The 288,358-nt window shown below is 40.3% G+C and overlaps 1 protein-coding gene across 1 annotated transcript; it reads left to right on the forward strand.

Annotated features, from left to right (window-relative positions):
- The first annotated feature begins 35,130 nt into the window (after positions 1–35,130).
- zfhx3b (zinc finger homeobox 3b) lies at positions 35,131–165,482 on the forward strand. Its single transcript, XM_072380567.1, has 11 exons — positions 35,131–35,547; positions 80,199–82,715; positions 82,840–83,419; positions 85,475–85,971; positions 108,668–108,899; positions 139,102–139,209; positions 148,599–148,735; positions 149,240–149,440; positions 152,346–152,469; positions 152,820–158,345; positions 158,721–165,482. The coding sequence occupies exons 2-11, from the start codon at positions 80,235–80,237 to the stop codon at positions 160,466–160,468; spliced, it is 11,634 nt and encodes a 3,877-aa protein (XP_072236668.1). The 5' UTR covers positions 35,131–35,547; positions 80,199–80,234; the 3' UTR covers positions 160,469–165,482.
- Positions 165,483–288,358: the final 122,876 nt, after the last annotated feature.

Consider the following 288,358-nt stretch of genomic DNA (forward strand, 5'->3'; position numbering starts at 1 on the left):
CAAAGATGATTCAGCTCACTGGTGTTGCTTTGATAGCACATGAATCAAATATTTGGGGAAGGTGACAATTACGAGTTTGTCTTCCTGAAATTTAGACAATTTAGACAATATCACGACAACAATTTGAGTAAAAAGCATTGGATGATCATAAACAGTGAGCTCTTTAGTTATTCGTTTCTGTATGCAAAATATTAAGTCTATTTCTATCCATGTTTTTCTGTAATTACCACATAAGCTGACTGTAACAATGACAATGAAAATATTGTACAGTAAGTGAAATTCTTCTGTGTTGAAGATGCTTTAAGAAGGGATCTGCTTGATTAGTCAGCTAAAAGTCGGTCTAAGATGTCACACTGTCACCTGCCACTAGCTGCAGTTACAACCCCTGTGGACAACAGGCCCTGCCTCTTAGTGCTAATGTTCCTATGTTGTAAACCAGGCAGTTTTGTGAAATCAGCACCATTTGGCTGTTTATTCTTGTCTGGAAAAAAAATAAGGCTGTATGTTGGCTGTGTTAGAATAAATTGGCCTCTAACCATTCAAGAAGGGCATAACCACATTCAGTAGAGACATATTATAAGGATTTTGACCTGCAAGGAAATAAGGCTATTGATGCCTACATTGCTAGCAGCAAACAGCTTTGACATCATATATCTGCAGACACTGTGATCCTTTAACCTTAGTGATTAGTGAACGTAGCTACATTTTGACTGTGATGAGAGCACTGTTCTAAACTCAGAACAGACTTAGCATGGTCACATACAAAGCTGAGTCGATTGCAGCGTAACTTACTCATTTAACTGGGCCGCAGTCCCTGAGTCCTGGTACCCAGTGTACATGTAGGGGAGCACAATCGAGTCATTAAGGAAAGTATGTCCAATGCCAACGCTTTGGACTGTGTAAGTAAACATTCAAGACATTCTGCCACTTTTAACTTTCTGTGTGGGGGACTATGGCTCATGTAATTATAGTTGCATTCACTGCACAGATATTGTCTTAAATAGGGATTTTTTTCAAATTCAGTTATAAAAATTAGTATTTTATTTGAGTTCCACACAGCATCTGACAACAGAAATAGAAAAGCATCTGAAGTAGAGCGGCTTTATTGGAAATTCAACTGTTTCATCCCATAAGATGCTGGTTTGGACAGTCAAATGCAGGCAACCTCACTTTTTTTTGCTGAATTACTCGGAAACATAAGTGCAGAATCATTCACATTGTGAATTCCTATGACAAGTAGACAGTTCAGACATTGCACTATGTCTCTTCTCTTGTATTTGAAGTGACCACATGAGATCATCATGTTCTGAAACGGCTGAAATATTTATAAATTTTTTTACCTGATAGGAGGCAGCAAAGTATTTTTTGTGCTTTCTTTCTGGAAATTATTTGTAATTATAAGAAGAAATCAAAATAGTTGATCTTTGATTCATTCCTTGGCAAGTTCCAGTCAAACATAATTAGCCTAGCTTTGTCTGACCCACTTGTAATATATATGCGTGACAGTTTTCAGACCAGATGGCCAAACAAGGTTTCACAACTAACAAATTAATATTTGCTCACTTGTAATTGGATCCCTTGAGCTACCAGGTAATGCCAGGTGGGAACAGTACAATGGTTGTCACAGTGGTACATTGCCTGAACTGGACGATTCTGTCTGTGTCGTGCAGCCTTAGGTCATCTGACAAGCATTTAAAAACACATTCTGTGACACCACTTGACTTACTGGATTGCATTTCCTTGGTGCCCCTTTCAATGCAAGCCTGTGTTTTGCTGTAACACAGGGCTGTTTCCAACCTTAATATTTACTGACTGCATGCTACAAAGTGTATGAAGGATTATCTTTGATAAATGCAGCAGTTTGTTTTTGTGTATTAACTTTTCATTTGATCTTTATTAAAGTCCTGTGATGATGGTGAACTTTAGTAACACATTTGTTTATATTAATCCTCATGTCAGGTCAGAGACCACTGGCTTCCCATGTTTTACTTGTCTTTCCAACTTTCCAACTTTGCTCACTAAACTAGGGGAAAAAAGCGTTTGGTTCATCTGATTAGCTCAATGGAATTTCCAGCTTAGATTAATGAATACAATTGTTTATCACTACACCGAATACAGAATCTGTACATTGTACACGCTGAACAACTCTTATGCACGTAGCCTTCTAATGTGTCTCTCTCCACTGAAACAGCAACATGTTCGCCGTTACTGATGCTGGTGTCTCATTTGTGCTGCATTTGTCTTACAAATATAGTTCAAGTGTAGAACAAGGACTGACTCTGCATCAAGAGTTCTTTCCCAATTCCACGATAAATTCTATTCATTCACATTCACAGGTATAAATGAATGTAGCCTTGAATCCATAAGAAAATTGATTAAATCAGAACACTGATTAATATACATCAAACACATAACCAAAGTATTTGTATCTTCTTTCAAAACCTTTTGGTTTTCTTGTTATTTCTTGAATATGAAATAGTTTAATTAACTTCTATTGGCAACCATACCATATAATCTACTGTCAATAAATTGATTTTTACCGGTAAAAACGGGTTTCTATTCAACAAAGTGCAGTGCCATTATATTAGTGTTAAAGGTAACTAATGCTAAGCCAGGGGTAAGTGCTTTCACACTCTTAGGGATCTGCATTGTGCACATTTCTTTTGATTTCTTTTACAGTTTATTAAGAACAATGTATGCATGCAGCTCTTGTCCTTGATAAAGTGCATTAATCTTTTTAGTTCAACAACTCGCTCTAAGCACAGGATTGAACCTGTAGGCCTTTTTGTTTGAGTGTTCCCACATCATGTCTCCAGTGCAATGTGAGTTCATGAGCATCAAGGTCTTCCCTCACAGTTCGTTTAATGGATTTATCTTCCTTCAGATCCTCAATTATGCGAAAGAAAGTCACATTTAAAATCAATCAATGAAAACTTGATTTCCCTGTAGCATTAGCAATGATCCCAAAAGCACTTTTGGCTCCTCCTTTGGTGCAGAGTAGGTTGTGGCCTTGAATGAGTGTTGTTGAGTGTTCCAGTCGTGTGTTCAGTAAATTCCAGGAAACTGAACTGTAATGAGAATAAAATCCAATCCAATGAATTCCAGGGTGTCAAAAAGCCTCCCAAAAGCCATGTATATCCACACAGGTTAAAAACAGTAATGATCGGCCCCCATTTTAGCCACTGTTATGTTTTGACATCACTTTTAGATTACACAATCAGTTTTCCCTTTATCAGAAATGGCCCTTTTTCCATCTCTGTTGATGTTTGTCTCCAGGACGCAGATTATTCCAAGAATTTGCAGTTCTGATGTTTCAGTAATAACATATGTGCAAGAACATCTCTGTCCCATCTTGTCACCAAGACAAGCTGCAGATCATTCCAACCTCCTCTGTCAGAGTTTTTTCCTAGACAAAACATAAAGAATTTCAAAATGCAGTTAGTAAAAGAAGTAGGAAAATGTTTTGTTTTTTTTTCTTTTCAGATAAGCAGCATCCCACAACCACCCTTACAAACTCAATCCCTTTGAACTTCATGCAGTCATGCACACACACATGCAGCAACGTACCTGTTTGTGCTACATGCTGCAGCAGGCCAAACTTGTGCAGGAATTAGCTCAGGTGTTGGAGTCCCCCCTGTTGTGTGCATATACACAGTTCTTCACATTGTTTCTATCGTCTGTCACTTACCCGCAGTAGTCATTAGTCGCCCTCACCCCCTCCCCTCCGTTAATGAGAAAGCGATTACCATGGGGTTTTTTTCTCCCTCATTTCCAGTGGCCTGGAAGCATTTTCCGAAATCTGCCTCCTCACCTGCTTTCATTCCTGCGTCTGTCTCTCTCTCAGATTCCCTTCCCTTGTACCTCTTCTCCCTTTCACTGTGGCTGCAGACTCTCTCTCTTTCTCCATCCTCTCTGCAGCCTCTCTCTTTCGCTCCTCCCATCTCTGAGCTCGAGGCTGCTCTGGGTTTTAGACGGATCACTCTCACAATGCTTGATCAATACAGGTATTGATCTGCTGGCAAAATGTTTAGAAAATCGTTCTGGGCAATCGCGGTGCAATGGGGAGGGTGGGCGGGGCGCGAGAAGGGCCAGCATGTCATGCCATTCGCCTGCGAGAGAGCCTGCATGGACCTGATAGGCTGTCTGACACCTTGCCAGGAAGAGGGCTGGCATAGTCTGCATATCTTTGTCATCATTTCTTGCTATACCACAGCTCTTCTTAGCTTTTGCGGCTAAACTTCCTGGACCACCGAAGTAGTGTGCAGCAATGCCCCCCCCCCTCTCTCTCTTTATCCATCAGGCAAGAAATTAATGTGCATAAATTAGCAAGCAGCAAGGGACTTCATTCTAATGATCCACTGTCATTACACCTCCCCCTTTTTACTGTTTCCTCCTGGGAACAGACTCTACAGTGCCACCCTGGCACTAGCGCACATATCCGCTCCATTATGTGCCACCTCAAAACCTTGAACACACTGTCACCATTTATTAAAACATGAGCAAATATGAATAAGCTCACGGGCATCAATGTACAGTGGAACACCTATTCAGGGTCCCTGTTGCGCTGTCATGAGCACAAGACAGAGCAATCTGGGGACAGGACTTCCCCCTGGCTCTCATCGTTGCCTCCCTGCAGACTCCCACGCTTTGAAGATGACTGTAAATAAAATGACTTCATTGCAGTCTTATCTGTTATTCCACTGTGGGGATCATTTGCATCATTAGCAGCGGCAAACCAACCACAGCTGGCTGCTGTGTTCTGTCTTACAGCAACAACATGCTCTGGCTTCACTTGGGAACACTACTGACAGGCCAGTCAGCTCAAACACCAGAACACTTCAGTGCCATAGAACGACATAGCAGATTCATGGTTTATCAAAGGCTTAGTAATCCGAGGAGAGGCTTTTGCTTGTGTCTTGTTGAGTGATGATGTATGAAATGTTTCATTACACAGAAAAGATAATTGCAGCGTGAAGCAGTGTTGTGTAGCTTTTTCCAGAATCACAACTCTTGTTGAACCAGACGAACATCTGTCAGCCATAAGGACAAGCAGCCAATCTGACCGAGAGTCAACCTCACCCCTCTGGTTTGTGTCGCTATATATCTCCCCTCCTTCCCTCCCTCTCTGGCACCAACCCCAGACCCAGATGCCCAGACACTGGCTCAGACCGCAATGTCTGGGCCTGCCCATCTTCTTCTAAAGAACAGCGTTAAACTAATTGTGGGAGATTTTACATATCTCAGTAACTGTCTTGCCCGTTTTGATTTACTCTGCTTCTGTTTCGGTCAGTGTGGAGGGGACCTCCTGGATGCCCACAGACTTCATTCAGCAAATCACACCTGGATTTCCAAGAATATTATTTGCACACTTGCTTTGACAGATACTTTGCAAACACTTCTAAAAAGTGTCAGTCACAGAAAGGCTGGAGAGTGGTGATTACTCTAACACATTCAGCACTAGCCACAGCCCATTCATTACCATAACATGCTGCAATGAAGTTTAATCCTTCATCATGTTGTCTGTGGTTGGAGAGTGGTGTGTGGCTGTGTGGCTCTTCCACTACTCCAGATGTCTTCCCGGCTGTGTCTCTTCAGTGCTGCACTAGACTGAAGTCATGTTATTCCGTATCGCACATTCAGACATTTCCCTCTTTTTTAATCTCAGCTATGTTTCCCCCTCGTAAATTCATTTTGACCTCATCCGTCTTTGTTTCCTGCCTTCCTCCCCGATCCCATTTTCCACCTTCTGTTCCTTCTTCCACATACCCTCCCATCTCTACAAGAGTGTGTTATTTATTTTATCTGAATGCAGGGGCTCTTTGGTGCATGCTTCTCACAGAAATCAATTTCAGCTCAGACAGCATAACCAAACAAAGCACTGCACTCATTTCAACACGGGCAGAGATGTAACCCATCTCTCTCATTTTCTCCCTCCTGCTCCTTTATTGGAAGACATTTTGTTCTCACTCTGATGCCATTATGTCAATCACCGCAGACGTGGTGATGTGTGAATGCAGCTGCTAAATGAGTCATGGCAAGCAAATGATTGTTAGGGACTATAGAGTATGTGTGTTAATGTCAGTTTTCCCTTTTTGCATATGATTGCCACCTTTTGCTCTGTGTGAATAGTTTCAAGTTTTTTAGTTTATACTATATATGGCTGTAAAGATACACAAGTCTGCACACTGCCTGTTGTGTCCGTGTGAGATACAGACTATTTTTTCGTTCAGCGTTTTTGGAATCTCCTCTGTAAGATGACAACATATACATTAAATAATACATAAACAATAAGCAGAATTCACCCACTACTGACTGAGTGAGAGAGACTCGAGCTGCCCGCACTCTTCTGCCAGACATCCTCTTTGTACAGCAGTTGAGACCACCAGTTAATGCAGCTGCTGGATCGGCCTCTTTCCTTTGCTCTGCTTTTATTGATTTCAGCCAGACACAGAGACGGATAGAAAGAAAAGGCCTTTTCAGGAAGAAGTTAAATGGTCAAGTAGCGGGTGGAGGGTGGCTTTCACCACTTTATTGACGAGGTGGAAAAATGTCACTATTATGGAGGTCCTTGCAGCAGATAGCGAGCTGATTGGATGAGTGCCCCCAGGTCAGAGAGGAGCACGTTCCCCCTGCAGCCAAACAAGAGCAAATAAAAGGGCAGAGGAATCTGCTTGAACTGGAGGTGAGGCTCCTCTCTACCAGGCCTCTCTTTGGGCAACATTTCTCTGGATGCGCAAGGCAGAGTGCTTGGAATGTGGACGGAGGGCTGATCTCTAGTGGACTTACTCTCTCTGAACTCTCTTCTCAAAGCATTCAAGGTTTGCTATATGTTATAGCTCTTGGGATTTACATGTTTGATATGTTACACAAGCCCCTGATGCGCATAGTTGTCAAACATGCACTGCAGCTTCGTAGTCAGGCCGCATGAAAGAGGATGAAAGAAGAAGAAACTTATAAAAAATGAGTTGCACTAACACAGAGGGTGATTTTTGTTATGCTAACTTACGCTTCATCATGTCCTTTCTTCTCTTGTGACCTAGAAGTTGTTCCTCCGATGCTGTCTATAAGGATTTTCCTATCCCTCAGATGCACAGCAAGCAGAGAGAAGAAAATAGGCTTCAGGAGGAGCTTGGAGTGAAAACACTGGTGTTTCCTATGCAAAACTATTATCAAATGGCATGATGTGTAAATCCTGTGCCTTCACATACAGCACAAGTTTTAATGACGCAACCAAGGATTTCTTATTTGGCAGTTTTTAATCTCCATCCTCTTGTCTGTAGGTTGTTGTTGGTTCCCCACTCAAAACAGAGCAGTTTTACAAGAAAGGCTCAAAAATACTGTAATTATTATACTTTTCTGGGTTCCTAAATTATTTGTCATTACATGAAACTATCGCACATGATGAAAATTGTAAAATTTCTGCATTTTCCTTGTTCCAAAAATGTTGCATATCTGTTTTCCTTTGCAAATGGCAACAATCCTACATTTTGCATATGTGACACTGTCGCAAGAGTGATACTGCACATTCAAAACATATTCAAAAACAGTTGAACGGAGGCGGGAGGGAGTGGAAGACTGCCCCCATATGACCAAATATTGTCCAATGACTTCTCATAGTTGGATAAGAGATAATATGGCTCGGATTAGTGTCACGTTAAGATTGGCATCAGTTCACCTGAATACTGCCCTGTTCAACGCAACAGTGAAAGTAAGATTTTACCATCTAACAATTTCTGTGCTTGTAAAAACTACTACTTTGTTTTGGGCAATTAGACAAATGTACACATGGTGTAGTGCTGTTCCACACAGCTTTCAAAGAAACATGTTAGCATAAGGAAAAGCATGCAGGGAGATCGTCCTGACACCCATTGTCATGTTACGAGTATGAACTAGTAGCAGTATGACACTGCACACTGAACCAAGTTTTGATTAAAGCACAGCACATAGTACAAAAGAGTGGTGCAGTCATATCGTAAAATGCCAGGTAGGTGCTTACTTTGTTTTGTTTTAAATCAGAAAAAAGATCATTAATGTGAGAAAATAAAAAAGAAACACACAGTTAGATATTTACGATGAAAGACTGGTGGCACAGAATGTAAAAATGAAATTAGGCTGACTTGTGAGCCTGAGAGTCCCTAACAGAGATGCAGTTGTGGGTCCTGACAAATGGTTCAAATACAAGCCACCCTGCCTGCTGACGTCAATCAGTCTAATTAGCCCAGCATATCCTCCGGTTGGCCCCGCCTCGCAGCACAAGACAGACCTCTGGAAAGGTCAGCATGCCAAAGCAGAGACAGAGCAGTGCTTAATCAGAGGTGAAATGGTTTCTTTTCCAAATTGATTCCAGTACTGATCAGACAAGACCGTATTGTGCTGAGCCACTTAAAGACTTAAGGGAAAGGCGGCGGTGGCTTTTCAGGGAGGTTTTAGAACAAGACGTTAACAAACAAAAACTCTTCTGGTGACATCTGGATCAGGGCCCAAGAAGAAGAGGGCCATATGAAAGATCTGTCTGTTCGCCTTCATCTCTTTCTGGTCTCCTTCCTCAGTTTCCTCTGTTGTATCTCTTTATCCCCTGCTCTGCATGAGGCACAGTATGTACATTTGCATGTGGATGCACATACTCAGATGAACTTAGGAAATTCCTTCAAACTCTGCAGGAAACTTTTTTCCCCCCCTCTGTACTATAAAACTTGCAAAATCACTTGTCTTTTGTTGACACAAAACTGTATGAAATAAATATTTTGTCTTGGTTCTCACAAAGTAAACCAAGTACCATTAACACTGGACCCCTGAGGCATTATATCTTTTTACACCCTCTTTAAAACTCTTTACAACAGGCATGTCACAGCCATGTATACATAGAAGGAAACATCTGCGCTTGCCTACACCCGCACGCATGCATCTGCACGCCGCACATTCACCAACTCCCTTATGCTGAATGCATAATATATGTAATAAAATAATGTTTCCAGTGGGGATGGTTGTGGCTGGGGGATGGAGATGTGTGGTGAATATCAATGTGCTCCCCCCAGACTCTCTGGTTCAATTGATGCGATGGTGGGGGGTAAATGAATATGTGGGAGTGAGGGAAGCTTTATCCCCTTGCCCAAAGCTACAGTGAAGAGTCCACACAAATAGAGGAGGGGCTCTTGACGGACTCACTCCGTCATAATGAACTTAAGATTCATACACTCTAACTGATAGTGTTGTACATTGGTTGGATTTAGTTGTATAGTCGAATTAGAAAATGCAGGCCTTTTAAACTACCACTTGAAAAAAAAAATCTAATATACAAGCCAGTGATAGAGAACAGGCACTACTCCTTATACAGCAGCCAGATGCAACATACATGAATCTGACCTATTCTGAACCACAGATCCTTCCGGATATCTCTATGAAAATCAGTGGCGAGACAAATTACACTTCCTCCTGTGCCTCACCTTGACTGACTCAAGTGTGCTCATCTGTTCCATCTTGTCAGAGCGAAGATGCTGTGTCTGTATCCGCCAGGGCTTTGATGTTTTAAACATTACCATTAATAATGTTTTCAGCATCAGAATTAATTGCTTTGCTACTGTGTCCTGCTCTCTTCATCCCAAGTTGAAACATGCATAAATCAAGACTAACTACCTTTGTCTTGAAATTTTGAGGTCAGGAATTTGGGATGAGACCAAACTTGAAAGTGGCCAAGACACTTTGTTTGTCTATCTGTGAGTGGATGAATCTTGCAGCTGGATTACAGGAATTAAGCCGTTTTGTTTTGGAATGTTTGTGTTGCTCCCATGTTGTCCCATCTGTCATTTATATTCTGGAATAATCAAGCAAGTGATCATGTGTAGCACAAAGTAGTGCTTTACAGCTGAAAAGTGCATGTGTGAGTCTGGATAGGATTTGAAGAGGCTCTGAGGTACTTTTCTATTACCTTTCAGTCTAAGGATGCTGCTTGATCTGGAATGCATGTGCTTGTGGCCCAATTACCAGAATGCCATTCAGGGATGCCAACGATTTTTATAACAAACTTTGAAATATTGGAACTGTCAGAGAGTTAGCTCTGGGATGTCGTTCATTGCAGGATGTGGCAACTTTTGAATTAGTTTGGATCAGTTGCTAGAAAAGTATTTTTGTGACTTCCAGATGTTCTGTTATCTATAATTCCCAGCTGTGTTCTAAGAGGTTAAATGAGCTGGAAAGTTCCTGTCCAAGTTCTGTTATACTCATCAAGCTCAGGGAAATGTAATTAGTGCCTTTTTGAGTTCACGTCACCTAGCAACTCACTCCTAAATAAACACACATACACACTCAGAAAGAAAAGGAGAAAATTTCCTTCCATTTTCATTTAACCACACCTCTTATTTGCCAAGCACCTCCTCTGGAGTTGCTTTGGCCATACCCATGTTCTGGGGGCCCTGCAATGTGAAGACAGGGTGAGGAATGTGTGAAGCATCCAAGGAAACATGAACAGCTATTTTCCCACAAGTATGAAAAAACAGAGGCTATAGCTGTGGAATCTTTCTGACGCAATCAGTTAGTGGGATGGCTTTTTCTACATTTAGGATTTGGACATGGGCTCAGGTCAGGGTCCAGATAGAAGTTGGACCTGGATAGATGAGAGAGCTGCTGAGGAAGGTACAATCTGACGTGCAAGACCAGATGAAAAGCTAACAGAAGCTGCTAGATGGCCCCAAGTAGATACACTCCATAGCCCCTGCTTATTGAATTTTTAACAGTCATCTGAGGGGCAGCCTATTAATTGTTTGTTGGTCAAATCATCGTCAAAAAGGCAGAAGCCAAGGTGCCTTTTAGAGAGCTGTGAGTGGGAGCAGAAAGCTAAAACAGCAGAGAGCATCACTGAAGAGGCCCCAAGAGTTCTTCCTAGAAACCCAAATGATTACCACACTACTGTTGGCTCTGCAATTCTTCATACATTAGACAAAAAGTTGAAAGGAATTCTCCAACACAAAAACAGCGCAAACTTCAATGAGTCTTTCTTTCTTTGCTGATCTAATTATCCCTTCCCCCATAATCGCTGTTATATTCATCATAGTGCTGCGTATTTATAGGGTCTGTTTTCATCATAGTAATAATGTCACTCTGGAATTCCAATGCAGAGAGACAGAGCGCAAGACATACATCACAGAGTATGTACAGGAAGCAGCGAGACATCATTTAATGTTAAGAACACTGCAGCAGAAGGCCGACCCCACCACATCTGAGCCAATGACCACTTGTTTTGTCTGGACCCCCCCCGCCCTAAGTACTATCGACTCTGCAGATGATCTGAGTTCAGATCTTAGTGGATCTTGGGGCTGGTAGAGAGCCTACGTCTCTCTATCAATAACCTTTTGAGCTACAAAAGTCCATCACTTATGCTTTCTTTCTTTCTTTCTTTCTTTCTTTCTTTCTTTCTTTCTTTCTTTCTTTCTTTCTTTCTTTCTTTCTTTCTTTCTTTCTTTCTTTCTTTCTTTCTTTCTTTCTTTCTTTCTTTCTTTCTTTCTTTCTTTCTTTCTTTCTTTCTTTCTTTCTTTCTTTCTTTCTTTCTTTCTTTCTTTCTTTCTTTCTTTCTTTCTTTCTTTCTTTCCACCTCCTCCACCCCCTCCACCCCCAGCACGCTTCTTTTTCAATATAGTCCACTGCCTCCCATTCTTTGCCCCCACAACTTTTCTCCCAGTATTTGGATATATATTTAACACCCACATGTGAGGCCTGGTAGAGGTGCCTGGGGAATGGAAAGGAAAACAAGCATAACAAGCATGCCCTCTCTCTCGGCCCTTTTAGTGCTGGCCTGCTATAAATACCTCCGGGTGGCGCGCCAGTTCCAGCACCAGTGGCATGGGAACCTCACTCCCTCCTCTCGTCCATTGCTTGACCACTCAAGTCTAGTCTGGGAAGGCTTTAGCCAGAGGGCTGGCCTAAAGGGTGGGTGGATGAGTAGCTGTGTGCAATGTGCACAGTGTAGGGAAAAGACTATAAGAGGGCTATGTAAAGCATTGATGGTCCTCATGTTTGTTTTGTCTGCTCCTCTTCGGAGCATCCCAGTGTCTTCTCCCTTTCTCCCCTCCTGTCATCTCCCTTTTTCAAAAGACTTCATGTATACTGCATTTATTCTGTTTTCCCTTATGAAGATTGTATGAATATGTGCTTTTCAAAGTGTTAAAAAAAGAGATCCCCTTTTCTTCGCTGCAGTGAGGCGTTTGTTATGTTACTCCTCCAAAAATTGATTTAGACTTTTCAAAGGTTTGTTCTTCACAGCGCTGTCTCCCTGTGTCGATGCACGACAGCCTCAGCTCATATTTTCAGAGTTTGAGGTAATAGTTTTAAACTGACAGACTAAACATCTCTCTCTCCGGCTGTTTCACTTTCTACAGAGTAAATAGTTTTATGCTCACGAACACACACATGAACACACAAACTGGGTGAGTGACTTAGTCTACCGATTATTTCTTTGCTTTTTTATCTGTCCTTCTTTTTTTTTCTTTAGAAGTTGTACATTAAAAGATGTGTACGGAGGCCCTCTTTGGTCATTTTTTCCAATTGGAAATGTTGCTACTTTACTTTGGTGCTGTAAATGCAAGACAGGTAATCCAGGTGTTTTACTTCTCAGCAACAGTCGTTTTTTTAAGCCACTGAAACTCTGCAGGTTCAAGAATTAATCTTTTTTTTTTGTTTTTTTTCTAGGTTTTTACACACACACACACACACACACATATATATATATATATATATATATATACATTGTGCATGTTCCAGTGTTGATCATGCTTTTTATTTGGTGATTTAACATGCTGAGTCAACAGATTAAATATCTGTGTTGCTCTTTCCCCCGGTCACACCTCTTAGCATTCTCCCTATGTCTCTTATTCTGTCCTCCCCGTAATACTCCTCTTTTCTCTCTCTCACCCTTACAAGGCTTGCTTGTTATTTTTTTGTACAAGGTCCTGTAATTAAGTTTGACATAAGCACAGGGATTAAATATGCGGTTGAGGAGGGAGAGAAAGGAGCTCTGTTACAATCTCAAGGCCAGCTGTAAAATGGAACCAGATTGCGACACTTGGAGTTGGAAAGTTTGGAAAAGGAGCTTTAGTCCACAGCCAAGAGAATACTGAGTCTCCGGCCAAAAACGCTAATATTAAAAATCCTTAGGCAGAAAACTAACATGCAGTCCGATCCAATGATAATTTCTTTTTCTGCTAAAAGACTACCATCTCCTCGAGCTACACATTAACTGCTGTCTGTCCAGCCGGTTGACTGATGCACTCATGCTGCCAAACTCTGCTGCCAAAAACATACTACAAAGCAAAATACTACCTAGTTAACTACACATTTACAGTCTATGACCTTAATGCATTATTTCCTTCTCAAAACAACAGTTAATTTGTCTGCTAGTTTGTACTTAGTTATCAAACCCCATAAACAAAATATTTTGAATAAAACCAGATGTCACAATAAAAGTAACGGTCACAGCTTTTTAATGTTTCAAGGTATACAAATTAGTTTTACAAGTGAAGGCAAAAAGTGCAGTCACGCCCATTACCTTCTGATAGTACAAATGAAAAAAGTGATCATAACTCCAAACCATAATGCAGGAGGAAAAGCCATTTCACATGCTATCACTCAATCACTGACACCAAATATAGAAATATAGGCTAAGATCAGCCCCCAGTGCACCGAGCGTGTCAATAGGATTTTCTTCTGTTCTGAACTCTGAGAGGTCTCACATGGAACTTTGCATTCTTAAATAACTCTGGCAAAATGCTTTAATCTTAATGAGTCTGAACAGCAAATCTCTCATCTGCAGCAAAAAGGATTAGGAATGCAGAAAAAAAAAAGAAAAGACCGCCGTTCCACTTTGATGAATTGTGTTTAGAAAATCCCTGGGCATGAAGTTCCCCCAATGAACAAAGCGTTAGGCGAGAATGGATGCTTTTAAACAACACAACTTATCTGAGAAAAACAGAACATGCATTTAAGTGGAAATACAAAAGCAGAGCTGATTCAACTCCTTTGCAAATGATAAAAGTGACTAACTCCTTTCCTCGATCCACTTTTGCTGCTTTCGGAGTCAAACCTGGAGTAGCTTTGCACAAATTACGTGCATTGTGTTTTCAGTGCCTCATCAGTGTTTATTTATTCTGCATGATGCATTCTGCCATTGTTAAGAATAAATAAATGACTTCATAATTTTTTTGCCTCCTGGTAGCAAAACTTGAAACGAGTGATGTGTGCGATGAAAAAGGAGGCTGATGAACACAGGCAGTTTAAGTGCCAAGAGATGCTGCTTCCAAATCCACAAAAACTCTGCTACTTCCACTGTACTCTGCTGTGGCTTTCCGCCATTGCTCAAAGAAGAGTCACTTTTTCACTTTTGTGTGAAAATGTAGTGAGTTGAGTATGGTATTATGTAGAGGTGTTTATTTGTATGTGATTAATACATTATTGATAATATGTTAATGTAATCCAAATCAAAGCAGTTTGGTGTTTACTTGATTAATTATTACGCTGTGGTGTAATTTCCCCAAACAGGCTTTCTGAGTGGTAGGGGTTAGAGCAGTGAGCCTCTGGCTAGTTCAGAATGCTCAAACTACAAAGAGCCTTGCTCCACTGGGACCTGCTCTTGGTTCCCCCTTTTCAAACCCCACACCCCCCGCTTCAAATGCCCTAAGGCCCTTAAAAAAACCTACCCTGGCTGATTTCTGCTGTATTTATTTTACCTTTCCATCCAAATCAGCGCTTCCCTTTGTTTCCTGTAATGGACGTATGGAGATCTTGCTGATGCAGGTCAAACATAACATCCATACTAATGAGAAAACACCACCATATAAACCTTCTCGAAACAAACGAGGATATCCAAAAAAGGTGTGTTTTTCTCACATAAAGGCATAATTTTCCTCTTGCTCAGCAAAGTCGGAATGTTGTGAAGACATCGTTGTGTTTGGAGCGCAGTGATAAATATTATCATGCACTTGACCTATATTGATCTTCCTTTAACATGTATACCCACTCCACCACGCTGAGCCTAAACATCTGGTCACCAGAGTGTTCCACTGAATGACAGATAACATCTGGGAGGACTGCTGCTATCACAGGAAACAATGTTCCTATCTAACCCTCCCCGCCTCTCTAACACCCCCCTTCCCGTCCCCACTTGTCCCTCTTCCACCATGTCCTGCTCATAAGCACATCCCTCTCATTGATTTCCCATTAACCCCTTCTAGACTGTGAGTATCTGCTCACCCAGACACACAGACATCAGTGGATTGATTAACAGCATAATAGCATCACTATGGCTGCCCGTTCTCATCAGTCTGACCAGGTCTACGGACTGATCTTGTCCATGTCCAGCTGTCTGCTGCACTCCTGCATGTTTCATTTCCTCTTCTCATTCAGCTCTTTCAATATATGTTTAAGTCTTCCTTCCTCCCTAGACGTTGTTTATTTGTTTGTTTCTTTTTCCTACCTTCCATCTGCTTCTCCTACTTGTCTTGCCTTAGCCTTCTCTTTCTTTAACTCTCTAACTTCCTGTCCTCATCAGCCTTTGTCGTCTGTATCTTTCTCTTCTCAGTTTGCTGTTAATATTTACCTGGCATTCGACCTCGGAACACATATGCTGAACCCATATTAAAAACACAGTACTCGGTGTTCTTATTTGCTTTCACAATGCCATGACAAAACATGAATGTGTGTGTTATGTGTGTGCACAGATATTTCACTGTATGAGCTGTCAGTTGTGTGCTGATTGGTGACATTTAGGACAGCGGGTTGTTTTTGAGCTGTGCTTTGCACATTTAGTTGCATCAGAATTACACCTGACTTAAGCTTCAGTCACTGTAAGAACAATACTCACCGATGCTTTTGCAGCTGATGAGAAAAATTAAAGTCCTGCATGTGTGGATGGGATGCTTTTATTTTGTTGAACAGACTATATGTTAGCGTATGTAATTACCATAAGGTATGCCATATCTGTGTCAGTATGTATTTCCTTCTTGTCTTTGGCAACTGCTTTGGCGGCAGGAATAAAGAAACTCCGTTTCTTGGGTTGTGTTGTTGTGAGCCACAACGGAGGCAAGTTAGAAAAAGCCCTTCATTTAAGCATGGCGTGCCTCCATCAGTCCTCGCCTCTGATGTACAAAGAGCCCAGAGGAAGGAGCTTCACAGCTGTTTGTAAACTATGAGAACAGGAAAGGTCAACAAAGTAATGCAGTGCGTTTTTTTTGTAACGCATTTTCATCTCTCTCTGTTCCATACTGAGACAGCCGGGCTGTGCCCTGCCTCGGTAGTACTGGTGCATTTAAATTACTGTTCTTGCCTGAAGAATAATGGTGAAAGCATAACCCCATTGTATTCTTTGATAAACTCTGGAAAATGCATGGTATAAGCTGAGGAAGAGACACTGTTTAAGGGCACAATTGCCTTGCAAATCTACCATGGCAAAGTTTTTCTGAGGGAGAGGGAGAGACAGGGAGGAAGAGAGTGGTGTGAAGAAGGAGAAATGTGGAACTGAGGGTTGAGGAAAAAGGAGAAGTGAAAGGGAGATGGAGGATCCAGCATGTGGGTAGAACAGGGGGGTCTGCGTTGCGGGGACATGTGTTATCTCTTGGTGCAGGGGTCTTTGTTTGCAGGGCAGAGAGGTATAGATTTCCTCTCCATGTCAGCGCCTTTATTTAAGGCTCAGCACAGAGGGGACAATAGCAAACTAATCCACTACTGAATCAGGATTAATATTCAAGCTGCAAATATTAATTCACAGCCAAAAGGAGGAAATGCAGAATCTGTCAAAATGCTCAAACAAATAAAGAACAAAAAGCCAGAGACGCTTGACCAAAAATCCCATCCTGCGTTTGTCACATGAGTGCATTATTTTTGCTGGGTCCTACAGTCTTGTCTCAGCATTCTGTTTGATTTCTGTATTAATCTTCATAATGATTTTCTATAGAAGAGTGAGTGCTGGGGGAAGCTGAAGAGCTGCATGTTGTTTTTGGCTATTCTCCTCACTAAGCTCTGGATTTAAGATCTGGATTTGAATATTTATGATAGAAAATAATGGAGGTTATAAAAATAAGTCCCTGCAGAGCTGGGCTGTAAGTTATAGGGGTAAGCAATGCCTCCCACATCAAAGAAGCCTGGGGATGTTGGCCAGTGTAGTCTGATGGCTGTTAAAGCCTGTAGCTCTCCATCCCAGCCCAGCAGAGTGTGGTTCTGCTGAAGATGAATGATTCAAAAGTGTCACTATCAGAGTGCTCACAAGCGTGCAACATTTTTCAGAATTTAAGTTGTTTAAAACAGTTTAGTTTTGGCTGCCTCAAAACACCAAGAGAAAACAAACCTGCCCCCTGGGTGAGATCATTTGACTCGTTTCAAACACAGTTGTTCTTGTTTGAGATTGAAATAAGGGATGATGTTTGCAACTGACAGGTAGGTTACGCTTCTAGTTTCAACCAAATATCACTTGATCCAAGGAAATGTTTTAAAGCACACTGGTTTGCATTTGAAAGAAGTGACACTTTGTCTTCCAGTTTTTAGTTTTGCACCGAACACTTGTTCTTATGCTGCAGTACTAAAGCAGTACGAGCTTTATGGGAACAATGTGGAGAAGTGTGAGTCTGCTGTCTCCTCACGAATGATGTCATCGGTGGTTCTGACAACTTGAATGGACATTCAGCTACTGTGCGTCATGTGTTGATCCAATAAATTGTTTCATATGTACTAACTGTATTGTATAAATGCTGTACTTGCAGTCGATGTCTGTCTGATTCTCTCTCAAACCTTTTTTTTCTTTTTTTTTGTTAAGAATTTGTGCCTCATGATCATAATGAGGAGGCAGAATTAGGTTTTTACGGCAGATTTGTACTTCTTTTTTATCTGAAAAAGTAACCATGGATGTCCACACCACACCCCTTTCAGCACACATACATACACACAGGCACAGTAATCCCACTCTAGGGGGTAGAGGCCTGTTGTATACCCGCCTACAAAAACCATTGTGATGTTCAAAGGGGCTTCACAGAGGCTCTAACCATTGATAAGGTCTAATGTAATGAAGGACTGTAAACTTCATCTTTTATACATTGTAACATAATGTGAAAGGTCATCTTATCTTAATCCTCAAATCAGCAGTATCCAGGCCCGTGGCCCCCATTTCATGAAGTTAAAGAAATAATCTTAGAGAGCACTCTGAAGACGGCCCTTATTATCTTCTCCACAAGGTCCAATCAGAAGATGTCATTAGAGTGTACTATGAATGCACTGTAAGGAATGATTATTTCTCTTTTCTAATCGGCCCCAATCATATCATAGAATCAGCTGGACTGTGCACTCATGGTGTGAAGCTTTATTATGTCCAGTGATTAATCATCAAGCACTACCTTATCCCTCTTAGACACACAGCATACCGCTGGCCTGTTCACAGAGGGAAAATGAGAAAACATCACTTTCATCAGCACGGTGCTTACTTGATTTTCCATACTCTTCAGTTCCCCCTCACCACTGGCCTTATGCGCTAAAATTCTGTGTATCGTCTCAGAGATGCGATTATGGTTTTAAGAGCCATTGCTCACTCAGGCTCCATGTAGAGTCTAATGAGTGTTGGAAAGCAAAAGTAAGGAAGTGGCACTTCATTATGTTTTGTCCAACTCATCATTTCTGTGGACATCTTTAAACCTGGCTCCCGATCGTGATTTAACGCACTCTGGAGTTTTGTTTGTTAACTTCATGATCAGATCTCATGTTGACTTAAAAGAGAAGTAACGATGTGTCCTTGAAATTTAAACAGTCACAGCGGATGATACACACAGTCACCCAGTGAATTAATGCAGGTCAAACAGGTTATTGTCTCAAGACCAACTTTGAGCAATTTGTTGTTGAGGAATCCTTTGTTCTCAACCGAAAGTGTGTCAAATGTAGACAGACGGTGAAATATTTATTCCATGACTGCAGATCATATTAAAGTGTTATTGTTTGTTTCGTTTTGTATCCCACCCCTAATTTGCCGGTGGTACCATTTTTTGGGGAAGCCTAACAAACACACATCAACTTTAACAAAGTAGGCCCCATGCTGTAGCCTTAATTAGAAAGAAATTGTAAGCAGACATACGTGCCTGTCTTTTACAGATTATCTATACTTTATGACTGAATGTTTGAAGATATGAGGGATTGCGAATCAGCACAGCTGAGGCAGTGCTCTTATAGGACATTGTTGTCTTCAATTATTTTCAGTCATATTCCCATCTGTAAGAGGCAGAGGATCATTTATTATTTAAAGATGCAATCGCTGCTGTTTATCTGGGATTTTTTAAAACCGGGTTATCTTTTCGCATAGTTTTTTTCTGTCTGTCTGTCTGTCTTTCTTTTCTTTTTTTTTTTTTTGATTAAATGGAACAAAGTGTAATAAAATGCAGTTCCAAATACTTGCCTGTCTCTCCAGTGCAAGAGCTCATCTGCCATTATTGTGATTTAATATGAATGGTGGCAAGCAGCTGCCGAGAGACGAGATCTAATGAGCATCTGGGATGCTTTAGTATGTACATAAAGGGTCTCACGCAGACACCAGCTGGTTCAGACACACACAAATACACATATAGATACTGACTAACAATCTCATATATATTTATCCAAACGTAGGAGATAAAGAGATAGCTGACTGAGAGATTTGTTGCCAACTTTTGCAACAGGATTAATTCACTTTCTTGGGAGTGTGACTTGAACAAAGCACCTTCTCCATTTACCTTAAACATCTCGGGAGCAAACAGCAATGATAACACAAACCTAAACACTTTAAAACTATATGAATAACAGTACATGCTAAATCTAGAGGGTCTGAGAATTGTTTTTAACAATTTACAATTTTCTTCAGAGGACAGCAACAGATTCTCAACGTGTAGTACATTCAGAGCACACTACTGCAGTTGTTCAATTTCATTACGCAATAAAATTGTCATGTACAGAACTTCATCTCATTGCTCTTATATATATTTTCTCTAAATCCCAAATCCCCACAACAATGGTCACTTGTCTCCACTAGCTGCCCCATTTCTCCTGTTACTTCCGATACTTAACTTTAAACTGATTCCTCTGCCCCTGAGACCCTAGTGTTCAGAGATTAGTCCAGCCTCAGCTGAAGTAGACAAACTGCAATCAATACCTGATAGGAGCAGTCTGTCTGGGTCAGGTGACCTTGTTGTAAGGCACCCACGGCAACTGTAGTAAAGTTCTCATAGATTCTGAGGGACTGACCCCTGACGACCAGGGCACATAAGGTCAGTCTGGCCAAGAGGCCACTGTCCAGTTAGTTTTGCTGTCCTATAATGAAGTGGTCAGTATTGCCTTTCTGTCACTCAGCAATTACTGGGAGAGATATGGAGTCATAGATAGGTGCTGAATGCACGCTGAGGCAGTAGCCTCAGAATTACATTCATGAGGCAAAGTACTAGTAAAGTGACATGTAAACTACTCTAATATTGGCTGGTAATGACTGGGAGCAATATGGATCGAAAGGAGGCTGACAGTTGCAGTGGAACTGCATTACACGTTTGTGTGCAGGCACAGAAAACACAACTGTAAAGTTCATGGTTAATAGCTGCTTTTAAAAGTCTGATGATTTGCCGCAAGTGGAAGTTATGAACTGAACAGTTTTGTAGAATAAACACTGTTCTGAGTCTCCTTTATTAGAGGCATTTTTTTTATTGTAGCATATTTCAAATAATACGTAGAATTGTCTTTGTAATCGTCTCATTTTTTATTTTTGAAATGTATTTACGCTCTATATATGCCAGTGAACATCAATCATTGCTAAAGACCCGATGAGAGTTCAGTCTTGGGTGAACATGTGCCGAATATACTAACGAGACAGGTGTAACTTGGACAATGTGGGGTGATCGCATTAAAAGACAAACAAACACATGTAATGGTGTGTCTCCCCTGGCCTTTTGTGCTCTTTGACACAGGTCATAGGGTAAGAAATCCCCAAAGCATTCTAGCTGCTTCCATCACAGACTTGGTGCATTCTTGTATCTGCTAACTATTTAGTTGTCAGTGATTTGGTTAAGTGGAATTGACTTTTATCTGCGGTGTGCTGTGGGGCTGCCACTGGCAATTCAGAACCCCCCTTCCTCAGCTCCCATTTTAGCTTGGTGTCACATCCCGCACATTGCTATTGGCAGCTGAGCCGGGCCTAATCAATAGCCCAGGTCAGGGATCGCCTACGGCTCTACTGTGGGTGGGCTATTGATCCGACATACACACTCCCACAGGTCGCCCTGACAAACCGGGAAGTCGTGGCCTTGAACGAAGTGTAAGAGAGGGGAAGAGAGAGATGACAAATTAACGACACTGCTTTCTGTCCGCCGTAACTGCTGACAAAACTTGCCATAGAAATAATTTAGTTATTGATTAGCAAGTGATGCACTGCGTTGTCTTCATTCAAGAAAGCTTAAAAGGATCATTATTCATATTGATATTTCAAATGGTAGTGATTGGATTCTGAAAGGTTGAGTGCACAGTGAAGTAAGAAGTAACTGAACTAAACATTCCACTTGGAAGTCCCCTTACAACCACACAGGACCTTCTCTTCTCTTTCTAACAATCTATCTTTCCCTTTGCGTCACGAATCCTCTGTTGTCACGTTATCGGACCTGCGGACAACGTGCAGGAGTCTAGTTATTTTTGTTGCAATTTTAAATGTTGCTCCCAGAGCACCTTATCAGCACCACACTAAGAACTCTCGGGAACAATTAAACATGGGCTTTAACTCCAGTCTAACCACAGAGGTAAAAATAATCGCCGTGTTTCCAAAATGGATGTGGCTTCAAAAGAGCTATTCAGTTATCACCAGCTGTCTGCCTCTTCCGCTTCTATTCCCAAACTAAGTCTTTGGGAAACTGTTGGAACATATAACAAGCATATTTACACAAACCGGGGCCATGTGGAATTCAAAGCCTTTCTTTTTAACACGTTAATTTTTGTCATAGCTGGAATTGACAGTTGAATGAATAAGTATTGTCTATGAGACTTTGTTGTCATATTGTGGAGATCCTCCACAGAACTGGCAATTATATACGCTATTACAGGAGCATGTCTTGTTCCAGTTACAGGGAAATTAAGTTTTTCTGCAAATCTTTTTCATTTATCATCTGAAAAGTCTTCAGTGCTATGAGGAGAGAAATTACTCACAGCAGTTCATTTTCTATTAAATGTAATCTTGAAATCATGCCAGGCTGTCCAGCAGTAGTAGCATACAAATAATTATAGATTAATTTTGTTGACTCTAAAAACAGATGATTAATTTTGAAGTCTTGATGGAAGTCATACTGCTCTGGTTTGCCTCTCCTGAAAGACATTTATTATGTGCTCATATTTCCGGGATGAGGTACAGAAATTGTAGGGGTGCTAGTTGAGGACAGCTATGGAACTCTGTCTTTGTTCTCAAGATTTTCAACTGTGTTCAAAACATGTTTCTGACTGTGTTTTTTTTGTCTCTCTCTCTTTTATTTTCTTGTTCCAGGCGATGGTGTCATCCTGACTTGTTCTTCTTGTGACCCGGGAGTCCCTAAATCCCAAAACATATAGCTTTGGAAAACCCTGGAAATACCTGGAATTCTAGGAGTATATCACCAAAACGTCTTCAGGTGCCCAGGCACTGGATCGATAGCTTTACATTATTCTTTATTGTTTTTGTGTGTACACAAAAGAAAGACTGACTATTAGCAATAGCCGCTGGCCATCCGCCATTGCTTCAACAGACCTGCTGTGACCAAGAGGGTGTGACCTTTCTGCCTGCTGACTTCAAACAGACACTTGAAAAGGAAACACAGTCAGAGAGGCTTCCGTGTGTTGGAAACTCAGACCAAAAACCCCCATCAGGTAAGGCTGTGAAGTCCCTCTTGCTCCTGCTGTCCAAGCCCTAAGCTCTTTAACTTTTTCAGGGCTTTGAAGCTAACTTGTCCCCCACATGGTTAGCTTACCTTCAGAGTTGGTGTAGAGGAAAGCCCGGGCTGACAAATACATCGCTTATGCTCTGCTCTCCTGTTTGTTCCTCTCAGATCAGATGCTCTTAATATGTTAGTGTTTCAAGGTCATTAGATGCTCGTCCTGGGTTCTTCAGATTTCGGAGTCACCTTCTCACCAGCCCAAGCCTGAGGGTGACCTGGCAGATCACTCACTTTATACAAAAATATACCCTCATTAGCTATGTTCCTCACACCTTCATTCACACATATCCTACGACTGTTAGGAGAGAACCATGACAGACCGGAGTTCCGTGCAACAGGTCAACTACAGCAGGTCCTGTTGCCATCATATTAGCCTCACAAGCCTGCTGTAATTAAATCTCACTTTGACACATTGAACCTACCTGCTTATTGAACAGCTGGTGTGATACGAGACTATTTTTTGAGTAAATGATGAGCATAATTGGGGTAAAATCGTTAAATTTACTTTCGCCTGCATTCACTGTCGCTGTGGCCACCTTTCTGCTGTCTGCCCTGTGTGTGTCAGACAGAGAGGAGAGCTGCAAACACGCCACAGAACTTTAAAATTAGGTTTCTTTCTTTATTGATCGTTATTTGGCTCGTGTGCTGTTAAAAATGCTTTGGCAGAAGGTTAACTTTGAATTAATTGTTGCAGACAGTGCTTTTATTCCTTCATTAAGGCGAGAGTGGAAGGGTGTGATTGTTGTTGGTCGTTTGTCTGTTTGTAAGTAAAATCACACAGCGGCCACCAAGCTAAATTTGATGAAACTTAGTGGAGAGTTTGTGAATGGGCAAAGAGGAATCCGCTAAATTTTGTTGCCGATCAGGATCACTTTTGTTAAAAGTGCAAAAGTCAATGGAGGTGCTGGCGGAGGATGACCTCCCTTGTTTACCTATGCAATACTGCGATCTGTAAGGTTCCTCTGTAAAGCAGATTATATTCCAAATTAGAGCTCTGACACTTGTGTGTGCTTCTCCATCAACATAACTATGTGCCGTTGATCCTCGTGCCGTGTTGCAAGTGAGTCAAACCTGGCCAAACTGCCATCACCGCTGTTTCTGAAAAGGGTTCAAGGTGCCCATTCACTCTCTGTGAGAGTAATGTAAAATGAGAACATGTCCAAAAAAGCTTCATGTGACACATTATGTGGACATCCAGACAGAAACTGTACATGCATGAATGTAACTGCGGAAACACATGTAGAGGAAATAGATTTTATTTACAGTTTCACATTGACATGAGCACTCTCATTTGTGTTTTCTTTACCTCGATCCATGCTGCTGTCATTATTGGTATGTGTGAATGTTCTAACGTGTATGTTTTTAAGTTTAGATGGATAAAAGTGATTTTCTTGCTGGTAAAATGCAGCAGTTTATTTGTGTTTATTGATGTATATTGTATTGTGTGTATTTTGTGTGTGTTTCTGCTTGTGCGTGTGTGTAAAACAATAGACATTTATAGAAAACACACAGATATAATATAAGATATGCAGTGTAAGTGAATCTCGTGCCACAGATAGACATACCAGATATTTAGTGTGCAAGTTCAGGTTCAGTTTGCCAGTTGTTTTGCAGAAGGCTGATGACACAACTTCAGTAAGTGATCAAGACTTGATCCCATGTTATCTGGACTATTATTAAATCATTTTGCTTGTTTAATGGAAAAGAAAAGGCAAATAGATATGCATGGTTTAATTTTTTTTCGTGGAGTGACTTAGACTCCATTAGTATCTGATATTTATAGTTTTACCTTTTGAAAGAGAGGTAAATATGTTTGTGAACTACAAAGGAATGCGTTTTGTTTTTTTTACTCTGAAAATAAGCCTCATTCGTGATACAATCAGTTTATGAAATCAAGGGAATATACACTGACAAAAGTAGAAAAAAAAGCAGCGGGACGCCCTAAATGAGATAGTTACGGCTTTAAGGATCTAAAGAGATCTGTTTGAGAAGTCATTGTTTTGATAATGAGAATGAGCACCAGAAGAAAAATAAATTAAGAATGCCTTTTTTCTTTCTCCTTCATCTCAAAAGATTAGTTTTAGTGTGAGTTAGAATAAACCACATGAAAGCACAAGAAACAATATTTATCATAGTGGAGCTAATTAAGGACGTGATCTGGAAAGTATTTTCTATGAAGTATGATTTAAGACCCAAAGGGTCAGCTGCATTCTCAAACAGGGCAACAATAATACGGCAAGAGTCAGGGGTGAAAAAGGGCTCCAGTCTGGGGGAAAGCAGCTTCCCTCCCTGGACTGTGTGCTGATGGAGATGTGCTCCTTGCCCAGGGCTCCGGGGCTCCGACACTAGACCTTATTTTTCATGTGGGCTGCACACTGTTCTTCTACAGTCAGGGCTGCTCCCTTTGTCCCAGCCCTCCCCGTTTTGAGAAAAAAGACATGCATGATTTCATACATGAAAAATATATGTAATTGGACAGCAGGGCCCATGCAGTGCATTTACAATTCTAAACAGAACACATTAAAACCGGTTTCCAGTTTCTCTCGCTCTTTCTTCCCAAGGAGATGTATTTGCACAAATTCAGAAACATAAGATCAAAAGGTAGACAAAACACAGGTTAGCATTGTTGTTGCATGCCATACAAAACACTTCAGTACTGCCAACCTATATCTCCTAACTCCACATTATCAGCATTTGGCTCATGCAGTGGATTTGAATGTGTGTTGCAATGTGCACTTGTAAATGAATGTGTACTGAGGCACTCAGAATAATAAATCCAAAGATACTTTAATGTTTCACTGACAATAAAAACTTCGAGCTTAATATAGTACTCATATCAGAATATGATAGTTTAATTTACAGTGAATAGCTTTTTTTGTCCTTATTTTACACCCCTTCAAGTGAAATTCAGCAGAGGAAAAAAAAAAAGGCACAGAAACAGTCATCGTATTCAGTTTTGACCTTTAAATGCAAGCCAAAGAAATCAATGAATGCACAAAAATACAAAGCAAAGTTTTAAGAACGTGCATTGTAGTTTCAAGGCTAGGATAATACTGGTAGTGTTGTCAGATGTGTATTTTTAACTGAAACGAGACTCTTCAGATACTCAGCAAATAAAAATAATAATGCACTATGTTTTCATTTTTAAGATGTCGCTAAAAAGCTAACTTTACGCCCCTAACTTTAAGACTGAACGGTCATGTTCGCAAAGCTCTGTCACACTGCACAGAAATCAGTTGTGAGGCCTTGTTAGGACTTTGAGAAACCTGAGTCCGCTAGCGAGTTGGAAGAATTTCCTCCTGACTTAAGATGGACACAAAGAGTTTTGTATTGGCAAAAGAGTAGACAATAAAAAAGGCTTTTAGAATTATGCGTGAAATCATTGGAATTTTTATTGAACGAAAAGTTCAAGATGTGCAGGAATCAAGCTGGCGTGAAGTGAATTAATGTGCACCTGTGATTCGATGCACACATTTTGTCCTGTCCGCTGCTTGATTTCTTCTACGTTAGTGTCATTCATACTGAGTTTATCATGTCCATTTTAACATAGAAAAGAGAAAACCCTTTGCTGCTGCCGCCGCCACTCTGTTGCACCAAATATCCTGTTTGTCATGCAAAATAAAAGTGAATTAAGGTAGTTTTTACTGACCCAGAAACAAGGTCAGCTGGCTGTTGCGTGTGTTGAAATTCGTAGCATGAACATTTTCGGCAGTAAAGCAGGTGATGTGAGCTGTATGAGCAGGTCGCACCTATACTGATGCTATTCATGAGCATCTTCCACATGCTCAATATACAAGGCCTCTGACCTGGCTTGAAAAGCTCGACTCATTATGGTTTGTTTCTACTTAAGTGCTGTTTTTTCAAAGGCATCTTTGACTTCAATTTATGTTCAGTTGTGAATGTATTTGTCCAGTAGTACCACAAAAATGGTCCTTCGTGGACCTTTTAGTTAAACCTTCAGTAGCGTACTTGCCTTTCAAAAGTAAACACCTTTGCTATTAACTTCCTTAACAAGCTAACACTTTAAAAGAGAATCACTTGGTTTTATTGGCTCCGGGAACACTCAGGGCTATAAAGGGGGATGTGGAGGTCACCACACACAGTAAATACGGCTGAGGTTGTGGGGCACCCAAACAAAATTTGGAGTCGGAGAACTCCTCGGTTTTGGAGGATTGATCACAGAATGCTTCAGATGAGCTTGTTGGGCTTGTTTCTTGAGTAGATGTAGAGACGCTGCCCCCTGCATCGGCAGAGGGATGTGTGTGGCATATGAGGAGTTGATTCCCACCAAGGTTGTGTATTGACCTCTCTCTCTCTCTCTCTTGCCGGAATAGAAGCCGACTAAGAGAGCTGTAGTTAGTACATGAACCATGTGACTGCTACACTGAATAACCTCTGTAAGGCAGAAAAAAGGCAAAAGCTCTTCTTTTATTTAATATGGACATGCTTCACTTGTTCATTTTTAAGCCATTACGAGCATCATTATTAATCAATTTGCATCAGTCTAATGACTTTGATTTGAACTGTAAAAACTCACTGTTTATAGTTATTTCTTTAGTGGTCAGCAAAGGGGTGTTCTTTCATTGGGCACATTTACAGTCTTATAAACTTGGATAATAAGTCATTTGATACTCTGTGTACCAAATGAATAAAAGCGCTCTCCAAAAATATCATTATGCCCCGTCTGCACAATGAGGAATTTTATTAAAGTGAATTATCGGAGGACAAATTTGAAACATTTGCCGTCCTATTTGACCCAAACGAAACTGATGACGTCATCCGGAGGCTACGAGTGACGCAGGGCTTGAATTTGACCTCTGGGCAAAATCCTAGGTCTGTACTTGCCTTTTGTGTCGCTTCCACCTGTCATATTTAATCCCGTCGAGTCGTTTGGCGGCTCTTCATGACATCAAGGAACATGTCTCTCTGTAAGTTGAAGTGTAAGTGCATCTGCAGCGAGCACGCAGTGGCATTTAAATAGCCTCTGCGTTGTAGAGATCTGCGATTCTCCCCTCCTCGTCCTGTTTGGATAGGTTTACCAGCAGTTCGTGTGGCTTTTGCCTGGAGTGGTCATACGGCTCTGATTTTGGGATCCCTCTGTTTCAGTGAGGCTCTCTGAAGAGTAAAACCCCACGACTCCCTCCTGTCTCTCACCCGGAGACTGTGACAGCAGCTTTCAAGATTTCTCCATTATTCACCATGTCTCCGACCTGAAATGTGCATGTTATTTGAAGGCCTTTTTATTTTTTCTTCAGCCGATACACCAAGCGTTTGCTTTTCTTTTCTCATTTTAATGCTATTCTGTTAAATTCGAGACCAAACAGGACTCTTGCGTTTATCTTTTGATTTATCTCTATTTATTTGAGGGGGTGGGGGGTCTTAGTGTTTTTGCTGCCTTTGAGTTTGGATTTTATTCTCGGGTAGACTTTGTGAGATTTTGAGATCTGACGGTTACCAGCAAACATAGAAAGGTTCTTAAAGCCTCTTACATATAGGCAAAAAACAACAACAACAAAAAACGACACAACGAGCATGACCTTTTAATAACATTCTCTGTAGTTTCTTATGGAATGTCGTTAACTGTCTTATTGATTAGCTGTTTTAGAAAAGAAAACCTATTTCCAAATATTTTCGAGCAAAATAAGTGTTCCAGGAGGGGAGGGATGAGGCTGGATGCTGAGGAGCAGCAGAGTTGACATACAGTTTGGTGTTGTTGTGTGCCTGCTTTTACATTTGATTGTGGTAAATACTTGTATTTCTGCACTTCAGCAACAAAATTATAATAATGGTAATAGTAATAATAACAACAACAACAATGATAATGATAATAATAATAATTATTGAATGGAAATGTGACACCGTTATATATCCCCTCATCATACACTCACACACACGCTCACACATGAATAATATCTGGACTGCATTCACCATCCCACCACACACACACACACACACACACACGCACACACACATATAAGAGAGGGATGCAGACAGACAGTCAGACAGTGAGAAAGTCACGCTTGCTGATTTTGGGGAGTCTTTACGTGTGTGTTCTTTGATTCTTAATCTCAGTGGTCAGGGTGAAATCATCTGCACAATCAAGTAAAGGCTGCAAAACATCGAGGATTTCCGAATGTTTTACGACATTTTTTTCAAATATTGACAAAATAATTAGGGGCTAACACGACTGTTCTTCTAAAATTCATACGTCAAAACTGTTTCTGAATAATGCATAGGATCATTAATAAGGTAGTACTGGCAGAGCGAGTAAATGGATGAGAGAGGGGAATTGATATGCCTTCTTGTTTCTCATGTAAATGAGGCAGACTGACCAGACGGCCGCTCGTCATTTATTCTTATCCAAACTCAAAAATCACAACAACAGCCACAGAGACAAGATCCTGCTTCTTTTTTTTTTTTTTTGAGGGGGGGGGGGCTTTTTTTTCAAATCTCACCTCAAGCTGTATTAACAAAGATGGTGTCAGGTTTTCCCCTGAGTTGCTTGTTTGCACACGATCTGTCATTAACATATATAAAACAATGTATTGCATTATAATATGTTCATTTGATGTCCATGCAGATGGAAAAAAAAAAACAGAACAAAAGATCAGAATATGCTTTCCCATTTTTTTTCCAGGAAAATTTTAATGTCAGAATTGATCACAACAGATCAACAAAACACGAATAAATGGAGACGAAAAAACAAACAAGATAACAAAAGAAAATCTGTAACTCAAAAAGAGAAAAGGGGAAAAGAACATACGTTTAAAGCATCTCAACAACATGTCAAGTAATATAAAACAGTAAATAGTGTAAAACACTGCCAGTATGTATATATCTTATAAACCAGTTGAATGATAAATATAAGGTCGGGTATAACATGCAGTATAAAACATGACATGTCAATCAGTTAAACAGCAGCAATATCAACTGCAATCGTTGCATCTCACTTCGCCAGACAAAATATACATCCACCACGCTGAGTTGTGTACATTCAAGAATATTTCCCATTTGCTATAAATATATTAGGGGTTTTTGGGAGAAAAAATAAATAAATACGTGGCCACGGTCACATGTATTGAAATATTTGCCAATTCTGCCTTGGGAAAAATAAAGCTGAGAAAAGGGATTATTAAAAAGGATTCCAAAGCGATGTCCCGTCAACAAGGGACGTGCTTAAGCCACGATGATGGTACATCATACTGAGCGTGAGCACGTTGCACCTACACAGGAAAAATATCACTACTCTAAAAAGTTATTTTAGGAAAACATACATGAGCTGCATCTCCAGTAAAAACGCCGTCTCTATGGCAGGAATTTGCAGCTGCATTGATATCTGCAGGACGTTCTGCTAATAAGGCCAAGTTTTGGTCATGTTGTCATGTTCTGGGCGTTGGTGTCCTGAGACTTCCACAGATCATCCCCAAATTTCGGACAGTGTGCGCACCATAATTAACTGGTTAACTATTTTAAAGCACTGTATATCCGAAGTGTGATTTCCGCTGTGGACACCCTCCACGTCCAATCTGTTCCGTCCACCGAATAACCCGGCAGTTATTCTGCATCCTTTACTTGCGGGGTAGTTTAAAACATAGCTTTATGGTAGCTGGAAAGGAAAAGACCAGCTGGTTCGCAGGCGCGCGACTTGATGCGCTGCTTGAACTCACTGGTCAGGCTGAACATAAGAGGGCGCTCCCATTGCACCTGGCTGTGCTGCCCTATCCACCCTGCACACAGGGAGAGCCGGAGAGCCGGACACCAGCCCCTCATGTGTGCTGTAGCAGCAAACAGCGCAGCCTGAACTGCTTTGTACAATCAATTGCTATAAAAAAAAAAGAAAAAAAAAAAGAAAATGAATGCAAAGAACATGCTAGTATAGCTTGTGTTGTTTTAGTTAGAATTTAACTTCCTCCCACATAAGGGGTAGATTTTTGAAAAATTAACATAAATGACGACAGTATGTTTTTCAGCGCCTCGGATTCTCATAAAAATAGAAACAAACGCAAAATAATCGGAACAAAGTGAATTAAAAAGTCTTGTTTGACTGCAGTTTTCCTATGGTCCATATCAGCCCATATGACCACTGAGTGGGGGATCTAACAGACCCTGCATGTGACGTGTTGAAGAAATCTTTTCTTGAACATCATTTAAGGAAAGAAAAATACTAATTTGATTTTCATTTTTTTAAACAGTCAAATGTTATTGCATTGTATCGTTGTGTGTTCCACCTTGAGCTTCGACTCCACCTAATTTAAATATTTTCATATCAGTCAGATTGTTTTTCAAAGAAAGTCTGTTTACCACAGCCTGAACACATGACTGACACCCTCCTAGTTAATATTGCAGCCTATGCACGTCTTAAATCCGAATCCCGTGGAATATAAAGGTTGTTATCTCTTTATAAAGTTATAGGACTTTTTTTATCTTTTCCGATAGCAGCTTTTATATGCTCTTCCCTTCTTGTTTCCCATTGTGTTTTGACTGGGATTGCGCGTGCGCGGACACGAGCAGTACCCGCTAAATAAAATAACATGTAATTTAATCTGAATGCATTGAAATAAATGTCTCTAAGAGTTGAGAAGTGCACGTGGTTCAGCGACAACGCCATCACATAGCTTCGATCCGAGCACGTTAGAGGCGATTATGGCGCTTGGCCCTCCGTCTGAATGCATCGTTTTGTTCCTTACAGCTCTGGTGATGGTCAAGCACTTCCATGCGCCCCACATCCACGGAGCATTTTGCATTTGAAGCTGCTCTCCCTTTCTTTGTCACACCCACGGGCTGTCATAGCCACAGGTTGTGTTGAATTTGCAATGCCAGTCATCGACGTATGCCTATTGAGGCTGGCACGTGGACAGTTATCCTTCCCACTGAGAGGCGCAATTGAAAGCTGGTAACACAAAAGCCTCAGACCCTGTCAGTTCCCCCCTTTTCTCTTTTCACTGATGCATAGGCCCTAAAAACATCAAGGCCTCCGTCTGGCAGGTCCTCTTTTGCTTTAGCCCACACCACACTCCATATGGTCACTGATGGAGCAATGTCAATCAGGCCTTTAAATACATTTGTAAAGTGAAGTTTGCATTGTCACAGGCTCTGGGCGACTGACTGGCTCAAAGCTGTCTCCTACAAGCCTCAAATTACACCAGACTCTTTTATTATCTCGTAGCCCCTTTAACTCCTCTCGCACGCTATTTTCAACCTATTCATTTTTACAATCTCCTCTTCCCGAGAGAGCAGACACGTAGCAAATCCTCGAGATTCCTGCAGTCTGCCTCTCGCACTACAAAAATGCGAGCTGTTCTACGGGACGATGCAGTTTTCTTGTCTTTTTTTTGAGGGGGGGGGGTTTGGTTTTTTTTTGTTTTTGTCGGAGAGGGGCACACAGCAGATGCTGCAACGCTTAAAAACAGGTATCAGTGCCTGTCGCGGCTTGTGGAAGGCGAGCGCTGAGGAAATGCCGTGTTACAGCACACCATATACTTTACCAGCAGGGAGAGGGAGAGTAGCACTGAGGGAGGGTGAGAGAAGGAGGGAGAGTGTGATGGAAGGGGGGAGTTGGGTCCTGGCCATATAGGCTACAATGTAAGAAGTTTGATTTTCATTGGCTCTTCAAAGGAATATGTGCTATTGGATCTGTAGAAACGCCGCGTCCCATGGGGGTTTCATAACCTCCCTAACCTTTAAGTCAAAGGCCCCTGGAAAATATAAAATATATTCTATTTATTTCATCAGCCATATTCTCCACCACATCACGAGGGGGCTATGTGCACTCTTAAAATAAAAACACATTGGATTCCTCTGCGCTATGCATTTCTATTCACCACACGTCTGGAGAAATAAATATCAGGCGGTTTTATTAACCCAGTTATGGCTTGTTTCTTAAATAGCCGCATTGTATAATGACCACTTCAAGTTCTGTTCAATACTCTGGAAATGTTTGTATTCCAGTATATCTGGCATTTAACTATTAACCCTGCATCGGAATTCACCACGTAGACGCAGCCTAACAAATCCGTATTGTTTCAATCAGCATAGCACGTTATGTGATCAGTGAAAGCTGCTGCTTGTATTCACCGGACCAGCACTCTATATGGGGCTGTTTGCACAGAAAGTGTGCGTACTGAGGGTACGGGATTGTCCATTTCCTCGGAGAATCAGCAATAAAATTATCATAACAAAGAGCACCGAGAGACTCAAAGGTTGATTTTTGTAATACAGTCTTTTCTCTCGGAAGAAAATGATGAAACACCAGTTAGAAAGGGCGAAAAGTGCTCTATGTAAAGATGACCAAGAGAAACAAACGCGCAACATCTGCAAATATCTGTTGGTATGTAAAGACGAGGCTTTTAGAAATTACTAATCATGAAGCAACTCAGAGCAAAATGCCACATTGACCATCTGGCCATATAAGAACTATCATATAGCTTTTTTTCTCCCTCTTTCTTTCTTGTTTTTTTTTTTAAGTAAAAGCCAGAGCTGGGGAAAACACGCCTTGATACAACTGTGTCAAACATTTATAGTGCTGTTATTATTTCAGTGAACCTACAAGTATTGACAACGTGTTCCCACCAGTTTGGTAATAGATGTCACGATAGCCTGCTTGTTCATCACCCCTCAGTGTTACACCTACACTCACAAGTCTTTCACTGGTGTGCTTGGTAAGAACAAACTTATTCATATTTTCTAAATACCTGTCTAGCTATAGGGATATTATTACAGGCGTGGATTTGAATAAAATCCCATTTCAGTACGGAACGCAGAGAGACTTCAACAAGTATTTCTGAGAGATGCTGACCTCGCTTTGCAAATTGAAGTAAAAACAGAGCAGCTCTCTGGGAGTTTCCCCAAATTCACTGGAAAAATATGTAAACCTGTGAGCTGTGTCTTCCTTCACTTCTGTGAAACAATTTCTTTCTTTCACGTTAGGTGTTACAGAGCAACATGCCGGATTGAATTCAAGCTGATATTCAGATCTGACAGTAACTGTGAAACTGACACTTTTTTTCCCCCTCTAGTCTCGGTTGTATTTGTGATATTTTATCAAGCTGAATTTCACTATTTTCAATGTAATGAAGAGTTTTGATTTTCGCATTTTATTCAGAGCAACGAGTGCACGCCATGTGTAAAGAATCAAGGGCCACATATTGCTTTAAAGTCCTCTTACGTTGTGTTAGACTTTCACCTTCCTTCACCTGTCATCGTTGGATTTACATTTTTAAAGAATCTGAACATACAAATATTCGGGAATTTCTTGTGGAGCACAGGTCGAACAACGTAAAGTATAACAAAGTTAAAACGCTGAAGCCACGCATCAGGGCTATTTTATGTCAACTTTTGGATATGGGCAAGTGGTATTACTCTAAATGCTCAAAGTACATATATTTACCGGAACAAATACAGGTAAGTTTGATAATATGCAGGTGCCACTGTACTTACGACAAGCTCTGGACTTTGCAGATTACAACAGTATCCTGCACAGCAGCTCATATGCTGCTGGTGTACTGTACAATTCTGCGTGCAGAAATCCTTCTAAACGTGCATTGAATTTCGGGGAGTGTTTGGTTTATTGGCTTTTTAAAAAAAAAAAAAGACATATACAAAACACAGTTGCTCGCATGATTGCGGTCCAGACTGCCGAGAAGTAGCACTTTTTTCCCTTACTTTTTTTTCTCTCTCTCATTTTCAGCCATTTCATCCGCCCGCCGAAACTCGGTTATGATTTTCAATAAGTTGTTAAAAACGTGGACCGTAAACTCGTCAGAAAACGCAGCCTGGTGTGTGGCTTTGACGCGAGGAAAACATCAGACAGAAACTGGAAAAGACCGAGTCGAATAAAGCCTGATCGCTTGTGTGCTTTCAGGAGCTACGGAATTTGCATACATTTTAATTTTTTTTTCAAAAAAAAAAAAAAAAAAAACGGGACGAAAAACGTTTTAGAAAGTAAAAAAAAGAAAGAGCGGAGGCAAAGCTTCGACTGTACCGTCGGGCTTTGCCTGCTGCGGCTGCCTGCTCCGGTATTAACTTTCACTGTCTTCCGTCAAATCAAACTCTTACTTTCCGCTGTTCTTAATTCCATATTTTCAATTCCTGATCATTACTTTCCTCTTTTTCTACTTGTATCTATCTTTCTATCTATCTATCCATCCATTCCTCCCTCCCTCCTCTTTCTCCCTCTCTCCCTCCCTCCCTCCCTCTCTCTCCCGAGCTCTCTCCTTTGCTGAATCTTATTGATCCAGAAGGCGGCTAATTAGCCCTTCCCTTCGTGCCTGTGTAATGAAGCACATGCGCACTGAATTAATCACAGCCATTTTTTGCAGGAAACTAATTAGCAGGAATAAAGATCCAAAGAGTTTTTTCTTTTCAATCATCAGATCTCACTTTCACCTCTTCCTCGCTCCCTCTAACACAAGACTCATCGCCTGCTTTGCATCCAAATTATTTTTATATTGCCTTTAACAACTAATAGTACCTACTTCGGTTTTTTACACTCCGCAACAACAATGATCTTTCTTTTGCCACCCTAAGCGCAAACTGACCAAAAGGAGACTGCCTTGATGGGATCTTTAGCTAAATCATCTCAATACTGGATTAAAAAGCGAGGATCACAAAGCGGCAGCGAGAAATTGTAAGTTTCAACTTTGCGTTTGTCTCTTTTCCTCTCTGTTTCCACGATCCTATTCTTTTCGCTGTGTGACTTATCTGAATCTCCTCTATCTGTTCGTGCTTTACGTGTAGCGGAGCTGGCTTTTCTCACCCCGTGAGAGATGACCGGCGATCACAAGTTCATTTCATGCAAGATAGTTTGGTTTATTCTCGATTTTATTCATATCGTTACCTGTGTTTACATGAGCGTTCGTCCTCTCCTCTCCTCATGAATGGAAGATAAGAAACGGGCAAAGACAGCGATCCACTCCAAGCAGTTGAACGTGGAAAAGCACGGTTTTAAAACAGATATGTGCTTGTCGGTGGGATCGGGGAAAGGTATAGAGGGCTTGTGGATGTCGAGAAGCGTGTTTTGAGGCACAAATGCAACAAGAAAAGGGCTGTGTTGAGCGGACGACGGGCAGCGGCAGCTCCACATGAGCGCAGCCCAGAAAAGGAACTCCAAGTCCAGCCTATGGGTCCGTGTGCGTCCGGGAAAAGGGGGACATCTCTCGCTTTCTGTTTTTTTTTTTTTTTTTTTGACAGATTTGACACTTGCCACATCCAAAGGGCTTCAGCACCGTCGTACGCTTCTAAAATCCTCTTCTGGATAGGGACATTTTTGTTGTTCTCCGACACGTCTCTGTCTGAAACGTGCAATCCCTCCGCCCTGTCTTAGTTCCTCCAGCTACACTTTCCCTCTTTCCCCCCACTTTGTCCATGTTTTCTTTTTTATTTTTCATAGCTCTTTGCCTCTTTCGAGCGTTGTTTTTAAGTCGATTCTCGCTCATTCACTGACGAAGTCACATGCAAATCGATCGACAAGTGTGTGTGTGTGTGTGTGCGTGCGCGTGCGTGCGTTAGGGGGTAAGTGTTTGCGAGCGTGTGTGTTGAGGGAAAAAACGGAGCCCCGGTTCTCCTTCGTGTCAGAAGCGGATCGGCAGGACCTTGTACACGGACAGCCTGAGAATGTGAGCTGCAACAGAGATCAGACATGTGGTTTAGGGAAGACAGGGAGGCTGGATCTCATGCCTCGAACTACTTGGCTACCGTATCAGACTTTCAAGAGAACAGTTTTTTTTTTGCCCGGAGAAATGCTGACCGGAAAGAAAACAGAACACTGTCCTAAAAGTCTGACCCTAAGCTGATATAATCATTCCAAAGTTACGACTGGAAACTTTAAGTATGGTCTGTGGGTCACTGCGTGCAGTTAGTCGACCATTAACATTTAGGGTTTTTATTCCTCTTCAAAGTCGAACTACGCAGGAAATCATTCACAAACGCAATTTAGAACAGTTTGCGCTAAAATGCAAACGGGCTCGTAGTGATGGAGCCAGTCTGAGCTGAAAGGGCCCCTTTTTTTTTGGAAAAAAAAAGAAGAAAAATCCGTTATTACTCCCTGTGACACCACAAGCACTAATCTCGCCAAAAATGTCAGAAAAATAAGTAAACGCAGCTGGTACCTCGGCGTGTAGATGTATTTCAGATCTCCACAAATTTGATCAAAAATGGTGTTTTCGGATGGGCTGGATCTCAGCACAGTTGCGGGGTGGGGGGGGTGTCGGCAAGAATTTTGAGTCGGATATTGTGTTGAATAATTTTTTTGCGACATAGACGGGAAAAGAAAGAGGAAAAAAGGCTTTGCGAGCGAGCAGAGGCAGTGATAGGATATGTGCACCGTTGGGGAAAACAGAGAGGGGGGTGAGAGGCTGTGGGGTGGGTGGGTGGGTAGGGTGGGGGTCAGACAGCAAGAAACAGGGGGAACAAGGGTCATGGAGTGAGTGCAGAGATAAAAAAGAAGGAGAGGAAACCCCCTCGCAAACAGCCGAGGGATAATGGGGAGAGAGTGGGTCTGGCTGGGAGAAAAGGGTGACGGCAGTTGTTGGTTTGTTTTGGGAGCTACACAAAGCTCCTACGCTGTCAGCATCTGCAGGATTAATATCATGGCTTTATTTAAAGATGGGAGACACAAATATAGACCGGTAACGGCTTTGATGAAATTAAACGTTGAGACTGCCAAGCAGAGAGAGAACCCCCTCCAAAGGAGGGAGGGTGGGGAGGGAGTGCAGAGAGGTCAGATAGCCATGGGCCATTGAGGGAGAGGTCAGGTAAACAGATCCCTACTTTTCATACTGGAGAGGAGCAGACACAGAGAGATTAGCCGCTTGAGAAGAGGGAGAAACTGGCATTCTTTAAAATGATTTAAGACTTCAGTTTTAATCGTAGACCATTTCTAGTTTTTTATTCCCCCCCCCCTATTTTTTTTAATTTTGTGCTGTCGTTTTGATCCCAAACCTTCAAAAGTAACTCAGAAGTAACCGAAGTGTGTTCACATTCCAGTGATTAGAAACTTATAGATGTTCTGTAGGACAGGTAGGCTGCTGTGCCAAAACACCAGTGAGCTCCCTTCCTCCCCTGTATGACAGTAACACTCCTGTTCTCCTCCTCCTCCTCCTTGTCCTCCTCCCTCTCCTCCTCTTCTGTTACAAAACAAAGACAGCAGAAATGTTTTCTGTCATCTCACCTGTCTGGTTTTCCTGTCTTGCCTCATTGTCATATTTATGTTTAATTATAACAGTCCCAGGAAAAGGTATAGGAGTGTCACTGGCTTTATTTCTGCGAATTCCATTTCAAAATATTGTCAGGTGTTGTGTTTAGTGTCGCTCGCTGTACTATCTCCAGCTCATCTCTGACTCATACCATCCTACTGAAAAGCTACCAAGGTGACATTTTTTTATTTATTTTTTCCTCTACCACAGACAGCATTTTTGGAGATTAGTTTAAAATAGCCCATTTTCAGTTTGAAATGGTCACTTTTTTAAAATTGTCATAAAAAGACTAGATTTACCTTATTTTTTTTCCCCAGATATTTGCTCAAGACACATTTTTAAATTTCCGTGAATATTTGGGAAACATTTGGGTGCAGGCAGATTGTTTAATAGCTTGAGTAAAATAGATAAATTGTGTGTTGAGAAAAAAAAATGAATGAAAGCATCCCCTGCACGTGTCTTTTTTTTTTTTTTAAACCATTCATTTTCATCACAATTTCTTTGATTATTTGGACTTGATTGGACTTGTGTTTATGACACTAAACAGCTGTTTTCAAACATCCCCCACGTGGTTTTTGAAAATCGACAAAATTGTAAACATTTTATATGATGATGTTGAACACGAAACACAGTTCTTTGTGTGAATGGAGTGATTGGAAGAGCTTTGTTTGTGACTGCAGGCTTGTGAATTTGGTGACACATCTGTGGTAGAATTGTGCGTGCTGGAAGTGCTGTGGCTGCGTTGCCCTTGTGATTGTTATTCATGACACAAAGGCAATATTGGGTCTTATAATGCTGTTATATGTTTGCTGTTTTTTACTGCGGTTATGTGCACTTGCCATTGATCCTGGACGGTAACAAGAGTGCTTGTCTACTGTTTTCACTTCATCCTCATCTCTCACAACATTTGATGACAGGTACGTTCAGAAAATTCAGATGCCATTTGACTGTGTGAGTGGGAACAGCGTGTCCAGTTGGGTAAGCGAGATAAAGGGAGTCGCAGTCGTCACGGTTAGGCTTGTTTTATGGTTTGGGGGGGCAACGCAGAGAAAAAGGAGACAGCGCCTCTGGCTGTCATAACCCCTTCTCCTCCTCTCGCTGTGCCTCTCCTTCTTTCTGTCTCGTTCTCTGCGTCTACGCATATCTCTCCTCTTAACTCCCACCTCTCCATGCTTGGGCACTGGCATAGCGGGGGAGCTCGCTGCCATGTCCTCGGTCGGAGGGAGCCCTCTTTGGGTGAACAATTGACTAGGACCACATGTGCAAGACTCAGCACAGATTCAGTGGCGTGCTGGACTAAAAGTATGCATTTATGCACACAGAGAACAGTTATCCACCTCTTTATGCTCTTAAGAATAAAATGTAGAGGGATTTTGGAACACCACAAATGATAAAGTCATTTTTCAAATCATGAATATTTTTTTGTTTCTTTATTTTTAATTTCTGTATTTGTGAAACATCACTACTCATTCTGAACTAATTCCTTTTTCTGTGCATATGAGAGGGAACGCATTAGAAGTGGCTCTACCATTGTGTCGATGTGTATTCTGTGAAATCAGGATTTAATACTAAGAGTTTGTCTCTGCGGTTAGTTGTATGGACGTTGAGACGAGTGCAGTCGTCAGGCGGCTTTGAATCTGATGTTTGCTCCTCAATATGATTCTGCAGCGAAGCCTAATTCTTCCAGTTGTCCCACAGCAGAGGCCAGTGCTCATGTCATGCTATCACAGATGAGCAGGCCGGTGGAAGAGGGGTGGGGGAGCAGGGGAGACCTGGTTCAACTCACAACAAAGTGGGAAGGGAGGGTGGAAGCGATGTGGTGCCCAGGTGTGTGTGTGTGTGTGTGTGTGTGTACGTAGGCATGCTTACTCTGTGCATGAATCCTGTACCTGATCAGTAATCCCAGCAGTCCTGAGTGTCTGAAAGGGCTCCTCTTTATCCACAGAGAGCACCCCTTTTTCTTGAAATTCCCTGCCCCTGTCTTCTTTTGATTTTGCTTCTTTTTCCTCGTCACTGTCATCCTTTAATCTTTTTGAAGTGAAGTTGGCGGGGTATTTTGCGGTTTGCTCTTTCACAATATGTTATCATGTTAACAATCTTGGTTAAATCATTGTGGTAGACTAGATTTATGACATGCGAAGATGCGCATGTGTCGCTGCATGTGTGTGCGCGCAGCAGCATTCAGATTACCGGCACTCTGAAAATCACATTTTTTTTGTAATGTGCCACGTCAAGGTCTTGGCATTATGCAGGTTTTGTTTTCGCCATTATTCTTGTGAGTTTGAACTGTTCCCAAAAAAACAAGTCGCACAGATAGAAGAAAGATAAGGAGGGTTGGGAAGGAGGGGGTCCTTTCTCCTCAGTAATATGTTTGAAAGGAAAAAGATGGGTTCTGTTTTGATTTTCTCTCCATCAGTGATCAAGTTGTTATAGAATAGAGCTCCATAGCGTGTGAGACTTATATATACAAATTTATATCTGATTTCCCAACGATGAATTAAAGTTGTTGCCGTGGAAAAAAGGTTATAATGCGCTTCTGCATCCTTGACTAAAATCTCTATGTTGCTTTTGAAATAAATGTACAATATTCCTCCTGCAGCAAACAAGGCTGTTTGTTAGATAACAGAGTTCCAACAGGGACAGACACCGTTTTATTCCTGGGTTGTTGTTGTTTCAAATGTGAGTAAGAAGACCTGTGTGATGCATGCTTGTCCAGGACTGGCAGTATTGTAAAAGTGCGTCTGTATGTGAGTCTGTGCGTTTGGGGTTGGGGGGGGGGCTATGACTGACTTGATCCTATTTGAGGCAGCAGGAGAGTCAGTTAGCCCTTGTTTTCGGGGATGGTTGAAACCACGGTTTTGTGTCTCTATAAGCTACATATGCCCCTACATGCGGGCAAGGCGGGGATGACAGGGAGCACTTCAAGTGCTGCAAAATTGAACTGAGCTGCACCCCCAGCCCCCCCCCCCCCCTACTCCTCATAAGCCCACCCTTCTCTTGGACCCTGGAGGCCAGCATTCCACCCTCCGCTCTGGCGCTTATCATCACAAAGGACAGAATGCATAAAACATGGAGGACGCTTAGACAGAGGCGGCCCAGGTCGCCTTTTTCTCCCTACGCTGAGCCCTGGAACAATACATGGGCCCCTCTGGCCTGTGACTCTGACGACACACACGCCGTCTTTTTTGTCCTCCCCTATTTCTTTGTCATGCTCTTCCTCTTCCTCTACGTTACTGTGCTCTGTGGAGTGATAACTGCCCTCGCATTGTTTATCTGTGTCTGTGAAATCTACATTGTGTAACCAAAATGTAAGTGTGTGTGTGTGTGTGTGTGTGCGCGCGCAAGTGGGTGTTTTAGGGAGAGAGAGTGACAGGTTTAACATATCGACAGTGCATCAGCTGCACAGCTCCTGCTTTCATATTCCATATTATCTATGGTATTGTGTATTTTGAAAATGCAATTTCATGTCGTTTCCATTTAAAACGCGGCGTGCTCGCTCGGTTACACCGAGGCTAAAAATGAACAATTTTTGTTCCTCCAAAGAAATTTGATTTTGTTCAAAAGAAGACGTATCTTAATGCAGTCATATGATTTGTGTTTCAAAGCATTAGTATGATATTTTTGTCTCTAATTTACAGCTGGGTCACCCAATGACGCAACATCATGGCTTGCATTAGTGCAATTTTGTGTGTGTGTGTGTGTGTGCGCGTGCATGAGCATAGTCAGTCTGTCAGTTTCTATCCGTTGGTCAGTAGGTCGGTACTTGTTTGGAAGGGTTATACAAAGCTTTGCGAATGTGGTATTAATATTGTGTTTGCTGTTTTAATCAGACTCCTCCACTACTAGCTAAATTTGCTTTCAAAGAGGCAGATATATAGATGAATGGTTGTTTGTTTTTCTTAAGGGGTGGGGTGGGGGGGTTTATACAATAACTTTTTTTTTTTTGTGCCTCCATTGATCTTTAATTTCTGTTTTGAAATCCTAGCTACAGCCTAGCTGGGTTTTTACATTTAGGTCTGTCTAATTTGTAAGCACTGCTTTCTTTGTAAGCACTCGGCCCAATCATTTCTTTGGCTGTGACAAACGGTAGACCCGTGAGCTTGAGATAGGTTTAGTCTGTCTCTATCTATATGTGTGTTTGATAGCCAGCCTGCAGGAATGCACTGCTGGAATGCTCTGGACCCCAGCAGGTCTATGGCACTTCCTCTCTGTGTATCTCACAGCTTATCCTCCTCAGGATTATACGGAAAAGAAAAGAAAAGAGCGATGGCAGGAGCACCCTTTCCCTCTTACACCCTCTTTCCCATTTTTACACACGGACACACAAATCTTAACAAAAAGAGTAATTCACTTGCAAATGCGTAGTAGCCTGTCCGTGTTCCCAGTTGAGGAGAGAGAAGAGGAGAGGGAGGGGCAGAGATGGAAAGACATAGAGAGAAAGCTGCAGTATGTTTCAGTGTGAGGCAGGGCTGAGGTGAGGCAACCGACTGTTTCTTCCTGATCAGAGAAAAATAGACTCTGACTCCATCCGTCCACTGATTCTTCTGGGGGTCGTGTAAATGTAGTTTTCGCTGTGTAAAATGAACACATTATATGTGTGTCCATTCTGAGCCGTCGTCATACTGTAGGTATATATTGTAAGTTGGGACTGTCACTCTCCTCGCTTCTCCTGAGGTGGCCTGATGCTTTTCGCTCGCTGCCCCCAGGCGACTGATCCGCCAGTAGTGAAGGGGTTAAGAAGCAAGGATAGCCCTCTTTTGTCTCTGTGGCCCTCTTTGCCATTGTTGTGGTGGAATTGAGCTCGGTGCACCTCACTTGACCACAGCAAAGCAATAAAATGGCCTCTAAGTGCTGTAGTTTTCTGATGTGAGCTCTCTTTCAGCTTCTGTCGCTATATTTCCCTTTTCTCCCTTTGTGTCAGCATGCAACATGCAGTGTGTGCCCATATATACTGTACATTTTTGTTTGTTGTAGCACCTCATGCTAGTCTTTGTGAGAAGGAGATCACATACAAATTCTTTTTATGGGAAATCGCGAGCTCCGGACAAGTATTTAGCAGCACCTCTGTACGAAATCAGAGAGAAAGTGTTAACTTTAAAAAAGCGCATGCAAAAATGCACGTATTTTCTATTTCTATGTGAAAAAATCTGATAATCTGTTGAAATAGTGAGACGTCGGAGCTTTGCATTCAGCAGAATGGTGATAGAATTCTGTGTTGTATTCATTTATTTATTTTCTAAAATCAGTAAATGTCTGTGCTGATCTTTCTAAAACCACCACCTGACTGCTGTTTTAAAATCAGATGAAGAAGAACTGCTGTAATAGCAGACCGATGAACGATAGCCTGCAGATTTTCACCCCTCAGCTCGTAAGCTACTCAGTTTTTTTGTTACATTTTTCAGCTATATTGCCAGGAACAATGATACAAGGAGTCTGCACAATAATTCTGTTTTTCAATTTGAGAATGTGCTGTTATAATGCATAGTGTTGGTGTTATTGTGTTTGATTGCACAGATGATTGTTTATAGCAGAGTCCCACCGCTGCAGACATTGTAATTAAAAAGAAGATATACTGCATGTGCGTATGTCGCCATCCCACCCCATCCTATCTCGTCAAATAAGCATCTAGCTATTGCAGTGAGCATGTCGGTGGATTTATGAAAGATTTCTGATTGGCTGAATTATAATTGGCACTGTCCTGAGAGTAAACCATTTATGCCAGGTGTCATACAGACCGCAATAAATGCTGCACAAAACTGCAGTTAAAGCAACATTTCTTCAAAGTCACATTATTACACCTTCATATTATTCTGAGGAGTGTCTGTCCTATGTGCCTTTGCCTCTCACTTCTCCTCTCCCTGGCGACACACATGTGGTTTTTACTGCGGGTCTCACCGTACCAAAAATAAATGCTGTTTCTCATTTTCCCTGTGTTAAATGAACAAACATGAGGACTTCGGTGCCTCATAATAAATTGATTGGAGAGAGGCAGACACCCACACAGAAACACCGAAAACTGGAGTTGTGTGTGTGTGCGTGTGTGTGTGTGTGTGTGTGTGTTGCCTGAGGAGGATGAGACATACTGTTCCTCTCCTTACCACAAATACAGTGAATAAAAATTTAATACATATTTATCCAATTAAATGGCACTTCTTGCCTTTTAGTCCTCACACTTCCTTCTCTCATTTAGGTTTTGCTGTAGCTGCTGTATTGTAGCCAGTGGCTGATGTCTCATCGCAATGAAAGCACCTTGGCGTTCATATATTTGACACAAACCCTCCTAGACTGTTTTCATTCTAATGTTCAGCACCGCAGAGCTTATATTTGGCCAATAGGCTGAATGAGGTGGGGGAGGTCCCATGGGGCTGACACAGGGGTAGACGGCCGTAACAGGCTGGTGACCCCGGCTTTGTGACGTCATCTGCCTCGTCTGGTGACCATGGCGTTCATTTTCCCCTACTGTTTAATGAATGAAGATTGGGTCCCGGAGCTGGTTTATGCAGCTATTAGTTGTTCTGCTGAATGCGGAGGCTCACGCAAGCCTAAGAAAGAATTATGCACATTTATTAACGCGGTTTGAGTTTAAAACGTCTCGTCTATCACCTCGTCATCTGCCGTATGTCTGCCAGTCTGTTACGCATCAGTTTAAGCTAAATTAAAAATGACATTTTCCAATCTTTTTCTGGCAGAGCTGAACGTTTGACATTTTGGCTTTACCCAGGTGGTAACAAATAGTGTGTCTGCATTGTTGTGTGAACAGTAAAACAAAACACACCCAGACCACATATAGGAAGTCAGCCTGAGGTAAGAGCAGGGCCCAAAACGGATACTGACTGTTACAACAGTTTTTCACCTCTTCACATGCTAAGTGCCAGTCCTTTGACAAGATATCCTGATTTTTCCCTCTCCTCTGCTACTAATATTCTCTCCCTAGAGCAACTCCAAAGGGCATTTTCACCCAGATCCTCTCCAGATCACGCACATTCGGTAGAGATGAAAAAAAAGAATACTCATTTGTGTAATTTAGACTATCTCTTCTTCACAGCCAGTTGTCCCTGTAACTCAGGAAAGGTTTCAGTAAGAGGAGCACTGCAAAATAAGCTCCTCTTACTGTCTGCTTTTTGTTGCAGCCAGGTGTTTCCTCATGTCGGATCATGCCCTGATGGGGAACAACAGGCCACATGGCAAGCGAGAACCAAGTGTTCAGCAGATAGCTTTTCATTCTCTGGTCTTCCTGTACCACAAGCAGAGCTCAGAAACCCATTGCTAATAAGAGCAGAGTAGACTGGTAAAACGCACTCTGTGCTGAGGATTAAAACAGGAAGTATCCCTTGTGTGGTGCAGGAGCTCTGAACTCTCTCCCTCCGAGCGGTACCAGGAGCAGGACAAGTGTCTGGATGACACAGCCTTTGTTTACACTGTTGAGTATAGGTTTGGAGGAAAGAGGAAAAAAAAGAGAGAGGAGGTGGTCACTGCAGGCAGAGTGCAGACACCAGTCTCATCACTTCCTTCCTTTCTATAGTTTTCCGTTTTTCTCATGAATTGCCTTTGTCAAAACAACTGTAGACAAAGACAGACTTATAGAACTGAAGTGCGGGTTGGATTATGAGATTTGCAACTTCAATGCATAAAACATGAAAAATCAGATAAACCTTGGGTAAACGTTGTCTGGTTTTGTTTGTAATCTACTACCTTGCTCTTCCTACAACACTTCTCTTTTTCTGCAAGACAGCTTAAAACAAACAGGTTTGTGTGTTTTGACCGTGACCAAACATTTGTGTCTCGCAGTGTGCGAACGACCCGTTGCTCTTGCACATGTGGAGGGTACAAGGATGTTAAAATGTATATGGCTATTTCTGAACGAGTTCTTTTCTACCGTACATGTTAGGTTTTTATATAGCAAAGCAACGGGCCTACACCTGCTGTCTCGTTGAGTCCTGTGGTCAGGGCACAGTGTATTTTCTCATCACAGATGGGTATGTAGGCCTTCAACAGGAAGCCTGGCTACAGTGTTTCACAATCCCTCTAGAAACAAGAACTGAGCACCCGCACTATGGTGTGCTGTCCGCCTTTTTCTTTTCTTTTTTTTTTTTGTAATGGATGCCAGCTTGCCTGTAGTAGGTACAAGCACAAGGCAGAGGGAGGGGGCACCCCAGCATAAGTGGACCCCTGAGACCTCCTGGAGGGGTAGAGGTGTGGCGAACGTCTGTTTTGGGCATGGCTTGTGTCAGTGTGTTTAGCATTTGCCTGTGAGGGCATTTATATGCAAATGCTAAACAACCTATTGGGGTGGCTAATTACAGCGGGGCCTTTGTGTGTGCCAGGCAGTGAGAGGCAGGGAGTTTCTGGCACACCAGGCCTGGACTTCCCCTGCTTGTTTACTCATTGTCTTTCCTTATTACCCCCTCATTGACACTCCCCTTTTGTTAGGCTGTGCTGTTTGCCTGCTTGCATGCTCCTCCCCTTGTGGTGCTAGAGTTAATGTAGCAGATTAAAGAGGCAGCACTCTGGCCATGTTTACTTCCTCTTTCATCTGGTGGCCCAGCTCTGCTTTACTCTTCAGCCATCCCGCCTGTAGCTTTCGTTCAGCCACCACCCGTTCAGGAAAGATTCAGCCTCATAGTACTCTCACTCTCTCATACAGCTAATGCTCAGCTAATTACTTTGGGTGATAAAAATGCATTTAGGTCAGGTTCTAATGCAATGCAAATTTATGAGCAGGCAGAAGCAAATATTAAACTTGTAGAATGACTGATAGTCATTGGTTGGGGACAAAGGTACACCTCCCTTAACTGCCAAATGTAAAGGTTTGTGTGCTCTCATTGTCACTGCCTTTTTTTTTTTTCCTTTGTTGTCAAGGATCAGAGGATAATGACAGCAGGAAGCGCTGATCATTTTCCAGCTGTACAGTCTCTTGCTAGAACTAGTGTGAACTAATGATATTTCTGCATGAAACATCTGAGTGCAGTAGAGCCCACTTACAAGGATACCTATGTCTTTATTATGTTGAGCCAGTGAGTGGAAGTTGTAATGAAACTAAAAATGCTTGAGTTCAGCAGTGTACACACAGTGTATTATCATCAAAGACTAAGATTTTTTGAAAAAAAAAACAACATGCCTACACACTAATGCTTAGTCAGGAGCCTCTGTATATCACATTTTGATTCAACATGTAGCCTTAAGATTTATTTTGTCAGTGCACATATGCTTCTCGCCAGGTGTGGACCTTTAAGACCAACGGAGTTCACAATTAGTGGTTTGAGGGGTATTAGAGTCAGTCCATTAACTCACTGGACTTTTAGCCAGGAAAAAGAAGAAGCCCACAAATGGCTATGTTCAGCAAAACTATTTTGTTACCCTTTATAACCTTACACTTATATCAACTGCAGAGGACTCGTGGATCTCGTTGCAGTAATTCTATGAATGAAGAGATCTCCTCTGAAGTCGGTTGGAGTGCATACACTCCGTATTCTAAGGGAAGACGAGTTTCAGAAGTCACAAAAAAAGTTGGTCCTGTGGTCAAGTTGTTTGGACAAAGACATGCCAGGTTTTAAATGATTTATCTGTCCAGGCACACTGATTAGCTGCAGTTACGATCCTCCTTTTTGCCTCTGCAGATGATTTTATAGAATTCTGTTTCAACTCTTCATCCACCAAAAACCAGCTGCAGTGTTACACACTTAACTAAATATGAAAAGTCTTCTTGTAGCAACTAGTGTTTTTCACAGTGGTTTATTGTTCAGTGCCTCCTTTATATCTTTGCTGAATACACAACAGTATCAGACCAGACCTGCTGCATTCCTGTGAAATTATTTGTCTTGTACAAAAACAAAGACAGAGGAAGAGAGCAAAAGCCCTGGTTTTATGTTGCTTCTCACTTCGTTTTAGTACTTAAGTTTCAGAGTTGGTTCCATTTTTTTTTGCCACCACTTGTGCCCCTTACTACGCTAATTACAGCACACAAGTACACCCCCACTTTAGTCTGATATACACTTACCCAAACACATACCCATGCATACATAGAGGGTGGGGGGATGGCAGATTGGTTGGCCAATGAAGCTAAACTGGATCAAAGGCCATGTGTGAGGGAGCCGGGTTTCCTCATAGAAAACAGCTGCCCCTCGATGTCTCTGCCTCTCACCCTGACTTGACAGCAGCTAGAAATATGAGGCCTCTCTAGACCTCTGTCCTGGGAAAAAAGGACAGGACAGCACACATAGACTCTGAAAAGCTTTTGTTTCTGCTCTCTCTCACTCTCCCTCACTAACACAGACGTACAAAGAAGAAAGAAAGCCGTTTGTCTTTGCTCATTCACTGATTCAACTGCAAATAGAAATCTACGTTTCATATATATACCCCCTCAACCATACTCACAAAGCCATTTAATTATCACACGCTTCATTTCTTGTTGTTGTCTGTTTGTTAAACAGCTTCATCGGCTATTTTAGCCAATTTGGCACAATTTGTCTGTCAGTCTTACTCTGCATTTGATTTTTTTTCTCTCCCTTTCTTCTAACTTGAGCGGTATGCCCGTTCTCTCTGTAAGCTGGCACTTCCGAAACACTGTTTGTAGGTTCCTTTCTACTACTACACTCTTTTTTTTCCACCTTTCCTCCCCACGTTTCCTGGATTTCTTTCTTTCTGCTTTACTTCTCTCGTGTGTTCAAACTCTGTCAGAGTTGAGAAAGGCATTCAGCTCCCTAATCCAGGCTCCCTCTATCAGGAATGCTAATACGTGTGATTGTGTGACCCGCAGAAGCCCAGCAACATCTGCAGGAGCCTATGGCTAGCCCCCGCCCTCCCACACCCACTGTGCCCCCTGCCTTTGAGCATTCACTCTCTGCCATTATTTCATTGTTTCACTTCACGCCTGTGACTGGGCAGTGCAGTTAACCCTCTGCTGCTCAGACCGGGCTAACTGCAGTCCTGCACACAGGGCCAGAGGGGATCAGAGGAGGGGTGCATGGGCTTGGGACAGCTTTTTCCCAGACAAGCCTCCCAGCCAGCCCATCTGGACTTCCACATAGAGCCCTACCCCTCACATTGTTTACTTATGCATTCAACTAATAATCAATGTGCAAGTGTGTGTTCATATAGTCTGTTTAAATGTGTAGTCACTTGTGAGTTGAGCAATAATTGCAGGAATTACCATTTGTGTCCCACTAGGCATGACATGAGTAGCTTTAGCTTTCTCGAAGGGCATCAGAAAAAGGAAACATGCTCTTGTTCAGGTTAGATCAGAAGGGACTGTGGTGTTAGCCAATAAAAACCTTTTATTAAATTTTCATGAACCTCTTTGCTAGGTATCAGAGTTGAAAGAAATTATTGTTGAGATAGTGTCTGTTTTCAGAAAGATGAATTACTGGTAGCAGCACAACTGACAAAGCGAATCTGTGTCACGCTGGAATGTTGCTGATTGAATTACCTTTCTTTTCAATGATGGCTGTACTTCTGCATATGTATTCAAACTACCCCATATTATAGACAAGTAAAGGACTAGATGGGATTCCTGTGTGCTTGATTCACATACAAACTTTAAGATATTAAAGCAATAGGATGTTTAAGTTTCAGTGCATTCACTGCTTAAATCTCATGTTGATCCCAGAAATTTTGAAAGAAGCTAACTCTTTAGCAGTAGGTGGTTTAAATATGATAACACTGACATTTTAGTGGAAACACTTTTCTTGATGTTTTGAAAGTTAATCTATTAAACTAATAGGAAATCAAGTTTCACACTTGTAAACATGTTTGCATAGTTTGTTTTTTTTACGCTAGAGGATATATTATCAGCAAAATGAACAGTCGATGTCTTGGTTGAGCACACCATCTTGACCTTGCAGGGTCAGACAGTCCGGATTTCATACATATCAGATCTAAAGAACTAATTATTAAGTAATGTGTTGCTAACGTTTGAGATCGCACATATGATATATCTGCACATATTAAACAAGGCAAAGGTTTAAAGTTGCAGCAATTTTTAGGCTATTTATTTTGTTGACAGAACTTCTGAATATTAAGCTTTAAGGAACCAAAAAAAAATTGGGAATTCACTCAATGCCAGAAGAGGTAGTTATAATAAACAGGCTGACAGCTGCCCTGAATGCCTGTTGAATATCCAGAAAAGCACACAAAATAAGAGTTGTGTATGTATATGTCAGATATAGATATGCAGTTACGATTGAACTTAGAAATAACTTAATCAGCTTCTTACCTTTCTGTAATCCCTGTGGTATCTACTAGGAATTCATATTTAGTGGCCTTATTTCCATCCCTGGCTGTGGAAAACACACACGCACACACAGAAACGCACCTTTGGTGTATGTCGAAATGATTTTGTCCACCACTATCTAAATCAGGATTAACCATGGTTACATTTTTTTACAAAGCAGGACCCATGTTACCATGGGGACATAAATTGATGCATGCTGCTTTGCATATCAGCTGAAAGTTTACATTTGCTGTACAACCCTGGATGGTGTGTAGAGCTGCTTGTAGCTTTGAAGAAAGGCAATCTGTTGAGATCCTCTGTCTCCTCCTCTGAACTCTATAGATCAGCTCAACAGGGTGTTTGCATGGCAATGAAACAGATTATTGAGCGATTCTGCTTGAATGAAGGCTCTCACGATTTTTCTGCATTACTTTGGTGTTGAATGTCATTATAGATTTTTCCCACTGTTTTTATAAAGGTATGAAAAGTTCCTGGTTTCTTACTGATGTAACTGACTCTTAGTCAAACCGTAACTGTCTCAATGCGCCTGAACACTCTGCTTGTTCTTACTTAACAGTGAGCCTGTCTTGGTTTGAAAAGGCCACACACAAAAAGAAGAGCACAATCTTTTTGTTTTTCAGATTTACATTGAATTTATTAATATCATTCGGGTGCTCAGATTGGGGTTATTGAATGTTGAACTTTACTTCACATAAGACACTATACTTCAATGAGAAATTGTAAGTCAGTTTAGGTCAATACTCTTCACTGTTTTGATCTCTGCAAAAATTACTTTGACTAAATGTGAGCCATGGGGGAATATAAGAGTGCCTACCACTCTGCTTCCCTTGACGGCTCATTGAAACAAATGACTGAATGATGTCCTCTGTTTGTGAAACCAAACTTGACAGAAGTCTAAGCTTCATTTACATCTACAACAACAGTCTGTTCTAGAATGATCAGTCATTCTGTTTTGTTCACACACTAAGTTTTCGGACCCTGTACATTCTAGATTCACCTCCAAGATATTGTATATACTATATTGTCCCACCAATATAGTACATAAATGTTTGATTGCAATAATTGCAGATTACAGCTCCTTCATTCCTTTGTTTAGAGACATGTTTCAGGGGTTTCATGATGGTTTAAAAGGAATGGGCTTTACTGAGCCAAATTGGATCTGGGTATGTAAATACTCCTCTGATGTTTAATGAGAAACAAAGTTAGCTAATTATAGCAGCTCTGAGAAACATGAGGAGGACAGTGGGAAATGTTTCCATCACTCCCTAGCTCTATAGATTACTGCCTAATTGCCTCAATCGAATCAGGCGGAGACATTAGCCAGAGAGGCAGAGAGTGAGAGAGAAACATGGGGATGGGGCTGATTACACATATCCGTCGGTGGCTCTTTAGATAATCCAGCAGAGGACCAGCAAGTCGGGCTCTCTGACTCAGTACGAGCCTGTCTGTCTTCTTTAGACTGCATGTCTCCTGTGGTTTGCGCCCCTCCCCCACTGCAGTTATGAAGGTGAGGATAGCAGGGTACTGTTTTCTCTTCTGCCACGCCAGCCAGCTGCAGAGGTGATTCATACTCTCATGCGGAAGTTTTTCTAACTATAATTACATGTAATTCTGACACATGTTTATGCCTGATTTTACCAGACAGCTTCTCCACTAATGACAAAGTAGTGCATAACATCCGCCCAAACATTTGTTACAACAATATTTTTCTACCTTATTATTGTATGTTGTAATTTTGAGTACAAGCTGGAAAACATACAGTGCCAGTTTGGCTGACCTGTTGACAAATTGAGAAAACAGTTCTTTACTTGCTACATAAAAAGTGCTTTATTATCTGCTCTCTCAAGCTATCAAGTGAGTTAAAGTGTGAGATAAATAGCCAAATGAAGAATGTTGTATCCTGGGAAGCCCAATTTGTCCATTCCCCTGTTTATTTATATCTAGCTGGGAATGGTTTGAAAGGAGGAAGCTGATTTGTCCACTTCAGTTCTGTGAATTCTTTTAATTCCTGTTAAAGGTGGCTAGAGATAAAGCTAAGGTTTTTGTATATGGCTGTTCATTTTACATCCTGCTTATGTTTTGCAGGCAGGGTGTAGGGCATAAGAAGCCCCACTGGATCTGTTTCATCCTCAGAGCACAGTGATATTGAGGTCAACTGTCCAAAATGATCTCATGTTAAGGAATCGGCGAGTCAGCAGGGTCAGGGCAGAACCGCCATGACGACACTTTCTCCACACTGATAATGCTGCCCTCCTTTCCCTTCTCTTGATTTCCTCTGCATCGGAACAGCTGAGAGGATTCTGAAAAGTATCTTTGCCCTCTAACTCTGGACTAGAATAGTGCTGCCTTTGTCTTTTTACAGAATTGCACCTTTTATACTCTGATCACTCAGAGCCGCAGCTCTCCGTCTCCTCTAATCCTACACAAACATCTGAACAGTTGAAGATAACCAACATAAAAATAGTTGTTTCCTGGATGTCATAGCTGTGTAAACGGGAAATTGAAAAAATCCCTCTCAGTTTCCCAGGCAGCACACTTTAGAGCACGGCTTAGGAGCTATATGTAGTCATTCTGTTTGGGGAATCCAAACCCCAGCAGATTCCTTTTTAACAATTCTGTTGGGAAAGTAGGTACTGTAAACAGATAATGGCACTCATGCAGAAAGGGCCGGAAGTGGGAGGGGGTCTCACTTGTCCAGACATTTAGCATGGTCACTCTGGGTGCAAATCTTTGGAAAGTCATGTGGGAGTTGGTGAGCTCGGCATTTTTTATCAGTATCGTTGTTCATTCGCATTCCACTTCTCTCTGGCACCGGTCTTAGACAAAGTGTATCTTGAGTCCAGTGTTTCCACTGCATATAAAGCAGAGCTCCACATGTGTTTATGTGGCTCTCAGGACATGTACACCAGCCTCTAGTGACTGTCTGTATATGTTACAACTTATTTCTTTGTGCTTAGCTAAAATCATGCAAATAAACAGCAGTTCTTCCCATTTCTCACTTTCGCACTGTTTCCCTGTGTCTCCCTCTCTCTCTCTCTCTCTGACACACATGTTCCCATAATTTATGGCTGCCGGGTCCTTGATCAATTGATAGCAGGGAATCCTTTGGTAAATAGAGTTTTAGACACATTGCCAATAGACCTGGGCTATTGATTGGAGTGTAAATTAAAAACTTAATCAGGTCTCTGAGATAAGATTTATCTCCGCTCCAAGCAAATTACAGGGCTGACTTGGAGACATAAAGGCAGGTTAGTGGGCAGATGAGCACTGCCCCTTCATGGGTGCCAACTTTGGCCACAGCTCTGTCCTCTTGCTCGGTCGCTGCTGGCGCCATTCCTCACCACTTGGTTTGGTGGTTTCCTTCATTAGAGGCCTTGTAAAATAGACCAAGCAGACTTTGTCTTCACACGGTGGATAAAGGCTTTTCTTGTTGTTAGAGCAAGATTGGCCGAGGCCAACATGATCGAAAGCATCTGGTGGACATATTTATCCAAAATGTCTTATTATTCCATGATCTACTTTTAGTATGGCTGACCCAAGTGGGAAGTCGTTTTATCTCCTCATCATTTTGTTCTGTTTAGCAGTTTGTTTTGTTCAGTCTTGTCAATATTCTTTTTCTTCCCACTCTTTGTCTTTCTCTTTCTTACTGGATGTTAATCACTTCCTTTCATAGCGGGCCTGTGATGAAATATGTAAATCATTACACCCAGATTTTATTTCTTCAATAATATTCTCATCTAGTTGAGGTCATTTTACGCCACAATAAATTCATGCACATTCATACGGGCCTGTGATGTTGTCTATATTTTATATGTATTAAGACAATCCTTGGGATTGCACATTGATCAGTTTATGGATTTCCACAGTAATTGCTGAGGGAAATTTTCTCTGTCTCTGCTCTTGTTCATTATTAATATTGGGAAATGGGTATACAGTACATTCCAAATGTCTCTGAGTATAATTTCATCGAGATATGATAACGAGAGCACTTTTAATTCATGCCAGCTGATCCAGAGCAGCATGCATACCAAGAACACAGCTTTCTAAGGGGACATTCTGATGGAGGATCATGGGATAGATCCCTTCACAGGTATCTGCGTGGATCTTTTAGTGTGTAATTAAAACATATACTTTTGTCTTTGTGATTAAGGCTGGAATTAGGCTCCTCTCAGGGATTATAGCACTTCTCATTATCTCTAGTTATAGTCCTCATATACAGAAGCTATAGAAATGACATTGACCCGGAGAGACGGGCAGATAGTGAGAGAGGAAGATGGAAAGCAGATAGTTGAGATCACAAGTCCATTAGCAGATAACTGTTAATATACATAAATATAATAAAATGTGCAATACCCCTGAGGAGTATCATGTCGGTGGGGAATATATGAATGTCGCTTTGGGTTTGTAAAGAGCTGGGTTACTGTGAGAGATCTTCAAAAATATGATTCAAACCAACCTGTCCAGTGGCTGCATAATAGTGGCCAAGCTCTCGCTTTGTTTAGTTGTGGGGGAGGCTGAGAACATCAGTAATAGGCTTTTTGCCTGATAAGCCCAGAAAATACTCGTTTAGTTAGCAAAAGTGCAGAGGGATCCTGGCCTGATAAACTGGCTGTTTCCTTCTGTAATACCCAACAGCTAAAATCAATAGTTGGGATAATTCTCCTGCTAGTCGTCCAGTCTGCTTTATCTGCAGCCTTCCTCAGTCCCTGTACAAGGGGTTTGTGGTTAGCTGGAGTGCTACTCTGTTTGTATTAGTTATGTGCAGTAGTTAAACTTAAAAATATGACTTTGCTTTTGTTGAGTGTCGGTTGAAATTTTACTTATACTATTACTAGAATATTCTATACCACCATTTTGTTGTGGTCCAAAGGTTTGGCCACTGCTGCTAAATGAGTACCATTGAGATTAAATGTTTTCTTTGTTGTTCACCATCCAGCCGTCAGTTTCATACATTCCACCTGGTTTAGTCCTTATATTAGTGTAGGGATTTACATTATGTGGGCCCAGCTCCCACCCATCAGCTTAGGTATTGTCTCAAAGTAAGTGTATGGATAGATCTGATGGGAGGAAGTAACTGTCAGCTCTAATTCAACCCTGCAAGGAGCTTTGTGCTCTATCAACAAAAGCTCTACGGTCTGACAGAGATGCTTGATTAGACTTAAAAATACAGCACAGGTAGCGCCTCTGACAAGCCCAAAGGATTGAAAGGTTTCAACAAGATGCAAGAGAGGACTGTCAAAGTTTAGGATGAGAATTGCAATGAGTTGATGGTCCAGATAAGAGATAACAGACAAGATTCTATAAAGGATAGTTCTCAGAATTTCAATTTTCAAGATTGCCTCTCTTCTCCATGCACGTTGCCGGCATGTGAACTTGTGCCAGAATACCTGATCAGAATGCTGAATTCATCACACATCACAACTCTACTGTTCCACTTTAGCCAATGTTATCATTTTGCTGGCAGGCTCTCTCAGAGTTGGTTTCTCTGTAATCTGTCTGGCCATCACACAGCACTGCTGTAAAATACGGCCTCAGGTGTTAGTAGCTGGGGTGGTTAGCCTACGACACCGTTACCTAAAGTGCAGTGTATTAAAAAGCAGTCAGGGCCCTGGATCACAGTATATCACAAGGGAGAGGCAGTGATAAGGCCTGCCTACCCGCCAACAGATCAATGAAGGTTACTGACATCATATCACAAAGTGAAAGCAAGTGCTGCACCTCTAGCTATTTATCAGCAATGGGTTGGACATGAAAGAGGTGGAGGGGAAGCAGAGAAACCGGACAACCCCCCCCAATGTTGTAGGCTGAAGCGCTGACTCCTCTTTTCTTACCCCAACACTGACTCATTTCCTGGGCAGTGGTGGCTCTCATATGGCTTGTGACCCATATGGCTTGATCAGTTTATAAAAGTGGTGCACTTCTTACCCCTAATAGTGGCTTTGGCGGATATCTCGGCCGAAAAATTGGACTGTTGTTCATCCCGAAATGTCAGCCATCTTGTGTTTTTCTCTGAGATATTTACTCTCAATGTCTGTATTTAGTTGCATACAATGCAACTATAAATCCTTTATAATCAGATGATTCAAATTCAACATTGATAGTGTTAGTGACATTATATTTCAAGACAGCGGATATCAGACATTGCTCCCTATTCCTATTCGGCAACCACTTGAGGCACCACAGGCTTGTAGATTTTTACTGTTGTGATAGTTCAGAAAGACACAGTGTTAGCCCCGAGACAGAAACACATAGAGGATTAAGTACATACTGCTTTGTAGCCCTATGTTCTTATTCTTTTAGCTTTCAACTTCCCTTTATTGGTCTATCACATAATATTTCATAAAACCCCTAATCTCCTCACTGATTGCTGCATTGGTATGGTAGGATTGAGCCGTGTGTACACAGAAATCCGCCTTTCTGTGTCCATGCCGAGGAGATCATGCTTACAGGTACTGTATGAGTTCCATTTATCAGCTGCCTGGGGCACAATGTGGAGGATTTCCCCCAATGGGTTAGTGTGTAACTGCTCTGTCAATACATGCTTGTCAAGGCTGGGAGAGTGTGGAGAAAAAAAAGGCCCCTCACTCCAACGCACTGAAGCCACTTATTGAGCAGCCAATAGCTATTTACCTCTTGATGGTGGCAGGCAGAGAGGGGCCCCAGCCAGGCTAGAGGAACTCTGTGGCTCATTCCCCACTACCAGGACTTCATTGCTACTAGCGTACTCTGAGCCATGGCCATGCTGCGGGAGGAAGCAGAACCAGTGGCTCAGACAGGAGACAGGGAGGTCTGTGTTTATATGAAGCAGGTTGTTCTCTCCTGGCTCCTGGTCTTTGCAGGTCCTGGCTGTGTGTGCAGCTTGCTGCTGTAAAGCCCTGCTTCCTCTCTGGAATCTTGGTGTTGACAGAGAGCATCTGGGTCCTGGGAGAGCTTCCAGCCTGCTGGGTCCTCACATGTACACATACAGAGGGAGGGAAGGGGAGTAAGAGAGGTAGAGCACGGTTTTCAATTAATACACTATAAAAAGTTTTTTTTTGCTCATTGACCAACCGATGCACCCATTTCTCAATCTGTCTCCCTCCCCCTTCACCACAAACACCTAAAGGTGGTATGCTTTATGAATGGTGTTTTGATAGGTGTTTCTTTTATTCTTTCCCGCTTTGATGCAACTAAAAAAAGAATGTTGTCAAAGAGGTGTTCATCTTTCCTCTTCTCGTTTTGTTTTCTTAGACCTTCTTGCTCTAGTGAGAATCACCTTTTTTTGTGCCTTTTCTGCTTTGCAGATCCCCGTATGGCGTGTTTGAGTTGTTGGTCACCTGTCGGGACTTGTCGTGTATGAATGAGTCACAGAGGGATATGTTAACTCTCACAGCACTATTTAAGGAAAATTAGTAAAGAAGTTAGCCTTTTAAGCTAATGTGTGCCAGATTCCTATATAAATTAAATTAAACAAACTTTCTCAGATAAGTTCCCCCACAGTCATTGCGATAATGTTTTTTATCTGTATTAAACTGAAATGATACATCAGTTCTGCACAAAGTGAGCCATATGAGAGCAGAACAGTGAGATGACCTGCTGTTAAAGAACAGCTGTATAAACAGAGCGAGGAGGAAAAAGAACAAGAAAAACACATTATATCACCATTTAACAACAGTTGCTCTGTAATCTGGTATTACTTCCACAAGCAAAGGAGGGGCCTGTGTCAGGCCAAAATGAACTTGGATACTGTTATGGCAAGAGGAAGCCAAGTACTTTCTAGAGGTTAGTCTAAGATGTGAAGGTCTGCAGACTCATTTTAATCCAGGAGGCTTGTACTTAATCGCTTTTGATGTGCATGTGAACATGACCTGCTTCAACATTCCTGCCTTGACCATACCAAGTTCAGAAGACCATGACTGGGCTGAGCATACGGGAGATGATGAGGGGAGTTTGGATGGTGGTGATGTTTTGCACTAATTGGCTGCCAGGCTTGTATTTACCGCCTGGGGTAAAAGAATACCCTGTCATCAATCCCGAAAGTCTTCCAACTCATCCTCTTCCAAACTTTTTCTTCATATTTTCCCCCAAAAGTTAGCATGCGTGCATGCTTCTGTGTGCACATGCTACACTGTATAAGCTAGCACATTATTATGGGGAATTCCAGTGAAAGAGAGAAGTTGAACAGAGGAAAGACTGTCCCATGCTTTTGTCGTGGGTGGCATCCTAGCATTCTTCTTTGTGTGTGATTTCTGCCCACAGTGACCCTGTGTATGTCTGTGGCCAGTCAGTGTTATATTACTGGCTGATGGCACAGGAGCATGAAAAGTCTCATCTGTCTTGAACTCACTAAACATATTGTGGAGGCTTGAGCAGATTTCAAACTGTTGTCTAGCCCGGCTTTGGGCGACTAAGTTAAAAAGATTTGGCTAAAGCAGGATAAGGCTTTACAGCCCAGGCAGCCATCCAAAGTGACAGAGCACAAAAAATGGAAAGGGAAAGATGAAGGTAATAGGTGCAACGGTGGATTAACAAATGAGAAGTCATGACTTGGCATCTGCTAGTGTAGTACACACAAATATGCATGCTCAAATGCATGAACACACATTGATATACAGAGGAGAAAAGGCTGGTACACTGTAATATCTTGCCAAGGCATTGGAGTAAAGTGCTTGCTGTGCACATGCCTCTTACTGTTTTGTCCCTCTGTGTGTGTATGTGCACGTGTGTGTGTGTGTGTGTGTATGTGTGCGTGTGTGTCTGTGTGTGCTTTAGAGTGGTTCAGGTGCGGTTAATGTTGGCACCAGATCTTCACGCCGACGGCAATAAACAACAGAGCAGGCAGAGGGCCAGATGCAACTCCACAAACTTTTAACCTCTCCCTCAGCTAATCCCTCGCCACACTAGTAACTCTTTCTTTTTTTAACTCCTTCTTTCACCTCTCACTTGCTCTCTGTTCTTTATTTCTCCTCCCACTGCCTTCTTTTCTTTCTTTCTTTCTTTCTCTGTCTCTCCTTTAGTCCCACTCTTCTTTTAAGTGAAGTCAGTGTGCTGACCTCTAAATAAAGGCTGGAACACTACAGCTGTTACCAACTTCAAACAGCCAGTGGCTCGGAGTGGAGCCTGTGCGGGTGTTAGGGGTAGAAATAATGTACCTATTAAAACTAACTTAGAGCCCTTTTTACTTATAAGGCTCCCTGGGTCTAAGATAACCACACCAAACCAGGCTTGCTACTTGCTTCAGTTCAGTCTTTTTGTAGCCAGCTCTGCCCAAGCCTCGTAGAGACTGAAATATGGCAGAGGGGCTGTTAAATTTGAGCTACCAGTAACTGTGGTTTCCACACTTTGACGCAATCTTTCTGTGGTGGAAGGAAAAAACAAAGGGTCACCTGCACTTCCTTGCATTTGGTGCCAGTTACATAATTTGACTGAACATCATCTAATCTAACCTCATGCAAAACCAGGAGGCTCCCAGATGGTAGACTCGTGGATAGTTCCCTGTTCAACACTTCCACATTACATCTACAGTACTTTTGTTTTGCTGGCTAGACAACAAGTAAACAACAACTAAACACTAAAAGGCGTAAATAACAGGCAAGCTCACTGGGGTACACTTTTAAACAAATAAATGTGTGTTCATCATAGTTGCTCAATACATCCATCTTGATGGAAAAAGTTACTGGAACATGTTTGTCTGACAAATCCCAGGTCTGGTTCACAGTGAATCATCCACGTCAAGCCTGTATTAATAGAACTTGTAAAAATGGAAGTTGACATCTATCCAAACACTCTTAATGTGTATATGATATAAAGACTGAGCCAGAACTGAAATAGTTACGCTTGTTGCCGCTGGCTATCACAGAAGGGATTTTGTGATTTGTTATCCGCACGGATGGTTTTCATCATTTGATCTAAACCTCTAAGATAAGCTATGTAATTTGAAATTTAGCTTCCCTAACTTCCTCCTTCTTCTGTAAAGTGCTAAGTTTTCCTATTGAGCTTGCTATCCATTTGCTGGGTTAATGTGCCTACCAAAGCCTGTTATTTACTTACAGCACAAGCAGAATGTAAAATAAGCAATTAAACATCACCATCAGGGATGCTCAGTTAATTTGTGTGATGTGCGCTTACACATATAGTTTGTGTAAAATACTGCTCAAAGTTTAAGTAATGAAATGACCATGCTATCGGAGTAAACATTAATCTTATGTTTAAAATACTGAGCAATGCTTGATTTAATTATGCAGTAATTTTTCTCTGCAGTGAGTCACACTCATTGCTTTTCAGTCTAAATTAGATGTTGTAAGCTAGTTGTTATGACATTTGTATATCACCCTTGTTGCATATTAGTTACAACTCACTCTGTGTGGTGGTGCATGTGTTTATAGGTATTAGTGTTTGTAGGTACTTCTTTTTGTGCGTGCTAGTTTTGTGCGTACATGTTTGTCCTTTGAGAAAAATAATTACACGTTGTAGGGGTTGTCATTATGATGCTTGCTGTCCGGCCTTCCCCCTGACTGCGTGGCTGTGATAGGTTAATTACATGTCTGATGTTGATGATGTCACCATGTGGGCAACTTTTCCGAGACTTGTGGACACAGACTCTCTTAAACTGAGCTGAGCACGACTGGGTCTTGGTGCTCCCTAAGATGTGATGCAGGTTTTTATTCCCTTTTTGTTCTGCGTCGTTGCACAGAAATGCGTTAAAGAAAGGCTTTTATTTTCTGAGTGTTCTTGTCATGTACTGCCCTTGTACTCCCAATGTTAAGTGTTTGCCACAGATTTAATTCATTTGTCATGTGCAAATTGTTGGCTGATTTTTCCTGCTTCAAAAAATGACAAGGAGTTTTGTAACTGTGCAAAATATGTCAGGAGAAATATCTGTTATTGTGTTACGGGACCAGTGATAATCAGAAATCTTCCACATGACTTTTTATGAATGCTTACTGATAAAATAGAACAGATAGTTTCATTAGATGAAGGGGATATTTGAAGATATGTGTTTCTCTTGTTTGGAACCCGTTTGAGTTGTATTTTTAAAACAGAGGAGATACACATACAATGAATTTCAGCCTGAAGCAGGTGAATGAGTAAGAACAGGAATGGGCATAACATTCCTTCTGGAACACCTGAGAGGTTGTGCAGATGGTGGCTGCAAGCTGAGAGAATGCAGAGTCCAAATCTCTGTCAACAACTTGTGCCTCCTGCTCTGCTCCACCTGGGGAATGTGTTACTTAATGGGCCACAAAACTGCCTGGAGACTACAGGTCTCTTATCACAGATATTAGATGACCCTGCAAAAACAGGAATCCATCATGAAGAATAAGATCCTGGCAGAAAAGTAGGATTGAAGGCTTTCTCTTTTTTCTTTCTTTTTTTTTGTGGACACAAGGGAAGAATGGTAGGTAATGTTATCTTGTTCACAGTTACAAGAATCCTGCTTGCAGAGGCTATGGGTTTCGAGTTTCTAATATGTATATAAAGTTTCATTGCACAATGGCTCTTTTGTCTCAAGCAAACTGAACACTCCCCCTCCTTCTTTTACTCTCTTCTCTTGTAAAAAAAAAAAAAAATGCATTCATGTGCTTGTGGGGTTGTGAGGACTCAGGTTTCTGCTATCTTTGTGTGCCATGTCGTCACTCACCCCCGCGAGCTGAAATGTGCATCTTGCACAGACAGGCGCACTGCCAGGGCTGCTTCCAGCCATGGATTAGGGAGAATCCAGGAAACAACGAACTCCTGACAAAACAGCAGCATGACAGGTAACTGAAGTTACGCTGGGGAGAGACGAGGCAGACGATAATTACAGAGCTTTTTGTTTTCTGGGCACTCTTCGCTGGCTACTTAAGTGCCTGATCTGAAATCTGTGCCTTGTAATTACAGTAGTGGGCCCCATTAGGGCAGAGGTCTTGGTGGGGATTATTCTTCTTCTCCTCTTTCCACTGTATGTGTGTCTATGTTTGTGTGTGTGTGCATGTGTGTGTATGTGAGACCTCCCCACCTCCTAATGCGTCATGCACAAACCGCACAGCCAGGGCAGGAGGAGGAGCAGGAATTAGCCTTCCCCTTGTCTGAGTGTCCTGTGTGCACACTAACATTTACACTTGCTTCTTGATCCCAGAGCCACTGTGATTGTGTTATGACCTGTACTTAGTGTGTGTGCCTCTCCATCTCCCTCCTCTCTCTTGCTTTCTCCAGCTCCATAATATCTTTGCTCCCCATGCTGACGCTGAGAGATTTGTGTTGATTATGACAGGGTTGTCACACAGATGAGTGTGTGGCGTGGCGTGTGTCTCGTCGAGTTGACAGGGACTTTTGGCATTGCGTCTTTGAAGATGGGTTGTGGCTCTTGGTGAAGCTTGCACCTCCAAAACTGAGTTGGAAGAAAGCCAAGAGATTTGACAATAAAGGTCATGAATGAAGGTGGCTATAGCTTGGCAGATGACTGTTGGATCCAATACTGAAACAGCAGAAGGTGGGGCTTAAAGGGGGTCACAATACAAGGGTCATCAAATGCCTCTAACCTCTAGGTACATAAATGCAAAGCTAGCAGTCAACATTAGATAGATCCTGCCTCTTTGAGCTGCTAGCCCTTCTAATAGTTTCTTAAGCACTGGCTTTAGTGCATGTTAAACCAGGATTACTCAATCAATTATGGTCAGTACAAACAAGGATTACTTAAAACAGTAAATTTTTCATGTTGAGAGGCTAAAAGCAGGGTAAATGGTAGAGGCCGTGCTGCTGTTGATGTAAAGTGTTCAGACCCCAGACATGGACACCGCATGAAGCAGATAAACCCTTTTCTTTTTTCAATCAACATGTTTAGATTTTGTTTGGGGAGAAGTTATTTTTTCCATTAAAGTCTGGAAGGTGATGAAATGATTTTGTGCACCGCTATGACTTTGATGTTTACAGCATGTTTCTGATGTTGTCCAGCTATGTGTGCAGTGTGGAGAACAAGAGCTTTCTAGAGGGCGTGTAGAACTGTGGGAGTTGATCAACCTTCAAACTTATATATTCGCCCTTTTTCTGAACTCTGCCTTTGTTTACATTTTAATCACAATCAACAGCTGTAACCTCCTTCACAATACCCAGCAAGTAAGGGCATATATAGTTGCCAAACCAGATCCCTGCACTCATGTGTGTCTTTGTTTACACACCCTTTAGATACAGAAGTGCACAGTCTTAGAAACTAGTGCTTTATAATATTAGTTTGCAAATGACTGGGTTACAAACTGCCTATCATCTGTTAGCCAGAGTGATCGTTTTGGAGTCTTCAGACAGCAGCAAGTATCTGTCATTTGAAGAATATGCAATGGCTTTGAATGGGCTTACATTCCACCTTAACTTCTACACGTGTTTGTCTGTCTTAAGGGAGCAACTAAGGATGTGGAGAATTCAGGAGGATCTCGCACAGCCAGATCTTTGTGACCTCTCTTTCTCCCTCTCTTTCTGCCACACACACACATCTTTCTCATTCAGTTTTCCCCATGTTGTCAGTGCTGAGTGACTGGTGACTAACAGCCCCTCTCCCTTGTAAAAGGTCAGCAGGCTCCTTGGAAAGAAACAGTCAGCTGTCTTTTTGGAAAGCAACTGTTCTCAAAGTATTCAGTGCATCAGTCAGTCAGTCAGTTAGTCAGTCAGCGATTTCTAATCATCGTATGTTCTTAATGGTTGAGAAGGATGGCGAGACAATGGGGTCTAAATAATCTTTGTGACAGGAGAAGCTCTGTGGTTGTAATAACTGTGGCTGTACAGAATTTAGTATATATTTTCCTTTGACTACAGCCAAACAGGAAAAGTGAGGTGTATTGTCGTATGAATTGGTTGCTATTTGGTCATATGAGAAAAAAAATTAGAAAACAAAGCTCAAAGAAAATACAAGGTAAACTCTCCTTCCAAAATAATAACTCATTGCCCCATTTTGAAATCAATCTTACTTAATTAAGAAGCAATGAGAGTCCACAGACAGCATATATTAATTAGCTAAAGCTGACTGCTATAACCAGATCCACTGCATTAATGACAACAGCCCCTGTGAAAAGCATCATTGTTCTCAAGATAATTGTCCTTTTAGTTAACGCTACCCAGGAAGGCTCTCCTTGTTAGAGAAGTTGGCTAGGACCAAGGACAGCCGGAGGCAGGGAGGGGACTGGGACTGATACTGGCCCAGTGCCCGTTGTGACAAGCCCACTTGTGCCCTCTGCTGAAATCCCCTTGGCATGCAGTGGAATTAGTAGTCCCCAGGGTGTGGCACCAGGGGGTGGTCATTAATTATATACTTTGAATCTTAACGAATGAGTAGCAATCAATAAAATAAAGCAGATGTATGCAAATAGGATGCTGATTATACTGCCTAATGACATGTCATGTTGTTGAGTCGAGGGGAAAAAACGAAGGAAGGAAGGAGATGGAAATACGAAATGAGTCAAAGTGCCAGTCACATCTCATGTTAAAAACATGCATGTGTTCAGACATAAAAATCGTAAACTATTTGACTTCTTTTTGCAGCAGTAGACTGGGATTTGGCTACAATCCTGCACTCTTTAGCTTGTTAGATTCAATTTCAGATCTTATCACTATAGTTTTTTGTTTCGTTGTGAAAGAAAGTGCAGTGACTGTGAGCCAGGAAACAGTGTGAGCGTTGAGGCTAGGTTCGAGGGGATATCGAGCAAGATAGGGTAAACTTAGGTGAAGATGTCGGGGTGTTGGGAGACTGATAAGGGCTATAAGGGAAGGAGGATAGGTTAGTTCACCTGCTTGGAACTCTGCCCCTGCACTGAGATCGCCATTGTATCAAACCAGCTGGAGCTGTTGGAAACTCTATACCTGCCTTTAAGCAGAGAGGGAGGGCAGCCAAGAATTAAATGCTGCCTCATCCTGGCAGCCGCCAAGGATGCTGTCTGACTCCATTCATGGTGAGCGTGAGAGGGCAAAGAGAGAAGAACATAAAGGAGGTGGAAAGACAGAGCTGGCAGTGTTTGTCACAAAATATAACTGAAAGCAATTAGAAAGAGGGGTAGCCTGTGGGCACTATGAAGAATTTAGTCATTTTTTAAAATAAAAAAGTATATCTGCATCTCCTCAAAAAAAGGATACAGCTGAAGTTGGTGAACAGCATCACTTTCACAGCCCAGCCAGGTCTCTGATTAGATTTTATAGTTAACCTCATTTTTGTGGAAAAGAAAAACAGATTTCTAGTTTCTCTTCAGAGCAGTGAAATCCAAGACCGAGACAGTTCAGGAGGCCAGGACAGTCCAAGGAGAGGCCGGGGAACAGGTGGTGACCCTGTACAGCCTGGGAGTATATTATTGACCAGGGTCCAGCGGCCAGATTGATTACTTTATTGTATTGCCATGAACCTCAGTGGTCAGAGACCTCTGGTTGACCCTGGCTGGACAGAACGTCGCAGTGACCCTCACCTTAGCTAAAGAGTTATGTGGCTTTGACCTGCTCCCTAATGGTGAGGTCTTGACCTGTTCAGGGACTAGACAGAGTACAGAGCTGAAGTGCGCCTATTCCTCTCCGTCCCGATGTCAGCGTAGGTAATTTAGAGGCTGGGGGTAGTCCAGGGTCTTACAGGGGGCCACCTTGTTTTTGGACTGATTGTATCTTGACTCCAGACCTTCCTCTGACCCAACTGTGTTAATTGTGTCAGCGAGTTGGGCAAATTGGGCGAAAAATGTTAATTAATCTTCACCAAATTACACCAAAATGGTGGAAAATCAATATTTCTCTAATAGATGTTCTCACTTCCACCTCATGGCTCAGATAAATGACTCATGGTTAAGGGGATGATTGGTTCTCTGTATATTAGTAATAATAATCAGAAAGTTAATCAGAAGACTGAACTCTATTTTTGATTATCAGTGTAGAGAACCTTCACATAGCCAGAGGACGTCTGGGTGTCTTGTGCGGTGCAGCAGTTCTCTGGGCTGGATGCCATGTTGACAATTCTTGTGCCCTGAGTTAGACAACAGGCAACACAGGGGAAGCAGCTTTTACTCTGGTGGAGGCTGTTTCCCCTACCATCACTTCCTACTTCCATTTAGCTGACAGGCAGAATATCTGTCAGGCAGGTTTTTCCTGTGCTCTACATACTTTTTAGTTGTCAGCTGCAGCTTCTAATCTGAAATAAACCACCATGCACTAAACACATTGGGTAAACAGTTGACTCTGTAAGCCTTTCTGTCTACCTCCTTGCCTCTCTTCTTGCATTGCTTTTGTTGAATTAGTTCACTTCTTCAGCTGAAGTTTCCCAAGATTGCCATCAATCGATGCACGGTGCAAAAAGGGACGTTTAAATGTTTGAATATGGTAGTGTTGTTTGTTGCATCATGCGAAGTATGATGCATAGAATCTGAGAGACTCTACCTCAGGAACAGCTTCCTTTATTAAAATGGAGTTGTATCTTTCGTTACCATTGTTAGCACTGGTTTTCATCACATGAACTGAAGGTTTGGCTATTGAGAAGAGGGGAGATTATCTAAAGTCCTGTCTAAAGTATAATAAAGGCCACTTTTCTGTAGCGCAAGTATCTCCTCAAGACTGATCTCAGAGTCACGGAAACCCTCTTGTTGCATGACTTGCAGTACTTTATGGAGGGTAAACATTTGCACTTAGTGCTGCTTTTCATTATTCTAACATGCTTACAATTAATGCAGCCTAAAAAACTACTTTAAAACAGACTCTTTGATAGTGTGTGCTTTCAAACGTTGTGATTTTACAGAAGAGGTTGTGTGTTTTATGAGCACTCTTTGTCTACCTGCCTGAAGAGGGGAATGCATGACCGCACTGACACAACTGCAGGATAATTACTGATACTAATAATATGGGGATGGGGAGGACAAACAGATGTTCCCTCAAATACCTTCTTCTCGGCACTGTGTATCGCACCTCTGTTTCACTGTTTCTGTTTGTTGTGTAAAAACATCTTAACCAATCAATTAGACAAGCGGTCATGCTGTCAACATTAAGCAGCTTTTATCACGACCCCATACACCATTTCTGATGCTTCTGCAAAAAGCGCATCGTGCTCCATCACCCACCCTCCTTTTTACTCTGTCCCAATTAACACTCAGCCCCCATTACATTGATTGGAAGAGGTGTGGTATTGGCTAGGTGGACCGTGAGCACATTGATCCTATTGACCCATCATGTGAACCATGAGAAAATGTTGAGCTGCAGATTTCTTACAACCAACAGCAGACTGCAAGCACTGCGACTGGACATGAGGTTGTTGTGTATGTTTGTACATGTCTGTCTATTTACATTGGATGTGGTATTGCTGTGTTCTGGTTTCAGTTTGTGGGCTTTCATGTGGTTTTAAGGAGCTAATTGGCACACGTCAGACCAAAACTCTATTCCGTGGGGACATTTCCTGTAAAATTGTTGTCTTCCACTAACAGCCAGTCCTTGTGTGCCCCCCTTGCATGAATGTACAAACACAAACACACTCCCTTATTGCCAGCCAAAGGACAAACCACTGCCCCACCTCACAAAGACGCACCTGGCATCTGCGAGTCCACTCCAATTACTTTTCCCCAATTACAGGTTATGAACCAATTAGTCACCCTATCGGTTTACACTGTCCCCATCACTCTCTATCCTCACAGCTCAAATATGGGGGCATCTGTTAGACATGGGGCAGAGGATGCTATCATGGGGGGTGTTGTTGATCTGGAAGACTCTTATGTTCAGTGCAGTTCAAGGGAAATACGTAGTTTTGTTAAATACTGCTCTTTATTTTGTGTGCGAGTGTGTAAGATATAATTGTGACATGTAAAAAAACTCGTCCAGAACAGCTGTCTGGAAGCAGTTGGCTTAGCGAACTCCAACATGTACATACATTGTAAGAAACACATTCCAGGGACAGTTAAAGCTGTCAACTTGTAATTTGTAGTAGCACTCAACTTGAACTTTCAGGGTGAGCCACTTGGCCCCGCTCTAATTCTCACCTCCTTGCTGACATTTTTTCCCCCCCTGCATGTGTGTATGTAGAAGGAGGTGAGCACAAATCCGGATGAGCAAGTTTGCTCATGCACACATGAATGAATGGGTATTTTCTTATTGTCGTCCTGTCGTTTAAATTTTTTGTTTCCATAGAGGCGCATGGTGTGTTTTGTGTTTTTGTGTATTTTGCTCATACAAACGTAGGTCCCCCTCTCTCAGCCTCATGGCTCCATTCCCAGTTCTAGTTGGCATGTGTGAATACGCTTAGCTATGTTCAGCACGCTGGCAAAACTGCTTGAGTGGAAACTCACTGCTTCATAGCAAGATTCCATTCACAATAAAGTGCTATAAATGGCTTCTGTTTAGTGTAACACACACACATATAATCATATACATGAGTACCTTTGCATTCACTGAAACAGTATAAGGAGCCAAGGTTAAGATTGAAAATGCTCACGATGTGATCTCTTCCTCTACACTTTGGTATTCTTGTAGCTCTCATCCCAGAGTTACAGCTTTTTTATCTTGTCTGCTAGCATGCTCTTTCAAAGTCTAAACAATGTCATTATTAATTAGATACATATTATTTTTGCAGTTCTCAAGGACCATAAGGCAACACCGAATCTTCCCTGCTGAACCTGGGTTATTTTCCTAATTCTGATCTAATTGGTTTCAATATTTGCCGCCACGTTAAAAGTAAATCTCATGAGTTTTACCTGTGTTTCTGTGTCCTGTTTTGCGTTCTGTAATCACTCCTTTCGTCTGTCTCCGATGAAAGTCCTAACCCATGATGTAATATATGTGCATGCGTATACACGGGTGTACATAGGGAATGTGGGCATTTGCCATAGGAAGTCTACACTTAATATAATAACCTTGAAGATGTTACGTATCGGACCGTAGTTCCTGCATTTAGAATAATATCTCCAGATTTTTCAACTCACCTCTACTAAACTGTTTGACCTGTATACTAATCAGGTTTTATCCCTGTGTATGAACGCACTAATGTTGTTGCTGCTCCTCTCAATGCTTGTTTTTCTACTACTGGAAGCATCTGTCATTGACTTGAGCTGTGTGTACCTTAAGCTAATTCCTCAGCAGTGTAAATTATAATATCGTCGGTTGTAATGTCAGCGTAATGACACAGTAGACCGAGCCACTTGCAGTCCTTCTTTGACTCCTTTCGCTCTGCTTTTTATCTGTATTCAATCAATCTGCACCACGTCCACTCTATTTTTTCAAGGGCTGGGCATGCATCTGCAAAAACCCACAACCCTCCAAAAAAAAGAAAAAAGAAAAAAACTTTTTTCTGGACTTAACATGTATCTGGACTTTTTCCCTTATTATACATATTCTAATGAATTTTTCTGTGGTATCTCTCTATCTGCCTTTGTTTCTTTCTCTGTGAGGAGTGATTCCATACATCTAATGCATATACCAGAGAAGCTGTTTAATATTCAAGTGTGTAAATCTGTGTTGTGGTAGAAAACTGGAGCTTTGGCAACTTTGATATACTTAAACATGCGTGCATTCAAGCTGATTCAAACCTACAAATGCCCATGCAGTAAGAGATGTGTGCCTGTCCTCTGAGGAATGTGTGGGTTCTCTTGCAGCGATTGACCCTCAGACCCCAGGCTCACGTGACTGAAATTCCACACACACACACTGACTACATTGGCACAACACACAGGCGCTCAGCTGCTTTTATCTCCTTGCTCAGAAATAGAGCGTACACCACTTAAAAACTGTAATAATACCCACAAGCCCCCTAACTGCTCACTGATAAGAAAGCTTAGCGATAGATACCAGCAAACAACACCCATTCGAATAGTGACTGTTTTTGAGGCTGGTGATCTCTGAAAAAGAGGATCTTACCAAGAAACCCCTGAGCATGGGTGCTCCAGAGTTCTACTACCTAGCCTTAGTTGGACTGTGCTGTGCTCAGCAGGCTGCCCAGCTGGGGCCCAGATGTGTCAGCCATGTCATGCAGAGCTGGGAGGCAGAAGATAAGAGGCCGATGGTAAGCCTGCTTCTTGGTTTCGGGTCTGTTCCACAGCGGTTCAACTAGATGTTGCGGTCGGTGCGATGTGAACTTTGACAGCCCGTGTCATGCTTAATGCCTCACTTCCCAAATACAGCTCAGTAGGGCTGATTTATATCTACCAGGTGCTACAGCGTGTAAGCAACTCTGGGATGAGAGGAGGCATGTGGCCATTTCATTAAGGCAGATGAACAAGGGCTGCAGTGTGTGTGTTTGGAGATGAGGGGCAGAGGGCTGGTCTTTCTCAAATATAGCTACACCGCACTGTAGCTGTCATAACACTGAGACTTGGCCAGGAGAGGGGAGGAAGAAGAAAAACTTATTAACACACTCCACATTTCTCAAAATATCCCTCCAGTTTTTGCTTCTCCCTAGGTCTAATTTGTCTGTCTCATGTCTTTTCTTCTCACTTATGTGCCTACCCAGCTCAAAGGCACTTGTAGATGCTCTTGTGCCAAGTTGTGCTTCAGTCATTGAGCTGCCGAGAATCGTAATGGTCAGATATATGTTAATTTTCTTTCAGCTCCTGTGCAGTGAATTTGCTTTGATCTGCATAGCTTGTCACTAGGTCACACACGCCTCATTTCTGTTTGTACCTCACAGTCACACATCCTGTAGCTTTACAAGTCAGAGTTAATCTGCTAGGAAATGCTTAAATGCAACCCATTTTAGAAATGCTATTCTGATGGCAGCAGTTTTCCCTCATTGTCAGATCTCCTTGGAGGTCTGTGGCTCAGATTTAGTGCATATGAACACTTATTATGAGTAATGCAGTGAGGGCTTTAGTCTTTTAGTTTTCCCTGTTTATTTCCTGCCAAACAGTAGTGTTTCTCTTCACACATGGGTCTCTGTGCACCGTGGTCGGCTCTTGTCAGTGCTCAGCGTAGCTACAGAAATGTTGTTTGATGTTCCTTGAACACTTCAGAGTCAAGTGTTGAGGTATCTTTCAGCATTGCCCTCCAGGCCACCTTGTTATACACTTAACAAGTTGTTTTTTCTTTTGTTTTCTTTCCCCCTTTCCTCTGTTGACAGTTCCTCATCACAGCTTTACTCAGAAGGAATGCGCATCACCTTCCAAAGGTTTGCCTTGGAATCTGTCCTTGTAAACTGCGGGGCAAGCTCTGCTCTCCTTTTAAGATGACGATTGCATCAAGACCTGATTTATGAGTGCCGTGTTTGTGAACTGCTAGTGTAAAGATTAGGCATCTCATTGACATGCAGACTAACACTTAGTGGGCTTTTCTTCCTTGAATTTCTTTCTTTTTTGTTTTGCCTGAAATATTTAAAGATGTTTTGTCTGATCAGAGGTACACATTGTTGGGTTTATTGTCCTTTGGTAGGAATTTCACTTGTGATATTCCTGCTTGTAAGTTATCCTCATAGCTACACAGCTAATTGAAGAAGAGGAACATGCAGTGACTTCATGCAAGCACTAACTGGAAATGTATGTCACTGCGACACAGAAATAGGCATCTATAATTGTTGGCGATGTCCGTTAACGAGAGGCGCCTTATGATATTCATCGAAGACTTGTCAATCTCCCTTTTTTATTCTTACATATATAAGACCCTTGGCTTGAAGAGTTGGATAGCATTTTCTCTTTTATTATGTCATTATGTCTTTTTACATTTTGGGTTGAGATATTTATTTTTCTACTTCTTTTTTTTTTTAAGACAAGGAACTAAACTAAAAACTCGATTAACTTAATTCAGCAAGACGAAGGCATTTGAAAACACTTTTCCCCCTGAGGTTTATTGTTTGAAACGGGTGCAGTTTTTTCCCAGGATAAGGGCTTCAGCTTAGCAGAATGGAATTTGGGCCAGGCCTCATAAAAAAAAGTATTTGTGTACCAGGAAGAATTTCGCTTCTCCTTTTTAAATCTTTGTCATTAATGACTTTAGCAAATGTGAAGTGGGGAGTGAATGGTTCAGCTGTGCAAGGTCTTCAAAGCAACCCTCTAATTATTTATCCAGGATATCCTACTCTAGAATTAGAGGCCAGGTCACCATTGGCTTTCATGCTTTTTTTTTTTTTTTTTTTTGCAAAGAAATAATTTCCACAGAATGGTTTCACTGGGACACTCTCTAATCCCTGCTTTATATGCATGTATGTGTGTGTGTGTGTGTGTGTGTCTGGATATGTGCTCACACTCATGCCCACACAAGCTTATATGGATGGGACTTCACTGCTCCTCAGTTTGAGGTGCGTAAAAGAGATAGTGACTTTCCATTTTCCACACATAACACTGCATGACTTCCCTTCTCTCCGCTCTCACCCTGGATGCTTTCACCCACATTACTCGAGTTTCTTGGTCATTTGGCCTTCACATGCCTTCTAAAAGGGATCTTATCACCCTACTCAGGTTTAGACACTTAACTGAACACTGCCCCGAACTGTCTGAGTCTCTCTGTGACCTAACTCACTTCTCATAGTACAGTATGGTTTTTTGTCACAGCTGTGCCTCTTACTTATAGTTTTTATGCAGTTTCTATACATTATCCAGTAGATTAGCTTTTTCTCTCTTTCTTTACTGTTTTCTCACAGAAAATGCATAATTACTACACATTTCTCCTCTTAAATTATTTGTTGCATTTTTTTGAGTCTGTCCCTTTAAGAATCCTCAGCATTTGTCTGTTTCCAGGTGGCTGTAAAGCCTGTGTTTTACCAGGTGCATGACTGGGTCATTACTTAGGTATTTGTTTTCCAGAAGGCTCAGCAGCATTATAGACATGTCATCCTTGTCCCCAATCTGTCTGTCAGGGCATGCATACTTGTATACTACAATTTGATGTAATGCCAGCTTGAGATCCTTTAGAACATATCCCGGAGCTTGGAGGGGTTCCTGCTCTCTTCTCGTTGTCAGCAGGGCCTCAGTATGCTAATCAGTGTTAGCTATTCATTATAGATGTAGAAGTAGTGGTAGTGACATGTCCCTGTCCAGCTCAATTCCTCAGGTGTGGGGTGGTAGGGTAATGGAGCAAAGCTGTGTGGAGTGTGTCTGTGTGGTTGGGGATTCAAATGTAGTCACAAGCCATGCTGGATGGGGAGCTGATGGTCTCTTCAAAACATTTACATAAAGCCCCACAATTGTGATAATAAACCGTTTTATCATTGGCCTTCCAATCAATAATGCGGCTTCTTAAGGTTTAATATTTCAATGGTATTGATCATTTTAACAACTGTGTTTGTGGTTGCCTTGCCTTAGTTGAAATGCTGCAGGAATGTTTATACATGCACATGTGTGTGTGTGTGTGTAGTATACTGTATGTCTTTATAGTCTGACTCTTAGTTTTTTAAACAACTCAAATGCAATATGTTGACATTTCGCTCAGCCTTGCAGTCCTCTGAAGTCAGTCCTATGTCCTTTACTTTCATAGCAACATTCCCAAATAAGTTGTGGTCACTGGTTATCTTAAGTCTCCCCCCCCCCCCGCCATCCTTTTCTCTCTACATCCCTCATCCTGTTCCAATAGAATAAATGAAATGGACTGAGTGCAAACAGCAGCTCTGAAAGCACTGTAGTTGGCAGATTTCACTTCCATCCTCTCCAGAGAGAATGTCTGCTTCCTGCAGATATAAATAGTGGCAGATTTGATAATTAGTAGAAATGAAGGACCTTGGGCTCAAAGACTTTGATCAGCACATATCCCCCTTGTCCCTGACCTTTCATCGGACACGTGTCTTTAGCTCTATGGCATTCTGTATTGCCCCATATCTCAATCTCCCAATCTCTATCTCTCAATTCTCCATTACTCTTTCCTTCTAATTTGCAAACACCACAAAAGCACAGTTGTACACATAACATATCTACAAAAAATCTTTCTGGGATTTCTACTTTTTAATTTCAGAAGTCTTCTCAAGAATCAAGATTAGTCCCTGACAGATGAATGTACAAAGTATCGACTATCCTCTCAGGCTTTCTGCATTCCACACTGTGAGAAAGTCAGCACTGCATGCTAAAGGATGTGAGGCTCCTTGTCAAACCGTTCCAAATCATTCAACATCCATGTCTGTTGGTCTAAAATGGAGCAGAAATGGAGGATGTGTATCTAACCAATCTGCTAAGTATTTGAAAGTCTCTCTCGCTCTGTCTTGCAATTTTACGGACACCCTACGGTGTGTGAACGTATACCATGCTCTGTGCACTGAGTTGCCTGGGGGTGAATGTTAGTTTGTGCCCAATAGCCTTTCTCTGATTATACATCAATACCTTAATTCCAAGGATAATTTATGCGCTTATAAATTACAAAGCTCTCTAAACTAACCACAAGGGACATAGGAGAAAATAACACAGTGCACTCTTTCAGAAAGAAGAGCTGTGATAAGAAGTTGTTTTTGTAGCAGTTCTAATATTTCCTGCCCACTTTTTGTGTTCTTAATTATTCAGATACCTGGGTGCTATTGCTTTTAAAATTCAAAATCTCACTTTGACTTTTTGGTAAGTGTTTTTTGTTTGATTGTTTTGGTTTGTTTACAAAAGTCATAAAAAGTCTCTTACAGTATGTGTATTTTGCGTGCTCTCAGTGAATCTCTTATCCTGCACTGAGGTTTAAATGAAATTACACGAGGCTTCTCACATTTGTTCTTGGAGTGCAGCAGAGAGCCCCCCTTCCCACCTCCCACACTGTTTGCTAATTGGTGGGAGACTGGGAGCTTCCTGCTGTGTGTTCGCCGCTTCCCTCTGCTTTGCCACCCCACCAGGTCTTTCACCACATCGCTCTGCAGAACCCAGTAATTAACCCTCAGCTAATTAACTTCTTCTAATTACACCAGCATACTGTTTCTATCACACCCTCCAAAACTGGGGAAACACCTTAGTGCAGTATCAATCCTTTCTGCAGGGTTTTGGAGGTTAAATGTCCTCCAGTCTTGATCATTTAATCTGACTAACCTGTGTGTATGAGTGACATGCCGTTCTGCACTGTGACTTCACTGCTTTGTCTTCTTATGTAACTTTAGTTTCCCTCTGTAACATAGAATGGATGAGTACAATGTGATGCCGTTGTGTAAAGGGTAAAATCATTTTCAAGGTTCTATTTCAGATGTATTAACAAAGGAGGCAATTGATACTACAAACAAATCAATTTTGCCTTCTCTAGCCAGTATTACTAGTGCAAAATGCTTACTAAAATTGAGTGCTGTGAAACTAAAACAATCGACACGTTGCCTCAGTGGTATTTTAACATGCTCATATTGTTATCAGCAAGGATTATTGCTGCTGTATGTGATATCTCTCTACAGCACCTAGCTACATGCATGACAGGGGCTACATGCATGACAGGGGCTACATGCATGACAGGGGCTACATGCATGACAGGGGCTACATGCATGACAGAGGCTACATGCATGACAGAGGCTACATGCCTCTGTTTTGCTGTGTTTGCTGTGACCAGCCTTCTGTGCTCACACACACTCTTGTAAACACACAGCACTGTTCCTCCATCCCTTAGACTCAACACAGCCATGGCTATTTCTGTTCCACAGACTGATAGCTCCCACTGAAGATCATTGATTTTACGGGAAGCCCTGTTTACAGGCTGAGTGCCATCGACCTGAGGTGACTTTTTGCCTCCTGCAGTTGGAGCATCCTTATGTCTGCATTAGTAGAATAGAAGACTGAATATTTACAGCACACAATAAACAACTATGTTGCAGATGGTTAATTGTCAGAGATACAGCATAGCGGATAAAAGAGAACAAGAACCCCATGTAGTGAATATGATTATCATAGGTATGGTAAATTTGTATAACAGATTATATTTATTTATTTATTCATTGTCTAACGGCTTTGATTGACATTGACTATAAAGTACCAAAATGTATGGTATTTACCCTTTCAGATTACTTGTTGATAGATAGATAGATAGATAGATAGATAGATAGATAGATAGATAGATAGATAGATAGATAGATAGATAGATAGATAGATAGATAGATAGATAGATAGATAGATAGATAGAGGAAAAACAACTGCTTAGTATGTTTCTATGAATGTAAAACTATACAATTTAAGATGTCATGCAAGCATTTATTTATTTTTATTTTGAATTGTAAATCATCCTGTGATCTCAGTCTGCCTGTTTGGGACACACCTGTACCTAAGTTCCTCTTCCTCAGTTCAGTATCTGATCTTAATATTAACTGTGCCGTATGTGTGTCGTATGCAGTGTAGTGTTACAGACATACTGTAATATCCTTCACTGCGAGTGCACTGTGAAACCACAATTCACAAAGCCATGTTAAGCATTAAAGTGTGCTTATGTTAAAGAGTTCAATGCATGTATGTCTTTATTGGTGATTAAATAGAACAAACCTAGGAGATAAACCCAGGCTTCACTATGCCTGAGGACTACAATAGTTCCCCCGTCAATGAGCATGTCCCTAGTGCAACATCAAAAGCCTACCCCTGCTTTATCAATAAGAATCCTTCCTTCCCACATCTTCCTGTAACTTGCTTAGCGTTCACGCCATTGATTTTCCAATAAGCGCCCCTTACCCTGCGATGGCTAGCCAGGCTCTATGATGGCTCAGAGACAAGACACAGACCAGCAACATTACTGAGGAACAATTGAAAATCAGATCTGGTGTATTGTTAGTGATCCTCAAGGCATGTTTTGAAACAGTTTTTCCATTTTAAATAGGAAGTCCCTTGCTCCTGACATAGAAGTGTATAGGAATAAGAGTCAGAGCATTATCTTGCATATAGTTTTCACAAATTGAGTCAGAGCTTATTCCCTCAGGACACCCTGGAGAGCAGGGTCCTCTGGAGGCAAGGCCAAGCCTTCAAGGCAGGTGATCAGGCATGCTTATAATCAGATGGTTCCTTAGCCTTTAATTCCTCCCTCGCTTGACTAGTAAATCCCACCTAATGAAAAGACCCAGAACATAAAACTCATTTTGCATCCCTTCTAAATGACAAACAGGCCCACTCTCTGACATTGTTCATTAGAACCAAGGCCTTTGCACAAGGTTTAACCTTAACTGTGGAGGGAGGGAGTGGAATATGACTTTTTTTTTTTGCCCAAGTCTAGAAAAAGACAGCGCAAAGTAACCCTGTCACAGAGTTATCGAACGCAGGTGGCAGCAGAGGGTGAGTCCCACATTCAGGATCTGTGCATAGGCATGCTCTCCCTTAGATCAGCTCAGGAATCCAGCCTTTTCTTCCCTGTGATTATCTCATATTGTTAGCTAAGGCTTGTTTTGGCTGCACACAGCCTGCTTATTGTCAACTCAGTGGGCCCACATTCAGAATTACAATGCAACACAGGGGCATGGGCCATGGCACAATCCCTTTTTGTAGAACGAGTATGAAACAGAATATTTTCTTTTATGCATATTGCAATATATAACTGCTCATTTTGTTACTCAGTGGTAGTCACCTTTAGCAGGCTGCTCCTTCATTTTGATTTGTGGTTATTAACACAGTCAGCACTCAGAGACACCAGCCTCCTCCACTTCCCCTCTACTTGGACCGCGTCTCTTTGTCTGTCTCCCGTACTTGTTTAGTGCCTCCCAGAGATTAAAGCTTTTCCTGCTTTAAACAGGTGTCACTGAGCCAGGCAAACCTCCAAGAGACAAACAGCGTTATATCAGTCGGCCCATCTGCGACTTTCCGACTCCAGACAATCCCATTGCTCATCAGTAGCCATTGCAGGTTATTGAATTACACCATCTTGATTTTAAAGGGCAATCCTGTTTTCTGTAAGCAGTGGACACACCGGGCTGGCTCAGTACTCCAGGTCTGATCAAGAGTCATCATGTTATCCAGTCTACTGCTAATTGCTTGTGGTATTTTAGAGCTGTAATGGGAATTGATGGCTGCATACCCTCAGTACAACACACTGTACTCAGCTTGTTCACACTCATTTAGGCAAAGAAGAAGTCATTGTTAACTAGCAGTCTTAGCTGCTAGTCATGCATGTGGGCCCCGTGTACCCAGGCCTGGTCGAGAGAGGTAGTGGAATCTGGAGGAGGGGCTGATAGATTACAGGAACAAAGTGTGAAACACTCCATGTTCAGACTTGGACATGTTTTCCTATGAGATGGCACTGTCAGACAAGTCTAATTTTCTGCCTTTTTCTTGATTTTGTACAGTTTATCCACTTGCTTTTAGTCCAAAGATACTCTGTGTTTGACATGTGGCTTTTTTTTCTTGCTCCTCTCTCACTGCCCTCAGTCCATTTTTGTGAAATGACTGTTGAGCTCATAGCCTCTTATTAATGGAGCAGATAATAAATACAGACCAGTAGGGCTTGTATCCCCTCACTCAATATGGCAGCCATCTTTAAATCATGTCTGGCTGTATAAAGCAATCTTGTTAATAAGACAGACAGTCGAGTATCTCATCATTTTACATGCAAAGTACCTCAAAGGTCATCAAGGTTTTTGCTAAACAAAACATTCAGGTCAGGGGCTGTACTACAAGAAATGTGTGTGCATTTATAACAATAAGAACTACAAAATCTTTGTCATATTTCTTTTTTCTTTTGCATTTAAGATATTTTACTGTCATCATGTTTCTTTTTTAATTTTTGCTTTTTTTCTCAGTTTGTTTATCTGACCTGTAAAAGTATAAAAGGTCTTCTTTAAAAGAAAGCTGTACATTATCTTTTTTACAGTGGGAGAGCATATAGTTTGGAGAGGTTTTAGGTATGTTGTATTGGAAATAAGCTTCATCAGACATTCATGAAGAGTCAGACAGACATTATCAATCTCTCCTCTCCCTCACTGGTTAATATGTTAGGCTGTGGGGGTAGACTCCATTCTGAAAATTTGCATCCCTAAGTAAATAAGTAAATAAATCAAGTGCGAGCAGTGAATGTGCTAATCAACCGGGACATGGCAGTGAGCTTGGTGCCGGGAAACTTTGCTCATGTAATATTCAGTACTGGTGGGTTAAAGGGCAGCCCAGAGTTATTGGTTTCAGCCCGATTGCCCCCTTTAATCAATGTTGGCTGCATCCCTTTAATAAAATTATTAGCTCAGCAGTATCTTGCGCTATCATTTTATCTCTTCTGTGCTCTAAATTGCAGCCTGTGTTGGGCCTCTCAGATGCTCGGGGCATGGCCAGCTCCCGAAAGCTCAACTCCCATTTATTATTTCAGAGGCGGATGATGGCTGTAGTGTTTGAAACAAGGCTAAGCGTGCAGGTTATTGAATGCAAGATCTAAACACAGCTGCAATGAAGTTCCAACTCAGACAATATATTTTGAGCTCATAGAAAATACTGCCTTTCATTGCACACGTTAGAGTTAATACAGTTCTATCTCAGTAATGAATGTGTCATTTTCTCGTATGTGCACAACTTAAGTTAGAATAATAACACTGATACTGTGAAAAAAAATTTTACCAACACATTTTCACTTTTTCCTCCAGTTATGTAAATGTGAAATGTGCTGATGGGTGGCTTCTCAGTGTCTAATTATCTCACAAGGAATCTATTTGATCCATTAAGTTAGTCTGACTGCAAGTTAATTAAAAACGGATGTAGGATTTGCAGAATATAAGATTAGGGGTGTTGTTTGGAAGGTGAAGATAAAAGATGGTACCTTTGCGATATGGCAGGAAGATGAATCATGGACGGCTTATTAGTGCTTGTCTCTGGTATTGTGTTTAAGTGCCTAATCTAGTGTAATGAGCATGGTGTCAGTTTTCCAATTATATCTCAGACTTTGGTCCCTCTTCCAGGGTGCCATACATTTGATTTTCTTCTTTCAAGGTTCCTCTAGGTTTTCTTTCATATTTTCTGTGTCTGATCTTTCCATAATGGGTATAGTAATATTTTTGAAGATATAGGGACTTGTTTCTAACTTTGGTATGATAAATTATGAGTTGTGTGTGAATCCATAGAGTATATACAATAAAAGAACTTCTCTGTGTCTCTGCAGGCCTGGATGCGATGAACGCCTCATGTAGGCATCAGCATGGACAGCTGTGAGTCTCCCGTGGTTTCTGGGACAGACGATGGGCTCGGCTCCTCCCAGCAGCAGCAACCACCACAGCCCTGGAACGATCAGTCAAGCTCACAGGTCACTTGCGCCAACCAGGCCTCTTCCCTGGACGCCTTGTCTCTCTCTGCTCCTTACCCTTCTCAATCCCAAAACTCGATTGCACCTCATGACGGGGTGAGAGAACTGCAGTCCCAGCAGCAGCAGCCAAAGCGGACATTACAGCAGGCCCACCGTGATAGCTCTGCCATAGGCCAGCTGCATTCCAGAAGAGAGGGTCTCGAGGAAGTGGAACAGGAGGGTGTAAGCTGTGGAGAAGAGGAAGAATCTGAGGACTTAGATGAAATGGAGATTGATAGCTGTTTCCCAAGTCTTCAATCCTTCCCTGGGGTGCCAATAGCATCAGGGGGAGGGGGTATGCCCACTCTTTTGCGACATCAGCCTACACAACTGCAGGGACCACCTGAGAGTGGGAGTGAAGAAGGAGAGGAGGAGGAAGAAGAGGAAAGCAGTGATGTGGAAAACTTAGCTGGAGAGATAGTATACCAGCCAGATGGCTCGGCCTACATTGTGGAGAGCCTCAGTCAGTTGATCCAAAGTAGTGGAGGTATGGCACCAGGCCTGCTTCCCACAAACTCCCTCATGAGTGGGGGAAAACCAGGGGAACCTGCTGGAACTTCATCCTCAGTGTACCCACAGATCATCAACACTTTCCACATAGCCTCGTCTTTTGGGAAGTGGTTTAGCAATTCAGACCAAGGTTTTCCCAATACCTCAACAATGGCAGGCCTCAGCCCTGTCCTGCACAGTTTCCGTGTCTTTGATGTGCGGCACAAAAGCAACAAGGATTACCTGAACAGCGATGGGTCTGCCAAGAAGTCCTGTGTATCCAAAGATGTTCCCAACAACGTGGATTTCTCCAAATTTGATGGGCTTGCCCTTTATGGCAAGGGTAAACCCATTTTCATGTGTTTTCTTTGCAAGCTGTCCTTTGGGTATGCCCGTTCCTTTGCGACTCATGCTGTCCATGATCACCGCATGACACTGTGTGAGGAAGAACGGCGACTGTTAGGGGACAAGCATGCTTCTGCCATCATCCAGGGCATTGGGAAGGACAAAGAGCCCCTCATTAGTTTCCTGGAACCAAAAAATAAGAGCACTCCTCTGCCACCAACCCTGCTTCCTATGAACTCTGGACAGAGCTTCTATGGCACATTTAGTGGTGTCCATCTGGAGTCTGGAAGCAGCACTGGGGATAATGAGACCCTCCAGAACAAAGACTCTGACTCTGGCCTCCAACAACAGCAGCAGCAGCAAAACCCACTTGACTCAGTCTTTTCCCTTGGTGGGCTGAGCATTCCCAAAGCATCCACTCTTACCTCATCCCCAGGCTCTGCCAAAGACTCCAGTTCCCTGCCCAAACAGGGAGGGAGAACAGAGGAGACTGTGGGGAAAGAGTTGGCATGTAAGGGAGAGGATGGCAACATTGAGGGACATGAAAGCAAGGCACACTTATCCAACCAGATGGGGAGCTCAGAAGAAGAGGAGGAACTGTTATTAGGTGAGGAGGAAGATGAGGTGGAGGCAGAAAGCACTGCAGTGGCCTGTGGTGGTAACAGTAGCAGCGGTGGGGGTGAGGCGGGGGAACCAGCTGTCTCAAACCAAAGCATTTCCAAATCTCCTTTATTAATGCCTAGTAGCACTCTCCAGCCTTCTGCCTGCACCTCTGCAGTCAGTTCCACACTCAACAGCAAAGCCCTTGCTTCCATTTCCTCCTCTGTCAAGGAAGAGGGTTCAGCTGCAGACGGTGTAGGGAGGACCTCAGAGCTCCCTCTGAGCTTTAACTGCCAGGGATCCACTGTTCCCATGGCAATGGCGGCAGCTGCCGTCAGAAGGAGCGAGGATGACACTACTGGCACTTCCTCTTCTCCTCTGTCCTCCAATGCTGCTGTTGATGAAAGTGCCAATCGAGATAGTGCCACAGCTCCAGAACCAAATGATTTCCCAGCAGAAGGAGAGGAGGAAAATGGAGCCCTTCTGCTTCATCACCACATGCACCACCATCATCATCACCTCCACCCTTCATCTCATGCTCACTCCCTCTCTATCCCAGGTGGCTCCTGTGACATATTAGGAATGAGTGAGTGTTCGCAGAACCATGGCCCTGGTGGGAGTGGAGGAAGTGGGGTAGAATGCCCTAAATGTGACACTGTTCTGGGTTCCTCGCGCTCTTTGGGTGGTCATATGACCATGATGCATTCACGGAACTCATGCAAGACGCTAAAGTGTCCCAAATGCAACTGGCATTACAAGTACCAGCAGACGTTGGAAGCCCACATGAAAGAGAAGCACCCAGACTCTGGAGGCTCCTGTGTCTATTGCAGCAGTGGTCAGAGTCACCCTCGTCTGGCTCGTGGAGAAAGCTATACCTGCGGATACAAGCCCTTTCGGTGTGAGGTATGTTGACCAGAAATGTTGCAAATAAAGAATTTTGTTTTGTGTGATCAATTAAGGTACATATTAGGTCAAAATAGATGTTTTTGTAACTGTATTTCAAGGGAAAATGTGCTATTTTCCCTAGGTGTGTAACTACTCCACCACCACAAAGGGCAACCTAAGCATCCACATGCAATCGGATAAGCACCTGAATAACATGCAGACACTGCAAAATGGAGGCTCCATTGGTTCTGCACAGGAGCAAGTGTTTGGACATACCCCAGGAGGAGTGGTGACTGTCCCCTCAGTGACCCAGGCCAGTAGCCATCACCCTCCCCACCACCATCCTACACAGTCCTCCACCCATATGTCTGTACCGTGTGGAGCCCCCTCGCCAACCAAGCCGAAGAGCAAACCTACTTGGCGGTGTGAGGTATGTGACTACGAGACCAACGTGGCACGGAACCTGCGCATCCACATGACCAGTGAGAAGCACATGCACAACATGATGCTCCTCCAGCAGAATGTGACTCAGATGCAGCATGGACGACTTGGCTTGGGAGCCATGCCTTCACCCTCTGAGGCTGAGCTCTACCAGTATTACTTGACCCAGAATATGAGCCTTCCACCAGGCCTCAAGATAGACCCAGCTGGAGCTGAGGCCCAGTTCTTGATGGGGAGCTTTCACCTGGATCCCAGCATAGCTGCCTTGGGCCCTGCACTTGGTGAGTTCCATTTAGCCTTTCTTGATATTTAAGAAATCTCCCTCATTACCCACAAAATCAACATGGTAAGCACATAGCAATTTATATCATGTGAAAGCAGTATCAGTATGATTAGACCTCGAATCCTTATCAATTAACAATAAAACATAGTATGCAACTTTTTTTGCAAAATGTTGAGTAGCAATGTCCACATTTACCGTTGTTCACTGCCAGGTAAACTAGATTTATCTCCATCCCTTCAATTTTTATTCTACCACCAGTAGTGAAATGTTCTAGTACACATGGTAAGTCTTCCAAATGATGTAATTCACTCATTTATAACAAGAAGTGTTTCCAGTGGTGTGAAGAACCCCAGAAATAATTCTAGGGTTTGAGGGCCAAATCTTGATATTCCCCATCCTTCGCCCTTCCCACAAGCAGCCACCCTCAACTTTTTAATGTAATTGTTCCCATTCTGCTCCTGAGCATCTGCAATTTATTTTATTTTTTTTTAAAATTTATTCACTGCAGCTATAAATTTTATTTTGGTCAAAGAAGGGAGGTTAGAGGACTCAGAAAGGGTAATTCAGAAGCATACCCTAATGTTTAGAAGACCAGTTACAACCACACAGTTTTCTCAGACTTGTCTTCCAACTGTCACCAGTTGGAAGACGAAAACAAGAATTGATTGCTGTGACTATTCCTTTCTCTCTCTTCTTCCATCTGGGTCATATTGTGAGGTGAGTTGTAATAAGCTTATTACAAGGGAGGCAACGATTACACAGGCTGGGCCCGTAAACTGCAGTTGTGTTAATCATGGTCACATTTTAAGGGACTCTTAAAGCTGTCGCACGTACACACTTTAGTGTTATGTGTTCAGTATGGTATATAAGAATCTTGAATTCTTGTGAGAGAATCGATCATCACAAGGAAGTCTCAGACCAAAGAGCTAAAAGTGCAAGATGCATGTTTGTTTTCTCTGTGTATTGCTGCAGACAAATAACCAATGTTGAACCCACATGCTTTCAGTGTCTTAGTAATCCTCATTCCCAAGACTCAGCTAGTGTAATGAAAATGATGATATGAGATGATGAGAATTAAAGAAAGGGGAGGTGATGTTCAGTTATTGGAGTTTTGTGTCTAGTGTACATTGTGGAGCTGTACATCTGTTCAATGAGGCAGTTATTTATCAAAAAATATTTATTTTGAAAAGAGAATACAGAAATAAAGGTCAGTTTGTGGAATATAAGTAAATTGTTAGAATACAAATATGGACTCTTTTTCATTGATATAGAGGTTTTCAGTGTCCTGCTTTCAGTATTGAAGAACTTATGTGAAAACTGCAAATCAGAGTCTTATCCTTTACAAAGTTTACAAAGATCCATTTAAATCCCTGAATCTGTATAGCTATGAAGTGCAAAAGCCATAGAGGAATGGGAGCAGTAAGGTGATGAACAGTACAGGAATAGGATAGTGAGCGAGCAAGCATGTGGTTGTATCTGTGTATTTGTATTAGGAGCCATGACACAGACATGCGTCTGTGAGTGATTTCAGAGGACTCCTCAAAGGTCTCCCTCTCCTGGCTATAAAAGCCCAGGTAATGGAGAAAAGTCCAAGAACAGGCTGCATACTGCAGCAATAAATAAAAAAGAACTGCTGGAATTAATTTAGTGTAAAGCCAGGCCGGGTCAAGCCTGCATGCTGAGTCTGGGCAGTGAAAGATTAAAGATCAGCAAGGAAAGGCAAAAAACGTTGCCTCTTTCCTAATCTTGTTAGCATTTATTTTTTTTAAGGTGGCTTGTATAGATATCAATTATGTGGTTGGTGTCACTGCATATATGGTTGCTGTATTCTTTTTTCCTTTTGCATAACAAACAGATTTATTTATATGTGCAATACCCCAAACACTAAGATGTGTACATTCAACAGTCGTGTGAAGGTTTTTTTTTTTCCCTGTGGAAAGGTTCAGCTCTTTCCAGCTCAAAGCGTGAACATTGTCCTCTATGCAATAACACACCAACATACTTCTAAATACCTTTGTCTACCCTTTTCTTCTTCTTTTTGTCCGTACTCTAGTAGGTGGGGAGATCCCAATGGACGTGCGCCTTGGTGGTGGGCAGTTGGTGTCTGAGGAACTGATGACCCTCGGAGAAAGTCTATCACAAACCACAGATCCCTCCCTCAAGCTCTTTCAGTGTGCTGTGTGTAACCGCTTCACCACTGACAACCTGGATGTGCTTGGCATGCATATGGGAGCTGAACGGAGCCTGCCGGAGGAGGAGTGGCGTGCTGTGGTGGGAGACTCTCATCAATGCAAGTTGTGCCACTACACCACCCAGCTTAAGGCTAACTTCCAGCTTCACTGCAAAACAGACAAGCATGTGCAGAAATACCAGCTTGTAGCCCACATCAAAGAAGGGGGCAAAGGGAATGAATGGCGCCTGAAATGTGTGGCCATAGGCAATCCAGTGCACCTGAAGTGTAATGCCTGCGACTACTACACCAACAGCCTGGAGAAGCTGAGGATGCACACTGTCAATTCCCGCCATGAGGCAAGCCTCAAATTGTACAAGGTTAGTATCTTTATCACACCCAGCACTCAGCCTGGCATTTCAGAACATCATATGTCCATTGCTTGAACGAAAAATGTGTATACATCAATATGATGTGAGTAGCAGAGATATTTGTAAAAAAAAGTTAAAATTTTTTCGTGAAACACAAGAACAAATCTGCAATTTCTGAGTGCCTAGCCAAGTTTGAGGCTCCTGTAACATGACCAAGAGAATGAATCTGCTTGTGTCACATTTGGAATTATTTATTGTCCAAAATGAGAAATCGTATTTAAATGAGTTTTAGAAAATGGCAAACCATCTGCCTGCTAACTTGAAACCCCTTTACAATGCACAGGAAATGTTCTAGTGCTGCCCACAACACAAATAACTCCTCTCCCAAGGCATGAATAATAGCTTTGCTGTGTAACTGTTGCCTTTCCAGTAGTCATGTAGAGCACTGCTGCCATGAGAAGAACATGGCAGGAGAAGCTGGCGTGGAAGCTTAGGGCGGAATCACTTGGAGACGAATGAAGAAGTGTTAGGAGACAGAGGTTTGGTGCTAATACTCCTCGGAGCGGGAAAGGCTGAATTGTTCTCGACAGCTGTATTGATTTTTGCTGGACTTGGAGCTTCACCTTCTCCTCTAATCATTCCATAATAGCCAGTGGATGAACACTCTCTGAACAAATGGCCATAAATCTAACAGGCCTGATTCCACTTAGGTACCTATCCTGTGTGTCTGCGGCTTTGGCCAGTCTGCGCTTAACCCAAACTGGCACAGTTGCACTTGCACACACACAACAAAGCGCAAACAAACACAGACAGCACCTACTTGCTGTAAGCTTATGTAACACATGCAACATCATTTTTGCCTTTTTTTTTTTTTTTTTTTTCAATAAGTCATCTCCATAACACAGTGTCAAACTCTTTCTTCAGGAAATGTCTTTAAACACTTGTATTGCTTGAAGCTGGCAGTGTTGGTATTTTACACAAAGGAAAAGACATTTGAAAAATGCTACTTCATTCAGTGTTTTAAATGAAGACTAATGTCAAACGGTCATTTGATATCCCCTCAAAACTCCCATCTATTTGAAAACTAAGCAGCAATATGAACGGTTCCTCGGAGCCTCTGGCATGACAGGCATGTTTCCTGCCCACAGGGTCTTTGTATTGAAATTACAGTAAAATAGAAAAATCAATTTTCTGCGTTTTGTTTAAGGGGCAGGTGTGATGCAGGGCTCCTGCCGCAGCTGTTAAAGAGAACCAGGGGAGCAGGGGGTTGTTTGGCTTCTCAGTTTTCAACCAGACGAAGGTCATTGGAAATTTTCATTTATATGTGCAAATGACAATATTGCTGCAGGATATGTAAATCTTTTGGGTCAATTTTTTCCCGGTCTGTAGTCCTTCTCTCTTGTCTTTAGCTGCTGGACATAATGGGTCAAATTCCAATAAGTGTCTCACATCTGACAAAATTATACAAACTCAGAAATACTCTCTATTCCTCGCAGCTTTGGGGAGATTAACTTGTTTTGTCTTGCAGGATAGGGTACAATTCATGTTGAACTGTCTTTGTGGTCTCTTGGTATAGTGGGAATCCAAAAGCCAAAAGAAACTGTTATTTTTTTCTGTGCAAGTTTTTATGAGAGTGGAGACATATGTCACACTGCTGTGCAGGCTGCGAGGGATTAAATATGTACAACACATCCAGGCATGATCATTTTTTATAGCTTAAGCCTCTTAAGATGGTTCCATATTTCTTAAAACCAGTTGATCTTCCAACTAGAGTGTGTGCATTTGTCCAGAAATGACCTGCTCTCTCAACCACAGAAAACTGTAGTCCTTTTAAGCTTCTATCCATCCTTGACACTACTCAAAAACAAAGATATCCTCAAGTTGACAAGAGAAATTAGAGTAGTTTATGACTCACCAATGTGACAACAAGTACATGGTTGTGAGGCTTTTTGGCTGCGCTGACTCCCCTCTTGACAATGTCACAGTTTTCTTACTATGTTGGATTTATGGTCCTGTTAAAGATACTGACAGGCAAAAACCCACAGTGCCCCACAAGCCGGTAAACCCCACTTGGCATATTATGCATGGACGAAAAAAGGAAAATCACCATTCATTTATTCCTCCCCAAAGAAATCTGATGCAAATAGCACCGTTTTTAACCTTTTTGGGGAGAAAATAAATCATCAAGTCAGCATAAACAGGCTGTAAGATGTGGGAGATGCTTGGGACACTTCACCCAAATCAAACTGGTTTGCATTAAACAGGCCCTTTGTGTGCACAGCTCCATATAAATTGGAGCCTGTAATTACTGGAATTAAAAAGGAAGGTTTAAACTGAGGGCTAAGCTGGATGGGATAATTTGAGAGTCTGTGGTATGCGGCCCATATTAGGGCTTTCTAAAAATATCATCCCCACCACCCCATGTATTGGAATGTTCCAAAAGACCACAGAAGGATCCAGCAAGTCATCCTGACCACTGGCCCACCAAACAGTGGGGGGTGATGCTGTGTTGCTCCTGTGCCCCTGTGTATTGTGTTCTCAATTGAGAGACATCCCTTTAGAGCACTGTGTGTTCTGCCAACTGTCCCTTGTGCTCTGAAGCTAACGTTTTACCTTCTCTTTTTCCTGTGGTCCATGGGGATTTTTGTGACTCTGATGACAGCACGATGGGTGTCCATCTGCTCCTAGAAGGGTCGGCCCCGAACACAATCAGATGGACTCTGTGGCAGTGCAGTTAACCCTTTTGGTTTGTGTAGTATTTTTTTTTTTAGAATATGGAGTTCTGATCTGAGACTGATCTAGAATAAAAACAATTTACTACTTGCCACTTACATTACATAATACTGCATTTCTATGGAGGAGTTGTTAATACCTCTAGCAGCAAGTCTCAGGGTGTGGACGTGGGAGGCTAATCCAGGTCTGGACCCTGAGTTGCTCTTACTAGATGGAATGGGTGGGGCCAAACCAAACCAAGCCACAGGCCTCAGCTTCCAGTCAAGGGTTGGGGCGAAGGGGGAGGAGCATTGGTGGTAGTGTTGGGGTGGGGGGGTTTGCTGGCTACCTTCCTTGTCTCGGGGGCCGGTGCAATCGGCGGTAATTGAGATTGATTGGATGTTATTTTTCCTCTTGCAAATGTAGTCCATTAGCTTGGCACATGCATAATCAGTTTAGAGCGCAGTTAGCCGAATGTAATCATGTTCCTCGGTGTCTGCTAGCACAAAATCCACTCCAGATGCCGCTTGGCCATGGAAAGACGGGGAGAAAGTGCCGTCACTATCAAATGGGTAATCTTTAAACGAGAAAGTCCTGACATCCTTTCCTCTGTCCTGGTCCTGTTCTATTGAGCGCAGCCAACTTTTAAAAAATTCTCCTTCCTTTTTCTGCCATACACATCCAGACACATCCACTGTCTGTTCTTTACGCTTAAAGAGCAGGGCTTTTGATTATATGTTCTGCTCATTACCGAACAAAAACATGTGTATAGCGTGGAAAGAGTGACTGCTCTTATTTTACCCCTCAGTGCAGTCTTAAAGAACCAGTGAAAGAAAATGTCTATCCTATGCAAAGAGCAAATAATCACACAGAAACATAAAAGAGGCTGTAATGAAAATGAAAGGATTAGTGGTTACACGAAAGGCATTAAGGTGTTTAACTTATGATCTTATTCAGCAGAAGTGCTGGCTTCTCAGACTCTGGAATGCAGGTAATGAATTCCTCTCTCCATAAATGATAAAAAATACCAGGATTGTCTCCAATTCTTTTAGACTATAAAAGTTGAATGTGGTTGGAAAGCAACCACAAATAAGTTATGGTTATATTCCAGTCTGCTTGCAATCAAATAAAGCAGAGGTGTATTTTGGACTCATGCAGGAGGTGCTGACTCTGACAAGTTGACAGTATGGCTCATTATCAACAAGATTTGTGGCATTATTTGGCATTATTGCTACTTTGACTGGTTTGGTATGTTCTTTGTTAACTCCTTTCTCAAGCACCTAAACTTTTCTGCTTCATATTGTCTTTGTGGCCTTACAGTGTGGAAACGAACATGCCAAAGTTGTCACTCAGTCCACCATCGAAGTAAAAATTACAGCAGGTAATGTGAGATGTCTTCAAAGTGATATCTAGTGGGGGCTAACCACTCACGCATCAGACATTTTCAAGAGGAGGAGGGGTAGAAAGAGGATAGAGAGACAGACAAGAGAAGGGGTTGTTGGGGGGGGTTGGACGGATAGATGTTCTGCTAATTATCATGGCTAGCCTATGATTGTTCAGTAATAGTGCTCAGTGGGAAAGGTTGCAGCAGTTCCAGGAAGAGCTGAGCTCTGATTTACTGGTAGTACCGCTCTAATAAAGCGCGAGCTGTACATCCTGGGATACAGCCCATTCTCTCCTTTCACATGCACAAGTGTGTGAATGCATGCAAGCAGACTGACATGCATACACTCTTTACAGCAGTCATGTAAATTCCACAGGGCTCATGAAATGAATCATTTTGCTATCTCAAAGAATGGAAGAGAAATTTAGTTGGATTCTAATGTGTATCCCTTTAACACCTCCTCAGTCATCACTGTTTTGTTACTGAACTCTTCGTGTCAGTGGTCACCTGCAGGATTTTGAACTTTTGCATCCTGCCTCTAACAAATCTCAGTTAGTCTGTGGTGGGTGGAACAAGGAAAGAGTGGTGTACACCTTAAGATAAGGGTGGATTGGAGAGAGCAGCTGTCAGGCAAGTAAAGGAGGGCTACTAGTGTTTGGCAGTGTGCAAGAATTTCACAGCTTCGAGCTCCCACCCCTCAAGAAAGCCAGCAAAGGGGTCGGGCTTTGACCCGTGGCACAGCTGTTGCTGCTGCTAGTGTTGATTGTACATGCAAAGGCCTAACTGTGAGTGTTGCTGGGACTAACGAAGTGACAGCAAATGAAAGCGAAAGAGGAGAAGCAAAAAGCTGTTTAGACAGGGGAGTCTGATATTTACTCAGTTGCCATTCTTTTTTAGTGGCGAGTGTTTAAAGAGCTCCTTGCATTACATACTAGGTTCCGTGTCCTCGGCCTAAGGGTGTAAGGTAGAGATAAAGATTCAGTCTCTGTGTTTCATGAGATGATCAGAGAAAGGAAAGAGATGTCGCGATGTGTTGCATTGTGAAGTGCGACGGTGAAATCCTCAGCCATTGTGTTGTGTTGAAGATTTTGTCTGTTTGATTATTTTTGGACAAGTGCAACAGAGCACATTCCTTCTAATGTGCAAGAAAGCTGGTGATCCTGTTATCTCCAGCCTGATCGGCACAAAAAGGCAGATTGGTGTTTAAGGCAGGAAAAGAATGGGAAGCAAGGTTATACCAGTTTTTGTGACTGGGTTTATCGGAGTTCAAGGCGGAGATAAGCTCCACTTTGTGTGGGCAGTGTTATCACTATAGGCAATGATGTATGATGCAGATATGCAGTTTGTACCTCCCACCAGATTTCTTTTTTTCTTTTCGACAAAATCTTTTTATTATTTCACGTATCCATATCTCAGTGTTACCTAGCCATTTTTCCCCTTCTCTTACCCATTCTCTTCCCCCTTTTTGCCTTAAAGAAAAAAAAAAAAGAAGCCATCAACAGAGCAAATCTCTTTAACTCCACCATGCTGGAAAAGTAACATTTTTCTCAGCTAAATGTTGTGTATTCATGCCACAGCCTCTAAATACCTGCGTTTAGTCTTGTCAGAAATTTCTTGCTCCTCACTGAACAGCACAGTGCCTCTTAACGTTATTTTCATCCTGTTGATTCTCTTGTTGAAACAGCAGGTCTGCCTCCCAAAAAAGAAAGCCCATAATGTTTTCCAGGCTTCAGTTTTGTTATAATGACAAACAGTGAAATTAAGTTCTTTCCTTTTAGGAGTTTTTTGACATTACTGAGGGGTCAATTGCATCTTGGAGAAACTTCTTTCTACACCAACCGGAGGGCCTCTCTTTCTAATGTGTTATGCAGGCTTTGCATTTCTGGGTCTAGTAAAGATGATATTGTGTACATGGAGTATCAGTCATTTATTTTTCCACTACCCTAAAACCACCACTGCAACGATGCCAGGAAGATGCTGTCCATTATGTCTTTAAAAAGACCTCTGTAGAACTCCACGCAATCAACAGACTCTTAATTATCCCTGAGCTTTTTCTCTGTAACCTGATTACATAGCAATTGCCATGTAACCTGACTATCTTTTCAAAATAAGTAAATTGCTGTGAATCCCCAGATTAATGGGACTGTTAAAGATCTTTTTATTATTCAAAAGTCAATCTTCAGCAATGCTGACGTTTGCATACTGTTTTTGTTGTTCTTGTTACTGTTAGTTCTTGGTCCACACACGGTTCACCTTAATGTAAACTGGCAGTGAGGTAACTTTGCAGCAGCAACTTCAGATGCCTGCTTGCTCATATACATGTAATGTGTGTATGTTGAGAGCATGCAAACACATCATGTGGTTATCATAGCTTGTGTGAGGACCTTCTCATCTGACAGGCTGTGTCCACCACACCTGAGAGGGTAACTGTTGCCATTGGCAGGTAAATGCTGCCCTGATGAGGCCAGGTTGAGGCTTCTGTGAATCTATACAACTCCTAAGCTGCAGGGATGGAGAAAGGGAGGCAGGCAAGCTTACAGGCTTTGTGCCATCAATACATCAGTGGCTTAGCCACCAGATTAATGGCCTCTGAGTGGTCAAGGCCGCAAAACTACTCACTTCTGAGGTCTGTGTTCATTGGAGCTTTACATGAAAGTAAGGTAGTTTGAGGAGACGGATGAGGAGAAGGTCCGGGGTTTTGGCTGCCAGGATGAGCACACGGGGACCCATTCTCTTTGGATTTGGCCTGTGGGGTAGAGTTATGGGACAGATAAATTTTAAACAAGGATGGATATGTTCCCCTGGTTGTTGTAACATTTCCCTGCCCTTGTAATGTTCCACCTGCATGTCCGAAAAAGATGTTTCAGTAAGTAGATGCAATATTAAAAGATGTATTATATATTTTGTTATACATTTATTTAAACTGAATGTGAATCTGGGATGTGGTTTAGATGTGATGTGATAGATGTGCATTTTTGGGTTTGGTCTATGACTTCTGAACACAGCCACGCTCTGATTCTGTTTTCAACTTGATTTTTTCCTCATCTTAACAGATCTGCAGCTGTGTTCTTTCCAGTTTTTGATTAATTGATGACTGTTGGATTGCAGACGTTTCTCTAATTCTTTCCTGAATTTCCCTGGCAGTTTGTCATAAATGATAGGTCAGAGATGTGCTGATGTCCATAAGCACTTTAAGATAGTCTCATTTGAATAAATGATGTAGCATAAAAAGTTACTTCATGCAGTGGAGAGTCCTCTTCACCTCTCTGTGACCACTTGCAAAGCTTGAGTGGAAAAAAAAAAAGAAAAACGTTAACCATCCACCAGTTGTCCGAGTCAAGAATTTTTATTTGAAAGTGTGGGTCCTCTTGTGTCAAGATAGAATCGCCATCTCTTCCTGAATTTCATGGCTCTGGTTGTCCATCCATGTTTTGCCTAATTGCTGTGTGCTGGAGTCCAGAACTGGGAGCTGTAAATCTCCCTGTGTTATGCAGACAATGTTTTCTCCAGATGTAGAAGAAAAGATTTCATCCTTTTGTAATTAAGCGGTGCAACCCAGGGTGTCATGCGGTTTTTATTAGGAGCTCTGGAAAGATCGTTTTTGCACCTTGTTTTCTCATTACGCCTTTTATTCTTGAGTACAAAAAAAAAAAATGGATGAATTGGAAGTATGAAAACAGAAGAAGTGGTAGAGAACAGAATAGAATTATTATATGGAAATTACAATGTAGTGATGTAAGGGGAATAGTGGGAAGGGAAGAGTGTGTGGTGGAGACAAAGGCATTATTTTGGAACCAAGACTGTGGCTGAGCTCCACCGAAGAAGAACATTAGAAGAACATCCCATTTTGATTCAAGGAATGTCCCCAAATATGATCTATGATACAGATTCCATTTTGTACACTTGTTTTGTACTTAAAACCTATTGCCGTATTATGAGAGAAGGGCTATGTGTCAGAGAAAGTGATAGTGAGTGAAAGGCAGCTTTAAAAATACGGAACGAGAATGCTTTTCAGCTTCTCAAGGACACCGATATTTTATGACCCTAACATTCCTTCTTGACACACTGATGCCCAGAATAGACATAGTGCCTGTAGGCCCCACCTCAACATATCACCTCTCTTCCTTACTCACCTTCACCTTACACTGTTTAATTTACGTGGTAATTCACTCTGAAGATGGTCTTTTTCTAGCTAAAGCTAGTGAAAGCAGGGGACGGAAGTAGAGGCTTTTGTTCAAAATAAGCAATCTCACACATTTGCGTTTCATGAAGTCCCTCTCATTCTCATGTTGATTTACGGAGGCCTCTTTCCAACGAGATCTCAGAGCTGCAGACTGTAGAGGAAGTCTCCATAGCCACTGAACTCTCAGACTCACTCCCAGATCACATACTATCATCCCTCACTGCCATCCCCACACATTCTTTATTTCATAATGTCACCACATTCAATCAAAAGTATCCCTAAAATTAAAACCTGCTGAATAATTTAAACTTGGATCCTTCCTTGAGAAGCCCTATCTCTGTCACAAGATAGGAATTTCCTTAATTTACGCTTGTTAGGTTGGAATAGTCATGTTAAAATAATTGGAACTGTAAGCACTGGCAGTGCAGCTACAGTTAAAATGAGAACTCTGGGAGCCGTAAAAGTTTGGACATGAAATTGTGAGATCTGGAATGCAAACGATTATTCAAATGATCAGGATTTTAATTTGCATGCTGAGAGGTGTGGAGGAGAGAGCATCTTAATGAGTTCTGTAAAGCAAAGTATTTTATTATTTGTTGATGTTTCAGGGGTGAGGGTGTATTAATTTTGCACTTCTAAGTCCCAGTGTGACATGTGAGGACTCTGTCACACAGAGCCAAACAGTTTTTAGATGCATTAGCCATTTATTTTAGTCTTTGTATTCTTGAGAGATAATCCAGAAAGTTTCATTTTTCATTTCTTAAATCTTGTAGGGAGATGAAATATCAAGATGCCTGGAGTTATGGGATATTAAATAGACTTACTTGCAGACTTATTCCTTAACAGTTGAAACTGGTTAAGAGAGTAGCACCATAAAGGCAAACCTATCAGAACATGAAATTACTGTAAAAAATCAGAGATTTGAGGACCTGCTGTTTGTAGTCTCTTACCATCTTCTCTTACACATCAAATGGAGCTTATCATTCAATTTTCCTCCATTTACAGCCTTTTTTGTAGGCTCAGTTTCTAGTCTGTGCTGTCATTACTTACTGGTTGGGTGAAAAGGTCTGGAATAATTTGGTAATAGAGCTTTTGGTATTTAGGATTATCTTTGATCTTTGGGGATTTTTGACTCTTTGAGTCATCACATCAGGTCAGGAGTTTGCAACTGAGCAGCCTGTGGGGATGTATGTCATAAATGAGGCCTGTGACTGAAATGTCTGGATAACAGAGAATGGAGAAAAGCATATGTGTTGTGAATTCTATTGTAATAATTTACCATCGTAGGGAGAGTGGCTTAAAGCAGAATACTAACCACGAGTGGTGCGTGCAGTTAAGAGAGATCAGCTCTTCCATCTGGAAGGGAGGTTAGGGCTTTTTAAATGAGAGATCCAGCATTGGAGTATTCCCAGTATTCAACTTAACTTTTAAATCATTAAACATGATGAAGCCATCTCCACAAAGTCAGAGGTTTATATACAAAAATCAAACACCATCTGCCATCCCTGATCAGACGCAACAGCCATCAGGCCAGGGTTACCAAGGCAGAACAGGAAAAGCCATTAACTGCCAATCACTGCATCGATCGACAAGCCAGTGCACCACTACCAACCTCTCTCTACCCCCACCCACCCCTGCCCACAGACACACACGCACATCAGCTTTTACTGTACAGTGGACACATGCACAGATAGATGCAATGCACACAGCCTTGTAGTGGTAACATTTGGTCATGTTTGTCCCTTTTCTGCTTAAACGTGCTATCTCCGTAATCTTCTGAAGTCTAGATTGCAGGATCAACATTCTGCACAGTTTAGATAAAGGCTGTCTGTCCTTTTTTTAAAAAATATTGGATCGCTAAGCCCGATGCTTACTTTGAAGGACAGTCGAGATGCAGTGCAAAAGATATTTCTTTCTGACCATAGGTTTGTACTCTCATCATTACTGAAATGCATTTCAGGAAAGTCCATTTCCCTGTCAGATTGAGAGCAGACACTTCATTCTGCTCGATCTCCTTCCACATTTTTGGAGTCAACCTTTAGATAAAAAGGGAACTAATAGAGTCGGTGAAGGGCAAAAAGGAAGGAAGAAGATTGATTTTTTTTTTTCTTCTTTCTCTTCTATTTTCACTCCTGTCGCCAGAACTGAGGGTCATTAGAAGAATATTTTCCTACTTCCCAATTTAATAGAGACGCTGTATATCAGAGTGATCTGGATCAGAGGTCAGGGCAGGGGGGAGCAATTAAAGTGTATAGATCCAGAAGCTCGGGGCCTGTTCCATTGTGTGTGTTGTTGGCAGAAACAGATAGGTGAGCTAAAAGATAGGCAGAGGGTGTATGTATTGAACATGGCTGTATTAATTTATCGAGCTTTGTTACTGATGAACTAGTAATGCATTAGTTAAGGGCACAAATGTGTGTTCTCACATGTCACACACTTTCACATACCCAGTTTTGACTTATCATGTACCAGTTCAAATGTTATTCATAATTTTTCACAGGTGAAGCCATCGTAATAATATTTGTTGTTCTTTATAATTGTCTCTTTAATTTGTTGTGAATGTCCAATCTTTTCTGTCGCTTGGTTTTTGTTAGGTCAGCCCTCTCTGAGGCCACACAATAGTCAGAGACAGAACAGATATGATGGATGTGGCCTGGGGCCTATATGGTCGCTCTGCGTCTGCGGTGGCCTCATCCACACATCAGCCACAGGGGGAGGGAGAGAAAGAGGGCAGCGATACAAACCAGACCAGCCATTTTCGTCCTTCTGCTCATAAATATTTGTCTGGCTGATTTATAAACATAAGAGCAAGAGAAGAGATCAAAGTGAACTGTAACGCTTATAAATAAAACCGGGGTTTTTTTTTTCACACACTACCCAACACACTGTGGTCGTGGCTGTTAAAGATAAAACTATATATCACGAGGTACATTGGCAAAAACTGAACGGCCACTCACTCTTAAGGGCTCAACCTTCACCTACTTGAGAGACTAGTTTACCCGCCAATATCTCAAATACAAGTGAAAGGCCATCAGTAAGTATTCTAGCTAAAAGTCAACCTGATCCTACCCATGTATAAACCCCCACCTTAGGTCCCACGCCTCCTAGATGGATTTTAAATGGCTGTAGTAATGCTAGGCAGCCATATTAAAACATAGCAATGCGGTGAAGAGTCACAGTGTCCTGGACATGCTAAAGTAGCCTTCGTCACAGTAGACAGCTGCATGTGCTGATTCAGGCAACCAGCTGGTCAGATGCAGCACAACAGCCAAGTGTCTTGTAAGACAGAAAGGAGGGATTAGGGTGGGGCTGAGGCAGTATGTGCACGTATGGTATAAACATAGTGTGAGTCTTTGCTATGGTAAAGAGCAGACTTTCCATAACTTCATGTATACAAGCACAAGCTGAGACATGCAGCTCATCTTCCAACCCCTCAATCATATATTCATATGCATCCCATCTTAGCCCGGAACCCCCATCTTTCAGTCTTGGACTAGTGAAAATGTAAGATAACAGAAGGTGCTCTTTTCTGGCCTGCAGCCCTCTCTGTGATTAATAACTCTCATGACTGGCAGATGCAGAAGACTGTCATGAAGATGGTGGTCCACTGACCTCTGTGGGAGGGAGAATAGCGTGGGTAATGAGATAGAAAAGAGGGCCTTTTTCAATGCAGATTCCCCTCTTTGTCCACCAGCAGTATAGGAGCTGCTCAGTATGGAGAGACCTGGGAGAATTGCTGCTAAACAGCCTGTCTCTCAGTCAGTACGTTAGTCTGTCTGCTCCTGAAAATATCTGGTTCTGCTGCAATGGGAACTCAGCGGCATTAGCTTTTAGGCACTTCTGCTATTGCTTACGTAACACACCATCTCAGGTAGGCATATTTCTTCACTGATTTTCTTTTTTTAAATGCTCCTACACGGTTTCATATGACTTTTTCTGTGTATAGCTTGTTGAGAAACCAGATAAACTGTATTAGTTTCTGTTGCAACACACTAAGAGTGTGCGTCTGTTTTAACAGCTGTTAAATAAAGTACATTCTGTCCTAAATGCAGGCTATCTTCTTATATATACACACTGTATATAGTGGAAGATTCTGATCAGGTAGGGAGGCATTGTAGGAGGGCTTTTGAGAGAGTAGACTGCAGATAGTTTTACCCCTAGTGTGTCTGAGCTTCTATGCGGGGAGTTCAAAGTCCTGCTGAACATCAGAGGGCTGATGCTGAGTGAGGCTGACTAGCTGCAGCCTGTGGTCTGGGAAGGGTTACTGAATTATTACTGATGGTTTCAGGGGCAACTGTCCGACCACAGCACTGGGGAATATTAATCATTTATTTGATTGTCCGCATGTGATGATTAATCAATTTTAGTAGGATCTGCAGGATTAACTACCTTATTATTCCCCTGTAAGAACAGATAAGAGATAAGACTTTAAAATATCATATTCCATTTATCATTTATTTTTAGATCCCTGCTGATGACGGTGAAATAAAAACTGAGGTGAGATTAAGCAGAACAGCAACTAGGGGAAACTGTTCGGGGAGGAGGATAAGAGACAGAGGCATGAGGAGTGGAAAAAAAAAAACTTCTAACCCCAGAGTTAAGTATTTCTGAAGATGGGGGAAGAGACACTGCTTTGTATTACTTCAAAAATGGCACAGAAAGAAAGTTAAGCAGCTGGGAGTGAGAGAGCGGAGAGAAAAGAGGGGCGGAGAGACCAGAGGAACAGGAAGTTGATGGGAAAGTGATAGCTGTCTCCACCTGGAGTATAGCCTGAGCTCTGTGTTAAGAGGGGAGACAAAGCAAGGGAAAGGAGGGAGCTGCTGCAGTTGACTCCTTTATTGTGCTCTGGTTTAGGTAAGTTTGGCTCTCATACCACGTATAGCTAGCTAAACATATCCAAAAAGGGCACTGCTGCTGTTTACCCCACTCACTATCTATTCAGTATATAAATTCTCAATCTGCCAGCTGTTTAATGTGTTATGTCATGTGGTAATGCCTTTGATTCCAACATGCCTCCGTTTGTAAATACAAGAGGCACTCAAAAGGCTGTGGTTTCTTTACAAGCATGGCGCCCCCGGCGCTTTGGTTGGGAATGCATTGAAAGGGAGAAGGATTGAAAGAGTAAGCGAGGGAGAGAGAGGTGGTTAGAAACTGTATACACTTCCCGTTGCTCCTCTGCCAACCCCTCTCCCGGCTGCCTCTGGTTGTGCAGGCAGGCAGTAAGCGAGACATGTGAAAGGGAGGAGTATATTCTCTCTCCTGGCTGAACGCAGAGCCATAATTATGCAGTTTTCAGCAGATTTTACCTTTAACACTTTCCTCCCAGGGTTGAGATTAGTGCTCACCATGCTTGATTTACTGCACAATTACTGAACAAGAGCTCTCCCTAATCAATAAACAGACAGGGGAAAAGTGGTAGTCTTTGAAGTATAGTTTTAAATTTTTTGCACGATTGAGTGTATATGGTGTAGTAAGTGAGCGCAGCTTGGCTGTGATGCCAGTCTGTAAAATGCCTGTTTTATCAGCCATGCGTCCTTGCTTTATCCACTTTCTAAACATCTCGAAGTGCCCTGCTGTCGGAGTGGCAAATGACTGGCTCAGAATGAAAGTTTCTATCAGATATTTCTCCAAAACACATCTGAATCAAGTTTAGCCCTAAATTCGAGGATGAATGTGATTTTATAACTTAATAAGTTTCACAGAACGGGATGCATAGCTCTTGTGGTAGCTTGTTATGTCCTGTATTTCATGTCTCTGAAGCCAGCGCAATGACCTCCACGACGACACTGGCTAATGGCATGAGAAGTTATTTTGGGAAACTCCAGTGACCGTTCATCATTGAGTCTTTCTGGGGCTTATAAAGCTTTTTTGCCAGCATGACCAAAGCAATAGGCCTCTTCCAATTAGTCTGCTCTTTGTTTGATTTTTAGTTATGATAGCTATATCTCAGGAGCAATTAGGCTGCGCTGGGAATGATGAGGGTTTAGGTTATTGATCCTTAATTGATCGACCTGATCAATGAGCACTTTTGTATGTTTTTATGTAAAGTGCAGTTATGTCTTTTTTTTTTCTTTTTTTTTTGTCTAATGAGCAGACACAAAGGTGACCCTGTATAGAAATCTGTGTTAGCAAGGCCATATGTTTTACTGATAGTGCTGGTTTGCTCGTAGGAAGGGGGTGGGCACTGCACAGAGTACCATTTTTCAGCACAGAGTGCAAAACCTCCTCATGGGCATTGGTAAAAAACTACATCTCTGTGTTCTAACTATATGCTTCTAATTCAGAGATGAAATAGCTGAGATACTTCTCACTGAAGAATGGAAAGGAGAGTTTAGAATGTGTGTACTAACTGTTTTTCTGTTGTCCAATTTATGAAAGTAATGGTTATGCTTTTTTGGGATTGCTAGTTTATAGCTTACACCTCAAGTGAAATATCAGTGTTTCACTCATTTAAGTTGCAGCTTTTCAGATGCTAGTTATAAAAGAGTTGTGTTCGGTGTATAAACTGCTTGAAGAACCCACAGCAGCAGTTTCACTTCAGCAAGGCACTCCATGTTCCATCCAAATAAGCCCACATATAGGCCTATTATGTGTATTCACCTGCACTCAACCCCACTCATTAATTTTCATTTTAAGAAGAGGACCTCTCAAAGGCCACATTGCTCCTTTTGTCAGCACAGTGCTGCTAATAAAGATAGCTGCATAAGACTGGGTTAAATATTGACACTGGCTGAGCACATCATCACTGTTCTTAATTAGCTGGTGTCTCTAGCGAGGCTGTGTGAGGGCAGTGCATGAAAAACTAAACATTTCCCCTTATGAGATCTCAAACACCCTTTCCCCAAAACACATTTCTATGAATTTTACATAAAAAAAGGATACATGATAGTCAGAAAAAATACAGTGTAATAGCTATCACAGCCTTATTGCATAGCCTGAAGCTGCAACCAATTATGTGTTAATGAAATATTTACACTACCAAACTGAGAACGCCAGGGGTGAGAGCGAGATAATACAAGCCTGAGGAGGCTGGATTCTGTGTCTCCTCTGTGCTCTTATGTCAGTGTAAAGGTGGAACAGGAGATCAGCTAATGACAAAAGACATGAGAGGAAACATATGAAACACCTGTAGTTCAGCAAACATGGCTTGTGTTCACGCCTACTGCTGTTGGATTGGATGGAAGACTTATTTTTGGTCACAGTAGCCAACAAGGTCAGACATCAATCTATAATTGCGACACTCTGGATGACTGAGTCAGAAGTGTCCAGTTGTACCACTGCAGTCCATGATTTCAGTTGGCTACTCCCTCAGAATGATACGACTGTGGATCTGCATTCACTGCAGAGCGAGATGTTTGTTCTCGAGGACTAATTGTGTTTGGGTAATGTTCCTGCTCTGAATTTAATTCTCACTGACTGCATTAATCATTAGAAGTGGTGTTTGCTTGTATCTTAATCCAACACCCTCCCATCCCACGACTCACCATCTCACTTACTCATACTTACAGGGCTCATTCCCCTCCGTCTCCAAACTCTTTTTCATCCGTCGTCTCCATATAACAAGCTTTCTGCTCCTCACATCCACAAGGCCCTGCTGCCATTGTCTTTCTGGCAAGTGACAAATGAGAGACAGTGAGGTGTAGGAGATTCTTGTAAATGGCATGGATGCAGCACTGTCTTTCTTTTCATCCCTCTAACACATCACTGACCATCACTGGTATTGTTAGTTACAGATTGGGGGACTCTGTTTGATGCCATCTTTGCTCTTGAAGAATACAGAAAGACCTTGTCAGAGCTTTGACGAGTAAGGCCCGTGCTTTGGGTGCAGAACCGATGTGGTTCTTCCAGGACACTTGGTTGTTTTCTGGGTTTTACTTTACTTGTATTGATATACATAGTCTGGTTTCATATCATCTGTTTCTTGCAGCCGAATCACAGTCGATGGCTTGTTGTAATCAAAAACTAGATGCTTTTTCACACTAATGGCATGAGTTGTTATTTTCATAATTGTGGCAGTAAAATGAAAATGGTGAATTAATTATTGTTGATGCTCAGAACATCACAAGATCATGTGTGCCTTCACAAAAAAGAAAAATGTTTTAAAAAAACCTTTCTCCACAGTCCTTGTTAAGTAGTTATTGTCACTGCTGTCCAACATGGAGAGTTATGTTGACACTATACCGTGGGTAACAGTGAGAGAGGCCAAGGCAGGTCTATTGCCTTGCCCTATTCATTTTCCAGATGGTACCCAGCCAGTACACATGTCATCAAGTGGCCATAACAGTTGTTTGGGTACCCCATGGCTCCACCCTGCTCTCGCCTCCTGCAGGTAAACTTATTGTACTGCAGTTTTGGCAAGCTCCTCCCAGCATGGCTTTCATAAAAGCTCCAGGAGGTTAAGCTGTTAATTAGCTACTGAAAGAGGAGGCCAACAGCTTGCTGTTGATTTGCTTTCCTTTTTTTTTCTTTTCTTTCCTTTTCTTGTTTGGGGACTGACATCATTTCCTATGTTTTGGAGTCATCACTGTGTGTCACAAAAGCAGGGCCCAGCTCATTAAAAAGGGCAGAAATGTGTTTATCTGGCTATGATTAGAAGTGCACATTATGCATGTATAGCCATGCTTATCCAAATGTTCTTAATGAGAGAGACCCTGGACGCCAGTGTGGGGCTCCTGTGGGCATAGGCCCAGGCTCGTTATCACCACACAGGGCATTGATCTCTCAACCGACTGCTTGCTTATCCTTCTTCTCCTCCCCCTTTCAAAGACAGTGAGTCGCACATGAATTATATGGACACATTGATCAGCTGATTGAGAGCTATTGTTTAGAGCCCTGGGTCATTATTGAAGGAGGGATTACCCAACTCTTGTTTTGAGCGTGCATGTGGGAGAGTGTATTACTCAGCTCCTTGTCACAGCACACACTCTCTTTGGCTCACCTTAGACTTGCAATGCCTGCACAAAAGCGCGCACATTTGTGCACACAGAGCACACACAGCAACCTACACAATCAACATGGCCCAAATGACTGCCTGCATTGATTGCCTTCCATCTGCAATTATGTTCCTATTGTTTACTTTCTAGCATCTTACTCATTCAAACGAAATTCAATAATTATTGCTTTTTTTTTAATGTAAAAGTAAGTAAGAGTGGTGGGTGTGGAGCACCAGTGGCTGCATTGTCTTTAAGTGTCTCCATAACCCCTCCCAAGCTACTTTGTTTCATAGGCCAATGTTAAGTCATCCTCTCCAAGGACACCTACAGCAATCCATCTTTACCTCTCTACCTCTCCTTAAGACACAGAGGTCCATTTTGTTTCTCCTTTCCTTCCCAGAGACAAATATGCAAGCTGTTTTTATTCACCGGTAGTGATGGATCATTTATGCAGCAAGGCAATAAAGGAAGCAACATAACACATTTTAGGCTTTGCGATGGAGGGAGAGGAAACAGTGGAGGGGTTGAGAGGATTAAAGAGCAAAGGGGAAGAAAGGACACGGGTGGGGATGAGGTTCAGGAAGCGGTAGGTACGCTGTTTGTGCCTGGAATACACAGTCCCCTTAAGCCACAGCCTAACTTTTAGGCATGTTGTAACTTGCAGTGCCTAATTCAAAGCAGCTACCACACTTGGCACCCAGTGGGGCCTCTGCGGTTAGAGCTGTTGTTCGTGCTGCTGGCAGACAGATCATCACAGGTCAAAACTGCAAGCACTCACTGAGTTCAGCCACTCTGCTTTGCTTTGCTAAATAACCTGCTTATGTTCCAGGGGAATCCCAGAGTGCAGATTTATGAGAATCAAGTTCCCAACAAATCTCTCCACATGAACAAATATACTGCTTCTGGGAAGACAAGGGTCATTGTCTTGAAATATTTTAATTCTATGTAGACCCTAACCCCAATACTAAACTTTAGTATGATGATAATCTACATTTAAATTTAACTTCAGTTGTATTTATAACCATTACAATTGGATAGTCATTGAGCAACCACTCTCTAGAATATTCTTTTTTGGACAAGATACTCAACACTATGCAAGTATTATGGGCACAGCTGTCACACAGTAAGCCAAACAGGGGTAATTTCTTCTGCCTCTGGCCACAGTGGGTTTTTCAACCCTACAGGCACACTACATTGTCTTCCTCCAAAGTGAAATACGGTTACCTCATTGGTTATAATTGCTGCCATGACCTCACTAAGGTTGAGTAACAAAGGTACTGTGTGACTGATTGTAACACTTCACAAGCCAGGAAGCCAAAACCTGACTCCTTTCTCTGTGATTTAGAAGATATAATATTCTCATAGATCTGCCCTGTTGCAGCGCATTGCATGGCTTCAGGTGTGAATTGCAGTTTTCTAAACTGTGTTCACCTCCCATGAAGTACACGCAAGTGTGTGCGCACACACAGGAAAGAGCTTTTAGTGCTGAGAATCAGGGAGACAATTACAAAGCAATATCCAAGCAGATACTCACTAGCTCTCACAGAGGGAATTTGGCAGCTCTCTTGGAATTGATAGCTATTTAGCTCACAGATAGTCATCTGTTTTAATGCATTAATTTTGTATTAACAGCACTGCCAAATTTAATGGTGGAAATTAGGGTATGATCATAATAGCATGTGGCTGCGTGTGTGAATGTGTGTTTGTGTACATTTCTGATGTTCTTTTTGTCTATACTTTTCTATGTTTTGTGGCGGGCATGCAGTGTGTTATACAGCTCCTTTGGGAGCCATTCTTTGATATTACCGGCTTTCTTTCTCCATTCTACCCTTCCAGTAATACCCACCTCCATCTTGTGTTAGCTGGACTCTTACAGCAGCCACACTGTTTTGTGTTAAAGGTGCTCTTTTACTTTACATTTAAGTGGATGCAAATGCAGATGTATGCAGTACTCTGGGTGGGTGGTGAAACTGATACAGGCATGTTTTGCCCACTCAGAGGGCAAGGTGCAGTTCAGTGTTGTGAGAGGGAAGATGGGGAGGTGCCCACACCACCCCTGCCCCTCTTTACCTGAAAAAGCACAGAGCACCGCTTCAGCCTCCACAGCAAGTGAGGAGGTCCTTCATTAAAGAGAGAGGCTTGACAAACCATGACTGCAGTTTTAAATTTTGAAAACCACCACAGTATAAAATAAAGCTCAGAATTGTAGATTTTTGTCAGCATGTCTTTATTTATAATCTTATATATGTATAATATATAAGAATAATATAAGAATTTAGCATGAAGAGTTTGACCATTTAATATCACATGACTGGACTGTTTTTTATGCTTCTGTGTCTTTGCATTCTTAAGAAATATCATCTCTCTGACATAACCCTTGGATTTCCACAATCCATATACTTGAACCTACCTGTTAAATCATACCACACAAACAGTGTTTTCAGATGCACCGTTTTCTTGCTGTTGACCATATCACTGCATAATAAGCAGTCAAACACATTCACATCACATTAGCTTGCTTAGACGACTCTGCTATAAAAGTGCTATAAATTCCCATATAGTTCAGTGGTATTGAAACCATGCCACTGACCCAGTCAGCTTTCCCCCTTTATGCTTTATAGCTCCCCTCCTGTTGGGGCCTTGATAGGGCGGTTAGAGACCCCAAAGCCAGGCAGACCAACTCCTTCTAGCCCAACATGACTTTTTCATTAAGCCGCCAAATTCCTGCACTCCAGTTGGAGGTGATTTATCAACTTGGGGCTTCATTGCAGGTTCATAGGAAACAGACACAAACCCTGTCTCATGCATTATTATGTTTCACTTTCAAAGTGCGTGTGTCTGTGTGTCTTGTGTGAGAACCAGAGAAGGAGCTGGCCTGCAAGAATACTGTGTCCAATCTATGTTTGCACTTTTAGATGTGATCTGAGGGATCTCTCACATGGATAATTCAAGCAATCCAGTGAGATTCAGTGTTAGAGAAAGTTTGTGTGAGCGATGATCAGAGGGTTGTTGTTCTCTATGCTGCTCCCTTGTGCACCACTACCTAGTCTCTTCTCTGTAATACCAAGTGAGCAGGGACCACCTCACTCTTCATTAGTTTGATCTCTTTCCTCTTTGACTGACTCCAAAATACCCCTGACTGCTTTGGGTCACGGCCACTTCAGCGATGGTGAAAGTGTTGGCTTACAGGAGTAACCATTTTGACATAGCAGACAGAACTGCAAGCACTGGTGCAGGCCGGTCTTGGCCCTGCTGAGGACATCTCCCTGGCCAGTCAGGTTTATAGTAAATTATGGTCGATTCTGGGGCAGGCAGTCTCGAGTTCACTCCTATATAAACCTAGTGCTTTTTATGGGAAACTATAAAACTCTCAGGATTTTTTTCTACCTCGTGAGACTGGCTTTGAAGTTTCAGTCAGGTGCTGTCATTTTTTTAAAACTTGTCTTCTTGTAGATTTTTGGAGCCTTGAGTCATTTGCGGCAACAACTCTTTTTTTAATTCAAGACATCTGCTGTGACTAAAAGCTACGTGATTGATTTGCTGTCATCTATAACTGAATCTGTCTCTCAGATTTCTCGCTACCTTAGTTCTGATGCAATATTCGTGCACAGCGGAAAAGGAGGGGAAGGAGGAGGGCCCCCACAATATCCAGCAACACCTATTCATGACATCATGGATGGCTTAAAACGAGGCGAGAAAGGAGAGCACACAGAGCTTTTTACAATCACCTAATAACTCTATTACACTGAGCTGTGGGGCTCACAAAGAGGAAAAAAAAATCTCCTATTCCTTTTCCTGGAAGCGGTGTCTTAATGCACATTTTAGGTGTAGAAGTGAGAAATGTGAAACCAAAGAGAATGAAACACAATAGCTCAGAAAACCCCATGGCAATATTAGAATATTGCCAGAAAATTAAACATTAGGAGAAAGGGACAAGAGCATTTTAGGGAGGCATAATATTGTTATGACTTTTTTTCACCAGGCTGTCAACACCTGATTTAGATGTAATGCGGTTAAACGTGTAATGTTTCCATTTCTTTTATATCTTCAGCCAGCCAAACAGGCCATCTACTGCTGGAGAAGATAGTTCAGATTCTTTTTAATGGTTGAGTTTTCTGATCTGATAAGTGAAAGCCTGTTGTCCAAGGTACATAAAGTCGGAGGATTGTATTTTTAAATTTTAAAATAGCATAAAAACACTGAGCAGTCTTTTGTAGTATAATTGCAAGCTTTCATCACTGCTGATGATTCTTACAAGTTTCATTTCTACCAGGTCAAATCACCTGATTTGAACATTTTGTTGTGTCAGTTCACCATTAAATGTATCCAGTGTTTTTCTTTATTTTTGTAAATAAATAATACATTTATTTTTTTGAATTAGTATTCTTACAAATCCACATTCATCCAGTATGTATGTATTTGTAACATGCTAAAGTCTGCGGCTAATATTTAGCTCTCTCAATATGCTCCACATGAGATGAAGGGTTCAAGAAGATTAGAGGGAAAAGAGGAAAACTTTTGGTGATTGACATTGATTGTAGCCACATAAATACACAGTGAGACTCCTTAGTTTGATAGAAGAGCAGCAAATGACAAGCGGGGCGCAAGTGGCCATACCGAGTGTGGAGATTTTATTGTATGCATGTATCAGTGTGATGCTTTAGGATAATGGTCAATAACTGTTGCTCACACCAGGCCCAGCCATATTGTGTTTGCCTTGCATGATTGATTGAGCCATGCAGGAGGTAATTAGACTGGAGGTTGGTGGTGTGAGTAGAGGTTGTGGTGGCATGGTGTCACTACAGGGTGTTACGCATGCTGTGACACTACAGAGGGTGGGCTAAAGCCTGGACTAGGCATGCTGTTGAGTCTTGGAGGAAGCGCTGGAGTTGACGGGTCAATACTAATGCTGATTTCTGTCCTCTGAAGGTTGTCCTCCTGTTGTGGAATGTTCTATTTTCTCTCAGAATGCACTCAGTCCCCCTCCTGCCTCACCACAGGCTGGTGTTGCCTCTTTTTCTCTATGAGAGCAAGGATTTAACTCACCATGATCAATATTTAGTATCCCATGCGTGAAACAGGCAGATGTTTGGAGTTTCCTTTTCAGAGACGGGAAGCTTCTGTTGAGTGAAGGGGATCAATGCTTCCTTCCGTCTGTGAGGCAGCAGACCCACGGCTTCTGAAGGATGGCTGATGCGATTCCTGCCCACCCTTGGGCCCCTGAGGTTTGCGTGCCTCCCTGGCCTCTCCTGTCCTGTTAGCCCACTGATACAGACACTCACGCAGACAAGTGTGCAGTCCAAACAGTTGTCCTGAAGTGGAAGAGGTCTGGATGTTAAACAACAGGGCCGTGATTGGGAATTGATTTGTTCATTTGCCAACTGTGTGAGTGAAAGTGAGTCGGTGGTGCCTAGCCAGCTATCTGCCATCTACGATAACTTCTTTTTTTCTCTCTTTCTCTGGTCCCATCTCACTCCCTACCTCCTCCCACAGCACCTGCAGCAGCACGAAAACGCAGTGGAGGGTGATGCCTGCTACTACCATTGCGTGCTGTGTAACTATTCGACTAAGGCCAAGCTCAACCTGATCCAGCATGTGCGCTCCATGAAGCACCAACGCAGTGAGAGTCTCAGGAAGCTCCAGCGCCTACAGAAGGGCCTGCCAGAGGAGGATGAGGACCTTAGCTCCATCTTCACCATTCGCAAATGCCCTTCATCAGATACAGGTCAGACCACGTTCCTGTGGCTCTTTATGTGTGTATGACACTATTCTCACACCTTTTCATTCTTGATCTCTTGTCATATATGCAGCTTCACAAGCTTACATTTTGTGGCTCAGTTGAGCAGTCAGCATTCATGGCTTTCATTTACTTTCCCATAGAATTAGAATAAGTATTGATAGCTTACATCTAGCTCCGAAAACACAGCATTTTTATAATGGTGTTTTGTGCTTTTGTTGCTCCAATCATTGATGCTTTACTTGCTGTCTTGTTCCGAGATTACTACTCTTAGACGACATTAAGTATGCTTTTTACATTGATTGAACATAGTGACAAAATAAACAAAATCCAAATGTATTTTTGATCAAATTCTAAGTGCAAATATGATTTATACAAAATTGTCCTGCAAAGCAAAAAGTCCCTGTTAATGGAAGTTGTCCTTTTTAGCCATTAAAGGCACATTGAGACCAAGCATTAAGGGTGGAGAAAGAAGAGCTGAACAGCAGCAGCAGCAGCAGCTGTGACAACAAGAACACAACAAAACAGACACAACCACAACAGTAGCATAGATGAAACAAAGTGCCTCTACTGCCCATTTATTATGGACTGATTAGGAAGACTGAGCTGTGGTCAATTAACACTCTTTCCTAGTAGAGATTTGGTTTTCTAATCACTTTAACTCTTGTGCCCTGACAAAGGGCCTCTATTGTGTGTCCCTCCAAGAGGGAACCATTACTTCCCTCGCACACATACTCGCTGTCTGTGTTATGTAGGAGGGGAAAAAAAGGCCAGCCTGTGAAGACGCTTTGTTCCAAGGAGGCAGGGATAATGAAGCCAGCAGCCGGGAAATTGCGCAAAAGGCAGTCACAGATCTGAAGCAAATCATTAGAGAACATATTTAGCTGAGCAATTAGGGACAATTAAGCTTTCTGCTCGCTGCACTCCAAATATGTTAATGACTACAGTACAGTGGACAAGTGAACATGCAAAGGCAAGAGGAAGGGCCATTTAGGTTAAAAGGAATGGGGTTTGGGCATTTATTTTTTATGTTTTCAGAAAGTAAAGGAAGAGTTGTGTTGTTGGCACATAAATGAGTTTTTCTAATTTTCAGCAAATGTCATGTTTATGAGTTTTCCTTTTTCTCTTTTAACCTTTCATGTGTTAGATGCCCTTGTTTGTGTCAGAATGGGGGATCTGAGAATTGAGTTAGGCAATGTGCCCTCACAGGGGGGCTGTGTGTGGGTAGTATCATTACACAAAGACACACGTTTACATCAACAGTCAGTGCTGTGCAGAGCTTCATCAAATTACACTCACCCTCACTTACTTGAACAGACCACTGGTATCTAACAGTCTTTTTAGATTTCAGTGTCTTTATGATCTGATTACACACTTTAATGATGCTTTTCTTGGTGTTTTTATAATTTAAGAACCTCTTTACTGAAGTAGGAAATAATTGTTTTGCTGATTAGTTTTATTAATAAAACGCCTTCATAGGAAAATGTTTTCCAGAACCTTAAAACATCAGTGATTTGTTGTTGAACAGTGCCTCCATTCATTTATGAAAAAAGCATATAAATGTTGAATAAGAATCATAATCAAATTACCACAATAATGATTGTAATCTATAATCTCCAGCATTTCTTTCTCAACACATCATACCATTTCACAACCCAAAAACATCAGAAGCTCTTGTCCACCTCAAAGCCCTACCCCCTCAGCTTGGGCTGAACCAGTCCCCTCTCAGTGTAATATTTAATTTCCTCCTCCCTTGCTCTTCTGTGGCACAGGGCTCTTTTGTGGTTGAGGCATAGTTGCTAAAGTGGTGGAACATTCCCTGGTTTGTTAAACAAAGTTGCCCCTGGATTTCTGGGTCACCTAGACAGTAATTTCCCTCGCCTGCTCCTGTGATCTTGCCAATGTTTCTCTGCTGCTTTAGGTGCTTGGTTTATATCCTGCCTAGGGTTTTCCCAAAAGCGCATGGAATTTGCTTTCCCCCTGAAAAAGCTCACAAATATGATCAAACACATGTTGCATTTCACAGACAGGTGGTTTGAAATCCCCTTGAACTTTAAACAATATTATTTTTTGACTCATGATCTTTAGATGCAGATGACCAATATGTTCCTATGAGAGCAAGAGAGGAAATTTGAGCTAGCTCACACAGGATCTGGTATGTTTTACAAGTTTGCATATTGCTGTTCCTTATGAGGATGCAGCAGATATAGACTGCTGGGATTTGGAGCCGCAGATCTCCTCTGGGCTCGATGTCCGAGGAGAGCAAAGGCAGCAAAAATTTGGTTTATTTTTAATTAGACTAACGCAGGGACAAAAGGCCTGCATTGTTTTAATTCTTGCTCATGCTATAAATGTGCTGCTTAGGCATGTTGCTCTGTGGCCCCACCTCCATTTGTCTTCTTTAACCCTTTATATATGGGCAAACAAAGGAAATCTCAGAGGGACCCCAGCCCCACACAGCTGCCCTGTGTGCAGAGATCACTGAATAAAGCTCAGCTATGACATGAACCAATGCACTAGTTTTAAAAATAGCATTACTCATTACTAATTAGCAGGTAGTCACGAAAGGTAGAGACATGCATATGACAGAGATGGCACAAGGAAAACATTCGCTAGTGAGGACAGTTGGTTTGGTAGCTTGAGAAAACGTATTTTGGGGTCTGATTTTACGAAGATAAGGTAAAACAACATGTCATGTACAGGCGTTACTTTTGACTGCTGACAGATATGTAAAGCTATAGGTTGCGTTTGCACTATAAAGAACAATGAACAATATATGGGGGTCACAGACAGAAATGTATGCAGGACAATTGGGGAAAGTTTGGAGTATAAGAGCTAGTATAATACTTGAGCATATGATGACCCTGTTTTATTTGAATGATGTTCACCAGGGCATATAACTCAATGACACATTGAGGTTTTTAATTTCTAAGCATCTAATCGACGAAAGTTTTTTTTTTGAGTACAGAACAGAATGAGATCATGACTTTTAAAAGGGCAAAGTGAAATTGCACTCAAGAGTGCCTGCACTTCCACGAGAAATGTTTTTTTGTATTACACGCAAGAAGCATTTAGAGCATTTTAGGAGGGGGAAATATTGATATTTTTCAGCGTTTTCTTGTATGTGTGTGAGTTTATTTATGTGTATAAAGCAGGCAGAGATGGAGAACAAATGTGGCTGACAGTGTGGATTAGCTCCTGCTGTAAATCTGCCTCAGTCACAGATGGCAGACCCTTGATCGCTGGGCTGTGACGACTTGGCTCTCATTGCAGAAGGAAATCCCTGTCTGTGAGCCTAGGAAGCTGGGAAGGAGAGGACTGGGGCCACCTGGGTAGCCACCAGTCATTGTCTCCTGTTTGTGTGGACATATAAGCCTGTGTATTCAAGGGCAAATACTTGTTTTTGGAGGGGTCATCTTTCTCTACATTTGCCATTGTTTCATCTACCACTGTGTTACTGCTTGTAGGTGGAACTTAAGCCTCCAGTTTAGATCAGCATTACTTTTAATGACCAGTTTGAGAAACTGGGCAGGGGAGCTGTGTGCATTATTAAATGGAAATGAGACGAAAGGATGCATACAAATTACTGCATAATAGTGGTATCCAATATGAGATCCATTGCTTGTTTCACTAAAAGGGGTGCACTTTCAGGGTCACACACCTAATAGCAAGGCCTGTTCTGACAACAGAGACATTTCTCTTCCCTCCCCTCCCTCTCTGCCTCATGCATAATTCTTAAGACACAACAAAAAAAGCTGGAGAATAAACAGTGACATGGAAAAATGCTCTTATAAACCATAGAAAACAAAGTGGCTCACATTACAGGGATGCACAAGACCTTGCAGCGATCATTAAGATTTAGTGACGGTAGATGAGATGTGCCAGTCCAAATTTTTATACTATGTCTAATAGGCATAGTAATCATGCTTTTGTTTGACTCTCTGCTTCTAGTCTTTTATGCAGTATATTAACATGACTTTCTTCACCCCTGTTATCATATTATCTGCATGACCTATGGCTACGCTACAGCAGTGAAAGCCAGGTGAAATCAGAGGTGATCCAGGCCACGCTCTGATGGCATGCAAGAGCCATAGACTGAGCTTTTGCTTCCCACAGGCAAGAGCAAAACAGACGGTGACCATTTCTGGAATGTCCTTCTTTATTCATGCTTGTTAAAATGCAAAGTAAACCTTTCCAGAAACAGGATATTGTAGCCCCTAACCACCAGACCCTTTCTACATGCCACATTATGGGCAATCTGAAAGTAAGTTGTATAGGCAGACACTGCTGCAATGCGCTTTTAATAAAGGCTGTTATTGCCCTGGTGATGCAGAGTGGATATGAGGATGAGGGCTGTGCAGGCCTGGATGAGCAGGGCCCCAGAGGGCCTGCAGCTCAGTCAGGCCTCTGTCAGTCGCCTGCCTTCTAATCCCTGTCCGAAGGGCATCTAGTCAGCAAAGGAAATTGTTTGCTGTCTGTAGAACGTGCCAGGAAATTCATAAATACATTACTTTTCATTTTGAAAATATTACAAAAGACTAGACGTTTATTAAAAAGCCAGAATGATGGCTTTATAGATTTTCCAGTCATATTTCGGCATTCATTTGACCCTGCTGCTCAAACTACTGTAACACAAGCAAGTCTTTTCTCTCTGTGTGTCTCCTCTTTCACAGGCATGGTATGAATTCCTCTTCTTGCTCATCCTGTTCCAGCAAATTGACCAAAAAGTGGTCTGATTTTCTTGTGTTTCAAATACATGGGCCAGACGTGGCCATCAAACAGGCCGGGGGGTCAGGCACCACGTAGTTCCTTGAGCACACAACACTCTATTCTGGGATAGGCGGTGAATAAGAATGTCTGGTGTCCAGATTTTTTTACAACCACTCCTGAATGAGCCTTCATTCCATAAATGCTGTCTAGCTTTGCCCTCAAACTTGAAGGTGGGGAAAGTCTGACTCCCCATGTGCCACCCTGTCTAAAACATGTGGCTCGGAGGAAAACACACAGCATTCATGTCAAAGATGAATGACACTAATGATAAAGAAGATTATATGATAAGTTATAAACTGAATGAGGACAAGTTGAAGTCACATTGAAGAAAAAAATACAAAGCAGTAGCTACTGAAAATTACGGCACAACCCCATTAATGTTGTATCTATAGTTCACCTTGTCTGTGCTCTGTATGTTTTATGCCCTGTGTGTGATTTCACTGTCAGTTATGTCATGTGGGTGTAAATATGCACCAGATTTTATTTTGCAAACTCGCACACCCATAAATGAGCACACACATAGGTGTTTGCACTGAAAATCGGGCCGTGTGTGGGTGCAAGAGGCTCTCCCTGTCATCAAGCCCATTTTCAGAGAAGGCTGGCAGCACATTATAATATTGGTTTCCCCCTCTCTTGTCATTACCACACACTCTCCTTGAAAGCTGATCCAAAAGATAGACAGTCCATCAAGAGACAGTCATCTCATTTGTACTTACTAAACGTGTTAATGAGTTCTATTTTCAGGACCAGAGGCTTTGCTGCTGGATATTGGAGCAGAGGTGGCGATCGGTGGTGTGAGGTTCTGGATTGCATGATCAGGAGGAGCTAACAGGGAGGGAAAGGAGGTAATGCAGTAGCCCTGCTGCCCCTCATGTCACTCACAGAGAGTGACCACAGCCTCCACAGGGTCTGTCAGTCAGGGCTGAGGCGGGAAGTCTGTGGTTACAGACAGACAGAAGAGGAGGGAATAGATTAGGTGCCAGAGACATAATGGTTGTGATGGGTTTAATTATAGCAGCAGTCATGTCACTGCCACAGGTACATGAGATGAAGGAGAAACATGTTTCTGCTCTTCTATGACTGATTCATATGAAATCTGGTTATTAGACAATAACATATTGCCTGCTGTTTATGTAGATATTATTTCTGGTGTAGCAAGAGATGAATGTGAAATAACATAAATAGCTTGCATTTGCCATTAGAGAATCTGATGCAGGTTGTTGATAGTTACTTGGAAAAATATATATCCGCTAGTATAACTCTTTTGATGTGACAACATTTGCAAAATGCCTATTGATTCTGTCCCTCATTGTCAAACTCACTTAAATTGGGTTTAACATCTTTGTCAAACACCAACTATGCAGCACGTATTCTACAATATACATTTTTTAAAAGAAGTTGCCTGTAGTTACAATGGAGTACAAATACTTTTTTTCCCTGTTTGGCTTTTTATTTTCCTTTCTGGTTATGTGTATTAGTTGTAATGTGTATTCATTTGTTTTTTGTCAGTTCTCTGCCTGATCCTTTCTTAAACTTTCCCCCTACGGCTCACATAATCATCCTACATCCAGCATGATCTTGTCTGTGATATTGATTGTAGTGTAAGTGTATGCCAGGTAATCTAGGAAACAGAACCGATAAATTGTTGAACACTTGGATTGCTTCATTTGTTTTTGTGTTTTGGTATCGGGCGAATAGTATTGCTCCCTGTCAGGATTAGGCAGCTCAATTTGACCATAGGCAGCATCAGAGGAGAAACGAGGGTAAAGTTTGAGAACTATTGAGTCAAGGCAGGAAAGTTTTATTTAGCTATTTTTAATAAGGCTGTTTGAGCCCCCTAGAGAGAGCTGGTGGATCAAAGGCCATGATCTGTGCTATGGATGAGTTCAGCCTGGGTCCAGCAGAGACAGCCAACCTCGCTGATAGTAAAACAAAACCAGAGAGTGAAGGATACCCTATCTAGAAGCATGTTGGCCTCAAGCTCCGAAGGCTCCATTAGAATAAAGGCAGATGAAACAAAGATGGCCTGAACACGCACACACAAGTTGTGAATCATTATTCACTGTCTGATAGACAGGCACACATGGTGAACAGAGTGTTTGTGTGCAAGTACACGCATGTGTGTATGTTACTTAATGTGCAAATTTGTGTTATCCTAGTTACACGTGCAGAAAACATCATTAGAGACCCAAAAAATATTCAGACAGAATACACACAAAACCTGCACATGCATTCATGTTTCAGTGCATTAGCAAAAAGAGTCCCCTCCAGTGCCTCAACCACATCCACTAAAAGCAGCCAGGCAGATGGCAGCAATGAGAGAAGTGCAGAAATAATTCAATAGTGAACCTCTCTAACCTTTACCTGTGGGCGTGAGCACCTGTCATTGATTCATGCTGTGCTTGACAGTACACTACACACCACCTGAGGAGGGTGAGAGGAGGTTGTGTGAGGAGAAATGGATGAGTTTGGTGAAAACACAAAAGGATAATATGAGTGGGAGGACGGTTCTACTCTATGGTGTGTGTGATATTAGAGGTAACTTTCCACAGATGGAAATTATTCTGGATTTGTCAAGTTTCCACAAATATTTCCCCTTTTCTCCCTGTAGCGTGGAATTGGCAGCAAGCAGAAATCCTCAAACGACTTCAAATGTGATACCACTTGTGATGCCACAGTAGGAGGCTATTGATTACAAAAGCACCTTCAGGTCGAGGGTCTTTGTTTGCCTTTTTTCAGGTAATATTCCCGCTGATCTGACACAAAGTAAGACACCGGAGACGTCTTGTTATGAACAGTGAAATTGTCTGGAAAAACATATTTTTTTGTTGGGTGGTGATAACATACTACAGTGGTGTTATTTATTGAAGCAATGTTTGTTGAAGATGGGGTGTCGTAATCTGTATAATTAGGCAGATGTGATCACCTACCCGGTGTCAGTCCAAGACCAAATAGTTTTTCTTTGACGCGGTCAGATTTATGGTGTTCGTCCTGGTCCAGAAAATATCCCATCTCTCATTGTGTCTCTTTGTCTGGCTGGAAATGCTGCTCTGCGGCTGTAGTTTATTAGTTGGCTGTAGATATGTTCTTCCTGCTGTCCGTTTGGAGCAAAGGAGTCTGGATGAGCAAACAGATGGATGATATTTGAGTCAGGGAAAGTGTGCCAGAAGAAAGCTATTTACACTGTAAATGCAAACTGATATGCTGGAAAATGAGTTTTAGTGTAACAGCAAGATTTTGATCGTATACGATTAATAAAATTTTAAAAAATGACGATTTCTTCTTTTTTTTTCTTTTTCCACATGAGTAATGTCATTTAACTGCTTTCTCTCTGTTGAATTGACAGTGCTTAGCAGGGCATTGACTTTTATATACAGATATGCATAAAAAAGAAGCAAAAAACAAAGAAAAGAAAGGAAAAGGTTTCCACGCTTTGGTTGAAAGGCCCCCTATGATTCTTTATGGTCATTTATGGTGACTGCAAAACAAATGTCTGCATTGCAGGCAGACAGTAACAGTTTTAGAAAACATGTATTTGCTTTGTGGATTTCATCTTGCTTTTCAGACATTATTGTCAAGTGTCCTCTGCATGTTTGGTCATTTAAAGCATTAAGATGAATTATCCATGATTCAGAAAGCTAGCAAAGGTCCATTTTTTTGCTGCTTGGTCTGTAAGCACACATGAGCACATGTCAAGTCAATCTGCCTGCAAAGCACAATTGACCGAATAAGGGAGGATGTCTCTTTCTTTGGCAATGAAATGTTGTTGCTTTTATAGTTACAAGATTGTAGTTACAATATTCATATCTCGTGCACCTTAAAATTCAGTTTGAAAGAAAAGAACTCATTGATGTTTGTCCAGCAAAATTCAGCTTTGTTTTCTGAAATAATTTCAAAAGAACACAAGCCATGGTGATAGTTGGCAGTTATGGAATCATGTTAGATGTTACTAAAATTATCTCTCATTATGTCGGATGAGTTTAAGAGCTTAGTTATGTGTTAATTTTATGTAACGTAGGTATGTTTGCAAATTCCATTGTTCTAAGCCTTTACAATTTCAAACATCCATTAGTTTAAGGCAGCGATGTGGATGCAAAATTACAGATCAATAATAGTGTGGCATCTGTTGTTTCTTGTCAATGAATAATGACCCCATAAATCTTATTTAGCTGAGCTCGGTTTAACCCTTTGTCACAAAAGATCATTTGTAAAGCGTAAGTATGTTGTATGTGAGCGCTCAGTATTGATAGTTTATGAATGTTTTTTAGAATGCAAGAAAAACATGAGGTAGATGCGTAAATCAATAACACAAACACTTCTATAAAATAGAATTAAAATACCATCTGGTGTAATAGCACTTCATTGTTACTGGTTATTAAATTGCTTTGAGGGTTACATGATTAGCAGCTCATTTGTGTTTTACGTCATTTTTCTTTTCACTTTTTATTACTAAAAGCATATGCTGAGATGGGAGTCTCAAGAGGACCATGTTTACTATAATCAGATGAGAACAACGCTGCATGCAGCATATCAACTTTTGGTCGAGTTGGTTAATAAAATCTGTTTGAAGATCCATTTAAAAAGAGGTACAGGTACTTTTCAATCAGATCTTTAAAGTAGTGCCTGGTGAGTGGGGATTTCTTGGGAAATGAGCCCCTCTCATGTACATGGCAAATATTTCAAGCACTTGGGAAAGCTGAGATGGGGCACATATTTGTGTGTGAGATGTGGGGCAGAGAACACTGTGGATGTGTCTGAATCCATGTCACAAGTCGTTGTCAGTCTAACGGACATGCCTTCACTCTGAGGCTTACTCGATTTGAGGTGTACAGGGGCCAGCATGGCAGCCAGAATTAGGAAAAATGGGCTGTTTTTTCTCATGTTAAACTGGGTAAAAGAATCTAATTAGATGAGGGAAACTGAATGGCAATGGCTTCTTTGTTTAAGGGCCCTATGCAGTCACTTTTCAAGACCATTGTTCATTGATCACAATAGCATTAGTTTGTGCTCTTGTTCTGGGCTCTTCTTTTCTCTGACTCTGCAGTCAGCTCCTGTCCGTTCCACTCCATCTCCATGCTTCACCAGTATTCAGAACAGGGAACAGAAACATGCCCAATCACCAAAGAGCTCCCACGTAGGATTTTATTTGTGGCGTTTTGAGTACCAGGCCCCTCTTCAGATTAAGATGGCTTCTGTACAGGCACCAAAAAGCACTGTACTGGTGCTCACAATGTTACAACAGCAAATAAATTCTATACGGGACCTCTTTGGTGTGAAATTCTATACGTTCTTTTCCCATGTTGATTTCGATTTGATCCAGCACTTGTTCCAGTGGACTGCAGGATTTGTACGTTTTCTCTCTGGTTTTCCATTCTCAGAAAGATGCCCCCCCATCATGAACACCCCAAGCTCACTCTCTCCTTCCAAAATTATGTTGCATCCTCAGTTCATCCGATCTTGATTTCTTATCTACACTGATAAAAGATTTATAAGTTGTGAAGAGAAGGCCACTTTTTAATTAGTTTTTTTTTTTCCTGGACAGAGGAGTTTTATATTTTCCCTCAGTTTTACAAATGTATATCATTGCGGAGAAATAATTAAGATCAACTGCTCAAAGATCGTCATGCTTTTCTTTTTTCTTTTTTTTCCTTTTTCATGGGTGACTCTTCAGCCTATATGAAATAGCTTGACTGACTGACTGAATAGTTTGACTGACTCTGATAATTCAGTAAACCTTCAAATTTCTTTGATATTGAAAATGACTTTCAATGGGCATCTATTGGACTCTAAGCCACTACTTACAACAATTCCTCTCAACTCAGAATGTTTTTTTTTTTAAATTCTTCTCTCTAGAGATAGGGACCGTCTTTAAATTACTGTTTGAGCCATATTACAAAGATGAGCACTTAACTTTCATGGCATCTTCTGAGAATTCTTACATTGCATGGTGACCAAGCCTGCTACTTATAGTGGATTATAAAGCAAAAGCAAAAAATACTTGTATGCTGTATAATGTGGCTAGAAACCCTTATAAAATTGTGTGTTTAAGGGTAGAATACAATCAAAGTCTGGTTTAAAAAAATGAATAAATATTACATTATAGAAGAACCTCAGTTATTGTCAATCTCCATCAAATTTGGGTGTAAATTGTCTGAAAACTAATATTCAGTACGCTCTTAACAGCCCTCTACCCATAAAGGTGTAATCATGCGTGGTAAAAGCCGAGACCAAGTTACTAACCTAGGAGCAATCTTGTGTGCATTTGAGTGTTCTTTTTTGTTGCAAAGGTCATTCATAACTTGGTCACACTGCTGATGTACAGTGAGAGATATTGATTGATTAATGCATTAAGTGCTCACAATCCATTAGGTTCTGTGAAAGGGACTGGAAAAAAAGACTTCTCTATGTGTTTTCACCTCTCCTTGTTGTTCAAAGGGCATGATTTTTTGCTGGCAAAGTTTAAGGGACAAAAACCAGAATATCTGCCAAGTAATGCATTTAAAAGAACATTGGTTCTCATAAGTGTCAGTTCAATTACTCTGAAAAGCTTGACAAGGAATTGCTCTTACATTACCTCCTGCTCGTCCTGACCCAGAAAAGAATTGTAGTTTTCACCTACAGTAAAATAAGCATGGTTTTGCATCTGAAAAAAGGCTCTGGAGTTCAAAGAAAGAGACATATTGTGGCTTCACTGAAATTACTTTATCTGGCCCATCTTTTTGCTATCATAGTGGACAACAGACCTTAAGTCAAATTTGGTGATGATAAGGAATGTTATTTTCATCCATGCCACTGTTTTGAACTGATTATGTCAATTCATTGTCTAAATCAGAGCAGACACGGAAGTGTGTGTCTCCACAAAAACTTTGTGTACCCGCTCGGCACAGTTCCCAGTATCCATGAGGGTAGAGGCCATGTGGTTTTTACCTTGCTGTTTACTGTAGTGACAAGGAATAGTAGGAGACCTTTATCGCCTCTGGCCTGAGCAGGGATGCTTGTCAGAGTCTTGAGAGTCAGTCATTACCTTAGAAACATGGGCTGCATTAGGGATTCATAACAGTGTGCCATCTCTGCACCTTTCATCTCCACTAGGGCCAGCTCCATTAGGATCTTTTATCTTTGTGCTGATGGCTGCTGTTGATAATGGGGCTGCCGAGAAATCCCAAAAAGTAAAGACTCAACTCTGACACTATCGGCCCTCCTTTTCTTCAAGTAGAGGAGTACTTCAGCGTATAGTAGAAGCTGTATATGTCCTTTATTTGTGGTCTTAAAAGCAGGTTTCCAAGATTACTACCTTTCTTGTAGATGTTAAAAGATGACGTCCATTGCTGAAGCTTGTTTAATGCTATGAAACTTTGAAACTCAACTTCACACTTTCGTTTTCTCTCTTCTTCTGAATTCTTAGAAATTGTAGTCTGATTATTGTGATGATGGTGATATAAACAGAATATGTTCAAAAAACCAACAACAAAAAAACTCCTTTCTAAAAGATATTCCGTATGGTTAGAACTGTTGAGTCTTTGCTACTGTATAACTTGAAAGCCTTGGTTTGGTGAAATATCGGTATTATTCCACCGAGGCCCCTGTGAAAGTGCATTAATGATATCCCATGCAAAGCCTCATTGAAAACTTTGCTTTTGGGCAGACAAACATGGCTTCATAATGGTATAGTAATTCATGCAAGCCAATGTTTTTCAAATGTAACAGTAATTATGAAAAATATTCGCACTTTTCCTCTACATAGCCGCAGCGATGCAAATCTCATTTCCAAGGCAAAGCGGGGAAAGAACACACTGAATAATCATTGTGTTTAATGCTCTGGTCATAATCCCAGGTTTTATGATGGTTTTCTAATGATTTTCTAATGATGTTAAATATTAGTAGAGAGTACAGCCATAATTTGAACACAGCGGTCGTTTTTTTCAGTGCTCTATCAGCACACCCAATTGCTACTACAATGAATATTGCACTGGGAATGAGATTTAAGGGCCATCCCTTTTGGTGTTTTATTTTTCCATCTCCCCAACTGCCATAAATCCTCATTGCTGTGCTCTTGAAGCCTCCGCCCTTGCCTGCCTTCCCCAGGTGGGAATACAATTAAGTTCAGGGGCCATTTCATTCAGTGCCACTGTCTGTCCACTGCAGTCATTCGTAAAAAAACACTGTAGCTGTCCCAATGGGGAAAACAGCGGACTCCTGGGAAATAAAAATAAGACAAGGAAGGCAGAAGGAATGAAACAGGGGAGTAAATAGTAAAAAAATAAATAAAAAATGGCCTCAAAGATGAGGAAAAACCTCCAGAGTTGTTGTCAGAGGAGATACAAACTTTGTTTCTGATGAGTGACAATACTGAGCAAAATATGTATTAGAGACAAAGGCTTTGTCTCCTTCCTGTGCCTTTTCAATGAATTACACCTCTCCACCCCCTACCCCCAGCTTTTTAATTAAATGGCTGCAGCTCCATCTCTCTATCCGTAGCTCCCCATTACAGAGGCTAGATAAGGGATTGCTATCTGTAGCATGTTAAGAAAGGCTGCTGGGCAGCCAAGCCTCATGAAATTTGTCACAAGATCTCATTTTCCTCATTGCCAGACGTGATGCTTATAATTGATGTGGAGGCAGCAGTAATTTATTGGCCGTCCGCAATTATCATCCCCCTTCTAGCAGGGGGATGTGACTGCAATTTATAAGTGCGTGCATGTGTGTTGTTGTGTGTCTCGAGGTGGAGCGGAGAGGGGGGGCATCATATTGTATGAATTAACACAAAAACATGTTTTTCCTTATTGCATGGTTAGACAGTATGTGTATATGTGTGTTTGCTCCTTCAGAATTAGGGGCTCCATATCATAAACAATATGGGGATATGAGGCTTTAAATTTGGCTCTCGTCTGCTCAATCGAGACTGTGAGTGCGCCAGCTGGACTTTCACACTCGGACATGGCAACCAGAAGCCTTGGAGGTGAAGGGGGGTAGGGTCAAAGAGGGCGGAACAGAGGGGCAGAGGGGGGCTTATACTCCAACCCATTGTCCGCAGCTACTCCTTATGTCCTTATGGTTTGTTTTCACATAGTAAAAACAATGACCCTGGGGGTAGATTGTCAATGATGTGGCCCTGAGAATACTGAGACCCTCGTACTTAATGCAGTCACTTGCAAGCATATTTCAATTAAAAAGAAAAGAAGAAAAAAATTCCTTATTCAATGGCACTATCACGAAGGAAAATGCACATTGTGTGTAGTGGCCTCTCTGAACTACTGAAATACTCTGAACACTGTGAATTTAAGAAATACTGTGCAATAAAAAGCCTCTACATGTTCAACAGCAAACTATAACCGATCATTTTTTTAATTTTACTGCATTATATCAGTCCAATTCTGAACATAAATTTACATTGCCAGTATGATCCCCAAAGGTACTAGATCCACATAATCTGTATTCTTAAAGATAAGAACATTATTAGAAGTATCAGTTCCAGAAGAATTAGGTTATTGTGATTTCTTTGTAGTATACTTGGATAATGTGTACCACAGTCAGGTTTGATTTTAGGAAGTCAGTCCGATTGCCTTCATGCCCAGCACACTATTACTGACAGTAAAAAACACATTATTTTATCAATTGAAATACCCAACATTATTTTATGATTGCAGATGAACTCTATAGTGTACTTTTGTTATTTTTGCACAAATAGTGGCTCTAAATTCTCATAATTTAGATCTTTTGGTTCATAGTCCACATCACCAATTTACTTTTTCACACCTCATGTTTCATGTTCTGTTCCCTGTTCCGACATTCTTTGATATACTCTAGTCTGAACACGAATAGCTCCCAGATTTTCCTGTTGCACAGCAGTGAGCTCCATGGACAGAGTGGATTTCTGTCATGCCATGTTGGGCAAGAGAATGAGGAAGATGAGGGCTGTCACCAGCAGCCACTCTGAGCATGCTCTGAAATGAAACCTGTTTGTTTTGTCTACCTGCACGCCTGTTGTGAGCAGTTGCCAAATTAGACTTTCAAATCAAGAAGCCAGTGGGAGACCAAGACTCTAGTTTTCTCTTTCCCTTTAATAATCATCCCTGCTTACTCTTCAGGGAGTCATCTTTTTATATATATTTTTTCTTAAATGTGCTCTCTAAGCAGGGAGAGTCTTTAATAAAGCAAGCAGGCAGCACACCATTCCAACATGTGAATTGCACAGGAGAGAATTGCGAGATGGAAGCTGTAGAGTAACACCAGGGGAGGGGGAGTGGGGGCTGCTGCTGCACCCTTCATGCTATTATCTTTATGGCATAGCAAAACATGCTTCAGGCAATCAGCATGAAATTGTTAATTGCTCAGCCCACTTGTGTGCTGCTCAGGGGACAGGGGCCTTCAGGAGGTCCCGCACTATGCAAGTAAGGGCTACCCGATTAACTGCCTGCACAGCTGGTCCCATCCAACACATGGCACTGTCCGACATGGCACTTTCCTTCATGTCACTCCCATAAAATTCCGATGATTTTCATTGGCAATCATTAGAGGTGCATTGTATGTATTTAGGAAACTATCCAAATATTTGCTTAATACAGTGGATTTGGCCTACATAAAGCTTAAACTGATGGTAATTGTGTGACATCATCTTACCTGTATCTATATTCACTCATCTTGACTCAAAAAAAAATCTGCAGTATTTTTCCAATGGATTCAGGTGTGCTGTCTTTGGCCTACATCTGATTATTGTTGTGTATGTAATGTGTGATGTACGACTGTTTGGGAAACAGACACTGTGCAAAAAAAAAGGGATATTTTGTGATAGAGATGAACATAGCACATGTCCTTCTTACCCTAATTCCATGCATCTCTCTTACCTTTGAAGAGGGGGCTCCAGGTGGCTCAGAGGAGGATATGTAAGACATCTTTTCAAAATGAACACCACCCCTCCTGTTATATGTTCAGTCAGAACATAATGCCCCTCCTCTTTGGCTATCAGTTTTGTTCTTGTTGGATGAGACGGAGAAAGAGCAAGGTTACACGGGGCGTCATATTAATGGGGCCTGTCATGCGCGCTGATCGTCTTAGGCGTGGAGGAGGATGAGCGCTCGAAAGGTGTTGTCTTCAAATAGGATTTCTGCAAGTGAGACATCCTTGTTGGGTGATATCCCCCTCCGAGCAGCCACTTTCTTATAGAATGATCTGTTATTAAGCAAATGAAGTGCTGTGGGCCCAACGTTAAATCCCTCCACTTTGTCATGGTGTGCTCCCACTTATCACACCCTACTCCCTCATTCTTTCCTGATGCTCTACCCATTTCAACATGTTATAGCTGCCTTGTATTTGAAGTCAGCCCCCCTCCACTTTTGTCACGTATGACACAAGGATTCCAAGTTGTAATCAACGACTCCTTAAAAGGCGCATTGATCTTTAAAAAAAAAAAAAAAAAGGAAGTAGGCTTTTTCTCCTGAGAGAGATAAAGTAAAGAGTAGGCCCACTTTAAAAAGCAGGATCTCATTTGCTATCCCTTTAAGATTGGCTTTTTATATAAGCGCATACACTGCAAAACAAGTAGGTTGAAGGTTGCAATGCATAGATGCATTTATTTTCAATTATAATCACATGAGGAGTCGTAAAGACTTTTTTCAATCATGTATGTGTTGATAAAGTTTTTTTCTCTACTTTTGAATTAAACCTAAGTCCTCTTCATTGTATGTAACTTATACTCATTCTTGCAGGTGTCTTTTGGATTACAGGTGCACTGATGACTCTCATTACTAGAGGCCAGTCTTACCAATTTGGGCCCTTTCCCATAACATTTGCTGTCAGTCTACTGTGCCCTGACTGCACTAAAGAGAAATTTCTTCTTAAAGTTAGTTTGAAATGGGCTTTTTGTCCCACCCACCTCGATACATGATAGAGGAAAAAGAGGGGCAATTGTAAGGGGGCAGGACAGAGGGGGGATTGGCAGCTCTTGGAGTTGAATTGATTGCATTAATTGATATGCCGATATGTAAGCTTGTTACATCCACCATTGCTTGGGACGATGGCTAACAGGTCCAACTGATCAATGGAACCAATAAAGGCTTCATCCATTAATGAGCAATGTGGTAATTAATGTTATCCCTAAACCAATTACCTCAGGCAATGCATCTTAGTGAAAACACAGTACATAGTCCAACCAGGTTATCTCTGTTACACTCTTTGCTATTTTCTCATTCAGCCTCTTTAGTGCACTCTGAGTGAACATGGCTGGGAAGCTGTTATCTATCTCACAGCCCACAGAAACTCAATTTTATGTGATTCTAAAGCCCATCAAACTAATTGCAATTGTTTTGTGTAAGTATTTATATCTGATAATGTATTTAAATGATAGTACATTCTGTGTTGGCTGAGTGTTGAGATTATGGATTCAGATGAAGTAATCTACTTAGTTTTTCATCCTAATCCAATGCATTTTGTGTTTTTTTTTTTTAAGTATGGGAATTCAAGATTCAGGAGTTGAAACTTAACAGTCCCCTAAATCCCCAGGTTTTACTTTATCTTCTCTAAAATTCTGTTCATGTTTAGACTTAGCGCTCCCCATTGTTCAAGCAGCAGAAAAGTTAGTTAGATTAGTTAGATTTTGACATTATTGACGAGACTTATTTTGGCTTTTTAAACCTGTTGGTTTGTATGATAAAAATGTGTGTGTAAAAAGTCTGACTGATCTGACAGTAGCTACAAAGAGCACGCAAGATAATCAAGTAACAAAGCACAACTTTTCCTGATAGCCATTTTATCTGTTCATGAACGATAGCAAGCTGATGAATGTTTTTTGATTTTGAAGATTATGCTGTTTTGAGCTCACCCTTTCATTTCTTCCATTACCCAAATACAATCTTTAAAACCGTCTTTACAAGTGTCACACTAATCTGTGTTGTTGTTCTTTGTTGTGATGCCGGAGCTGTACTGTGCCAACTCATAGACATGAGTAATGCCTACAATTATGACTTAATTCTGACATTGTAGAGGAATTCTGTTTGGAATATACTGAGATAAACAACATAAAAAAATAATTCTAATACTGAGGCATTATTACCCAACAGATCTAACAGTATAAGAAGCAGAACAAAGTGTGAGATGATGAGTTATTAGTTTGGACAAGCCCTTTAGACCAAAATCCAGTTTATCTAATGGGTGTTGCAGAAGTGCAGAAAGGTCCATCTGTCTCTCTGCCTATTATCCAAAGCCTTAATCGGGACTTACAGCACAGCAGGCTAAATAAACAGTAAGTAAGTTGCTTTGGGTAGAGGAACGTCAATGCCTGCAACTTGCTCAAGCCTTTCCTCTGAATGGTTCTGTATTGACCCCTCAGCCCCCCCTGAGAATTCCCTAATTGAAAATTAATATTGAATCAATGATGCGGTCCATTTGCATATTGATTATAAACATCCAGGAAGGCACCAAGTATGTCTGGGATCAATAGGGCCCTTCTGCAGCAGGCCGAGTGCACTACATCACATGGCAGAAGCCTGCTCCTGAGGTTAATGACTGCTGCTTGTTAAGGAGCTCTTGTCAGTTAGAATCCAGCTGCAGAGTCTTTTTTTTCCAAAGCTGGCGGCAGGTGAACTGTGAACGAGGAGGTACATGTGACAGGGAAGTCAGGAATTTGGGCAACCCCTTAAGCATGAAGTAACATAGAACCCAACTCTAACTCTTCATTCTATATGTTAGTTATTTTGAAGCATCATTGTTGCTACTAAAGTTTATGGCCTCTTTTTTGTATACTATTGTGTGTATTTTTTAGCCCTGCCAGCCTATCACTGAACCCTGACCACTCCATAAAATGGACCATAAAACGTGCATGTGTTTGCACTATGTGCTTGTGTGTGTGTATATATGTGTATGTTAGAAGGGGTTAAGGAAAGGAGGCTGATTAGAGATAATGCCAAGTATTTCCATCCTCTGAGGGAAGTTAAAAACAATATTAGGTAGATCAAAAAGGCTGTTTTTTAATTTGAAATGAAACTTTCACAACATTACAACACAAATAGACCCAGAATCCCCTACATTCGAGCACCGATCAAGGTTCAACACATACATTCCTCTCCCGAACTCTTCATAACAGTTTCCACATGTTGAAGAGATGTTAAAAGGAGGAGGTAGAGGAGAAGGGATAGCACTGGTTTAAGATAGATAAAAGTGAGGGAAGATGGAGAAAGTGATCTCTATAAAGCTATCTTCATTGGTTACTTAAGAAATTAATTCCAGCTATATCTGACTGATTGGTTTAGAGGCAATATTGAAGCCTGTTTCGATGAATAGAGCCCTCCCAAACTGGGCGACGGGAGACAGCAGACCTGGTGTGAAGCACATGTGTTAACAGCTTATTCTCCAGTCTGTGAAAGACAAGGTCTTGAATTAATGGCTCTTTGCAGTTTATGTCCACTCTCGCCTTGTCATAGCCCCCCACCCCAGCCCCACTCCCTGCAACGGGAGCTAGGGTCTGGGAGCCAAGAATGGAGTGCTGGGGACCAGAAAACCAGACTGCATCTGATTGCTTCATTACAGGCCCTTTCATTGACTTGGTTGCACTGAACTGATGAACTGAGGCAGTGGACAAGAGCACATAATGGGAAGAAATGAATTCCTATCACAGCCTTCTCAGGAGGCCACCGGTCCTTGCTTGAGCCAACAGAAGCAATGGTTGAATGAAGAGGAGGGGTCTGTATCCGGGCCTATTCATGAGCCAGAGGCAGGATCAAGACTGGGGACATGATGGAGCTTTAGGATGTTGGATCAGTACACAGGGGAAGAACCGCAAATCCATAGAGAGCCATATTATTGCAGGCAGCGTGTTTTAATGATTAGTTTGGTGATTAGTGTTTGCTTTCTCCTGGTAACTGACACCCTTGGCATACAATTTTTTCAATTGTTTATTCCAGCAGTCCTCCAGAGGCAGACCTCTGCTAGTTAGAGTCCCTGCTTTAGGCCTCATAGTTGCACCCAAACACCAACCACTAAGATGAATAATTAATTTTGTACCTTATTGGGTTCTCACCCCCAACTCTCCAACCTCTGGCTAATGAGTGAGAAGAGTCTTTGGCAGCGAGGACAATAACAGCATCCATTATGAAAAAAAAACTACAACAGCAACACTAACAACCAAACATGCATGATAGAAATGCAAGATGTTGTTTCACACAGTACCAATTTAGCAGCAGGGTAGGTCTCTGTAGGGTAGAGGTTGTTAATCCCTGACCATGCCTTAGAGAGGGTTGGGACTCCACAACTCGGACCCACTAATTTCCATAACTCTATGCACAGTCAGCATTAAACAGATGAGCAGAGGGGTAGGATAAACTAGTGTTTTACAAATGCTGCGGTTGTGATTCATAGAGCATTAATAGTTCCCTTTAAAAGTTAAAGTCACCTCAAATTATGTAGCGTCGTATCATCATAATATCCCTCAAATGTGCATAAATCAAATATCCATTGAGTGTAGGGTTGGATGATGGGCCTATCAGGTACCGTAACACACCTTTACTACCAGTGTGCTCTGCTCTCTCCTCTTTATCCCTGCCATCAAGTCCCCGCGCCATTCATACCTGTTCACTCAGCACAAAATGGATGCTGCAAAGCTATTTAATTGGCCTCCACCTCAGAATCCAAGGACATGTAAAATGTCTCTTTAATATCTATTCCCCTCCAGATGTTCTTGACCGTGTGTAAAAAGGAATGTACTTTTTAGTAAAAGGATGTCTTGTTGCATGTGGACATGAGACAGTCTTGGTGCACATCGTAAAGATATTTTGACCTCAGAGATTGCCACCGAAGCAATGCGGGTTTTCTCTTTTTAGCACAGGGTACATGTTACAAGAACCATATCAGACACTACTAGTCATTTTGGTCATTTTAGAACAGCTGGCCTGTGTTTTAGCCACATCATCAGTTCCCCTTTTTTTCTTCTTTCCTGTCTCGTCTTCTCCCTCTCCTGTGGCTGAGCCAAAGATAACTGAGTAGCAGTGTTTGACTGTAATCACTCCAAGTCTCCTTCTCTGGAGAGCAACACAGCGGGCAGCACAGTTCCACCCCTCTAGGAGCTTTCAGCCCACTTTCTCAGTTTTGTGGCCTGTTCCTGAACAATCAGACAAAGCAAAGTTTGCTTTCATGAATGTAATGCACAAGAACTCCCATTTAAATTGAATAGGCTTATAGTATTTAGACTGATGAAAATAGTCTAGATGTAGGTAGAAAGAGAAACAATCCAAACCACTTGAAGAGGGTGCACTAAACTGAAGAAGTGGAAGGAACAGTTGTTTAATAAACATATTTATTTTTGACATTTTTGAAAATAACAGTAAAAAAGCATACTTATTAGAATCACGTTGACGTAGGCTGGACATAAATGTACCACGAGATTACAGGATAAATATGATGCTTGTGTCAGTGCACCCCAAACCCATCATCTGGCCCAGAGTCTGTTTTGTAATTAAGGCTGTAAGGTGTTTGCATAATCAAATAAATATATAGTGCTGGCAGAATTATGTGATAATAAATTAATACATTACAAGTGAATAAAGAAGCAGCTAATTGCATGAGATGACTCTTTTCATTAGCTTTTGAAAGCAAATTTCATTATATGCATCACAAGCCATACTGCCAGATGAAATCTAGTTTAGAAAGTATGCAAATAAGGCTAAACTACTGAGTTAGAAAAACCATTAGAGTCTTAATTCTAAATCTGAATTGACATCTAGTTTTGCTTTTGTTATGGAGTGTTGATACTCTTTATTTAATCTGTTTTCATTTGAACAAAAGGGCCTGCCAGTAGTTTCAATAGCTTTGAGCCTTTTCAGGGGCATTTAGTATCAGTATTTTTAGAAGATGGAGAAATAATGGCTTTCTAAGTAGTTTCGGTTTGGACTTAACCTCATTAGAATATTTACACATGATATCTGAAAAGTGCATATGAATGCATGAAAGGTTTACAAACTAGCAATCAAGGTAATTTATGATCATTTTTGGCTCACAAAATACAGTACTTATTATTGTTGCTATTTTTTTGCGGCATACTTAATAATATATCTGACACTGATACATTTAGCATTTCAAGCAGAATGTAAACTTGTTTAAATGCATCTTCCATAGCCACACTATGAAGTTGGTTGATTATTTTGTACATAGTTACAGTGGTAAACAACCTGCATATTAGGCATTTAATGGCAGTAATACAGAAAGCAATCACGCTTACTTTGCTGTTCACAGAGAAAATAAACATTTCCTGAATCAAAAGGATCCTCAGACTACAGTTTAGGCTAATAGTGTGGGGTCTCGTACAGACATCTAGTTGTACGTCATTTGTAAAGGCTAAATGCTGATCAGTTAGAGAGGCCTTTCCAAGCTGTGTCCTGAGTGTGTGTTTTTGGGACTGCTCTGCTGCCAGGGAGTCTGATAGCTCTTGAATTATTTATCTATCAGGCTGCTGGACGGTAGTCACGGCGACCTAGGCCCCGTAGTGGTTGTCTGGCGACATCTCCCTTCAACAGCAGCCATTAACAAACAGGGGTAGGGGTGCTAATGAGCGGGGTGCAGTGTGTGCATGGGTCCAGATTTTTGCAACCTTCCAGCTCTTTCTAACACACAGACCCGCCACACTGAATAAAGACGCAGCAAAGATTTACAAAGATCTGAGTGCAGAACTTTTTAATTAGGAAGAAAAAAAGTGAGGTTAGAAAAAGAAAAAGATTGAAAAAGAAAGATAGAAACAACCACCCGTTTTCCTATTAAGGAGAAATGTCAAGCGCAGTGGTGAAGCAATAGTCTGTGTGCATCCCTTTGTTGTCCTCCCTGACATTGAAGGCTAATTTTTCATGGTTATTTGAACTGGAAAATGAAAGAGAGGTTTGTGATTATTTCCTATAAATGACAACACAATCGCATTACGCTTCAGTACAAACACAGAGAGGATATTGCCTTTTCATATTTCATGTGAAAGTAATGGATGGGCTATGCAAAGAGGAACAGAAAGAAAGACAAATGGTGAAAGAAAGCTCGCTATGTTTGATTTGTATTAGAAACCGAATGGATGGAGGTAGGGAGATCTTTTTTTCCAATAAGTGGTTGTACTCTCATGGATGTTTTAAAGTGCCTGTGCAGTATAATCATTGGATTTCTTTACCAATTAGCTATCAGCGACCAGCCAGGTGGTAGTTAGAAGAAAAGTTGCCCCGCATATTCATTTAAGTCTCTGTAAAAATATATATCCATGGTGAGGCACAGTCGCCATCCATAAATGTATAGCTCTATGATGTAATAAATAGAAATAAGTGTAATAAATAAATAAGGTGATACACTACCACACCAACCTCCACCTTTCGTCTCTACTAAACTAAAACATCTGAACTTTGCAGGCCGGTCGACCTTTGAGAGCAACCACACATAAATTCTACCCTATATTTTTCATAAAATTGATTAGCGAAATTGGTATTCATAACCTTGTTGAATTCTGTTTTATCTCTGCGTACGCTTTCATAAACAAACAGACGGTCAAGCTCAAGGCTTTGGATGGAAACAGGGAGGCAGTATGACCATAGAGGAGGATGGCAAACCAGACTACTCTGGAGGGGCATGCTGAGAAATATGTTTGTGTACTTTAAGTTTACACAGATTGAAGAACAGGGTGCAAACCCTCTGCCGGCAGGACTCATGTAAATAGGATTCATGTGGGAGCTATGAGCCGGACTCCTAGCACGCGCAGAGGTAGAGGCTACATACATCCAACCATGGCAACATTGATTTTTCGAGCTAATACCTCCACAGAACAGTCCACAGGCAGATGGAAGCACTACAAAGATATGCAAATGGTACATTCGATAAATCGACAGACAGAGATCTTTTTCAGACAGTTCACTGTACTGGTCTGCAGTGCCTAAAAGGAGAGATAAACAGATAAGTACCTGTTAATGGACACAGACATACACAAGCGTGCGCTCTAAGACAAACACACGAGCACCTGCCTGTTACCTGGGAAAACTAGGATCAATAGAAGAATTTCATGTTAAGCAGAAGTGCTTCAAAATAAAAAAAACATCAAATAAGCACTGGGACGATCCAGCATTAGCTTTTAATATGAAAAAAACTATTTTAATGTGCAACACTGTATTTTCAATTTTCAAGGTTTTCCTCTATCCTGTCTATGATTAAAAAAAAAAGAAGAACAAACTGTGGGTATAGTCATATTCAGTGAACTTATTAGGTAGATATGAAACAAAAGCTGCTGGGTGTATGTCATATATAATAGATGTGGGCTGTCTTGTTAAGCCCAGCAGGCTGTATGTGACTGTGTCTCTGTGGAGAAAGGCTCTGAAGCTTGCTGTACCTGGTAATTAAAGAGAGTTTGTGGCAAAAGCCAAACATCAGGAGAGATGAGCTATGAACAAAAGAGCTGTGACAGTTTCAGGTTATGTGATTTTTGTGTCCCTTTTTGCCAAATGAAAAATCAATACATTTTCCGGGTTATACATATTCAGAGTGTCCACCATGCTTCTGCCCTGATGGAGACGGGCAGGGGACTGTTGGCTGAGAGGGGGGATGGGGGTGGAGGGGGGAGAGTCGCCTGTTCGCCTGTCATAACTGTACCATCGTATTTTCCAACCCACTGGTGAATATTTCAGAGTTGATGTGATTGCCCTTCATGACAGCAGTGATGCTTTTTTGCTTTTTTTCAGAAACCCCTTCAGCCGTCCCCTCACTCCCACCCCAACTCTGTTTGGTTCCTCTGAATAGCCGCAAATAGGTGAAGGCATTGTGGTTTGAGCTTGAGGAAAAAGATGCATGAACAAAAAGAGGTTTATTTAAGAGGAGGCAGCAGTGGAGGACGATAAGCATAAATGCAGGGCGGGGGGTGGGGACAGTGGCAGAGAAGCAGAGAGGCTCTTTGTCCTGGACAATATCCCCCAGGCAGAGTAGATGGGAGAGCATTGCCCAGTGATGCTTTTGCCCCCTATCCAGGCTTTTAGCCCACCGTCCTAGCAGGGAAAAGTACAGCCTGCATCTTCCATTGTGGACCTAATATGTGTTAGTTAGCAGCCATCGTCTTGGGCATTCAAGGAAGTCAGTGTTTTGTGTGTGTGGGTTTGTCAGATGGGGCAGAAGAGTGAGCAGTCCCTGAATGCTCAGTCCCTGTGTAGCCACATTAACCTAGATCCTCCTCTCCTTCATCACTCAAGGAAAACACAAAGAGAAAAGAACTGGAGCAGCACTCACTTTATCCACTTTATTTGTAATGTATCTAAACATGCCATTATCGTGAAAAAGTATTTCTAATTAGTATGATTTCCCATGAGGTAACACATTAGGGAAAATATTTAATACTTTACATGGTACTCAATAGTGGTTTCTAATTTACCAAGTTTCGAGAGCATGGAAAGTTGTGAAATTAGCTGCTGTAAGTGCACTTTTTCAATGAGCATCCTTTAAAATGGCCACATTGACTTTGAAATGCAAGGAGGATCAAATTAAATGTTGCACAGGACCCATGGGCTGGTGTGATGTCGCAGTCACCTCCGGGAGAGTCGTGGAGGAGGGGTTGCTGGTTATAAGGCAGTATGAGCTATCACTGCTGTTTTTGATTAACTTGCTGTTTAAAGTTTTTTTTCTTTTCTTTCTTTTTTTTTCAGTTATTAGCTGTCCTACCTCAGTACCCCTCCTTTGCTCATTGCACCTCCTCCTCCACTACCCCTGTTCCTCTTGCCCTCAGCCCCGATGAAGACACAAAGTATTCATTCACATTTAGATCCTGAGGTCACAGCAGGGCCAGCAGGGAGAGGCCAGAGAGTCCCCCCGTAGACAGGTCAGGAATCTAACATGTAACTCCGACCAGCAACGCTGAGGTAGCTTACTCTTCTTTCCTTTCAAAATGTGAAAGTGTGTGGGAGGGAAGGCGTGAGGGCATGCGTGAGAAAGAAGAGTACAGAGACAAAAATACTTCATTTTGTGTGCATGTTAGGTATGGTGTTTGTTGCATTTTCTGACTTCTTTGCACATTGTTTCTGGGGTTTTTTATTTACCATTTAATTTGTTTGAAATATGATCGCTTGGATTTTTAAATATATTTTCTAAACAAAGTCTGTGTGAATGGATTTTCATCTTCATGCACTTCAATATTAATGTTTTTTCAAGTCTTTTTTTTATTTGAACAAAACTGGTTCTATTTTAATTCAGCATTCTGTTACTGTTGTGCGTTGGCCATTATTGTTTCTGCTAACACCATACTGTGGTTTATTGGATGTTCATAAGCAATGGGCTATCTCGTCTCTGGCCAGGTTGTGGGCATGTTTTGCTCAATTGTGGTTTTATGAGGTGTAGCTTGTCAGGACGTAAGGAGAGAGCTACTGTGAGCATGTGTGTTGGAAAGGGGGGGTTGACAAGAACTGGGAGTTTTTTTCCTGTGTTGTGTTTTTAAAGGGGGGGGGGTCTTGTGTATGGGGTGCAGAGGTGCTGATATGAGGAGCGGACAATGCATGAAAGCCCTCAGCATGGGTCCCGTGTCTCATTGTCCCATGGTACCCTCCTGTCACTTTCATTTTGCGCCCTCTGGTCCAGAGTCAGGCCAACTTTGATATAAGGAAGGGGTGCAAAGGATGATGGGGGAGGAAGAGGGGGATGTTTAAAAGAAGAAGTAGGGGAGAAAGATGGAGTCTGTGAAGTGTGAAATAAGATTGCTTTTTATCCGACAGCGCAGCGCTAAAGAAAAGGAAGCTGTCCGGTGCAGGATAAAGCAGGGGGAGCACACCTCTCTGATTTACAGTGTGGCCCTGTGACACCTGGTTAAAAATGATAACAACAGCCTCAATAATGATAATGAGAGTAATGAGAGCTTAGACACAGAGCTCTTCACAAGAGCCCAGAGAGAAGCAGAGCTCAACCTTTGCTCCCAGAACTCAAGAGCCATGGAGAGGGAAAAACTCAGCTCAGCCCCCGCGATGGTTCTCCGGGACACACGAAAGGCAAGCCTGAGAGCGGTGTATTTGACTCAGACAGTGTGTATGCAACAAAAAGAGCAGACTGTAAAAGGAATACAGGAGCCGTTCTCAGGTACCTCTGGAATACTGCATTTTAAGAAAGGCAGTTACCATCATAGCAGTATATTCAGCCGAGGCTGAGGACGGAGGAGGAGCCTGACCCAGTGAAAGATATCTTAGAGTGACTATTATTACTTGCTCCTGCTCTTCTCTACAGTCTGGGAAGGAATACTGGAAAGTGCAGTGGTTACCATCAATTATTTATTAGGCCGTTTGTGCTTGTCAGTCTGATTAGCATTAGTGTAATCACTGCTCTTCAGGGGAAAGGAAGACTGCTCTCTCTCATCTGAAGGTAATCTTGCCATTTTCAGTATCTCATCTTCACCGGACGGCTCTTGCATAGCATCTGCTTTTGTCATCTCCACATATTTCTTTCCTTTTCCCCTTCCCCGTGTGGTTCTGTCTGATGCTGCTCAGCCCCTTCCCCCCGCACTTCATTAATGTCTGTGAGCAAGTTGGTCTCTCCCAGCTTGTATAGAGTGACACCTATGGGTCTGATTAAGCCTTTGCACTGACTGGCAAAACTCACAAGGGGAAGACCGCTAAGCGCCTCGATGTTGTACGAGTGTGTGCGTGTCTGTCTGGATGATCTGAAACAGGGAGCCCGTGAACTGTCCCCACTGAGTGACTGGCAGAGGAGAGCTGATATTTATACGCTCAGAACAGATGAGTTTAATCTCTGAGTCGGCAATGGGCTTATTCAGCTTGCATGATTAGATTAATGGAACTGTTTCATATCATTGTATTAGGATGGTTAATGAAGACAATTAATTAGAAGACAACCTTCAGGCTATTGTCCTTTACATCTTTCAGATTTAGGTTAGAAATGGCCTGCTGCCATTGCTTTGAGTGTTTCTCCTAATCTATTTTCAGAGTTAATCTACGGCTACAGTTTTAGTGTCTCTTCCATTTGCATCCTACTCTTAGGCCACTCATGACCTTTCATTAATTATAGTCAGCCTAGCTTTAATCATTCTGTAATGCAGTTGTAGATGAGACGAGAAATGGGCAAATTTGCCACTTAAAGATGTAACAGTGCTCCTGGAATTATATGTCTGCTTTTCTCCATAAATTATGCATGGAGCTCTGTGTTGTGTGTGCTAAAAGTGTCATACATGTTGAATAGTAATGTTGTCTATACATCTTGATGAAGATGTGTACACAACACAAGGAAAAAAATATCAGTGCACACATGTGCATGTGAAGTGTGTGTTTGCCGGATCTTGGGGGTGGGAACAAGGAAGCTGAATAGCTTCAGAATGTTGGCTGCCTATCACAGTTTTTTAAGCGCAAAGTGTGTATTAATGTGTAGGTGGGGAATTAGTCTCACTGCATGTGTCACATTGCTAAGAATTGACACCTTGGCCTGATTTTAAAGGTGAAAAAATTTTTACCTGCGGATTATTTTGTAATCTGAGCACCTATACAGCTGTAAAGAATCTTAATCCTCACACAGTTGCGGAGATTTATGCAAGCAGGAGTTAGATGGATTTTGAGACTCCGCAGCTGCTCTCTGGTTTTCTGGGAATGTTTAGGATCCGCCTCACCAGCCTGGGATGGGCTGCGCTGGATGAAATTCATAGGTTGCCTTGGAAACATAATAGAAACATGGTTAGAAATAAAAGAATAAAATATGTTCACGCGCAGGCTCTAAGGAAACACTAAAATACACTTTTCTCAAACAGTCAGTCATCTCCCTTAAATATTTTTATTTAAACACAGGATCATCGGAATGGCTTTTAGCAATAATGTGTAACAACAAAAATCCATGAAACTATCACTCAGCTCAGACAGCTGTTTCCTACTGCAGCTGTATCTGCGAGCAGTAAATGAAGGGTATTGCCTGACTTTAACAAAAATAGCCTTTTTGTCCATAGGCATGTAGTTGTGTGTACAACATCATCCTAAACTTCAATCAACTGTAACCTAAAAAAAGGATCATTTAAACATGCGAAAAAAATAGCTTAAATTTGTTTTCTGGGTTTTTTTTCGAGGAAATTATATGAAATGATTAAACAATACTGAATGTATTTTTCATTTATAAAAAATAGAAATAAAAAAAACTTGTATGACTAAGGTTTTCATCTATTCATTCATTAAAAAATAAAGGTGCTTCTGAAGATTTTGAATCACAACATGACAATGTCGAAATACCTCAGATGTATGATTTTTACCGTATATATGTGTTAATTACGCTTACTTGAGCTAGAAAATATGATAGATGTTAACATATCCAGTATTTCACAACTGAAGGGATAAACAGTGTGTGATGAGGGATAATGTAACATCATAAAAGTGGTTTTGGCTCTGGCTAGTCATGTGGCAAGCTAAGATTGGATGTGTGATGACTGCAGGGCTGAATACTTGAACAGGATATTTCAGTAGCTGTTGTAGTTTTGTCAATATATCAATAGCTCATAGAGTAGAGACCAAAGCATGAAAGCATTTTCAAAAGAGCATTTAAGTACATTTGCTGAGAATTAGCTGACTTGTGTAATAACTGATAGAGCCTATTGACTGCGGCCTAGTTTACTGTTGTCAAATCAATGCTATTGCATGCAAGTCCCTCTACTTTTAAACAAACTTAACTGGCAAAGAGGATGTTCAGGGGGCACTAGAGGGATATAAACAAGATTGATGCTCTTTTTATTATCTGTTTTTGCTATCTTTTCCTCTGTGTGTTACTTACAAATGGCGTTATTGGATATCCATTGTTTGGACTTCGATGCTCCTAAATGGCCTGATATATCGAGCTGAGGCTTTTAAGGTGGTTACAGGGGATTTCTGCCTGTGACTTGGCATAAAAATAAAATGAATTGTGGCTCTGAAAGTTTTAAATATTCATGACTTTTTTATTTTTTTGCCATCGTAGGATAGCAGAAGTGAAATAGGGTTTGTATTGGTAAGTAATCTAGCAGTTTGCGTCAAGGGACAGTAAAGTGTGTGTGTCTATGTGTTGTGTGAGTGATAGAATAGGGTCTGATATAAGGTCTTTCACTTGAAGGATGCTGCTCACACAATTATTTTTCCATCTGCCCACTTCAGGCCACATCTGCGCTTTTCTTCCCCCGCAGGTTTATGTCCATATTAAGCAGAAAAATAATAACAATAATAAGAAAAAAATATATTTCTCCCCTATTCCCTCATATTTCAACTCTGATTTTTATCATTTAAGTCAGAATTGATTTTACAGCGATGATCGGACAGCACAGGACAGAAAGCAGAAAGCAGATTCTGCCCTCTTTGTCTGCTAGCCTTGCAACTGTGTGTCAGCAAATGTAATTGTTGCAAGCTCCTATAGAAAAAAATGCTACCGTCCCTTTAAGTGCTTCCACCAATTCTGATGGCATGGTGATTTACATATCCCGTTCTCCCTCCCCCTTCAGGAGAGCTGAGCGAGGATGTGGAGGCTGCCAGTGAGACCACCACAGACCAGGAGGACCAAACCAAAGACAGAGAAAGTGGGGGGGAGAAGGAGCTCACCAAAGGGACAGGTAAGGCCAATATTTACACACATATTTAGGGGATGCTGTTCACAGGACTTCTATGGCGATGCAGCTGAATGGTGCTGAACAACAGGCCTTTTGTCCGATTAAATTAAACATATTCTAACAAAATAAATTTGAAGTATTGAAGACACTCTATTAAAACTCCCTGATCTAGTTTTTAAATACTACACTTTCATCCTGCTTGTTTCCATGTATTAAACCTTACCAAGTGCAATGCACTCAGGATAAACTGTCAATTTATGTAATATGTTCAGGTGACATGTGACCCGTGTTTTGTTTTTACTCAGTAGGTGAGCAGGGCCTCTATGTGCAATTCCAAATTTGCCCAGTGCACACACATCTGTTTGCATCACCTTCTTCTCAACTTTGCAATGGTGCACACACAGAGGGACACAGAGAACACTCTTGTGTTGAATTTGATCAGATCAGGATGGGTGTCTCTGTGTTCCTCTCTAATGAAAGGTATAGGTAGTGACTCCTGAGGGTTGGGCTCAGTGTTGGGGAGGAGCTTTAGGCCTTAATCTCTGATCAAGCAGGCTGCTTTTCTTTTCTGTTTTTTTTTTAATTGCATTTGGAACATTTTAGGAAACTGTTTAGGTTTTAACGCTCCAATTTATTTACATTTTTACTGTTTTCTTTTTTTTCAGTGAGGTTATAGCTTCATTTTACATGAAATGTGCAGATGTTATTTCTTTGATCGGTTGGACTAATAATGTTAATGATTACATGAGCATAGTGAGCATGATTTATGGTTTGAACCTTATGTGGATGTCTGAGTTTGAGTGCAGATGGGGGCTGTCTGGAAGGCTCTATAACAGATAAAGATGATAACACTGATAGCTGAAGTACACAGCCAGTTGAGGCTCCTTAAGTAATTGTGATTCCATTGTTGATAGTACTTTAACTAGAGGAACTAATTAAGCAAGAGTAGTTTTTGTAATTGTATTAAACCATTAAGACCTGAGGCGCCTTCTAAATATAGGAACTACCACACCCACAAAATGGATCAGGTCTTCATGCTCCGAAAGCACATCTATAAGTACGTTGATAAAATGCATGGAGCAAGTTGTAAAAACAAGACTTTTCTACGGATTGACAGAGGTTTGAAAACAAATACAACTTTAAATGAGAAACAAGTTTAGTTTAAAACTGGATGTTGCCCCACAAACTGTGTGTGCATCACTGCATCTGATCATATTTGTAATGCATTGTTTGCTGATTGTGTTCAGATTTTCTGAGCAGTGTAAATGAAACATAGTTTCATTTCTCTTTTTCATGCACCATTTACTCTGTACGCCAGTACAACGCTGGCAGTTAAGACATCTGTTATTGAATATAAGAGATTTTTGATAATGATGACAGTGAACAGTTACAGGCCTGGATATATGCTTTTCACTTGTCTAACTTCTTGTGTTCCTGCAGGATGTTTTGATTCACACTAGTCAGGTTAAAAGCTGGAAAACAATTCAGACCTTTTGCATACCTAAGTTTTTATAAAGTACAGCAGAAAAAAAAAAAAAAACTTCATCACAGTGTTTGAAGCCCAGCTTTTGTGAAATGTCTTTGATATTCGAACTTCTATTTTAAATGAGGCTGAGTTGTTTGTGCTCTTTGAAAGGACGACACTTCTCTTTGATGGAAGAAATAATGATATGCATGCCTGACTGAGTATGGCTAAAAGTATGTTTTAGCACATCAAAATAAAGCACTTTAAAAAGCATTAAAATGAGCTGGCCGATTAATAATTCACTCATACCTGTGGTGCACAGGAAGACGACTCCTCGCATTAGGATTCCTCCTTTTTGAAAGGCATGCAATTTGATACAAGCATATTCAGTTCCTTTCCTCCCCTCTGTCAGTCGCTAATCACCAAATAAGTGTGTTTCTGTGTTTTCACAAAGGAAATATGTGCTTGCATATGAAAAATTTACAGCTTCCCAGCAGCTTATTAGAAACGCTTAGTTAAAAATAGCATTGCATTAGGGAACCAAGTCTGAGGTTCTGTTTGATGTCAGTGCAAAGGTGGGTGGGTAGGATGGCATGGGGGGGGGATTCAAGGCTCTGTTGTCAGCAAAAGGTAGACAGCTGTAGTTTAATGGAATGGTCTTTGTGGGCTTCAAACTTTCTTTGACTAATGAATGCAATGCCCATTCAGTCCTAGTGTGGAAAGCCTGTCTTGTTGGGTAAATGTTAGGAAGACCTCACAATGCATTTAGTAAACAGAGGAGCACTTGTTTTAGTTGGTGAGAGTCTGGAAATTTAGCGCAGTAAGTACAGAGATGCTGTGTGTTTGTTAAAATATGGCGTATGAGAATCTTGGCCAACCTGTTATTTCTGAGAAAGGTGCTCAGCCTCCCACTGGCTGAGGCTTTGCAGTTTCCAAAGTCCATCATTAGAACTACTGAAGTACTTCTCATCGTTGTCATTTAGCTGTTGGAACAGAGTGCAACATTGTTCCTTTACAAATGACAGTCACTGTCAGATAGACAGCATTAGTGAACAGAAAAAAAAGGCTTCCTTTCTTTTTTAAAGGCACTGTCAATCTTGTTTTCTCTTTCTTGTTTCACAGCTCCTCAGTATTCATTAAAATCATTTAGAGGTACATCAGAGACTGTTATAAAATGCATATGTATTTGGCTTGTCATCTCTTGAAAGACACCTTTGTTATTGTCTTGTCATTTTTATTTACCTCAGCGATAATACATAGATGTGCATGTAAAGGCATACAAACGTATGTAAATGTCATGCGCCAGAAAACACTGCCCACAATAGGAGGTGCAACTTTTTTGATTATACATTATATTATCATTAAGTATATTCTGTGCTCAAGCAGAGGAACGCAATTTAAATGTGAGTAATTATAATTGGAATTCTTTACCATCAGTGTATTTGGTCATTGATGTTCGTGTGTGAACTAAATTATCTGTCACGATTAGTGATTCAAAGGGTCATTTTTAATACTAGGTATGAAATATGTATTAATGGATAGGCACAAGCCCCTTTCCTCTTTCCTTACCCAGTACCCAGTAGAGACCCAGCTGGTTAAAGGGAAGAGGAGCAGTATATATAGGTTCAGTATACAGGATCCTCACCTTCATTAAATCAGTTGGTGTTTTTATGCAGCAGTTGAATGTATGGGAATACAGCAGGGAGTGACATGGGCATGAAGGGAGTGTAGGTTAGAGAAAAAGGTGAAGGGAGCCCAAGTGATGGAGGAACAAAAACGGGAAATATAGATACACCTGCAGACTTGGACAGAGTGTGGTTTTATATTTTTAACAAAAATCTATGGCAAAGGTTGTACTGAAAGCTATAGTTAGGTTGTGAGGTGGCATTGAGAATAGGAAGAAAAAAATGTATTGTCTTTGTTCTGGGGTTTGCTGGAAAATGATAAATAATTATTTTGTGAGATGGAGGAAGCAGGGTTTTGAAAAATTATATTTCAGTCCGGGTCATCCACATCATGAGACCCATAGTACCACAGAGACCAGACACACTTATATGCAGGTCAAGTAAAGGTGAACAGGAAACACAGAATTAATATATATGCAGTATTTCAATATTATATATATATATATATATATATATATATATATATACATGCGTGTGTTTATTGTAGTTTCGCACATCTGTACTTAACAGCTACATTAATTATTTTTTTCTACCTTCCCAAATTCAGAGTCTGCCTGTTACCATTGTTAGGCTGAGTGTGTAGGTGTATTGTGACATAGTTTTGTTGAGCACCAATTAAAAGTGACATGCAGGTTCAAATTTAGCATTCAATTAGCCGTGCCACACAGTATTTACAGGAGCATAACTGTTACTTTCAAAACATTCAAAAAACACATTGTAGACTGTAAAGCGTTTGTTGTTGGGATAGTAGATAGTGAGATTGTTATAACTGCACTCTTCCAGTGAGATGTTTGTTATATAAGCTTTTTTACTTGACTGTACCTGAACACACATGTAAGACTTCGACTTCCTCTTTTTCCTATATTGCATTCGCTGCAGGTTTTTCACAAAGAATAAAAATACTGTTAAAATCAAACCTAAGAAACAGTCTTAATAAAGACTGAGCGACCACAGTAGATATGCCTGCTAAAAAGACGTGTGTTTGTGTTGAGCTGGTGTCACGAGCACATGTGCACATTCATCTGTTCTGTAGGTAAAAGAAGCAGATGTGTTTTACACTGTGGCTGCTGAATGCAATCTGTATAATGAACCAGATGATTAGCATCCCCTAGATGCAGGATTGTGGCATTGCAGTCTGCTCATTTTTTTTTATATGGTTAGTGTTTTGCAGTTGCCCTTTCAGAGACGCACATTCAAATTATTGCGAGTTATTCTCTAAGCAATGATGCATATATGCAGATTTAATTTTTGCTCCGTTTGAAAGTTGAAATTGCATGCCCATGCTGTAATTAGATTATTCAAGTTTATGTTATTGTTTCTTTAAACTGCGTGCCATTCAGAGCAGTGATTTGTTGTTGCTTTTAAGCGGTGAAAATGTTTACATATTCATGTCACGTCCTGAGAGGGTTTGTCATTTCTCAAATTATAATTCCTTTTGTCTTTGAAGATAATAGGCCATAAATTGTCCTTGTTTGTGAGGCACCTCCCTGAAAGCCTGGTGTTTATGAGTTTTACCACAGGGTTTTTAACAGCCAAGCGCTGTAGCTGTGTCCTGCAAAGGTGAATAACTTGTCATCCTGTTGTTCACTGCCGCCTGTGGATTAATAACAACTGTGCTAACAAATATCTTTGCTTCATTTAGGCTGCCTAACTCACCATTTCCAATCCCTAATACATTATAGAGTTTGCTGTTTTGTTCTATAAAAGAAGATTCGGTCTTGTTATATTTGTATTTTCTGTCTCAGGTTCTCAGTTTAAAATCTCTGTGTTCTTTCTTTTTATAAATGCAGAATAATTACCTCAGAAATGTGAGATAAAATGGAGTACACGCCGCTATTGCTCTGGGCTCTGACACAGGCTGTAGATTAAAAAACCTGGATAGAAATGGAATAAAAAAAGACGATATTCAGGTATTGTTTGCATAGCACAGAAAGAAAATGACTTGTAGCGCTGGGGGAAATGAATCATCTCCATATTAATGGCCAGTTTGCCATGGGAGTAGAAGTAAGGATTTTCTACAGTGGAAAAAGAAGAAGGGTGGAAGGTCCCAGCAGTGTGAAGGTGAAAGGTTTTGGGGAATTTGGGATCAGTGAGCACACTTTTTAGAGAAAGTAACACGGGAGAATTTTACAACACAAGGGGCTTACAGAGCTGAAGTTTAACATGACTGTCAGACAGAGTAAGTTCTGGGCAAGGTGACAGTAAAGTTTTTAAGCTTTACTGACATGGACAGAATGAATACTAAGTTATGATTTTTGCAACTGAGGCCTGAAGCTGCCATGGCACAACAGGAACTGTTGTAATGACGCGGGAGAGACTCTGGCGATGATGAACACCTCATCTTAGTAAAAAGGAGGGGAATTCCCCTTCAAAACACCAGCAATCCCTTTCCATCTTCCATATACTTGCATACTGTTAACTCTCCAGAAAATTCCAGAATATGGATAACCTCTCCAAATGTAGATTAAGGGCAGATGTGATTTTGCACTCCTGGAAGATTTCAATGGTAGATGACCTCTTGTGGTTAATCCAGTCTGTGCTGTGTCAATCACTCTGTCCAGCAGCCATCTTTTTTCCCCTTGAAAGCACAGCAAGACTGCAAGGATTGCTCCAGAGACCAGAGCAGTACACTCACAGTCCCTTTGCTGCTTGAATAATACAGTGCAGCTATGAGACAGAGACAAGGTGCCAAAGTCCAATTCACTTACGGGACTCGGCGGCAGAAAAGCCTATGGTTTACGGAAAAGGGGCATGAATAAATAATCACCTAATTGACTCGTAGGTTTTTTTTTCTGCACTCTTGCTCTGGCTTTTGTGCTTTCACACAAAACCTAGCCCTGTGTATCTGTCAGAAGATGTTTGGTGAGGATGGGGCTCTGTGCCTAATGACCAGCAAAAGGGGTTAAGATAACGGACAGGCTCCTGAAAAGACATCAAGGTCCCTGCTAGAGGGTGGACCCCACAGTCGTCTTTTTTTGAGGCCACCATGATTCAGCCAACCACTAAGGTTTAATGCATAAACATACGGACGTTTTATGCAATTGTGAAGCTTTTTAAAGCCCTTAAAAGTCACACTAAATCATTCAGTGCAATTTGATGAAACTGCAACTTCAGTAAGTCTTTGCAGTGACTGCAGTATTATATATCCCCCACCCCACAAAAAACTGCAGGATTTCTTCCTATTCTTTAAAAAAAATAAAAAATTGTTGCTACTTTTAGAGATTTTTTTTTTACATGATTCTATTCTTCTACATAAAGCTTATGCCAGGGTTCCTTACTGCATTGAAGCTTGAATGGCATTCCTCGATTGTAAGTCACTTTGGATAAAAGAGTCTGCTAAATGACCAAAATGTAAGTATAGATGTATTTTATCTCTGTATCTAAGTAAAAAAGTGCACCTAATCTCTAATGTTGTCAGCTGTTGACATTCAAAACGTATCCCACTAGGGACAGTTTTTTTTTCTGTTCATTTTTGACAGTACATTGTTTCTGTGATAGTACCATCAGAGCACAATGTTTCGGTCATTGGTTCTGAACATCTCTTCCTATTGTTTGTTCACATGTGCGCATCCATGCTTGTACATAAAGAACTTTGAAAACAAAAAACCTAAAACTCCTTTTATCTCTATTTCATTCCTAGCTTTTCCGTGTTTCTGTCATTTTTTCATCACCCTTGACAGGAAAAAAAATAGGATATAGTAGTTAGATGTTAGTCATGGTGTCGGTGATGGTGTTGGGGTGTACTTTTCCTAACAGAACGCGATTGATCAGATTTATGGAGTCCTAATTGGCCGTGACGAGACAGACTGCGCCAGAGTAAGCTTCCACAGCTCTCCATCTGTCCTCACCTCACACACTTTCTCTCTCACCCACACTTAAACATAAAGCACCTGAACTAGACAACAGGTTTGGGGCCCTTTTACAGAGGCTTTCCAGCGCTTTAGCATAAACAGGCACTTGTTCCACCTCTTTGGCACTAATTGAGCAGCTGTGGAAGTATAATCGTTTCGTTTATTCTCTTAATCATGAGGCTGAGAGAATGCTTGATACTTACAGTAATCCAGCGCAGAAAGTAAGCTTTCTGCGCTGCATTTGCATGCTTTATAGCTCAGAGTTTACTGCTCTTTTTCCACAGTTAACGTCTTCCCCGGTTACAGAAGTAATCCCTAAAAATGCATTTACACATATTAATGATTTATTAGAGGGCATATTTGTTTCTTTTTCATTCCTTGTACCATTGCCAAGAGAGAAGTTATCCTTCTTTACCTTGTTGGTGTTGATGTTAATTATAGTCAAGAAGCTGCCTATTGAAATAATGAGCTGCTGAAGGAGAGAGGGAAACACCAGGTGCTGAGATGATGTTTCTTAACTATGATAAGCCATGTCGTGGGAAAGGGAATTCAGACTCAGAAACTCAGAAACAGGGCCTAATTTTTTAAGCGTTAAAGTGACCACAGATGATTGCTCTTGTTTTCCTCAAGAGATGAGTTCAGAGTTCATGGGGAAGTAAGAGAGGATTGAAGTGGAGTAGGAGGACGAATTGGCGAGGACAGTGCCATGACTGAGAGGTTAATTTCAGGGAATGGGAGGTTCCTTTTGTTTAACATTCCCTTTGTTTATTGGTGGATGTGTTTAATAGGATTGACTGTGACTGGACCCTAATAGGGTCTCCCAGGCTGATCCCGGTGTCTCTGGGAGATCTTGCAGGCTGCTCTGTCCAAAGCCAGGTCCCCCACTGGGTAATCGGCTCAACTGCCCTCGCCCTGATTGAAGCCGACATTTTAATGTCTGGAGCAGGACCGTGGTCAACCCTGTTTAACCTGACCCCCTACCATACCATGCCTCCTCTACCAGTGCCCTCTGTTCTCAATTTGCCCCACCAGTACTGTACAAATCAGGCCAAATTTAACTCTTTATGGGCTTGTTAGGGTTTTGCGAGACACCTCCTTAAGTTTCACAGCGAGTTCTTTTCACTGGTGACAAAGAGTGGTCTTACTGCAGCTCCCCCATACATGCTCTATGTGGATTTAGCTCCTCTGTGACAACATGCTAATCTGCTTGACTACTGTTATGCTTCTTTGTATGTCACCTGTACCTTGTCTTTTCCTTTATGAAATGGAGTAGTTTTAAAGTGGCTTGCAGGGGCACTTATGTGAGGCCTTGCTCAGTAGACACAGAAAGAAAGAGTTGTGTTATTTTCTAGATATCAGTGTTGTTTGCATTAAAATAATTAACCAGCAAAATGGTGTGTGAGCCAGGAAAACACTTTAAGTGTCTTTGCTTAAATGGCACTCACTCACCTGACTGCTCTTTTTTTTTAATACATTACATAGCATTCACGTTCTGACTGAAACAAAGAATCAAAAATATTTCCAAGTTTTAGCTACATCTTGACAAAGACATTTTGGTACTTAAAATACTGTGTGATGACCTCTTAATGCGATTTTTCTTAAGCAGAACTCTGACTTCTGGTTAATTGTCAAAAACATCAGAATTTTACCTTCTCCGTCAACACTTGGGATCTCACTGTGACACGGACAAAATAAGGTTTACTGCAAAAACATTGTTGATAACTTTCTGGTGAAAACCTTTTGTCCCTTACAGTGCTAGTATTAGTACATCAGGTTCATTTGAAAAATACCCTGTAGAATGTACATGCATTTGAAAATGTTTTGCAAGAATTGACTTTAGAGTATGACAGATTAACATATATATAAACTCAAATCTAATCACAGAAAATAATATTGAAGTAGACTGAGGCTGATGTGGATCTCCCTTAACTGCATATAAAGCATTGTTTGTATACCCTGTCTTTAGTGAAGAAACTCATTTGAACTGAAAATATGTGATGATGAGAAATATAAATTTGCACCTTGTGGCAGACCAGTATTTCTGTAAGCTGTTTATGGTGTTGTCTGACATCGAGACAGGCAAACACAGCAACAAAACTACTCATCAGAGTGCTGTGGTTACATGTCCCTCAGCAGCATGGAAGAACGAGTGAAAAGTCTGTGTATGTTTGGGTTTTTTATGCAGGCACAGGGTGGATAACAACACTTTCACTGCGTAATTCACATTAAATGCACTTATATCACATTTAAGGAAGACATTCCAAAGCCCTTTATCCACAATGTTATTGATTGACCTGCTCCCAGCTCGTCAAGCCCCAACCTCGTCTTAACATGTCTGCACTCTTTTCTCCATCCTTCCATGTTTGTGTGTGTATGTATCAATGTATTCAGCTTTGTCCGGCCACTCGGAACAGCACCAGTCGGATTCACCTATTCCTTCCAAAAGGCCCTCTTCGCGCACAGAGACCTCAGAGAGCCCGCTCTCCTCGAAGCGTCCCAGGCCAGCTGAAAAGAGGGCTGGGGAGCAGGTGAGTTTTATTCACCACAGAATTTTGTGAACATCGATGCCCTCTGATGTTCATTAAAACCTTGCTTTTCTTTGAATTAGGGGGTTCTTGCTAAAAGTTTTTCCATCATCAATTATCCAGCACTCATTATAAGTCTTAAACTTACTCATCAGTTCAATATAAATATTCAGTAATTTAGTTAGTTATCTCACATTATGCATATTTTCTTTTCAAATCTACTCAAAATTATTTAAGCTTTTCTGCTCTGGTAGCAGTGCTAATTGTGTATAAGGTGGAAAATCAATATAGCATTTGACAGATGAGAGCACTTTGAAGTGGTTGCCAGGACTCAGTGGTACTCAGTATTACACAGGTCTGTGATCAGAGAGATCTGCTTCTTGAGAGGGGGGCCCCACTTAGTCTACTGATGTACATGTTCTCTTTAAGCAAGCCCACCATGCTCAGTGCACCTATTTCAACCAGCTGACCCTGAATTTCTCTGGTCCTGTGTCTGCCAACCCTCAGGTGTACCAGTGCCCCTACTGCAAGTTCACTAACACGGACCTGAATCGCTTGAGAATGCACGTGATGACGCAGCACTCTGTTCAGCCCATGCTACGCTGCCCTCTGTGCCAGGACATGCTCAACAACAAGATCCACCTGCAGTTCCACCTCACACACCTTCACAGTGTGGCGCCTGACTGTGTCGACAAGCTCATTGCCACAGTAAGTCATATATTATTGTCTATTATACACAAATTTGAATCGGAAACAGTGCTATGGAAGTCTTGAGCTAAAGCTACTTATTAAGATATTTTCTTCAAAAAAGCTATACTTTTAAGTGTTCTTAAGCAACAGTTTTTTGTCTGTGCACATTGGCTGTTTTATCACATTGCGATTGGTGAAAGGGGGGTGGCTGGAGTTGTTTTGCAGGGCACTGCATTGTTATTTCTTTATGTAATTATTGTTGTTTATTCTATTTAGTTTTTTGCCATCTGATTGAATAGAGCAACAGTATAGAATGCATTGATAAGCCAGTAAATGGAAAAGTAATTTATAACTATAATGCTAAATCTGCAAGACATAGATATAATCAATACCATAAATAGCATCAATCCAAGTTTTGATTCCAGTTTCTCATAGTCCACTGTCCTATAAAGATAGCTCCATAGTTATTTATGTTTTGTATTGGAGGCAAGAAAACCCCAGCTAACCAATACTCTGGTATCAGCCCCGCGTTGCTACTTAAGCACATTATGGCCAATCATATTGCAGGCTTTGGGTCAGGTCAAGGACCAGTGTGAGCATTCAGCAATGTCAAGAGGAAGAGTACCTTACTCCTAATGAATCCCTCTGTCTGCAGTAGCTGCCTGCCTGTGAGAACAATTGTTACTCCTGCATTCAACGCTCTAAAATGCCAACATTCACCCCTTGTATAAAACACAAAGAATGATGTGAAATGGCTGCAGGCTTCATGGAAATGATTAGACCTTAGATCCACATTTCCTTTGTCTTTTTCATTGTCTTCATGCGCTCATCAGCAGAGTGCGCTTTAAATATCTCTTTTAATTAGTGTCATTTTGGGAAGTGAACTCACAATTTTTTTTTTTTATTATTATTTTTTTGGGAGGGTGTAGCTGAGGATGCGTAGGCATAAATATTGTGTCTATAATCACCTGTATGCCAGTCAAAACAAAGCCTTTTATGATGATTGCTACAATGATAATTGTGACACATATCAACCAGAAGTTAATGGACAGTTACAACACTTAATTAAATTAATTGAATTGAATTTCCTTTAAAAGGAATTAAGATGTTTGTATCCAATGCCACTCAATAAAATCTTACAAAAACACATGCAGAAAGCAACATTTATAAATACTGACATGTGCAGCAGTGCTAATAAAGGAAATAAGATGCTATATTTGTGGTGTTTGTAGCTAGAGTCATCAATGACTCTTGAGCTAGATTTATATCTGCTGCAGTGCACTGGTGCAACTTCTTCTACCAAGAGAGAAATCCTTTTGCTTCCTTTAATGCCCATCAAGGACGAATAAAATTTTATTTTCCCCTCTTTCTTGTAAATCATTGAGCAAATCTTTGTTCTGTTCTATCCTGCGGGGCTAAATAGCTTGCTGGACAATCACAGAATAAAACATTGCTCTTCCCCCTGCCTAACCATCTTCATCCGCCATCTAGAAAGTAAATGGCAAGCACATTAGTATGGGAGATGGCAATATTTATTTCTTTTATAGAGGTAGTAATGTACTGAACCACTACAAGAGGAGATAGAACAGAGGTAATATAACACACATTAAAGCCAGCACCTTTTTACAACTGAATGCAGATGGAAAGGTACTTTATCCTTTCCGCATGTCTACAGAGACAATCCTAATTAATTCTGAAATAGGTGACTTTTATTCCATGCCGAATGTGCATAATGATGCATTCACTCTCCCACCGTCTATCCCTTCATCCACCTGTCATCTCTGCACTCCCATCTTTCTTTTCCTTTCCACCTCATGTCCGTCTCATAAACATTGCATACTGCGTACTGTGTAGCAGAGGGTGTAAATATATTATATATAAACTCTTACCGCCCTCCTTCCCTCATTCCATGTCTCATTTTCTGTCTGAGTAAGATAGGGGTAATGAAAATAATTGTGCTTCATTAATTCTGAGTCTGCCTGGATGATAGCCATTTTGAACCATGTTTGCCAATTAGGCAGTCTGAATTAAAAGTGACCTTGGGATACTCTGCTCTTTCCTCTAATCGCCTAATGAAGCAATTGGTCAGAAATAGTCCAGTTTGGAATGTAAATTATTTTCTTGTTTTGGGGTATTATTATATATAGTTTCCAAACTGGCTGCGTTTATTTTTATTTGAAAAACAAAGAGAGAAATAGCTTGATCTTTGTCACCTGTTGTCACCTGCTTCTAGTTAACCTTGAAGTATTTCTTGCTATAGGGTGATTCTTTATTTGGATCCGGTTTATAGGCTACATGACATACTTCAATACTTTCAGCGACTGCGCCCAGTGATTATTGAAGGAGCAGTTAGAAAGCATGTGGAACATTTGGTAGTTAACCAAAGTATGAAACCTACAGATTTGACTTTCTCACTTTTGGTTTATTTTTTTAAACTACATTTTTTAACCGTGTTATGAGCAATTTTGATTCATTGAGATGTTTTGGGTCTGAAAAGAGGCAACCAAGGAGAGAAATGAGCGAGCTGGTAAGGAGTAACTGGAATAAACAGATGTTGCTAAGGTTGCTGTTGTTCCAACTATCCCAATAAGGACATTAATGAAAGGAAGGCATTTCCTCACAAATTAGAAATCTAAATGTTGTCACAAACAATTACATGGTCTTGTTTAACTCATTTTATTAGGGAGTATAAAACTAATTTACCAATTCATCTTAAACTGAATCTTTTCACATTTAACTGGCATTTACAGCTGCATCATTCGAGAAGTTGCAAGCTGAGTTTGACTTGACGGCACTGTATGAAAATGTTATTTTCTGCAACCTCAAATTGCATTTGATTAATTAATCATTTAAATTATAAACATACATTGCCTCACAGTGAGGTTATTAACACTTGGATGTCTTTGTCCTATTTTTTCCACAGGTGACAGCTACTGAGGTATTACCAGCAAGTATGTTCATACCTGTGCCTAGTCCAGACAGAGAGTCCCAGAGCACCCCGCATGCTACGGCCAACTCTAGCTCTGAAGATTCAAAGAAACAAGCTGGTTGGTATTTGAGTGTCAGAAATTTCATTTTTATTCCACATTACAGTTTTCACAATAGTTTCACTATGGTGTGGTCTGTAGTGTCTTTTTTGCACATAGTGTATTTAAAGAAGGTGTCTTTTAAATGCTTTGGTTCTCACTCTAAACAAGGCCCTATGAATAATATTTCCAGACTTTGTAATTAGTAATTGCTTGATGGTTTCTTACATATACTGCACTTACAATGAGTGTCTTAATCACCATCATTGACAATACTGTAATGAATTAATATAAATAATCTCAACAAAATGTTGTGAACCTGATGAATAGCTCTCTTTTTTATTGATTTTTTTTATTTTTTTTTTTCACAGATGCATCAGATGCTGATCCAGAAAAGGTGTCCCTCCCCACAGACATGGCTGAAACTCGCAAGTCACCTCTGGAAGATCAGCAGTCAGAAAAAGACGATGCCACCGGATTTCTGTGCTGGAAGAAAGGCTGTAATCAAGTGTTCAAATCCTCCAACTCTCTCCAAATGCACTTCAATGAAGTTCACAACAAAAGGCCCCAATTGCCTGTTTCAGATCGTCATGTGTACAAGTACCGATGTAACCAGTGCAGCCTGGCCTTCAAGACTGTGGAAAAATTACAGCTCCATTCACAGTACCATGTGATTAGGGCAGCCACCATGTGCTGCCTTTGCCAGCGGAGCTTCAGAACGCTACAGGCCTTGAAGAAGCATCTAGAAACCAGCCACTTGGAGCTGAGTGAAGCTGATATCCAGCAACTATACGGGGGATTATTGATGAATGGTGACATTATGGCAATGGGTGATCCCACTCTTGGTGAGGAGCATGGCAGTCTGGGAGAAGATGACAAAGAAGGAGATGACAGTGATCCAGAGGAAAAACAAAGTCCAACAGGCAGCGACTCTGGCTCACTGCAGGAAGATTCTGGAGCTGAGCCTAAACGTGCTTTGCCATTCAGAAAGGGCCCCAACTTTACAATGGAGAAGTTCTTGGATCCATCTCGACCTTTCAAGTGTACTGTATGCAAAGAGTCTTTTACGCAAAAGAATATTCTTCTGGTTCACTATAACTCTGTCTCCCACCTGCACAAGGTGAAGAGGGCACTACAGGAGTCTACGACTGGACAACCTGAGCCTACCAGCAGCCCTGACAACAAGCCATTCAAGTGCAGCACTTGTAATGTGGCATATAGCCAGAGTTCAACTCTGGAAATCCACATGCGCTCTGTTCTACACCAGACCAAAGCTAGGGCAGCCAAACTTGAAGCAGCAGGAGGAATCACAAGCTCCGCAAGTGCTACTGGTGTGAGTGGTGTAGGGTCCAGCATGAGCACTTCAACATCTAGTCCAAGCCCAGCCAGCAACTCAGCTACTAGCTCTGCCAACCACAGTTCTTCTGGCTCTCAGTCAGCTCAGAATATTCTTGGAGGAAACCACATGAATCAGACTCCTAGCATTGAAAGTCTGGGGAATTCTTCAGCGAGCTGCCATTCCTCACCATCTGAGAACCATGAAGCGAAAAAGTCTAAATTTGCAGAGATTCTCTCTGCCAGGGGACAACAACAGCAGCTCCAGCAACAACAGCAATTGGCTCAGGCTCAAGCCCAAGCTCAAGCCCAACTTCAGCAAGAGCTTCAGCAGCAGGCTGCTCTTTTACAATCACAGCTATTCAATCCAGCACTTCTGCAGCACTTCCCAATGACAACTGATGCACTTTTACCCCTGCAACAGCAGCAGTTGCTGTTCCCTTTCTACATCCCCGGAGCAGAATTTCAGCTGAACCCAGAGATCAACATCAGCAACTCAGCACTTGGCCTAGTTGGATCCTCAACCTCCTCCCTACTGGAAGACCTAAAAAACTCAGCCCAGCAGAGTTGCTTGCAACAGCAGTTGATGCATCACCATTTTCAGCAGCAGCAGCACCAACAACAGCAGCAGCAGCAGCAGCAGCAGCAACAACAACAGCAGCAGCAACAGGCTCAAAGCCAAATGGCACTGCTTCAGCAGAGTGCATCTCTCCTTCAGCAAGCTGAAAAAAAGCACAGACTTTCCTCCTCTCACAATGAGAAGGATAGAGAAATGCAAAAGGAGAAGGATGCAACTGAAAAAAGTGAGGATTATGTAAACAAAGATTCTACTGACAGCAAGCCAAAAGAAAAGAAGGATATTCAGCATATTTCAATAAACATTAACCAAGACACTGGCTTACCTCCGCCTAGGATTGCTTCGGATGCTCGAGGAAATGCAACTAAAGCCTTGCTAGAAAATTTCGGATTTGAGTTAGTAATTCAGTACAATGAAAATAAACAGAAAGCTCAGAAAAAGACAGCTGGAAGTACTGGATCAAGTGGTCCAGGTGGAATAACAAGGGTGGTGGACCCCATTGAGGGATTAGAGAAACTGGAATGTGAAGCCTGTGGCAAGCTGTTTTCAAACATACTGATTCTAAAGAGTCACCAGGAGCATATCCACCAGGCCTTTTTTCCATTTCGATCCCTTGAGAGATTTGCAAAGGAATACAGAGAGCATTATGATAAACTCTATCCACTGAGACCTCCGACACCAGAGGCTGCACCAGCTCCTCCCCCACCTCCTCCCCCACCGCCACCTCCCCCAGCACCCCAAAGAGCTCCAACACCAAATATTCCAGTCTCTGCTGCCTCACTTACACCCCCAACTGTACCTCCCCCACAGACACAAGTTCCTATGACACAAATACCCATGCCAATGGATTTGCCCCTCTTCTCGCCACTTATGATGCAGTCCATGTCTCTACAGTCCTTACCAGCTCAGTTGACTCCCCAGTTACCATCTGTTGAGCCAAGTCTAGCATCAGACCTGGCTCAGCTCTATCAACAACAGCTTACACCAGCCATGCTACAGCAGCAGCAGAACAAGAGGCCACGGACACGCATCACAGATGACCAGCTTAGGGTCCTGCGACAGTACTTTGATATCAACAATTCACCAAATGAGGAACAGATCAAAGAAATGGCCGATAAGTCTGGGCTGCCACAAAAAGTGATAAAGCACTGGTTCAGAAACACCCTCTTTAAAGAACGGCAGCGCAACAAAGACTCGCCTTACAACTTCAATAATCCCCCAACAACAACTCTAGAGGACGTAAAAATAGATTCCAAACCTCCTTCACCTGAACCTCAGAAACAAGAATTTTATGGAAGTAAGAGATCCTCCAGGACGAGGTTTACGGACTACCAGCTAAGAGTCCTACAGGACTTCTTTGACGCCAATGCTTATCCTAAAGATGATGAATTTGAACAGCTCTCCAACCTTTTGAACCTCCCCACGCGGGTTATTGTTGTATGGTTCCAAAATGCTCGTCAGAAGGCAAGGAAGAATTATGAAAACCAAGGTGAAGCAGGAAAAGATGGTGAAAGACGAGAACTATCAAATGACCGATATATCCGCACATCAAATCTGAACTACCAGTGCAAGAAATGCAGTTTGGTATTTCAGCGGATATTTGATCTAATAAAACACCAAAAGAAGCTGTGTTACAAAGATGAAGATGAGGATGGGCAGTATGACAGCCAAAATGAAGATTCGCTGGATCTCTCTCATGATTGTTATACTCCCTCTGGGTCTTCCTGTCACACACCAATGCCCTCCTCTTCAAGTCTCTGCCCACTCCCACCCTCAACTTCAGCATTTGCACACCTCTCATCGAGTGAGAAAGAGGAAGCCTCACCAGCAAGCACCTCAACCCTCTATGATGAGAAGCCCAAGCAGTTACCAGAGATGTCTACTGACCCACGAGAAAACCAAACTTCTATTAAGCAGGAAATTGTGCACCAACCCCAGTCTGAGGCCCAACATCATAGATCACAGAGAGAAGAGAAGATCCAAAATGTCTCAAAAACCATCAAGCATTCATCTCCCTCCTTCTCTCAGCAACAACAGCAGTGTGGTCCCTCAGCCTCTCAGACAAGCCAAGCCTCATCACAAAGCTCTCACATGGGCCTAAACCCACACCTGACCTCTGCCACACAACAACTAGCACAACAAATGATCCCATACCAGTGTGAGCAGTGCAAGATTGCATTCCCCTCTTTTGAGCACTGGCAGGAACACCAGCAATTACACTTCCTCTCTGTGCAGAATCAGTTCATCCACCCACAATTCCTTGACCGTCCAATTGACATGCCTTTCATGCTGTTTGATCCCAGTAATCCTCTCCTGGCAAGCCAGCTTCTCTCTGGGGCAATGTCACAGATTCCAAGTAGTTCTGCCACCTCTCCATCCACCCCAACCTCCACCATGAACTCCCTGAAGAGGAAGCTTGAGGAAAAAGCTAGCACTAGCCCAGGGGAGAATGACAGCACGAATAGCGGAGAGGAGCCACAGAGAGACAAGCGACTCAGAACCACCATCACACCTGAGCAGCTGGAGATCCTTTATCAGAAGTATTTGTTAGATTCCAATCCCACTCGGAAAATGCTTGACCACATTGCTCATGAGGTGGGATTAAAAAAGAGAGTAGTGCAAGTGTGGTTTCAGAATACTAGAGCGAGAGAGAGAAAAGGACAGTTTAGAGCAGTAGGGCCAGCTCAAGCTCATCGTAGGTGCCCTTTCTGTCGAGCTCTTTTTAAAGCAAAAACTGCCCTTGAGGCTCACATCAGATCTCGTCACTGGCATGAAGCCAAACGTGCTGGATATAATTTAGCTCTCACTGGTATGTTACCTGAGCAGGAGAGCATGCACATGAAAATGGATGTTCTAGAGACATCAGGTTACTCCCAACTAGCCCCATGTACAAACAGTGATGGACAAAGCTCCTCCATGTCACCAGTGAACAAAAGCATGGATTTGTCTCCCAGGGGTCTACTGAGTCCTTCATCTATCAAAGTTGAAGGAATGGAAGATTTTGAGGGTGCAACAATGTCCTCTGTGAACCTCAGCTATGATCAGAACAAGATGGATAATGACGACTGCTCCTCTGTGAACACAGCTATCACAGACACAACAACAGGTGATGAGGCCAATGCTGATAATGATAGTGCTGATGCAAAGCACAGCCAAAATAGTGGTGATTACCTGTCTAAGTCTGGAGGCACAGCTCCTATCCTTGAAAATGATGACCAGATGTCCTCAGGGCTGGTAAGCCCTGCAACAAGCTTTTATGCTAAGGACTATGAAAATGAACATATAATTGACCACAGTGAGACATCTAGCCTGGCTGACCCCTGTTCACCAAGCCCTGGAGCCTCAGGTACCAGAAGCATTGACAGTGGAGACAGGCCTGGCCAAAAGCGCTTCCGAACCCAAATGACTAACCTCCAGCTGAAAGTGTTGAAATCTTGTTTTAATGACTACAGGACGCCCACTATGCTGGAATGTGAGGTACTTGGCAATGACATTGGACTTCCAAAGAGAGTGGTTCAGGTGTGGTTTCAAAATGCCCGTGCCAAGGAGAAAAAGGCAAAGCTCAACATGGCAAAGCACTTCGGAATAAATCAGACATCTTACGAGGGGCCGAAGACAGAATGTACATTGTGTGGGGTCAAGTACAGTGCTCGCCTCTCGGTTCGTGATCACATTTTCTCTCAGCAACACATCTCTAAGGTGAAGGATACCATTGGTAGCCAGATCGATAAGGAAAAAGAATACTTTGACCCAGCTACAGTTCGCCAACTCATGGCCCAGCAAGAGATGGACCGCATTAAAAAGGCCAATGAAGTTCTGGGACTGGCACAGCAGCAGGCCATGCAGCAGCAAGGAATGTTTGATAACCCTGCAATGCAGGCTCTGAATCTCCAGTCAGCCTATCCAAATCTACAAGGCATTCCACCTGTGCTTTTGCCAGGAGTTGGAAGTCCTTCTCTTTCCAGCTTTAACTCGTCTAATTCAGGTACATCATCATTTGGCATTCATTCACTGATATATTGCTGAAATTTTAAATGTGCATTTGCAGATTTGTTTTTCAACTGAACAAATTAAAACATCGCCTATTTGTGCTGAAAATAGAAATCACACATTGAACAAAACTATAAAATCTAGGATAATTTAGCAGAAGTTATGTACAATTGTCTTTTTCTAACTAACTTTGGCTTTTGAAAATGACTGGTGCTTCTTATCATTCCTCTTGTGATTATCATTTTATATTTTTGTCTATGTTTATAATGTAATAGCGTACCAGATTTACATTAAAAACATAATTGTACATCTGTCAAAGAAATATACTAAATGAGTTTTAAATTTCTGTCTCTATTTGGTACATTTCCAGCTTTAACTCCTCCAAAACCTTCAAACCTCCTGAACATGCCTGGTGCCAGTGTACCCTCACCAAGCCTGCCCACGTCTGGATTGCCCAACAAGCCTCCCTCCTCATCATCTCTTGCCGCATCCAGCCCAGCCCAGACCAACACGTCTACTTCCCACTCAAGTCCCACCCCCACTTCATCCTCCACTCCATCAACTACCCAGTCTGGCTCACGATCAGAACCTCCCAAAGAGCGTGATTCTGAGAGGGTAAAAGAGAAGGAGAGGGAGACAGCCAAGGAAAAGACAGAGAAGCCCTCAACCCCATCTTCAACTGGAGGCACTCCTGCCCCTTCCACTTCGGCTGCCAGCGCCAAGAAGGAGAAGCCAGACACAGCTGTCCCTGCCACCTCTATGCCGACACCTGGCACGGAGTATGTGGTAGATCCTGCTCAGCTTCAGGCACTGCAGGCTGCTCTAGCATCAGACCCCACAGCTCTCCTCACAAACCAATTCCTACCCTACTTCATGCCTGGCTTTTCCCCTTATTACACTCCTCAGATCCCTGGGGCCCTCCAAGGGGGCTACCTTCAACCAATGTATGGTATGGAAAGTCTCTTCCCTTACAACCCAGCATTGTCACAAGCACTAATGGGCCTGTCCCCAGGGTCCCTACTGCAGCATTACCAGCAATATCAGCAGAGCTTGCAGGAGGCACTACAGCAGCAGCAGCGTCAGCTTCAGCAGATCCAGCAACCCAAAGCGAGCCAAACTCCAGTTCCCACTCAAAATTTGGGGGATCGCAAAGACTCTGCCAAAGATTCAGTTAAAACAGAGGAGCAAAAGGGCAACTCCCATAGCGACCCCCCCACTTCCACCTCCTCCTCCACATCCTCCTCTTCCCCTCATAATAAAGTACCCCCAGAGCAGAATGAGATGGATGGCAAAGCTGTGGACCCCCACCTAGACCAGTATATCGTCCCCAAAGTGCAGTATAAACTGGCATGCCGCAAGTGTCAGGCTGTTTTCACCAAGGAAGAAGCGGCTATTACCCACCTTAAATCTAACTGTTTTTTTGGTCAGTCTGTGGCAAACCTGCAAGAGATGTTGCTGCGTGTCCCCGGTGGCGTAGGTGTAGGGGCTGGAAGTCTCTATGACTGCCTGGCTTGTGACACTACGTTGGATGGCGAGAAAGCACTCAGTCAACACCTGGAATCGGCATTGCACAAACACAGAACAATCAAGCGATCAGTAAGAAATGCCAAAGAGCACGCTACTAGTTTATTACCTCACTCTTCAGCCTGCTTCCCCAATCCTAACACCGCATCTACCTCGCAGTCTGCCACTCATCCCATCAGCAGCCCCCCTCCCCTGCCAACAACATCTGCCACCATGCCATCCTCTGCTGTTTCCTCTTCCCTGTGCTCCTCGTCCGTGGCTCCACTCAACACCACAGCTGCCGGCAAACCCTGGCCCCAGGCCCCTTTCTCGAGAGCTTTAGCTGGGAAGCCCAATGCTAGTCCCTCCTCCTCCTCTTTTCCCCCAGTGTCCTCACCTTCAACGGTTACCTCAAGTTCATTGAGCACCTCAGGAGTTCAGACCTCGATACCAACAGACGTCTTTACCGACGAGTCTGACTCTGACAGCAGTCAGAAGTCAGCAGACAGGCTGGGCAGGACGGGAGAGGAGCCACAGCAGTCTGGCTTTGTTAAAGACAGTAATAGTTGTAGTAGTAACCTTGCTAGTGTAGGAACAGACTCCATCAGATTGTAAAAGAGCTTTCAGTGATGGACAATATGTAAAAAACACTAAGAAAATGACAAAAAAAAATCACAAATGGAAAAAAAAACATAAAAAGCAGCAATGTTAAAAATACATTAAAAGTATACAAACCAATTTCAGAAAAAGATGTGTAAAGACTAACTGCAATTCCAAAGCTTGTAACCAAAAATTTAAATGTTAGTGGATTGTTTTCCCATATCAACATGCTGGTTTTCATTTTGGGTTTTGTTTTGGTTTTGTTTTGTTTTGTTTTAATTTCTACTCAATTGAAATACATGCATACTAATATGTGAGAACAAAAAAGATCAAAGGTCACTGCACTTACGTTTTGGGTAATGGTGGAGGAATGCTGTACTGTATGGCAATGGACTGCCTCAAAGTTGACAAATGGCCCAAGAACCCTTTTAAAGAAATGTGAGTCAACAAGCTGTCCCTTCGTTTCTTAATAATTTTTACATAATAGCACAGTCACTAAAAGCCAGTATGTACTGTATGGGAGAATAGTCTATCAGTTTTCTTGCTATTTAAGCATTCAGATACCAATGGCTTGCAAAAGTAAAAGAATAATGTAATATCTATTTTATTCTCAGGTCAACAGCTCACAGATGTTTTTTTTCTGTTACAGAAGTCCATGTTTTACACCTTTTGTTTCAAACAGAAGATGAGCATTATTTTTCCTTTCCTTTCTGAACTTGATTCATTGACAGAAAGTTTTAAGTTGAATGAAATTTTGATAAGGCATTGTTACTGGGCATTTGGAAAGGGTAAATGATTTGTTGGTTTTATTATTTGAAATCCTTTTATTGTGGGGGAAATCACAATCCCATCATACCCTGACAAGAAGAGCATTGCAGACATAATAACTGGCGATAAAAAAAGAGTTTTGATATGAAAACAAAATCAACCTTCTGTATTTATGATAGATATGAACATTTTTGGTGTTAAGTAGATTGTTGCATTGGAAATGAATTTAAACAGTATGGTAGGTTGAAAAAAAAAAACTTTGTGTACATTTAGCTTTTGTATTGTCCAATTTTATGACACTTCATTTGATGTTGTCTTGGTCATTCCGATAGTCTAGATTATGGACAGGTAATTTATCTAAACCTTATTTCTGTCTTATTCTCAACCTCTTGGGAAACATTCACCCAAATGCCCCTCCTGACAAGGCAGGATCCTCTTTCAGAATTATTTAAATTTTATGGTTTGGTTGGTGTTGCTCAAACCAAAACAAAAAGATCCTGGGTGAAATAATGAGAGTTTTATTTTATTTAATTTTTGTGTTACCTTTGTGCACTTATCACTGTCTGACTCCTATTTGTCACTCTTCTTGTTCCTCTCTTCGCACTTATTTTTCTCTGCTCCCCTGTTTGTAGACGTGTGTACTACAAAGCAGGTCTTTTGTTCTTCATGTAGTGTGGCTACAGTCTTTATTTTCATTTTGACATTTTTTTTTGTTGTCACAAATGAAAATGAAAAAAAGAATACTAATAATAATTCTCACGCTTTAAGACAAAAAGAAAATCCAAAGACTAAACACTTTCACCATTGGTGCATAAAGATGAGAAAAGAGGCTTCTTTATACTTGAGAATTTGTTGCTGTTTTTAGAGGAAAGAAACAAAGTTTTAAAGGATAAAGGAGTACGCATCAGAGTTGCCGTTTCTGCGTCTTTGCAGGCAAACAGGTGGCTTTTTTACGTAAATACCAAAAACCAAAAAGGGCCCTTGTCCTTGCATTGTGGAGTAGCACCGTTACAGAGCCATTGCAGTTTGTAAGATAGAGGTTATTGATCTTTGTTTGACTTTTGTCACATTCAAATGTCCATTTTTTTTTTAAAGAAAATGTATAAGGTCTGGTCTTCAAGGACATATGTTTTGCTGCTAATGTAGAATTTTGAAAAAAACAAAAAAAAAAAGAAAAAGAATACCTAGATGCATGCTCATTTTGCTTTTGGCTAAGCTTTAACTAAAACAAACAATAAAACCAATTTCTTGCCTCTGCAACACCTTTTTTTTCTTCTTGTTGCAAAAACGGAACTTTGAAGACTGTGAATATATGTTCCAAAGGACATTTTGCCGATTTTTCTTTTTGAACAGACCAATGTTTAAAGCCAATGATCTATACCGTTTGTAAAGAACAGTGCATTCCAAATATCACTATGGATTTTTCTTAAGTAAGGACTGATCCTATCTCATTTGATTGCTTTTAATTGTCACAATCTATTTTTTTCTCATTTTTAAAGTGACTGTAAACTGTTGTGTAAATTTTTTGCATCGTTGGTTGCTGAACAAAGTGACCTCTCTATGTCATTTTGTGCTGGCATGGAACATTGCTGAGAATCCCTCCATCCAGTCAAGGCTGTTGCTCACTTCTTAAGCAAGTAACAGTGGTTACCAAAAAATGTATATAATACATCTGGTACTGATGCGTCTCATAGGTTTAGTGATATTTATGCCAGTCAACCTACAACTAGTCTCAGAGGGATTAAATGGCTGTTTCGCTGAGGTCTTGTTGCCCCCTGTCAAGGGAGGTCCGCCAGTGACTTGTCGCATGTGTCTGCAGGGTGCCACTTCCACACGTAGATTACAGGTTTTTAAGGGGCATCTTCATTCCAAAGCATTATTTCTGGAAAAAGTAGGAGGTTTTTTGAAGATGTCCCTTGCTTTCAAATAGTTAGGATGCTTTCATATCCAAAGAAGTCATCTACTTCATTTTGTTGCAATGGAAATGGATGTGTATAGGTACCCCGACCTTCTCATTGATGATGTGATAAACTAAAGAGGTTAATTTTCTAAACCAAAACCAAGACGTCTTTTTTGGCCTCTTTTGTAGAGCAAATGTATACATCTTTATTCAAGGCACAAACAATCTCAGAAGTGTTAAAACGTTTTTAGTTCTGGCTGAGAAATGTGATTCGGTGTTAATACCACAAGATGCTGTTGAACGTCAGTAGATCTGGTCTGCAAGCTTGATCATTTTTGAGTCCAGTTTTCTGGAATACTGTTCATGTGTACTTTCTTGTTTTGAAAAATTCTTAAGTTGTACAGTTCTCAAATATGTTTGCTTTATTTTCAGTTTCAGATAATGTCAGACATTTATTGTTATTTTCTTATAAGTTCTTGTATTTTATTTTAGTTTCTGTATATTACTTTTGATCATAAATTAACACTAGCTTTAATTTGAATTGCTGAAATTAAGAAACAAACAAAAAAGCATGACCTGGCCACTTGATGGTGTGATAATGTTCTTAATATTCATTGTCTCAATGACATTGTTTGTTCCTTGATTTCCAAAGTGTAATCATTTGGGCTGTTTTGTGGATGACAGAGTTGAGGTCTCCACATTAGGAGAAGCCAGCATGGACTGTGTGAGGGTTTGTATGTTGTGTTTGTGTGTGTGTGTGTGTTTCATAAGAGCCAGCATCAATTCAATTTTTTCCTTGTTTGCTGTTTGTTTTTGTTATATGTTACACACCAAATAAATAGAACCACAAAGCTGGATTATGATTAACTTAAATTTAGAAAATCCAATTCAAAGAAAGCATTAATGATCAGAAATGAGAATGATGATATCGAAGCACTGAGCAGTTTTTACTTTGATTGAATATATAAATGTGGCCAAAGCTTTATGCAGCTGACACAAAAATAAACAAATTTGTGCCCCAAATAAGTGTATATTCTATTGTGGCACAAAACGCTAGTGTGGATACTTGGATCCACTGGCTTACATTGGGATACTTGATTTTAATGGACAATTACAAGAGAGAGATACAGACAAGGTTTTGCTGTAGAGGTCATCTTTTGCCCACTGTGAAAACTAACGTGTACCTGTATACAGATATAGATATATTTAAAACAAGACATCAGCTTTTTTTTTTTGCTTTTTTTTACTTTTTTTTTGTCTTGAAGAAGGAATGAAAATAAATAAAAAGGACTCTGGGAAGCTTAGGGGATCTCGTTAAGAGGACGCGAGAGGCTGTGGGCACACCAAAACTGGGCATATGGGAGCCATAGGCAGGCTCAAAACAGCTTTAAAAACCACCTCCTTATTTGATTACTGACAACTCTGTAATGGGAATGGACTCTGGAACCAATGGACATGTGTGACACACAGAGGAAAGTCGTTAGATGAAACTGAACTTAAGTGGCTCCAGCTGCCTCCTTCTCCTTTCTGCCTGTTCTTTCTTTCTCCAGCTCTGCCTCCGCTTCTGCTCTTTGATGGACATTTTCCAAATTTCAGGACTGGATGGACAGAGATGCTTGCTTCATTTCTTCCTCTTCACATTGCTACCCTTTTCATTTCCTTGTGCTTGTCTCTGGTTGACAAGTAAAGCTCTCCAGTTAAATGGCGGCTCACCCCTCTCTGTGTTTGTTACATAATCTAAATAGAGAAATTGATAACATAGAGAGGGGATGGGTTCTTAAGCTGTCATTCTTAAAGAGGCAGTCACACTAAGAAAAGCATATTAACCAAAATTACCAACCAAACTAACAACCAAACAACCATTTGCTCCAACTTCAAAGATGAACTGTTACTTGGAGCGCTCTGTTCCTTTTGTGACTTCTGGTGCCACAATGTTTTTTTTATGCTTTTAGTTTTTTTTTGTTTGTTTGTTTCCTTGAATTATTCCTCCTTTGAGCCTCATAAGCATGGCTCTGTGGCTCCAGGCAGCCCATCTGAGGGTAGAAAAAAACAGCCTTGCAATGTACAAAAAAGAGCAAGTTAAACCAAAAATGTTGTTCTTGATGTCTTTTCTATACTGTAGTCTTGTTAGCTTTTTTGTTACTGTAATTATATGAAGATTTCCAAACTGTACCAAATTACATGGAAACTAACATACATACAACCACATGGAACTTCAGACTTTTAAAGAAACTTTTGTCACAAAACCTTGTTGTCCTAGTTAAGTTGATTGTAGATGGTAATTGAATATACTCCTTTGAAAATATTTCATCAAGTATGTTTCTTGCTCATTGTGATACATTAAAAAAGTATGAGCATAAACTGCGCTGGTTTGGACTCATTTTTGAATGTGAAGAGATTTGATCATTTGCTGTGAGTGGATTATTATTTGGCAAAACTCTGGGATTTGAAGAATTATATCCATTGCAACAACTCCCATTTCCCCTTGTTGACTGAAAATAATTTTTTTAGTCCCTTTTTCAGTTGACATACGAGTGACACATATGCTGTAGGGCATCATTTTAGAATAACAAGTTACTTTTGGTGGCCCTGTGATGGACTTTCAACTTGTCCAAAAGTGTACCCTGCCACTTGCCTAATTGCAGATGGGATAAGCTCCAGTCTCCCTATGACCCTGAATAGGTAAGTGGGTATCGAAAATGGATGGATGACTTTACGCAAATTTCCCACAGTGTCTATGCTTTAACTTTTTTATGTTTTTCAGATCCAAAAGAGAAAAAAAAAAAAGAACTAACTCTGCTTTTTCTAAGCAACATGACAAGTTTGTAATGGATCAAATATAAGATGAAAAGTCACAGTTGAAATTGAGAACAACATTAGAAAATGAGTAACTTACCGCATTGTGGCTGCATATTTAAACACAGCCCTTGTGATAGGCAGATAGGGTGATCCAAAAGGACAAAGAACATACAGGAGATAATGTGAAAACACAAGTAAGTAAACACATGAACAGGCAACACAACGTATTCAAAAATCAACAATTATTCAAATGTATACAAACAGGACAAAATAACACTTTTTTTTAACTGAACATGTTAAATTGGTAGTTATCTCAATCTCCAAGAGTAGAGATGGGTGTGATTTCACCTTAAGGCTAAGGTTCAGTTTAGCTACCAAGAAACCAAGATATGTGTCTGATGAGCGCTCAAGCGGAAACATTGAACAACATTGGTTGAAAAGAGTAATCAAATGATTTTATCAGTTATGTATTTTGATAATGATGATAATAACAATAATGAAAGTGATAATAGTAGAATGCTTTTTTAAAATGTAGCAGCATCATTGAATTATCTTTTGAGGCAGTTGGATTCAGTATTTGAAAGACATGAGATTTTAACCTGTCAAACGTCAGGCTCTATCTCTATGACTGTCACAAGTTATCAAACCAATAAATGTAAATGGACACCACAGGTGGGACCTTAGGTTTCATCTATAGATTTTAATGTAGATGCTTTTGGCATCACTTGAAGAACAAGTGTGTAATTTCTGGAGAAATTGTCGTGGGATTACTGAGACTGCCCCTCTCTCGTGTCTTGCTAACTGCTTAAAAGTTTATGCTAAATCAATCAAAATGTTTGCAAGTGGAACCGAGATGAGACAAACTGTCGATTATCAAATGTCCATCAGCTGTGCCCGAGGTGGCAACTGAGGTTGCCATGGTGATGTTAAGTGCAACATTCTGTCTTAGTCAGACTGAAATTTCAACTTTTTTCTAAAACTGCTTATTCACCCAGTTTGCAGTTTCACTGGACACTGCGAGGCTTTCCCACATACAGCAGTGTCACATTTGTTTTTCTGCTGTACAAAACGTGAACGTATGAATCATTTGAAAACAGAGTCCCTTTTATTTTTCTGCTCTTATTTTGTTTTGAAATCTGTGGGGGAGACGGGTATATTCCCATACAGCATAAATATCTGTTATCTTGAGGAGTTGCCTTGTGAAGGAGATATCAAATATTCCTGCATTTTGATGAAAAAATAACATAGATGTTAAGTGAAAACTAGCTGCATAAAAATCCTCCCCCACTCTGCATTTAATTTCCTTTCTATCTCTTAGCATTCTGTCCATTCTTGTCAATGTGAACTTTTTTTTCTGATAAGGTTTTATAGTCTTGGAAATGGAACAACCTCTATGAAAGTAGCAGGTATAATACAAACTAGCCAGTTGTTTTTGGTGTTTAAACCATGTTTCTATCCTGTATAGAGCACAACATGTTTGTGGACCAAATAAACAAGAATAATTACAATACTGTTTTTTTTCTTTAATCCTATTATAACAGTAATTCTTCACTGAAAGAAGAATAAAGAACAATTCTGAAAGCTCCTCCCAGAGGACATTGGCCAGCTAGGTCTCTTAAGAACCAGACAGTGAGCTGCTGAGACACCTGAGTGGATAAACCTAAGAAAAATATCAGAGCAGACTTTCAAACAGGAATAATGTGGATGAACTGGCCAAATATTGGAAATCTAGATGGTTACTCCCTTCCCTGAAAAACCTTGACATTCCCCAATCCTATTATAAGAATTATAATGGCTCACTGTGCTTTTTCTGCTTATCCAGGGAAGTTGACTATTTGCCTTGTGCTCACACAATTATGTGTGTTTTCCTGGATTATTTGAATTGGGAGCGTCTTTCCTCTAGCAATTCTAATGTAGTCTGTTCTATTTGCAGCTGATTTCTGTATTTGGTTGTATTTTTGTGACTACATTTCGATCTATTTCTTTTTGCAGTTCTTTTATTTATTAGATTGTGGGGACTGTACTTATAAATGTTATAAATCTGTGTTTTTTTCTCTTTGTGTGTGGGTGGGTGTGTGTGTGTGTGTGTGTGTGCTTGTATGTTTTTCTCTTGTTACGGTATGCTGAGCTCTCAGGGCTTCCCCTCATTTGCCTCTTTCTATATCTTTATAATATCTAATATCTTTTACTAAACTTTAAAACAAGACTAGAAAAGTTAGTGAATGTTAAAACTACGTGCTTCTGACTCAGTGTACTTCACATTGACCTTTGTTATGCTAATATTTGGGCCTGAAGCTGCCCTAGAACACTTGGGATCTGGTATACAGCAAATCAAGACTTTAATTTCCTGCCTCACACCAAACAATTTTGCTTTTATGGTTGCTTGAAATTTTTGTGGAGTTTTGATGCTGTCTTTGAGGCCTCTTCGACATTTCAACAAATTCACATGTATGGCTGTACATGTGCAGGATTCACACTGAGATTTGTTTTTATTATGTTGGTGTTATATCCTGCAACTGTGGGTGACCCAAAGGGGAAATAATTTGCCAAATTCTCAAGTGTTACTTTAACATTCACTCAGCCGTATTGTCTATCCTGCTGTCCAATCTGTCACTTTCCAATTTCTTTTATCTTCTCATTTTTGACCTCCTGCATGTTTTTGGACTTCTCTTTTTCTTACCAAACTCTGCCCACCTGTTAATCTGTTCTTTCCTTCGCTGATCCCCTTATACTATTTGCGCTGCCTACAATAAACGGTCAATCCTTTCAGTTTTTGTACGAGTTGTACAGTTGTGTCTTGTACTTTAATAAGCCATGACATATAATAGGACAGGGCTCAATGACTACTGGTGGATGTTGTGCTTTATTCTAGCACATGTACGTAGCATTCCATGAGCTGACATTTCATATGTCACAAAAAGAAAAACAAATTCCTGCAAGGTGTCTGACGTTCACTATAAATTGCAAACCTAATAAAACCAGTGACGAGCTCATTGCAAACAGTCAGAATTTCCCACAATCATTCAAAATATACATTGTTTACTCTTGAAAGATAATGCAAAATGCACAGAAAGCTATGTGTAGTTCAATGTATAGTTTAAGAGCCTGGGACTTTTAACATTTCCCAAAAGAAAACAGAAACAACCCTTATGCCTGGTTAGCAAAATTGAATTCTTAGCAAACATGTAAGTATGGAATCGGACTAACGGGAACTGATCAGCAACACTTGTGAGCCTTAGCTAATATGTTACCATCAACATGTACCAACAGCTACAAAACAATGCTGTACAATCAAACTGCTTTGTCTGCATTGTTAAGCTTAGAATATGTTTAAGCTATTTCGATTAATATGGAGCGGGATCTTATCAGATCCTTTCACCACCTGAAATTCTTTTAGCCTACGTGTGAGTGGGGATTGTTAGTGTCGCAGCCTAATTAGTACATCTTAAGGAACAACTGTGAACTTCTGTTTAATTAGAGGAAGCTGTGTGTGGATAATGTGATCAGAGGCACTGACAGCCAAGCTTTAAATAATATCCTAAAATGAGATGCTTTGTAAATTACTTCACGTGTGAAATTTTAATCTTCAAGACACCACACTTTACCTAACCTCATTTAAGTATTGTGATCATTAAAAACAGTATTCATTCAAATAGGGATATTCTATTCTTTGGAACTTTATCAAACTTGTGGTGCATTGTTTCCAAATCTTTGCACATTTCCTACAACAAATCTGCAAATACAGTTAAACTGTGTACTGAGTATTGCGTTATTCCTTGTCTTGACGATACCACGCTGATTTGTGGTTGTCTTGAATAACACACTGTAACTGTCATATCAAAGAGAAAATCACTCCAAATGCACATCAAAAGTGTTTATTCAGAGGATAAACATGTCTCTCTCCTAAAATGAAAGCCCAAAATTTTAACTTGATAAACTGACATGAGCATAAATTTCTGTCATTTTTTGCAAAAGCCATGAACTTGTAATTCTCTACTGTGATCTAACGTATTGCTCAGAAAATATGACAGAATTGCTCATTTTTACATTGGATTGAATCCCCTAAAGTTTGTCAAAACATTCTAAAACACTTAATTTCTAAAGAACATTGACCCTCTAAAGAGAGTTTGAAGAAGAGAGCAGCCTGTAACAAGCAACAGGAAAGATTCACTGGCCATGTTGAGCCAATTAACACGCAAGGACACATCCCGAATGAATTAAAAACACCCTAATCCGATCAGTGTGAAAAGCAAGGCCATTTCCTTTACAGGCCTGGACCAGATGGCACTCACGCTCAGATGTTGCATTGAAACAGGCCAGGCCCAGTCACATAGTGTGAAATTGGGTTAGCGCCTGAGTCTAACATGGGCCCTGGGCTATGTGAGCTCCAAAACCCATTCTTCCCCTGGCCTAAAGGTACAGGGGCCACCTTGCCAATCTTTGGCCCCATATTTAATTATCATTCTCAATGCACCTCACTAACTTAGTCATTTCAGTTAGAGATGCAGCTGACAGCTTCTTCTAGTCATATGTTTCATTTACCCACTCATCCTTTTACAGTTTTTTCTTAAAGTTCTTGACTCCTTCTCTATTTTCTTTTTTTTTTCAAATATATAGAAAGCTGACGGTAAACTTCATCAAACAAACTTCGCCATCTCAGCAATCTATACTCAGTATTACATAATCATAAAGCAAATTTATAGCACAAGAGGAGTTTGTCAACCCTAAAACAATGTGCTTCTGACTCCTTTTGAAGTACACCATCCTTTTGTTGTGTGCTTTCCCAGACCTTAAATTGTCCCAGAAGCTGAAATACTGTACTTCAAATCTTTGGTCTCCTGCCTGGCAAGAAACAGTTTAGTTTTATAGTGCCATGTCACACACCAGTAACTAGATAGCCACACACATTCGCCATGATACTTACACAAGTAAAAAATAAACAAAAAAGACACTGAAAACTGATTTGCTCTCTTACTCTATTTCTTTTAGTATGCTTCGCTCTGTCCACGAAGTTGCCGATTTAAATTCATGAAAAAAATAATATGATCACAATCATTTCTTCCTCTGTCTAGGCTGTAAATTAGGGGAGATTGAAGCTGTGGTTGGTTCCTGAAATCAAATGAATGAAACATGCTTATGTACTCCAGACATGTACTGTAGTGCCCTGTATCGTGACTAACAGGAAAAACACAACGTTACAACAGTAATTTGAAATGTAAGTTAACCTTATCATTACCACCTCTGCCTCGCAGATAATGCCTCAGCTCGACACCTCAGTTCTGTTTCAGACAAACATGGATATAAGTTCTTCTTCTTCTTATGTAAAAAGATTTGGTCAGTTTTAGCAAATTTCGCAATGAAGTCTTGGAAGTTTGCGGCCTCTTAAAATGTTCTCTGATATCTTATAATATATGTCACTGTGATACGCCACAGACAAATCCTAAAGCAAACTGCATTACAGATAAACTAGAATGTTTTTTGTTTGTTTTGTTAGAAATTTGTTCTTAATAGAGCTGGTCTCCTTAACAATTTGACTGGACAAGGAGGTTTGAGGGGTAACCAAAAACCCATAACCTTTATAAAGTAATCTACCTCAGTGGATGTCCGCCAATCTGGATCCTTATAAATTGTGACCTTACATGTTTGGTCTCAATTCAAAGTATTATGACCTGTGAAAATCAAGCTGAGGTGTAGAGACACCAGTCAGGATTGAGGACATTGGAAAGTACGGCAACATCATCGCCCTGGACCCTAGACTGTGCCGAAGCTTCACCCTCCAACAAGACAGTGTACCAAACCACACATAACACTGAGCATCTCCGGAGAGATCATAAAATGGCTGCCTACCAGTTGTCCCGATCGGCATTGAAGGATGGCAGAAATGTCTAATCAAACAGTGACAACCTTGTTGTGCCATTCCCAGGCAGATTCGGGGTTGTAGTCCTTGCCAGGGGTGTATTAATACACCGGCTAAGTAAGGTGTTTGACTACCTATGTCATTGTGATATTTAAATTTTTAATTTGTATCACACCTGCAAAAATCTCTAGAAATTTGCTTTTGTTTAGTTGTTCTGTCAGTGTGACTCTAGACTGCTGCTCAAAAAGTTTAAATTGTTTCAGCATTTGGTTACAACTTAACAGAAGATGAAACAGTGATAGGATTAAACTACTCTCTGAATGTTATATACATAGCCCAGATAGCCTTTGATATACCAAAGAATGTTCTCTTTTGAAGCATAAGGGACAAGCACAGCTCCACTGGATAGAATATCACAGACTCTAATTGTAGACTTGTTGGGTGGTGCTACCATTATGAAGTCTAAGTTATTGCTTGTTGGAATAAAGGCTTTAAGGGGATTCCAAAGCTCCCCAGTTTCAGGTTTCAGACTATGCAGTAAATAAATTGTCGAAATGTTGGGTGATTCTTGTCAAAAGGGCTTTATAATGACCATGATTGTGCTATGTCCGTTTGAATCTTGGCCTAAATTTAAAACAAGAAACATAGCTTTTCAAGGTTGGTCTTACCACTTTGTCAAAACAAAGGCAGAAAATGGGAAGCAGAGGTACATCCCCATGCATATTTTAGCGTTCAAGTCCAAACTGCAATGCAGAGCATAACCAAGAGAAGGGAGTCACAGCTGGCAGTTAAGTTTTTCCCCACAATCTCAAAAAAAAAAAACACACAAAATATGCACTGCATTGCTTACTGCCATCATACAATATGAGAAACTGCAAAAGAATGCGGGCTACATGCCAAATGTTGTCACTAATAGGCCACTGCTGCAGATTTTTTTTTCAAATGCTATTATTTCAACATTTTCATTGTTGAATTACGTGCAAAATGCTCTGCAATGCATTGAGGCAGCATGCTGCAGTGTGTCAACAGTAGATACTGTGGTTATATTGGCTGTACTCGCAACTAAGCCAGTAAAAGACCAAGCTAAGCTGAGATGCTTTTCACATGAGCAGCTTGTACTGCCACTGTCAAGGGTTAACCCCTGAAAGGCAGTCTGGTGAAATAACAAAGTTGACCGTGAAGAACAGGAATTTATGCCACATTGTCTTCTTCCCCTATCAATGTCAAAGGGAAATTATGATACAGCCTTGAGGATAGGTCAAACTAATTTAATATAATCTACTGGATAAAATGATGGGTGAGAGAGGATCAAAGAGAATTTTCAAAAAGTGAAATTGAAAAATTAAAAAGTTAATCAGTTTGGTTTGAATTGTGGCCTAAAGTTACCACATTCTACAGGTGTTGGTATATCTCACCTTCACATTTCCCTATATACTCAGAAAAAGGAAACAGACAGTATACAAATTGCTGCACAGCAAATGTGATGGTGAAGTCAGTAGCATATAAACTCCTCTTTCTGAGCTTCCCAGCAACGTGGGATTCACGCGGAGGAAGGTGTGGAAGGTGTCCTGGCACACCGTGGGGCTTGCCAAAAGCTTTCTCATCTCCTGAACACAGGATCAGGTGTCACAATTTTCACAGCACCTTCTGGTTCTGTTTAATAGGAAATGAAGTCCATCAGAAGAATTCTGACCAAAACTGAGCCAGAATGGGCCCTGACAGGCAGGAATATTAGCCTGTGACGGCAGTCGGTAATTGAATGATCGGCTCCCCCCCTTACTTGTAATGAAGAGAATATGTGCTGGGAATGTGTTTGTCCTTTCTATCCTTCATCTGCCCTTTGCTTTTCCTCACCCACCCCCTTCTTTCTTTTTTTTTTTTACCCTTTAATAAATCATTTGGGTGGGCAGATATAAGGGATAATTTTACTTCACTTCAAAGCGCTCCTCATAGTGTCATTTCTGTAACCTCAAAGTGATGATGCATTAAAAAGGCTTCTAGTGAGCTCTGTCTGAGAGTGAGAGAGTGTTTTTGCCTTGAAATAAAGCTGTGCTGATAGTATCGTGAGAGAGTGAGTTGAAGTACATGAGAGATCAATTATCACACCTCATTTAGTTCTCGTATGCAAAATGATAATGGGTTGACCATGTCAGTCCTGAACCATCAGGTGGTGTATCGTCTCTCCATAAATGTGTTTCACAGATTGTCTGAGGGGGTCTGTAAAATCCCTTGAACAGTTAAAAAGCTGAAGGGAAAGAATTTGACTCCTCCTTGATCTGCCTTCAAATGGCCCTCCGTGGACAAGATTTAAGGGTAATAAACCGACAGGATAAACGTAACACTCAGCATGATATCACCACACACTTGTAAACACCATTTCCACATTGAAAGTTTTGTTTAAAAAAAAAACAAAAAGGAAAAAAAAATCTTGTAGCTTCCCTTGGGTGTTTGTCAGCAAACAGTGGAACAACTGTAGATCTATGCACGTTCCAGTGAGACACAAGGGAGATGTGTCACAAAGGAAGCTTGTGTTTAAGGCATGGTTGAGGGAGGGTGATGTTGCAGAGGAAGCGTGGGGCATAGCTTTGAGATGCAGCTTCATATTTCACGTAGCTCTGGGGAGAATGTCGACTCTGAGAAGGATTCTTAATACAACAATTGCTTTGAGACTTGCTCTTATTAATAATTCTCTGACTTTGGTTTTGTATTTTTCAAACCTTAACCAAAATCAGTTGTCGTGCGTTGCTGCTGGAATGCCTGACAGACTGGGCCCTGACCCTGGGCCGGCTGCTATAATGATGGGAAGATGAAAGAGCCAGGCCCATTCCCAGGCTGCCCTGTTAGGGGGTGCAAGCCTGTGAAATGGAGAGATAATGGAGACCAGGTGTGCTGTAGATGCCTGAGACACTCCTCAGTCAGTCTGAGAGCTCTTCTCAGTGAGAAGGAGGTACCACTGCTGAAAAGTCATTTGAGCACAAGCCAGCTCTTTACCTCTTCTCCTACACAAATATACTGATTGTGTAGGATATTACATATGTGAAAAAGTATGCTTTAATTAGTGGGATTGAAAGCACCATGTACATGCTCTGATGTATTTCCCCACCTCTTGAATACCTAGATAGTGGCTTTCATTTAGAAACCAAGAAAGCTGATTGAATATCAATATTTTTGCGGGAATTTTTCTGTATATATGTGTCTATGTAATTTCCATAAACACAATCATTTGACTATTCAGAGCAATTACTTTTGAGCTTTAACCCCTTGTATCTGTCGTTAATTTAAAGTATTGAAGTTCTAAACGAAAGGTCAGGCGAACTGGCCACAAAAGTGTTTCTAATTGGAGCAGACAGGCTTGCAAAGCTCTAATGTAATTACAATCTAATTAGCAGGCAGCTTGCAGAATCCAACGTGCCATTTAACATCAACAATTTAACCCTTCAGAAAAGCCCCCTAAGAACATATTTCAAAGATTATGTTGGATCTTGTGGGAGAAGCAGTCCCCTGCACATCTGTCCTCTATAGGAGGTCAGTAAATGTCAATTGGCAAGAGAGCTGAAGATGCTGAAGAGGGACTCAAGTTAAGATAAGTCCTTATTAACGCCTTCCACATAAGAGCTTGCTGAATGATAAATATTAAACATTCCACATTACAACATTACATACAAATCGGAATGACTCTCTTTATCATCACCGTGCATTGTCTTCCCGAGATTACCCCATAATTAAATCTCACAGGGCCCTACAGAGACTCATTTTCAAATGAGTGAATCACTCATTATTCACACATGAATAAGGGGCAGCGGCTGTTCCTATATGAACAAGTATGAAAAGTCAGTCCATTAGAATATGAGGATATTGCAGAAAGGCAGATTTCTATTAGATACCCTGTTTGGCTATTAAAATGGCTGTCACTCAGGATGGCTTATCTTGTCTTGTGGGCTAAAATGTGGTTTAATGTTTTGAAATTCAGCTTTTCACACAGTGTAAAATCAACAGTTGCTTTTTTTTAACCATAGAACTTTAGGGTAGGGGCTCTGGTTTGTTTTGAAAATTCAAATGCAAAATAAAGGCAGTTTGTGTGTTTGTGCTTCAAGAATCCAGAAAATGACACAAAAGGGCAGATGCGTTACATCATGATTTTACAATAATCTGGCTGTTTTTCAAGAAAACAGTGAGCTGCATTACTGTGAATGGCAATGTATTTTGAGGACACTTGGATCATGTGCACAGCTATGCTGTAATTTTCAGTTGAGGTGCATTGTGGGGTGTTAGTGGGCTGGTATTATTGGAAGCTGAACAAGAGAAGAGAAGAGTTTTGCACTGGATTTGTGACACCATTTGTGACTTATTTTGTAACAGTTGTTTAATTTTTTAATGTTTAATGTTTATAAAGGTATATAGAAGTTAGCTTAGCCATGAGTAAACATCATCTCTAACACAAGGAGTTTTAAGGACCACAAAATGCATTTGTTTGCTTGAAAAATAAAACAAAATCTTATGGTATGAATCAATTATATCATTGTTTTTCTGAATAGTTTAATTCTGTGTGTAACTTTATTTATACACTTAGAACTGATGTGTTCAATCTAAATCTAGAATACTGTGTCACTGCCTAAATTTCAACTATTTTGAATTAGACAAAAGGATATCATTGTCATATCTGAAATGTTAGCATTTTGTTAAAAGGAGGCTGGTCCAAACTGTCTTTTTATGTAATTTTATTGTACATATAAAATTGTATTTCGATCTTTTTTGCAAATACTGAAGATTCAACCAAGTGAAAAGATCTTATAGTTAGATCTTAGCTAAAGATGAGCAGTACATTCAACACTTTCTTCTTTGTCTCTTTTCTTCCTTCTCTGTTTCATACTGGTTAGTTCATATAACACCACCTACACAGTAACAGGAGACAGTTAAACTATCAGAGCAGCTTGTTGCACTACAGTACTCAAAATTGTGAATCATAGCCAATTAATCTGCAGAATACTGCCTGAAGCCCATCCCTACCCCCAACACAAACTCAATGCAAATGCAAGCCTATCCTTTGGTTTGCCTTTTTATCTATCTCACCATCTTCCTTGAGAGAGACATGACACTCTCAATGTATCAAGCCAAGGTCACTGAACAGCCATTTCAAACTGCTGCCTACTGCTTCAGCGTGAAAGTAATAAGGCCACCATTTAAATGTTACACTTATCAAACTCATATAACAAATGCTGGGCAATCTTCCCACAATGCACTCTTTCCTTCTCCCCTTCCCTTGATATATTAATTTTTGACCAAACGTCCCCGCTTGACTGCTGTAATGAGGTATGATGTATTGAGCTTTAGCTGTTGCCATGGAGACAGCAGTCCCCGCTCACTTGTCATTAGAGCACAAACAAGCGCCGGCATCTAATGTCATTCCAGTCAACATGAGGGAGAGCGATGAGAAAGGGAGAGAGTGTTGGATCACTCCCCGTCCTCAGTTTGAATTAGTTTTTATGTGGATTATTTGGATTGTATTGGATGTTATAGGCCAGTAATACTCTGTGCAGGATCATTGTTAGGTCCTACACCTGCAGAGGCACATTCACTGTCGTCTTTGTGTGTTTCACAGATCCACCGACTTTGATGTTGGCTAGCAAATGGAAATAGGTGTGTGGATGTCAAAGAGTAATCACCTGTCTCAAATATTCCTCCTCCTTGATCTATGTCTTGGTTAGCAAACAATTTGAAATTTACCATCTATAGTCTGTGCTTTCAAAAGAAATATGAGAAATGCTCCTTTCTCAGAGACATATATGTGACAAATGTTTTTCTCAAAGAAAGTCAATTAGAATAATGTTGATTGAAAACATGATAACAGCCCAAGATCCTCATTTTCTCTACAACTGTGATGAAATTACAGGCTGATTGGGTCTGGAGAAAAAAAAACAACATAAAAATGCACACACATATATATATATATATATATAGAGTAGAGAAAAAGGAAAGGAAACAAATGAGTTTCATTACAACTGAGCTGATGTTAGGCAGCTCTCTCCCTGTTAGCATAATTTTAAACTGTGCTATGATAATGGAATTGTGACTGAGTAATAATACTGTTGCAACTTTGGTATATTCCATCCCATTTTATTTCCAGTTAAGATAAAGCTTTCTGCTTGTTGTCTCGGCACGAAAGTGTGCTTCATTTTCAGATGCCCCTTCTCCCCTTATTTCAGTTCTAATCAGTGGCCGCTTTCTAGTCCCGTTGTTCGAGGTGAAAGTGTACTCGCATGCCTCCCTGTCTTTTCTGTGAACATAATCTCTTCCTCACACAGAACAATAATCCTTCCTTATTTTCTCTCTCAGTGTTGGTCTTTTATTACTTCCAGGTGTTAAGGTCCAGTTTCCCTTGCAAGCAGATGTGATGGGGGGGGGGGACCCTTTGTTTGGAGTTGTGTTATACCAAACTGGATAGTCAGTGGCAGTAATCTCAGATGGAAGACATCTTCAAAAAAGACAAAAATACAAACTAAATGAATGAGTTTTGTCATTAAAGAAATACACTGACAGACACAGGAGATTGAGAACAACAAGTTTAATAAATACCAAACCTGTAGGCTGTGTGGACAGAAAAAAGTCACAAAAGAAGCTGCATAGTAACTGAGAAAAAAAGACAGAAACTAAGGTGAAGAAAAAAAATTAAAATACGATTTCTGTTCAAGTTGTACCACGATCAGTGATTAATGGGAACTGCTGGACTACACATATGTTAGTGAGCTGCCTTTTGACTTGTCAGCTGAAATACGAGTTTCATCTGGTAAGATCAGTGGCTTTATGAAGTCTCCTTTCTTGTACTCCTCTCACATTTGAACAATTTAGGATTTCATGAAACAGAGATACTAACTTGCTGATTGATTCTGGTTTTTCTTGCTCTATAACTGCTAAAAGCAATATTTGATTTTGGACCCAAGAAACAGGACTTTTCACCGCTTTGTCACACACTTTCTAAAACATCTGTTTTGAACTTTCTCCATTTTCCTGCAAGCAGCTTAACTGAGATCACAAGTACTTGCAATGAAAAGTGACAGGAAATTGACTAAAGCATTGGAAATCAATTGAAAGTAAATGCGCTCCCTAAGTACAAGTGAACAGCTGATTGCTGCTTTCAGTCCGCCTCTCTATGTGCATTTCTCTCTTTCCCTTTTTTGTATTTTCTTTCTACCTTCTTTCTCTTCTTTCATTCAGTCACATTTTCTCCACCTCTGCCTCAAGTTCAAGTATGTTCACACTCATGATTTAAAGTGTTTGTACATCAAAATGAAAATGTGTGGATGATGAATTGGTTTTACTTCTTATCTCAGAGTAGATGGTAGGCCAGTGTAAGAAATAAAGAAAAGGTGATACATTTTTTACGCAGGTGGTGCACGAAGTATAATTCATGTTCTTTTACAGTTTTTTAGGTTTTTTTTAAGGTTTAGGTTGTCACCGGAAAGTCATGAAAACACAAGTGTAGAGGACCGCATGTAGCAGGACTTAAATGACAAAAAAATGTAATTGAAATTTCTATCTTTGTTTCTAAGTCTGAGGTTTTGTCGATGGGTGAGTCATCTTAAATCCATATAAGTAAAAATTGCAATGCATGCAACCTTAATATTTGTTCTGAGGCCCATATGATAAAAATCAAAGTCTGCTGAAAAAGACACACTGCCGACATCAGTCCTGTCTGTGCGTAAAAATTCTGAGGTTGGGAACTTAAAATTTTGAGACCACAGTCATCAATGTTTTTTAATGATTTTTTATTTTTATTTTTTTTTACAGGAAATGACAAAATACCATTAAGAAGACGCACAAATTCCTCTTTTTTAAGCATTGTTTTCCAAGATAATGGTGGATGGCTAGTGCTAGAAATATAAAACTGACACTGAATTTGATTTCATGACAGCTTTAATGGAAAATAGATATTTTACATAGCTATTTTATTCCTGTCTCTTACTTTCAACTCAAGGGAAAATCAGAAAGCATTCTGCTGTTTTGTTTTCACAATGACTTCTGAGTCTGTTGTAAGTTTTCACCCGTTCAGACATTATGCAACAAACATGTGATTTTACCTTTCAAGCCAATGACGATAAGGGTAAAATCAGTTATCTAAACTAAATGCAAAGTTTTAACCCCTCATTGGGCTTTTATTTCATATTTATTTTTTTGTAGGCTAAAAAAATAAAAGGACTTAGTGGCTAGCTTATCAGTTTAATTTTTTTTCAGGTTATAGGATGCCTTTAAACAGTGTTGTGGGTTAAGTCGAGTTTGAGGCCTATTCTGGCATAATATCAAATCCTAAACAGGTTTATTGGACACTGATCCTAACCCAGAAAATGCCCTCTTACCGACTTATAAAGAGTGTGCCACGATATTTGAAATCAGATTTTGACAATCCACCAAACTGGACCAGCTACTGATTTCTACTTCAAATACAAACTGTAACATTCAACACGTGGCTACTGATGGTGGGGAGTTTAAAAAAAAAAACCATAAGATATATCTTCATATTTCAGGGAAGAAATTTTTAGTAGGTTTGAATTGCCTTTTTATCATCTCTTTTTTAAGGAATAGAGCAGCCCATATGGAAATACTAGTTCTTATGCATGAAAGCATTTAATGTGGTGTATAAAATATGAATGAAGAGGTGTTACTTGTCTAAATATGTGGATTGCATAAAGGCAGCAAGGGGATTATGGGTAAAACAGCGTTGTGGATTTATCCTCTAAGGTTTTGTTGGTTGGTGCTTCTGGTTGAGTTACACGCATGCCCTCAGAGGAATGCTTTTATTCTTCAGTTTTTGTTATTTTTGTATTTTTTAAAGTGATGAAAATCAAGGTTGAAATCTGAGCAAATTTAAGTGAAAATAAAAAAAAAAATAATAAAATAAAATAAAATAAGAGAGTGCCTGTTTCTCCGTTTCAACCAACACCACTTCCCCTCCCTCTTTTCCTGTGGCGTGAGTGTGACCAGGCAGGGGTTAAATCCATTGCACCATAAAAAGGAGCGGTTCATAAAATGGAGGAATAAGAAGCAGAAATAATATTTCAAGTATGATTAGTTCATCCGCAGGGCACCTTGTGCGATTGAGAAAGTGGGGGGAGAGTGGGAGGGGGTATTGTGCACGGCAAGCAGTAAATTATATCTAGCCTTTGAATGATTCCTGCAGATCCTATTACGACAGTGAGGGGGACCGGGGAGTGGTGGGGGGGAATGGGGCAGTTGGGAGAGAGAAAAGCAGCAGAACGAATGGGATGAATTCTGTTTCCAGCTGTCCGAATGACGGGGCAAATGAGGGCGTGTGTGGATGGGGGCAGGGTGAGGATGAAAAAAACAGTACTATTATTTGTTATCCTCCCAAAAATACTGTCTTGTACACATGCAAACATGCAGAATACATTTTTTTTCAGTTTTACCCCAATCATCTTTCTCAGCAAGTCTTTCTGCCAAATCGAGAAAAACACAGTCTCCCATTACCAGCCCCTGCACTTCTCCACCCTCCCTGAATATTTGAGAGGCGCTTGTCTGCCATTTGTCACTTTGACTGCTGATATAGTAGCTGATAGTGGCATTAATGTGCTGCTGCTGAAGATACTCCTCACATAGGAACAGAGACACCAAATTTATTCACCCAGCACCTCCATTTTGCCAACAGATGCCAAATATTGTTCATCAGGCCTTTTCCTGTTCTTAGAACAGAGACAAAAGCACTTACACTCTGCTGGAAAAAAAATCTGCTACAGTCACTTTGAACTTTTCCATTTTTTTTCTTGCTGAATATTCTGGAAAAAAAAACAACTGTTTTTTAATTCAGCTAAAGCTGAAATCTGTTTGCATTTATTGTTCATGATATTCATTTTTGCTCAAAACTAGATGTCCTTTTGAATCTGAATTCAGTTTGTTGGTTATGGATGACATGCTATAAAACTGCTTCTTGGTATTATGTGGCAGTGACTGTCCTTCACCGGTAAGTCTTTTAGAAATGAGTTCATGAAGCCAAATAAATAAATATGAAGTCATATAGGCGCAAGCTTATACACCTTTTCAGTTATTATTCTTGACTTACTGATATTTAGTTATTTTCAATCATCTATGGAAATATGCATGTAGCCCACTATCTCTATTCTGCAGAAAACTGTTTGATCAACTGTATATATCAGTTAATTAATTAAGCCTCATTTTGGCAAACTGTGTTGCAGAGTTGACAACTGCCAAAGGAGAGAACAGAGATTCTGGACATGCAGAACATTAATAATAACAGAGGAGGAGGCGAGGGTGAATTTAAATGAAAGAATTCTGAACCCAACCTCCCACTTTAATTGCATATTTAAATTTCTTATAATGAATTCTGACATCTCCAGTCACCAAAATCCATCATTCTGAAGGGTATTATTCCTCAATTAACCTGTTGTTCCTGCCTAGAACTGTCTTTCTGCATGGCTTCAAAAGGAAATAATTCTAATTACTTTTAAGTATAAAGCAGATTGGCAGTCTACCCTTATTTCAAGCATACACTGTCCCAAAATTTGTACATTTTAACTCACTGTAAGCAGATGGGGTTGGAAGTCTACATGAGTCACGATCCATATAGTTAGCATATGATATTCATAGCATAATGTGTGGATGGCCCCTTAAGGAAATTCAAGGAGTTCAAAAGGAACGCCGACATGTATTTCAAGCATCCAGCAGAACATATTCACTAAGTGGCACTAGAAAAGAGGCAAAAATAGCATCCAAGTATCTGAAGTCAGATTTTATTGTAACGTAAGGAAGAAATTGATTTGAGGGACCTTGATCATTTAATTCAAAAGCATGATCAGCTAGACCAAAAGCTGGAACATATTCATAATATCTTCAAATCACATTATGTTCACAATTAAATACAAAAAATTATTCCGATTGTTCAAGTAACTCAGCGAACAAGAATATAATGCAGAAATCAGGAACAGGTTGGGATACAAAGCAAAAATACAAGGGGAATGTCTGGAAAGCTTATGTGTTAGAAGGTAATGACTAACCACAAAGAGGTGAGGAGCAATTAACCAATAGGACACTGGAAGTGAAACTAAGTGAAATACCGAAAAAATCTCAGAATATAACAGGATCAAAAGGAGGGTATTACAAAACAATGAAAACTACAAAAAAAAACTAGAAAAATCTAATTTATGAGTTAGTTAGACCAAGAACAGGCATTTAAATCACATATAAACATGCTAGTCTGAAGGAAACTGAAGCTCTAAAAGCCAGGCTTACACTTGCATCGAATCCCTCCTGCATGTATAAACTGCATGCATAACTAATATCACCTGGGCCTAGCTGCCTTGCACGTGCTGCAAAGTTTCTTCTTTTTGCATCTTTTTGTAACAGTAAAGCATTATTGCATATTAATACAGCCACATTCCTAGCAAAGCAGCACCTTCACAAATGTTTCTGTTTTGTTTTTATTGTCAGACAGCGAAACCTGTGAGTAATTGTGAATCTCTCAAGTCACTCAAAGCCTGTAAAAAAAAAAATACAGATTTTGTAATTACAGCATCATGTAACTTAACGACAACGTCTGTGTAGTTAAGTCAGCTATACATGCACTATGATCTTCCATAGAGAAAGTTAAACACAGCAGACTGTCTACTTACATAGCATTGGAAACAGTTTGGTCAATAACTTGACTGTCGTTCAAATAACTGACAAAGTCGAGCTGTGACTGCAGCTGTACTGAGTGATTAATTTAGCTGTGATTAAATGTGTGACAGCTAGATAGCAGTATTAGAATCTATCTTCAGCCATCTGAGTCTTTCACTACAACATAACAGGATAAACTGAAACAGAAAGCAGCTTCTTAAATGAAAATGCCCGTTTTGCCGAGGTAGTGTCTGTCAGGGGTGGCTTGTCCATTTTATGTTCTACCAATAGTGACCCACACTGGCGAAAACACCAGAATTGAATTTAGCGAACCATACTGCGATTTCAGTCATTGGTTCCCAAAGTGCTGTTTTAATGCTGAGTTTGGCAAATGACGGTCACCAACTTGATGTTTTTTGGAGCCAGAAGTGATTTATTTATTTTTATTTTTTGGGTGCGGGGGTAGTAGCTGAACAGTGTTTCTCGAAATAACTGTCATGTTATATCTATTCCATTATGTCATCACTTTGAAAAGGACCAACAGCGCTGTGATTAACGGCAGGGAATGTTTCTTTCCACCCTACAACAACAAATTCAATTTATTCAATATATTGAATTGAAAAGTTGACGCAGTTGAGTCTTTTGGAACCAAACGTTTTTTGGAGCCCTTTGTGATACTGAATTTTCAGATACTTCAGCTAAATCCATCCATTTTTAGATAGCCTGAATTAAGCCCATCAACCTTTATATCTAAATGTCACCTGGAGCAAAATAAGTAAACAAGCAGACAGACAAAAATGATTAATTTAGTTAAAAAGAAAAAAAAAGAAAAGATAAACATTATTCCTGTTGTTTCTAGATACTAGGCAGGTAATCTTGCTTTTTCTGAATCGGCGGGAGCATGTAATGAGGCTGTTTAAGGTAATGATTATTGACAGAAGGCTTGCTCGACAAATTAATGTTCGATCACATTCTACACAATCTGTGAGTCTCTCGGTTATGTCAGATCACTCTCCACATTCAAACAAGAGAGATTATTGCAAGAAACAGTAGATGTGATGTGCACACTGCAAATAAAGATTAATAAGGTTGACAGATTAGCAATGTGGCATTAACAACTGGAGACCTAAGAAAACCAAAGGAAACTGACCTAAACTCCTCCTGACCTAAATCCACTGAACATGATTATGCTGGGAGTTCATGCCAGCTCTGATAAACAGAAAAAAACCTAAAGCAAATCAATATTTGGTGTGACTAGTCTTCTGTATTCAGTACATTTAGGAATGCATATTCAAATTAGTCATTTTTATAGTTTGACACATTTCTAAAACAATCTATACAAAGTATACAGTTCACCCCAGTCCAAACACACAGCTCCATTGAAACAACAGCTGCATCTACATTCACACTTGTGACAACTGGAGCCACAGCCACCACAGCTGCCGCTCATGTTGCACTCTTCAGCTGTGACTTCTGTCATGCCCAACTCCACTCAGCACAGCTTGATCTTTCATATGAGCAGCAATCATCTTGCTTGTTATAGCTATATGTTCAGTCAAAGCAGCGATCGCCACAGCTGAGAACTAAAGCCAGCGCTAAAGTGCCTTAGGATACAGTTTCTCCGTTGGCAGCCTAACTGGCTCCAAAAACAGAGACTAAAAAAACTTCAAACATCATTGTTAAACAAGAATATCTGGATTTTCCAAGGGGTTAGGTTCTTGAAATTTGAATTGACTCCTTTTGTTGTGGGGTGTCACTTGGAAATCTGGGAGTCAGTTTTTTTTATTGTGACGATGTGTAGGACTTAACAGCGCTGCTTAGGGCTGTGTTGGCAGATGTGTCTCACCCCCATTACATCCATCAGCTGTAGTTTACCTCAGCTCTATTAACGATCTGTCAACTTTCAACTTTCTGTCAAAATTTGTCCATTTCCATGGTTACTATAACTGACAAGACAGGAAGATCTATACGGCACGACTTTAGAGGGCATACAGTATGTAACTGGGGCTATATCTGTATTGTCATATTTTCTTGTTACAGAATTAAAGTAAAAAAAATCCATACTCATCATGTAGGTAAAACAGCCTAAACCTTTAGAGGGTAGAAAGTATAGAATATTTTTTGTAGTTTCTTTGTCTTTTTCAATGCCTATCCTGAATGGTAATTACTCTGTTGTGATGTATGGCTAAATCACAAACCTGATCAATACTTATTCCAACAATATTGCCACCCCTGTTTGTGCTTTCTGTTTTGTCCCTATCCACTTATTTTGTGATTAGTGAGGTAGGTGGGAGACAGCTGTGCTTTATTGTTGTAAGTATTTTCTATAACACTGAGTATTATCATTTAAGTATTTTGGACTGAGGTGAGTGGTGGAAAAAGTGTTTCAACAGAGGGCACCAACAGAGAGCAGATGCATACTTTGGCTGTCAGATGCTGTGAGAGTAAACTAGACAAAAACAAAGAACCGAAACCTTTTTCCTTCTCATAACCAGGACACAAACCCTTGATATTTAAGCTTAATTTATCTCTGAAACACTTTTGATAGCTCAGGAACTCACGTTACAAACACAAAAAAATAGCAACAGCATGGACACATAAGGATGGAAACAAAAGTGTTGCCTGTGTAACTGTTCGGGATTTTGATGACATGAGAGAGCAAACCGCTTGCTTCATTTTACTTTGGTCTGTAGCGCCCGCCACAGGGTACAATTAATTTGTGAGCAGAATATGAAGGGTCTGTGATGAATGTTTGCAACCCTGGAGACCACATGGTCAGACTCGATTTCCATGTCCTTGTAGCAATCAAAACAGGAAATAGTAACTGCAACAATCATGTACGCCTTTGTGGCAATTTTTAAAATAATATGTGAAGCCCATCTATCTTTCTATCTATTGACCAACAGTCATTAGTATAGTAAGAGGGTTTTGAGCAACAAAACTTCTCACTTTTCTATCCTGCACATTGAGCTCCACAGCTTCTAGCATGTTCAGTATTATTGTTGTTATAATTGACATTATGTGAAAGCTACATTTGAGGGATAGTCAACCTTGTTTCTGTTTGCACACTGTACCATCTCAAATGAAGCTAATGAACATTGTGTTGTCTGTTTTCTACCCATTAGTGTTCCTATTTTAATTATGTGTTCCTACCCTTTGAGTGACATTTCATGATTGCATTGTACTGTGTGCTGTTTATGCCTTTATGTTTTATTTTGTAACTCTTCAAGGCACAAAAGGATTCAAAAACAACCATACAAATGTAACCTTTACAATGCTTGCATTCAGCATGCCTACCCACTTATTTAATACCACAATTAGATACATTTCCAGAATAACGATCCATTAAGAGAAAGTTGGTGGTGGAAACACAGCAGAGTGATTTTTACCTACAGGCTTCAGTACACGCCTTGCCTTGCTTTATGCTTGCTGAAAATACTGCATATTATATTATTTGATTTACAGGTAACTTTTATATGTTAAACCTAAACAGCTGATTATCATAATGGATAAAAGCAACCCTGTTACCCTGTTTCCCAGATCTATAAATTAAGCCGTGACCTTCTGATTTTCAAAAAGCTTCCACACCCAGAAAAGTCAAATAGTCTAATTATTTTTGATGATCTGACTTAAAAATCATCACCCAAAATGTTTATTTTGATCTGACTTTTATAGAGTTTTTCTCTTAAAAAAGGCATTTTGCAATTGGAGTTTAGATAATAGTATATTGTAATGTTCTAGTAAGATTCTTAATTTCCATCTCTGAAACGAATAAAAAGAAAATTAAAGTCACATTGATGTTACTCACTTTAAGCACGACTTTCTACTTAACTTTTGCCACAATTAGGGAATTTTAGCATGCTGATAAATTAGCAAAATAGTGACATTCCTGTCCTTATTAGGAGAGTTCAGTTGACAATAATTTCTCTTCTAATTAGACTAACATGCTAATAAATCATTATAATCACGTGCAGTGAACAAGCTGAAAGCCGGCCTGGCTTTATTGTGAGCAATAGTCCTTTATTAATCTGTACTGTTTACCAAACCTTGGTTTTCAAAAGATTTCTAACTCATAAATGTCACCAAAAAGCATTTTGGAGGATCTGAGTTATTAAAAGACACAGACGACGAGAGGAACACATAGACAGTAATAAATGTCAACATTACAAAGACCAACAAGCATGCCAAGGAGCTGTTATCATGTATAAAAAATATCTTTGAAACTATAATAAGTCATCAGTCCACTGGCATAATGCTGTTCTAGCTGGAAGTCATGGAGCTGTTGACTGTTCTGTACTTTTGTAATCATTCAAATTTAATTAAAGGGTAGAGGAGAAAATGGCCCGAGCTGATAATATAATGAGTTGCTGAGGGACATCTTTTTAACAGTCTTACTTTGTAACAAAGATGTTGCCAAGTCACAGTTGTAATATAAACCTTGGGTAGCCACTTCTACTGGATAATTCACACCGGCCCCAAGGAGTACTCTCCTCACTGCAAAATCTTCTGACTAAACTGATGATTTCATTTTGCCCATCATTATCAGTTAACATCAACAAATATGAGAAATCTATGATCAAATTGTCATCATTGTTATCTCGTATTACATATTTTTCTTCTCTTCTAGATTAAAGCCTTTATTTAAGACTGCTATGATTACTATCAAATCAGATTGCAGTTGTAAAACTTTTATGTTCAGGAGCTTTCATCATGGCATTACTGCAAGGAGGATTTAGGGACCAGCATCTTCGCTCCCAGTCCAAAGAAATAGTCAATTAGGTTTGATTCTTTAAAGTTAGTTGCTGCTTTCTCCTGTCTCGGGTATAAGCAAAATATTGTCCATGGAGGTGAGCTTACGGGCCACATTATCTAGCATTAAATCATATTATACACTCACTGCTGATTCCTCCATATTTACATTGTGAATCGGATCTTGCTGAAAAACCAGGTTTTACGATATCTGCTTCTCTAAAACCTGATACGTACCAGCTCTCTTAACATACATTGCATTCTATTACAATGTACGTGGTGCCAGGTCACAGAAAAGGTCAAAAAAGGATTCCTGCCAAATGAACACGAGCAGAAAGTTTCTTCTTACTCTTGATTACAGTCCATCCTGACTCCAAGCCAACTGTCAGCTCAACCAAAGTTCTCCCACAAAACACTGATATTTGACCTTTCTACCCTCTGCTACAAAAGCTCAATAAAATGACAATTTAATGCTCCACATAGACATTTATGAGAGTAAATTAAATGTTAGCAAATGCTTAAATAGAAACACTGGCTTTTAAGCAACTCATGTCTTTGTGTTGTAATACAGAATGAACTGAATTGGTGGAAATAACTCATATGCTCTAAATTAAACATAATGGTTAACATAAGACATGTCAGCCATGTAGAATGTTTTAGATGAAAAAAAAATTAACGCATCATGCCATTTTTAATAAGCATAAGATAGATTATTGTTATGAAAACACAAAAAAACTCAAATAAAATTGAATAAATCTAGGAATTTTCTTCTCATTATGATTGCAAAATTTTTCAATAGGTTATAGTTTAATACATTATTTTACTATTCAAAATCATTTTGGTTTAATCTGTTCAATTAAAATATTGAGCATAGAAAAATACAGCTTCCAGTTAGAGTTAAGAATCTTGCGTGGATCAGATGGGAAATGCTCAGAATTTAAGCTATTTTCTGGATGGAATGTCTGCATCCAGGAACTAAAGAACAGCATAAGTTCAAAGATCTAATCTAATTCCAAAAAAGCTAAATATTTCATCAGATGTTTTACGGCAATAAATATTTTATCAGAATTTGCTCACTTGTGTTGAAGCAACAAACTCTAACAAATACCTAACAAGAAAGGCATTCAGACATTGAGATGGAGACAAATTGCGCTGTACAGTTGGTTTCGAGTAAACATGACCGTGTATATAATAGGAGGGGATATTGATAATACATTGCAATTAAACAACCTTGCAGGTAATTCATTTTACAACACTAAATGCTTTTATAAAAGACATTTGCACTCTTTGACCTTAGTCCTGCGCGAAAGCACACACACACACACACAGACTATCTAGTCTACTATTAGAAAAATAAAGTGGAAAAAGTGGCATGTTCTTCCTTTGAAAAGACTAAAAAAGAAGACGGTGGTGTGAATTGAAGCCAAATATTAGGTCACTTTTTCATTCTATCCATCCATTTTCTATACCCACTTAATCTAATTTTAGGGTCGCGGGTGGGCTGGAGCTTATCCCAGTCGTCATTGGGCGAGAGGCGGTGTACACCCTGGACAGATTGCCAGTCCATCACCGGGCCACACGCAGACCAACGAGACAAACAACCACACACATTTCACACTCACTCCTTGGGACAATTTAGAGATACCAATTAACCTAACATGCATGTTTTTGGTCGGTGGGAGTATTTGGTGATACACGCATACACGTGGAGAACATGTACAATGCCACACAGAAAGGCCCCAAAATAAAAAAACTTCCCCTCAAAGACAAATCCATGTTTAATTCAGTATAAAACTGCATAGTTGTCAGAGCTGTAAGAGAGGCACGATCACAGGACTTCTTCTATTCTCAGTCAGATAATGATACCTGCTGATGACCGATGGCTGCCCAGTACAGCGGGAGGCTTGTGTGAGAGCCACTATTCAGTCAGATGCAACATTGACTCTTGTGCATTTCTCTGTAAGAAACATTCGTAACACTTACTTGCTACAGCACGTGAAGTGAAGGCAATGAAGGAAACTTGTAAAAATGGAAATTATGAATCGAATTCTGATTAACGCCTAGTTACTTTTTTTATATCGGCCTAAATTTCAGAAACACAACATTTCAAACCGTAACATAGCAGGAAACACTATGTGAAGTTATAGTGATGCAATGACCAGAGGGTTTCTTTCAGACCAAATGTGACAACAGTACCATTGAACTCTGGAACCTATTTTTTTTTTTGTGGCTCATGCCACACAAAAATGATTTGTGGCTGCACTAAGCAAACAGTTAATGTCATAAAAAATACAAAGGCGATATACCTGAGGCATCCACTCAGCCACAGGAGGCCAAACAGAGTAAAAATTGATACTATGTGAGTCTGGAATCTATGAAATTTATACATGTAACACAATGTGGCAGTTGTATCCAGACGTTGGAAGGACATCTTAGTAACAGGCTTTCCTCCAAGGTGCCATGCTTTTTAAGTCAGCAATATGCACAAACATATATCCTTGATGCTGGCAACATATACGACACATATGGCAGAAAGCTTCCAGCTAGCCATCGGCAAACTGACATGCTCGCAGTTGTAAAAAACACTCTGCCTATTTTCTTTTATGCTCCACGAACCTGCTGACCAGTGTGCTGAACTCAGCGTTGAGAGCAGTTCATATTGCATTCTGTCTGAAAGGCTGAGAGGCCATTACTTTCCATTTGTATGAATTAAAACCTGAGCTGCAGTGTCCTCCGTTCTCTCGTTCCTCGACTGAATACTCTACATTCTTTCACTAATAATCCTCCCAGTAAGAATATAAATGGAATATAAAACCAGAATCCACATTGCCCTGGTTTTCCCATGTCAGAAAGATCTAAGCTCACAGTTATGTTTCAATTTGTGTTTTGGATGTGTTTGTTTTGGACTGAAAAGTTGCCGTTCGATATCAACACTGAGTGGTTTTCTTAGATCATACACTTAAATTGTTGGACGATGGAACAATGGTCATGGTCAATGGAACAATCCTATAAAAAAATCTCAAAGCCAAATTTGGAAACGTATTTAGTCGTACAATCATATCAAACTGAAGTAGTGTTATAATATTTACAACATTATTGTTCGTCTGACTTATCATTCAATCAGTAATGCACACTGATGTCAGAGCTGCAGACTTACTTGACAGTAAACTATGAACACACTGATAAAAAGTCACATTTCATGACCCTGTAATGAACTGATGACCGCATCCACATGAGCAACACATAGAAAGACTTATGGATTACACTTCACTGAATTAAGGTTAGGTTGTGCATTACTGTTCTCTATCATGCATTTTCCTGTATTCTACTTCTATAATGCATTTCCTGCATTAGAAGCTGAGCCCTATGTCTGCAGCTGCAGTCATGTGGCCAACAAGTGCGTGCTGGGTCACAGTCTGCTGCAGTGCGGAAACTGTTGTTCTCAAGCTCGAAAGGAGGCCTCGTTTGACCACGTAAAGGTTTGTCCTTTGTTTTAAGCCTTTAAAAAATAATAATAAATTAAATATGTGCGCGTTCCTGACTGGAAGAACGGACCGGAACTAGCTGCTGCTCCACGCTTTACGTTCGCTGATTATTGTTTTCAATAGCGAAAATGCTCTTTGGCATTAGAAATGCCTGGTTCAGAAATAGTGCTTTTTGGTGTGTGCAAAGCATTAGTTGGATGTCGAGAGTTAGTTTTAATATTGTTTACGTTTCAAGTACAGAGACAGCTCCCCTCTCTTGCTTCTAAAAAGTTTTTTATTTTTTTTATTTTTTTATTTTTTAAACATTTTATACCATTGGCATGCGGGCCTTATTCACAGTAATGTATCAGCTGACAGGACCATGAAGCAAGGCATCTAAATTGAATGAATTAGTGAGGATATTCTTTAACTGTGCTTTTTCTGTTTCTGAAAATGGCTTTTTGTTGAGTTGATCATGTCAGGACATCAAATTGCGTGAATGTTGCTGTTATTTAATGCTTCCAGTGTGTAGGCGTATCTCTGTGTTATTTGTGCCTTAGTGTCACTACAGCCTTCTTTGCATAGGTTACATTCAGTAGCATTTTAATTTGCTTGCCAAAGTTAAAGGCTTCTTCTTAATGGTTTTAAAGTTTCCAAGGTTAGGAGATGATGTTTTGTTGGCAGCATCATTTCTGCCAGTGTGCCCCTCTCTCAGTTTGATCACCTTAATCCAATCCCAAATCTATTACTGGGCCCTGACTGAGATAAGGCAAGCTGGAGGATGTTGGTGTATCCACATGAATTAAATAGACTGGAGCTCTATCAAGATCATCCCGCAGGTCAAGGCTGCTCCACAAGGAGATATGATGTAGCCAAACAGATTTTTATATTGCCCATAACGCCCTACTCGGAATTATCATCTGCTATCCACAGTAAAGAAACAGCAACACCTCCCATCCTTGATTTCTACATACATCACAATCAGCGGCAGCTTTTGTTGTTTGTTTTTGACTTGTGAAAAGTTTGAATTTCTTAAACTTTAACCTAATTCATCTCAGACTTTCAAGAGCATACTTACTTTTCATTAAGAATGCATTTCTGCTTAGATTTATGATTCATGTAAAAAGAAGAAGAGCCAAAAACGAGGACCAAATGGTGGGCCCCACATGTTAGAAAAAAAAAAGGTGCAAAGTTGAGTTGATTTGTTTTTGTGTGTGTGTGTTTATCCCAGTGTCCAGTTCAGATCAGAATGCCTACCTTACTGTATGCCGACAGCCTATTACCAGCACAGACAGGAATGTCCATGATCAGACCTAAATCGACTGCCTGAATTTCAGTTTTCAGTTTTATTGGTTTGGTTAATGACCTTTTTAGGAAAAAATGTGTCATACCTTTCATTATCTGTTGCCAATAAAGGGAGACACCAAGCTAACTTGAAGTACACTGTTTTTCGTATTTTCCTGCTCATAACAGAAACAATGACATGTGTTGAGCAACGGCTGAGGAGGATTCAAGTGCGTTATTAAAGCCATTTATTGCAGCAGATTCAGCCTCACCAGACGGTCAAGAGCTCCGCAGAGAGATTCTTAAGCATTGTGTTGCTGTATGAGTTTCATAGAATTGCTGCTATTGACATGAATAAGGATGTCTTAATGATTTGTGTATGTGTTGTCGTTCAGACCTGTGTTATTAGAGGAAACTTTTGTCTTTCTGTAGATAGGACTGCAGTGACACCCTGTCATGAAATGGGGGCCAGAAGCTATCAGAATATCCTGAAGGACCACATGGATGCCTCGAAGGCAATCTCCGCACCACATCACTCGTGATTGATAGTTTTAGGTAAGCTCAGACATCACAGTACACAGTACTGTTTAACACAGAGTCTATGTTACCTATGTCGATTAGAGAGAAGGAGAAATTTGACCTGATTAGTGGGGAAATTGTTGTCTTTTAAGAACTATAAAAAAAAAGAAAGTTAATGATATAATGAAAGAATAATTGAAGAATAAAACAACGGGTTGATATGAATGTTTGAGATGTGTTTTCAACAAAACATGAGGACAGATTATATTATGACCTTGATGTGGTTAACAGACAGTTATTGGACTTATCCATATGGCTTTATTTGATTTGAAGTATTTCTTTATTCCTTTTTCTTGGGTGTAAAAAACTATTTGATATATAGATAAAAATGATAATAAATAATACAATTGTTACAACATTCTTTTGTCAAAATGACTAACTTAAAGAAAGTCCCCCCTCGTGTGGCTGCGCTAGCTTTTAATCTGTTTCTGATGTTTTGTGGCATGAGCACAGAATCTTTCAGAAATGTAACTCTACAGTTTCTAATACATAGTGTGTCTTAAAAGCATGACAGGTTTATCAGTGCTGGTATTTCTTTAATTAGCACTGCTACATCAAAAAGCTTTTTGCCATTGAGAGAGATTCATTAAATATTTTCAGCTGTAAGGAAAATGTCCATTCAACCAAGCACATATCTGAGAAAGGTAGAAACATGCAATATAAATGCTCTTAGTCTCAGTAATTTTTATTACTTATTCATTTTTTTCTTTTCAGTCCTTTACAATATGATGTTTTCTTATAATCATCTTCCTTCGGTAATAATGAAAATTACAAGGTTGAGTAGAACACTATCTCCTGTTAGTTCTATTCAGCGGCCTTAAAATTAGATATTGCTTTCACAATGACCCCAAACAAGGTTACTATATTCTTAGTAGAATAGAATAGACTAGAAAGATACTTTATTCATCCCCCAGTGGGGGAAATTTGAAAAAAAAAAATATATATATATATATATATATGTATACTATATACTATATTCAAAAAAAATTTTGAGAAAAAGGGATTCACCTATAGCCTCCTGACAGTCATTGGTTAGCCTTAAATCCCTCATTTTGATTGCATAGTTACTATTACATTAAGAATTTGTCTGATCTGCCAACTAGGTGGGGGCCTACTTTCATAGGTGGTGGATATAACAAGGAAGAAAGCCAAATGATCCAAGTTGAATCCCAATGCTGTGAATGCTAATTCAGTTTTTCTTATAATCTTGTGGGCATCACTTGACGCTCTGATACTTTATTTTTTCGTGAGTTGAACGCCTAATGTTTTTCTAATTGCGCTGATAATTCTATATAACAATAATATAGAGTAACAATAATGAACAACTCTTGTGAAGTGACACCATATCTTATCTCTTGATGGCTCTCTACGCTTACCTGCTCATACCAAAACATTGTCCAATTGTACATGAAGAAAAAGCACAATTTCTTAGAATGGAAACATTAGTGTTGATGCTGTTTACAGAGATGCCAACTTAGCCGCTGTACAATTAGTTTGTCTTGAAGACCTCTAAACTTGTATGCGAATAACATGGTACACATTTGTATCACTAGTTTTTCACTAATCCACTGATCTACAGATGTCCGTGAGGCAATCAACTAATTGAATAGAGCCCTGGTAGTTTGAACCAATGCTTTCCTTAGATGTCCATGATCTTTGGACTGCATTTTAGTGAACTTTGCATCCATACAAGAGATAAATAACCAACACTTAGATTGTGTGCGTGTATGTGTACTTGCTATTCTATTTTCATACGGGCAAAAAATGAGGAACCAGCTGTACTTGTGGGAACCAAATGGTGGGCCCCACATGTTAAATGGGATTTTTGAGGGTCAAAACTTGGTTTTATACTTAGGGTTATGGTTAGGTTTAGGGTAAGGTTTATGGTTAAGCCTTCAGGTGTAATTGTCAGGGTAAAGATAAGAAGCTAGGGAATGCATTTTGCCAAATGATAAATCACCACAAAGGTATAAAAACAAGTTTGTGTGTGTGTGTGTGTGTGTGAACAGCCAGCTGGAGGAGATCGAATGGATGAGGCTAAGAGATGGCTAAGATGAGAAGCTGTCTGTTTGTGGTCAGGATCTGGCATACTGCTTGTGTTGTGTGATACTTGATCTGATGTTAATGTGCTGGTGTGTGTGTGGGAGGGAGTGAGTTGAAAGAGGCAGAGGGGAAGATGGGCAGATAATCCCGTCTGCCTGATGAGATTGAATACTGGGATTGATTGATCGCCTAATCATAGGAGGAAATGGGCCTGAAAATGAATGGGACTCTGCCCCTGGCTTGCTGTGAAGTGGGGTAGTTGGGTTGGAGGGGATGTTAGCTGCAGAAAGACATGGCCTTAATGTGCATGAGACCTGATTTCATTTGTGTCTGATATACAGTTATATGATCCTGGCTAAATGATCAAATAAAAAAGGAAGGGAGAGAACAGTGAAGGGGATGTAAATCAAGGTTTATTGCTGGAATATTACTTTTTCATCTCATCTGAAATGGATGCTTTGAGAAAAGAGCAAGGATAGAAAATCCATCACGAATGTAGATTTGTAGAACTGTGTAGGTACAGAAACCTTTTGTCCTGGATCGAGCTGACTGGCTAAAGACAGACCTTTAACTATTTCTTATGGCATCATTTGGTTCAGTTTAATTTACAATTGGCTGAAATATTTGGTCAGACTGGTCACAGGTAGATTTGTGGTTTTCAGAAAGGCTGAACCGTTATCATGCTCCTGCATTCTCTTTAACTCTGAAAAAATAGGATGCAAGATAGATGCAGACTTAGCTTATTTGTTGCTCGCAGTAAGTAATAACTGACTAGCTCTGTGTTTTCACCTGTTAGTAAAATTACCGATGTGCTGGTTTATAAATCACAGAAAGAACAAAGTCATGATCATTTCTTTGTCTGCCTCAACCCTTTCTGATTTACAACCTATGCAAAGCAGTGGTTGATTTCTATAATAAAACAAAAGAAATATGTTTGTATACTCGAGACATTTACTGTCGTGCTCTTTATCACAGCTAATGAGAAATACACAACAATATGCATGGCCATGCCTGTGATATTATTTATCAGAGATTGATATGGAAAATATAACCTTATTGTTATCATCTCTGCCTCACAGATGAAGCCTTAGTTAGCCCCCTATGTTTGGTTTCTTACTCCTGCAAGTCTGTTCTTAGTTAACTGCTAATTTTTGCCAAAGTCTTTGAAGTTTGCAGCCTTTAAAAAATGCTTGCTGTACTTGTATATGTTGCACATGAATTGATTGCACACATAAACCACATTCAAATCCTTCACAAATGTGAATTAGGAAGGCAAACTGCATTACAGATAACCTATTTATTGATTTATTCTTTTTTAGATTTTATATTGTTTTTTACAAGTACATTTTTTCATCACTAAACTATACGAAAATATTTAGTTTTATTCTTGCTAGGTCCTGTAATATTACCCTTCCTTGTCACTTGACTTCTTTGTCAGCCACTTCAGCACGAACAAATTCCCTGCGCATGTACAGAGCTCAGACCAAGATTTGTTTTTACGACTGTGGTGTTAGTCTCACAATGTTGGAGGATCAAAGAAGGAGAACAAGGAGCAAAAAAAACAAAACAGATGTTGTCGTGTTACTTTGATATTCATCCAGAATTTCATACATTTTTTTGCCACCATTTTGTATTGATGATGGGAGAGTTGGACCACTGCGTAAAACTTTCTCAAGCTAATCCCAAAGATTCTCAGTGGGGTTTGGACTCTGTGGTGAAAATGATGTCATGCATTTCCTGGCAAACTGATGCTTTTTTTGATGTAACACAGCTGTTTCGTCCCAATACCTTGAGTTCTCTTTGGATTGTGTGTGTGAAAATGTGCTTAATTCCACTATTAAGCATTGCCTTAAGTTCTTCTATTTTTAATTTTTTTTATTTTAACCAAATTTTTAGGTGAGTAAGATTTTCTTCCAGTGATTTTTCCAGTGATGACGGTTAACCACCGTACTCTCAGATTTTAATATTGTGTTGGACAGTTCTTAACCCAGTTTTTTGTCATTTCAGTCTCCTTGAATGTTTAGTTTGTTTGATTCAAACCAACAATTTGATCTTCCTTTAACACAGAAACATATTTTCTACAACCACAGGAAACGTAATTCTGAAATGATTTCTTTAAGAGCGAGAAGTTATTCACTGCATCATTTAGGCGTAAAGAACTTGTTGGCAGAAGAAACATATTATTCATACAACACTTGTCTAACGGAAGGCTCTTAGCTATTTGCTTAGTTAAATCCAAGCCGTGACTGTTTTTTTTAGAAGTATTTTTAGACTCTTGAATGCTACCAGTCACTACAATTTATAACTTAATGGTCGGGGGCATCATTCCCAACCTCTGTTTTTACACTAAAAAGTGTAAATATTCACAAGAAAATACAACTTTCTGTTTTTTCATGGGAACTTTGAATACAACCAGCAGACTTTTATATAAAAAGCGACAGTATGACTGATATGTCTCCCTCTAGTGTGCAGGCTGCAGCTGATGGTTAACAAATTGTAGTTATTGTGATCCAGAGCTTGATGCCTGAGAATGGGATGACAGATGGGAAAGAGGTAGAGTAACTGTGGGCCAAGTGATCAATGGCATTGATCAGTGAGATCAGCCAGTCAATCCTGGAGTCTGTATTCTTCTCTGTTTACAATCTCCCACTGCTGCTGAGTTAAACTGAGCGTGTTCGGTGTAGGCACCTTAGGGACCCTCTAAAAGCTGGAAACCCGTCATTGATTGACATGTCGATATCTAGGGAGCTGTTGACAGCACAGTTGTTAGCCATCTTAAACAATTATCATGATGGGGAGTGGGTGCTGAAATTGTTATAATATGTAATAAAAGATTTTAAAATAAGACAAAACAGTTTATTTACTGTGTTTATACCACAATATGTGTTAGTTTATGTTCCAGTCTCCAAAGGGTCCATCTTAGCTATCTACGTGCCCTCAGCTCAAACCAGTTTATTTATTTTGCATATAATGTACTCCCTGTGAACAGTTTGCATCAAAGAGGTTACAAATTATTTCTACAAGTTCCATGAACTTGCTTGTATATGCCTGTATATGATTGAATTAGGGCTGCACGGTGGTGTGGTGGTTAGCACAGCGAGAGGGTTCGATCCCCACCTGGGGCCTTTCTGTGGGAAGTTTGCATGTTCTCCCCGTGTATGTGTGGGTTCTCTCCAGGCACTCCGGCTTCCTCCCACCTTCCAAAAACATACTTGTTAGGTTAATTGGTGACTCTAAAATTGTCCTTATGAGTGAGTGTGAGCGTGCATGGTTGTTTGTCTCATCTGTCTCTGTGTGGCCCTGTGATGGACTGGTGACCTGTCCAGGGTGTATCACGCCTCTCGTCTGATGACTGCTGGGATAGCCCCCCCCCCCCCCCCCCCCCCCCCCCCCCCCCCCCCCCCGCAAGATCAACCTTTTGCATCATCTTCCCTACTGACGAAGCATATGAAGTCTGTCTGGTTTGCTGTTTTTTTTTTGTTTTTTTTTGCTTTTTTTGTTTTGCTACTTTTGGCTCCTTCTCACAGCTGCCAGCTTCCCGAGATCTGTTTTAGCTGCTAAACATATTAAACATTGTGCTCCTTCTTTACAAGCTCGTCTTTAATCTTTTGCCTTACATGTCACCTCATAATGTATAGAGGCTGATGTGATAATGATAGTGGACCGGTTTAGGGTATTAGAGTTAAGCTGGCTGATTGGACAGCACATCAATTGCTCTATCATTCAGCATTAATCACGTATCTGGGAAGAAGACCAGTTGGTTGGAGGGGTAACACATGATTAGCAGCCATTATGGAGAAGTGACATCAGCTCAAATGGATCACAAATACAAAACATCTAAATATTTATAATTGGTACACAGTGTTCCACTCTTTTTCCTCTGTCCTTAAACAAACCATTTATTAGGCTTTTTTTTTGTTGTATCAGAAGCAAACTAACCTATCATTGCTTCAATGAAGGAATGGAGCACAGAACTGCCATGACCTGTACAACGGCATATATTGTATCACATAGTTGTCTCGAGATTCAAAGGAGGCCTCTTTGACCCTTTTGGGTATAGTTGACCATTTTCGACTACTTTTAATTCTACCTTTTTATATTTCATCTTAAAAACAGTTTAAAAACCAAAAAACATTACCTTGCTTGGTGCTTTTTTTTTTTTTTTTAGCACAACCGCATGCGTGATTTCACAGTTATTTTTTAATTTACTGTATTAACACATTGGACCTAAAATCATAACATCAAAGTAGTAAAAAATTTAATTTTTTACTTTAAAAAAATCTACAGCGAGCACTTTCCTTGGAACAGTCTGTTTTACTGTTTCTTCCTGCACCAAATATGCTTCAAACATGACGACAATACATTAAGGAAAAAGGATGGCGTAATATATTTAACAGACATCTGGTGTTACTTGGCCTATCAACACAATTTAAAAACTTGTGTATGGTTTGAAGTCTGCACTTTCAAAACAAGTTGAAATGGAGACTCAGAGCTCTGTCTTGCTGCTAACTCAACTTAAATTGGTGATGTGATACTCCAGAGGGTTAAACTAAACAGGTGATATGAGTCTAAAAAAAGGCATCATATTTTTTAAATCAATGGGAGCCCTTCCTTATTCATTGAGGGATTCGGAAAACTTCAGATTCAAGTGTTGGAAATGTTTTTTCGTACTTTAAATAATTAACTTAGAAACATGTCAGCAGTAAAGAACAAGGAGAAAGCTTAGTTTGTATGAAATCCAGTAAAAACTGTATTTGTCAAAAGTATTTTTCCCCAGTGTCAGTGATCTTTGTCCTACACTGTGTAGTGAAAAAAAAATCACATTAAAGACAGGAACAGTAACAAAGCATACACAGAAAAACGTCAGGTTTCCAGTGCCTGTATGTTGGGTTAACAGTGGCATCACCATTAAACATGATACTGTACACTATTATCTGTGACTTAATGAACAGTAATGTCTTGTTTTTAGCTCTCGCACATATTCCTCTTGACTGTGGATAATTTTCAATGCTGACACAACTATAGACTGCTCAGACATCCTCAACTACCCCTCGGAAAGCTCCATTTTACTCCACTTAGCTGCCAAATCCAACTGTGTGGTGATTTTATTCAGGGATTGAAAGAAGAGCAAGGCCTTGATCTGGAGTTCCTTATTAACTGAGATAATTAATATTATCAAATTCTTGGTGATTAATGGGCTTACAAACATATACCAGGGCTCAGCAGCTTTGCCTGAATGTAAAGCAAAAGAGTCATATTAAGTACGTCCCTGGAGCCATCTAATTGCTGTCATGAGTTCAAGTAGCCATGGTGTAAAGATTTGAAAGAGATGTGAAAACATAAGAAGTGTTTGTCAACCATCAAATTATAATAAGACTTTAATTTATGCGATTCATTAAGACTTCTGGAACCTTTGGCCATTTGCACTGCTTTTGACTTTAAAGTCCTCCTGCCAGAAGCTGCTCTGGTCGCAACATGTTACGACTATGAAGCACCAACATATTAAATGACTAACTCTTTCTATATAGATTAATATAACATATAACCATGGAATGTGAAATATTCATACACTTTAATCATTTTTATTTCATCTGCTCATTTTCATAATAGGAGTTATAGCAGGTTCAAGAGTTTTTACTTCAAAATACAATACCAAATTACAGCTAACTTCATCTATGCAGCTCAGCTCTACACAGAAAGCTAGAGGTCACCTTAGCCTTAATATAATAGAGCCAAATCCTTACAGCTGCACTTCTTGGAACAAAATAAAGTCCCAAAGTTGTGAATTTAAGCAAATTAAGTATTCTAATAAGCACCTATTAAAACAAGATTACCATGTTTGTACAGTGCAGAAATAAACATCCAGATCCAGGCTTCTTGCTGAATAAAGTTCAAGTTATAGGATTTGAAAATAGCATAAAACAGCAGAAATTGCACCAGGTTGAGACCACCATGAGAGATGCAGTATGATGGTGGATGAGATCAGCCAACCGTCTTTCTCAGCTTGCAGATTCCCCTGAGACCTATTAATAATGAAAAACACGCTGGTTTATACAGATTCACACATCATGAAAATGGCTTTTTCGTTGATGTTACAGACCTTTTACCTGTCTTCCTTGGCTTACACTTGCAAGATTTTGTGAGAGGCACAGTGAGGGAGGGACACAGCCCTTGAGGAGAGCTTTTTAGTAACTGGTGGAAGCGGGTGTTTTTATGTTTAGAGTGCAGTATGATTAAAGCTGTCTGTGAGACATATTACCATAGCCAGAGAGCACCCCAGTGCTCAGCTTGCTGAATGACATGCACGCACTTCTTTTTCTGTCTTTGCTGGACTATTGTGGACTGTTGTGAAATGCCTGAATTTGTGCAGGCCGGTAAGGTGAGAGGGGGGGACCAAATTGCTCATTGTAGAAGAAGGAAGTAGCTAAATAATTTATAGTGTTTTGAATGATAGAAATCATAATTTTACTTAATATTAGTGTACAACAGGTACCCTTGTTTCTTTATCTAGCCTTCAGAGGAAGCTGAACCGTCATCCTCTGCCCGCCTGCCTGTCTTCCGGCATTTGCAATGCTGATTGATAGAGCTTTGTCTAACCCCTCCATCCCACGCCAGAGCTGTGCTTTGCTGTCTTTTTATTTATGTCTCCTTTTGGTTCCTTTCCTCTTCTGCTCAGCCTGTACCGCTTTCTTTGTGTCTCTCTATAGACTGTGAGCTGATATCATCCTTTGAAAAGGTAATGATCCCACTGTGTTGAGATTATGCATGTGTGCTGCACAGTGTAATGGCCTGGCTTTTTATTGCTTGCCGCATACTAATCTCACAACTGAAGGAATGAGATGACACCTGCAGGGAACTGTGTATGAGTGGCAGCCTCAGATAAAAGAATGGCCATTAAAAATGATCAAAGAAATTACTGCACGCGGCTGCACAAGACTTCTCTCACGCCTGGCTAGGTGTACACCCCTCTGCCCCAACATGTAAATGCACAGGCATGCACACACATACATATAGCCGCATGCATGCAGACCCTAATTACTATCTGCCTCTGATGGATATTTTCCAAATGATCCTCTGTGGAAATGTCCTGCGCATAGTTGCCTCAGGCTCTACAGTTCATGCACCCACGCTTGCAGATAGGAAATGGAGGACATGCATGAGTTCAAAATGATAGTCTGCTCTCCATACCCATGCCACAAATTATTCATGGACACATTACCACAAGTGTTTTCCAAGTGTCGGACTCTTATCAGATATTTTTTGGGGGGTCTTTTGTTATATTGAAAAGAAAAACATTTAATGTGACTTTTATTTATAGTCTTAAACAGATCTTAGAATATCATTCAGCAATTCTAAGTATTTGCACTTGAATCACAGGAAAACTAGTTTTTTTGTTAGTTGACTTTCTGATCTGTTCTTGCACTGCTTTATGTGACTCATCTATTTACACCTTTTTTAAATTTATTTGGATTTTTTATTATTTTTTTTTTTAATTTACTTTTAGGAATCTTGCCTCAAGTCACTGCCTCCTTAGCTGTTTTCATTCATTAACTCTGGAGATGTTCAGGATAATGTGTGGACAATTTCTCATGGTCTTTTTCCACAGTTGACGTTCACATAAGCAGATCACAGTGGGGAGCGCTTATCTCCAGTTGAAATTCTGTGAGGGAGAGAGTGTCGGAGAATGGGTGTCTAGAGAGCGCTGAAGGCAACAATGTGATTCAGAAATGTCACTGGAAATCACTGTGAGAATAGCAGACTTCTTATTGTGTTGATATGAGTACTGCGTGTGTCTCTACATATCCACAATAGTGAGGAGTAAGGGAAAAGCTGTATACAGGTCAGTAGAAAGGACAAACCTCTCACCAGTACACACATACACTCACTCACAAAGTGGTAGCAAATACTCCAGAATATTTGCTGACATTTTCGTACATTGTCTAATCTGCCTATGTTTTGGAGATTTTAGTTAGGGGCTGGGTGAAAGTCTTCCCAAGAAGTTCAAATAGAATGTTGCCGATATTTGCTTTCTCACATGCCACTGCTCTGGAACATCTCTAGAACATTTCAGGACTCCAGTGCTTGTGTGTAAGTTGCCTTTTTCCTGATTATGCAGCATCTTTCCTCATCTCCAGGTGCATCTCTCCTGCCTGCTTCCAGTCTGGGGGTTCACATTACAAGAGCTTGGAACTGCTACTTGCTGGCCAGCATATATTTTTCTGTGGTCAGTCTACTGGCTCTCAGAAAAAAAAACCATCAACAAACAAACAAAAAACAGTCATCCATTGTTCTGAGACACAGATTTATTTTCCAGAGAGCCAAGAATAATGACTCACTTTGTTGAATATTTGATCTTAAATGGCAACCACTGTTTAATGTTCTATTATGATCACTACCTAAATCATAGGAAAGTAGGGCTGTCCCAGAAACCATGGGTGGAAGAGTGTAAAATGATGGCTCTCTATCAAAGACTGAACAGAGAGGAGCAGCAGCAAGACCTTTTTTTTGCTGCAGACTATTGTCCTAAAAGTTGATTGGTAAAAGAATGTCTGACAAATGAAGCCGACTTGATTTACAATGCACCAACTAATCTTAAATTTGGAAATGATTTAGACTTCATAGGAATGACGGAACATTTAACAAAACTGTGCAGAGCATTAGTTAAACACAGCAGTAGAGGGACAAATCTGAACTGTCACCCAGTGAGATGTGATGGTCAATCCTCGAATATTTGTACAGCAAACAAAAGCAAAAACAGCTGCTGAAGATACTGAAGACTTTCTGACCACAACTCAACAAAGTCAAAGGCAATCATTTACTACCTGATTTAGTACGAATGATTTTGGATCTTACAGTATGGTTGAGAGTTATGGCTTTCTTGACACAATGCATTCATCGAAGCTGCGGTAAAACATCAAATGCAAAGTATTTTACTGACAAATATGTGCCAGACTAATAAGAATGAGAACTGTCAAATACTTTTTCTTCCTGTGCTATAAAGGACCCAAAATTCTTGTAATTTATGGACTTTTGTGTCTTCTTGAAAGCAATTTAGAATTTTAAAAATGGCTTCATTTAATAAAGAGTGCATATGAAATATCTATGTTTTACTGTATTGAACTGCACCAAATTGCTCTGTATAAAACATGTATTGTCCCTGAATCATTTCATACCCCATGTATCAAGATTGGTATGCGATCATCTTATAAGAGAGGGATACACACCCTTAGTGCTCACCTAAGATATAATGAATAATCAAATATTTGGGTCTAGCTTTGTGGAACAGTAAGAGCAGCAATCAACAAAGAGCCCTTGAAGAGATGCAGAAAGAGTTAGTTGTTATTATGAATAATAATTGTGGTATATTTTAGTTTTTCCAGCATTAAAGATTGGCTTGACAGTACAGAAAGATTGTGGTTATTACACGGATTCACTTTTCTAAGAGATTCCTTTTCTTAGTACCCCCCTCTCTCCCTATTATGCCTCCTTTTCTCTCCCTCAGCGGTCCATTTTAGAACCATGCGACTGAATGGTTTGGTGGGTAATTTTGCTGCCTTTTCATGTGTCTGAGGGCGAGGAATCCTCCATTAGGTAGTGTCATCTTGTGATGTATGATGTATGCACAGAAAGGCAATCCGATGTTTATTCATGACTTTCAAGGCAATGCCTCAGCTAAGCTCTCTGATTTCCTTTTAAAGAACAAAACTACATGAGATTGAGACTTCAGTTTAAAGGCATACAGACCATCTCGCAGCTCCTTCGTTTTCCTGTTCTTCTCTGTTCCCCTCACACACACACACACACTATCTCTCTCTTGCTCTCTCTCTCTCTTTATCTCTCATCTCTTGCCCACATCTTTTTTTTTAATCTATTTGAATTTTTTCCCCCAATTTTTTTTTCCTGTCAGATTTGATTTATTTGACCCTTAGAAAAGAAGATCACATGCAGTTATTTCCCTCTGATTTCACTAGGCTGTCTCCCTATCATGCTTCTACGCAAAGCTAAGAACTTTGATGAGACTCCTATGAGAAAATGGTATCTACTGATGTTCTCAATGACCAGTGTTCCAACAGCACATGCATCATATGTGAGAGCTGCTGTTTTGAGTTGTCTCAGACATGTGCATTTATAATAGCTGGTCAAGCAATTTAGAGGCTGAAACCTTTTTAAGGCTTGAGACAGCAGAAGACACTTCCAGTATGGTTTTAGTCAGTTGATAACCTGGATACTTGGAAGCCTGGTATTAAACTCCAGTATTCAGACCTGCTACTTGGCTTTGAATATTCAATGGACCAATCTCTCCTTCCCTGTCACAGGATTTTTATTTGTATAACTCCTGGCAAAAAAAAATATGGAACCACCACTACTGGTAGAGTTTCTTTTTTCTTTTTCTTTCTTTAAATAGAATTAAATAAGATCACAGATATTACAAAAAGAAAAAAAGCGATACAGTATCATTTAACGGTGAAACATTCTGGTTTTCTCAAGATCAGCTGGAAGGAAAATGTATTAAATAATTAACGACAAAAAAAGATACTGTTATTACTTTGTTTCAGATCCTCAGGCTTTTATGACAACTTCAGTTCCTCGAAGCAAGAACTTCACTAACTTTCACCAATCAGGTTCAGCCTTTCTTGTATTGCAGTTGACAGATCAGGATGTAGCCTGGTCATGGACCGCTTTTGAATTTCCACCATCTTTTTTTTTACTCGTATTGAGATCTCGACTGTTTGCTGGCCATGTCATTGAGTTATGTCTTCCTTGAAGAAATGTTTTAAAGTTCTTCACATCGTGACACGATGCATTATCAGGCTTTCATCTTTATATGTTTTATTTGACCTACACCAAACAAAAGTTCCAGCATAATCTTTTCGATCAATGGGCATTGGTGATTCAGCGCTGAATTTCACTCTCATTGAGTCATCCACATTCCACAGCTGCTTCTCTGTAACCCACAGTAACCTTTATTCATTTTTATGTTTAGGTGTTGTTAATTGTTTACTTCTTTCAACCAGTTTCTTCTTGGCTGGTCATAGATATTGATTCCTATTTCACACACATGTTGCTTTTAGTTTTCTGTCTTGACACTTTGACATCTTCCTTTGGTTTAACTGTATGTTTTCCTTTTACTAGCTTCACATTTTGTTTGTACTTGCTCCTTATTTTAGACAACTGACTGGGAAAAAGCAACATACTTTTCCACACTGTGCTGAATTACCTACACAAAAGAGTTTTACAATCCTTTACATTCCATTCCTGGTGGGGTAATCTTTCCTGTCAATCAGCAAGATGCAACCGCTCAATTAAAGTCCACAGACACTCTCTTTTAACTGCAGACTGATGTGCTTATTTAGGTTTGTGCAGGCATTTGTTCAAGAAATGCAAATTACACGGTGATCCCATAGTTCTGGAAAAAGAGCAAAAATGACATCAATTTTATTCCAATTGTTTTATGTATGTTTTAAAGAGTCAAAAAGTTCAGTTGTTAAACAGTTAATAATTTTGCATCATATCTGTGATTTATTTATTTTTCTAAATAAAACTACTGAACAAATATCCTCTGAAAATTGTTTTTTTTTTTGCCAAAAGTAGCATCAGTAGCATGAATGAGGCAAATCACTGTCATGTATTTAGCATTTGCTATATACTAATAACCATTCTCTTTTGCCTTGAGTGATGCATATTCTAACCTTATATGATAAATAATGCAAATGAAGTAACCTCTACAAATGCCAAGGAAAATTAGGTAGAGGGGAGAAAGAGGGCAGGGGAGTAAACGAGCAGAGAGTGGAGAATGAGAGAGCACGAGCTAGCATAACAAACTGATTGTTGTGCTGTCAAATTGATTTGCATGAAAAAGGCTGCCCTAATTGCAACACTTAGCTGCAACATACTGATAATGCAGAGCAGGATTACAAAAGGACATGGAGGAGCTTTTATTAAGAAGGATATCCTGGGTGCCTTTGAGAGATGCACAACTACCATTTTCTGTTTCTGTATGTGACCATTGAAAGCAGCATGTCATTAAGTTTGTCTTGCCTGCAATGGCATATCCATCATGCAGATGCATACATAATGCTGTCTCAGAATCCATAGCTAGGAATGGATATTGTTATAAATTACTGACACTAAATATAGATACTTGGACTGCTTATTGATGGTGATATTTAGCAGCACGCTTATTGATAATGCTTTCCATGTTGAAGTATGAAATATAAAGACTTGACATGGAAAGTTGTCAAAATATTTAGAAATGTCCTGACCTAGGCTTTTCCTGTACTTTTATTTTTGGACAAAATCAAAATGAAAAGTTTCACTAAATATATTATCTCTTTATGTACTCTTAAAGTTTAAGTAAAGCAGAACTTTATGTTTCCCGAGTTTGTCAGAATACAGATAAATCGGGTCTCAAAATTGGCACAGTGTGAACAAGCCAGCAGGGGAGTGAGTCCGGTCCAGCAGTCAGGTGGACCATTTATCTTAGCTCTTCCTGCGCTCTCTATCGTCGTGGCTCTGCACAAAAACGCCCCATTGACCGTCTGCTGACCATAGTTACTCCTGAAACTTCAGTTCTGTGTCTAACTGCTGCAGCCCTGAACCCCCCACAGTGCAGTGATGCCCCTCCACAAAATTAACCAACGGTAACTAACTTTATGTACATGCACATATAGTCTTTAACACCCACAGCACAAAGTGGTTAACTTTACTTTGACCCTTTACTTTGGGTCAGTCTGATTATCAGTGCTGGATGAAGCTGAAGTTGGCCTTTGAACTGGTGTCTTGCCAGATCTTTGGTGTGACCGCATTTCAGCTTCACTTTTCAAAAAATTATTATTTTTTCTTTTTCTCAGTATTTCTCTGCAGTTTAAGCAGATGGCACACATTCAGCAAATTCTGGCATCCAGGATAGACATTTCTGGGATGAGGGCAGATCGGATTGTTAGCTCACTATTTGCTTGCTTGAGACTGATCAGATGGTATGATTAATCATAATGCTTCAGTTTTCGGAATGGGGCCAAGTGTTGGCTCGCCAAATAGACAGTATTCAACACCCCTGCATAATAAAATTGGGAATTTAGATCTGCCATAAAAATCAATGAGTAGAAAATCAATGAAAAACTTTTAAACAGCCCAACTCTACAATTCAGTAAAATACAGTTCTCAGTCCTTCAACATGAACAAAATTTCCTGAATTTGCTTCACTTGAACTTTAAACATATTTTGATAAACTAACACACACATAGACATCGTGCTATCACATATTGATGGAGAGAATTCCATTGTACTACAATGCTTACAGTCTATACAACTACGACAGGGTTTTCAGATAAAAGTCTGAAAAATGAGCTATTGGTGAAAACATGGTGTGTGTACTTCATCAGAAACAGACTGACAAATTAGATTTGAACCTTCCTAGTTCAAAGTTGATCTGTCATTATTGCAGGTTTTTTATGCTCTATAGCAACTTTGAGCCAACACATAGTCATAGTTATATGAACACGGTTCAATGATTAAAAGTAGCCATTAGCCAGCCGATTGTTAAGCAAAATGTGTCTTTATTATGCTTATTCCTCCAAAGCTATGTTCACACAAACAGATTTGAAAAAACAATTTCAACTCTTAGAAAAATGTAGGTTGTAAGGCAAATCTCACTTTGATCAGCTGTCATCAGTTGCTCTTTGTAAATGCTACAATGATATGCTAGGGCAGACATTTCAAAAGCTTAACAAAAAGAGACACCGCATGTCCGCCTAGATGCCTAGACTGTGGGACCCACTGGACAACACAATGGTCTGTCTGGGCATTGTGAACGATCCAACGTAGTATAAGGGAATGTGGTGTACAAGACCCACTAAGCAGTGCAGCTCTGCAATTTCCCCAAGTGTAAAAACGAGTATTAGAGCTTTTATTTTTAAAGACCCTATTTGACATCATAATCGCATAGGTTACTCTGGCTTCTGAAAAATTTGCAAACAATATTAACTCAAAAAGCGCCCAGTGTGCCACACCATATTGTGGCACAATTGAAATCTTGAAGATATGATGCAAATGGTTAGTTTTATTTGGTCAGTCACAATTTCATATTGGTAAACAACTATTATACATTCTGTATTATGAATATTGTTACAGAACGTGTGTTTTTATGCTGAGAACATATGTAATTCCCACAGTAATTAATGAGGAGCTTTAACCAATTTGAAAAATTAATTGAAAATTAAACTGCTAATGCATGTTCGATTGTCATAAATCCTTTAGGTCATTTTTAAATTTTATTCTATATGAATGAAAGCGCCCAATAGCAGTTAGCCCCAAATCGTCTGGATTTTTATGTGACTATAGGTCTAAAGTAGCAGTAAGACTCTTTAACTCATGGTTTAATTCATGGTTGCATTGTTAGTATATTCAAATATTTTCTCAATAAAAATTATGTTCACCCAAAAATAAACTGACTACACCTTGTTAGCGCAAGCTGTTTGACTGGGCAGTGCAGCTGTGTGGCTGCACAGCTCGTGCTATTGATTGTATAGTGCACTTGACTGGATATTGAAAGGCCTGTTGAATAGGTTGTGTCTGATCTGTACAGGTGTTTGAATTGTATGCCTGCCACACAAAGAAGATATTCCTGAGGCTAAGGAAAACAACTCAGGCTCCAACCAAATTCCTGGCTTGCTTGATATTCTGAGTCTGTCGGCGGGAGAATAATTTGTGACTGAGTAGCTACAACCAATCACAGCAAAAAAAAGACAGGGTCCACGGACATGTCAGGGAAACCTGGAAATAGGAAAGTAACAAACAAATATACAACAAACATGCTGAAGAAATTATGTTCTGCTCAGAAAACTGAGTAGAATTTGATTATGTGTTGGCAAGAGCACTTATTCATCTTTGATAATTCAACCTTGCAATTTCATGGCAGACTTGAGAGAGAAACTGTGGCGAGATATTATCAGTTCTTCTCATCAACCAGATCAACAAAACAGAGTGAATCGCCGTCACTGCTTGTATCATCAGCTTTTTTTTTTACACTGACCAAAAAACTCACTAACAGTCACTAACACCTGGCTTTAGAATGCACTGTGAAAGTGTCTGATTGGTTTTCAGTCCCATGTGAAGTCCATCTGAGCTCAGTGCCGATGGTAACACAACACCCAGGTGTACACGGACGCTGCAGTCTGTGACCCACTGCTGCAGACTGCTTGTTTAGTGTGAACTCACTTAAAGATAACAATCATAATAGAAACAGCTTAGGTAATGTTTATAATACAACTGAAAATCCTCTTCTAATCTGAACTTGGCTTAACTGAAAGAAGGCGATTGTTGTGTTAGAAAAAGTACACCAAAACACAAGTAACATGATTAATCTACTAATCAACTTGTTAGCTTAAGAAACCGAAACATGTTTTCTCACGATAACGGGTTACAATACATTGTGATCTTGAGAAAACAAAAGTCTGATTTCTCAAGAAAACTAAGTAAATTAACTTATTACACAAAAATGAGCTTTGTCATCTCATAATAACAGTAAAATCAACTTGTGATCTTAAGATAATGGCATCTAAATAAATGATTACAGACAAGGCCTCTCTTGGCTTTGGTGGGTTCTGTAGCTATACTAGGTTACATGGCTTCAGAAACATTTCTATGCATATTGACAGTCACACTTATAAAAACGTGAATGGACAAAACATATGGCTGATGGCTAATATATCTAATCTATCTTGAATAATATTCCTGTGTAACATATTTTAAATATCAAAAAGAGAAATAGGCATTTGATCTCAATAGGCCTTTCCCTCCAAGCTGACATAAAAGTATGAAAACCTATGAAAAGTTGTGAGCAGTAAAATGCATTAAAGGCTTTTAGTTCTAAAAGGCAGTTTTCCTTCCTTTGTTCTGGCCCTGATTGAGGCAGTTATCTAGATTAGCTCTGAAACCGCTGCTTAATATCCTTGAATTGTGGGAATGTGAATAAAAATGGGACCTCAGGATCTTTCTTACAAGCTTCTTGTGTCAGTCATTTTCAAACAATCATCCGCAGTACTTCAGTTGCTCCCTTTCAAACTTTGAAACTACACGAGACTGTATATATGTATAGGGCATGCCCTGTATGACTCACTGAGTGTAAAGTATACAACAGAAATGTGTATATGTGTACTTATCATTGAAGTTAGTGCTACAGAAATAAAAATTTGTATTGATTGTCAATAATATCAATGTGTTTCAGATTCTCTGTTTTGAAGTATGTTTCGAGAGGAAAGTACCTGAAGTGGAAGCTCTGTGTAAAAAATAAATAATTAAGTAAATAAACATGTATTCGCTGACAAATTTTGAAAATCTGTGGTCACTGAATTCAAATTGAGTGCACCTGTAATTCCAGTTAGTCAGATTGCGTGAACAGGGAGATAAAATGATCTATAAACTCCAGACATGTCTCGGTTTTTGGGCCCGTGTCTGCCTCCACATCTGTGTCATGGCACCAGGGAAAAGGATTATCAGAGGTAATGTTAAGTATGATTTTGAGAATTCTGTTGCAGCAGTACTGAATAAACCAATAAGTACTACGTACCAATAAGTATACCCACTGTGCTCGTCCTCATAAACCTTGGCTCACAGCAGCATGCAACTTGCACATTCAACATAGGGTCTGAAAACAACCAAAAAAGATGCTTCATACAGGGGTTATCAATGGAAATCATGATTGCTGTGATAGCGTAAAGGACACTGCATAATGTCAACCTCTATGCCTGATGTGCACGGAAGGAAATGTATCTCTTGCTCATAAAGCTCACGGATTAAGTTTTGCTGAATAACATTGAACAAGCCTGGTGAATATAGAAGACCTTTCTTGGTCAGATGAGATAAAGATAATTTTCCTTGCAGAGACAACCACAGAGAACGTATAGTCCTGGCAGTGAAGCACAGATGTGGCAGCATGATGATGTTGAGCTGCATGAGAGCGACAAATATCAGGGTCATGACATTCACAGACGGCACCACGGATGCCTGTGGATATACCAAAATACTGGCTGACAAAGTACTCCTGCAGCTTGACAGGGGAGGAATATCCTATCAAGATAACTCTATAAAGTATACTGACAGTCTCACACATAAGAAAAAAAAAGAAGAAAGTTGAGTACTGGTTAAGTATGTCACATGACTTGAATCAAATTGAGTACCTTTTTGGGTCATGGGTTAAGATGACAATAACATTTGAAATTTGAGAAATTTGATCAACAACCAAGCAGAGGATTAAGTCCATAATGAGGTAGTAGAAGTATTGAAATCAAATATTTATATCTAAGTGATAAAAACTGTAATGTCTTTTGTCACATTTTTTTTTTACTGTATTTGTAATTAACTAAATCTGACTCAGTTTTAATCTTGCATGTAAACAAATACACAACTGATCAACTCACTTACATTCATTATTGTCAGGTGTTACCCAGTTTGAATCATCTGACGTTTAAGTGATTTAGGTCAGAGATGTTCTCTCTTCTTTTTTTGTGCTTTTGTGCTTTTCATAATTCAAATATTCTGAAACTTCAGGCACAACAAATAATCAACCTTATAATCCTTTTGCAAGAATAACTGCGACTCCATAAGACCATACAGGTTTGCACACAACAGACAGCAGAATTGAAATGGTTCTTTTGTGAATCTAAATGACCTGTATGTTTCATTGAACAGATGGCTTCAGTTTAACCACAGTTAAGGTGTGCATCTATTCCCAGTTCTGTCATATTGTCTTTGTTCATTGAATTTCTTTTGTAGATCTTTTTCGGCATTCAACTAAAATTCAAGATTTTATTTCATACTCCATTTGGAAATGATTCCTTATTATTTTTATCAGTAAGCATAGCCTGTGTTATTAGACACACGGATGATGCTTAAGATATCCACTGAAATTGGTTCTGTGATTTGAGGTGGTCTTGTAACTTTAGTCATAGGATTTGCCAAAAAGTAAAAAAAAAACTTTTTCTCTTTAATTAAATTGTCATTGCCTTTTAGCTATGTATTTTTCCAGTCTAGTAGGGGGTCATTCAGAGTACACGTCTGCTTGCTTTGCTCTTCCCTTTGAGTTGTTCCATGCCTCTTTTTCCCCCTCATCACTTTTACAGCCTTCACCCATTTAGAGCAGATGGGAAAGGTAAGGTTTCAAACAGACAAGTTTCCTCATGACAGGACGGGGAATTTTAAGTAACATGTCATTTCTAGAGTTGCTCAGTGTCACAGGTTCATCGTGTTTCAGCAGAACTTTAGTATTAATAGATGAGTGCGGCATGTGGGACAGATGACTTCCTGTTTTAGTTCAACTGTATAATTGCATTCAGGGAGAGCATCTTGTTCGCTATACTGAATCACGATGATGCTATCAGAGTAGATAGAGTCAGGGGAATAATGGGGATTGAACCAAGTTATATCTGCATATTTCATACAAGAGTATGCATATTATTGTAAAGAGTAAAACTAAAGGAGGGAGAGGTGTTACAGAAAAAAACTCCAAGGAGCAGGTCTTGTCACTGCCCATTAACGATATTTTCACTTTCATAGCCAAAGCAAAGTGCAACATTTTGCAGAGATCATTGTACATACATTCATACATGTGAACATACAAAATGTGGGCAGCCAATCATGTCCATATTTTTCAAACATGCTGTCCCATACACTGTACCTGTCACTACCTTCAGCACCTAGTTAACATTCAGAAATGTATCGAGGAGAACAGATAACTGTGGTCATACTCTGGCCTAAATCAATCCTATGAAAGTCACTTGTATTTTGCACACCTGTATTTTTGGACCAATAAGATTCATCTAATTCATCTTGGCATCCTGCCCACAAAATTGCGCAGTTGTACATTCAATTATCAAAAACATCTAGAAGTATACACCACAAGTATTGTACAGCTTCTATAAGCTACTTAACTAGTGTTTTAATGTCATAGTTGTTTAATTCTTTTCATGTAGAGTTGTAGACCTTGGGCTTGAAGGGCTTCTTCAGACCTCAAAAACAAAGTAAGTTGCCACTGAAACTATTGAATAATATGTGATGGGTGATGATATGGTCTGCATAACAAATCTGTGGTGTGAGAGTGGTGGTGTTAACTTTCAGCTGGTGTAATGAGAGTGAGCTGTCAGAGACATGCATGTAATGGCTCCCTTGCCAGACGCTCAGTTCAGGCCCTTTGGGACAAGCACAGGCAAACCACTTCTTTCATACTGTCTCATCCTCTGCACTTGCTCTCCCTCTTTCTTCTTTTAGTTCCTCTGCCTCTGTCTTTATCTTTCCTCTTTGCTAACTTCCTCTTTCCTGTGTTAAACTGTAACCTGGACAGGGATCATGCCAAGTATCTGGAATATTTAGTCTCTTTCAGTTGTACAGATAGTAAATGTACACTTGCCAACTATCACATACACACAGACAGAATTTCCCAGAGCATAGAGGACTCACGAGGGGCATTTAGTGACTGTATCCCAAAGGATGGCCTGCACTGCTCAGTATACAATGGATTTCTCATGGGCAGTCAAGTCTGCCTGCACTGAAACAGGCTACTTCTCACCAAACCAGGCAGAAAAGTCACAATTTGATTTAACATCTTTATCTCTCTGACAGCCATGGTATGCTTTAAGGACTGTTCTATTAGTCCAGTGATTTCTCTCCATGTAGTTCCTGCTTCACATGTCCATCATGTTCATTTTACTCTTTACTTTCACTAGAAAGTGAAAAAGAAGGCTTTGTAGATTTGACAGTAAATTGTCATATTAGTTAAAGACATAAAACAGGGCACTAGCTAGTTATGTAGTACTGAGTGTGTGCTGAGAAAGAGCAGTGCCACCATCACATTTATTGTCTCAAGTACATGTTCTGTCTGTGTCCAAACTCCCTCTTTCTCCTTCTATCCTAATCAATCTTTAAGCATTCATCCCTGGAGGCTAACCGTTATGACAGTTCTCTCATCAGCCATTACTGCTGGTGTTAATGGCATCCTTTTGGTGACTTTAAAGACTGATTATCATATTGTGTAGGCTGATTGACAGTTGACCTTCACACCACTTTATGAGGAACTGGCCAGATACTGTGAGTCACTGCGATTGCCTCGATGACAGCGTATTAATAATCTGATAGAATTACCAGTAACCAATTAATCTGCAGGCCCCAGCCGACACAGTGATTATAGAGAGAGTGCGATTTCTCAGCTTGGCTCTAGTAGTTCACACACACATAAGTGCTGGGATTTCATACACGAGAAGTTTTTCATTCCAACTCTGCGATGTTCCAAATGGTAATGTAACTCTGCAAATGTTAAGGTTTGGTTATATTAATCTAACAAGGGTAATAGTTGACTTACTAATGCAAGAAATGCAAGAAAAATAAAGTTTAGGTGATTTATCCCATTGCTTAAATGAAGTATCTCATGTCTTTTATGGAAAACATTTTGAAAAAATTCTAGTGACTAAGAATATGTTCCTTGACCTGCACTAGTGATGTTATTTTAATGTTCCTTTTTATGTAAAATGTCACAATATTATATTCTATACTATTTAGAAAAACATTTCTCAGAGGATGATATCTGTTTAAATTACTCTAACCACTTTTGTCATGTGGTGCTTGTTTGCACATGTTTGGAGAACTGGAGGCTGTAGGTATGTCAAAGTCTATTTGTGATTTAAATATTTTGTGAGTATTATTTGAATTCTCAGTAACTGTAGTGATTGCACATGAAAATATAAGATATCATATAAGATTGAGGAGAGAGTATGTCATGTTTCCTTTGAATTTCTTCAGCTTACATTAATTATCATTATAAATGGATGGAGCATGTATGTGTCAAATTGTCATGAAGTGCAAAAGATTAATATATTGAATATAAATGTCTGCTACATTTGTTGGTAAAAGTAGCCATAATGTATGAACCAAGTCACCCTGCTGACATATTTACCTTTGTAATTTTTTCCTACCTGTAAATGATGGAGCTTGTCACTTTAGATGCCGTGTTTCCGTTTCCTATTGACCTCTGGATATGACTGTTAATTAAACATTTTGATAGGAGAGTGAGGAAATGAGGCCTGTGTTTGTTCAGAGAGATAATATTCTCAGAGAGTAACTAAAGCATGGCAGAACAGCCTAGCAATATTGCTTCACGCTGAGCTGCATAATAAAGAAGTCCTGCATGCATATTAATACCAGCACTCTGTATAATGTCTACATCATATGAAAGACTCAGAAATACACTGACACCTCACCAGTATTGCTTAACCTCTTCTGCTTTATTATTTGCATCCACGTCTCACACTGTGAGGGATCTCCCCTAAGCGTGGTCTCACCCGTGTCAGTTCCTTTGGCCCTGGCTGCCAACCTCCTTCCCACACTCCACCAGTTTTGATTCATTAGAAACGCATGGTGGAGGTATGTAATGCCAAACGAGTTCCTCGTTACCCCCCTCCCACTCAGTTAGCACACGCTTTTGGAAGAACTACAGCGACATCTGCATGTGCCATGATTACAAAGCGCCAGCCTTATACCCACCCATTCCACTGGGCTTCCCCTGCCAACATGCTACCCGTCTCTACAACCCCTCCTACTCGCCCCTGCGGCACTCGTTTCTCAAATTACCAAACATGGCTAATTGTGTGAGGCGTGAAGTGCACTTCATTTGCATATGGCTTAGGGGGAGGACTTTTCTTGCATAGGGGAAGAATTAGGCGAGGATGTCTGGAAAAGGGAGGATCTGCAATTACAACCACTGGTCTCTATGGAGTGAAATTATGCTAGTGGTTGTTTTTTATAGTGTTAATATTGTGCGCCACTGGGGCATTGTTTTGAAATATTTAATTTCATTAAAATGAAAACTGAAACTGAACAAAATCATTTGTGATAAAAAAAAGTCAGAATAATTTATGCTTTCATCATAATGTACTTCTTTTTTTTTTAAAGATGTCTTCAAAAAGGAGCTTGATGCTATTCCTTGCCTCTGTTTTACAAATCAAGTAGACTGAGCTCTTAAAGTGTATGTTTGTGTCTACGAACTTCATTTTGTCATGTGTTTTTGTCTCTCTCGTGCTTATAAAATGCTTAAACTTTCCTTCATGTCCTTTATATGTGTCTACCGGATTAATTAATCACAAATGAATCTTTATATAATACGCCAGATGACAAAAGGAAAATCATGTTTGGGTTTAGGTTTGGAGTATATTTTGGGCATGTTTATGTAAGGAACAACTTCAAGTTGTTTTTATTGTGTTGTGTAAAGATCATGTGAAAAACATTTAACAGATTAGCAACATTAGCTAAGATGGTCTTTTAGTCCTCATTCTCCCAGTTAATTAGTCTGTATTAAACTTAAACCTTGTGTCACCCTCTAGTGCTTTATGCTCATTTGTATAAGATATTAAACATATGTCCCCACAAAACAAACAATAACTTGTTCATCCAAACAAGTTTCTTGTTGCTCGCAAGTTAGAAATGTCAAAAATAATTGCAACAGTCAAACCTTCTGTCGCTTTTACAGATCCATTATTTCTACATTAATAGACATTTATTGTATCCACAGTAGCTTCTTGAACAGATTGTAAGGTGCTAATTAATCCGTGTTGGAAAGGTTGAATGCACCTGACTTTTTTTTAATTAACGTTGAAATAAACGAATTGGCAGGTTGCCTGAATAATGCGCACAGCTTTGAAGATTGTCATCGCATAATGAGTCGCTTTTTTTTCCCTTTAACATTTTCTATTTCCACTCCCTCGCTCTCCGCTGCCATTTGCCCATATGCCTTAGCGGTTTAATGATATGCAAATGAAATATGCATAAAACCATTCTGCTGTAGGATGATTAAGCACAGGAGACATTAGCCAGTGCCCGCCAACAGTATCTGTTGTCTCTTCTGCATTCCACTTCGAACAGACACTTACACCACTCTTTCAAAGATTAATGCCGCTAATGCACTGATCATTAGAATACCACAAATAGTATCCAATTTGATGAAAATTAGATCCCAGGAAGGTTTCCTCTCACCCCAGTTTTGTAAGATCCAGAGCCAGAATGAAAGGCAGATGTCTTCATGTGGCAGAGTTGGTGCTCTGGGTAGCTGGCACAGAGCAAATGGACCAGGTTTTCCAAGTACTTGAACATCACTAGCAGTGCAGGAGCTTTTCTCTCCTTGTTTGTGAGCACTGTGGCATTATTTGACTACTGGCATATAACGAAGAACGAAAAATATCCCCGTTCTTGCCTTGTCTTGCTCTCTCCCTCTCTCTCTATCTGAAACACACACACACACACACTCCACCCCCCATTCTACCCTGCTCTCTCTTGCAAGCCCTCTTTTTTTTGTAATCCATTTGTGTAATGAAGAGACTCCACAATTAACATCCCCCATGGAATCAAATAAAAGGGTGATTATCCAAAGTTGATTAGTTCCGAAAGATAAGAATATCCACATGCTTCCCCCTGATGAATATTGAAGAAATATGGCAGTTAGTAATTAGATTGTTAATCGCATTTGTTGCGATCACGATTATTGCCATAGAAATGCCCAAAAAGATGCCACCTTTCAAGCGGTCTTTCCTCAGTGGTGGAACTACCAGATTCAGACATCTTGGTAGCACCAATGTAGTGTAGCAAGCACAAGGATGTTATAATCCCTCCCTTTGGACGACTTCCTTAATTATTCATATTGTACAACCATGCTTCTTGTCCAAAGATATCCAAGAGAAAAAAAAAATTGGTACAATCATTGGGTGCCAGGAGATGAATATCCATGCGTTGCTAATTACTGTTTTAATTCCGCAATGTGCATATTAACAGCGAACTTAATTAAATCCTCTGTTGTGTCTTTGCAGCGATGCCCATCCTTGGCTCCGTGCCCGATGCCAGCAGACGTCGCTGGAACCACAAAAACGTTCCTTGCGACCCAGAGACAACCCCGAACTGTAATTCAGACCAGCTGGTAAGTCTGTGTTGCATCTGTTTATGATAGTTTAGCGCAGGAGGGAAAATCCTCTAAGGGTGGAGTTTGTTCAGTTCTTTTGGATGGTTGGCAAGAAGGGGGCAAAAAAAAAAGTCGTGGAGATGTGGGGTGTGGGTGTGGAGGATGTAATGAGTTCCCACGGCCTCACTACCCTCAGTGTGGTAGTGAGCAGGCCAGCACCTCCCCCTCAGTGTCTCTTGAATTCAGGTTTCCTCCTTGTTCATATGCCTTCTTTGCCCATTCCAGTCCCAGGAGTCTATGTGCCAACTCTCTCACTTGGCTGTAATGCTGTGCATACTACGTTCAACCTATAGAAATGAAAGTCCATAATGGCTGCTATAAACATAAATGAATAACACAAATGCTTCCATTTCTGTCTACTAGTAACTGATTTGCTAAAGATGTAGAAATTCCATTTTCTTTTCATGTGGACAAATTTCCCTTCTTCTGAATTTGACCTTGTCAAAGAAGACATTTCTTCAGAGGAAAACTGTCTGACCGCTGATTATAATTAGTTTTGTCAGTTCATTAATATGCATCCTCTTGTTTGCATTTTTGTCCCTTTGTTGTGTCTGTGACATTGTAAACAGCTGCTATTGAGCTTCAGGCACAGTCCCTCAGGTCCATTCTTTCCCCCTCCTCCTCTTGTCATCATGCACACGAGCGACTGGCAGATTGGTGGCGTCTGTTGCAGTGGTAGACATTCAATCTGGCTGCCAACCAGTGCAATAAGGACTGCCAGTTTACACTGGGGAAAATGTGGAGTAAAGGGGGAAGGGAGTTGGCACAAAAAAGCCGCTCACTTAACACCCTCTACTAATAGGTAAACATATTGCCGCTTTTGTCTTGCTTGTCTTTTTTTGTTGTCGTTCTCCGATCGCCGTTATGGATTCTTTTATAGTTCCTTTGATTGAGGGACACACACTAATTAAAAACGCAAAGTTTGCACTAATTAGTCATATCTATTCTGAAAGGTCTCCCTGTTTGTTCTCTTCTCTTTTGTTTTTGGCAGCCGACACGCGAAGGGTATCCGAACGTATCGATTTAGTTTACTCGTGGTATGTCTCCCGTGTAGCTTGCCAGCTTTCATGCAAGATGCCATCACATTCCCGCTGGCACACCAGTTGAGATTCGCAAGTTCCAAGCTATTGCTGCTTGGTCATCCTCCAAACCAGTGTTTTTTGCCCAAGTCTATAATTGCCAAATGTGAGATTGGCTTGTCTTTTTCCAAGGGTACGTCCTCTGTTGGTAACGAATGGGTTGGCATGGCGTCTCCTGCCCAGATGGCTGGCTGCTTGGCACAGAAAGCTGCGCTTCAAATAGATAGTGAGAGAGCAAGAAGGAGCGAGTGGGAGGAGCTTTTTCTTGTGCCACCGCCACACCCCCACTCATCTGTACAACAACAAAACAGCCTCAAGTTTCTGTTGTTTCTGTTAAAATTTCTGTTAAATTGCCATCTTCAAAAATCCTCTGTCACTGAGACTTTCTTTCCCACTCCTTTGCACTTGGCATCCATCGGTGAGGGTTTACTTCCTGTTTTACATCTTCTGTAATTAACTGTGTGGCTGTACTCTAGAGTTTTGATTATCCATCCCTTTACCAGTCTTGTGGCGCAAAGCAGCAACAACTAATTCACCTGAATGCCGGCTCCCAAAATACGGTCAGGTTAAGGACATATCTTCAAGTCTTCATCATCAGATGTTCACTAGTCCCCGAAAGCGGCGCTGAATAAAGAGTGTCTGATGGTCCACATTTTTGTTTATAACTCCAAGCAAAAAAATGCGTAAATAGATAAGTAGAAAAACAACATGATAGAAACACGAAAAGCCTAGGATGCTACCAAATGACGGCAGTAGCCTTCTGTCCTGTCTCACAGGCTACATCTAACTACCTACCCTAGAGACCGAACAGAAGTACGCCTTGGTGCTACCACTGAATGGATGGCACTGTGCCAACTTCTCTCTGCCATCAACCGCATTCGCTCCTTGTTTCCCTTATTTGCCCATCCCCTTTCTATCTCAGTCCCTCTCTTACTCACCCTCCTCCTCTCCCCTTGCTTTTCTTCCACATGCCCACTACACCCACCTTCTCTCGCCCTTTTTTCTTCTATAAGCTTGACATTAATTAACATTTGTGTTAATTGATTGTAAAAGCTTGGGATTTTGGGTTTGGCAAGCTTGTCTTTGCCCAACCGTGTAACCTTGATGCCGGGCATCTGCATAGACTTTCCTCTGCAGTGGTCCTCGACCTGTAACCAGCTGCCCTAATGATGTGCTGTGAGACCAGTGTGAGTTTTTCTGTCTCTACCACAATCCACAGTGACCACTGTCACGATATTGTCCTACATCTTATAAGTAGTCGTCCCTGTACAACCTTTTTGTCATTAATCTCCCTGCATTTTTCCCAATTTTACAAGTCTACCTTGTTTTTATTGCCCTACAAACTCCTCCCCATTCCTTTTGCTGTCTGTTTTTTAAAAAATCCTAATTGTTTCACAATCAACTGTTCTTTTCTAAGCAACATTACAACCAACTGGCTTTCCAATACTTGTTGAGGTTGTAAATAAATGTGTTTTGCTGCATTTATTAATTTATATATATGTGTCATCTGCTCGCTCTGTCGTACATTGTATTTCTGGTCATTTACAACAGAGCTGATGATTGAAAGAGGGAGCCAGAAATAGATAACGTAATTGAAAAAAACGTGCCTCTCTCTTTAAAAGGATTGCCTACTGCTATTAATTAGCAGTGCAACGGTTTGCTTTAAGACACAAGATAGAATTTACAAATTAAGAGAGAAGTTTACGGATGCTTGTATTACCATGTGACTATGCAATTTCAGTTCTTACATGCTCAGTCTATTTTATGGTTTAGTGTTATCTGCAATTGTTTGGCTGTGGTAATTAAAGATGGTCTGACCACATAAACAGTCCAGCTTCTCAAAATGTGGTGTTTGAGCAGCAAAAGGGTTAATCGGGCTCAAACATGCTTTTCTATATTGTTTTACACTGGGGTTTTTTTCGTGTTATTAAATAAAATGCAGCAACTGGGCAATTGAGGCAACAAGAGGAATTCATTATGTAAATTGGCCAGGATTTGCATAATGTCTTATACCAGGAATATGCAAATGAACCGTATAATTTATGAGCGCCTGCGTCTGCCTCAGTGTTCCCATAACTTACAAAGAGTTTTTTTCACCTTGTCTCCCCTCCTATCCAAGCTGGCACGACGTACACCACACTCGAGACCAAACCCTCACTAAACAAGCACACCCACAAAAGGGGTTGCTGGCTGGGTACTGTGACAGAGTGGGAAAACTTGTCTGGCAGACTGATGGGGGATAAGGAGGCAAGGGGAGGAGATGGGTGTTATGGGAGAAATGTGTAGGAGGGCACATAAATCCCTCTATAAAGGTTCAGTAGCAGATGCTAATTCTCAACAACTGCGTAACCAAATAAAATGAGAGACACAAAACAAAGGCAGAAGATTTCAACTGAGTGGAGCGACAGCGATTTCTGACTTTTCTTTTTGTGTTGTTGGCATTAGCGTTTGTTGTGCTGTCTTCTGTTTTCTTTGATGCCCGCTTTTGTGTGAGATTTTTTTCTTGCAGCTGGAGCTGGCAGCTTTTTGCTCTTGTGGAGGATTTCCTCGTGAGTCAGTTGGATGAAGACAGCTAAGTGCTGGCTGGGATGGAGAGGAGAGAGAAACACAGGAGAGAGAGGCTGTATCTCAAGGCATGCGTGTGGGCTCCAGTCAGTCTCCACTAGTGCCCTGGGATGCCACCACTTAGCCCAGCCAAGCCCAGCACAGAGCATCTGGGCTGTATCCAGGGGAGACCAGGACCAGGCATCATCATGAGTGATATAAATTGCACGTCAGTTGTTTGGGCTTCTCATTCCCGAGCAGGATCCTATTTGTCGCAATTATTCTATTATGAATCGCTTTCAGTGATTGGCCTGCTTTGCATATTTAATGTCAGGCTAATGGCAAAAGAGACCATTCCACATTGTTGCGGAGAAAAAACCCACAAGAGACAGCGCTGGAAAAAAGGCTTCCACCACTGCATTGGACATGAACGTTAGAAAAACATTTTTTTTCTTAATTCTTCCTCAGGGCCTTCAACCACAAAAAATCCAGATGTCATGTTTTTTGCTTCTGCTATCTCTGTGCTGGAAGATGGAGTCCTTCTATGTTTCTTAATACTTGGAGACTGTCGTGATTCTGATTGTGACTATAGAAAAGAGCGTGTGGCAAGATCGCCCCATTGCACTCAAGCACGGTGACTGTGCCCGCCTCTCCGTGAGCATGGAGGGGCATCTGTTCCCTCCTTTCTGGACAGTGATTGTGTAGCAGCAGTGTCTATGTCTGTGAGGGAAAGGGGAAAAAGAGACAAAGGAAAGTGCATTATGTAAGTCAGCATACAGATCTCTTTGGTTGTGTACACTCGTACAGACACTTGGAGTAAAGCATGTGTCACTGTCTCTGTTGATGCCTCATGACTCAGAGTTGAAAGAAGGAAAAAAACAACGATACTATGGAAATACTTAGTCCTATTTTATTGTTCTGAATTTTGACCTGGCTGTTATTACTCTTTGTTGGGGTTTGTGTTCCTCATTCTCAAACTTCTCTCAATTAAATGTAAATGTCATTCTCCAGTCTTACTATTTCTTGTCAGGAGTTCTCTTTTTTTGTTTTTATCTTCTTCTTCTTTTTTTTTTAAGTGGTCCAGGACTATGAAGACTTTAAATACTTTTTTCATACTCATATGTGATGATGCTCTAAAAACTATCAAAATTAATTTTCTCAGTACAGTGCATTTGTGCGAGCAACTTTTTGAATTGTGCAAGACTTTCTCTAGTTTTTTGGGATATAACTGGTTTCTGGGATGTACATTTTTGTATGGTTTTGTATGAGGTAAAGTTACACATTATTCTCTTGTTTCAAAAAAAAGTTTAAAAGTAATTAATCAATTCAACATATTTTGTAGCAAGTGTTTTTACATTTTTAGTTCACTTAACATTGTTGTTTTATTATCCTTATTATACCAATGATTATTATTATTGTAGTTGTTATTGACAGTGTTTTTTAGTGGTGACATTAATAATATGTACAATCGGAGACATAAGACATTGTACTTTGGTCCAATTAATTGGAAGGCACAAGGATACTGACAGTTGTTGGATTGAGAACAATGGCAAAATACCGTCAAATAAAGAAGTCAAATAAAGTCTGGTACATCAAATGCACAAGAGGTATACAAGATGCATGAAATGAGAAAAGATTCAGTTAAGTATAATGATGCTTATTTTTGTTATTTCCATCTTCTCAGCTTTAATATTACATTTGATTTTAACAGGCTTAAGAAGTGGTGGAGTAAACTTTGTAAATGCTTGCCACGTCCTTTTGGTGCATCACTTTGACTTAATTCTTAGGTATTTTTCTCATATTTAACTTTTCTGAAAGTTGCACTGAGCACTTCTTACATATACAAGTGCTCGTGTAAAATGTCTCCAAGCCAAAGCCATGTGAGAACACTCACAGAAACATGACTTTGCAAAAAATAGTAGTTTAACTTTGACAGGGAGGGAGGAAATTAGCTTTAGACTTGTATGTACTGTTTTGTAAATGGATATTATGTGTAGATATATGTGCTTTCTGGCTCTTTTACGTGATTTTTCTTGAAGAAATGAAAGATTTGGCAGTAAGAAATGCCTAAAACAGCGATTTTTCCAAAGAAACAGTAGACCTAAGCAATTAAACTGGTTTTCCAGGTTAATATCAATATTGTGTTTTCTTAATTGCAATAACTCTTTTGTAGTGTTTACAACAGTAATTCTGGTATCTTTTCCCAAAACTTCAAACACATATTGTGTCAGTTGTTTTAGACAAGATTAAACTGATTTTCTTTGAACATGGCATAGAGTTATACCTTTTTTATGTCTGTGAATCAATTATGTCAGAAATGAAAAAAAACAAACTGACACTGTCATTCATCCAGCGATCTCACACAGATTATTTCCCTTTTGTGTGCAGAACATAAAGCTACACCAAAATGGTTTGATAGCTCATGTGATGCCACATATGTGTTGCATTGTTAATGTACAGCTAATGTGCAGACTGCCACTTGAGGTGTCACCTGCATTCAGATAAAATTCCCGTTATTATATAATAGAATACGAGGTGGTTATACTGCAGGATTGAAAGGTATCCTGAACAACAATTTTATACAATTTATTGTTATTGTATGGATCATTAAGTCACACAATTATCAACTGGCTGTCCGGTGGTATTTACTGAGAATCTTCTCCATCTCAGCCTGTTGAAATATTGTGGCCAGCTGGACTGAGCCAAAGAGCAACTAAGTGACTGTGTGACAGCTCTCTGGAAGACACAGGATGTGGGGCCATTTCCCTTTTCTGTCATTTAACATAAATATGTATATATTTATAAATATAATAATATAATATATAATATTATATATAATATAAATTTATAAAAGTCTCTTGTCCTCTTGGCCGTGTTGTAGCTTAAAATGGGAACCACCATAAAGAAAAATGTTGATTTCGGTATGAAAACAATTTCCTTTTTATATATACTGTCAGTCGCTGACAAAAGGATTGTCCCACCTGGTGAGCATGTTTCATGGGGATTTTCTGTCTTTTTGAAATTTTCTTTAGGACAATTCAGGCAAGGGCTGTTGTACCTTTTGTGTCAGTTGAAAGGATCGAGTCAACTATACTATCAAGAAGACATGACTTGGCATACAATAATTCATACAGGTGTAAAAATGCATTTATCCACAATGACAACTTACTTATTTACTCTATTTTTCCATATTTTTCCATATGATGAAATGATTTAAAAGAATATACTGTTTCATCAACTGTACTAAAGTTAAAATAAACCAAATCATTAAGAATATCAGCTTCCTGCGTACTTTTAATTTTGTCAGAAGGTATTAAAGTTTGTCACCTGATAAGAACATACTTCTTAGTTGCATATATAAATGCTTTGGCTCACAGCTTTCCCATTAATTATATTTTTTAATTGCCGTTACTTTTTTTGGAAACAGTTGAAAATGTCTTATCAATTCCCTCGAATGATATTGAGTAACTTTTTTTAAGATAGCAACACCAATGAGAACTATTTTACTCATGCATTTGCTTTACTAAGATAACTATTTGCTCTTTGTCAGCTACAGAAATGAACAATGCATGCCATCAAATTGAAAAACGAGATCAGAATGCATTTACCAATACATCCAGCAGGTGTTTTTTCTTGTGAAATGAGGTTGTTTGAGAGTGTACATTATAGAGACCGAGTCTTTTGTTACTTTTTTTACTGTCAGTTTCTTTAGGGTACTATACTTAAATTGTGTATACCGTAGAGCATATACATGCCAGGATTTGTAGGTGAAAGGGGACCCAATTGCTGGACTCAATAGGCAGGATACAGGCAGAAGTGAAGAAACTAATAAACTTTTAACAACAGTAAAGCCGAGAGGGATCTCAAAACAGAGAATCCAAAAACAAACAACACAAATACAAAACTGGGTAGAGATGGAAAAAAAGCCTGAAATGACTCAGAGAAAACAACATAAGACCAAACAAATGCAAAAACAGTGCAGGAAGCATAGCTAAAACGATTTTTTAAATGAGGATGTGGCAAAGGATAAAGAAAATTGAAAGGTGAATGTACTGAGGGAAGTAATCACATGAAAAACAGGTGATGGCCATGAAAACAGACTAATTGTGAACTAAAGGAGGCAGAGGGCAAAGTTATTGCTCTATACAGGAATTAACGAAGGAAAGACATTTCATTGTAAAACAGGGACAGATACAGAACACAAAAACTTAAAATAAAAAGTGTGAACAAAAGTTGGCCTAATTTACCATGACCTCTCCCACGAGTTTTTAAATGGAAATTTATGTTCAGGATTTAGTCATGACTGTCTTCAATCTTGCCAGCCAAAAATGACATGGCAGGGACTGATCTGAGGACACATTCACTGAGTAACTCACTTTTCACTTAAACTAGCCCATGGAATATACACATATATAGAGAGATATATGTATAGATGTGTGTGTGTGTGTGTGTGTATATTTGGGAAGACCCACAATCAAATCTGAGCCTTTTTTAGACTCTTAACCTAACACAAAACACTTAAGAGGACCTCCTATTCTTTTAAATTAAACACATTACAGTTGCAAAAGACATTGTTTGCCCCCTGTATGAAGGCAAATAATGAAACATGCAATGGTCTTGTTGCATCTCAAGCATTTCCTTGAAGGAAATGTGAGGCCACTGTTCTGATCAATTGTTCTGTTATATTAAACTCAAAATTGCCATAACTCTTCTGACACTTATCTGTGGAAGTGGGAGGAAGGTGTGCAGAAGGTTTCAAAACGAGAAGCAATGGTTAGACTGTTGTCAAAAGTTTAAAGAGTTGTCTCTTAGCAGAAACAGAAGCCCCACTGAGTAGTTTAACAACCAAGAGATGCTCTAAAATAGAGCAAAAGAGACCAGAAAAGCCTCTGTCTTTCTCTGTTTGCGACAGAGGATATTTTCTGTCATGGGTAGAGTTTTATCAGGAGATTGGCATAGAGACACAAAGACCCTGTCCACACTAACACAGATTTGTTTTAGCAAACAAACTCAGTTCTCAGTGTAAGTTCTTTGGTTAATGTTTTGGTTCTGAGGCTTTTGCCACAGGAGAATCAGCTCAGTAGGCATGCGCAGAATGTTCTTCTTTAGTATATTGATGCATCATCAATGTAGATGATATATACTGTCTCAGCATTTCAGCATTTTTAGGAATTTCCAATAAAGGGGTTTCAAGACCGCGGTCGTAGTCTCAGGACCACACTTATAAGGACCCTCATTCTCAACATGATCTTATGGCAGTCATTTAAAAAGCCTGCCACTTACAGCTTTTTCGCATGTCCTTTATAGGCACTCTAATCCTTTGTATGTCATTTCACGTTGTTAACATGCTAAATGGTTGGGGTGAATGTACAGGACAAGGTGGCATTCTTTCTTACTTTTTGCTAATTTGTACTAATTTCAAAGTAGATGTGGAAAAAACAAGGGTCCTTGAGGGAAACTGCCTGTCTAACAAAATATCTGTAGTAATGTAGTCAATGCCTAGAACAAAGATTGCAGGTCCAAAAAATATGTATCTTTTGAGTGGATTTGGACACTGGATTAGAGGGGAGGATGAGAACTAACCTGAATTCTTTTACAGTCCACACCTTCTATTTCATTCTGAGATGTGATTTAGCAGTCAAAGACCTTCAGTCTCCTCCTTATCACAAGGTCAGAACATCAAATACCCTTTTTGGGCTGAAGAATAAATTGTCCAACTATTAAACGAATACAAATATAAAGACCCCAAAAGTATAGCTCAACAGTTTTTTTAAAGCACCTCTCTTAGCATTTTATGTCATTGTTTTTTTTAGATGTAAACCATAGAATATCCATTTCTGCCTCTCCATGAACCAACAGCTCAGAAAGGCTGGTTTGTCAGCATGTGTCCACGCTCAATGATCGCTTCGTCTCATCTCTGTCACTTCAGAGCATATACTGTCCTGGCATCCTGATTATATTGCAGCAGTTATTACACATGCAGGTATTTGCATGTATTTGAGTGTGTTTGCCCTTGTATTTCTGTGTATATCTTCTGCCTCACTGCATTGCACTTCTCTCAGCACATGCTTCTAAAGCCCCCTGCCCTCCTAAGCTCAATGAACCAGAGACAGGTGCCAGAGGGTAAACATGTCCACTACCACACATCTCTTTCCCGAATGGTATTTGGTATGCCATGTCAGTGGAAGTACACACATCTCACATTCACGCATGCACATCTCTGATCATGAAATTCACACCAATCCAAAGGGGCCCAAGGCTGTGTTAAGCAGTTATGTTAACTACTGCATGCTAAGCGCTCTAACGTGGTTGCAAGGAGAATGCTGCATTATTCAGACTGGTTGGAGGGAATAATTAGGACTCTTGTAGTGCCTTCATAATTCATCTGCATTAAAACTCCAGCAGTTTTGCTTGGGTAAACAGCACTGGCACGTGACAGTGTGGGATAAGACAACATGGCAGCACTGCCATCTTTTTCAATTCAACCCATGGCTAGTTGGGATGGATGTTAAACGGAGTGTACAGAGGGTTTAGATTGGGGTTAATGTTTTGCACCAAAGTCCCTTTTTACTATGAACATTTGTTTGCAGTTCTGCCAAAATGTAGGAAAAACTGCAATATTTACTTTGTGAATGAAACATCTGCTGCTATATAAAGCTGTATTTGCATTGAAAATACTATTTTCCTCTTGTTCATGTGCATAGCACAGAAATTATTTATTGAGTTCATTGTTAGACTATCCTAGTTTGGATTACAAACTCAGTGTCTCAGACCAAAAAAAAAAAAAGTAGCATTCCAAACTTCTTTTTTTTTAATGATTTCCACTGATCTGACCATGACCACCTTTTATATCTAGTCTATACCAAGTCTATACAAGTACAAGTCTATTTTTTTGTTACACTTGGCTTGTTCATTAGAGAGTTAATTAGCTAGAAATGTCTATGGTGAAGTGACTGTTACAGTTTGTTGTTAAATAACTTGTCACAAATTTATAATAATTTTTGACTATAAAATATATCAAACGTTAGTTAGTGATTTAGCTGAAATTATCAACTGACATAGCAATGAGAACTTTGAGCATGCTTATTTAATACTCCTCCCGCTGAAGCTGTATGAAATTTTAACTGGCCCATAGCTAATTAGTATCTTGTCAATAAACAGAGTAAGATGCATTCTGAGGAGTAGGTTGCTATTTTGCAAGGCTGCTAAATGAAGAAATGGACAGAGAGGAAATGTGCCCATGTGAACGCATCAGATTATGTCATATTTGGTAGAGATTGTAATCTTTTCTGACAAATACGATTCCACTGTTTACATGGCATTTAGATCTTTATCACTGTGTGATGTATAGAGCCTATCAATAAATTATTTGTAATCCCAATTGTCAATACTGATAATAATAATTTTATACTGATATAGGCATGACACACTTAATGTGATGTAGATCATTTAGAATAAAAAAAAAGAGAGAAATGTAACCATATTCTGAAAGCTTTGAAACAATCAAGTGTGAATGATAAAGGCCAGTATCACTTCAACAAGATCCAATAAGATACTCAAGATTTTCAGTCATATCACCATTTTTATCTATACGTACAGACATGTAAGTTAATGCTAAGATTTTTGCAAGAGTAAAATGGTTTAGTTGGAACATTTAATGAAACAACTTTGTTGAGAAAATTAAGGAATGTATGACTTTTCCATCATAATCTTACAGTTCTAGCTTTAAGACGATTTCTGTGTGTGGGTATGCGCACACACACACACATGCTTTTCTAGCTGTTGCTTTGATATGGCATAGCTCTCTGAAACACAGAAGGAGTGATTCCAGAGCTTTTTAAAAGGTCAGGAAAGCTCTGCTTTTGCCAGCAATGACATTCAGTTGGCAAAGGTAGATGTGTGTATGTGTGTAAGGAAGAGCCAAAGCCCTCCTGTATATTCTTTAAAAAAGTAATCTGAATGTCCCAAGGCATCCACCCACTTTAAATTATGCTTTTTACTGTACATCATTTCACCAGCTTTAGCCCTTTGATTGCATATCGGCTCAGTTTACAACAGCAGTCACTTGAAATACTTTTTAGGTTTACACAGTTGTTACACACAAATACAATAAAGCATCGTGAAAAACACTCTTCTGGTTATAAGATGCTTTCTCACTGACAATTTCTGTTGAATTGTCAGTGCCATACATTCAGATTGCCCGTCTCTTAGCCCTTAGCCCACCTCTTCTACCAGCAGCCTTGTGTGCAGCGTGCTCTGGTGGCTAAAGGTGCTCGTTAAAGTCCATAACTTATCTCACGTTTGAAGCTAATGGGAAGAATACTGGCTGCAGTGAAAAATAAATTACATTTTTCCCCCCTCTCCCTTCCTGCCCTCCTAACCTGTCGCGTAATATAGAAGCGTTGAGTGTATGCATTACAGGTCTTAAGCTTCAGAATTTATCTGTGCTGCACGACGCTGACTGATGCATTTGGAAATAATGTACTGGTGCTGGGCATTACAGGAACCCTGGCAACTAATGGACAGCTCTCGCCTGTGGCTGGCGATGTATATCATTCAGCTGGACAAGCTCATCAACTCCAGCGGTTCTTTGCAGGGTTTCCTCAACAGACCAGTGACTCAGACTTTTTATTTAATACTGCCGCAAAGCAGCCCCTCCCCTCAAACTCAGTAGATCGACTCCTTTATCGGTACATCTAATTTGTTCTTTTTGATTAATGTGAACTTTTTCTGTGTAAAATTAAGTAACTTCTTGGAAGGAGAGGTTTAGTACCTAAACAGGCGTGATGTTAAAATCTAACTCTACATCCATATTTGACTGATTGTTTGGCATTTTCTGCTTACTCATGAACTTTCATTTGGTTTTACAGCTCTCATCGATCTCCTTGTAAAAATCCTCAAACAAGTCTTTCCTTCACATCAAACTGAATCAAATAAAGCACCAAGTTTAAGCAAATGAGTGCTTGGGAAGGAGAGTCAAGGTTTTCAAGTGGCCTTAAAGACCAGTCTAGTTTGATGTTGATTCTGGGGTGTCAGCCTCATGTGCAAATATTCGGTTGTGTCCTTGAACATTACATAAGCTTTTTATATGAATAACTCAGATGTTTTTGAGGAATTTGAGAGTTTGATCCAGACTTTCTCCTGCTATTCACACATCCACCTCACAGTGGGACATTCAGTGCTGAAAATGCGTTCTCACAACTTGAAATGCTACATTATTGCATCATTAGAGTATTCAGCAAGTGGAACATTATGGAAAATGTACACTGTAGAAATTTACTGAACATTAGGAATAACTGATGAGGCTACTTGATGACTGTTTCTGCCACTCATCCTCGCTTTCATCTTGTCACACACGTTTGGTCACGTCTCCTTCACAATGGTTGTCATTTAATTCATAAATTTTTTTAGATACAGGGTATTTCCCAGTTAGTGACCGAACTGTAAGATGAAATATCACCGTGGCAAGTTAAACAATGTCTGAAAAATACACCATAATGCAGCTGTATTGCAGTTCCCTGTGCAATACGATTCATAGTAAATGGTTACCCAGTGCTTTGAAAGCTGACATGAAGGGTTCAATTTAAGTGTCAGCATTGGAATCAGAATGTATTTGAATATATACAAAATATTGTTGTGCAAGTGGAGAGCAATGTACAAGTTAGACGGAAAGAACATTTTGTAGTAACTCTTGCCAATGAGATTAACTGTTGCATTAAGACATCATATCACTTAGCTATCTTCTGGAGATATTCCTAAGGAGCTGACTGGAAAATCTTCAAAACAAGTCCAGAGCAATTGTTGCAGACTTTTGAATCCATCATGAAAACAGCTGTATGGCAACTTGTTGGATGAGTCATTAAGACCTCAATCATCAGATATTCAAATTACAGCTAAATGTCTTAAATAAACATAAATAAAAATAAATTGAATCAATCGAATTGAACAAATTAGTCTGACCCAGTTATTAGTCTGGTTTAAGAGCCACAATAACATGCTATTGGCAAATACCTGAACACCAGTCAACCGAAATCCATGTAGATATAATGCATCCTGTCATACCGAAAATGCACTTGTTAAAATAGACATTAACACACAATAGCTAAAAGCTTTTTTCCATCTTTTTATTAGAAGCATAAGTAGACATTCGTTAACATACCACATCCCATGCATTTTCTAGCATCTTTAGTGTCTTATATTACTCTAGAAAACCATTTGCATTAAGCATTTGTATCACTGAAAGCTGTGACAACTTTCCTCCTCAATTTATTATTTCTAAAGATTTTTTTCTTATTCTAAATCAGAAACTTTGGATTACAAACACAATAATGGAAGTCTTTCTTTCAGCTTTTCTCTGGCTCTCCCTGTGTGCCTCACTCCTGCACATTTTTATTTAATGGTGTTTATGTTTAAATAGCTGCACCAGACACTGTCTCCAATGTAATGTAAAGAACAAGGGATGGGCCAGATGAATTCCATCCACATGGAGGTCAAAGACACAGAAAATGAATAGCAATGTTGATTCCCCCAGCAGGCTGCAGGAGAAACAGACTAATAAGAGCATAAGAGAAGAAGAGAAGCCAGCCCCTGGGAACCAGCATAAAGGGTTTCAGTACATTTTTAAAAGAAAGTAGTCTGAAAATATAATGATGCCTGCTTTGAAATGCATCAGTAATCAGGGAAGGAATTTGTTCTAGGATGTGAAATAGGACTGAAATTCCTCAGTTGTGTTAAAGAATAGGGTTTGTCTGTGGAGGGTTAGGTTAGTAAGGGTGAGAGGGGAAAAGATGGAATGAAAATTGTGAGTGGGAAATTGGAGGATTTTTTTTTTCTTTTGTTGCTCCTGCTTTTCTTGCAGGTGAACAAAACAGGGGATGAAGGGAAAAGACCTCATTATTCTGTTTTTTATTATCTCTTGCAGATTTTTTACAATTTCTTTCCCACATTTCTCAATACCAAACCAACTTTTACAGAGCTCCACACCTGATGAAAAACTCTGCTATGTCAAATTGTGTTTTAGCAGTACAAAATAGAGTAAAATTCAAGTTAGGCTAGGCAAGTCCCAAATTGAAAGAAATCAACCAAAACAACCGGAACTGTCGTCAGGTGATGAACAATAACAGCTCATCAGCTGAGGATAGAATAGTTTTCAATGATTCGGAACAGCTTTCCAGTGTATGTTATGGATTTTTACCTGATGCTGTGGTGCACCTAAAGCTAACATTGTCTTGCAAAAAAAAAAAAAGAATTGAGCATCTACTGTATTTTGTTACATAAAGAGAGGACTTCACATTAGTCTCTTACATGCTTACAAAATGTGAATCCAGTACACAATGTGCATTGATTTGTAAAACAAACTGATCAGAGCCCTGAGATGACGTTTATTGTGATTTGGCACAACGTCGATCAAACTTGACCTGAAACTAAACTCTAACTGTTTGTCGTAAAGAAGGAAGATTTAAATGTAGTGCTCTGTAGTAGGCCTCTGATCTGCGTAAATGTCTACGGGAGCTGCAAAATTCACCTATCACAGGTTTCAGCTGAGGCCAGGAAACTTAACAAATTAATGAAATTGGAATAACAATGCTCTTGTAATTAAGAAGAATGGCTTCATGACTTCATTTACAGCACTGAAAGTTTTGCTTGTTGTATAATGAAAGTGTGTGCAGTGTTTCTGTTGAAACCTTTTTTTCTCTCTGACAGTTTTCCGAAAAACTTCCTCTTCAGTTGTATTGCAGTGTATCTTCCATGTTGGTGACAAGTTTATCCTCAGAGTGGATGCTTTGTAAACTCCTAGACGCATACATTATATCAGTATAGACTCTGTTATGTAGGTCCGACTTTTCTTCAGTGCTTCAGGAGAGAGTGATTGGGCTTGTTTTATTTTTTAAACATGTTTTGACATTTCGTCCACGAGGTTTCCTTACTTCTCAGTGCTAGGAAGTCTCAGGTATTCCACCTCTAATGGGCTTGTTAACATCTTGAGAACTGTTGAGGCCAGGTGTTGTCGACCCATGTGGTGATGCGAGGCTTTGCAGAGTTGCTGAAGTCACAAGTGTGTTGTTAACATATCATGCCTGAGGTTTTGCTACCCCCAAATTTTTTAGTTTGAAAAATAAACACGCTGTCTTCGTACTTTTGCAATAAATAGTATGGTTCAACTCTGTTTTGTTTGTTTGTGCATTTGGGTTTTCTATTGCAGTTAGTACTGCGGAACTGACACCAGAAGAACAGTTTGGTCCTTCCTCAGTCTTAGTTCCAATTGAATGACTTTGCTGTCCTATGAAGTTATTTTAAGCCCAGCACATAATTTACAACAAAAATCCCAGATATTTCATTGGTGCGCCTGTCATTTTCTTGACTGATGAATACATGAGCAGGTTTATTAACCATAAGTATGAATTTACAGATCAGTTTTTTCTATTCTGAAATTGTGATAAAAGTATATATATACACATATATTTGTGTGTGTGTGTGCGCATTACAAGCACAATAGTCTTTTTTTTCTTTCTGCTTTTCTCTGGCTCTTCTTACATCCCTTGCTTGCATACATTTGTATGTATATATGTATTTTACTCTTTTTTTAATTAGTGCTTCAGTGCTTTAAGTTTAAATAAACTTTTGATAAAGAATGCATGCTTTTTGTTGTATTTATTACTCATCAGCTTACACTTCATGTCATTGTATTCATGTGTGGATAGAATTTAAGTTATTCAGGTGTAATATAATCACATCACCCCATAATTGGAAAATGCAGGGTTTTGTGTAATGAAAAGAGAGAGTTAGAGCCACACGATGGCCAAGTAAGCAAATTTTCTGCCTTTGCAGATGTAAGAAAATCAAAAGTCAGCATTCCTGCTGCCAAATTGTTTCAGTGTGAGAGACACCACGAGGATTATTTTAAAGATTTTGCTAGTAACAGTGGTCATGTCAAATCTAACTTTTCCCCTTACTGAATGTTATTTCTAAAAATTTGCTTCCATTTTTCTAAATTTGGGCATTTTCAGTCAATTCCTGAAGTGCCCCTGTCCCTTTGTAAACGTTGAGTTTTCTGATTTATTAACTCATTGAAAAGCACACAAAAAGCAACTCTTGTGGTGTCCTTGTAGTTGTTGATGTTCTGATATGTGTATTATAATTGTGTCTTCCATTTCTTTTTCATATTTCACATTCCTTGCTGATTGCCAAGTAAGATGTATGGTCAATGATCGGGGATAAGAACTTTTCTTTATAAAATCTCTAGCTGCATGACTTTATTGAAGGTAAGTTTCTTGGGTACATACAACTTGAACTCCGTCGATCTCTGAAGTCTGTGATGGGTTTGTCTATAAATCTTTAAAATGGGCTGCCCTCAGGTAGCTATGAACCACCAGTGTGCTGCATCTCTGTACAGTATGAAAAAGGATTTGTTGGGAACTCAAAAGTGGAGGCCAACAGACAGATGGCTATTATCTAACAGCCTGTTGTTAAAAGGTTGATTGTGCCAGTGCCAGAATGGAAACGCTCCATAGCCTGCCCAATTTCACTTAATTGACAATGTCTGATTGTTTATCGAGGTGCACATTTCCAGTGTATGTTCACCACGGTTCCACTAGTTATATTTGATTATTTCCTTTATGTAATTTTACTGTGGCGCTATCATTTATAATCCACCTATCTGCACTGGCATTCCCTCAACTGGACTCATCAACCTCCAAAGAGTGCTTTTTCCTTTTGGTAATGGTTACCAATAATACATTCCAATTTCAGAGCAGTGGATTATCCCAATTGTAGAATTTCTGTCTCCCTGTATTTATTTTTGCTGCACGTGTTACAGTCCTGGCACCTCACTGGATGTCCTCACTAAGCCTCTGCTTTGATGTGAATTATCACTGAGCCCCATCATTGCCCCTAGTCACCCTGTCAAGACCTTTTGATGTTTCCTGTGTGCATTTCCAGATAGAATTTCTAATAAGGAGTCATTATCACTTTGATATTGTGCTGAATGAAAATAGTGACCTCCGGTAATTAGCCTGAAGCGTCTGTTTGAAAAAGGAACTATATGAGGTGGAGATGACTGAAGGTTTGATGAGTTTTTTTGAGGAACTTGGACTGACTACTGCAAAGTCCAAAATGTACAGTGTGGTAACATGAGGCTGACTTAATCCTATATAATGGGAAAAGTACAACCTTTATAGCTTTTAGCTACTTCTGGCTACTTTTTTTCTTTTATTCTGAAATTTTCTTTTATGACTGCTAATTCATCCATCCATTATGTATACCATCCTTATCTCATAGCATTGTATATCATTGTTTCTTCAGGACCTCCAGGCATCACTTATTAAGACAGAAGATAGCCTATATTGTTGTTTTGTTGCCTAAACCGAACCAGGTAAGTGCCTAGCTTAAACTAAAAGAGCTTGTGAAACTTTGTGTGAGACCAAAATTAATTAAAGTATGATCGGGATAAAAAATACCTGTCTCAATATTATCTTGAACTCAAATTTCATGTTTATCAATACTGTTACTTTCCTCCACCTACTCTCCAGTCTGATAGCCAGATACTGCTATAACTGGTGTTGCAGCACCTTGTTTTGAAACTTAATAATAAATATATCTTGGCAGGTATGTCATGAATGGAACGGATTCTATAAAGCTCTTTGAATGTCTTTGAAAGGTGTTGAATGCAACGTGAGTACAGAAAGGAAGGACAGCTCCACATCTTTAACTGGGGTGTTTAGGTGCCTTAAATCAAATGTTCAGAGAATATGCCTTTGGTATTGAACATGTTGTGTCAAGGAAGCACCTGCAGTACTTCAGGGTGTTTTTAGCCTTACTAAGATAAAAAAGCTTTTTGTTGCAATTTAGATCTCTTTCAGGACACTTGAATGACAGTGACTGTCCTTGTGCTTAGTTATTAATCTAGGCCTTGAAAATCATCTGTGATTAGCCTGCTAATGATGGTTTCGGAATCCTAGCTTAGGGCACCCAAAAAACAGCTGAAGTACTTTAGGTGCCCAGAGATAATAACCTGAACAAATAACCTTAACCAAATGAAATGTTTTACTTCTATTAGGTAAAATGATTTTCATGACATTATTCTTATCTTTAATGTTTCAGAGTCTCACATCAGCCTCCAGCTCATTGTAGTTAATTATACTCTGTACTATGAATACCCTGTACTCTCATCGTCTTTTTTTTTCTCTGTGTTTTTAGTGTGTTTCAAGAAGATCTGCATATTTTCGCCCCAGCTCTCATTAATGTTGTTGCCTGCTGCTTGAGTTGTTTCTGGTTCATTTAGGAGGCCTGGTGCTGCTGCTTTGTCACAGTGGAGAGAGATCAAAGAGGCTACTTAATGCTGAGGTTTAGGGAAACTAGAACTCCCTGTTCAAGCAGTGTGCTGGGCCTGCTGTGGCTAGCATCAGGTCAGAAATAATGAGTACTGTATAATAGCCCTTTAGAAACACAAAACTCCTCAAATGTGGACATTATGCAGTGGAAACAAAGCTTTACTAAGCTATCCTCAGGGAAAAAGGAGATTAAGAGAAGTGCAGGTGTACATAAGGCCAGGTCACACTGCTGCAACATCCTAAAGTCAACTGTGAACAAATAAAAAGTGTGGGTGGGAGGCCTTGGCAGAGGATACAGTCTTGAGGAAACTGGGAGGGATGTACGTTATAAAGATGCGTGTCTTATATTTTACAGTGACTGGAGGAACACTTGCATTATCTATTAGGACTTGTTAGTAAATCAAACTTTTATTATATCTGTTAGATATCCCCTTGTTTTTAGCTATTTATCTACAATCTTTCCTTTTTCACTATTTTTGAAAAAGGGTCATTGCAACACAGATAAACTTAGCATGCTCTTGTAGGTTGTGACCCACTGTGATGAAAAACTGGCCTAAGTAGTTGTTAGAGGAGTCCCAGTGTTCACAGACGATACCCTGCAGCGTGCACACCGACTCATCTCTCTCCATGCAGTGCCCCAGGCCACGGGCTCCAGACAACCCCTGCCTTGTTACATTCCCCTCATCCACCTCTCTTTGATCTCTGTTTCATTTTCTCTTTGTCCTTTTTTATTTATCTTTTTCTTTCTACATTCATTTACAGCATTTCAGTCTATTTATATAGAAATGCGGTGTCCTAGAGTAAACATGTTCTCAAATTATACAGCAGTTCGTATTGGACTTGAATTTGTTAACAATCCTTCACCGTGATGTATACTGTGGAAAATTATGTAGCATTCTCTTGTGTGTGTGTGTCTAACATACAGTATATATTTTAACAATATATCATGTAATATTTGAAATACATAGTTAATAAAATTAAAAAATTTGGGGTACAAAATTAAAAACATTTTTTGACTCCATGTTTACGCAGTTATTGTTGGCACTGACTGATGCTCTTTGTGAACAGTAGTGTATAATACACAGCATGATGTTTTATTTTCAAATTAGCTTTAAGCTGCAGTCATATGTATAGATGTTTTGATTTGCATCAAGAAAGCCCTAACATCTTGGAGCACTTGTTTTGTTTGTGGAAAGAACTCTAAACTTGAAAATGATGATTACTAAAGTCCTATTAAGTGTATTTTTGTTAGTATTTGATAAAACACACTCTGTGACACTCCCTTGTCTGTGGGGCTGTGGAATTGCCAATCAGCAGTGAACAAAGCAGACTTCATTATTGGATATGCCAACCACCTGTCCCTCACTTGACATCCTGGCTCTCACTGAGACCTGGATTAAGCTAAAAAACAATGCTATCCCGGCTGCACTTTCGACCAACCACACATTCTCCCTCGCCTCTCGTACATCTGGGCGAGGTGGTGGATCGGGCCTGCTAATTTCAAACAAATGGAAATAAAACCAACTGCTACCCATAGCTAAATACAACACCTTTGAATACCAAGCCATCTTGGTAACTGCACCGGTCAAAATCTACATGGTTGTCTTATGCCGCCCACCAGGACAATTCTGTGACTTTCTAGATGAACCAGACACCTTAATCTCTTCCATCCCTGAGCATGACTGTCCCATAATGGTCCTTGGTGATATGAATGTCCACCTTGACAGTCCTGAATCATCAGATTTTCTGATGCACTTGTTTGAGCTACAATTGGTTCTCAGTCCTCCAACTCAAATAGCTGGCAAAGAGCTACATGTCATTTTCTCAAGAAACTGTGCCACAGAAGCCCTCTCTGTCACACCTCTGCACTTTTCGGACCACTATTTTATTCACTTCAGTGTGAGTCTTCTGGGAAGTTCCACTGCTTCCACCCCCATGGTTTCCTTCCGCTGCAACCTCCGCAACCTGTCGCCCACCCACTTCTCATCCCTTGTTGTCTCCGCTCTTCCGTCCTCCAGCACATTCTCCTTGTTTAAGGTTAATGATGCCATGGAGTCCCTCTGCTCTACACTGAGCTTTTGTCTAGATAGTCTGTGTCCTCTATCCATCAAACCCGCTCGATCCTCCCAGTCCCACCCTTGGCTTAATGATACCCTCCGGTCGCTGCACACCAACTAAAGATCCTGCGGATCTAACAAAATCCCAGGCACTACTGTCATCATCTTCAGCCAGTATCACTGATGCAAAAACATTGACATTGAATCTTGTCTATATTGACAAGATTCATAGTACTACTGACACCCGGAAACTATTTTCCACCTTCAAAACTCTACTTAACCCTCTACCTCCACCACCTGCTACCAATCTGATGACAGACACCTTTGCCTAATTTTTTTTCCTGATAAAGTGGCGGCTATAAGCAAAAAGTTTATTGAACTGCCCATACCTGAACCTTCGATAATCAAGGGTACCACTAACTCTGTATGCAGAAGTCTTAATGCATCATTTTCTTAATTTACCCTTCTCACTGAGTGCAGTGTGTCTAAACTTCTCACATGTCGTCATCCTATTATATGCCTGCTGGACCCTGTTCCTAATAATCTATAGCTCCTACGGTGACTGCAGCAGTCACATGTGTGATCAATGCTTCACTGACTTCGGGTACATTTCCTACCACATTCAAACAAGCTTGGGTAACACAGCTGCTCAAGAAACCTTCTCTCCCTCCAACTCAAGTGGAGAACTATCTGGTCTCTCTCCTCCTGTTTCTGTCTAACACCATTGAAAGGGCGTTTTTCAAGCAGGTCATAGAATACCTCTCATAAAACAACCTCCTTGACCCAAACCAATCTGGGTTTAAAAGTATGCACTCCACTGAAACGTCTCTGTTGGCTGTGACAGAAGCCTTAAAAGAAGCCAGAGCGACAGCTAAGTCCTCAGTACTTATCCTGCTCGACTTATCGTCTACATTTGACACTGCCAACCACGGCATCCTTTTGTCCATACTCTCTAGCATGGGCATCACTGGGGCAGCACACTCGTGATATGAATCGTACCTCACTGGTCGGTCATTCAACGTACCCTGGCTTGGTCACACTTCTGCAGCGCACCACCTCGCTGGGCCAGATCATCCGATCACATGGCTTCTCATACCACTGCTATGCTGACGATACCCAGCTCTGTCTGTCATTCCCACCTGACGTCTCAGCATGAATCTCGGACTGTCTCTCTGACATATTGACATGGATGAAAGCCCAGCATCTCCAACTAAACTTCTCAAAAACTAAACTGCTTGTCTTCCCAGCCAAACCAACCATACACCACGGCATCTGTATCCAAACTGAATCCCTATCTCTTGCTCAGTCAAAGGTAGTTAGAAACTTGATTGGTGTCATGATTGATGACCAGCTGACCGTTAAAGATCATGTTTCCTCCATTGCTCGATCGTGCCGCTTCGCATTATTAAACATAAGAAAGATCAGGCTGTACCCCTGTAACCCAGCATGCCACCCAGCTCCAGGTGCAGTCTATGGTCATCTCCCGCCTTGACTACTGCAAAGCCCTCCTAACTGGTCTCCCAGACTGTGCTGTTAAACTTCTGCAGATGGTCCAAAATGCGGGTCTTCAATCATTCTTAAAGAGTACACGTCACACCTCTGTTCGTTGAGCTACCCTTAGCCTTCTGCATCTGCAAGTTCAAGTCACTGATGTTAGCCTACAAAGTGCTTAATGGAACAGTTCCCATCTACTTGTGTCATGACACAAGCCTTTGCCTTGTGTCACTCCGGTTGTCAAAGGATGGTCATCCAGCAGTGCCTACTCCACTTTCAAGACAATCCAGTCTCTTTTCATATGTCGTTCTACGATAGTGGAATGACCTACCGAGTGCTACCAGAACAGGAGCGTCCTTATCTATCTTCAAAAACTCTTGAAGACCCAGTTCTTTAGAGAGCATCTCCTACCCTAGCACTTACCTGATACTTCCCTTCCCCCTCTACTACACTTTCTCTTTCTGTACTTCCCTCTATGCCTGCACTCTATTTCTACACTGTCACCTCTGACAGAGCCTGACTAGTGGTTTTCCTTCTATGTAGCTTATTGTTAGCTTTGATGTTAGCTGCATTGTTATATCCTCATTTGTAAGTCACTTTGGATAAAAGTGCCAAATGCATAAACATAACAGCGAACATAACATAAAAAGACATGTAACACTAATCCTGTATATGTTTTTTTTGTATTTACTAATATTTCTTGACATGTAAGTGACATTGGCTTTCCTTATAATCAAGGATGATTGTCACTGTGTATTGACCCATGACTAAAAAAATACACACATAAACTGTATTGAATGAATAGTTAGGCTATCTTTGATAAGTGCATCAGCGCTGTCTTGAAGCAGGATTGTAATGCACAGTTTATTCAAACTGTGAATAGTGTATCCATATTTTTATGCATAAATTGTACAGTTATGTTGTTACTGGCCAGAGATGTAATTGCTGTGGCTCAGCACTGGGCCATTTTGAAAGGGTGTTTGTAAAATGGATTTCTAATAGTGGTGCATGTGAGAGCCATGGCCAAGCTGAATAACAGTCTATCTCTCTATAAAACCCCCCAACCCTTAGGCTTCACAGAAGATCCACTGTCTTTTGGCATCACCACACATCTGGCAGCCAGCCCAAAGACCGTGGCATTTAATTAGCTTTAATGAAACGTAATATTTTAATCATTTCCTAATTCTGCGTAATTACAGTGTCATTTCTTGATTGGTTTGCATGCAATTATATGTTGAACTAAGAGAGGGGCAAGTATTCAACTAGATAAGTATGCAGGCCTGTAAATAGAATGTCTTGTTTTCTTCTTTTTCATTTCAATTTGGGAATTGTGCAAAAGTGATGATACATTTAATTTTTTTTCTCCGCTTGTTAAATTTGCAAGGTCAGACACATTTAACAAGCCTTAATAGCTGCTGAGACAGTAGATTGCCCAATTAGATGAAACCTTTCCAGTGATAAGCTGCTCCCTATGTACTAAAGCACTGTGCCCTTGTAATCATTGTAAAGATTAGTTAGAGCTGTCATGACTTAGAGAACTTTTTTTGTTTCCTGGTTGGAATATAGTTAGAGTTGTCTCCTGTTTGTCAACTGCACATATAAGCCCTGATTAATGAAACATCCCTCTCTATTTACAAGTTACGGAAATTTAATGTTGACTGTGATGGGACTCTGTCTTTTTTCTTGTTCTTAATGTTCCTTCCACATTCTTCACAGTTTGGTTGTCATAATTCCATCCCCTTCCTCACTATGGTGGGTAATGCATTGGAAAGGAGAACCAAAGTCACACTACATTAGTTTGGTGGTGGCTGTTGCTGCAGAGAGCCATTATTCTTCCCTGACAGTATCAAAGAGAGCAGCTGAGCCGAGCTGTGGCTAGGCCTCTACTTTCTCTCTCACCATGCGCCACTTGCAGGAAATTGCCTCATACTTCAGCAGGCAGGAGGTGAAACAGCAGTGACACCCATGCATGTGTCACTTTCTGGGCTCAGGGCTTGGGTGGGAGTGGGCTTCGGTGTCACACACAAATACTGCCTTGGGAGCAATAGAGAAGCACTGGCCAGGGGGAAAGTAGCAAAGTAGGGAAGTGGGGCCAGCAGGCAGTTCTGCAGAAACTGAGATCAGGTTGAATATAGCGATGACGATTTTTAGATGTGGAGGCTATGTAGACCTAACTGAACATGTCATTCCTGTAGAAAGCAACTCACTGCCATGAGGACTGTAGTGACTGGCCCATTGGGGTTAATAATTTGATATAATACATGTGGAATACTTGGAAAGTCTTTTACACCTGTCTCACACCATATGTTTAGTATTAGAATGAAAAGATATGAGATGAATGAAGAAGAATCAGTCATTGAGAAGAATGTTGAATTTTGTCGATGTAATAGAAGAGATTTTTAGTAATACTTAGTAGATAGCTGCTGACACATGAGCTGTGCTTGTCAAAAATGTTTTTTACTTTTCTTCCAAACTTTGGACCACGTTACCTGATTAACTTTTTTAGCATTGTAGTAGATGAGAATGTTATGTATTCAACTGTCAGCACTTCAGCTTTTTCTGAAGCAAAGGTAAATTAGATTTATTCTCATAAGACCCAAACAAATGTGTTATTCAATGCATGATGGTATATTGGACTGTTTGTTGTTTGTCACCACACTTTTGGATGTAAGAAAATCTTTTTCAGGGTTTGGTGGGGGGTAAAATTTTGTTGATGCCTTTCTAGTTTCTCTTCCATCTATCTATGCCGCACCCATCATTCTCTGCAGATGTCTCAAGAGGACAAGTGTTTATTGCTATTATAAAGCAGCCTTTGTTGTGATCGTGTGCGCGCTGTCCCCTACTCCTTGTTTCTTCTCTCCTTTCATTTTTGTGCGGGGTTGGATGAAGGCGGGGGGTGGGGGGTGGTTGGTGCAGCCAGTCGCCTCTGCGGTTGTGTGATTAGAATGGGAGGGAGGGAGAGTGCTTCTCAGCAGGACTCTCTGTTTTATATTCATCAAAAGAGCTGCCTTTGATTTGCTCCCTCTTTGACGTGTGACAGCATGGACTGCAGTACCACGCTGCTGCTAAGGAAATCGTGCACTTACCACCCCCTCTTCAACACCACCTCAACAACCCCACCCTTTCTCCCTTCTCTCCTTTCTCCCCCCACCCCCCCAGCCTCTTTCAGTCTATCCCTCAGGCCAGTGCACCAGCTTATTAATTTCTTCATTATTATTGATATTGCGGCTTTCTGCAAATCATCAGACTTGCCAAGGTCATCTTTGCTCAGAGATACTCCTGCTTGTTTCATGCTCTTCCCATCTTGAAAGACAGACAGGCTGAAAAGATGGTGAGCTCACTGGCAGACGGTGTGTCAGCCTGCAACAAAATAACAAAGACAATAAAGATAGATACAATTCAGGAGAAGTGAAGCCATGAATGGGGATAACAATGACAGTGATTAGAGATTCATTAAGTCACTTTGTCATTAGTACTCTAGTTGTGGAGAGGTTTTCTTATAGATTGTCATTGATTACACTGTCTTAATGCAACATCGTCATTGCTCCAACTACATGGTGCTTACGAGGATAGTTCAGCGAATGACCTTGAGCTATTTCATAGTGGTAAGGAATCTGTGCTTTCCCCCATGTTGACACGAGAGCAAACCCTATACCCACCCTCAGCTATCACATCAGTCAATTCTGCCTAGTCTGTGATAGCTCATACTGCAATCACATACAGATTCATACGTACACCTTCACCCTTACTGTTCAAACACTGTTCCATTTTCACTTTGCTGTGCAGACACAAGTGCGTACTTAGACACACATGCATAGCTATATTTGAACAGGACTGCTCTGTGCCATGGAGACTGAGCTGGTTATTAACAGCATAAATTATTTAAGAAATTTTCAACTCTGCAAACACTGGTAGGATGGGACAAGAAGTGGGAAGCAGAGAGAAAAATGTGTGCGTCTGCGTGTGTGTTTTACAGTTGTGAGGGTTTGATCCATGATGCATAAACTGATTTTTACATTTTTTTATTTTATTGCACAGGTTACACAGCAATGGTGTTTTAGTGGTATGAGGTGCAGAAGAAAAGTGAAGCAACTTTTTGACAATTTCCATTGTTTGTATGACTTATGGAGGGTTCTCTAGCAATGTTTCATGTAATGCAGTGTGTAATACATACCTTACAATAATATATTCCACAGGGAAATCTGCCATTCAGTTGCCCAGGCTTTGACATACACAGCCATCACAGTACTTACGTACACTATATGCTGATTTAGAGAACATACAAAGACATCCATACATAATTTTTCTAAATAGATATTTTACAGTTTCAGATTTGCAATATGTCCCATAGAAGAAAACATGTATATGTACAACTCAATGTTTTACTGGCTCTGTGCTCCACTTTGATGAGACAGCTGTGTTCCTACGCAGTGCATTGCCTCATCTCTCTGTGCCACCTTTCTCACACTTTGCCTTTACCTTAAAGTGTCTCCTTTTGACAAGCAGTCCTCAGTTCATCAGTGTTATGGTGGCTTTTGAAAGCTTTTTGCTTAGTTGCTAAACACCAGAATGCCAACCTAAGTGAGAAGGCATCACAGTAATAGCTAGTCACTGCACATGAATAATGACTGGGTGTGGAGGTCACAGCACCTTTCGGCATGTGTGTACATCAGTTTGATTTTTGCTGTCAGCTTTGACGGTGTTTGATTGGAGTTTGATGCTACGCTCTCACCGTGTGATAGCTCCCCTCAGCAGACGACTCCAAACTGTTCAAGGTGAACATTCTGTAGCCCTGTCTACATGCATGCATCTTATCACTGTCTCACTAATGGTCCTTCACTTAGCTCTGAGGCATCTTCTCCAGCACTCAAGCCAGCGTCACCCTCTGTCACTTCAAATGTTCACTTGCCCCAGTAAGCAGACACAGACATTTAGGTCTTTCTCCTCTGTACCATTTGACAGAAAGGGTCTGCAAAGTAGACAAGAGTAGAAGAGAGAAAAATAAATGACGAGAAAAAGGAGTGTTAAAGTAAGCAGGACTGTACTTTGTTTCAGAAATGGTGGTGTAGCCATGGTGTAGTATGTCAGTGTTAAGTTGATACCAAGCTTTTGGGCTCTGATGTGCACTCCTATATCTGAAGTACCACTGTAGCACCCCAACAAACCCCTTAATCCTACTCAGACTGGTGTAAATTAACAGCTCTTTTTTTCTGAGTATTCTTACTTAATTTGTTTTTCCTTTCCCCCCGTTGTGTTGCCAGTCTGCTGTCTGCCTTACCAGCACCCCCAACAACCACCCTGAAGCCTCTGGGTGATTTCAAGTATTCTTCCTTTTCTTTACAGTGACTCTCTGAGTAGATCCAGAGTTCAGTTACTTATTTTGGCAGACTGCCTGCTCCAGACCACTAATGTCCTACTAAAGATAATTTTTTAACTGTTTATCAAAAACACGTACTTTTAGTTGACCCTTATGTTCCTGGTAGACACAGAGCTTGTGAATTGGCCAGTTCTCTCATAGTAGCTCTGTCCCTGTTGTCAGTGACAAAGATTTGCCCAGTGAAACATTTTCAGTGTTATCTTATGTCTTATTGATATATAATCTAACTGCAGCTGTGCCAAATGTCTAACGCCCTACATAAACCTCCCACAAGATGTTTGTGTTTTTGCAACTGGGTTGACTTTTCTTTACTATCTGACAGATCCACTTATCAGTATAACTATTGTAAAGTAAATCATGTCGAGAGGAAGAGGCAGAGGGTGCATCTGTTTTCTTTCTTTTTTAAGGGCACATTCTGTTTTATTTATGGTGTTTATGCATTTTAAAGTCTAGCTTTTTGAGCATCACTATCATGTCATTGGTTAATCTTCAGCGGGCCTCTATATTGTCTGCTCTCCTGCTGCTGAAGTCAAGTATATTTGATAGGGCTCTTGACACGGCAGAGCTTTGGCAACTCACCTCCTTTGTTCTCTCAGGAAAGGATGCCAAATTCAATGGAAGGTTGTAAATAGGAAAATGCTTCAAAGTCTGCTTCTTACCTGTAAGAGCAACAGACACATTTGTGAATTTGGCACAGATTGTTGAAGATTGTTTTGCTCCTGGATAGGATAGATGAAAAAAAAAAAATTCAGATTTTTTTGTTAACCCAGGCGCATTATTAAAAATCATGCGTAACATGGCAGATCTAATCTTATCTATCACATCTATCCAGGGGAATCTCTTTGGCAGGACAGAGAAAATCACCAAAGGAGAAAAAAACTTCTATTTGCATTCAGACACCTGTTCCCACAGTAGAGTAGCTATCTCAGAGCCAACTCCAAGCAATTATTTACTAGTGGTCAGCATTTGGCCTATCTGAGTGGATTAACAATGAGAATGCTGACTGGGGAGGTGGTCAGCCGTGGTGTTGTCACACCTGAGTGAGTGGACTCTGGGCTTGACAGTCGCAGCACATAGACTGTAGAGGAATGGGGGAATTAAGGTGGATGGCTAAATTCAGTTGGATAAGCTTTTGGGCTGATCCTCATATGCAACTACTGTTCCTGCCTGTGTCTTCCATTCCAATAACGAGCAACAGAGGTGATGCTTTTGAAACGAGCTACTGCATAATGGAGATAAACTCAAGTCACAGGTCACAGAGAGCGATAAGAGCCTGTCTTTAACCGGGCAGTTTCATACATCATCTCTCCACCTTGGAGCAGTGGATATTTTGAAATAAGCAGAAAGTGCGATTGCTTAGAACAGAATGCATTTGCTAGGGTGTGACGACAGTTGAATGTTTTTCTTTGAGTGTGTGCATGATTATACATACATCTGTTTAAAAGTGTTTGTGTAAAAAAAGAGAGAGCGAGAGCTCAGTAGTTATTGCGGTATGAATGGGAGTGGGGAAAATAAGTGTTATGGGTGAGGCCCTGTGTGTGTCTGTTCTGGCACTGAATGTGATTGTATTTTGATTAGGTCTCAGTGGTGCAGCAAGTCCAGGCCTTGTTGAGATTCTTGCCACTCCCACATCGCCATCGCTTTCCCAATTTGACAGCTGATGGGATCTGAGATAGAATGGGCATGTGTGAATTGCCAGCAATATACATAACAACCTAATTTTTCTTCTCCATCTCTCACCCCTTTCCCCCCTTTTTTCTCACTTTCATTCCACTTGTCCACCTCTGCTTTATTTATCTGCAGTCATTGCTCTATCTCTTACTTTCTGTCTTTCCATGCTCCTCTCAAACATTTCACGGGGTTTAGGAGCAGTGCCAACCTCTACCTTTTACGTTGTAGTGTTTCATCCTGGTGGTTCTCTGCTGCATCTGTGCCAAAACCCAAAGTTGTTATAGTCAAAGTTAGTATTGTACAAAATTACCAGAGTCTTGGCATTGATTCTATGATTATAAATTGATTGTGCAGATATTTGGCTGATTGTATTTCTCAAGCCAATTTTCTTATGGAAAAAAAACACAATCTCGTTAAGTCAATCTGAAATATCATAGAATCCTGTGCCTGGATATTTACCAAATATTGACCTATTATTTTCAAGCTCTCTTCTTTCCTCTCTCTTTATTCCCCCTCTTTCTGGAATCTTTCCTTTAAAAACAATGGTGCTGTGACGAGGACACTGGTACTGTGGGCTTTGGCTTAGTTGAGTCCTGTGCCTGAGTCCAGCCAAAGAAAAAAAAAAACTGCCGAATTACTTTAAATGAATTTAAGTAATTTTTTTTTTATGTAGTGACAGTTTTGCCCTAGATCATTTAAGTAGTTACTAATCTTTGTAATGCCACGGGTCTGTCAGTTTATATTGCTTATGTAATATAATGGATCCTGATAGTTTAACATTTGTTTTTTAAATTTTCTTTTGCAGTTTATTTTACATTAAATTCAATGTGTTCCTTTTTTTGACCCTGTTGACTATTCACAACAAAATGTTTCATTGTCATTGTTTGTCATGCCATAATAGTTGAGCTCTTTCCTGGCTGCTGCATCCCTCTGAAAGGAATTTCACATTTTTCAAGTGGTAAGTTACTTTTTGGTGCAATTTTAATTTACGGAATGAAGTTGTTTGATAATAATCACTTTCAGAGGCATGTTTAGTCCAAGGCATTAAGCACTTAGGTTACACACTCCCTTAAGTACATAAAAACATTTAATATAAAAGTTAATTAATCAATTAAAGGATTTTTTTTCCCCTTTTACTGTTAGTTAGCTCAAGTAGCCTCTCCCCCAGTGGAAATAACATCATAAGCACAAGTTGCAGTATTTATCTAAAGATAACATTATCCACCTTAATATGAGCTATACTTAGCATTAGCAACTCCCACTGGGAAAGGTGCTATGCTCTCTCCACCCAGCTCCAAGCTTTTAGCCATCTCAGCGTCACCAGCTATATCTTTGCCTCACAGCCTAACTGCTCTGCTTTAACATGGATACCACTAAGGAAATCACTAAAGCAGAGGAGAAACCTGGGGTACAATTATGTTTCTTTGACAATGAAATATTAAGCTGGGTCAATCAACTGATGTGTATTATTTGCTTGAAGGATGCCCAAACTGCCTTTGAGTCTTTGGGAGAGTGCTGACACTGTATCCAGTTCTTGCTCAAAATGCTTTCTATCTGGCCCCTCAGACAGACTTGTCCAGCCACGACCGATGATGTTTTTTTCAGATGACAGCCAAGAACTAGTGAACCATGCAGTTATTCTGAAAGTGCTATAGTCAGTGCTATTTACCCATTTTTTACTTCTCATCACAGATAAAGATTAGCACTTTGACCTGCCTTTGGGACCCTCAGGCTGTGTTGCAACACCCCACCCTCAAATGTTAGTCAGGCCTGAGATGAAGGATCATCTTTTCCTGCCTTGGACTAGGACCTACAGGACATGTTAACATGTGCTGTCACATAACTCAAAATCCAGTGGACTTAATTTGAAGCTGTAGCTGCCCAGTTATGCTATGATGTGTAAAGCTACTGAAATCAAAGAGAATGGAGAAAGAGCTCCTATAATTTTTTGCAGTTATGTAAGGAATTTGCTGTTCCCTAGCTCAACAAGGTGGTCATCTGATCCTGAAGACTTACATTTCCTCAGTGGAGCGCACCCGGCCTGCCTTCTGGAGCGGGGTGTTTTTGTTCCACCCTGGTAGAGAAAGCCTTTAAAGCAGTCTTAGTCCACCTCAATGTTGATGATGTATTAAAGCTGAGTTGGAATAAAATATGATCGTCTCACCTGACACCATACTTTGGAAGGAAGTGTTCATCGTGATCACTGCCTCCACAAAGTGCCAATCTAGGTGTTTGACTGAATCTCATCACACTCTCCTCAAAGGAGAAAAATACATCTCTGATGTGTTTCCTTTACCTGGGCTCATTAAAAAAATCAGGGTGGACCTGGGCTTCAAAATAAATGTGAAGAAGAATGTTCTTCTACTTCTTGATTAAGTTCAGGCCAGAGTAAGGCGGACTGTTGGTCCCTCTGGGCAGTGTGCACATACAGGGAATCCAACCTTGGTTGGCTTCTCAATGGCTGGTCCCACATGCCTCTCCAAGTCTCAGCAGCCTGCAGCATGCAAAGTGACGTCTTTGAAAGATTTAGAGTTGTTGACACAAGGTATACCCCATGGGAATTTTCAGCCCAGAAAAGTGTTCATGATAGACGCTTGCATAACAGGTTTGGGGCAACCTTGAAGTCTTGGGACCGGCATATGTACTCATTACACATTTGACATTGAAACATTTCCTCTCGTTAGGGGGCATCATGTGTTATCCAGGACAGACATCACCATTGTCGGGGCTTATATACACAGGTACAGTATAGCAATGCCACAGGTACAGGGTTACCTACCCCTCATACCCCCCGAACCACACACACACACACGCACACACACACATTTTATAATGTATCACAGTACATATAAACAAGGTTTCTCTGACACTATGACGGTGGATGGTGTCTCTGCAGCTGGCTTCTGATTCTGATTCTATAATTTTACTACAGCTGTGCCAAACACCTTGGACTGCTCCATGAATTGCTACTCAACATGGTGTTCCTTCTGGAGCTGAGCATAAACCACACACTGTCACCACAGTCTGAGATCCCTTCAGCTGTATACACTAGCTCACAAGTTTAGAGGGCCTATCGGTGATGCTCATTGCACCCCGGTGGCTATTGTAGCAATGGTTTGCAGGTCCCAGGAATCTGCTGTCTGAGGCATAAAGGGAATAATTTTTACCCCCAGCCAGAGAGATAGGCTCCATTGGCCTGACCCCAAGTGGGTCAACTGGAAGTTTAGGAGTTCCACAAATTTCCAAATGTTTCAAGCCAAACTTGCCGGGCAAAGTGAAGGTTTGATGGGAACTCCCAATGTGAGGCTCTTACTCATGCTTCTCAGAGAGCCCTTATTGTGTAAGTACAATCTCCTCTGAAAGAACGCTGAACTGATGTTATCATAATGTCAGTTTTTTTCTGGCTAGACTCAGTAATTGTTTTGTTAAAGTTTTGTAATTACAAGCACTTTCAGAGGCATGTTAATGGTTCTGATTGTTATTCTGATTTTAATATAACCTGTAAAAGCTGTGGTTTAGCAGATAGCACTTAATGAACTCTTGTGATTGTGTTGGTGCACTGGTCCAAAAATACGCAGTTTGGCCTTGAAAATTGATAGATAGCTTATAAATATTAGTAGCTTATGGAAAGGAGTGTTTCTTTTGATAATAAAACTGTCTAGAGGTGAACCAAAATAACTCAATGTATTACTTGAGTTGACTGAGGAAAAAGTAGCTGCATTAGAACTTCAGTTACTGAAGTTACAGTTACTGAAACAATATAATCTCCCAAACCTACCAAATTTTGGTTGTGCAATGCAGGCTTCCAGACACACTGGTTGTCTGAACTTTGTTTGAAAATTTGAAATAGACCTTAACATGCTTGCACATGTGCTTTTTATGATGTCTTGTTTGATGCAAACACAGAATGGCTTTAATTTGTCTTGGCGACCTTATATACTTGTCCATTATTGGTTGGTTATCCGGTCATTGTTGACTCAGAGGGATGATTCTGTGTGCCACAATCCTGGATTTTCTTCCTCCATGTACATTAATCACTATCAAAATAATGAAGAATGTAAATGTGCCTTGGAGTCATTTTTCATTTTCAAAGCATCTCTGCACATCTGAATACCTGACTATATGAACATATGTGTAAGGAGGGCCTGTTAATGTGTATGACGGGCATCCTATATATATCCTATATATATATATATATATATCCTATATATATATATCCTATATATATCCTATATATATATATATATATATATATATATAATCATGTGTACAGGGTGTGTGGGGTTGTTTAAGACAGAAGATTATTTCATACATCTGTAGCATTATATTACATTGTATTATTGTCACGGGATCAGATTTTGTTTTAAGTTAAATTTTTAAGTACTTCTAGTTAAATCCTCAACAGAAATTTAATTATTTTAAACAATCCAAATTACAAATAATTAAAAACTCATTTCAAACAGGATCATTGCTTAGAACTCCACAAATTAAAAAAAGAAAAAACATCATGGGACAAGCATATGAGTAAGAATGTAAGTGGTTGTCAACAGAATTGAGTTTCACGTTTGATCAGGAAAAAACAAACAAGCAAATACATTTTTTAAATATTCAATAAGATACTATTGTCATTACTGAGATCTTAAGAGATTTCCCTCTTTAATGACACATTTTACAGCTTGTATGCATTCACATTCAGAGAAGAAATGCTGTAGTGAAAATGTTTGTATAAAAACAGACGGATGTGGCTTTCATGTTCAGCTCAGGACTGGGGCAGGGGGATTTGTTAAGCAGGTCAACAGAGTGAATTACGACCTTAGGATTGTTCAAGTGTGTCTGGCTGTGATGCTGGATCCTCCAACTTTGCCTACATTCAATTCAGCGCAAATCCAACTGCCCACATCCAATTGGTTTGGTTTGAGTTAGAGGTTAGTGGGTGTGGCTTCCAAAGATGATAAACAACTTGGATGTGGGTGGATTTGAATGGTCCAACTCCACCTCCCTGCAGGTTGCAGAACCTACTCGGATCATTATATATGATGGCTCATCATGTATAATATAATATAATATAATATAATATATATATATATATATATATATATATTCAGTGTGAGTGCTGAATGGTATCCACGCAAACGTTATATCATGCTGGATATACTTTTTGGTTATTTTGATCTAGATAAATGTCTCAAGGCTGCAACCTTTAACTTACGAAACATTTGTAGTGACTGTATTGCACACAGCATTCTTAAATTTTTCTTTTGCAAATACATGCACATACATCTTTGATGATGAGGTGATTCAAAGTTCTGGAAACTTGTTACGGAACGTGCATTGTATATATTGTGTATATACAAACCAGCACTTTCAGTTTCACTTGATACGTTTCAGGATCTGTCTTCATTTGTTTGCAGAAGGGGCCCTTTCCTTAAAAAACGATAATGGTGCTATGTCATTTGTTCTTTAAAAAGAAGTTGCATTGAATTCTTGTGCAATATATATAATATAATCATTTACTTTATGGGGCTTATTTTTAGATACAGAAAATGTGTTTCTGTAGAATATGTACATTGTAGAATATGTACTGTATGCTTGTAATTACTTGATGAGATTGTTCATGGGATGAGATGTATCTGACTTGTATGTCTGTTGATAGCTGTTTAAACATGACTATGATGCGGGACAGGGATATGGTAATGAGTTTTGGCAGCAGCTTGCTTTGGTATTAAATGTGCATCGCTCTCCCTTTGAAGGCAATAAAATATGTTGGAATGTAGTGAAATGCTTACAGCATTACAGGGATTTGTTAAACAAGTCGACAATGGGGACTAATTTTATGTCTTTATGTATACATATATATATAAATGTACACACAGATAACATAACATACAGTGTGGGGTTTTGCTTTATTGATTTGTGGTTTAGGGCATCTTTTTAAGGAAATACATTTTTCATCTCACTGGGTTGTGAGCATCTTCACCACATAAACTGCTTTTCAAAGATTGGACAGATTATTTAAAAAATCGAATTGATTATTGAAATGTAGAACAAATTATATTTCTGCTTCTACTTCCCCCACAATGTGGTTTAATACAATATCATTCTATGCCATACAAGATGGATGAGATCAAAGTTAATAGAGAGAGAGAGTGCTTGTGTTTATCAGCACCAGCTGTGTGTTCTAGCTTGTGATGAAAAGTCATCTTGCTTTGTTTATTATTCAAGAGAAAAGTTGGCTGATAGGCTTTTGGCTGAGCAAGACTAATTAGAATCTCTGTAGAGCAAGGAATTTTCTAGCTGCTGCTAAACTTTTCTTTGCTTCAGAAATGCTTTTCTATTTTTAGGCAATCCAATTTGTGTCACCCTTGGCAAACTGTGCATGTGCGTGTGACAGTGCCTTGGCAGAAAAGTGTGCTTGCTGTGCAGAACATTTTCAGAAATCAGTGTGGAAGGAAGCACTTGGAATGAAAAATGTGATTAGTTTGTCTAAAAACAACATTAATTATTTTATTATTTGCTAACTTCGGCATGCATGGAGGAACCTTGATGTTACACATCCATCTGCACTGCGTATTATAGAGGGCATTTTTATATATCATGGTAGATCCAATGTTTGGAGGGAATTGACTCCCGTAATCGGGGCTTCACAAATGCATGTCTAAATGTTATGGCTTTTTGCTGCCACTTGGGAGCAGTGACAGAAATACATGGAACAATCTGAGGTATGGACTGCACTGTCTTATGCTGATGATGTTGTTGGTCCCTTAGCTTTGCCCTACTTCTAAAAAGGCAGAAGACAAAATGGATAAATATCTGCTTTGTGATGGAGTGAAAAAAAGCATTGAAATGAAGATTGTTGAGGGCAGCTGTTGTCTGTTTTTTTCTGTTTTTGGTGCTTCTTCCATCATTGACCCCCTCAACTCAAGCTAACTTTCAGACAATCGGCATTCAACAAATACGTAGGGTCAGCTCTTCAGCCTATATAGTGTTTTTGGAGGACTGCACATCTGTCCATCTGCATTGAAAAAAATAGCCAAAATCCTTTACTCTGCAGGGGCTAAGAGCAATGCAGACAGCTCCATCAGAGCATGCATAAACAAGCCCCATAACCTGTGCTGCACGCAAACTGAGGAACACCTGCACTTTCTTTTTTTGACAAGTCATAAAAAACAGCTCACACTGCTGGAGAAGGATGACTTGGGGATGAATTTGAGTGGCTTTGAAACCATAACTTTTTAAAGCATTAGTATGCCTTGAAACTTCCATGCCTATTAGCAGAAACTCTTTAACATACATGTTAAAGAGTTTCTAGGTATTCCTCATTGGCGGTGATGGTGTTGAAAGTGGGAATCCAGTCTCACACTGGTGCTAATGATAAATCTTGTTAAAGGTAGCCCACGTGAAACTTAAAGAAAACACACTATTGGGCAGTTATCGCCTTATTGTGCCAATTTGCCAACCTCAAACTAAAGGTCTGCAAGTAGTAAACTTTAATTATCAGGAAGAACTTGATAGTAAATGAGGTGGCAGTAGAGGAGATGAGAAAAGGAGGAGGGAAAGGTCGGAATGATGAGGTAGAGGAGGAAACTGAGTGGAGCAGAGTGGTGCAGCAGTAAAGGATGCATTAAGCAATTAAAGTTGGGGAGCAGCAAAATGAACTGATGCAGGGATTTTTTCCCCTTGTATTTGTCATAGCTGTTGCGGATGATTACACAGGAGCAAGAGAGAGAGGGGCTAACAGCAACAGTAGGCTGTATATCAGCAAGCTGCTTTGACAGCTTTTTATGCATCACAGTCAACTGAATATACACAAATACTGTCGATATAAAACCCATCACACGTTCAGTGCTATATTATGACAAGATAATTATATGTATCCCTCAGGTAATTAAGTCTAATACGATCCACCAGAATCAAATTTTCTTTCAGAAATCCAATGTTAAAAATGCCTCTGCCTCTGACATGTTTCTACATATTTACACAATCTGCACACTTATGCTTAGACAATTATGTATGTATCAATATTTTATGAACAACAAAAATGTTTGCACCCTGCAGTATTTTAAGCTTGAGCCATGGGATTATGTTAACAGTGTTCACAAAGCCTCATCCATGATTCATTTATTGCAACAACCCAAGCCCCAGCTGTATTGCTCCTCAGAGCTTTGTCGAGTCTGCTTATGGGAGATAGCCAGTGGAAAAACAGAAGCTTGGTTACAGAATGGCAGAATGGATAGTTTGTTTTGAAAAGATGGTAAATAGATGGAAAAGTGTAACCTTTTGTGGGTGTTCGGTTTGAAGCTGCAGTTTTCTCTCCCCCTTTTTTTTTGTTTTTGCTCCTTTCAGTCTTTCCTCCCTCCCTTTACTGCAGGTCTTTCCAGCTCTCATTAATGCTAATTTATTCAGCCTGACTGGCACAAAAACTAGCAGGGAGGGTCTTCTCCCTTGATTACCAGCAGAGAAAGCAGGGAGGGGGGTTGTTGGAAGCTGGGGTAAGGGTGACCTGGACAGACACCTCATTTAATTTAATACATTGGAGCATGCAGCAGCAGGGGAGTTGAGGCGAGGGAGGGAGATAATCAAGAGGCTGGGCCCTTATAAATGTGCTCTGAGATGACATGGAAGAGATTGGATTTGGAAACGAAGAGCAAAGAAGAGCAAAGCCAAGCGGAACACAATTGATTGATTCCATTCAAGTGATCGACCCACTGATGAGGATTTTTTTTTTTTTCTGATGGAGGATCTGATGTTTTCTTTTTTTTTCTTTTTAAATTTCAGCATAAGAGCTTTCATTGCCTATCCCTGATTCAGCAAACTCCACCCTCCGTAATCCAGCTGCAGAAATAAATAGTCACCATAAAATCCTGTGATGCAGCAAAACACAAATTAGACGCTCAGTTTGAAGGGACAAAGTACCCTGAAATGTAAAATTCCCCTCTACAAAAACACCATTTGAATAATCCACCAATCATAACACTTTTAAGACAATGTCAAGAAAACCTGAAACTATGTTGCAGGTATGTGCCATTGGTTCATCAGCCAAACATGGGAAACTGACTTGACAGAATATGACAGACTATGACAGAATATGACAATATACAGATCCTCCGGTCTCTGGTTCTGCCCGAAAGCCTAAGATTATTGTAGCTTCCTGACTCCAGAACACTAAGATAATTGTGATTTCAGCTAGTGGTCTGGGTTCAGCAATGTTTCTCTTTATACCTTTATACCTGAACTTACTCTGCTAAAGATGAGCCCTATACTGAGGCAAGTGGAATTCTCAGGATGTCAGCTAAGCGTTTAAACACCATCCGTCCATCCCTCCATCCATACTGTGACGAATGGCAGGAAATCAGATGGTGGCCATGACAGGCAGATTATGAAATCCCTCTGTCTACATGACTTAGCCTCGTCTCTGTTTCATAATTGTTAAATGTGATTAAAGCAAACAAACAAAGCATTATTAGATTAGTCAGAAGGACGTGGAGTCTTTGTTGCTGATTATCTTTTCCTTTTTAATGAAATGCTGCTTGAAATTAACATGGCTTCCGCTAATTTGATTTAGCTTTGCCCTGAGAAATACCAGACAGCTCTCATTTGCCTGCAGACAGTTTGAGATCCTTGTCAGGGAGTTGAGATCAAATGCTGGAGCAAAGCAAACATTTCTGCTCTTCTGCAAAGTTCACAGGTCTTGACTGAATTCCTGGTGCTTCACTATTTTTGCATTACAGATGATTGTTGCTGAGACCTTGCTTAGAAAATTGTGTTGCATTGTCGAAAGTTGAAAGTATAAGATTTGGATTAGTCAGTCTAGATTAGTCACGTCTAGGGGTCACTTTAATGGACACTCAACTATTCTAGAGCTGAGGGTGCATGTTCATTAGGAAGCTGTTGTAGGCTTGGATTAAAGAAGGTTAGTGTTTGCATGAATAGCATGTATGTGTGTCTGTAACTGGCAGCGGGTGCTGCATTGTTGTTGAAAATAATCCTGTCAGCATAATCCTCCTCTCTGAGGTTCATTAATTGCATTTAAGATAGGATGCAATCTAGCTGATTCAGGCTCTGCGTTTGAGCCCTTCTCAGCTTTTGCCGCACAAAGACCCTGTCGCTTCAAAGGCTAAAGGGTTGGGTAAAGGGTACTTTCAGATTTTCATTTAAATGTATACTGCTTTTTCATTGCTTTAGCTCATAGTGTGGCTCCTTTGTGTGGTCTTTGGCCTCAGAGTGAATTTAACAGCTTGCCATCTTCAGAGTGCAGCTGCTGCTTGTGTTGCTAAGCTGAGTACAGTTATAATTCATTCTCATCATAATAATACACATACCCATGATTTATGGAGGTTTTTCATCACATATCATACGTTTTAATTGTAAATGATCTGAAGACATACATCGGAATACATTAGAATGTTCTGACTTTCTTTTTTGGTTTGGATGCACAAGTGTTTCAGCAATAATCACAAGTTTAAATTGTCATTTGCTGGAAGATTTTAATGTTTGCTACACATTACAGAATAAGCAAAAATAGAAACATAATAATTAGTTGCTGAAGTTGTATTCAGCTTGAATAAACTGTACTTTGAAGATGTTGAATTTGACCCGGGAGGAGTGATGCTGGTAGTCATATAGATACCATCTTGATATCTATAACATTGTTCTCTGAAGCTCCTGTAAATACAGAAGATAAACTGTAATTTTTTTTTGCAAATGAGTCTCCTAATTTATAGTATTTGTCTTTGGGTTGCTTTTGAACCATTGTTTCCAAAAGGGTCTTAAAGGGACTGGGCATGACTTTGAAGCACTTCAGAAGCCGAGTGTACAATTGAAGAGAGCTTGTTCCGGCAGAGCTTCAACAATGAATTACAACCTGTTTTTATTTTCCTGAATGTAACTTTAGTAAATCCATTTAGGATGGCCTCTGCAGCTTTGGCTGTCAGAGATATGGGCACTCAAAGCCAGAGGTCACCTCCACACTTGTTTAATAGCTACTTGGAGCACTTTGGTGAGTGTTTTTTTTTTTTTTTTTTGCCCTGACTGATCATAGATTCTTATGAACATGGTTGGGCTTATCTTTCTCAGTGTTGTAAGGGAATAGCTACTTTTTGAAGGTAACTGAATCAAGCTTTCAACCAATGGTGGTTTGTGGCTGTAAATACTGTGTCAGAAGTTTGATCACCAATAAAAAAACATATAAAATCCCTCCTGCAGTATAATCTACAGCTTCTTTCCAATCATCCATCCATTTTCTATATCTTAATCCATCGGTCGAGTCGCGGGGGGGCTGGATCCTATCCCAGCGGTCATTGAGCAAGAGGCAGTGTACATCCTGGACAGGTCGCCAGTCCATCACAGGGCTTCTTTCCAATCAGTATGCTTCAAACACACAATACTGATCTGAATCTTGCAACACTTGCTTTTGCAGTTGTATGACTTTGTCACTCCGTTGTATCTAGACTAATTTATTTGAGTTGTTAAAATAGTTGGAAACCAAGTTAACACTATGCTCTTTAAAAAGGAGAAAATATCTAGTATTTAGTTTTTGTTGTTGTTTCTAATTTTGCAGACAAAAACTATGCTGGCATGTTGGCATGATATATACAATATACTACGTGCATTGAGCATGCTGAAGTAACTATTACCCTTTTAAGACCACAGCTGTTCCAGTGCTGGTTAAGGCCATTAAAGCCAGTAGTAAGATGGTCTTATAAAGGACCCGCTAAGAATTGGTTTGAGTTTCCATATCCAGAGGGCCACCACAGAACAATGTTAATTACGTCACTTAAAACTTATTTTTCAATATTTTTTAAACCTCCCTCTAGTGTTTCTGAGTTTCTAGCTTCTATCACATATACGGCTCGAGATTAGGCACTGGTACTATGTTGACAGAATCTGTTTATCTATTAACATGTCATGTAAGTGAAAATATAGGTTGTTGTAAAGAATGGCTTGATTTATGGCTCTGGTTCCCAACCTGTGTTCTCTGCCCTCTTGGAAGATGTGGAAGATCACAGAGGGTGTGTGAGGTTTCACTGCAAAGGTTGTAAGAACTAGATTTTCACATGTACGAAATCATGAGACAGAATTATCAGAGTGTTATTAAACGCAGGTATTGGGTTAATACAAGACGTAGGAGAGATGCAAGCATGTAAAGGTCCAAACAAAGCAGAATTCAAGAGCCACGAAGATGCTTTACACACATGTAGCAGAAGTGCTATTGTTTGCTAAATGAACAAATCATCTGCAATAGTAAATACCTTGCATAACGATAAAATTAGCACCGTGGTTAACACACTTTTCTTTGACTAAGAGAGCTCAAATGAAAACGTTATCACTTAATTTAGTTCCTTTGAGATGTTGACTGAGAGACTGTAATGGCCAGCGGTAGCTGCTGACTGCTCACCTCACATGTGCCGCACAGACAGCGATGACAAAGACTTTGAGTGTCACCATCTGTCCCAAAATTGGTTGTGAAAGGCTTGCACTCTTTCTCAAAAGAAGGAGGTCCATGTTTCAGGTTGTCTAGGTAACATAGTCTTTTATTGTCAAGTGTGGATACAAGATATTTTCAAAAAGTAGTTTTTGGGGTAGGAAATAAAGTCATTTAGAAATGTGAAGTTGGATGTTAATATTTTAATCATTTTACTATTCCATTCACTTTATCTGTATAAATTTGACAAAGACACTAAACCCAAAGTTGATTCTGTTTGGGATTTCAGATTTCGGTCGTGTTGATGCTGACCACCTGTGCGATGAACTTGCCTCCTCTTAGAAGATTTGTTAAAAAAATGATAAGGTAGTCAATAAAGATATGTAAATTGATAAGATGTTTCAATATTGCCACTGATGTCAATAAACTCACCTTCCATTCCTTTATTCCTTTATAATCCACAAATGCTGTTGTCTTCTGTGGGCCAAAGCTCATTGAAAATTAACTGAGGCAAAGTGGAAAAAAAATCTATGACGGATCAGAATTTGAAAATCCTTTTTCAAACAAATTAAGGGGAGGGTTCATCCAGCATTTTATAAGTACTCAGTTCAAAAGCCTGCATCTCTGATGGTATGGGATGTATTAGTGTCTCTGGAACTAGAGGCATGTTTTTATTCACATTTTGCTCTTTGTCCCAACTGTTCTAAAGTCTGGGTTGTACTTATTGAAGGAATCGTGGCTGTTGGACCTCAAAATCTTTAGCCTTGAGGATCTGAAATGCCTTGGCTGTAATGATGAGCTCAGTCACCTTCAAGCTGAATCATTATCAAAGGAACATTTCTGGGAGAACACATACAAGTTTTGGAATATTAAAGGACATGCCGTTTCATCTAGAGTGGACAGACATGCAGTTTTGGGTTAATCCTCGCTTCAGCACCACAAACATGTGAGACTTCAGTACCTTGTAACAGTATAAACAACAGCCTATATCAGACTGTCACAAATATCACTCTTGATGTCTTATCCCTGATCAGAGACGTGCTAGTTCAAGGTTATTGTTAGTTTTTAATGAATTGAAAAATTTGACTGGAAAAGGTTACCAATAAAGTTTAGAAGATAATTCTTTTGGTGCAAGCTTGGCAGCAGGGAGGAAGATGATGCGTTTTTTTTTAGGAGGGGGAGGGCTTCCAGTGAAAAAGGTTATAGTAACCTCAGGTTTAAACTTTTGTGTATACTTTGCAGATACTATAATACTGAGCTGTTTTTCTACAGAAATTGCAGGAATAACAGCATGGAATTTTAGTTATTGAGTTTGATTACTAAGGTTTTGAAAATAATATTAAACAATCACGTCAAAATTCAAAGATTCAAGGATTCAAAGAGTTTATTGTCACTCCAGTCTGTACTTTTATGAGAAGAAACAAAACTGGAGACTGAGGACCAAGAGCCAATGAGTAGAAAATAAGAAACTATGGCATACAATAAATAGCTACACTAACGGGTAAAAAAATCTAAATAAAAAGTCTCTAAAAATAAAAGAACAAAAGAAAATAAAAAAGTAAACAATATGAAGGCACAGTATAATGAGTATTCAGCAGCAGAACTATAATGTGCAAATTTTTTTCAATGATTTGTAAAATGTATCAGCCATTAAAAACAAGTGTCTGGAATGAGGTGGTGGGCAGTAAAGTAGATGTGTCCTGTTTGCATTGCATGCAGATTATTCCTACAGCCTAGAAAACACCACCAGAGTTCAGCAGTCTCACTGCTATTGGAAAGAAGCTGTTCCTCAGTCTAGTGATCCTGCTCTGGATGCTCCTTAGCCTTCTCCCTGAAGGAAAAGGGGTGAAAAGTGCTTGTGCAGGATGGGTGGAGTTCTTCAAGATGCAGGTGGCCCTCTTCCTGCATCTGGTGGTGGGGAGGCTGCTCACAACGATCCTCTGTGCAGACTTCATTACCCTGTGCAGAGACTTTCATTCTGCAGCAGATTAGCTGCCACGCCACACAGTGATGCAGGAGCAGAGGACGCAGGAGCAGAGGATGCTCTCCACCACATATCTGTAGAAGGAGAACAGTACTGAGCCTCTCAGTTCAGCACTCTTCAGTCTCCTTAGGAAGTAGAGGCACAGGTGAGCCTTAATAAACAGACAGGAAGTGTTGCTGCTCCAGGTGAGGTCGCCAAGTACCTGAAGCTGGAGACCACTTCCACAGCTGCTCCTCTGACGTACAGGGAGGGGGGTTTGCTTCTCTTGAAGGCCACAATCATTTCCTTGGTCTTTTTTTTTGTTGTTGATGCAGAGGTTATTGTTTCTACACCAGCCCTCCAGATGTTCCATCTCCTCTCCTCCTTCATCATTATTGACGATGCATCCGTCTACTGATGTGTCATCCACAAACTTCACTATATGACAGTTGGCAGAGTAGTCATACATCAGCAGGGTGAACAGGAGGGGCTCAGCTCGCAGTCCTGAGGGGAGACAGTGCTGAGGGTAATGGGAGTGCTGACAGTCTGTTGATTAGGAAGTCTTGCACCTCGTTGCAGAGGGAGGTACTGGGTCCGAGTGTGTGGAGTTTCTGCACCAGGGTTTGTGGGATGATTGTATTGAATGCAGAAGTCCAATCAATGAAGAACAGACATATGTAAGAGTCCTTACTTTCCAGGTGGGTGAAGGCCGCAGTCAGCTGTCTCTTTGCTTCCCTGAGAGTCGGTGCATCACCAGACCTGAATACAGCATCCTGAAAGATCTGACCTCTGTATTCAGCCAGGGTTTTTGTGAACACTGTCTTGGTGGTGGTGACATCTTCTACACATTAAGCAGAGGACAGTCGATGAATACTCCTCCAGGTCCATCTCTCCCTCTCATGTAGCGGCCTTTCTGAAAACATACCAGTCTGCGCACTGGAAACAGGAAACAGCGGAGAGTGTACATCAGATTTACGTAATTAAAGTCCCCTACAACCATGTGGAGAGCCTCTGGGTGCTTGTTTTGGAGCGAGATGATGTTATCATGTAGCTCTGTAAGCTCTTTGCTTGTGTTTGCATCCGGTGGGATGTAAACAATAGTGACAAACACTGCCATAAACCCGCAAGGCAAATAGTGTGGCCGACATTTATTAGTTGAGTGTTCTACTGCTCCAGAGCAGTTACTGTTTAGCATCTTGCAGTTTGTACACCAACCTTTGTTTATGTATGTACAGAGTCCACCACTGCGAGTTTTCCCTCCTTGGTCCGCTTGGAAGATTTCCAGGTCATCAATCCGGAAGGCGGAGTCTGGCATGTTGTTACTCAACCAGGTTTCCATCACACAAATACTGCGTGGTTCCTCATCTCACGATAAACTCCAAACCTCAAAGTTATTCTTTTTTCCAAGGGTTCGAACGTTTGCCAGGAAAAATATTGGAATTGGCGGCCTGCTGGCTTTTCGCTTAGCTAGTATGTCGGCCCGCTTGTCTCTCATCTGCCTCCAGGCCCAGCACTTCCTCTTGCCACCGGATATTCTCTACAGCGCCAACCTGGTCTCCTCGGAAGTCACAATCTGCCTTGCATGGCTTTGAGGTCTATTGAGGCAGTTATAAGCGTAATGGCAGTTATTATGCATTTATTATACTATGCATGGTCATGTCTAACAATGTATCTAAAAGAAAAATGCTGTACTGCAGGTAAACCTCAAAAATAGACAGCTATAGCTGCATATGTCTGCACACACAGAAGACCTCCAGTGAAAGGTTACTGTAAGACTGTTTACACAGAGATTGGTAAATTAAAGTTTTATGGTTTGTACAGTATACTTTCAAGCTTATCTCTTTCTACTTTATGATTATTTTCACTTCCCCTTTTTTTTCTTTGGCTGATAGCAGGAGGGAACTTGCCATGCATTTCACGTTGAACTCTGAGTATGTTGCTATGGTGGTTGCTAGGGATTTAGCCAAGAGTGACGTGGAAAGTCCAAATATTAAAGGTGTCCTTCTGGTGCAGAGGCAATGGAAGCTGTGAGGAATGAGCAATTGCCTTGGAGAGACTTTTTTTTATGTGCCCTTTCATTACCATTACTGTCCTTTTTGAAATATCAGAATTGATTTTTAAAACACAAGAAAGGGCTGCATAAAAAGGGAAAAGCCACTGAATAAGGTGTAGACACTATACTTGTGCATAATACTTGTTTATTCATTTTTTCTTTTGCCATTTATGTCCAAACCATTCTCAGCCTCAGCCCTAATAAACTGTAGTTTTATTTACCTAAATTTAGGTAAATGATGACAAAATGAGATACAATGTTTTAACATATTTTGCATCAGCAACTAAATTTCTTCTTTTTTGGTTGAAAATATTGTAAAAGAAGAACATTTAACAATATAGGAGTATTGAATGCCTAAAGAAATATGGGCCAGTCTTTTTCAGTTATTTTCTGTTGCAGAAATATTCTGTCTCATCTTCAAAGAAGGAATGTTTGATGGGAATGTGTAATCTATTTTTCACTTTGCTATGCAATAACATGATAAAAGGTTAAATGAAAAATTGTTATTTCATTTTGATTAACCACAAGTTGATCTGCTTTTGCACAACAGGAACCTGTATTTGTCTATACTCTATATATATATATATATATATTAATTCTGCTCTGCTGGATGTAATAACTCATTCCCAGATTAATTCATGTCCCCCATCTCAGAGATCTATTCAGAGGAAAGGTGTTACCTTCGTACATTAAATTCATGCTTAAATGCGTAACTGTGGCATGTATACATTTTGGTGAAAAAAAAAAAAGAGTGATTAAAAGATTGCATTATTTCAGAAAGACAAGAAATCAAAGATAATTTTTTTTCCAAGATAACCTTTGTAGTTTATAACATGACAAAATAGCAAAATGGCCAGAGCTAAAGTTTCTTGTGTGTTCAGTTCAAAGAAACATCCCCTTCTGGCAGTTATTGTTGCTTATAAACACTTCTTATTTAGTTAACAATCTTTTAGCTCTTGGTTGAGGGATTTTTCACATAATTGTGACAATGGGATTTATTATTGATAGATAAAGTTTCACATTGGTAACTGGGACTCAGTAAGTCATTGGTACACCTGGTCAAAGGTGATTACTGATGTGAATGAATAGGAATAAAAAGAGGAATGTGTCATATATCAAAATTATTCCAACTCTATGGGCAACAGTGTATTCAGCTTTATTCCAGACAGTGTGATGTCTGCTTCCAGAATTTGCACCTACTTAATTGAATCGATTCTTCCCTCTACAACTGTCCACCACCCTCATGCTTGACAGCAAGAGAGTTACGGAATTTGTCATGAACTCCTGCAATCTTTTTTCATCCAAACATACTTCTGCTCATTGAACTTGACTCCCAAATAGACCTGGCTTTTTAGATGTTTGTTTGCTAATTTCATATGCAATAGATTTTGTAGCTCATATTTGTGCTGGTGTTGCTGCATAGTAGAACACTTCAGTATACGTATATTCAGATTTCTGCAACTTCTTCTGAAAAGTCCTGTGCAATCTTTTTGTTTTTCTTCTGGTAATCCACTGACCAGTTCGACGTGAACGTTTTCTTGATCTTTCAAACCTTAACTTGACTGCCATCATTCCTCTTAACTTCCTTTCTTTGTAAGATTAGGATGTATGAAAATTGCAACCTGAAAACTCTGTTGTTTCATTATGCAATTTTCTTGCTGTGTGGGGATGAATCATTATAATTTAAAACGATTGCTAATTAGCTGTTTAGGAGCCCTTGGCTGCTGACTGATCCAAGTTTATTTACACTAGTAAAACCTCCAGTAAACCATTTTCTATACCCACTTAGTGCAGTTCAGTGTTGGAGGAGGGCTGGAGACTATCTCTGCTGCCATTGGACAAGAGGCACCCTGAATGCATCACCAGTACATCACAGGGCCATACAGAGATGAACAACCATCCACACTCACACTCACTCCTAGGGTCATTTTAGAATCATGAATTAGCCTAACATGCATATTTTTTTTTATAGTGGGAGGAAGCTGGAAACCCACACATGCTTGGGGATAACAGCGCTAACCACCATGATGCCCCTAATAAACGCTGACTAACTAAATAATAAATAATCCTTCCAGAAACTCCAGAAATATAATTGGTTATGCGTTAGTGCTAAAAGTAAGAACCAAAATTCTGCTAACTATAAGTAAGACATCTGATTGGCTATTCACTTTACCTGGGGCTGTCTGTTGTTCAGGGAACGTCTCCTGTCAATAAGCACACTTGTATGTTTTTCAGCTTGTTGTACTTTTGTTTCCTGACATTAATTTCTCTCATTACCCTTAATATTGGAAAGAAAAGTGGTCTTTTCAAAGTATCAGTGACAGTAACTTTCCATGATATTGTTTCAGTGGATGTTTGAATTCTTCTAAGTGTCTTTCTGTCTGTGTGTGACTGCTCAATGTGAAGCTTTGTTAAGCCTGTAGCAATCAATAGCTGCCTAAATGATGATGTTCATTGCCTAACTTAAGAGCTGAAGGCCTGGTGAAAGACCCACTCTGTCCTTCCTCCCACTTTGTCTTGTGCTGCTTTTCCCTACATTGCAGTCCACAGCTGTGGCAGCCATCACACAACCTCAGGGAGGCTGGTTAGTCCAGAGAAAAAAGCCTGAACCCCGATCAATAATTTTTGTCTTGTCTGCCTAATTGCTCATTGGTCAACATTGGCGCCAGACTATATGTAATTGATGTTCCCCTGAGTGATCGACTTCAGCTCCATTTCTACGACTTCCCACCTAGTGTTGGGCTCACAATCTACCCCTGCCTGTTCTCTCTTTTCTTGTCTTCTCGCCCCTGTTCTCCCATGTTCGCAATGGAGAAATCCTGACCTGTTCGGCTTCCCCTCAGTCATCGCAGCGGGATGAAACCATCAAGAGGCAAGAAGAAGTGCTGCTCTCTAACCAGGCCCGTGACTCAAAGGCTGCTCAGGTAAATATCCAGGCTTAATGACGAGCGAGAAGATTAGCCGGCTACTCCAGCCAGCAGTTTCAACAGGCGTAAGGAAATTAGCCAGTCTCGATTCGGATTTTCTAAACGGCTTATTGTATGATCTAATGCAGACGCACCTTATGAGCATAGTGCAGAGTGTGGAAAGGGCAGTATTGATTCTGCTCATTGTGAATTATGTGAATAGATAAAAGTGTGAGTGTGCATATATATTAGGCAATTATAATCTGAGTTGCTAATGTAAATTTTTTGCTGAATAAATATGAAATATGCTTCTATCAGCATCCAGTTTGTGTCCCCTAACACTTTTCATTTGAGATGATAATTGGTATAGTGTGTTTGCTTTTTTCTGATGAGACATATTCTGATAGCGCTCTTCAGCCCCAATATAAATGTATATTGATCAGCGTGAGGCTCAGGAGCTCAGTTCTAACAGCGGTGCAGCCTTACACACTTGAATATACTCTATTTTTCAAACTATATTTTTGAGAATTCTTAAGATTCCCAGACGACATAAATCATCTGTTACTTTATCACTCCGCTCATTTGTACTTGTTCTTACCCTTCCTCCTTTTTTTTAACAGTAGTAGTGTGCTAATGTCATGATTTAAATGAAGTATTGATCAGTTTAGGAGGGGAGAATAGAGAGAGAGGGAGCGATTGTGAGGGAAAGAAAGCAAGACCAGGGTTATCGGTGTGGATCGCACACAGAAAGAGAGTGCTAACGGATGAGACACGTTTTAAGCGATTCCGTGAAATGGATTTCTGCATAATCTGTGTTTTTAAATTCAGGATTAACAGCCAGGCTCTTTTGTTTGAGTCATTCCAAGAACCAAAAATGGACTCTGAGATGACAGCATTGCTTTGAGCAGAACAGAAATGGAAAGAAATGTCCATTTTCTTCTTGTTTTCTGTTGGTTTCTTGGAGTATTTGCTAGTCCAGGTTTCGATGGTTACAGTATTTTTGTCCTGGTTTCTGTTTGGTGCTCCATCTCATCTGATCATGATTCCTTCAACATCTACGACACCGCAGCAGCATCAGGCATGCTGGACTAAAGCCTGTGTCTAACTGAACCAGGAGCTAGGTCTGTTTGTCTTCTGCTTGCTATCTTCTCTTCCTTTCACCCATCCACCCTCCTCCTCCGCTCTCTTTCTCTCTCTCTCTGATTTTTGTTGCTCTCTAACCCTCCATCCCTTCCTCTCTTGTGATTTACTTCAGGATGTTTGTATTAATTAGTGGCCTGTTTAATATTGTTTGTAGTCTTACTTAGTAGTCCAGTTTTATTAGAACTGCTTGTCCCACCACATGATAGCTGTATAGATGTATATTCTTTAGCATCATTACTTCAGGCTGGCCACAGTTTTTCTGTAAAACATCAAAATGTGTTGTTCACAGTTCTGATTATCACAGTGTAATATTGACATGTTATTCTATCTTTAGTACATCAGGTTTTTTTTAGTTTTCCACTTGTATATGCAAACCCTTTTCTGATAGTAACCACAAGATTTGATGCATTTTCCATTTATTTGGATTATAATGGACTAAAGAAAATCTTTAAATTATGCTTTCAGTGTATTCCTTTTCAAATGCTTTAGTTGATATAGCGTGTCCAGTGATTTTAAAAATAAAGAATCCCTCCTAGTCATCAATAAATTGCATTGTTTTTTATTTCTCTGCGTAAATGTGAAACATGTATTTTCAGGATATAGTTGATTTGTTTAATGACAGAATTAGCAGAGGAACACATTGGGCCTGAAGCACAGGATTCTACATGGCTTCATTTTTGAGTGTATGTTTAGTAGACACTTGATGGGAACGACAGTGCATTTTAGCCTGAGCTACAGAATGAGCAGGTTTGCTGCGCAGACAGGGTATTCTCTGTGTACTGGATTGATTTTTCTCCTCTTCTTCACCCTGCCTCCTTTGTGGTTCAGTATCTGGACATCCTGAGGCAAAGATCTCTCAGTCACTGCCTGACCTGCAGAAGAGCTGATTGCATCTCAAGACTAGGTGTATGCAGTAAAAATGGTTTCAGAGCCCGACTCAGCAGGCCCAGGAGCTCCAGTGAGGTACAGTGTTCACTGCTAAACCCAGTTTATTTCCAGTAGGCCTCAGATTCTGCTCAATCTTGGTTGATGTACCTATCTCTATTATTGCCATTTTAGCAGAGCTGTGTTTTTATTTGAAAAAATGTATATCTCAGTGTTCTTTCATGTCACGTGAATGCATTTTTTTTACTTGTGCTATCTTACCTAGACCACTAAAACTTAGGTAGTCATAGTGAAATTGCAAGTGTATGTTTGTAGGTTAAATACTAATGCAATCATAAATGCTGATATGTTGATGTTTTTTTGTTTTGTTTTCATTTGTAATGAATTTAAATGCACAATTGCTACACAGAAGGGTGAAATGGCACCAATGACATCAGGCCAGAATGTACATCAAGTACACCACATAATAATAAAGATCGACAAACAAAATGCCCGCTGTACTCTGATATGTGATGGCTGTGGTTTTTGATGTGTTGAGAGAAGTAATCGTGCCTGCTTCTATACCTAGTGAAAAAATAGGGGAAAAAAAGCACAAAGCAATCTCATCCTGTGACTGTGTTGATTGCTGGTGACATGTCATCTGTTGCTCACCCTCTTGGCAGACTGTTTCTGGTCTTCAGTTATAGCCAGAGATGTCCTCTCAGCATTCACACTGCTGTCTTACAAATGCACATTTGCAATTTAGGATATGTGGTGATGCTGAAATATGCTAGGATGCTGTGGTGTTTTGGCCAGTATGAAACAGTGTTTTGATTGGGTTCCCCTAATTTTTCATAAATTGTGTGATTAAAAAAAATCTATATCCAAAGATATTTTCTAAAATTGATTTGACAAATCTTAGAGGGTATTTGTAGTTTGGTTGTGCAGACATTTGTGATATCTGCCTGTCTGTCTAATGAAAATTCAGTTAGTGAAGGTTGAACATTGCAGTATAGTTGAGAATAAGATAAACAACTTAATTGTTCTTCACACTTCACGTTTTATGATATTTGTCTATTGATGCTGCTAATGTATTGCTCTGGGTGTTTAGTGCTGATGCACAGAGCATATAAATGAGTCACGAGCTAAATGATGATATTTAGTTTGAATAGCAATAGTTTGGTATATACAATGGCGCTTCTCTCCAGTTGTGTGCGCCTTGAAAATTGTGTTTTGTTATATCATGTATGGATATATGTTTTTTTATATTCATTTATTTTTCATTGTCATTACATAGGCTGCTGTGGAGGGGCACCTTGAGACTGAGCAGTTTGGTTTCTTAAAACAGGAATCAGACCAATGGGAAGCACAACTGTGTACTCTGTGCCATAGGTTCCTATTGTGCATCCCAGAAGTGTGGCTAAATGCCAAACCAACACTGATTGCAACAATTGGGATTGGTTCTCTTGGTATGAATATTTTTTTCCTTAAAAATGATACTGTATGTAAAATATCCTTAAAAATATTCTACATACAGCTAATTTCTTGGTAAAACGGATTTACTTTTTCTGTCATTTCATTTTTGTGGTTTTTCTATGTTGATCCCAATTTAGTAAGAGTTACTATGTTCAACAATTGTTGTCTTTTGGGGTTAAAACAGTAGAAATACAAACTAATGTTGCCTGGGTTCGTATGCTTGTACCAGCATTGGTCACTTCGCAGTGTTGTGAGATTGTGGTGAAGGAAAAACCCAGATGAAGACAACTGACCAGACAACGGAGTACTTTTTTATAAGACTTACTTAACAAAAGTGTTGTTGGGCAGAAAATCAAAAACACTTGCAACAAATAACCAAAGTACATTCCAAACAAAAGTGCTGACTAACAAGCTGGTCAAGAATATCAAGAACTGGAATTTACCAAAGGAAACCTGGAAGTATGGATATTCTACTTGTAATAAGAGTATTATCCCCTGCATGAAAGGTACTACTACCTCCAGTAGGGGTCCTTAGGCAATGCCCCCTTACCCTGTCTGCCTACCTGTAAGTCGCTTTGGATAAAAGCGTCTGCTAAATGCATAAACATAAACATAAACATTTTCCTTCCAGTGACAAAGACAACTCTTGAATGGAATAAAAGAGAACAAAAAAACAGAAATTTTGTGGAACATGACAAAAAAGGCTGTAACACTGGCTCAGTGTCAGTCTGAAATTGAAACATAAATAGGACTTAGCCAATCAAAATTCAGTCAATTAATTTAATCTAAATTATTGCTCTCCAAAAGCTTGTTATGGATAGATTTCTGTAAGTACATTGTGTATTAATAACACACTAATCTTCAGATGGGTTCACAGGAGCATTCTAGATATCTAAATTTTGGGTAGGAATAAGATCATGCAGTGCATAATGAGGTTAGCTACCTCTGTTGTTAAATATGATCTTATGTGTCTGAAGTTAGCCAGATTAAATTGAATATAGTCAGCCACCTTTTTAACCTATTTTTTTAAGTTTAAGTCGAAAATGATTCCAAGATATTTACAATCAGATACAGCCATGAGCTTTTCTTCTTCAGTAAAAGCATCAGATTTCTGTGTCATTGTGGGTTTCTGACAGAGGAACATACAAACTGTTTAGATGGTAGAGGTTTAGATGTAAACATGGTTTTTTTTAGCCAGTCAGACATGTGGGCCAGGGCTACTGTTAGCTTTACTGCAGCAGTTAGTTTAACGGCAGCTTGTTGTTTGTTTTTATCATACATATAGAGAAATGTATCAACAGTATACACTTGTATGTTGACAGGTGAACACACTGTTGGCAGATCATTAATGTATAAGCTAAACAAGGTAGATCCCAATATTGATCCCTGGGGTACTCCAGTATTACTGCTGTACGCTTTGTGTCCTGATAGTTAAAAAAGAGCTTATCCATTTAATGGAATGTGTTGGAAAGTGTCTGATAGTTCACTGTGTCAAAATTATTCTAAAGGTCCAAGAACACTGCACTTACTTCACCACCTACATGTAGTTTAGACTTTACACTTTCCAAACAGTAGTAATTTTCTGTGGAGTTGGTGTGAAATCCAAATTGCATTGGGTGCAGCGGGGTGCGGCCCAAGTTAAGGTGCGCTATCAACTGCTCCGCTATCTTGGATACTATCAGACAGATAAAGATGGGTCTGTAGTTTGACAAAGTTGTTTTATCACCAGACGGTAGTTACGACTGCTGCTTTCCAGATGCTAGGAAAGGTGCCGTGCCTAATTATAATGATAAATAGATTAGCAATGGGGTGAATTAAAGCATACTTATGTAATTTTAAAAATGTGATATCCAAACCATTTGCTTTTGAGTTTCTAAGGTATATTATGATTTTTATCACTGCTAATGGGCGTGTGGTACAGATGGAAGCAGCATTTGAATAACTATTGGAATGTACTGTAAGCAGGAGTGGAGATCTCAGGTCAGTCTATCTTGAAAATCATACATTCCAACAATTCTCTTCTCTTCACTCTTCTCCACACATGTCCAATATTCTACATTCACATGCGTGGGAGTAGACAGAAAGGGTTATGAAAGAGAAATCAAACAGTGAAGGCGACTGTGAACCAAGATAATGCATCAGTAATTCACTTAAGTCATATTTCTTTCCATAATTTTCTAAAAATCCATAGTTGTCAGTGGTTTTACCAAATCATTAAAGTATATTTTTCTAATGTTACCATTTACTTAATTTCCCAACTTTTTTGTTGTAGTTCACCATGTATACTGCATACATGGTTAACAAGTTTAATAGCTATAAATTCTTAGAAACACAAAGTTAATCATAGCCATGTCTATAGGATCATTTCTGTGGAATGTTCAAAACTTGTTAGGTATTTTTAAAAATGCTGCCATTTCTACAGTATTTTCAGGCTCCTCAAAGACTACTGAAGAATATAAATTCAGTCTGCTGAATGGCAAAAATGTTGGACTGTCAAAAAAAGAAGTGCAGTTAACACAACTGACTTGAATTACATTGAATTTACTAATTCACAGTCCATTCCATCCAAAGCTGAAAGTGTACCACAGCATTGTTTGCCAACCACCACACAGTTTTAGAAAGAAGCAAATGAGCTAGACTCTTTGAATATATTGAAATGAAAACTCAACTCACTTAGTCAGCTGACAATATGCGAGTGTTATTCTATGCAATATTAACAATATGCAACAGATAATGCTCAGCACTGCTCGGTGAAAACTGTTATGAAATCAATCAAAAGTACTGCTCCAGTGTTTTCACTGTAGCCTGGCTTGTAACTCATAACGCACTTTTACAGTTTAGAACAACTCTTCAGTGTCAAGGGGTGAAAGAGAGACGTGTAACTCAGCATCACCCGGGTCTTTTTTTTTAGTTATCCTGGAACTTTTCTAGACACCGAGTGGCTGATTGTAAGTCAGCTGTTGGCATTTATTTCTCAACTATAGACAGGTTGTTCTACATTTGCATTAAAAATCAACAGATAAAAAATGTATTTCGTCATGCAACAGACTAGAAAATTAGATAACTGTATGAATAATTGATAATACAAAGTAATGCAGTCAACTGTTAGCTGAAAAGGTTAGTGGTTTAAAAAAAATAGAAACTGTCGTCTGCGCCCAAAATATGATTATGTTTTCCTTGTCTTTCATAAATAGGTGTTTAGATACGTAGAATGTCTCATGTAGAGAAAGTAAGTTCATCTCTGCTACGCAAACTTTAGAACAAAATATACATACACAAGAAGACAAAACAATCATTATACGTGGAAAACAACCATGACACAATGACACACAGTCTCACTTGTTAAAACAGTCATTATTAGAAAAAGTGGAGATATACAGTCTGACAAGCTAACTTGTACCTTCAGCGTCCAGCTGTTTTGCTGCTCATTATATTAATAAGTTATACGGTACCAGAGCCAGTCTCCTTTAGATGAGTTGGTATAAATAACTTCCAACACCAATATCTGATTTCATGTCATTGATGTTTGCTCTGAACAAAGCTGAAGATGTGATAATCCTAAGCAGTTTACATGGCAAGGCCATGCAAATGAGGATACTGGTATGCCGATGCCTTTTCTCACAGAGCTTACTGTAAACATGAAATAAGTTATACAGTATACATGAAAACAATAGTGAAATGCACAGTGGATTGTACAATATTTTTTCCTTTCTTAAAAGGGAAGCAGCCTTTTTGAACATTGCACTGTTCTTAAGCTAATCTAAAGGCCACATGAAGTTTGGAGGTCTGTAGCGATTGACTCTGCAGAAAGTTGGCGACCTCTGTGCACTATGCACCTCAGCATTCACTGACCCCGCTCTGTCATTTTACGTGGCCTCCCACTTCCTGTCTGAGTTGCTGTCGTTCCCAGTCGCTTCCACTTTGTTATAAAACCACTGACAGTTGACTGGAATATTTAGTAGGGAGGAAATTTCACGACAGGACTTGTTGCACAGGTGGCATCCTATCACGGAACCACGCTGGAATCCACTGAGCTCCAGAAAGCGACCCATTCTTTCACAAATGTTTGTAGAAGCAGTCTGCATGCCTAGGTGCTTGAATTTATACACGTGTGGCCACGGGAGTGATTGACACACCTGAATTTAATTATTTGGACGGGTGAGTGAATACTTTTGGCAATATAATGTATACATTTATATATGTATAAATGCATATGTATATGGATATATATATATGTATATATCAATATATAACCCTAACCCCTAAACATTGTCTTGTATAGATTTCACGGCTCAGCTTAATGCTGCAGACCTTGTGCACAGCTTGAAGAATGTATCCATCTTCAACCAAAAAATGACCCAGAAATTTAATGAGCTTTAATAATAACAGTCCATACCAATACTCCCTTTCCATTCTGCTGGGGACTGGTTGTAAATGGTGCCCTGTGTCCATTTACTCCATCAGGAGTAAATCTCATTTCATCTATCTGTACAGCCTGTGGAAAATATGTCTAGTTTCAGCTTGTAAATCGTAGACAGTGGCGGTCATGTGACAACCCTGTCTGTCTTGGTCAAGTCTACAGACACATGACATGTAGTTCTGGACACTTCAGATAGGTTACTGTTAAGGAATGCATGACGCAGGAAGATGATGGGTTTCTGATGGTGTTATGTTAATTTTTCTCATGTCTTTTCCAGTTAATTTTCACCTTTTATTCTTTATGCACTTTTTTGCAACTTATTCACAACACGTCATTTGTGCAGTGTCGACTTTTTTTTTCTTTTTTGTGTCATTTTTTAGCTCATTTTACTTGTGGTAATAAAGGTGATAATTATCCACACTTTTATAGGAGATGTTAAACACTTTAAGCCACACCCTCACTTTTTACAGAAATACATTACCTGAAAATTATTAAATCCTGAGAGCAAAAATCCAAAAATGTGCATAGAATTAAGAAGAATGAGGTGAAAATATTTGCTAGCCTAGCAAAAGAGCATATAGTGTAAATAAATGTAATGGATTTCTGGAAATGCTTGTTTTGTTGAGCAATCGACAGCACCAACTTGACACTTTGTAGCATTCAGAGTCATTGCTTATGCTGCTTGTCTACACTGTGTATACTTTTCTTTGCATTAGTGCCTTTAGTTTAATGCATTTCCCTTCTCTGAGACATCCATTGCAGCAGCACCACATTATTCTTATTCACTGGAGATTTGGGAAATTGTATGTGAGAGAAAAGAAGATTTTATTTGTGCGTGCTGATGCAGGAAGATGTGTGTACCGTGCAATGTAGAGCTCTTGTTTTTATTTTATTCATGCACATGTACATTTATATGTGTATGTGAGCGTGCATGTGTGTGGGCACGTGTGGGTTGCCGATATTCGTCAACATGTCACCTTTGTTGACTTTGTCTCTCCTGCAACACTGCATCCTCTGCTTTAATGACGCATATATCCTATCTTCAGTCACTGCCTAATCCCAGCAGCGCTAGCTCAGGAACAGATTACTGCTTCCAGACACCAGAGGAGAGAGCAGCAGAGAAAGGTGGGGGATGCAGTTTAGAAACAGATGCCTCAGTTATACAATCTATAGAGAAATTGAGAAGCTGTGCTTAGAATGTGCCTGCACAGTATGCATGTATACCGTCAAAACATTCACCAAGGTGTTTTTAAAGACAGTATATGATCAATATCTGTTGTATTAGTCATACCACATATTCATGTTCAATTAACTCATTTAAGTCAAATGTTCTAGTAAAAGGAAAACACTGGAAGCCTTGGTAATTGTTCTTCTTTCTTTTCCTCACCCCTGACTGAAGCAAAGACCCTCCCACTACACGCAGAGTTGTCCAACATGGCTGCTTCTTTCAGCAGGTATGGTTATGACTGCTCAGATCTCAACTAACAAAATCATAATGGTAATCCTGACATGGAAGAGTGTCCTCCATTGTGCAACCATTAAGTGTCATTTTTGTATTAGCATTTTGTTTACATCACTGTTGCCATTGTAGCGTGACCATTTTCTTACATTTGGTCTTTTATGAGCCTGTTCAACACATCCTCTGGCCAGCTGGGCTTTTTTACAAACTAGTGAAAATATTCTGCATGGCTACCTGCTAGCTGTGCTATCTTGTATACCCAGTATTAATGGTGAATCAAAATACAGTATATAAGAAAATAAGTCTGGATAGGACAGAAGCAGGTGTAGATAACCCTTCTAAAGATGATTACACAGAGGCTTATGCTGCCTTCTTGTGCAGGTGTAAATAATTGGGAGTGTTTTTTGCTGAAGTGGTGTTGTCTGTCCACCAGCTACTGTCATCATGCCTGCTGCCTCTCAAGAACATGACTTCTAGGACCAAATGATTGCCAATAAAACATCTGATTGAGAGAAGAAGAGAGTGAGAACCATAAACAGGCAGGATTCTGCCCTTTAATTTCACCATCTCCAGAGAATTGTTTTTTTGCTGTGCTGTAGAGTAGGTCCAGCACACAAGCAGTTTAGTTGTCTGCCCAAGGACTGAAATTTAATTTAACCTGTGTGTAGGCAGTCTGTGTGTCTGCATGAATGTGTGTGCATGTGCATATGTCTGTCTTTGTCCATGCCTGTATGTCTGTCTGTGTGAGACTGGAGTTAGGAGAATGTCTGTGTTCAAAAAGAAAAGAAAAACTTTGCATGAACTCCATATATGAGTCTTTGCTGTTGTGTTTTTGTATTTTGTCTTTCTTATTCTCCAGTGATGTCATCATTCTACACTGCCAGGTTGCAGCGCCATCTCACAATGTCTGGTTGTGCAGAAGCATTTATTTTTTCTGTACTCTGCTTTTTTTTTTGTGTGGATTTCATCTCCTTCCTTTTTTTTTCAGTTGATACATTATTCGTGTTTTACCTTGTAAACCTGAAAAGTGCCCTGACTATTGGAATTGACATTTGTTGTAGATAACCTTTTTTTGCAGTAATTTTCTATTGAGTGTATTCTGAATGCATGTTTAGAAAATACAGCAGCTGAACTGCTCAACTGTGGTTGTGTTGGCTGTTCACTGTGCCTAGTTCGTAACAGTCCTTTGTGTGTATGTGCGTGTCTGTTTATGTGTTTAGGCACAGGTTCTTGATGAAAGCCTAGAGCAGAGACATATATCAGAGCTCCAGCGCTAATAAAAGGCCAGCAAGCTGTGCTCCTCTCCTTCTGGGAACAGCACTGGTTTTTACTGCCTCTCTGACAGCAAGATAAAGTGCCCTTCCAATTAGAAAAATATTTGGCCACATACCTACCAACAGCGATCTTAGGTTTTTATTTTTCATGCCATTTGATCAGGAATCCTTGCTATTTTCACAGTGTGCTTTTTTATCATAGTGCCCCTGGTTTGTACATGTTAATGTGCACCCCCACCAATGGCACCATTATGCTGTATATTGAAATAATGTTGGTTTTATTTTGGTGTCGGTCGTTGTTTGGGTCTTTTTTTCATGAGGTTGAGACGGCGCACAGTTATGTTTTGGTATGGCTTTCAAACTCAAGACTGTCTGTGTTTTAGCATATTGCATGAGAGGCTTCATGCTGTTGTGTGTGTTTGGGTTGATGTCATTCGTGTTGCCCCTGTCATCCATCTCTGCCTCATACAGAATAGTGTGCATATGCCCTTAACTGCTGACGCTAGTCCCCATCTCATACTGAAGATTTTTTTTCCCCTTTCCAAAGAGTGCATTAAAATTAAATTCTCTCTTGTTGTTGTGAAAAGAGGCACACGTAAAAAATAATTGGCTGTAGGAGAGAACAAAGGGCTGGCTCCTCTCTCCTCCCTGCACACCACAACCAGGCATTAATACCAAGCCTGCTGCATTGTTCTGCTGTCTGCAGCCATCCCCCTAGCCAGACACTCAGCTCTAGAGAAGTCACTTTTAATGTCTGATAATCAAGGTGAATTTTCAAAAAGCTGCCATTTTCAAATGATGGTGTATATATTATGTGAAGATGGGAGTTCAGAGTGGAGGATCCCCACTATAAGTGAGAGAGGGGGTTTCACCGATGCGAAGTGAAAGAGAGACACCTAACGGCCAAAGATGGAACTGCTGACTATTTTTTAAGTCTAATCAGAAGTCGGTGGAGGACGGGGGGAAACTGGAATATCAGTGTCAGTGCTGAAATTGGACTGGTAATTTGCTTTGATGATAATAAGTAGTTTTTTTGGCAACTAGCACCTTGGCTCCAGCTATACGTGGCCAAGTATTACAACATCTCTTTGTCCTCTCTAACTGTGAAGTGTCAGTGTAATGTATTGCTAGAGCACAAATGCTGCATGGTGTTACCCCTTGCTGAAGGGAGGTTTTGTGCAGTGTTATAGGCGAATCAGGCATCCTACAGAAGAGCAGTGGAGCTCCGTTTCCCTGCTACAGGGCACAGACTCATCTTCTCCCCCCTTCCTTCCCCCCCCCCCACCACTAGGTATGATTATTTCTCCTCTGCTCCACCGCACCATTATATTCCGGGTCTGCAGTTACCCCTCCCTGCTGTCATTTTTCATGGCATGTTTTTGCCCATGTGCAGCGCTGCACATTTGCTCTGTGCCTGTGCAATATGTTAAGGAGGTGAATGTATGCAGTGTGCAGAATCTAATAAGTATATATTTATTTTCTTTGCTGGTGATTTACTGTTTTTTTCTGGTGCTTTAGAATAAAGGCCAGTGCTAGCCATGTATCTTAACATGACTGCTGTGTATGCACTCGCCTCCAAGGCTTTTTTACTCACCGGGGAAACCAAATTATACATCTGAGGCAGACTGGTTGTTTTTCGTGCTACGACTGTTAAAAACTACCCCAGTATTTCTGGATAAAAGCTTTGCGAGCACAACTCCAGTAAAGTTTTGCTTGTGAATGTGGAATCAGCAACAATCTTGACAGTCGATCAGGTGATCTTTTGTTGCTTATGTATTGTTTTCTTTAAAATATTACTCAAATAACTGACACCAAGCCAGCCAATCCGCATTAGCAGTTCGATCACTGCCTTCTTGCTCCTTCACCAGTCTTCCAAAAAAGATTTTAAAAAAAAATGAATAGAATAAAAACACAGGGCAATAGTTTCCAAAACACAAATACACAACACACACATGGCTGAATTTAACATTAGGCTCAGAGGGGGAAGTAGATCTAACCCTGTGAAACAGTAGGATTTAAATGGAAACTGTGTTGGGAGCAGCACGTTACACAAGTCTCCCTCTGCGAGCCTGTCACAGTGGGACACTTGCAGATTTGCAGAACAGACAAAAAAAATTAACTCCTAAAGACACTCCATACATTTGTTATTGTGCCCACCACCCTCCCATAAATCTCAGAAATTACTCAGCTCACTGGTGATGAGTTTAAAGATATATGCAGTGAGCAGGAAAAAGGAAACAGATGGGAAATTTGGAGGTAATATGGGAAAGTACAATAACTGAAACAAAATCAGTGACTCTGCTGCAGATACAGCATAAAAGTATAATCTGGTGTGTTGGAGTTTAATTGATTATCTGTACTGTCACTTGAAAATGCAGCCATTTGGTATGTTATGAAATGTAAATACAGACCTTTGTGGAACTTCACCCTTTTAGATGACCATTTGTTTGCTTTTGTTTTTCCCCTGGATGTTGGCTTCAGTGCACATGATATCCTACGATTCTTCTATCAAGAACAATGTTGAGTGTGCTGACAGTTCCATATTATATTGTGATACTCAATTGCTTTATAGACAAGACAATCAAAGACGCTGGAATTCCAGTTTTGTGTTGATTCATTAAGATTTATAAACCTGAATACATCTCTTGACTTACAATACCTCTTCATATTCACCTACAGGCACCTGATACATGATTCTGTGCATTGATATAACATTGTTTATGGGTAACTTGATTTAGCCTTCAATGTGATTGCATAATAGTCACATTTAACACATTTAAATGTGTGAGTGTTTCATTTGTTCCCTGGCAGTACTAGTGGTAACAATGTTTTTCTCTGGCTGGTTGAAGGGCATACTTTCAAAGTGTTGATCTCAGCTGTGGTGCAGAATGAAGAGAGGAGAGGGCTGCAGGTGTTCTGATGAAAGGATGTGCAGGGAATTTGGAGTGTCAAGAGAGGGAGAGAGCTTTTTGCCAGTCCAGGGTGGCAGAGCAGGTCTGGCTCTGTGCCAGTCTGGGCACTGTGCCCACGAGGAGGCAGTGTGTGGCTAACACTAGCTGTGGCATTGAGAGACGCACATATATCAAGAGGGAAGCTGAGATGCACAAGTGTGCCTGTGGGGGGTTTCTGAGGCTGACTGGCAGAAGTGGTTAGGTCTGAATTTGCATGTGAAGTGGCCAGGTTGTGATACAGCAGGGGAGGAGAGTGGGACACGGCAGAGTGAGAGATATCCTGGGCAGTGTTATGTCACCAGTACCATCACAGGCTGAGTTTATACATGCTGTGCCGGTTAAATTTACTGCTGAGTTTAAATCCTCTTCTTGACGATGAGGAGTTGATAGGACAGTTCTTTCAATCAGGCATATGTTGTTTCATTTAATCATGCACTTGATTGTTGTTCTTAATTGCATTGTCTGCTGTTTCTTTATGCTGTGCCTGAGTAAATACTTTCTCTATGGTACGCAAATGTTATCTCTCTGCTTTGTATGCATTTACATATTGTTTGCCTTTCAACATATTATCCCTCTCTCTCCCATCCCCTCCCTGTGCTCCCTGTGTTCTCCTCTTTGTATCCTTAAAATATTCTGCACACCCCTCAGCAGTTCCGCATGGCAGACAGCCCCTAATATAATCTGTGCGTCTGAATTCTAATTTATACCGTCAGGATAAAATAAATAGTCTGCAGTTAATTACGGGGAGGCAGCTCCTGGCTTTGCCCGGGTGATTTATGAAGTGCACGTAGGCATTCTGCAACGCATTTTTCTTAATTTATTTTTAATCTGTCTTTCAATTAATTTTACTGCAAATGTCTTAATGATGGCAGAGGGGTTGTGTTAATGAGGATTCAAAGTTAGAGACTTTTGGGATAGGGTCACGCAAAGGGTTTTCTGCAACGATAGATGTTCAGAATGTCCTTCAGTTAAGTCCTTCCCTGCAACATTTTAGGACTAACCCTGAATCTTTTCAGTATTTCACAGAAAAGGACACTGCTTTTTTGGGCCAGTTAATTTCATGATGTGCTTTCATGCTTTTTTTCTTTTTTTTTTCCTTCTTCCAGTGAATACAAAACATAATCTGTTGTTTTCAGTGATTGGCATCTTCACACTCACGATCACAGCTGTTTAAGCTGCTTCATTCAACTGTTGTAAAAGAAGTGCCATTCTCTTCTTGAACTACACCCATTTCCCAGCAATTTTGACAATGCATGATTGTCCAATTCACACAATACCCAAAAAATGCAGTCCATGAAGGAAAAAAGGTATTCTCATTGGAATTGTGTTGCTTATTTGTGACTTACCTACGTCACTGTAAGGCAGTGATGTTGTGAAGCATTTATAGTCTAGCTGTTTGTTGTCTGACCAATGATGTACAAGTGGGTTTCAGGTGTTCCTGCATGGTTATCCTTGCAGGCTTGGGTGAATTCAATCACTGTTTATGTATAGACTTCATCTTTGTATGTCTTGACTCTTAGCCATGCACTGAAGGGAGAGAAAGCTGCAGCTTGTGCCTCAAAAGCAAGAAAATAACTCATATGACGCAGGAGCCTTTCATCCATTACTCTATCCCCCCTCAAATCCAACCAGTGTCTCTTTTGTACTTGTTATGCACCAACGTTTTGTGCCAATTAGCATGGAGCGTGGTTGTCTTTGCGCTGGGAGGGCTTGGTGTGTGGTAGACCAGAAGGCGGGGTACCTGTGGTGGTCAGCTACCAGACAGCTCACACCAGCCTACCCCATTAGGGACGTTCACACCCAGCTCTCTGCATCAGGATGCTCTCATTTACTGCCTCCATATACAGCCATTTATCTCTCTTTCCCCCACTATCTGTCTCACTCTCTTCGCTCTCTCTTTAATTTTCCCCTCGAAAACAGATCCCACATTAAGCAACTAAACAGAGCTTAGTGCAGTACTTCTCCTGAAAGAGCAAAGGAATTATTTAATTTCTCATCACATCTGTCTCTGTGGCCTCCTCTTCCTGCTCATACACAGATCATTACACACAAAGGCCTCATTTTCATCTCCCTGTGAGGGCGCATGCAGGGCTTTAACTAGTCAGCCACGCCATGGCCATTGCGGACGATCAATACCTGTGGTCAGGACTGAGCACGCAGTGCACCCTAAATGGGCCCTGCAGGTCCAACCATAAAACACCTTGGAGGCCATACATGCCACCCCATAAATCCCCCTTTTTTCTAATTTCTGTGGAGGAGTGAGGGGAGCCAAGACTACTTGGACAGAATACTCACTGAGCTAGAATAATGATGATTAGAGGGTCATGACACTCTGCTGAAAATATTGTTAAACTAGAACTTCAAGGTAAGAGCTGACTTCAAATAAGAACGGGATACATGGGGGTCCGTGGCTTTTTCTGAGATAGATGACAGCAAATGTTTAGGAACCCATTTGGCAAATAAGTAATGCATTTTTAAAAAATTAAAATTAGTAAATACAATTCCCAAAGAAAGCAAAAAAAAGCTCTTCATCAAATGTCAATCCATTGTTTTGACCATAGATAGATTTTACAGCCTATTTAAAAGTTTGTAAAACTAAGAACTTCACTGAGGATTTACAGGTAGTATCTCAAAATCTGAAGTGATCTGTGAGGACAAGTGAGAAATTATTCAGACTCTTCATTTAAGTTAGAAAAATTCTTGGTAAACTATTATATTGACCAAAGTTACCCAACTAGCACATTAATACAATGCCATTTTACAAACTGCTACCCATTGCTACCCATCTTAAATAAAGTGCGGTTATCATCCCAGATTATTACAGGAGCTATTTCATTATATAAGACAACAGTATACAATTGAAAGCCTTTGTCCAATCACACGCAGCCTGTATTCCTGTCAGAGAATGAGAACAACTGTCAATCACCTTTCCACTCTTTGTGGCATACCCTAAAGTGTTCAGTACTGGGAAGTATGATGCCAGATATCTCTGTTGACACGTGTGACACATTTTTGGCTCAGAAGTTGAGAAACAACTGGGATTTTCAGAAAATTCAAATGGCTTTTATTTAGTTTTATTCTAATTGGACTGGCCAGACATTGATTAATGAGATCTAACATGAATACAATAAAATGAATAAAGTTAAAATCAGGTAAACAGAATAAACAACAGCTGTTAGGGTATTTTAGTGTTGTCCTGTTGTAGACGTTTTCTTCTTTTCATTTCACAAAATGCAGGGTGGTTTAAACACTCAAAAAGACAAAAGTAGAATAGACAGAATAAGTTTGTACCTGTTCTTAACTTGAAAACAAAGAAAACGTTGCGTCTGTATACAATGCAGAGAATGCAAAGTAGGTAATATGTAATCCGTGAAAATATCCGGGCCTGCTGAGTTGGTTTAATTTAAACAGTAAGCCTCTCACAACTGAGATCTGCTAATGAGATTTTTGCTCAGTTGGAACCTAAATGAAATGAGATAAGCTCAGAGGAATAGTCAGTTCAAGTTTTTCTGTATGGATAGTTCGCTGTTTAGTTTGTGAATTGCAGGAGTGGAATAAGTGATGTATGGACCAGATGAGAGCAGCCTGGGGGCTGGTAGACTGAGCAGAAAAATAGATGTTTCTCATCTTGCTTTTGCCTCCAAGGCTCTCAACTGGCTTGATCCCTACATTAACCAAACAGATAGCCAACAACTTTAATTACCTTTGCATCCAGTCGCTCTCCCCATCCACCGCTCCCCACTTTGCTTTCACAAATCAAAGAAGGAGAGGGATAGAAGGAAGAAATAGTATAATTACTTATTTTGCTGGAGAGCCACAGAATGCCTTTTGCAAAATGACTCTAATTCCACATGGTTAACAAGATTTTTCTTTTTAATAGAGCCAAAACCACGTGACAGCAAATTGCTTTTCTGTTTGGAGCCTTAATGGCTTTCATAGTTTGCACTTCCAATAAGCAGTAAACTCGGAAAATAATACAGCACACTGTGTTATGATGCAAATGGAAGTGAGACAGGAGAGCACTACCTTCACCCAGAAACCTCTGATTAGATCCATAATTGCTCTGGTGGGACGATTTTTCCTGTTTGTTTGAGTGTATTCATTTATTTGTATAATTTTGTTCGCACACTTCACTCCAGCGTCATTATCAATGGCATATCTGCATTTCTGTATGTTGCGCTTTGCTTTTGATTGAAATTTAATCAGTTGCAGTTGATGAAAAACATATTCACAAGTACTAAATACCATGAAATAATAGCTACAAAAATCCTGCAATGTTGCCAATGAACATTTTTGATTTGTATGATGTGATTCACTTTGAAAAAAAAAACACTTTTCAACTATATGTTCAAGGAGACTGAAAGACCACCTCTTTTCTGTCTCCAGAGTAGCTGCAGAGTAGCTTTGTGTTAATCAGATGTTGACAGACTCAGTTGGACCAGTCTGGGCTTCATTTGCGGCTATCTGAGCAAGTTTATGGTTGGAAGACACTTTTATCCAAAACGACTTACAAATGAGGATCAAAGCTAACAATAAGCTACATAGAAGGAAAACCATGAGTCAGGCTCTGTCAGAGGTGACGGGGGTGAAAGTGTAGAAATAGAGTGCAGGCATAGCGGGAAGTACAGACAGAGATGCTCTCTGTAGAGCTGCGTCTTCAAGAGTTTCTTGAAGATAGACAGGGACACTCCTATTCTGGAAGTACAATCTCTAAAGATGGATTTTTACGAGGTGTTTCTCAATTAACTTTTAATCTAAGTCTTTCAATTTCCAATTTCATTTACCATGTTTTCAAATGTTAATCTGTTCTCGCATTAAGCAATTTATTCTTACTATGGGGCTCAGAGTGGGATACAGCTCCTGCAGTTCTTGTGAGGGCTCAGTTACCAAAAACATAGATTAGAACATAACCATATCTTCAAGTTCTTCTTATGTGTTGACCTGCACTACCTCCATCATTGTGACCAGTATTTTAGCTTCTTTGCGGCTTAGATTTGACTTTTTCCCAGAAGTGTCCATGTGAGTGCCATTTACATCAATGTTTTTTCACTCTTTATTTCAAAATCAGTTGAAACAACAGTTCCTGTTCACTACTTCCTGTAAAACAGATTTTCTACGCATACAGTGGTCTCCCATAGCTCTGTACTCCGTCCTCTAAGGCCTTCATTAGTGGGTTTGAGGTCGTCCGGGGTTTGGCTGCAGTCGCACCACCAAACACGCCAGTCTGACCTGCAGACGGAGACAGCCAATAAATTCAGCTGAATTGGCCTGTGATCACCACCAGCTATTGAGGTTAAGTGCCCTTTGGTGTACAGGGCTTGAGCGGCCAGATATGCGTCACGTGACCACACATATACTGTATGGTCTGACTCTGTCATATCACCATGGCAACTCTTCATTTCTCCTCAGCATGCTCCCATTTCACCTGTCATTCTGGTAATTGGCTCTGATACCTTTTTTTTCCTCATATCTAGAATAAAAGTAATGATGGTCATAATAAGACAATATTTATGAAGTGAGCACTGGTAGGCAAGTGTAGGGAAAGGGGGGGGGGCTTTCATTAGACTAGAATATTAATGTATCAGCAAGGCTTTTTAGGGACCAATAAAGCTTGTTCTCATTGTTTTCACCGGTTCCCTTCACTCCGTCTATGAGGCGCACTGTAGAGTGAATGTGGGTTTCGATTTCGGTTTTAATTGGGTCATCCTCTTCTTCCCTTTTCTCTTCGTGCGCTGCCTTTCTCTGTTGAGCTTAATTAGACCTAGAAGATTGTGACACTAACAGAAACATATTGTATCTGCTCTGCCTCCATTTCCATTGATGTTCTGTTTTTAGATGTATTGATAATACAAGCTCTGTAATGACATTGACTATAGTGCTATAGTCATTAATGGCCCTGGGCTGACTTTAAACTGTATAGCAGCCCAGACAGAAATGGATAAAAGGTTTTATGGAAATAAAAGAAAGTTACTGAGAGCAGAGAAAGTGAGGCCTAATGACTGTTGTACCAGCTGCTCCTCATTACTAAGGTCGCTGGCATCAGAACCAGCTGAGATCTGCTAAGTGGTCTATTGCCTTTAAAACGGCCACAAGGCCTTTCCATCAGTATTGCACTCACTGACACCGTAAATTCTGTGAATTGCATGGCAAACTCATATTTTCTTTAATTATCCTCATTTTGCTGGTTTTCTGCAAGGGCACTGTCAGAAAATGTGTGCACTCATGCTGTATTTACATGACAGCTGCATGCTTATATTACAGTTTGCCATAGAATGCATTTTCAAGCTTATTCATGGATGCCTGAGTGGTAATTATTGCAAGAGACATGTCAAACCTCTCCTATTAATTTATGAAAAATATTTCTTTACTT

This window comes from Leuresthes tenuis, unplaced genomic scaffold (genome assembly GCF_036924035.1).
Source record: "Leuresthes tenuis unplaced genomic scaffold, fLeuTen1.0.hap1 SCAF_2, whole genome shotgun sequence".
NCBI classification, from domain to species: domain Eukaryota; kingdom Metazoa; phylum Chordata; class Actinopteri; order Atheriniformes; family Atherinopsidae; genus Leuresthes; species Leuresthes tenuis.

Bases quoted from the DNA above. Each gene is read 5' to 3' on its own strand.
- zfhx3b (XM_072380567.1), top strand. From the start codon at position 80,235: ATGGACAGCTGTGAGTCTCCCGTGGTTTCTGGGACAGACGATGGGCTC. The intron at 139,210-148,598 runs GTAAGGCCAATA...CAATGTATTCAG, and splicing joins GGAGCTCACCAAAGGGACAG to CTTTGTCCGGCCACTCGGAA. The intron at 158,346-158,720 runs GTACATCATCAT...GTACATTTCCAG, and splicing joins CTTTAACTCGTCTAATTCAG to CTTTAACTCCTCCAAAACCT.